Source organism: Loxodonta africana, chromosome 15 (genome assembly GCF_030014295.1).
Source record: "Loxodonta africana isolate mLoxAfr1 chromosome 15, mLoxAfr1.hap2, whole genome shotgun sequence".
Taxonomy (NCBI): Eukaryota; Metazoa; Chordata; class Mammalia; order Proboscidea; family Elephantidae; genus Loxodonta; species Loxodonta africana.
The window spans coordinates 47,384,537-47,602,323 of NC_087356.1; the positions used below are offsets into that span (position 1 = coordinate 47,384,537).

A 217,787-nucleotide genomic window follows, 5' to 3' on the forward strand; every position below is an offset into this window, starting at 1 on the left:
GTACGAAATATGAATCCAGGAAAATTGGAAATCATCACAAATGAAATGGAATGCATAAACATCGATATCTTAGGCATTAGTGAGCTAAAATGGACTGGTATTGGCTATTTTGAATTGGACAATCATGTAGTCTATTATGCTGGGAATGACAACTCGAAGAGGAATGGTGTTGCATTCATTGTCAAAAAGAACGTTTCAAGATCTGTCCTGAAGTACAGCGCTGTCAGTGATAGGATAATATCCATATGGCTACAAGGAAGACCAGTTAATATGACTATTATTCAAATTTACACACCAACCACTAGGGCCAAAGATGAAGAAATAGAAGATTTTTATCAGCTTCTGCAGTCTGAGATTGATCAAACATGCAGTCAAGATGCATTGATAATTACTGGTGATTGGAATGTGAAAGTTGGAAACAAAGAAGAAGGATCAGTAGTTGGAAAATATGGCCTTTGTGATAGAAACAATGCCGGAGATCGAATGATAGAATTTTCCTGGCTGTATACGTATGTAAAATTGTAACAATATAAATAACCACATGAAATTTATTTATACTTATTAATTTATGTGGCCTTTACAAAATAATTTTAATGACAATTTTTTTTCTCTGCCTAATTAATACATTGCTTAGTTCTCAAGGAAAGTTCCTTACCTGTTATTAAAATGATTAATGCTTAGTCTTCCCAAATATCTCACTTCCTTTGTCTTGGCTTAATAAAGGCATTTTGCTAATACATAAATGTAGTACATTCAGAAGAAATTGCAATGAGTAGATCAAATTTAAAAGTTTTGAATATGTACATTGAAAAGGAGGAAAAAATTACATTTTTTTCTTTGTTTCTTTTTAAGTTGAATGCAGCCATTAATAGGACCTGTATGCTGACAAATAATTCTGCAGGCAGTCACCACAGTTCAGCCTAATACATGTCTAGGAAACTTTCAAAAAGCAATTTATTTTGTCTGAAGGAACAATATTAGAATTTGGAATTACACTAGAATCTCAGGGGTTTGTCTCAGATTATAAATATGACCAATAATGTCAGAAAACTAATTTTAAATCACTATATATTCCAAGTCTTAGGGTTGGTACGAGTTGGAATTGACTCAAAGGCAATGGGTTTGCTTTTTGTTTGTTTTTTAGTGTATATATATATATATATGCCTTTTGTATATTAAGTATACAAAGGAACCCAGTTTGTCAGTAGGAATACATACATACATCCAGTTAATGATAAATTTGACCAAAAACAAGCATGTAACTATTTTCCTTAATTTAAGTATTAAACCAGTTGCCTTTGTCTTAGTGAAAACACTAGACTGACACTTCACTAGAAATTAAGATAAGAGTTTTATTGAAGGAGAAAAGGCAAAATCATTCTGAGAAATGGAGAGACACGCAAACACTCAAACAGGAGCCTACAGAGCGTCTTCTAGCTTTCAGGGAGAGCAGTGAGGTATTTATCAGGCACAGCAACAAAGGCAAAATGGTTTCACATCAAGGGAGGTACTGGGGAAGCAAAGAAAATTTACAACGGATTGTCAAGTTAGAAACTTTCCTAATATCAATTTCTAGGCTAACATCAATCTTTTATTTCCCAATATAAATGGACTATGGCAATATTTCTAAAGTGAGCCGTGTAAACATTCTTGATGTGGGGTTTGGTGATGGACTGAAGGCAATGTTAACCTTAGCTGCGGTCCTTGAGGTGGCATAGTGGTTAAGTGATATGGCTGCTAACCAAAGGGTCAGCAGTTCGAATCCACCAGGCGCTCCTTGGAAACTCTATGGGGCAGTTCTACTCTGTCCTATAGGGTCGCTATGATTCAGAATCGACTCGACGGCACTGGGTTGGTGGGTGGTTGGGAGTCCTTGAAATGTAAAAGTCGACTATTTGGTTAGGAAGGAGATTAGATCTGTTCTAACTTGAAGCCTTTTTAAATGTGAATATTGCTCACCTGGCTAAGAGAGAGTGAGTTAGGGCCTAGGCGTTTACAGAGAGCAGTTAAGACAGCAGGATTATTTATATAAACTAAGGCCTGGATCACTATACTTCTTGTGTCACTAGCAATTAAAACTTTCACAAGAAGCCAGCTTGCCTTTTGTAGAAGGCAGAGGTAGGCTTCAAACCTAGTTGCAGCTTAATTTAAAATAGAATTTTAATTTAGGTCTGGGATTAACCATTTTGATCATGCCAAGCAGCCCCAGTTTTAGGTCTTATTATTCACCTTGGAGTTGATTCCGACTTGTTGTGACTCCATGTGTGTCAGAATAGAACTGTGCTTCATAGGGTTTTCAATGGTTGGGTCTTCAGAAATAGATCACCAGACCTTCCTTTCAACGTGCCTCTGGGTGGGCTCAAACCTCCAATCTTTCAGTTGTAGTTAAGACTCCAATGTAGGTCTTACAGTAGCTCATTTAGGTCCCTAGGTGATGCAAACAGTTTACGCTCAATTATTCACCTAAAGGTTGATGTTTCGAATCTACCCAGTGGCTCCACAGAAGAAAGGACTGGCAATTTGCTTCTGTAAAGATTACAGCCAAGAAAACCCTGTGGAGCAGCTCTACTCTGTGACACCTGGGGTTGCCATGAGTTGGACTTGACTTGATGGCAGGGGTTATTGTTTTTGGTGGCAAATTTGCATAACCCATTTCTTTTAAGTTATCCAAGGATATTTGAGGTGAATAGTTGCTATTCTCATTTCTGCAGTTCTTGTACTCCTGTTCTCCCTGTTCCCTTTATCTGGAGGCCTCTGGATCCCTTTCAGACCTTCCTTAAGGTTTTTGGTTTGTCACGGTGTGGAACAAAACAATTCTTCCTGGATGAAAAGCCTCCTTTCCTAACCCTTCGTATGCACTATGAAGTTTGATAGTTAAAATATGACATTAGGCCATGGTCTTTTTCCTCTGTAACAAAAAGGGAGGTTTGGTGAACATGTGACTGATATGACCAATACTTTATTTTAAAGGATATTTAAAACATCTTACCATCTACTATCACGGTTATTTAATAAAATGACATAACATCAAGAAAGGATATACTTATAATAAAGCCAACTCCTTAATTTGAATATGTTTAGCTTTATGAAAAATGCATTTAATTGTCCTTCTTTTTCTCATTTTGCCCTAGACCAGTGAGAATAAGCCCTGGCATACTAAGGTTCCCAATAGTGGCAAAAATTTCAGTGCTCCAGTGTGGCACAGCAGCAGAAGACCACTAGACATTCAAAGGGATCAATCAGACTTGTACAGAAAGGATCTCCTAGATGATCATGATAGGTTTAGGGGTCCCTTCCCGCACCTTCCTGGTAAGCCCCTAAAATCTGTGGGGCTCTAGATAGGGATAGGGAGCCCCAGTCTCCATTGCATTTTCTACCTGCCTACCAAGACAGCAGCTTAGAGTTGGATTTAATTTGGAAACAAAAAAAATTCTGTACAGTATACTTTGAGGTTGCAAATTAATACCTGCTTTATCCACTTTCACTGGAAAGTTTCAAAAATAAAATGGAAAACAAACAAAAAATACCCAAACCAAGTTTTTGCAAAAGTACTTTTTAAAACGTTGGCTCCAATCAAAATTAAGAGACTTCCACAATTGGCAGTCTCCATCTTCAGGAAAGATTGGGACAGCCCCTTGTCTAGTTCTTGTCCCCTGGCAACCTCAGAGTGGAACGGGTCAGGACTGGTCAAATGTTACAGACTCAAAGTGAAGCCGATATCTAATAGGTTCTTGCCCAGCAGACTAGCAAATTGAAGTCAGCCAGACTCGGGGTTGGAAGAACAGAAAGGTCTATTCACAGTTTGCAAACTGGGAGACAGGTAGGGTCTCACTACCTAAGGCTGCCAGCTCCCTGAACCAGGGCAGATTTGCTCCTTACATAGGGAGTGACATACATATTTGTGAATAGTGAGGGGAAGATCTTCAGTCCTGTGATGCGTGTGGAGTCCACATAATTTTTGTGAATGGGTTTTTGCACACGGCTCTAAAATAAACTGTATACAGCCCTTAAAAAATGGGGATAGCTCCCTACTGCCACCCCAGGAAGGTCGTATAGCGGGTAAATTTGGAGTTGGTGGGCCTGCGCCTCGACCTCCTGCCAGGAGAGGAGAGGAAACCTGGTGAATCAACCAATCATGGTGAGGTGTTGTAAAAGGTGCAAGAAAAAAGGTAGACTTTTCTGAAGAATAACTATTACAGATGGTCAATAACTGTCTGTCCCCTTCAAAAAGGTAGAATTCATAGGTCAATGCATCGTATCAGAATTTCCATAAGCCTGTTTCTTAAATGCTTTGTTCCAAATACTTTATTATTCTTCTCCAAGGCAACGAACTCGGAGGCAGACTTCAGTTTTGAAAGCCTTTTCTGATACAAAAAATATGGTGCTCTTTATTTAGGATATCACTTGCAAATATCTGGAACGGAAATGTTTGATTTTTTTTCCAGCACCAGGAATGATATGTGCTAAGCTATGTATATTTTCTCCCTCCGTCCCCTTAAGATCAGTAGCATTGATTCATTAGTTTATTCACCAAATATTTACTGATGATGTATTATGTACGAGATATTGTGCTATTCTGCGTATAGGGTTGTGAATATACTGATACTTGGGATCTTTAGCTTCATGGAGTGTAGAGTCTAACAATTTGTACTTCTGAAACATATTATCACAGTGCTGATTGGAGTCGAGGATGCTTATTCATTTAAAATTGAACTTGACTCCATATAATAAATTCTCAACTATATGGCTTAATTAAATACAGGCTTTAATTTTCTCTAATAACAAGATATCTAGAGATAGGAGTCCAAGATTGGTGCAGCTGCTCACAGAAGTCCTAGGTCTTGCTCTGCCATCCTTAGCCCACAGCTTTCATCCTTATGGTTGCTAAAGTGCTCCCTCATTTCCAGGCATTGTTTCGAAGCTTCAAGCAAGAACAAGGGGAAGGTGAAAAGCTAAAGGTGTGTATGCCAGCTGAGTCTGTTTCTTTTTTAACAGGAAAAAAAATGTCTTTTACAGTTTCACTAATCTCTCATTTGGAGCCCTGGTGGCTCAGTGGTTAAGAGTTTGACTGCTAACCAAAAGGTCGGCAGTTCGAATCCACCAGCCACTCCTTGGAAACCCTATGGGGCAGTTCCAGTCTGTCCTATACGGTCGCTATGAGTCAGAATCGACTTGATGGCAATGTTTTTTCTTAATCTCTCATTTGGAAATAAAAGGAAGAGATTTCACTTTTCTTCTCTTTATGTACGTATGTACTCAGGGATTCTTATTTTATTCTATGGGTTATAATCCACCACTATCCCTACTTATTTTGATGCTTAAATTATCCAATTTAGGCCATTCAAGAGTCCCTTCAGGCTGACACCTGTGTTCTTTTGACATGTCCCCATTTTTCTTTGAATGATTTCTTACTTTCTGATGTAGTAAGATGTTTCAGGTGCATCTTATCTTTTTCCTGTCCCCTGCTGTGGAACCAGCCATTTCTTCAAAGAATCCTGGTTTCTTCTAGTGGAGAATGGTGTTTAGAAACCAGGATTTGGTGCTATATGTGCTCACTGCAATTGAGTGTCACTGCCTCTAGGTCTTGTATCAGGACAGAGTTAGGAAAGATATGGGTGTATGTATACATACATACATACATATGTATGTATCTATATATATACACACTGTGTGTATATATATAAAAATACACATAATTATATCTGTTATCTATCTATTCACCTACCTATTAAAAACCTTGAGTTCGTACTGATACCTCCAATAACACAGGGTTCATTCTAGCCTTCTGTGATCATTAAAGTTCTGTGTCAACTTGGCTGGGCCATGATTCTCAGTACTTTGGCAGCTATGATGTAGTTTGGCAATCACATAATGATGTGATCACCTCCATGATGAGATCTGATATAATCTGATCATCTCCATGATGGGATCTGCTGTGAGTAGCCAATCAGTTGAAAGGGAGTTTCCTTGGGGGTGTGGCCTGCATCCAATATAGGTTGAACCTTCTTCCAAGGCGTAGTGGCTTTTGCTTGCTCTGGATCCTGCAGCTGGCTCCTGTTCATCTGACCTCTGGTTCTTGGGACCTGAGCTAGCAGCTTACCTGCCGTCTTGTCTGCTGATCTTGCGATTCTTTGGTCTCCACAGCCTGTGAGCCAGAGCCCTGCTGTCTGACCTGACGATCTTGGGTTTGCTAGCCCCTGCAGTGTGAATCAGGAGAAGCCTCCAGCCTGACCCATGGACTTAGGACTTCCCAGCCTTTACAACCACATGAGCTATTGCCTTGATATAAATCTCTTTATATATATGTTTACATGCTTTACTGGTTTTGCTTTTCTAGAGAACCCAGCCTAAGACACCTTCTCTCTATGTATACTTGTAACTCCTTTCAACAGTGAGAAACTTGACTGCCATTATCCACAATATTTATTTCTTTACTCCCGTTAAACTTGTTGCTATTGAGTTGATTCTAACTCAATACACATTTAATTTAATAGCTTCAAAATTACTACCTACTACATGCAATTGTGAAAAACAAGTCCACTAATTATATTTTAATATTGATTAAGTTTATTTTCTTTAGCCAGAGTGCATAGAGTCAGAATATGTGTTCCAGAATTATTTCTGTTCTTCCCCACCCTCCCTAGTTCAGGGTAGTTATGTTATTATTTGAAATATACTTCCATTTGTTTGTTTCTTTTGTATTATATTTTATTTATTTTGAGTATACGAACTGTAATATAGCTCTAAAAATTAAAAAAAAAAACTGTGAACTTAGAGAAATGTCACTCTCCCTATCCTTTCTACTCCATTCCCATGCCTCATCCTTTTCCCACCCAATTCCCGTCCTTGAAGACTGCTGTGATTGCTATTTTACATAAGTCAGATTTGACAGTGAGAACTGCCCTAACTGAATTAAGACACCTAACAACAGTGGGGCTGATTGGACTACGTGGTAGTAAGGACCAAGTGCTGGCACTCTGTTGACAAAATGGGCATGGTTACCATAATGGACAGTGGAATCAAAGCAGTATTCAGAATAGTCTAACTCGTATGGACTAATGGCATTGGCTTCTTAATCATGGTGTCCCTAGGAGTGAAATAGATAGGAAATCTACTAAATACTTAATCCCAATAATGTTGGGATTCATACAAGTGGAAGAAATTTAGGTCAAGTGAACATCAGTATAACTCGAATTACCAGAATAGAGAGTTATGGCCCCTTAATCAATTCCCAGACTTGAGCAAGTTGCCAAACCCACAACACTTGAATGAAGGGGAGGCCTAGTCCCCTTGAGGAAGGACTCCGCTACACTACCAAAAACTCACACTGTTAATCTTTCTCTCAGCCTTCCACAAAAGAATCCATGGCATTTTACTAGAGTGAGTGCTCATTGGGGAAAAGGAAATAATCAGACTTTTGGGGGATTACTGAATATTGACTCTGAGTTGACACTAATTCCGGGGGACCCAAAATGTCGCTGTGATCCACCTGTCAGAGTGGGGGCATATGGATGTCCAGTTATTAATAGAGTCTTATCTCAGGGCCATCTCACAGTAGCTCCGATGGGTGCCCAAACCCATCCTGTAGTGATTTCCCCAGTCCAGAATGCATAATTGGAATAGATACGCTCAGCAACTAGCAGAACCCCCACATTTGATCCCTGACAAGAGGAGTGTGATGGTTAAGATTCTGTGTCACCTCGGCTAGGCCATGATTCTCAGTGTTTATATGTGATCACACCCATGATGGGATCTGCTGTGGATAGCCAATCAGTTGAAAAGGAGTTTCCTTGGGCATGTAGGCTTATATTCCTACATCTAAATATAAGCAGACGTTCTGGCTTTTTGCTTACTCTGGATCCTGAAGCTGCCTCCTGTTTGTCTGACCTCTGCTTCTTGGGATTTGAACTATCAGCTTATCTGCCAGTTTCAGGATTCATCGATCTTCACAGCCTGTGAGCAGAGCCCTGCTCTCTAATCTGCCAATCTTGTGTTCGCCAGCCCCTGCAGCTACATGAATCAGGAGAAGCTTTGCAGTCTTGCCGCCAAACTTGGGATTCATCGATATTCAGAGCCTGTGAGCAACAGCCCTGTTTTTCAACCTACTGATCTTGGGTTCATCAGCCCCTGAGACTAGGTGAATTGGGAGAAGCCTCTATCCTAATTCATGGACTTGGGACTTCCAGCCTCTACAATCTTGTGAGCTGTTTCATTGATATAAATCTCTGTACATATATATTTATATGCTTCACTGGTTTTGTTTCTCCAGAGAACCCAGCCTAAGACATGGAGTAAGGGCTATCATGGTAGGAAAGCCAAGAGGAAGCCATTAGAACTGCCCCTACCTATGAAAATAGTAAACCAAAAGCAATACCACATTCCTGAAAGGATTGCAGAGATTACTGCCACCATCAAGGACTTGAAGCATGCAAAGGTGGTGACTTCTACCACATCCCCTTTCAACTCATCTATATGACCTGTGTAAAAAAACAGGTGGATCCTATAGAATGACAGTAGATTATGAAAACTTAACCAGGTGGTGACTCCAATTGCAGCTGCTATTCCAGATGTGGTTTCATTGCTTGAGAAAACTAATACATCTCCTGGTACCTGATATGAAGCTATCGATATGGCTAATTCATTTTTCTCCATACCTGTTTCAAAGGTCCATCAAAAGTAGTTTGCTTTCAGCTGGCAAGGCCAGCAATACACCTTCAGTTGTCTACTTCAGAGCTATATCAACCCTCTAGAACTATGTCATAATTTAGACTGCAGGGACCTTGATTGCCTTTCCCTTCCACAAAACATCACACTGTTCCACTACATTATGCTGATTGGACCTAGTAAGGAAGAAGTGTCAATAATTCTGGACTTATTGGTAAAACATTTGTATTTTTTTTTTTTTAATTTGTATGTTAGAGGGTGGGAAATTAATCCCACAAAAATTCAGGCTCTTTCCACATCAGTGAAGTTTTTAGGGGTCCAGTGGTGTGGGACATGTCGAGATACTCCTTCTAAAGTGAAAAATAATTTATTGCATCTGGTCCCTCCCTCAACTAAAAAGGAGACACAACATCTAGTTGGCCTCTGGATTTTGGAGGCAATATATCCCTCATTTCAGTGTGCTACTCTGGCCTATTTATCAAGTGACTCAAAAACATGCCAGTTTTGACTGAGGCCCAAACCAAGAGAAGGCTCTGACACAGGTTCAGGCTGCTGTTCATGTGGCTTTGCCACTTGGGCCATATCATCTGGCTGATCCAATGGTGCTTGAAGTGTCAGTGGCAGATAGAGATACTGTTTGGAGTCTTTGACCAGCCCCTATCACAGCACAGACCCTTAGGATTTTGGAGCAAAGCCCTGCCATCCTTTGCAGATAACTGGTCTCCTTTTGAAAAACAGCTTTTAGCTTGTTACTGGGCCTTAGTACAGACTGAACACTTAATCATGGGACACCAAGTCACCATATGGACTGTGTTGCCCATCATGAACTGGGTGTTGTCTGGCCCACAAAGCCATAAAGTTGGACGTGTACAGCAACACTCTATCATTAAATGAAAGTAGTATATATTACATCTGGCTCAAGCAGCACCTGAAGGCACAAGTAAGTTGCATGAAGAAGTGCCAGATGCCCGAGGTCTCCACTCCTGTCACATTACCTTCCATCTTCCAGTCTGCACCTAGGGCCTCATGAGGAGTTCCTTATGATCAGTTGATTGAGGAAGAGAAAATTCGTGCCAGGTTTACAGATGCTTCAGCAGGATATACAGGCACCATTTGAAAGTGGACAGTGGCAACACTACAGTCCCTTCTGGGACCTCCCTAAAGGACAGTGGTGAAGAAAAATTTTCCCAAATGGGCAGAATTTCGAGCAGTGTGCCTCATTGTTCACTTTGCTTGGAAGGAGAAATGATCAGATGTGCAATTGTATGCTGATCCATGGGCTGTGGCCAACGGTTTGCCTGGATTGTCAGGAACTTGGGAGGAACACGATCGGAAAATTGGAGGCAAGGAGGTATGGGGAAGAGGCATGTGGATAGACCTCTCTAAATGAGCCAAAGAAGTGAAGATATTTGTGTCTCTTGTGAATGCTTATCAAACAGTGACCTCAGCAGAGAATATTAACAATCAAGTGGATAGGATGATGCACTCTGTGACAACCAGTCATCCTCTTTCCCCAGCCACTCCCATCATTGCCCAATGGGCTCATGGAACAAAGTGGCCATGGTGGCAGGAATGGAGGTTATGCATAGGCTCAGCAACATGGTCTTCCACTCAACAAGGCCATCTTGGGTACAGCCACTGCTGAGTGTCCAATCTGCCAGCAGCAGAGACCAACACTGAGTCCCCGATATGGCAACTTCCCTCAAGGTGACAAGCCAGTAACCTGGTGGCAGGTTGATTACATTGGACCACTTCTATAGTGGAAAGGACAGCATTTTCTTTTTAGTGGAAGGGACACTTACTTTAGATACAGATTTGCCTTCCCTGCATGCAATGTTTCTGCCAAAACTACCATCTGGGGACTTACAGAATGCCTTATCCACTGTCATGGTATCCCACACTGCATCACCTCAGATCAAGGGACTCACTTCACAGCAAATGAAGTGCGGCAATTGGTCCATGCTCATGTAATTCACTGGTCTTACCATGTTCCCCATCATCCTGAAGCAACTGCCTTGATAAAATGACAGAATGGCCTCCAGGTACAATTATGGTGCCAGCAAAATGGTGGCAGGGTTGGGGCAGTGTTCTCCAGGAGGCCGTATATGCTCTAAACCAGCATCAGCTATATGGTGCTGTTTCTCCCATAGCCAGGATTCATGGATTCAGGAATCAAGAGGCGGAAATGAGAGTGTCACCACTCACTATTACCCCTAGTGACCCATTCACAAAATTTCTGCTTCCTGTCATTGCAATCCTATGCTCTGTGGGTCTAGAGGTCTTAGTTCCAAAGGGAGGAATGCTCCCACCCAGGAACACATTACTGATTGCATTGAACTGGAAGTTAAGGATTCCACCAAGCCACTTTGGGCTCCTTATGCCTCTGGATCAACAAGCAAAGAAGGGAGTTACCATATTGGCTAGTGTGATTGATCTTGATTACCAAGAGGAAATCGAATTGATATTACATAACAGAGGTAAAGAAAATTATGTCTGGAATGCAGGAGACCCCTTAGGGCATCTCTTAGTACTACTGTGCCCTGTGATTAAAGTCAACAGAAAACTACAGCAAACCAATTCTGACATGACTACTAATGGCCCAGACTCTTCAGGAACGAAGGTTTGGGTCACCCGACCAGGCAAAGAACCATGACCAGCTGAGGTGCTTGCTGAGGGCAAAGAGAATACGGAATGGGTGGTAGAAGAAGGTAGTTTTAAATACCAGTTGCAACCATGTGACCAGTTGCAGAAATGAGGACTATAATTATTCTGAGTATTTCTTCCTTGTATGTGTGCATCAAATATTTTTGTTTTCTTCACTCATAAAATATAAGATGTAAACAGAGCTAGTGTGTTTTCATTTGTACATATGTTGTATCATGTTATGATTGTCTTTATTCAAAGGTCATATGTGGTTTAAGGAGCTGTGTAACATTGTGTGTCAACTTGGCTGGGCCATTCTCAGTGGTTTGGCAGTTATGATGTAGTTCACAGTCATAATGATGTAATCACTTCCATGATGAGATCTGATATAATCTGATCATGGAATCTGCTGTGAGTAGCCAATCAGTTGGAAGGGAGTTTCCTTGGGGGTGTGGCCTACATCCAATATAGGTTGGACCTTCTTGCAAGGCTTACGGGCTTTTGCTCACTCTGGGTCCTGCGGCTGGCTCCTGCTCATCTGACCTCCAGTTCTTGGGACTTGAGCTAGCAGCTTACCTGCTGATCTTGGGATTTGTCAGTGTCTGCAATCTGTGAACCAGTGGTCTGCCAGCTTACCTGCCCATCTTGGAATTCATCAGTCCCCCACATCCTGTGAGCCAGAGGCTGATGTCCGACTGCCCGTCTTGGGTTCACCAGCTCCTGTAGCTACATGAGTCCAGGAGATGCCTCCAGCCTGACCCATGGACTTGGGACTTTCCAGCCTCTACAACCACAAGAGCCATTTCCTTGATATAAATCTCTCTTTCTACAAACATACAGATGTTTTGCTGGTTTTTCTTTTCTAGAGAACCTGTTCTAAAACACCTCTGTAGATAAACAACCTCATTAATTTCTGATTTACCCTTTCCATGTTCCTTTTTGCACAAGTGAACAGAATCATGTATATTTTCTTATTTCCCCTTCCTTTTTACACAAAAGGTAGGACCCTATAGAGGCTTATTTGCATTTAGCTTTTTTCACCCAGATGTGCACAACAAACTACTGCACACTCAGTGACTTAAAAGAACACACATTTATTATCTCAGTTTTGTGGGCTGTCCACCCACACTCAAGGGGAGGAGATTTTACAAAGGCATTAATATTGGAAGGCGAGGGCCATGGGAGGGGGAGGGGGAGATGGACCTTAGAGTTTGCTGCCACATATATCTACCAAAAATATCCTTTACAAATGAAGGTGAAATACAGGTATTTTCAGATAAAAACTGATAGAATTCAAGCCAGCATGCCTGCACTACAAAAAGTAACCAAGAAGTTCTTTGGGCTAAAGGAAAGCAATTCCAAATGGAATCAGGCAACTGTAGGAATGAATGAGTAGTGCTTGACAGGGTAACTATGTTAGTAATTGTACAGTAATATGGACTGCTTGGAAAAAAAAAAGAGAGATATCATCAGATCAGGTCAACTATATGGTTACAAAGGCAGTAGGTGCCCACCCAGTTCCTCTTTACTGTGCACTCATCCTTCAGCTTCTATGAGTGTTGGCTGTTAATAGCTCAAATTTGCACCCCATCTGAGAATAGCCATAAGCCAAAAGGAGCTGATTTGCCTGGCAATGCCTGGGAAGCTATGCCCTCCCTCCAGGAGTGGCCTGCAGCCAATGACTGACTGATAAGGGGTTACGAAATGGTGCCTTCTTGCTTCAAGTCGGGACAACACTGTGCTGTCGTTTATACTCCAGAATTCTTTGTGGGATAAAAATAAGTTTAGCCTCCAATAGAAGAATAGTCTAGCTAATTTCCCTGCCCCATGTTGCTTCCCTCACTCAATTACAGGGTTTATTTGAGAGCTCTTCCTCATATATTATTTGCATAAATTGCCATCTCAGGCTCTGCTTCTAGAGGACCTAAGTAAAACAATTGGTATCAGGAGTGGTCCCATCCAGGATGAGGTTTTGGAGCTGGATCACTAGTTGGCTGATGTTAATTTAAGGATTCTGTCACTTTTGGTAAGTGAAGTATTGATAGTGCCGGCGTGCTGCCACAGGTATGAATACTAAGACTCACTGGTGGTGGATGAGATGGAATGGAAGTGGAAAGTAATACACTAGCTTGTGCAATGACTCTGGCATTTGAGTAGTACGGAGGAAATAGTAATACAATGCACGTGGAGTTCAGTGGCTGTTGAAAAGGGCCATTGATATATTGAAGAAAGAAAATGAAAGGCTCAGATCTATTAAAACAAAGCTGAAGGATAAGAAGGCCTCCTTAGCATCAATTATAAAAGTCACTCACTCATCTCCTGCAGCTGGAAGGAGGACAATGGTAAAGACCAGGCCAAAAAAACCCAAAAAACAAAAACCCACTGCTGTTGAGTTGATTCCAACTAATAGTGATCCTGTAGGACAGAGTAGAACTGCCCTGTAGGGTTTCTAAGGCTGTAAATCTTTACAAAAGCAGACTGCCACATCTTTCTCCCATGGAGCAGCTGGTGGGATCAAACAACTGACTTTTCAGCTAGCAGCCAAGCGCTTTAACCACTGCACCATCAGGGCTTCTTAAAGACCAGGCCCAGGACTTCATTGTAAGAGTGGCAGAATGCCAGAGAAAGCTGAATTATCAGCCCCGGTAAATCTCCTATGACAAAGTCTTTCCCCACTAGGGAAAGAATGGAATTTTGAGATTTGCCGTGGTAATGCTTAGGTAGGTGTACTAGAAAAGCTTGAACCTCACATTTCCTTGAACCCTCTGAGTCTGAGGAAGTAGCCCATTCCCTGTGCTAGAACTGGCAGCCTCTTCTTTCCAATTGCATGAACATTATACAGAAGCTTCAAATGAGACAAGTACTTTACAAGACATTGCTTGCCCTACTCAGGATCTGCCCCATCCCTGACTAATAATAACCAGTTGCCACTGAGTCAATTTCAACTCATGACAACTCCGTGTGTGTCAGAGTAGAACTGTGCTCCCTAGGGTTTTCGATGGCTGATTTTTCGGAAGTAGATGCCCTTTTCCAAGGCACCTTTGCATGGACTTGATTTGCCAATCTTTTCATTAGAAGTTGAGTGCATTAACTTTTTGCAGTGCCCAGGGATTACGACAAGATCAATAACTAGGGTCAAATCTCAATCTGACCTGACTAGGAAAATGCAAGGACTCCTAATGGAGTTACAGGACCTGGTTAACTTTTGTCCTAGTCCAATCAGCCTAAGATCACCAGGGTCAAACCCATAGTCTGACAAAGTCAGGTTTATTGGGCTCATTGCAGAAAGAGAGGGGGAACCAGAGGAGTCACTGGGGCATCTCACCAACCAAAGGAAAAGATAGAGTTATAAGATTTCGGGCAAGGGTGGAGTGTAAGTAAATATCAAATGAACAGTATTGTAACAGGTTCAAAGCAAAGCAAAGATGTGCATAAAGTAGTCAACATCAGCCCTAGACTGTGAAGTGGACCAGACTTCTGTTTCCTTAGAAACTAGAAAGTTAAGATAAATGCAAACTGTCATATCTACAACACTCTTATCTGAAGTTCTGCACTTGGGTTGGAAATCAAAACCGGTTCTTTGTGGTGGGTCATATGGAAACTATATGTTTAACGGTTTGAGAAATTGTTTTCCAAAATAGATGCACAATTTTACACTCTCACCAGCAGTTTATGAGGGTTCCAGTGTCTCCACATCCTCTCCAAGATTTGTTATTAACAGCTATCCGATTTCCTGTGATGCTAAACAAGTTTCAGTAGATGTTGCAGACTAAGACAGGCTAGGAAAGCCTGTGGCGTAGTGGTTAAGAGCTACAGCTGCTAACCAAAAGATTAGCAGTTGGAATCCACCAGGCGCTCCTTGGAAACTCTATGCGGCAGTTCTACTCTGTCCTATAGGGTCACAGCGAGAATCAACTTGACGGCAACAGGTTTAAGACAGATTAGGAAGAAAGGCCTGGTGATCTACTTCTGAAAATCAATCAAAGAAAACCCTGTGGATCACAACAGTCTGATCTGCAGCTGATCATGGGGATGGCGCAGGACTGGGCAGGATCTCATTCTGTCGTGCATGGGGTCATCATGAGTTGGGGGCTGACCTGACAGCAGCTAGCAACAACACTGCCTGTGAAGTGGCATCTCACTGGGATTGTGATTTGCATTAACCTGATGACTAAGGGTGTTGAATATCCTTTCATGTATTTACTGTCCATTTGTATACCTTCTTTGGAGAAATGTCTATTCAGATCTTTTGCCCTTCTTTTTTTAATTGGGCTGTCTCTTTAGTATTGAATTTGAAAGTTCTTTATGTATTCTAGGCACAAATACCTTATCAGGTATAAAATTTGAAAATATTTTCACTCATTCTGTGGGTTATTTTTTCACCTTTTTTTAAAATTATATTTTAGATGAAAGTTTACAGAGCAAATTAGTTTCTCACCAAACAATTAATACATGTATTATTTTGTGACATTGGTTGCCAACCTCACAACATGTCAGCACTCTCCCCTTCTCGACCTTGGGTTCCCTATTACCAGGTTTCCTGACCCCTCCTTCCCTTTTCCCTGAGCTGGTACTAGTTTTTTTTTTTTCCTTCCCTTTTCCCTGAGCTGGTATGCCCATTTAGTGTCATTTTGTTTTATGGGCCTGTCCAGTCTTCGGTTGAAGGGTGAACCTCAGGAGTGACTCAAGTACAGAGTTAATAAGATGTCCGGGGGCCATAGTCCTGGAGTCTCTCCAGTCTCTGACAGACCAGTTAAGTCTGGTCTTCTTTTGTGAGTTAGAATTTTGTTCTACATTTACCTCCAGCTCTGTCCCGGACCCTCTGTTATGATTCCTGTTAGAGCAATTGGTGATGGTATCAGGGCACCATCTAGTTGTTCTGGGGTCAGTCTGGTGTAGGCTGTGGTTGTTGCTTGGTGCTGTCAAGTTGGTTCTGACTCCTAGCAACCCTATGCACAACAGAACGAAACATTGCCCGGTCCTGCGCCATCCTTACAGTAGTTGTTATACTTGAGCTCATTGTTGTAGTCACAGTGTCAATCCACCTTGTTGAGGGTCTTCTTTTTGTCCACTGACCCTGTACTTTGCCAAGTATGACGTCCTTCTCCAGGGACTGATCCCACCTGACAACATGTCCAACGTATGTAAGATGCAGTCTTACCATCCTTGCTTCTAAAGAGCATTGTGGTTGCACTTCTTCCAAGACAGATTTGTTTGTTCTTTTGGTAGTCCATGGTATATTCAATATTCTCCGCCAACACCACAATTCAAAGGCGTCAACTCTTCTTCGATCTTCCTTATTCATTGTCCAGCTTTCACATGCATATGATGCGATTGAAAATACCACGGCATGGGTCATGTGTACCTTAGTCTTCGAGATGACATCTTTGTTTTTCAACACCTTAAAGAGGTCCTTTGCAGCAGATTTATGCAATGCAATGCATTGTTTGATTTCTTGACTGCTGCTTCCATGGTTGTTGTTTTGTGGATCCAAGTAAAATGAAATCCTTGACAACTTCAATCTTTTCTCTGTTTCTCATGATGTTGCTTATTGGTCCAGTTGTGCGGATTTTTGTTTTCTTTATGTTGGGGTACAATCCATACTGAAGGCCGTGGTCTCTGACCTTCCTTAGTAAGTGCATCAAGTCCTCTTCACTTTCAGCAAGCAAGGTTGTGTCATCTGTGTAATGCAGGTTGTTAACGAGACTTCCTCCAATCCTGATGACCCGTTCTTCTTCATATAGGCCAGCTTCTCAGATTATTTGCTCAGCATACATATTGAATAGGTACAGTGAAAGGATACAACCCTGACCCACACCTTTCCTGACTTTAAACCAATCAGTATCCCCTTGTTCTGTCCGAACAACTGCCTCTTGATCTATGTAAAGGTTCCTCATGAGCACAATTAAGTGTTCTGGAATTCCTATTCTTCACAATGTTATCCATAGTTTGTTATGATCCACACAGTCAAATGCCTTTGCATAGTCAATAAAACACAGGTAAACATCCTTCTGGTATTCTCTGCTTTCAGCCAGGATCCATCTGGCATCAGTGATGATATCCCTGGTTCCATGTCCTGAATTTCTGGCAGTTCCCTGTTGATATACTGCTGCAGCCGTTTTTGAATGATCTTCAGCCATAAACTGACCTCTGAGCCGTGCATTTGCTGTGCCAGAGGTTTTGGTACGATGTGTTTTAATTCTTGTTTGATTCTAGGAAATTTTTTATTCCATCTTTGATTTCTTCTATTACCCAACGGTTTTTACTCAAGGTATTATTCGGTTTCCATGTATTTGACTTTTTTCCTTGCTCTTCCTGTTATTAATTTCTACTTTTATGGCATTGTGATCAGAGAAGATGCTTTGTATTATCTCAAAGTTTTGGATTTTGTAGAGGGTTGCTTTGTGGACTAAGAGGTGGTCTATTCTGGAGAACGTTCCATGTGCATTGGAAAAGAATGTGTACTTTGCTGCTGTTGGGTGGAGTGTTCCATATATGTCTATGAGGTTAAGTTGGTTGACTGTGGCCTTCAGATCTTCTGTATCTTTGTTGAGTTTCTTTCTAGATGTTCTGCTCTTTACCAAGAGTGGTGTGTTCAAGTCTCAGTATTATTGTGGAACTGTGTATTTCTCTTTCCAGTGCTGTTAGAGTTTGTTTTATGTATTTTGGAGCCTTGGCATTGGGTGCGTAGATATTTATTAAGGTTATGTTCTCATGGTGGATTGTCCCTTTAATAATTATATGATGTCCTTCTTTGACTTTTATGGTGGATTTTGTTTTAGTCTATTTTATCTGAGATTAGTATTGCCACTCATGGTCTTTTTTGGTTGCTGTTTGCCTGATATATTTTTTCTATCCTTTGATTTTTAATATATTTAAGTCTTTGTTTCTAAGGTGTGTCTCTTGTAGACAGCATATTGATGGATCCTTTTTTTTTTTCAATCCACAGTGTCACTCTCTGTCTCTTTATGAGTGCATTTAAGACATTTACATTCAGTATGATTATTGATAGGTGTGAGTTTATTGCTGTCATTTTGTAGATTTTTTTTTTTTGTGGTTGGTGACATTTTCTTTACTCCTCTTACTTTCCTGTGCTGAATTCCTTTTGTTTATGGATTTTTGTTTTGTTTCTTTCGTTTGAGTAGATTTTGTGTTTACTGAGACTATGTTATTCTTCTTTATTTTGATGAGTAGGTTTTTTTTTAAAAAAAACTTTTTCTATGGTTACCATGAAATTTACCCCTGTCTTTCTAAGTTTAAACGAGTCTTTTATTACTTGATTTCACATTAACTTCCTCTCCATTTGAAAGTTCTATACCTACACCATTTATTCCCTCTTTAACTGTTCTGATGTTATTGTCATTTACAGATTGACCTGTCTGGTTCCCTGTTGTAAATTTTTTAGTTTTGTTTTATCCTTGACAGTTCATTGTCTAGATTGGTATCTAGCTGATGCTGTCTCATGTCCTAGATTCAAGTTGTTGTCTGATGTTGGTTCTCTAACTGAAGGACTCCCTTTAACAATTTTTGTAAGTTTGGTTTGCTTTTTACATATTCCCTTAAGTTCTTTTTATGTGGAAATGTCCTAATTTTGCCATCATAATTGAGCGAGAGTTTTGCAGGATATGTTATTCTTGTTTGGCAGGTTGTTTATTTCAAGATTTTATATATGTCACCCTATTACCTTCTTGCCTGTGCAGTTTCTGCCGAGTGATCAGTCTTACTGTTTCCTCTGTGTATGTGACTTTTGTTTTTCTCAAGTTGCTCTCAGGATTTTTTTCTTTGACTTTTGTTTTAGCGAGTGTGTTTATGATATGCCTTGGTGATTTTCTTTTGGGATCTATCCTGTACGGGGATCACTGAGTTTCTTGGAGTGTTGGCTTTTCATCTTTCATGATATTAGGGAAGTTTTCTGTCATCAAATCTTCAATGATTCTCTTTGTGTTTTCAATTTTCTCTCCTTACTCTGGAACTCCGATCACATGTAAATTTTTGCTTTTGATTGTATCACACATCTCTCTGAGGTTTTCTTCATTCTTTTCTCTGATTTTTCCTCCAACAAATTGTAATTCAAGGATTTGTCTTCAATTTCAATGATCCTGTCTTTCATTGTTTCAAAATTTCTTCCTAAAACCTTCTATTGCACTGTCCATTTCTGAAATCTTGTTCGCCTTTTGGTTTTCTAATTGCTGTGGTTGCATGATTTCTAGTTGTTTATTTATTTTAACATTTTGTTCTTGTATTATTTTTGTCATGGGTTGAATTGCGTCCCCCCAAAATATGTGTCAACTTGGTTAGGCCATGATTCCCAGTATTGTGTGGTTGCCCTCCATTTTGTAATTGTAATTTTATGTTAAAGAGGGTTAGGGTGAGACTGTAACACCCTTACTAAGGTCACATCCCTGATCCAATGTAAAGCGAGTTTCCCTGGAGTGTGGCCTGCACCACCTTTTATCTTACAAGAGATAAAAGGAAAGGGGAGCAAGCAGAGAGTGGGGACATCATACCACCAAGAAAGCAGTGCCGGAAGCAGAGTGCATCCTTTGGACTTAGAGTTCTTGGGCAGAGAAGCTCCTAGTGTGGGGGAGCATTGATGAGAAGGCTGACAAAGAGAGAAAGCCTTCCCCAGAATTTAGACTTTTAGACTACTTTACTATGAGGAAATAAACTTCCACTTGTGGTATTTCTGTTACAGCAGTACTAGATGACTAAGAAAAATTTCCTGAATTTTTCCATTGCTTTGTCTGTGTTTTCCATGATTTTGTTTATTTTTCCTTATTTTTGTCTGCATTTTCCTTCATCTTTTGAAGAACCTTGAATATCAGAGTTTTAAATTCCTATCAGGTAGTTCCAGTCACTTTTCTTTTACCAGAAGGTCATTTTCTGGAGCTATCCTGTACTTTTTTTTTTTTAATATGTTTTGATATTGTTTGCTGTTTCTGGGACACTCAGGAATTATTTTCTCCATTTACTGATTGTAGATTTGATTATTTTATCCTGCTTTTTTGTTTTATTTGGTTATGTCTGGGCAGTAGGACTGGGCATGTTTTGTTGTTTGCTTGCCTGTGGGCACAATACTTCTCACCAACTTGTGCAGGTTGGCAGGGCTGGTCACTCAGGTGTGGTGAAGCAGGGTGGGTCCAGTGGGGCTGGAGGGGCAGGAATTGTTAGTTTGCAGCACAAAATGGTGTCAGCAGAGTGGGGCCAGGGGACAGTGCTCATCGGGGTCTGGAGGACTACATCGGTGTCACTCAGAGGCATGGCTCTTGGTGCACGGTGCAGATATAGGTAGGAGGGTAAGGAGTGGATGTAATGTGCAGAGCTAGATGGATGGGTGAAAGAAGAGACAGAAACAAAAGCAAAAGAAAAAATGAAGAAAAAAGTAAATAAAATGGCAGCATGGTAGGATGTGGCAGGTGAGGTTGGGGCAGAACTGTGTGCCAGTGGCTCTCTAGCCAAGCAGTATGGCTCAGCCTGTCAACAAGGGGCATGGGTGGTGCACTGGGTTAGGTGGGTGGGAGAAAGGAAAGGAAAGAGGGGAAAGAGAGAGAAGAAACCAACCAAAAATAAATAAATAAATAAATAAACAACAACAAATATACATATTTATGGTGGTGAGGGAGTCAGCCATCGAGGGTCAGGTGGAATTGGGCTGGCGGCAAGCCAAGGGGGGTGGAGGCAGCACAGGGCCTAGTGTGCAAGGGAGAAAAGGGAGAAGAGGAAAGATAAAGAAAAATGAAAAATATGGCACTGATGGACCTGGACTGTGGGGGTGGCACAAACCTGGGGAGGCTGTGTGCCAGAGGCTCTCCAGTCAAGTGGTGCACACATCCCGCCGGGGGGGAGGCAGTGCATAGGGCTAGGTGAGTGGAGGAAAGGAAGGAAAGGAAGGACGAGAGAGAGAAGAAACAACAACAAAAAGAAAGAAAACAACAACAACAACAACAAAAATAAAATGGCACTGAGGGAGCTGGTCTGTGACAGCAGCACAGAGCCAGGGAGGCCACAGGCAGTAACTCTCCAGCTGAGCAGTGCAGCACAGGCCCTGGAGAAGGAGTGGGGGCAGTGCACAGGGCTAGGTGGGTGGGAGAAAGGAAAGGAAGGAAAAGAGACAGAGAGGAGAAACAGAAAAAAAAAGAACAAAGCAAACAAAGCAAAAAAATCACAGCTGTCAAGAAGGGGAGTGAATGGCATACAGGGCTAGCTGGGTGGGAGAAAGGAAATGAAGGAAGGGAGAGAGGGAGAGAGGGAAGCAACCAAAAAAAAAAAAAAGCCCTCAAAAAATAAACAAAAATAGCATTGAAGGGGCCTGTTGGTGGGGGCAGGTGGACTCGGGCAGCAATGAGTTGAGTCTCCCAGGTTGTGTGACCATGGCCCATTGGAAAGCACTGGAGGTCTCATACAGAAAAGAAAGGTGAGGGGTGGGGAAGCATATATCCCTGGTTACCAAGTGCTCTGTCTTCTGTTGGGAGCTCTGTGAATATGCCTTCCCTTACTCCTTGTCTGCAGTCCTTGGTGGCTGACATCCATGATGGCAAATCCAGGCAGCAGTGAGCTGGTATCTCTCTGGCCGAGTGACCATGGCCCATTGGAAAGCATCAGAGGCCTCATACAGGGAAGAAGGGTGGGGGTGGGAAGGTGTGTATCCCTGGTTACTGGGTGCTCTGTCTCCTGTTGGGAGCTCTGTGAAGTTGCCTTCCCGTACTCCCTGTCTGTGTTCCTTGGTGGCTGTAGCCCAAGGTGGCAAAACTCTGTCGTGTTAGTTGACTGGGGAACTCCACTCCGTAGGCTCTTCTCATTCTCTGTTCTCTGTCAGTTTCTTATTCCATTCAGTGTTTGATGGAGTTCTTTATTCCTTCATTTGATGCTTTGGGTTCCAGGGTTGACATTTGTATCTGTTTTACTTAGTTTTTCAGATCTTTGTTGCAGAGGGAAGGCATGGTGCTTCTGTCTATAGCGCCATGTTGGCTCCACTTCCTATTTTTTCATCTTCTTGATAGTATTTTTTGAAGCACAAAAGTTTTGGCTGCCTAGGATCCCTGGTGGCACAGTGGTTAAGCCCTTGGCTGATAACTGAATGGTCAGTGTTCAAACCCACCAGCTGCTCCATAGGGGAAAGATATGGCAGTCTGCTTCTGTAAAGATTACAGCCTTGAAAACCCTGTGGGGAAGTTCTACCCTGCCCTTTAGGGTCATTATGAGTTGGAAACAACTCAACAGCAACAGTTATTTTCATGGGTTGTCCAATGTCAGAAAGTAGGTGTTTGTTCGTATGTTCTGTCCAGTTTTTTAATTATTTATTATGGGGGATTTTGGTATGAGTAGTCTGTCATGGCTGGCGATAGAAGTCAAGCATATTTACATTTAATATAATTACTGACACATATGGGATTAAATCTACCATCTTAATATTTCCTTTTCATTTGTCCTGCCTTTTCTCCTCCTTTTAATATACTTTTTTAAATCATTACATTTTATCATTCTCTTTTTTGTTTCACTAACAGGAAATTATATTTTGTTTCTATTCTTTTAGTGGTTAAATGGAAATTACAACTCTTACCAAATGGAATGTTAATTTGTATTTTAATACTCCTCCCAGACCATACAAAACTCTTAAACAAATTAACTGCAATTATCCCCTAATGGTGTATTTTAATTCTATGTATCATTTTAGAAAAGTTTTAAAAATTACTGTTGAATTATTCTATTCAATTGCTTTGGATTTCTTCTTTAGGTACTTCTTTTGTCTATATATTTGACTTTCTTTTTTTTTTTTTTTGCCTTTCTCTTACATCTGTCATTTTTTCTCAAGTCTTTTTTATTTCTTTCTTCATTTATTTTGCTTTATTTTTCCAAATGTCTTATTCTTAAAATTTTCATATACAGAAATACATGCTGAAGTTTTTAAATGTACCACCTGTATTGTAAATTAAAATAAAATACTAATATCTTATTTGCTTTATCACATTACTAGCTGTCTTAGTCACCTACTGCTACTGTAACAGAATTACCACAAGAGCGTGGCTTTAAAGAACAGAAATTTATTTTCTCACAGTTCTAAGGGTTAAAAGTCCACATCATGTTGATTCTTTCCTTACTGGTAGCTCCAAGCTTCCATTCATTCCTTGGAGTTCTTTGGCTTGAGACAGCCCTCACATGGCATCTTTCTTCCCCATGTGTTTGTGCCTCTGTGTCTAATCTGCTCTTTTTATAACTCAGAAGTGAATTGGACACTTCCTACGCTGGGTAGGACACACCTCCCACAGTATGACCTCATTAACATAACAAAGAAAACACTATTTCCAAACAGGATTACGTCCACAGGCATAGAGGTTAGGATTCTAATGTATATTTCATGGACACAATTCACTCCATAATACTAGTTACTATTTTTTCCTTTATCTATCCATATATATCCCCCAATGCATCCTGTTTTTTTATGTATTTCATAGAAGGTTACAAACCTCAGTATACTTCACCCCAAAACACTTAAACATGCATATCATTAACTAGAATTCAGTATTTTATACTTCCTTTTTAAGATAAATATTACACATTACAAATGTGTGCTACATCCTTCTAGCCTTCATAGTTTTTGATGAAAAATCTGTAGTCATTTGAATTACATGACCTGCTCTAAGTAATATGCTATGTTTCTTTGGTTGTCTTCAAGATTTTTTCCTTTTTCTTTGTTTTTAGCAATTTTATTACAATGCCTCTGAGTATGGGTTTCTTTTAGTTTACCCTGTTTGGGGTTCACTAAATTTCTTATGTGTAGGTTTATGTCTTTTACAAAATTTGGGGAGCTTTCAACCATTATTTCTTCAAATATTTTTTTAGCCCCACACTCTGTCAACTCCTTTTGGGACTTTTTAGCAGAAATGTTAGACCTTTTGTTATTGTTACACAAGTCCCTAAGTCTCTGTTCCGGTTTTTTTTTCAGACTTTTTCTGTCTGTTGTTCAGACTGGATGATTTCTACTGAATTATCTTGAAGTTCACTCGCTCATTCCTCTGTCTTATTTCTTCCGCTACTGAGACCATTCAGTGAATCTGTATATTTCATTTTCAAAATTTATGGTTGGGGACAGGTGGACCCAAGATAGTGGAGTAGTCAGATGTTTCTGGCGATCCCTCTTACAATAAAGACCCCAAAAAACAAGTGAAACAATTATATATATGACTAGCTAGGAGCCCTGAACATCAAAGGCAAAAGTCAGGAAATTGGTCTGAGTGGCAGGGGGAGGGAGAGATGGATCAGGAGTGGCGAGGAGTTGCTGGAGCTGACTTGGTGGGAAACAGTGCCCCTCAGGCATGATCCCCTACAGCGACCAAAGCAGGGACAGTGGCATTCAGGACTTGGTTCCCTCAGGAAGAAACAGCGAGCCACACAGTACTCACACCACTGGAACGAGAGAATAACAGCGCTTTTGGCAGAAGCTAAATACTTGCATTTATTTTTCCATGCCCCCAGCCCCCGAGCCAGCTTCAATGGCTATCAATTTCCCTGGGTCTGAGATAGGTACTGCTGTGTACCCTGTGCCATTCCCCTGGGCTTAGAGAAGGAATAAATTAACAATTGAGGTAAAAGATAATCTGCCAGCTTCACTAAGCTGAGGAGCTCAAGACAGAAGGGGCTCCTGTCCAGGCAGAAACAGTCCATGGGCACTGAATACCTTTCACCCCTGTATGGACTTGCGTGGGCCCATTTCAGGAGATTAGGCCCTTGTTTGCAGACTGCTATGGTGAATGTACCGGAGATCTGACTTCAACTGTTTCATTTGTGCAGTGGAGAGGTGGATTTTTGATGTCTGACACTGCTTTTCCCACTAAACACAGCCCTCACCTACCCATATCAGGGGCCTAAGGACTGGTGGCTCCACCCACAAAATCTAGCCAACCCTGACAGGGGTCCAAGGATAAGTGGTGCCTCCCAGTCCTTACAAACAAAAGCACTGGGTGCCCATGATCTGGTTACAGAATCCACCCACCTGTGCACTCCAGGGAATAGGGATGAGCTTTCCTCACAGACACTCGGGAAAGGTTGACAGCCCCCTGCCTTGTTCTGTGTGACCCCCTGCTGCAACCAGATACCAGTGTCTACACCAATTACCCCTGCCACTCTAAGGCTATAGGATGGAGCCTGTACCACACACCTGATGACCAACTACCTGGACACCTGAGCTGAATCCATACAAGAAAAGTGGATGGACTCCTAGACTCACATACCTAGTAACAGATCTAGCCATCTGGTGACAGGACATTAGAGCTTCAAAGGTGCAAAGAATCAAGCTAGCTCACTCAAGCAGCCTATCTGGGCATATCAAAACAAAACAAAGCAAGAACCTAGGGTACAGGAAGCAAACATAAAATAAATTAATACAATAACATATAGATGGCTTGGAGACAAAAGCTAATATCAAATCACATAAAGAAACAGAATACAATTGCTTCAAAAAGCTCTCAAAACAGAAAATCAAGGAATCTTCTGGATGAAGGCATTTTCCTGGAATTACCAGATGTAGAACACAAAAGGTTAATATACAGAACTCTTCAAGAGATCAGGAAGGAGATCAGGCAATAGGCAGAACAAGCCAAGAAACACACAGAAAAAGCAGTTGAAGAAATTAAAAAGGTTATTCAAGAACATAATGAAAAATTTAATACGTTGCAAGAATCCACAGACAGCAATCAGAAATTCAGATGATTAACAATAAAATTACAGAATTAGACAACTCAATAGAAAGTCAGGGGAGCAGAATCGAGGAAGTGAAAGGCAGAATTAGTGAGACTGAAGATAAAACACGTGGCACCAACATATTCAAAGAAAAATCAGATAAAATAATTTAAAAAAATGAAGAAACCCTAAGAATCACGTGGGACTCTATCAAGAGAAATAACCTACGAGTGATTGGAGTACCAGAACAGGGAGGGATAACAGAAAATATAGAGAGAATTTTTGAAGATTTGTTGCCAGGAAACTTCCCTGATATCATGAAAGATGAGAAGATATCTATCCAAGATGCTCATCAAACTCCACATAAGGTAGACCTCAAAAGAAATTCACCAAGATATTATATTCAAACTTGCCAAAACCAAAGATAAAGAGAGAATTTTAAGAGCAGCTAGGGATAAATGAAAAGTCACCTACTAAGGAGAGTTAATAAGAATAAACTTGGACTACTTGGCGGAAACCATGCAGGCAAGAAGGCAATGGGATGACTTATATAAAGTATTGGAAGAAAAAAATTGCCAGCCAAGAATCTTATATCCAGCAAAACTGTCTCTCAGATATGAAGGTAATATTAAAGACATTTCCAGATAAACAGAAATTTAGGGAATTTGTAAAAACCAAACCAAAACTACAAGAAATACTAAAGGGCATTCTCTGGTTAGAAAATCAATACTATCAGATATCAACCCAAGACTAGAACAGGGAGACACAGCAACCAGATATCAACCCAGACAGGGAAATCACAAAAATAAATTAAGATTAAAAAAAACACTCAAAACGGGAAACAATGATGTCATTACATAAAAGATGACAACATTGGAAAAATGACTAAAAAATGTAGTAATAGATCTTCATATGAAGAGGAACTCAAGGCAATTTAAAGAAATAAAAATTAGTTTTAAACTTAGAAAAATAGGGTTAAAGATTGAGGTAACCACAAAGAGACTAACGATCCTACACATCAAAATAAAATAAAGAAAAACATAAAGACTCAACAAAAACAAAATCAACAACAATAAATATGTGGAAAAGACAATATATAAACTACTCGGCACAAAAAATTAAGTGGAAAAAAGAAACTGTCAACAACACACAAAAAAAGACACCAAATTGACAGCACTAAACTCATAAAAAAAAATTAAAGTCAATACACCTATCCATAATTATGCTGAATGTAAATGGACTAAATGCACCAATAAAGAGGCAGACAGTAACAGGATGGATATAAAAAACGACCCGTCTATATGCTGCCTACAAGAGACACATCTTAGACATAGAGACACAAACAAACTAAAACTCAAAGGATGGAAAAAATATTATATCAAGTAAGCAACACTCAAAAAAGACCAGAAGTGGCAATATTAATTTCTGACAAAATAGACTTTAATGTTAAATCTACCACAAAGGATAAGGAAGGTCACTAACGATTAAAGGGACAATATACCTGGAGGATATAACCATATTAAATATTTATGCACCCAATGGCAGGGCTTCAAGATACATAAGACAAACTCTAACAGCATTGAAAAGTGAGATAGACAGCTCCACAACAATAGTAGGAGACGTCAACACATCACTTTCAGTGAAGGACAGAACATCTAGAAAGAAGCTCAAAAAAGACACGGAAGATCTAAATGCTACAATCAACCAACTTGACCTCATACACATATACAGAACACTCCACCCAACAGCAGCCAAGTGTACTTTCTTTTCCAACACACATGGAACATTCTCTAGCATAGACCACATATTAGGCCATAAAGCAATCCTTAATGGAATCCAAAACATCAAAATATTACAAAGCATCTTCTCTGACCATAAAGCCATAAAAGTAGAAATCAATAGCAGAGAAAGCAGGGAAAAGAAATCAAACACTTGGAAAATGAACAATGCCCTGCTTAAAAATGACTGGGTTATAGAAGAAATCAAGGATGGAATAAAGATATTCATAGAATCTAATGAGAATGAAAACACTTCCTATCAGAACTTTTGGGACACAGTGAAAGCAGTGCTAAGAGGTCAATTTATAGGAATAAATGCACACATACAAAAAGAAGAGAGGGACAAAAGCAAAAAATTATCCCTACAACCTGAACAAATAGAAAGAGAGCAACAAAAGAAACCCTTAGACACCAGAAGAAAGCAAATAATAAAAATTAGAGCAGAATTAAATGAAATAGAGAACAGAAGAACAATTGAAAGAGTTAACAAGACCAAAAGCTGGTTCTTTGAAAAAACCAGCAAAATTGATAAACCAATGGCCAAAATAACAAAACAAAAACACAAGAGGAAGCAAATGACCCAAATGAGAAATGAGATGGGCGGTATCAGACCCAACTGAAAGTAAAAGAACCATATCTGATTACTATGAAAAATTTTACTCTAAGAAATTAAAAAACCTAGAAGAAACTGATGAATTTCTAGAAGAACACTACCTACCTAAACTAACACAGAGGCAGAACAACTAAATATACCCATAACAAAAGGAGAGATTGAAAAAGTCATTAAAAAACTCCCAGGAAAAAAAAGCCCTGCCCGGATGGCTTCACTGGAGACTTCTACCAAACTTTCAGAGAAGAGTTAACGCCACTACTCCTAAAGGTATTTCAGAGCATAGAAAAGGACGGAATACTCCCCAAATCATTCTATGAAGCCACCATATCCCTGATACCAAAACTAGGTAAAAAAAAAAACCCAAGAACTTAAATGCAAAAAACCTCAACAAAATCCTAGCCAGTAGGATTCAACAAGATACTAAAAAAATAATTCATCATGACCAAGTGGGATTCATATCAGGTATGCAGGGATGGTTCAACATTAGAAAAACAATCAACGTAATCCATCATATAAATAAAACAAAAGACAAGAACCAGAAGATCTTATCAATTGATGCAGAAAAGGCATTTGACAAAATCCAACATCCATTCATGATAAAAACTCTCAATAAAAAAGGAATAGAGGGAAAATTCCTAACATAATAAAGGGCATTTATACAAAGCCAACAGCCAACATCATCCTAAATGGAGAGTGTCTTAAAGCATTCCCGTTGAGAAAAGGAATCAGACAAGAATGCCCTTTAACACCACCGTATTCAACGTTGTACTGGAGGTCCTAGCCAGAGCAATTAGGTTAGATAAAGAAATAAAGGGTATCCAGATTGGTAAGGAAGAAGTAAAGATATCTCTATTTGTAGATGACATGATCTTATACACAGAAAACCCTAAGGAATCCTCAAGAAAACTACTGAAACTAATAGAAGAATTCAGCAGAATATCAGGATAAAAGATAAACATACAAAAATCAGCTGGATTCCTCTACACCAACAAAAAGAACATCAAAGAGGAAATCACCAAATCAAAACCATTTACAGTAGCCCCCAAGAAGATAAAATACTTAGGAATAAATATTACCAGAGACGTAAAAGGCCTATACCAAGAAAATTACAAGACACTACTGCAAGAAACCAAAAGAGACCTGTATAAGTGGAAAAACATACCTTGCTTATGGATAGGAAGACTCAACATTGTAAAAATGTCTATTCTACTGAAAGTCATCTATCGATACAATGCAATTCCGGTCCAAATTCCAATGACATTTTTTAATGAGATGGAGAAACAAATCACCAACTTCATATGAAAGGAAAAGAAACCCTGGATAAGTAAACCATTACTGAAAAAGAAGAACAGAGTGGGAGGCCTCACACTACCTGATTTTAGAACAGATTACACCGCCACAGTATTCAAAACAGCCTGGTACTGGTACAATGGCAAGATACATAGACCAATGGAACAGAATTAAGAATCCAGACATAAGTCCATCCACATATGTGCAGCTGATATTTGACAACGGCCCAAAGTGAGTTAAATGGGGGCAAAGACCGTCTCTTCAACAAATGGTGCTGGCATAACCGGATATCCATCCACAGAAAAATGAAACAAGACCCATACCTAGTACCATGCACAAAAACTAACTAAAAATGTCTTAAAGACCTAAATATAAAATCTAAAAAGATAAAGATCATGGAAGAAAAAATAGAGATAATGCTAGGAACGTTAATACATGGCATAAACAGTATACAAAACATTAGGACAATGCACAAACACCAGAAGAGAAACTAGATAACTGGGAGCGCCTAAAAATCAAACAGCTATGCTCATCCAAAGACTTCACCAAAAGAGTAAAATGATTACCTACAGACTAGGAAAAGTTTTTAGCTATGACATTTCTGATCAGCATCTGCTCTCTAAAATCTAAATGATACTGAAAAACTCAACAAGAAAAAGACAAATAACAATTAAAAAACGGGCAAATTAGATAAACAGGAACTTCACCAAAGAAGACATTTAGGCAGCTAACAGATATATGTGGAAATGCTCAGGATTATTAGCCATTAGAGAGATTCAAATCAAAACTACAGTGAGATACCATCTCACTCCAATAAGACTGGCATTAATACAAAAAAAGAAAATAATAAATTTCAGAGAGGTCTGGAGAGACTGGAACACTTATACACTGCTGGTGGGACTGTAAAATGGTAAAACTACTTTGGAAATTGATTTGGTGCTTCCTTAAAAAGCTAGGAATAGAACTTCCTTATGATCCAGCAATCCCACTCCTTGGAATACATCCTAGAGAAATAAGAGCCTTTACACGAACAGGTATATGTACAATCGTGTTCGTTGCAGCACTGTTTACAATAGTAAAAAGATGGAAACAACCAAGGTGCCTATCAATGGATGAATGGACAAATAAATTGTTATATTCATACAACGGAATACTTCGCATTGATAACAATGATGAATCAGTGAAACATTTCATAACATGGGGGAATTTGGAAGGCATTATGCTGAGTGAAATTAGTCAGTTGCAAAAGGACAAATATTGTATGAGACTACTATTATAAGACATCAATAAGTAGTTTATATACAGAAGAAAATATTCTTTGATGGTTATGAGAGTGGGTGGGGGGAAGGGAGGGAGATGGGTATTCACAAATTAGTTAGTACCCAATAACTATTTTAAGCGAAGGTAAAGGCAGCATACAATACAGGAGAGGTCAGCACAACTGGACTAAACCGAAAGCAAAGAAGTTTCCTGAATAAACAAAACTCTTTGAGCCCCAGAGTAGCAGGGGTGGGGGTCTGGGGACCATGGTTTCAGGGGACATCTAGGTCAATTGGCATACTAAAATCTATTAAGAAAACATTCTGCATCCCAGTTTGGTGAGTGGCGTCTGGGGTCTTAAATGCTAGTAAGCGGCCATCTAAGATGCATCAATGGATCTCAACCCACCTGGAGCAAAGGAGAATGAAGAACACCAAAGACACGAGGTAAGTATGAGCCCAAAACAGAGAAACGGCCAAATAAATCAGAGACTACATCAGCCTGAGACCAGAAGAACTAGATGGTGCCCAGCTACAACCAGTGACTGCCCTGACAGGGAACACAGATGGAGCAGGAGAGCTGTGGGATGCAGACCTCCATTTCTCGTAAAAAGACCAGACTTAATGGTCTAACTGAGACTAGAAGGATCCTGGATGCCATGGTCCCCAGGCCTTCTGTTAGCCCAAGGCTGGAACCATTTCCAAGGCCAACTCTTCAGACAGTGACTGGACTGGACTATGGGATAGAAAATGATACTAGTGAAGAGTGAGCTTCTTGAACCAAGTAGACACATGAGACTATGTGGGCAGCTCTTCTGGAGAAGAGATCAAACAGCAAAAGGGAGTCAGAATCTGGCCGAAAGGACACGAAACAAGACAGTGGAGGAAAGGAGTGTGCTGTCTCTTTAGGGGAAGAGCAGCTAGGAGTACATAGCAATGTGTATATACATTTTTGTATGAGGGACTGACTTGATTTGTAAACTTGCACTTGAAACACAATAAAAAAAGAAGCAAAATTTCCGGTTGTTTGTTTTTGCCATATTTTTATGCAAATAACGTGCACCTTCTACATTTGTTTGCCTGTTGTACCCTCTCCCCTGAAGTGTTTTCATAAGCACCACTATGCTAATTTTTTTACATGTTGCTGTAAATATTAGCATAGTGTGCTTACAATAACTAAAACTTGTAAATGATTTTCATATGGCATCTGTCTTCCCCCATTTGTGCATGTTCCTCTGTGTCTAATTTGCTCATTTCACAACTCGGAAGTACTTAGGTTTAGGATCCACCCTATACTGTTATGACCTCAACTAGCTGATTGATTACATTAGATTGTACTATGTAAGGTGATTACATTACATTGCTAATCAAGGTTCAGTCTGAGAAGCAGAATCACTAGGATGTATGCATAGATAGGTAAGTAGCTTTACAAGGATTTAGCCTTACACAATTGTAAGAGCTGTTTAAAACAGTCTCGGTAAAGCTCCTGTCTGATGCTGGAGCTTAAGATTTACAGGGAAAATATTCAGGAAGAGAAGTTGTATGTAAAGCTGGGGAGAGTGAGGAAAAAGTGGAATCCCTGAGGGTGAACTGGAGCCTGCATTAATCTCTGACTACCTCCAACTATGATTATGTGGTATTCTGCAGCAGAATCTTGTGCCCTTTTTCATGAAGCTAAACACGTGTACCTGACCCAGAATTTGGAGAAGCAGAAGGAAGATCTGGGGAAAGGTGTAGCAGTTGTAGTCCTGATTGTTTCTCCTTGCCAACAAGATGAACCAGCAGATAAATGACAACATATATGAATTGCAAGGGCATCTGCTGCCTCTTCACTGATCTTCTGCATGTAATAACAACATGGCTGCTGCTTCACTTCCACCTTCAAAATTTTGTGCAAAATCTCTCTTATGGCTCACTCTAACTGGAAACATGCAAGGATGGGAATTCTGGGAAACATAGTTCAGGCTAGCTAAGTGGACACTTGTAAAGCCACCAAGTATGCCTTTATGAATTTGGCACCCATACATTCCTCTTTACACCACACTTAACTTCCAGAAAAAGACAACAGCAAAGTCATACATCTGCTTAACATGATGCATCTATCTCATGCTCAGCTAAAATATGCCAACCATTTCCTCCCAAAAGGATAAAAACTACCTTTTCCATCTGTGGGTGATGTTCATCCTTCTTCTAGCTGAGTCACGCTACTCCTTTTATATCTAATAACTTAAATAATGAAATATAAAGTTAACTGCTATCAACACATGTTATGTTAGATGGTAGGGGAATAGGAGAGGACGAGAAAGAAAAAATATGTATGTGTGTGTATATATACACACACACATGCATACATAAAAACACATCAATATATTTATATCAAGTTAAGGATGAAATACAACTATTACAACAATTTCTGCTACTGGCCATGTGGTTGTAGTTGGTATTTACATAACTACCTTATTCTAGTACTAATTCCATGTCCCCTTTGTCCTCATCTGACCTTGGCTCCTTGCTTAGTGGGTGTCTTAGGCTGGTTTCGCGGAGAAGTGAAACCAATGAACCATGTATATATATACACATATATATATTACACACACACACACACACACATATATATAGAGAGAGAAATTTTTCTCATAGAAATGGCTCATGTGGCTGTAAAAGCTGGCAAGTCCCAAGTCTGTCAATCAGGCATCAAGCATCAGGCTGGAGACTTCTCCTGACTCACACAGCTGTAGGGGCTTATGAACCTAAGATCCTTAAGTCAGATGGCAGGCTGCTGGCTCACAGCTGCAAAGGCTGCTGAATCCAAGGTCAGCAGGCAAGACAGCAGGCTGCTGGCCCAAGCCCCAAGAACTGGAGGTCAGATGCTGATGACCTGAATGCAGGATCCATAGACGAGCATAAGTCAGTCAACTTTGCCAGAAAGTCCCCATATATTTGATGCAGGCCACACCCCCAAGGAGACTCCTTTTCAACTGACTGGCTACTCAAAGCAGATCCCATCCTGGAGATGATCACATTATATCAGATCTCATCATGGAGGTGATTACATCATTACACAACTACCAAACTACATCATAACTGCCAAATCACTGAGAAGCTTGGCCCAGCCAAGTTGACACAAAAACTTAAAGATCATAGTACGTATTCCAAATTTTTATTCCTGAAAGGTTTGGAACATTAGCAGTGCTGTCTGTGGGGTTTTTATTTTCTATTAACTTTAATCACAGAACACAAGATTACTTTGAAGGTCCCGGGATATCTCCTGCATTCTAGACATATTCTCCATTAACCCCAAGGTGTGGTCAAGACCAATTCATAGTCAGGATCAATCACCTGAGTCAATACAATAAATCCTTTTTTATCTGTTGATTCTGTGGCATGAGGAGCCCAAAGTAGCCAAACGGCAGTTTCAACTTCAAGTTTACAGTTTCAACTTTAATGGAATCATTGTCAAGTCCCCTGGTGAAAGCATTCCTACTTAAATTTTTTTTTTTTTTTACTTTTATAAAAAGTTATTGCCATAAAAAAAAAACATAATACAGCATTCGCAAATTCAACATTTTTTACATGTACAGCTCAGTGACACCAATTGCATTAACCACATTGTACAACCATCAGTATCCGTTGCCATGTTTTCTATTACCATGAACAGATACTCAAGGGAACATTTCTACTTTTGAAGTTAATAACTCTAACTCGGTGGTTCTCAACTGGAGCAATTTTGATCCCCAGGGTACATTTGGCAATGTCTGGAGACATTTTTGGTTGTCACAACCGGGAAGGCAGGGCGGGGCAGGGCGGGGAGAGGCTACTGACATCGAGTGAGTAGAGGCCAGGGACCTTGCTAAACATTCTACGATGCATAGGACAGTCCCCCGCAACAAAGAATTATCCAGTCCAATATGTCAATAGCATTGAAGTTGAGAAACCCTGCTGTAGATCTGCAGAGCCTAAAGTTGTGGGGATGGGAAGCACAAATTTTACTAGGAATAATAAAAAGAAGATCCACTCCTATTTTTACTCCTAATTTCCCAGACTTATAAATCCTGGCTACAGACATAATGGGGCCCTGATGGCACAGTGGTTAAGAGCATGGCTATTAACCAAAGGTTGGCAGTTTGAATCCACCAGCTGCTCCTTGGAAACGCTATGGAGGCAGTTCTACTCTGTCCTATAGGGTCACTATGATTCGAAATCGACTCTATGGCAACAGGTTTTTGTTGTTGTTTTATGGACATGATATATTGATTGCTGATTTATAGCATATACTGCATCCTGGAGGACACTGTTCCAGCCCCACAAGGCACTGCATCTAGCTGGTGCTGTAACTGAGTCTTCAAGAGCCCATTCCACCTCCTGTCATGCCAGCTGTTTTATGATGATAGGGAATATCATTTATCTATTGTCACATAACAAATTATCCCAAAATATTCTGGTTTAAAAATAATAAATACTTGTTTTTTTACATTCTTAGTTGTCAGGAATTCAGGTACAGCTTAATTGGACAATTCTCTTCTGGTCTCTCAGGAAGTTGCAGTCAAGATGTCTGCTGTCATTGCAATCATTTAAAGGCTTGACTAGGACTGGAAGATCTACTTCCAAGGTGACTTACAAGGCTGGCTCTCCACATGGACCTCTCCACAGTCTTCCTAAGTGTCTTCATGACATTAAGACAGGAAGCAAAGGCCCTGAGATCGGAGGGTGCCTGTTTGAGAAAATAGTGAAGAGGCTGGTGTGTTAGAGGAGAAGCAAGTAAAAGAGAAATAGACTATACGATCAGGGAGGTAATAGGGGGTTGAGTGTGGAACCTAGAGACTTCGTAAGACAAGGAACAGAAACAGAGGGGCCCCCAAATCTGCAAACAAAGTAACAAGAAATGGGCCAGGCCCAGAAACAAAGCCATTCCCCAGAACAATGGGCAGGGTATCTAAAAATAGCATGCAAACTTCTTTAAAGTTTCCTTTCAGAAACAGCTGGAGAAAACCAGGCCCAGGGACAGTCGCAGAACATCCACCTGTGGCTGCTGTGTGACCTTCCACCGGGGCAGTGAGGGGCTACAGCCCGAGAATCGAAACCATGGAGTGAGAGACTGCGCAGGCACAACAGCCCGTAACAAGTCCTGCTACAAACCCCAGAGGCTTTCAGGACAGGAGCCATCTTGGAAAGCTGCTGCCTGTGCACCTTAGTTAACATATCCCCGCCTATGCTATGAATAAACATGAATCTTCTCCTGCCCAAGGACTTTTAAATACTTGGGCTGTCTTTTGTTCTGTGAGATGAGGGTTTGCGTTACTGTAGGCCCTCCTCATCTCCGCTTGCAATCCTCTTCAGTAAAGCTTTGCTCTTGCTGAAAACTACGTGTCCTACCTGCTCATTCTTAACCAGTGAGAGGCAAAAACCTTATTCCGGTAACAACATGGCAACTGGTTTCCTCCCAGGCCAGTGATTCAAGAGAGAAGGCAGAAGCTGGAAGGTCTTTTACGATCTTGCTTCCGAAGTCATGCACCATCATTTCTGCCATATTCATGTCAGACGTGAGTCACTAAATCCAGTCCACATTTAAGGGGAGAGGAATTAGCCTTCACTGTTTGAAAGGGGGAGTGTTAAAGAACTTGTGAACATACTTCAAAACTACCATATCACCCAATTAGTTTTTAATTTCTGTGTTATGTTCATTATTTCCTTTTCAATTCCTCTATGTCGCTTTTTATATTTTTCCTTCCAAGCAGGTCTTTTCTTCTTTTTTTAGATATTGTTTCAGTTAAATATTGCTGTGCAATAAACTACTTTAAAACTTAGTGGCTTAAAACAACCACCATTTACTTAGTTTACAATTCTCTGGCTCAATAATTTGGGCTGGAATCATTTGGGAGGCTCCTCAGTTCTCTGCTGAGTTCCATCACATGTGTGAGGTCTGCCGTGTGTGCCATGTGGTTTTGCTTTTTAGGGGTTGATTAGCTGTTGGCTGTGATATCTTTGTTCCCCTCCATTTGTCTTGTCCTTCACTTCTTTATCCTCAGCAGGCCTGGGCTTATTCTCTTGCAAGAGACAGGAGTTCAAGAGAAAGAAAGGGAGCATAGCATGCACATACAAGGCCTGGTAGGCTACTCCCTACTGCATTCTATTGGCCAAAGCAAGTCACAAGGCCAACTCAATTTAAAGAGGAAAAGAAATCAATTCCTCCTTGATGGGAGGAGTTGCGAAGTCATGTGCAGAGGATGTGGATAGAGAGATGTGTGGAGAATTTGGGCTATTTTTGAAATCAACCTACCACAAACATATGTAGCCTTTTATAGTCCTTGTCTGAAAATGCCAGTGTCTGGTATCTTTGCAGGTCAGTTTTTCTTGTCTGATGTTTTTACTTATTAAATCTAATTTCCTTTTATGCCTTGCTATCTTTTGATGTATGCTGGACATTGTATGTGAAAAATTATGTACGATAATAATTCGAATTCTATAATATAGTATTTTCTTTCAAAAAGGGGGTACCACTAGTTTTTATCTACTTAATACAATTCTATTTTCCTCCCAGTTTTCAGTAATAATCCGCGTACAAAAGAAGGTGGTTGTGTACAATATAAACGAGAGGGGGAAACAGAAGTTCTCTGGGGGAAGATATCTAGCTTCATAGAACTTGCCTTTATTGTCTGTGAGGTGGCTCCTGATTCATGCCAGGAATCAAACAGTCCCTTCACTTAATAGAATCAATCAGGCTCTCTGACATTAGCCCAACCTACAGTTTAAGCCTTCCTCTCTACCATTTCCTTATATTGGCTTTATGGTAAGCAAAGCTGAACAATTCACCATTTTTCAAATATATGCTGTACTTTTGTGCCTTGATATTTTTATTCATACAATACTTTCCACTTGGAATGCCCTTTCACCAGTAACTTCGTCTCTTCCTACCGGAATTATCTCCAGGCGTAACTCAAATCCATCCCTTTCAAGAAGCCTTCCCAAACGGATGCTCTTTTTTTCTCTTCTGAATCCTCTTAGCTCTGAGTACTTTTTAACGGACTTTTCCCTTTAAAGTTACTTGTGTGTTTATTTTAATCTCATTAGATTGTAGAGCAAGTTACATGACCTGTTCATACCTCTGTTTTCCCATCTGAAAAATGTAAAAGATAATAGTACATATCATATAGGGTTGTTGTGAGGATTAAAAGAGCTAATATCTGTAGTACTACAGTGAGTGTTCAAATAAATGTTGGCTAGTGCTATGATTCCTTAGAAACATTCTAGTTTCCAACGAACTCATTTTCACTAAGTGATGGAGATTCTAAGCACTAACCTAACCCATTGCCATCGTCAACTTATAGCAACCCAATAGGACAGAGTAGAAGTGCCCCATGGGGTTTCCAAGGAGTGGCTAATCGAATTGGCGATCTTTTGGTTAGCAGCGGAGCTCTTAGCCACAGTGCCACCACGGGCCCTAAGTTTAGGAATTCTACAAAGTAGCTATGAGAAAAGATGAAGAAGGCCACAATTAGGGCGGCGCCTGCGCAGAGCAGCGGACGTGCGCGGAGTCTCGGGAGCGGGACCCAGGGCGCGTGCGCGGGGGGTGGGGGCGGGGCGGCACCGGGGGCGGGGCTTGCGGCCTTTCGCGCGGCTTCGGAGCCGGTCTCCTCACCTCGGTGGCTACCTGTTCTGCTTGGCTGGCGGCTTTCGGCTCGTGAGAAGCAGATCCGTCTCGGGGTCATGGATTTTGAAAACCTTTTCTCCAAACCCCCCAACCCGGCCCTCGGCAAAAAGCCGGCCACGGACTCTGAGGAAAGGTGATCCCTATCTCTTCATCCTTTGTCTGCAGGAGCCCGAGCCGGGTCGTCCCGCCTCTTCACTGGAGGCTGCCCATGGCTGCACCGCCGGGTGCCGCGGGAGCGCGTGGGGCGGACTCTCGGGATCGGCCAGGCCGGACCGAGAGGTCATCTGGGGCAAGAAGCCGGAGGGGGCCCCGTTTGTAGGCCTCCGTGGCCAGAGGTTCCGAGAGCCTGGGCGGCAGCAGGAACGGGTTCAGGTGGCCGGCCACCCGGGTGGGGCGAGGGAGACTCCGGGCGCTCCGGCCGCGGCGCACGTGTCCTGGCGGTGCGGTCCTCAGAGGGCCGGCCTGGGAGCCCGCTGTGGCGGCGGGACACTGCCGCTCCCCCATTGTCTGTCTGCTGGACCACCGGCCCCTAGAGGGCAGAGCTTGCCACCGACGTCCTGGCACGCCTTGGTAGAAGGGCCCAAACCATGGATTCATAAAATGGTGTACTGTCTCTCTTCAGGCCATGATTTGCGCAAGATTGTAAAGACCGTAATAGAGCATCAGACTCTTTTGGATTTAATGTTGGAACCCTGATGGCGCGGTGGTTAAGAGCTCGGCTGTTAACCAAAAGGTGGGGAGTTCGAATCCACTAGCTGCTCCTTGGAAACCCCGTGGGGGCAGTTGTACTTTTGAGTTGGTATCGGCTTGACCACAACGGTTTCGGGTTATGTTGAAAAAGGAAGCAGCCAAAATGGCACTAATTTGTCGATTTCGTTCTTGAAGACCTGTGTAATGTAGTTTATGCCTAGATAGTCATTCGCTTCTTTCTGAGTTTAAAGGGAGGCAAAGCCATCTTGTTTTCTGTGTTCCCCTATTTCCCTAAGCTGAAACCTTGGCGCGCGTCCTTTATACCTGTATTTCCCTCATCCCGACTGTTACCTCTCAGTATCAAATACTTTAATCGCCTGAAATTATCAATTCAGGATACTTCCAAGGCTTTACCATGTGCTTTGTATAAAACATGTCATGTAATCCTTACAACCACCTCAAAGAAAAGATATTGTCCTCATTTTACAGATGAGAAAATGGAGACAGGCTAAATAATGTAACAAGATGGCACAACCTGAGTGGTAAAACTAAGATTAAGTTGCCCAGTCTGATTCCAGGACCTATGATTTTATCATTACTCAAATGCAAAATGACCAGAATAAAATAAGACCTATAAATAGAGAACAAAACACTAACTACTTGCTGATGAGAGGATCATTTACTTAGAAGAGCAAGAAGAAGCAATTGATAAACTACTAAAATACATAGTAGAATTCAGCAAGGTGAATCATCTTAGAAAGCACAGTGTTTTCTTGTTATTAGATGCTGTTGAGTCCGTTGTGACTCGTAGCAAACCCTGTGTACAACAGAAGAAACACTGCTGGGTCCTGTGCCATCCTCTCAAGTCATTATGGTTGAACCCAGTGTTGCAGCCACTGTGTCAGTCCATCTCATTGATGTTCTTTGTCTTTTTCATTCACCTTCTACTAAGCATGATGTCCTTCTCCAGGGATTGGTCCCTCCTGATAACGTGTCCAAAGTGCATGAGATGAAGTCATCCTCTCTTCTAAGGAGCTGTCTGGCTCTACTTCTTCCAAGACAGATTTGTTTGTTCTTCTGGCAGTCCATGGTATATTCAGTACTTTTTGCCAATACCATAATTCAAATGGGTTAGTTCTTTGGTTTTTATTATTAATTTTCCAGCTTTAGCGTGCATATGAGGCGGCTGAAAATACCATGGCTTGGGTCAAGTGCACCTTAGTCCTAAAAGTGACATCTTTGCTTTTTAAGACTTTAAAGACATCTTTTGCAGCAGATTTGCCCAACGTAATACATTGTTTGATTTCTTAAATACTACTCCCATGGGTGTTGATTGTTGACCCATGTTAGATGAAATCCTTGACAGCCTCAGTCTTTGTTTATCATAATGTTGCTTATTGGCCCAGTTGCGATTTTTGTTTTATACTGAGGTATAATCCATACTGAAGGCTGTGGTCTTTGATCTTCATTGTGTTTCAAGTCCTCTTAGCTTTCAGCAAGCAAGGCTGTGATCTGCATTCCCAGGTTGTTAATTAGTCTTCCTCTAGTCTTGATGCCAAGTTCTGCATATAGTCCAGCTTCTGAGATTATTTGCTCAGCATACAGATTGGATAAGTATGGTGAAAGAATACACTCCTGAAGCACACCTTTCCTGACTTTAAACTAGCAGAAAACAAGTAACAATAATATCAGTTTGAAACTTTATTGCGTAAAAGATCCCATTTACAAACTTCACTGAAGCGCATGAGTAGACATTCTGAGCAAACTGGACATTCAGTGCCTTAATGATCATTCTCAAAATAAAATCCAAAAAATGGGAACAGATTTTTTTGTCATCAGACGGAGATGACTGATTTAGCAACAATCATTTGTATTTATTTTTAGAATATGTAAATATGTAAACCTGGCATGGTTGGGATCTTTTTTTTTTTTTTAAGCTTGAGTAGGTAAATTCACATGATTCAAAACTAAAACAAGTATTCAGTGAAAAGTCTCTCCCAACGTTGTGTTCTGTTTGCCCACTTCCAACCTATCACTCACACTGGTAACCCCTGTGCTTGGTTTCTGAATCTTTTTTAATATAAACAAAAACGATAGTATAAAAATGTACTTCTAGGTGAAACTTTCCACATCAGTACACAGTGGACGTCATCATTCTTTTTTCCCAGCAGTGTAGCATTCCACTGAATGGCCATACCTAACTTAAACTTAGTCCTTGGTTATGAATTTTGACTTGTTTCCATTATTGTGCTACTACAAATAATGCTGCGGTAAATAAACTTGTAAGCTTGTTATTTTGTCCGTGGGCGAGTTTATTCTGTAGGATAACTTCTCTCAAGTGGATCAAAATGTATTTATATTTGTAATTTAAGAATATACTGCCAGGTGACCTCCTTAGGGAAACCCTGGTAGCATAGTGGTTAAGAGCTACGGCTGCTAACCAAAAGGTCGGTAGTTCGAATCCACCAGGTGCTCCTTAGAAACTGTATGCGGCAGTTCTAGGGTCGCTATGAGTCGAAATCGACTCTACAGCAACGGGTTTGGCTTTTTTTGGGTTTGACCTCCCTAGGAATTTTACCAATTTACATGCCCACCAGTGATCTGCCTGTTTCCCCAAAATCTCAGTAACAAATCCTGTGGTAAAAGATTGGGATTTTTGCCAAAATGATAGGTGAATTATGAACTGTCAGTTCATTGTTTATATCCTTTGCCCACTTTTTCTCTTTATTGGTCTTTCAAATTTTAGCATTTATGTGTTAGGGTGATTAACCCCTTATGTGAATATTTTCCCCCAGCTTTTCATTTGTCTTTTGCCTTTACTTACGGCATTAATTTCAGTGTAGAAAGGTTTTTTTTTTTTTTAATTGTTTTGTTTTTTAGTGTAGTCAAATGAATTAATCTTTCATTTTATGGTTTTAGGTTTTCTTCTAGTACTTTTGTGGTGGGGATACTTCTCATTTATTTAACAAAAATTTATTGAGCGTCTGCTACGTACCAGACATTCGACGCCTTGGGGCTATAATCATAAATGGACAAAAGAGAGATTTACATCATAAAATTTACATTGGAGAGGGAGACAATACCTAAATACATAGTATTTTAGGTGATGAGAAAATGAAGGCAGAGTAGGAGGATAAGAAGTGCTGGTGGGATTGTAGGGAGGGTGTACACATTTTAAAAAAGATACTCAAGTAAAGCCTCACTGGTAAAGTAACATCCCACTGAGGGATGAGGATGAGAGAGAGGATGTCCATGTAAAGGTCCTGAGGTGGAGTGAGGTTGATGTGACTGGGTGGGGAGCAGCGGAGTGGCCAGTATAACTCCTGAAGTGGAGTGGAGCAAGAGTAGGAGGACCTGAAATCTGAGAGGCAGGAGGAGTAGAAGGAGGCAGATTGTGGAGGGCCTTGTAGGTCCCACTCTGAATGAGATGAGAGGCCATTGGAGGGTTTTCAGCAGAAAATGACATTATCTGACTTAGATTTTATTAGGGTCACTCAGGTTGTGTTGAGAGTAGAATGTAGAGGGACAAGAGTAGCTTGGATCAGATATGGATGTATTTTGAAGGTACACTAAACTAGATTTCCTCACAGATTGGATGGAGGATGTTAGGGGAGAGTCAAGATTGACTTCAGGAATATTGAACAGTGTCATTGGAAGGATGGAGTTGCCGTTTAAGGTAGCAGGAGGGTTAGGTTTTGGAGTAACAACCAAGAGTTAGTTTGGGGCATATTATATCTAGTAGATATCCAGGTGGGCATGTCAAATGGGAGTCGGCTCTGTTTGGATTTCAGAGCAGGGGTCTGGGCTAGAGACTTGAATTTTGGAGTCGACGACCTATAGATGATATTTAAAGCCATGAGGTAAAAGGATATCGCCTAGAACGAGAGTATAGACAAGGAAGAGAAGAGGACTGACTTTTAGAGTTGTAAAGATGAGGAACCAACAAAGGGAGACTGGGAAGTAGCAGCTAGTTAGGGAAGAAGAAACCAGGAAAGCTCAGTGTTCCTGAAGCCAGCAATGTGGTTTATAGAGGAAAGGGTGATCAACTCTATCCCATCCTGCTCATAGGTCAGGTGATATGGTACTGAGAATTGTGAACCTTGGCAGTGGAGTGGTGAGAGGGGACATCTGCTTGGAATGGGCAGTGTGGCTTTGCAGCACACACTGTAGAGCTTGCCTGCCTGGCCTCAAATCTCAGCTCCACCTTTTACTATCTCTGTGACATTGAACAAGTTACATAAGATTTCTGTAATTCATTTTTATTATCTATAAAAATATGTGTAATGTGCATGGAGCAGCGCTTGATGCATAGCAAGTTTTATGTGGTTAGGTGCTGTTGTTACTGCTGTTGTAGTCAATATTGTCATTGTTATACCGCCTAAGGAGAGCTTGCTTCTTACTGCGTGTGAGGATTCGTTACTGAAGACTGGAACAATAAAGTTTCACAAGTGTTACTGGAACAATAAAGTTTCACAAGTGTTTGGTTTATTGGCACTTGTAGTGGTGGCTTCTGTTGACAGCTCAGAACTCGGTGCTCTATCTGATAGATGTAACTCAAAAACTCTGAATTGGGATGGATCAGTGGTAAACTGTTTAATTGGATGAAGCTGTGAAGCCTGAGCTGCTGTAACCTTGGAAAGCACAAAGCCACTATTCACATTTTCCTGGTTCTAGCAATTTGCAACACGTTCTTTTAAGGATATACACATTTCCTAGTCCTTGCTTTTATCTGGCATGTAACCAACCAACAAGTTGCTGTCGAGTTGATTCTGACTCAGGGCTATCCTGTGTGTGTCAGAGTAGAACTGTAATCTGTGGAGTTTTCAATGACTTGTTTTTCAGTAGTAGACTGCCAGACCTTTCTTTAAGGCGGCTCTGCATAGCCTCGAACCTCCAACTTTTTGTTTAGCAGCTGAGCGTTGTCTGGTATATACCTCATCTTAGTTCAAAACTCTTTCAGAGCTTTTATTCAGCAGTCACTGCTTGCTGAGACATTTTCTTCAGTCCCCTATCTGTATAGCATCGACCATTATTTGGATTCATTTATAAATTTTATTGGTTGCTTTGTTCACCAGTTCTTGTACTTCGTATCTTTATCCTTCTTGGACTCATTTTTAGTTTTGCTGGAGTATCCTCGAGGAATTGTTTGAGAAAATGTCTATGGATTGTAAACTTCTTGGTTTTTGAGAGTCTGAAAACAGCTTTTCTTTTTCATTGTCCTTCTAACCTCAGAGCACACTTCTTCATTCTAAATGGAGTACTTTTCTCCCTTACACTCCTTTTTGTTTCTTAAGTCTTACAAGTTTCTTAGGCTCAGAAAACCTCTGGTCCCCAAGCCTGTCTTAAGTGTTCCTAATGAATACACTTATACATGTCATACCTTACTGAAATGGCTGTCTTTCTTTTTCCCAGGCAGATAGCTCTCAGAGGGTTGGCACAGGATCTATAGTTTTCATTGTTGCATCCTAGGATTTAAGGCACAGAAACTGGTGTATGGTGGATACTCAGTATTTGTTGAATGAATAGAATGATGGATGAATGAGTGATTTCTATAGCTTTAATACTTGAATATTAAGGTTATGTAATGTAAATTTTCAGCATTTCAGTTTGCTGTAAGCATATATTGACATTTACTGTTTATCACAATTTCGTACGTTATTTTTCTGGAGTATTTGGAGCAGAACTTGAATTTGGAATGTCTTTGAGGACATGTTGAAGATAAGCTGGAGCAGTGGATCTTAATGCTGTGGTATGAAGCCTTTTCAGGTTGAAAAAGCCCTTTTTGATTTTTTTTTTTTACAGAATTGATGATGAAATCGATGCTACAGAAGTTGAAGAAATACACGAAGAGAAAATAAAACTGGAATGTGAGCAAATTCCCCCAAAAGTAAGACTAATTTGACATACGGAAAAACCAGACAGGAATCCTGTTTGTTTCATGTTAGTCAGCATTTGGGACCCAGTTTATGTCAGGGAAACTTGGTTGGAGTTTTTTTCTTTTTTTTTAATTTGTCATTCAAGAACCTTGTTGTCATTTAACATTCTTCTTATTTTTAGTGAATTTCTTTTATTTGGGTTTTTCCTGTTCCTGAGTTTTAAACTTTCAAAAAAGATGAAACATTTTAAGGGTTTTGATTTTGCTAACTTAACTACCTTAGTGATTTATAGTTTAAAGCCAGTGTCTGCTCCTCGTTTCCCTTTTTTTTTTTTTAAATTGTGAGTTTCAGCACATCTACAGAAGAATGGGTGTGGATTGGCCATCAGACAGGCTTTAATATGGTGCTTTTGTACTTAGCTTTATATAAGGCGACAGGACAGGAATGAGCAAGTACATCTTCATCTCTTTGGGAGGCCTAGCATCTACCCAAGTCTACAGCTTTTGCCCTTTGGGTCATATATGGCTGCCATGGATGAGAGCCAAGGGCTGTATGGGTTAGCCATCTTGACACTGAGAAACTGCAGCTTCGATTTCCCACACATTTTTTATTACTATTTTCGTCAGGGCCCAGTCTTATATCCCAGCTTAAAGCTCCCCAGTCCACATATAGCCCCAACCCAGCAAAAAAGGCGGATACAGCATTCTGCAGTTATCTTAAGTCGTTTCCAGGAGCACTGCTGTGAGAAGAAGGGCACCCATGTTTTACCCCAAGCAGGCCTGCTCCCGCCCGGGCTGTACTCACAAGTGCATAGAACATAAATGTGTAGTATCTCAGCCCATTACAAAGAAGACTGCTAGGAAACACTTGGCAAGTCAAGAAAGAGCATTGCAAAACCTGCAGGCTTCCCATACCTTCTTTCTCAGCCATGCCACCTTGTTTCCTCCTAGAGATAACCACAGTCCTGACTCGCATAATAATCACTTCCTGGCCTCTCCTTACAGTTTTACTACATGTAGTTACCCTGAAGAATATAGTTGGTCTTGCTTGTGTTTGAGTTTTATAAAAATAGAGTAGTTTTATATATGCTCTTTTCTGTCTTGCTCTACATTGTTTTTAAGATTCTTAAATATTGTGGTATATAGTTGTGTGTCTATTTTCATTGCTTCATGTTATTTCACTTCATTACCTGAATATACCAGATTCTTTAGTTAATGGACATTTGATCTGTTTCTCATTTTTGGTGACTATGACATATGCTGCTACATGCATGTTATGAATTGAATTATGTCCCCCAAAAATATGTGTTGTAAATTCTAACCTTTATGTCTGTGGTGCAGCAGTTAAGCACTCAGCTGCTAACCGAAAGGTCAGCGGTTCAAACCCACCAGCTGCTCTGCAGGAGAAGATGGGGCAGTCTGCTCCCCCAAAGATAACAGCCTTGGAAACCCTGTAGGGCAGTTCTACTCTGTCCTATAGGGTCTCTATGAGTCAGAATCAGCAGTAGTGGGTTTGGATTTTGGGTTTTTTCTACCCGTGGTTATAATCCCATTTGGGAATAAATTGTCTTTGTTATGTTAACAAGGCAGGATTAGTGTCGGGTGTTATCCTGAGTCAGTCTCTTGAGATCTAGAAGAGATTAAACAAGCAGAGAGAGTGAAGAGAGGTGCCAAGTCACAAAAAGATCGCCCAGGAGCAGAAATTCAGACGGGACAAGGGCCTTCCTCCAGAGCCAAGAGAGAAATCCTTCCCCTAGAGCCAGCACCCTGAATTAGGACTTCCAGCCTCCTAACCTGTGAGAAGATAAATTTCTGTTTGTTAAAGCCATCCACAGCACTAGGTGACTAAGTTCATCCACTTGTATCTTGTGGCACATGTACTCTGTGTTCATGTAGAAGTGGAGCTGCTGGGTGTCAGTCTCAGCATCTTTCCCTTAACCATAGCACCAAACCATTTTCCAAAGTGGTTATACCAGTTTTTATTCCCAGAGGCAGTGTATGAGAGACTGTATTTCTTCTGCTCCACACACTGGCCCACACTTGGTATCATTACCCTTCTTATTTTTTGCCATCTGGTGCGGGTACAGTGGTATTTTATTGTAGTTTTATTTGTATTTTCCTGAATACTAACAACAATGGAGCATCTTTTGATAGGTTTGGCCATTTGGATTTACGGTTTGTGCTTGTTCAAGTTGTCATTCCCTGCCCACCCCCCGCCGCCTTTCTGATTTTTCTTGATGTATAGTTTACACTGGATATAAAAGTTTTGTTTTTTTTTTTTTCCTCATCGTTGTGGGTGGGTAATGTGTTGCAAATACCAGCTCAGTTTGTGGCTCTTGTTTTTTTACTGCGGCATTTTTCAATGAAAAGAGATTCATGACATTAATATAAATTTATTAATGTTTTCCTTTATATTCAGTGCTTTATATGTTTTACTTAAATATCTTGAGATAATGAAGATATGTTCCTACATTATCTTCTAAAAGCTTTATTGTTTTTCCTTTCACATTCAAGTTTATATTTCACCTGGAATTTGATTTTTATGGGTACTATTTTTATGAAGTAGGGGGCTGTCTTAATTATCTTGTGCTGCTGTGACAGAAATACTAATGACTTTAACAAACAGAAATCTATTCTTTCACAGTTTAGAAGGCTTGAAGTCCAAATTCAGGGTGCTGGCTCTAGGGGAAGGATTACTCTGTCAACTCTGGGGGAAGGTCCTTGTCTCTTCAACTTGTTCCCTGGTTCGTTGGAAATCTCCATGTGGTTTGCCATCAATCTCCCCCCATTTCTCCTTCTTTTTCTTGCTTGTTTAATTTCTTTTTATATCTCAAAAGAGACTGATTTAAGACACACCCTATACTAATCCTGCCTCATTAACATAGCAAAGACAACCCATTTGAAAGTGGGATTATAACTACAGGTATAAAATAGAGGCTAGCATTTACAACATATATTCTTGGGGGACACAATCCAGTCCAGAACAGGGACTAATCTTGTTTTATTTTTGTTGTTGTTGTTATGCAAACCCGTTTATTCTAGCACCCCTCCTCAGGAAAAAGGGCTGCTGCTCTCCGCCCCCCTCCAACATCTCAGCAGGGTCACCTTTGTTGAAAAAATTGTGCTAGTTTTTTAAAACTGGAAATTTAATTTTTACTTAGTTTAGGCACTCTGGAAGCTCTGTGATACCACAGAAGAGTTTGCATCTTAGGAAATCAAGAAGTAAGGACTACGATGCGTATAACGATGACGATGTCTGCAGTTGGGGATCAGAAGATAATTTTGCTGAAGAGCTTAAACGATACATACAAGCTAAAGAAATGGCAAGTACTGCTCAACCTTCACTGTTCCCTGTAGAATCCGTGACGAAAGAGAGGGCAAAAGGTACCCAGCAAAGTAAGTGTCAGAGACTATTTTACCATTTAAAATTTATCTAGAGAAGCACTCATAATTGTCCATATATGGACAGGAGTTTTTCCTACACTTCATCGCATGATAACATCATGATTTTCATGCAGGTTTACACCAGGTATGAATTTGCATGGCCTGAGACCTGGTTGCTTGATATATAGATGCTAACTCTTTGCAGGAGGAGCTAGGGGTGCAGGATGGTTATCAGAGCCCATGAGGACTTCCAAGAAGAGAATGCCAAATCCTGGCTTGTTTGTACTATTGTCATTTAAAGTAGAACTGATCTAACTGATGTCAGGAATGATTGTATATCAGACTATAACTCAGAAATAACGTTCTTTGGAGACTGCTAAAATGAGAATTGGCCCTAGATATGAAAGCAAATGATGACTGTAAATTAGTTTTCCTGTTTTTCTTTCCCCCTCCCTCTCAAAGTGTTTCTGCTATTTAATGGGTCTGTAGATTAATCTATAAAATGTGTTTCAGTGAAAAATTTGAAGTGAATTACATACAAGGTCATTTTAAATGCTTGAAGCTTTTACTTTTTTAGTGCCGTGGCAGTTCCTGATTAGATCCATCACAGTCTGAATGCTTCAGAAAGTTCTGGTTTCTGGCTTGCAAGATTGAGTCCATTGATTATTTTGCTTTTTCGCCTGATAATACCTTACACATTTTCAAAAAAAATGAACTGGGGATCTAGATTGTATTATCAGAATTCTCAGTTTGGTCTCTTAATCCCAGAGCTTCCAGAAAAACAGATCAGCATTTTATCAGTTTTCATTCATTGGACTGTAGAGAACTTTTCGTGGAGTATTATAGAACGTATTTCTTAAGGGCAAACTGCTATTGTATTTTTAAGTCATTAAAAAAGTTAACTTTCTTGTTTTTAGCGGTTAAACAAAAAAATAAAAATTCTAAAGCAGGCCACAAGAATGGCAAACAGAAGAAAATGAAGCGAAAATGGGCTGGCACTGGAAACAAAGAATCAAGTGCTTCGTTGAGAAAAAATGGCTCCCAGGAAGAGGTACGAGAATGTAAATGTAGAAGGACGCCTACATACTCTCTGATTCTTATAACTCGATGACGAGAAGTGCTGTGTGATATTTAGAGGTGAGAGGGCATCCCAAGAAATTAGGGCTATCCGTCGGTGAAGATCTCATGCCCTCACGTGTCTCTCTGTGTTCTTTATTCTTAGCACTGCAGCTACTTTCCCTCACTCGTTAGCTTCCAGCACTCATTTTAGGCCTGAGTGTTCTCCCTGTACCCCTGAAGACATACACATGAACCGTTTGATTTTTGAGTGTGTACTGTTAATAACTACGAAAAAGCAAACAGAGAGTAGATAAGATAACCATGAGGTTGTTTCAGAGGCCACAGAGTTATGCAGGGTTCACTACTGTAGTCGATGCTGTATTGGTTCATGACTTCCTCTGGAGATTAAAAATGAATATTTCTGAGTATTGGCCTTAGCAAATTTCCTCACCAGCCAACCAAAAACCAAACAAAACCCATTGCCATCAAGTCAATTTCTACTCATAGTGACCCTGTAGGACAGAGTAGAACTGCCCCATAGAGTTTCCAAGGAGTGCCTGGCAGATTCAAACTGCTGACCCTTTGGTTAGCAGCCGTAGCACTTAACCAGTACACCACCAGGGTTTCCTCCTCACCAGCAACCCTCCTAATTTTGCTTTATAGACGTTCCTGTCCCTTGGTCTACAGATATAATCAGGGTAGAACAAGGAGTAACTCCCCTGGACTTTGCTTTTCTGAGGGTGTCCACACTGGATGGCAGCCTTTTCATTAAGCTCGATCACAGAGGATGAGCGTTAGGGCTTAGTAAAATATTAGAAATACCAAATATTACAGATTAAAACCGATTTATATAAAATCTAGCCCTGCCTTCATAATTACAAATGAGGAACCTGAAACACTAAGTTCAGGTAACTGCCCATAGCAACATAAGGTGAAGCCAGGGCTAGAACTTTGTTACCTGACCCGCGGTCAGTATTCCCTTTCATGATTATTCTGCCAAAGCTGACAGTCATTCCACCTGAGAACAAATTCTGAAGACTAAACATATATGTTAGAATTTAATAACATAAATACAACCAAAGGTTTAAACTGACACATATCTTTAAGACACCACTACTAGTTTAGTAGAGTTTAATTTTGGTGGTGCTGAGTGGAAATTTGACGCTGAGAAGCAGAGCATATAAATGACTCCACAGTCAGTTCTCATCTTTGCCCACATTGTTATTCCTAAAACTGTATTAAAAAATTCTGTATGCAAAAGCTGTAAACTATCTACTAGTTAGCATATTAAAAGTAGTTCATGTTTCTCAAGAGTTAAAATGTATTATAAACCCTCAATTATACTTTTGTTTTTATACCTTAATTGCCACCTGTGAGGGCATTCTAGTCATGTTTGTTAATGAGCTGGTCAGCTGCATACTCACCTCACACCCAGTGAGTAGCTATTGAAGTTAAAGATTTCACTGCTTTTGGTTTACCTTATGATTCCGGCTCTGCTGTGTGTTTCTAACAACTTCACTTTTTATGACAAGTAGTAGCACTCTCATTTTCTAATTTTTTCCATTCGTTTTTGCACAGTAATAAGGGTAGAGTACAATAAAATATTCAAATTGCACAAACACTAATGTCGAAAGATGAAAATGCAGTTTAAACTGAAAAAAAACATTTATTTTCAACTCATGCTCAAAAGTCCAGATCTTGGACACAAAGAACAAGTTAGAGGAATCACTTTTTAATGTTTTAAAAATGGTTTAAAATATAATTTTGCACAACAGAATAAAATATTTAATTTGTTAAACAAATTACATTCAGTTATTTGTTTTTGTTTTTGAAGGATGGTAAACCTAAGGAGAAGCAGCAGTGTGTGAAAATGAGCCAGGGATTCATCAACCAGCATACAGTGGAACGAAAAGGAAAACAAATTTGTAAATATTTTCTTGAGCGGAAATGTATTAAGGTATACAAAATATGAGGTATAGCGAAAGTGTGCTAAAATCAATTCCTGTTTCTGTTTGACACTGAAATCACACCTGTAGGTTTATAAAATTGTTTCCTTCTGAGAAAGGTTGAATTGGAAAATTTTAGTGAAATATTCCTTTATGTTTAGGAAAGTAATAAATTGGATAAGTTTTTTAACTGTTTTGTGTTAAAAATGTTTGGGACTTAACAAAATTTTAAGCAGATACATATGATGTGGTTATGTGATAACTCATTAAGAATCAGACCATACTGCTGAGACCTTTGTTCTTTCTGGAATCATTGGCTTATCTAAAGTTTAGTGGGAATTAAAATGTATTGATTTAACTATGAAAAATAATGACTTTTTCTTGTTCTTTCTTTTGGCCCAGGGAGACCAGTGTAAATTTGATCATGATGCAGAACTAGAGAAGAAAAAGGAAATGTGTAAATTTTATGTGCAGGGATATTGTAACAGAGGTGAAAACTGCCTGTATTTGCATAATATCCTTTATCTCAAGTTAAAGTAACTTTACTCTTCATAGGTTTTTATGTGAACATTTTATATATGCAAAATTTTGAATAAAACTAGTGTTTTAAATATGGCAAAACTAACTAAGCCTAACTGAGCATCAGAGTGATTAAGTTAAGTTATATACAGATTTTTCTGAGAAAGAAAAAAGGGATTTTTTTGAAAATCTCTCAAATGAAGATCCTTTCTGCTCAACCTGAGTAATGTAGCAAATTCATGAGACCTGTTGAAGTTCCAGAAAGACTTTGGCAGAATTTTTGCTGTGATGTTGCCTTATTGAATCCATGTTCTTATAAACTACTTTATGAAAAGAGGTAGGGATTTCATAATTTGGGAGTACCCTGGTGATGTAGTGGTTAAGTGCTACAGCTGCTAACCAAAAGGTTGGCAGTTCACATCCACCAGGCAGATCCACCAGGTGCTCCTTGGAAACTATGGGACAGTTCTACCCTGTCCTATAGGGTTGCCATGAGTTGGAATTGACTCGATGGCAATGGGTTTAGTTTTTTGGGTATGGTGGTGCAGTGGTTAAGAGATCAGCTGCTAACCAAAAGGTCAGCAGTTAGAATCCACCAGCCACTCCTTGGAAACCCTATGGGGCATTTCTACCCTGTCCTATAGGGTCTCTATGAGTCAGAATCGACTCGACGGTGATGGGGTTTAGTTTTATTTTCTTTATATTCTGTATTTTATAGAAGTTAGTGCTCCGTAATTTGAAGAATAACCTTTGATCCTATGTGCAAATGGCATAGAAATGTTGTAAAAACAACAATTCTAATCTGAGGATTTTTTTCCTAGAAAATAATATTGAAGTTGTATAAATTTATCCTAGTTTAAATAAGCCTAGTATTTGAAGGATCCAGATTTGTAAGACATTTAAATAAGAGGCTAACCTTGATTCCCCATCCCAAAAGAATGTTTTAAAAATAATCACATTTCCCAAGGTATTTAAAGTGCATGTCCTTATCTCACATCAATGAAGTATACCAGTAATCTATTATAAGAAGGAAAAAAGTGATAGTTGATAACCTTTATTTATATATCCATCCTAAAATTAGATTTTTCATGTAACCCAATGAAAAACTTATTGTGTTATGTTTTAAATGGAGAATGCTAGTAGGAAAACTAAAGTCATTAAATTAATAGCATAAATTACTTGAGCTGGATTAAAATTGTTCTCTTCCTTAACATTTGAGTTACATGAATATCCATGCAAATTTTACCATACAGGAGCAAAATGTTATCAGGGAGAACATTGCAAGTTTTCCCATGCTCCACTGACTGCCGAAACACAAGAACTGCTAGCTAAAGTAAGTACACTTTTAACAATCTTTTTTTTTTCCTTAAGAATCTATTTGAACTAAGTGTGAGAATTTGAAAAGAGAAATGTTTCTTATAGGTTAGGACATGTATCAGGAATGATAATTTAAGAACTTACTTCAGTTTAGAAAATTATTTTTCATTTGTGTATTTTTCCTTGTAGCTGAAAGTAATTTGACTCATTGCTGGTATAACCTGGAATGTTTTTGAAATCCACAGTCTGGTTAGCAACCTTATTAGCTCAGCTGAACAAAAGAAAGCAAAGCAAATGGAAATAGTACTCCTGCTGTAAATCCTCCTACGAGGAAAGTAAGCATCATTGCTGATAAAACATTCTCAAGTTCCAGCAAAGAATACTGAAGTAATTATTGCAAAGTATTTTCTTCAAATCGTCTTTCAATCTGTGAGAAAAGATGGGAAGATAATGGTTGTTTACTTTATATTCTTGTATGTTACCTGGAGCTAGTCTTTTCAAAATTAATTGAAATATAAGATTATTTTAAAACCAAACCTTAACTATTTCGTGGCAGATGAGTATATACAAATATTAGAAAGTCGAAGGTGCCTATTTCTAGATATCTTTAGGTTTAAAACCGTAAAGATTATTCTGGAATTAGAAGTTGTACCAAATATTTGGTTATTTATTAGTATGAAATGTATGTGGAAAAATGATATATATAAAATTCATTCTTTAGTTCCTGTTGTAGTTGTAAATATTAGATGATTATTAGGATGAATATTACTGAAATCATTAGAAGATTTTAGAAGTATTATGATGTACCTGGATTAGACATTATTTTTTTCTTTTTAATATTAGGTTTTAGATACTGAAAAGAAGTCATCATGTAAATAAAAAGAAAACAGACATAAAAAGGTAAAATTAGAATTTAGCTTGCTTATTTTTTTCTCTCAAATGTCTCTAGAAGTTGGCTTTGGCGACCTCAGTGGATAAAACTAGTTTCTTTATGTTATTATTCAGTACTGCTTTGGCTATTCTTGGTCCTCTTACTCCCATATAGAATTTTTTTTTTTAAACAGCTTTATTTAGATAAAATTTATATATCATTCTTTTTAGGTGGTTTCAGTGCTTTTTAGTAAACTTAAAAAGTTGTACAATTATCACCACGATTCAGTTTTAGAACATTTCCATCACCACTCTTAACCATCTGCAGTCACTCCCCAATCTCACCCCCAGCCCTCGGCAGCCACTTGGCCTATTTTCTGTCTCTATAGCATGTCATATAAATTTCGTTATGTGGCCTTTTGCTTCAGGCTTCTTTCATGTAGTATAATGTTTGAGTTTCGTCCATGTTGTAGCATGTATCAGTAATATTTTTTAATTTGCAGGTTGTATTCCATTATATGGTTAAGCCACACTTTGTTTTTGCATTCTACTGTTGGGTATTTGGATTATCATCCATTTTTAGCTATTATAAATATTTATGGTATAAACATTTTTGTAAGTTTTTGTGCAGATACGTGTTTTTATTTCTCTTGAGTAGATTACAAGGGTTGGAATTGCTGAGTCATACGGGGTATGGTAAATTTATATTTAACTTTTTAAGAACTGCCAAAAGCGGCTGCATCATTTCACATTCCGGGCACAATATGGGGAGGTTTCAGTTTCTCTACATCCCTGTCAACACTTGTTATTGTCAGTCATTTTGATTATAGCTGTCCTAGTAGAGGTGAAGTGGGACCTCATTGTAGCTGTAGTCTGCATTTCCCTGATGATTAGTGACGTTGAACATCTTTTCATGTGGTTATTGGCCACTTGCATATCTTTTTTGGTGAACTGTCTCTTCAGATCTTTCACCCATTTTTTAATTGGGCTATTGTCTTATTATTAAGTTGCAAGAGTTCCATGTAATATGTTATATAAAAGTCCTTTATCAAATGTGTGGTTTGCAAATATTTTGTCCCACTCTATGGCTTATGTGTATCTTATTGCCTGTGCAAAGGCGTTCGACTGTGTGGATCGTAACAAATTATGGATAATGTTACAAAGAATGGAAATTCCAAAACACTTAATTGTGCTCGTATAGAACCTGTACATAGACCAAGAGGCAGTTGTTGGAACAGAACAAGGGGATACTGAGTGGTTTAAAATCAGAAAAGGTATGCGTCTGGATTGTATCCTTTCATCATACTTACTCAATTTGTATGCTGAGCAGATCATCCAAGAATCTGGACTTTATGAAGAACACAGCATCAGAATTGGAGAAGGGTTCATTGCCAACCTGCAACATGCAGATGACACAACCTTGCTTACTGAAATTGGTTTTGAAGCCCTTATTGATGAAGGTCAAAGACCACAGCCTTCAGTATGGATTATACCTCAACATAAAACAAAAATCCTCACAACTGGACCAATAAGGAACATTATGGTAGATGAAGAAAAAGTTGATGTTGTCAAGGATTTTGTTTTACTTGCATCCATAATCAACGCTTGTGGAAGCAGCAGTCGAAAAATCAAATAATGCATTGCATCGGGCAAATCTGCTGCAAAGGATCTCTTTAAAGTGTTAAAAAAGCAAAGATGTCACTTTAAGGACTAAAGTGTGCCTGTGATGTTTTCAGTTGCCTCATATGCATACAAAAGCTGGACTTGAATAAGGCGGACACCTTAGAGTTGTGGTATTGGTGGAGGATATTGAATACATCATGGATTGCCAGAAGAAAAAACAAATCTGTCTTGGAGGAAGCACAGCCAGAATGCTCATTAGAAGCAAGGATGGCAGGACTTCATCTCACATACTGTGGACATGTTATTAGGAGGGACTGGTCCACAACATGCTTGATAAAGTAGAGAGTCCGTGAAAAAGTGGAAGACCTTCAAGGAGATGTGTTGACACAGTGGCTGGAACAATGGGCTCAAGCATAACAACAATTACGAGGGTGGCACAGGACTGGGCAGTGTTTTGTTCTATGTAGGGTCGCTGTGAATTGAAACCAACTCAGTGGCACCTAACAACACCAGCAGTGCAGCATAAACAACCCTGGTGGTTCAGTGGTTAAGTACTCAGCTGCTAACTGAAAGGTTGGCGGTTAAAACCCACCAGTTGCTCCACAGGAGAAAAGTCCTGGCAGTCTTCTCCAGTAAAGATTACAGTGTAGGAAACCCTATGGGGTAGTTCTGTCCTGTAGGGTTGCAATGAGTTGAAATTGACTTCAGCAGCACACAACAACAACAGTGCATCATGATAGCTTTTCATTTTGATGCAGTACAATTTATCTTTTTTTTTTTTCCATTTATAGATCATAACCTTTGGTGTTGTATCTAAGAATTCTTTGCCTAACCCAAGGTCACGAAGATTTGTTTTTATGCTTCCTTTTAAAAGTTTGACAGTTTTAGCTCTTACATTTAGGTCTGTGATTCATTTTGATTCAATTCTTGGGAATGGTATGAGTGAAGGGTTTAAATTCATTTTCTGGCATGCAGATATTCAGTTGTCCCAGCACTGGTTGCCTTGGCAGTCACTGTATCTTTAGTTTTTCTGAATAAGTTTGCTTTAGATTTTGATAAGTGAGTTAAGCCCATGTACACTTACTAAAACAATTGCTATGTTTTGTTTTACTTCTGTCATTTTATATTATAGTTGCTTTATGTTACATTTGCCTTTTTTTCTGTTGTTTTCCTTGCTCGTTATTTCACTTTCTTCCCCTCATCCTCATCCACCTTTGTACAGTACCCTTAAAAAGTTTTCAATCAAATCTTTCTTGGGTATCTTGTAATATAGGTTTTTTTTTTTTTTTTTCCCTGATGTTTCTTTTCTAGAGTCAGATGGAATACTTGCTTTATTTATTTATTTATGGTTCAGTTCTGGTCTTAGTATTTGAATTTGGAGAAAAGGTATTTTTTTGGTATCACTAAACAAGGATATTTAATTCAGTTTGGATTTTTGTTATTCTGCTACATGTTTGTGGGTTTTTTGGCGGGGCGAGTTTGGGGGAGAACAGCACTAGCTTGTTAATTTTCACCAGCTGGTATATTTTTGTTCTGTTTTCTTTTGTAGCTTTGTACAGATGAAGAGTGCTTACGTGTATGCCTGTTCAAGATTGTTCAACACTGGCGATTTGAACTGGTTTACAGGATTGCTCATTTAAAGCGCCCTCTTCTGTCATTGTGACAAAGTGCAGCTTTAATGAATGACTCAGAGGGATGAGATGTAGTGGACAAGTGAGGGGGTTTGTCTTTACTGAGATATTCCAGCCACTGGAACAGAAAAGCATATATGGCACAGGTGCTGACTAGTAGGTAAATGTTGTGGTAGTAAATTACAGAAGTCTCTGATTGAGTTGGTTTTTTCAGTAAAACAGGAAGCAGGGTTAGGATGAATGAGGATAGGTGAAGGTTAGAATGTTTGAGGAGAGAGAACTGTTAGGTAGTTATCTAGAAAGACATTGATATGATATACCAAAAACTACTGCCATCCAGTTGATTCCAACTCATAGTGACCCTATAGGACAGAGTAGAACGGCCCCACAGGGTTTCCAAGGCTGTAAATCTTTATAGAAGTAGACTGCCACGTCTTTCTCCTGCAAAGCAGAGTGGTTTCAAATTGCCTTTTGGTTAACAGCCAAGAGCTTCAACCACTGCACCACCAGGGTTCCTTGATATAATATATGGACTATAAAAATACAGTTAGATCTTTTCGTGTCACTACATACTTTTGCAACATTTTTAATGGTTGCTCACAGTTCTGTTTTATGACTTAAAATAAATTCTGGTTCTATGATTTTTTTTTAACCAATTTCCTGTTGTTGGATATTTGAGTTGTTCCCAGTTTCTTGCTATTATAAATAAAGTGAAATAATGTTCCTTTCTATACTATTTCTAAACTTGGAGTTCTTAGATTTTCTGTTGTTAAAATAGAAGGTTGTTTATCTTTCTCATTGGGTCTTAAACTGTAGTCAGATTATGCCCTTGTGTAATATAAAATTTTTAGTAGTGTAACAGTGTCTTTAACATAATATGCAAATATGTAATTTTCCAAATGCAAATAATAATGAGATTTTTAAATATGTACTTTTACCTAGTGATACCAATTATTATTAGAAAAATACCATGAATCTGAGACCATCCTCATTGTACTTTTTTATTGCTAGAAAAACTAATAGCATCATCAACTTGTAATACATAGAGTATGCCAAAGATAGAGTCACTTCTTATCAAAGTCTTATTTGAATATAGAAGTCACAGCTATTTTGGGTGTAACCTAATCCTGTTAGGCAAGAAAGGGAATTGCATATACTCCAAACAAGGGTTAACCAGACAAGACCTAGGAAGGAGGAAACCAGAATAGATTGGGACCTTAGCAGTAAACAATTGAGAGCTGAGAGTAAATATCTCTCAGAGCCCAGTTGCTGTCTCCTAGGTTGATTGCTCTACTCCCTGGCTGTGGTTAAATGCACTAGAGGAAGTCACAGAGAAGGTCCATTACAAAAACCTTCAATAATTTAAAGAAATTGCTCAAGGGAGTGGTTATATGACCCATAGAATAAGGATCATGCACAACTTAAAGGAATTCAGGATCCGGTCGTAGCTTACACTTACAGAAGGTAAATTTTATGGCAAGCCTGAATATAAGCTAACCTTGGCAAACATGTACAATAAGCTAACATTAATGTACACTTGCTGTGTACCAGTTACTCTGGTATTTTATACCATTTGGCTTCCTTATTTAAGCCTCATGTCAGCCCTCTGAAGTGGATAATATGATCCATTATGTGTAGAAGGGGAATAAATAGGGACATTTAACTTGTATATTTTTTTGTTTTCATGAATGAACCTTGTAAAAACTTGTGTTTGATTTTATATGACAATTTAATATTTCAATTCCTTATAATATTTATAATATATAAAGTTTATAAGAAAAAGTAATTCTTACATTTCAAGAGGCAGTACCCATTTCGCCTGTAAACTTAGAAGACCAAGCAGAGGTTTGAGGGACTTAGAAGTCCCTCAAAAAAAGCTCTTATTTACAATTGATTGTTTTGAAGAAGCAAGCATATCTGTGTCAGCGAAATCTCTTAACTTGGTCTGTTAAATCAAGTTGAGGGAGAGACATTCTGTGTGCCCTGTACACCCAAAACAGCCATTAGTCTGTGTGTCTCTCATACCAGGGTTATTGCAGCACCTTCCAACTGATCTCCTGCCTCCATTCTGTACCTTTTCTACAGTTCATCCTGTTTTCCTCAATTAGAGCCATGGCTCCACTGTGTAGTACCCTGAGTCAAGATCCATTTGTCTGCCTGGTTTTTAAGGTTCTGCGTAGTCTGGCCCTCTCAGTCATACCAAGCTTTATTTCCATGACTGACCTTTGCTTGATACAGCTCCCACCAAGTACATACACAATACAATCATAATCAGTTTAAAAATAAGGACCAGGGAAAATACAGGTAAAAAAGTTGTAATGGTAAAAACCTGTCCATGGATTTGTATGTCATAAGGCCAGCATGGCTATCATAGCTGTACTGAATTTATCCCTGATCTTTTTTGAAGCCAAGAAGAAAAGGGTAAAGTACTAGCGTCAGAAAGGAGGAATGAGATAATTCATAATAATTATGATAATTATAAAATAATTGTAATTATTTGATGATTATAAAATAATAATTATAAAAATAACCTAATCATAAAAACAATTCTTACATGGATCTTTATTATGGAAATCACTGAATAGACAGAGTTCTCATTTCTAAAATTCTGTGTGATAGGTTTCATACAGCTCTTTTTTGTGATCGGTTACTAAAAGCCACATGACAGTAAAACTCAGTTTGGTCATTTGCTAAAATAATATAGGTCAAGTATGTAGTCTTGGTGTTTCGACTTGATCCAGTTACAGAACTTAAGGAATTCAGGCCCGGAAACGTTCAATGACTTGCCCCCCTGTGCTAACAGTTTTCCTAACTTCTAACACATTTATCTTATTTCACCCTGGCTAGTTTCTGATAAACATAACAGTTGGGAGGTTACATTCAAGGGTTCCTTCTTAGCTGTTGGTTGTAGAGATCAAAATACTAGGTCATTTGGTGATCTGGCTTGAAGAGTAAGAATGTATGCATTCCAGAGTTAATAGTCTTTCAGAGACAAAGAAATGTCATGGATTGAATTGTATGCCCCCAAAATATGTCAACTTGGCTAGGCCATGATTCCTAATATGGTGTGATTGTCCACCATTTTGTCATCTGATGTGATTTTCCTATGTGTTATAAATTCTACCTCTATGATGTTAATAAGGCAGGATTAGAGGCAGTTACGTTAATGAGGCATGGCTCAATCTACAAGATTAGGTTGTGTCTTAAGTCAGTCTCTTGAGATATAAAAGAGAGAAGCAAGCAAAGAGACGGGGACCTCCTACCACCAAGAATGCAGAACCTGGAGATGAGTGCTTCCTTTGGACCTGAAGTCCCTGTGCTGAGAAGCTCTTAGGACAGGGGAAGATTGATGACAAGGACCTTCTCCCAGAGCTGACAGAGAAAGCCTTCCCCTTGGAGCTGGTACTGTGACTTTGGACTTATGGCCTCCTAAAGTGTGAGAGAAAAAAATTCTGTTTGTTAAAGCCATCCACTTGTGTATTTCTGTTAAATAGCAACACCGATAACTAAGACAGAACTTGGTACTGGGAGTGGGGTGCTGCTCTAACGGATACCTAAAATGTGGAAGCTGTTTTGAAACTGAATTGATGGAGGCTGGAAGAGTTTTAACGTGCCTAATAAAAGTCTAGATTACCTTGAAGAGACTTGATTGGAATTATGGACATCAAAGATAATTCTGGTGAGGGCTCAGAAGGAAATGAGAGCTGTTACACTGGAGACGGTGCAGATGGCGAGAAGCAGCAGCAGAACCAGGAGACCAGTGCGAGACAGTGCTGGAGCTGACCCACAGAGAAAGCTGAGTGCCTTTGTGCAGGAGGCTTCCTGCTAGGGTGGGGTGCCTCCAGGAATTTATTGGTGGAGCTAGGCTTGCTGACCCAAGGAGCAAGAGAGATGAGTGCCTTCCAGCTGAAGTTTACTGGCAGAGTAGGCCTGCCTCCAGGCACTTATTGGTGAAGCTAAAAAGCTTTGGATCACTCTCCCCAGCAGGGCAGATGTATGCGGTGAGGCCCAAGGGGCCAAGGAACACAAGAAGCAGAGCTGCCTCTGTCTCATAGGGTAGGGCCACAACCTCTGGGGTCTCAAAAGGTGGAGTCACTACTCAGATGGACTAGGAGAATGGGGACTTCATACCACCAAGAAAGCAGCACTGGGAGCAAAGGATGTTCTTTGGAGCTGAGGTTCCTGTGAAAAGAAGCTCCTAGACAATGGAAAGATTGATGCCAATGACCTTCCCCCAGAGCTGACAGAGAAAGTCTTCCCCTGGAGCTGGTGCCCTGAATTTGGACTTCTGGCCTCCTAGACTGTGAGAATAAATTTCTCTTTGTTAGAGACATCTACTTGTATTTCTGTTACAGCAGCACTAGGTAACTAAGACAGAATATAATGTACTTACCCAACCTCTGGGTCACTTTCTCAGTCTTTCGGTAGTACTGTTATATATGTTTGTCTTTTTAAAAAATCTCAGTTCACATTTTGATGTTGATTCATTTTAGAACCTTTTAACTATTTCCATACCTGTCTTCAGAAAACTGCCCTTATTTTCTACTTAAAAAAACCCAAAGACCAAACCCACTGCCGTCAAGTCAATTCTTGACTCATAGCGACCCTATAGGACAGAGTAGAACTGCCCCATAGGGTTTCCGAGGAGGGCCAGGTACATTCGAACTGCCAACCCTTTGGCTAGTAGCCATAACACTTAACCACTACACCACCAGGGTTTTGCTTTAGGTCTATTTTAATTTTAATGATAGCTGACATTTATGGAACACCGACTCTGTGCCAGGCTCTGTTTAGTAATTTTCTGAGTTACTTAATTCTCACAACAGCACTGTGAGGGTACTTTTATCATCTGTATTTTATGGAGAACAGAAACAGATGCACAAAGTGACATGTTAACACTGCCCAGGGTCATGTAAAGGAATAAATTGAGACCCAAAGGAATACACCAATTTATAAAAAAGGATTAATTAAATTTATTATTGAGCCAAAAAAACAAACCCCCTACCTGCCTCCCCCCCCCCGCCCCCCGCCAAAAAAAAAACTGCGTGCAGATAGCCCACAAGAGGCTTCAGAGCTGTTCTGGATTTTCAGCTCTGTGTACATGGAAATAAAGCCACAGTTGTTACATATCCTACTTCTAGTAAACCTTTAGCAGGCACTCAACTTGCTTTAGTAGTTATGTTGAACTTTTTATCAAGCTTACTCTGACATTTTGTTCTCGTAATTATTTGTACCTCCTACAGTTGCCCCTAACAGTGTATTATATATGATTAGTCATATTCTTCAACATGCCTCTATAAGGTTAGACACACAGTAAAAAGTGGTAGAGCCAGAAGTTGAATTCTTTTGCCTGCCTCATGGAACTTGGGGCTCTTTATTTTTCGTGCAGGTTGAAACACTTCAGGATCTTTTTTACTTGCTCTTCTTTTAACAAAATAATCCAGGTAGATTGTCTATAATCCTAGAGGTTTTTATTATATGTATCTGAGACCCAAGGTCTGTGTGTACAAGGTGATTGACTTACCTTAAGTTTAGGCTTTTGGGGGCATGTGATGGGTGGGTATAAAAGAACCATATGTCCTGGCTATCAGCAGACTTTCACTAATGGGTAGGACTTGGTGGAAAAAAATGTGTGAAATGCTAATAGTGAGCAGTTGAATGCAAAACACCCTTAAAGCATTGAGGCTCCGACTAGTTTCAATGATCTTATACTTTTAGTAACATTAGAAATCAATCCAGAGACTGGAAAAATTGAAAGTATTAAGATAATATACAATTGGCACACTTTTCTGGAGAGCGGGCTCAGAGTACATATCAAAAGCCCTAAAAATATGCATTCATTTGACTTAGCAATTTTGCTTTTAGGAAAATTGTGTCTACATGAATAGTTATAAACCTTCAAGTCAATTCTGACTCATAGCAACCCTATAGGACAGAGTAGAACTGCTTCATAGGGTTTCCAAGAAGCGACTAGTGGATTTGAACTGCCAGCCTTTTGGTCAACAGCCAATCTCTTAATCACTGCACCACCAGGGCTCCAGGATGTTTATATTGGCATCTGTTTGTAACAGCAACAACAAACGTTCTGGGCTATAAGCCCTAAATGTGAAATAGTGTGAGATTGGTATACAATTAATTTCTATCCATACAGGGAATACTTTGTGGCCATAACGAGTGATGTAATAGGAAAGTACTCAAGTGAGTTACATATATATTTACCACAATTAAAAAAAAACTTCCCTGTCCCCCCCATTTTTTTCCCCCCAAATTTATAGCATTTTATAAAACAGCATGAGCCCATTAAATAATATACACAAACACACACATGCGTATACATATATGGAAAAATTTCTGAGCGATAAATGATAGATTTCCTAGTATTGAGATTATAGATTTTGTAAAAAAAAAAAAAAGTTTGTCTTTATTTTTAAGATTTTCTCTAGTGAACATATGTCACTCGTGGAAGTAACCCATGTAATTTTTTGTAATTACACTTCTGTATTTTATAAAAGTTAAAGACAATCAGATTTGGCCTACCACTCCTGACAATTTAATATAAGTTGAATTGTAACAGTTACTAATTTAAATCCTTCCTAATAGCTCATTCAGGAACAAATGGACTAAAGCTGGTTATGACTTCCGTGACACTGACGTCTTTATGCACTGAGCCAGGGCTTTGGAGAATATTGAGATATTTCACCATTTGAAAATCAAAGGAAATATAACAATATTCATGAGCCATAAAAACCATTACAAGGTAATGAGCCAATACTTATGACCCAAGGGCTTCAGACTTAAATGTTATTGATTTTAAAAGGTTCCATTCAGGCCAGTTGATAAGAACTTACATGAATAGAGTGCAGACTAGATGAGAATTTCTGGCTTCACCTGCTCTCAGAAAAAGATTCTATTAAATCAGTATCAGATGGCAAATCTGGCATTTTTTAAATAAAATCGAATGTGCTTTTTTTCCTTATATATATAAGGGAAAGGGTAAATGAGTTTATTTCCTTAATCATGCCCTAATATAATACTTGTTAGGTGCCATTGAGCTGATTCCAACTCATCGCGACACTGTCCAGTCCTGTGCCATCCTCACAACCATTGCTATGTTGGAGCCCATTGTTACAGCCCCAGTGTCAGTCCATCTCATTGAGGGTCTACTTTTTCCCTAACACTCTTTTACCAAGCACGATGTCCTTCTCCAGGTACTGATCCCTCCTGATAACATGTACAAAGCATGTGAGACGGGATTTCGCCGTTCTTGCTTCTAATGAGCATTCTGTCTGTACTTCTTCAAGACAGATGTGTTTGTTCTTCTGGCAGTCCATGGTATATTCAGGGCCTGACTTAAGTCGTGGTGTTTTCAATCACTTCATATGCATATGTAAGCTGGACAATGAATAAGGAAGACCAAAGAAGAATTGATGCCTTTGAATTACGGTATTGGCAAAAAATATAATGGTAGAGTATTAAAAAATTAGTTTCAGGGATTGATTAATCTGCCTTCTCTAAAACTCACTTTTCAGAAGCCAAAGGTCAGTATTCAGAATCTTAACTGTGACTAGAGAGGCTGTGCTTTATTATTCTCCATCACTGGCTTTTGCAGGCAGGGCTCACACTGCCAATCAGAAGCACAAACAACATTTGAAGTTTGATGAGATTAGAATATCCGGGTCAGCACTTGCTCTATGCTAGATCATCTATATCAAATCCCTATTAATTACAGGGATTATCATAGTAATAATAGTGTTTGTTACTATATGTAGCTGAGGAAACCAAGTCTTTAAGGAGGCGTTACATGCCTTGGGCCTCTGTAGCACATATGCTTAGTTGTTCACCATCACATATGTTTATTCCCCTTCCTAACAGGATTTCAGTATTGGTTAACAGTTCCGCCTCCTCCATGGAGTCATCTGTGCTTTGCAGACAGTGGGCCCTGGTCCCAGTCCTAATGTTTCAATAGGGGTCTAAACCTGTGGTTCTCAACCTTGGCTTCACCTTGGAATCACCTGGGAAATTAAAAACAAATACTGATGCCTTGGGCCCACTTTCAGAGATTCTCTTTGTCTCTTCTGGCCTGGGGTATGCACATCAGATTATTGAGAGCCCCCAGTTGACTCTAAAGCACAGCCAATGTTGAAAACCACTGGTCTCAACAAATAATGAAGGTACCATTCTTGCCAGTAATTGGTTTAGGCTTGAAAGATGAAGACATGTCCCCAGGTCACATCTAGGAATGTTATCTTTTCAGAGAGGTGACGAAGAGGTTGGATGTTGCCATGTCTGAATATAACACAGAACTGCTGCAGCTGTCTTATGACCTCAAGGGGAACTAGCTAACCTGTTGAGGATGACAGAATAGAATGTTGAGAAGGATCAGGTCTTTGATAATAATGAAGCCACAGAATTAACCAACCTTAGGAGATGCCTGGTTTTCAGATTTCATGTCATGTGAAGTAACACATTTTATTTACAGTTTAAACCATTTTGATTTGGATTTTCTGTTAACCAGCAGCCAAAGGCAAGCTAACAAGCGTGGGCCAAGAGTCAAACCTACATTTGTATATCCAAAGCCCAGTACTCTTCACCAAAGACTGCTTTCACTGTGTTCTGCTCCTACAAAGATCACACTTTATGAAGCAGGTTTAAGAAAAGAGGGAAAACAAAAACTCACAGGGATATTTTCATAATATGGAGCAGAAAACTGGACAGGGATAGGTATGTTTAGAAGGGCTAAAGGGAAAGGGGAGAATGTGCCTATGTTGGGTAGGAAGGGATAAGATGGCCAACTCACCTAAAACTGTGACATGCTATTGATTCCTTTGAAAATCTTCAATACTCATTCACATCATTTGAAAATAAAGTGAGCTGAAACAGACTTTTTTTAGTTACTATATGTCATTAATTCTGAGGTACACATTTATTTTCACATTTAACATCTCTGAAATTGCAATGTATTTACAGTAGATAAAATATATCTTAATTGGCAGGTTATTTTTTTTTTCTTAGTGATACATAAAAATGGTGGATCTTACTAAGTCATTGATATATTTAGATTTGATTGGATGTAATTTTTAACTGAAGTAATACATGCATACAGTCCAAAGTTTACTTTGAAATAAAATTTGTGAAATTATGGTACAATGGGTTTTCTCTTATACAGCCTTTCTGGTCCTGGGTTTGTAATTCTCCCACAATGATTGGTTGGGCTGCAATCTTGCATGGGATTGGTTGGCTTACTTTCCTCATAAGCATCTTACAAGGGATTGGTTAGTTTACTGTCTGCGTAAGTGGCTTGCAGGGATTGGTTGGTTTACTGTCCACATAAGGAGCTTGGAAGGATTAATTGGCTTACTGTCTGCATAAGAGGCTTGCAAATCCACCCACTAGGATTGGTCTGATTGTAATCTGCCTAAGGAATTGGTTGGTTTATGAAAGCCATGCCTGAAATTGACAAGGAGTTCCTATATAAACTGCCAATCTGACAGGTTCTTGGGGCTCCCTGACAGAAGAGCGCCAGGAGAGGAGTACTACTTTGTACATGTTCCTTCTGTTGAGAACCTCTCAGAAGAGCTATAATACAGGTCAAGGGCTGTAATCCTGAAATAGTAACATGCTACTTTTGGTTTGAAGTGTTTAGTCCATTTACAGTTAATGTAATTACTGATAAGGTCGAGTATATGTCCATCATTTTGTTATTTTCTGAGTGTCTTATGTCTTTTTTCTTCCTCTATTCCTCCATTAATGGCTTTTTTTGCATTAAATAGGTATTTTCCAATCTGTCATTTTAATTCCTTTGATGTTCCTTTTAGTACATGTTTTTGAGTTATTTTGTTGTGGTTGCCTTGGAGATCACAATTAGCATCTTAAAATGATCTAGTTCAGATTAATAGCAACTTAATTTCAATAGTAGACAAAAACCTCATTCCAATATAATTTTAATCCTTCTTTCCTCTGTACAATTGTTATACAAATTAAATTTTTATACATTATAAGCCCATCAACACAGTTTTATAATTATTGTTTTATGCAGTTGTATTTCAAATCAGAAAAAAAATGCTATATATTACTTGGAAACTGGTAGTGGTTAAGTGCTATGGCTGCTAATGAAAAAAAGGTCGGCAGTTTGAATCCACCAGGCACTCCTTGGGAACTTTTTGGGGGCAGTTCTGTGTTCTTCAGGGTCACTATGAGTCAGAATTGACTCGATGGCAATGGGTTTCGTTTATATATTACCTATGTAGTTTTCTTTTCCAGTGTTCTTTATTTCTTTGTGTGGGACTCAAGTTACTCTCTAGTGTCCTTTCGTTTTAGCCTGAAGGACTCCTTTTAATATTTCTTATAGAGTAGATGTGATAACAATGAATTTTCTCAGTTTTTCTGTATCTGGGACTATGTAAATTCTTCCTTTTTAAATGAAGGGTAGTTTTTCTGGACACATTCCTGGTTGCTGGTCTTTTTCATTCAGCTCTTTAATATGTCATCCCACTGCTTTCTGGCATCCATGATTTCTGATGAAAAGCCTGATGTTGCTCTTGTTGAGCATCGTTTGTGTTTCATGACTTACTTTTCTCTTGTTGCTTTAAAAAGCCTTTACTTTGTGGCCATCTAAGAAGGAACTATTGGTCTCTTCCCACCTGGAACAAAGGAGAATGAAGATATCCAAAGATTCAAGGAAGCAATTAGTCCAAAGGATGGATGGCCCACATGAACCACAGCCTCCTTTAACCTGAGACCAGAAGAACTACATGGTGCCCAGCTACCAATACTGACCACTCTGATTGAGATCATAATAGAAGGTCCATAGAATAGGTAAAAAATGTATAACAAAATTCAAAAAGAAAGACCAGACTCACTGGTATGAAAGAGACTGGAGAAACCCCTGAGGTTATTGCCCTGAGACAACCTTCTAACTTGAAACTATAGACACTCCTGGAGGCTACCTTTCAGCCAAATAATAGACGGGGCTATAAAATAAACAATAACATCCGTGAAGAACGTGCTCCTTAGAACAGTCAACTGTACGAGACCAAAAGGGCAACATTTGCCTAAAACTAGAGATGAGAAGACAGTGCAAGACAAAGAAGCTGAACTAATAGAAATGGGCAACCCAGGTAGGAAATAGGGAGGGTGCTGACACATTGTAGGGATTGCAACCAAGGTCATGAAAAATTTGTATAAGAATCATTGATTGGGAAATTAATTTGCTATGTAAACATTCACCTAAAGCACAATACAGTGTTAAAAAAAATTCTTTGCCTTTCAAAAGTTTGACTATGATGTGTTTAGGTATGAACTTTGAGTTTATCCTACTTAGAGTTCTTTGAGCTTCTTGGATGTACATATTAATGCTTTTCGTCCAGTTTGGGAAGTTTTCAAACATTACTTCTTCAAACACCTTTTCTACCCTTTCTCTATCTCCTCTTCTTCTGGAACTCCCATTATGCATATTTTCTTATGCTTGATGGTGGCCCCACTGGTCTCATAGGCTCTGTTCACTTTTCTTTTTCTTTTTTTTTTTCTGTTGTTCCTCAAACAGGATAATCTCAATTGACTTATATTCGAGTTAGCTGATTCTGTCTTCTAGTTGCTGATATCTGGTATTGAGTCTCTCTAGTGAGATTTTCATTTCAGTTATTACACTTTTCAACTCCATTCTTATATGGTTCTCTTAAACAATTTATTTCTCTTTATTAATAGTCTCTATTTGGTGAGACAACATTCTCACATTTTCCTTTGCTGATTATTTAGACATGTTTTCCTTTATTTCTTTGAACATATTTTTAGTACCTAATTTAAAGTCTTTGGCTATTAAGTCCAACAGCTGGGCTTTCTTAGGGACAGCTTCATTAAATACTTCTTTTTTCTGCATATGTACCACACTTTTCTGTTTCTTTGCATGTCTGTAATTTTTTTTCATTGAGAACTGGACATTTTGAGCAATATGATATATCAACCCTGGAAGTCAGATCAAATCCCCCAGGATTTGTTACTGTTGCTGTTTGTTGTCATTATTGTTGTTGTTTAGCAATTTTTTTTCTGGCCTAATTTGGTAAAGTCTGCATTCTTTGTTATGTACGGCTATTGAAGTCTATGCTTAGTTATCTTAAACCAAACCTGTTGCTGTCGAGGCAATTCTGACTCATAGTGACCCTATAGGACAGAGTAGAACTGCCCCATAGAGTATCCAAGGAGCACCTGGTGGGTTCAAACTGCCTACCTTTACGTTAGCAGCCGTAGCTCTTAACAACTATGCCACCATGGTTAGTTATCTTAGTGGTCAGCTAATGATTGAACAAAGGAGTCCTGGTGGCATAATGGTTAAAGTGATAGATTGCTAACCGAAAAGTCTGCATTTGAACCCACCAGCCACTCCATGAAAAAAAGGTGAGGCAGTCTGCTTCTGTAAGCATTATACCCTTGGGAACCCTATAGGGTAGTTGTACTCTATCCTATAGGGTTTGGTATGAGTCAGAATCAACTTGATGGCAATGGGTAATGATCGAACAGATATTTCCTTAAACTCTTTGAACATATGAGTCTCCCAGATTTTTCTCAGGGACTCTATATGTGTGTTAGAACCCATCTTCAATATCCTGACAGGCAGTTTACATCTCTACCTTATACTTCCCTTCCTGCTTGACAGGAGTCTCAACATAGCTAGAGGTGAGAGCCTAGGGCCTTCTCAGATCTTTCCTAGGCATGCACACTGCCCTGGGCATGCACACAACCCTGAGCATGTGTATAGTCTTCCAGATTTCCTGTTATGTGTTGGAGCTTTTCAAAGCCCCAAATGGACATCTCGCTGCCCAGTTTTTCCTTTTTTTTTTTTTTTTTAATTTCTCATACAAAATTTATTCATATATTGTTTTGAGACATTAGTTGCAATCCCCACAAGGTGACAGCACACTTCCCCTTTCCACCTCAGGTTCCCTGTGTCCATTCAACCAGTTCCTGTCCCTTCCTGCTTTCTCAGCCTGCCTCGGAACAGGGGCCGCCCATTTGGTCTCATGTATCTAATTGAACTAAGAAGCACACACCTCATGTGTATTATTTTTTGTTTTATACTGCTGTCTAATCTTTGTCTGAAGTGTGGGCTTCAGGGATGATTTCAGCTCTGGGTTAACAGAGCATCCAGGGGACATAGTTTCAGGGGTTCCTCCAGCCTCTGCCAGACCATTAAGTCTGGTCTTTTTTCATGAATTTGGGTACTGCTCTGCCCTTTTATCCTGCTCCGTCCAGAACTTTCTGTTGTGTTCCCTCACAGGGTGGTTATTGGTGGTAGCTGGGCACCGTTTAGTTCTTCTGGTCTCAGGCTGCTGGAGTCTCTGGTTTATGTGGACCTTCAGTCTCTTGGACTAATATTTTCCTTGTGTTTTTGGTTTTCTTCATTCTCCTTTGCTCCAAGTGGACTGGAACCAACTGATACATCTTAGGTGGCCGCTTGCAAGTTTTTAAGACCCCAGACGCCACTCACCAAAGTGGGGTGCAGGATATTTGACCTAGATTGACCCAGCTGACCTAGATGTCCCCTAAAACTGTGGTCCCCAGGCCCCAGCCCCAGCTACTCTGTCCCTCGAAGTGTTTGGATGTGTTCAGGAACTTCCTAGCTTTTGCTTTGGTCCAGTTGTGCTGATTTCCCCTGTATTGTGTGTTTTCCTTCCCTTCACTGAAGATTGATACTGGTGTATTATCTACTTCGTGAACTCCCGTCCTTTGTCCTCCCCACCCTCGTAACCATCAAAGAATGCTCTCTTCTTTGTTTAAACTTTTTCTTGAGCTCTTATAACAGTGGTCTTAAACAATATTTGTACTTTTGGACTGACTAATTTCACTCAGCATAATGCCCTCCAGATTCATCCATGTTGTGAAGTGTTTCATGGGCTCATCATTGTTCGTTATCATTGCATAGTATTCCCTTGTGTGTATGTACCATAATTTGTTTATCTATTTGTCTGTTGATGGACACCTAGATTGTTTCCATCTTTTTGCTACTGTGAACAGTGCTGCAATGAACATGGGTGTGCATATGTCTATTTGTGTGATGGCTCATATTTCTCTAGGATATATAGCAAGGAGTGGGATTGCTGGATTGTACGGTACTTCTATTTCTAGCTTTTTAAGGAAGTACCAAATCGTTTTCCAAGGTAGTTGTACCATTTTACATTCCCACCAGCAGTGCATAAGTGTTCTAGTCTCTCCACAACCTCTTCAATGTTTATTATTTTGTTTTTTGGATTAGTGCCAGCCTTGTTGGGATGAAATGGTATCTCATTGTAGTGTTGATTTTTGTTTCTGTATTGGCTAATGATTGTAAGCATTTCGTCAGGTGTCTGTTAGCCACCTGAATGTCTTCTTTGGTGGTCTGTTCATATCCTTTGCCCATATTTCAGTTGCGTTATTTGTCCTTTGTTGTTGAGGTGTTGCTGTGTTCTTGTAGATTTTAGAGATTAGACCCTTATAGGATATGTCATAGCCAAAAAAAATTTTCTCAGCCTGTAGATTCTCTTTTTATTCTTTTGTTGAAATCTTTTAATGAGCATAAGTGTTTGATTTTTAGGAACTTCCAGTTATTCAGTTTCTCTTCTGGTGCTTGTGCATTGTTGGTTATGGTTTGTATACTATTTATGCCATGTATTAGGGCTCCTAGCATTGTCCCTATTTTTTTCTTCCATGATCTTTATCATTTTAGATTTTGTATTTAGGTCTTTGGTCCATTTTGAGTTAATTTTCGTACATGGTGTAAGTTATGGGTATTGTTTCTTTTTTTTGCAGATGGATATCCAGTCATGCAAGCACAACTTGTTAAAGAGACTGTCTTTTCCCCATTTAATCGGCTTTGGGCATTTGTCAAATATCAGCTGTTTGTATGCAGATGGATTTACGTCTGGATTCTCAGTTCTGTTCCATTGGTCTATATATCTGTTCTTGTATCAGTACCAGGCTGTTTTAACTACTGTGGTGGGATAATAGGTTCTAAAATCAGGTAGTATGAGGCCTCTCACTTTTTCTTCAGTAATACTTATGCGGATCCTCTTCCCTTTCCATATGAAGTTGGTGATTTTTTTCTCCATCTTATTAAAAAATGCCATTAGAATTTGCATCGGGATTGCATTGCATCTGTAGATTGACATTTGCACGATGTTGAGTCTTTCTATCCATGAGAATGGTATGTTTTCCCACTTATATAGGTCTCTTGCAGTAGTGTCCTGTAGTTTTCCTTGTATAAGTCTCTGGTTAGGTTTATTCCTAAGTATCTTATCTTCTTCGGGGCTACTGTAAATGGTATTGATTTGGTGATTTCCTTTTTGAAGTTCTCTTTGTTGATGTAGAGGAATCCAAGTGATTTTTGTATGTTTATCTTGTATCCTGATGCTTTGCTGAAATCTTCTATTCCAGTAGTTTTCCTGTGGATTCTCTTGGGTTTCCTGTGTATAAGATCATATCATCTGCAAATAGGGATACTTTTACTTCTTCCTTACCAATTTGGATGCTCTTTATGTTTTTATCTTGCCTTATTGCTCTGGCTAGTTAGGCGCTCTGGCACAATGTTGAATAAGAGTGGTGATAAAGGGCATCTTTGTCTGGTTCCTGTTCTCAAGAGGAATGCTTTCAGACTCTCTCCATTTAGAATGATGTTGGCCGTTGGCTTTGTATAAATGCCCTTTATTATACTGAGAAATTTCCTATTTTGCTGAGAGTTTTTATCAGGCATGGGTGTTAGACTTTGTTAAGTGCCTTTTCTGCATCAATTGATAAGATCAAGTCATTCTTATATTTTATTTATGTGATGGGTCACATTAATTGATTTTCTAATGTTGAACCATCCCGGCATACCTGCTCTGAATCCCACTTGGTCATGGTGAATTTTTTTTTTGATATGCTGTTTAATTTATTGGCTAGAATTTTGTTGACATTTTTTGCATCTATGTTCATGAGGGATATTATTAGTCTGTAATTTTCTTTTTTTGTGGTGTCTTTACCTGGATTTGGTATCAGGGTTATGCTGGCCTCATAGAATGAGTTTTGGAGTATTCCTTCCTTTTCTGTGCTCTGAAATACCTTTAGTAGTAGTGGTGTTACTCTTTTCTGAAAGCTTGGTAGAATTCTCCAGTGAAGCCATCACGGCCAGGGTGTTTTTTTGTTGGGAGTTTCTTTTTATTACCTCCTCAATCTCTTCTTTTGTTATGGGTTTATTAATTTTTTCTACCTCGATTTGTGTTAGTTTAGGTAGGTAGTGTGTTTCTAGAAATTTGTTCATTTCCTTGAAGTTTTCAAATTTGTTTGGAGTACAATTTTTCATAGTATTTTTTTATGATCCTTTTTATTTCATTTGGGTGTATTGAGATATCATCCATCTCTTTTCGTATTTGGGTTATTTGCTTCATCTCCTGTCTTTCTTTTATCAGTTTGGCCATTGGTTTATCAATTTTGTTGATCCTTTCAAAAAACCAACTTTTGGTCTTCTTGACTCAATTATTTTTCTACTCTCTTTTCATTTATTTCTGCTCTACTTGTTATTATTTCTTTTCTTCTGGTGCCAGACGGCTTCTTTTGCTGCTCTCTTTGTTTAAGTTATAGGGTTAATATTTTTATTTTGGCCTTTCTTCTTTTTGGATATGTGCATTTATTGCTGTAAGTTAACTTCTAACCACTGCTTTTGCTGTGTCCCAAAGGTTCTGGTAAGGTATGTTTTCATCCTCATTTGATTCTATGAATGTCTTTATTTTGTCCTTGATTTCTTCTATAACCCAGTAGATTTTGAGCAAGGTGTTGTTCAGTTTCCATGTATTTGATTTTTTTTTTTCCTTTGCTGTTTCTATTATTGATTTCTACTTTTATGGCTTTATGGTCAGAAAAGATGCTTTGTAATATTTTGATGTTTTGGATTTTGATGTATTGTGGCCTAAAATATGGTCTATTTTGGAGAATGTTCCATATGCTTTGGAAAAGAAAGTGTACTTGGCTACCGTTGGGTGGAGTGTTCTGCATATGTCTTTGAGGTGAGGTTGATTGATTGTGGCATTTAGATCATCCATGTCTTTATTTAGTTTCTTTCTAGATGTTCTATCCTTTACCGAAAGTGGTGTGTTGAAGGCTGTTACTATTGTTGTGGAGCTGTTTTTTCTCTTTTCCATGCTGTTAGAGTTTGTTTTATGTATTTTTGAGGCCTGTCACTGGGTGTGTGTATATTTATTATGGTTATGTCCTCCTGGTGTATTAACTCTTTAATCATTATACAGTGTCCTTCCTTATCTTTGGGGGTGCATTTTGTTTTAAAGTCTATTTTGTCAGAGATTAATATTGCCACTTCTGCTCTTTTTTGGTTGTTTGCTTGATATATTTTTTCCATCCTTTGAGTTTTAGTTTGTATCTTTGAGTCTAATGTGTGTCTCCTGTAAGCAGCCTGTAGACAGATTGTGTTTTTTACATATTCTGTCACTCTCTAGTTATTGATGCATTTTAGTCCATTCACATTAAGTGTAATTACTGATAAGTATGAGTTTACTCTTGTCATTGTGATTTTGTGTGTGTGTGTGCATGTATGTGTGGTGTTTACAGTTTCTTTGTTCCACTTAATTTTCTGTGCTGCGTCATTTTTCTTTATATATTTTCTTTTCATCTTTTTCATCGTTGATTTTGTATTTGCTGAGTCTTTATGTTTTTCTTGTTTTTTATTTTGATATGTAGGATTGTTAGTTTTCTTTGTGGTTACATCAATATTTAACTCTATTTTTCTAAGTTTAAACCAATTGTTTATTTCTTAATATTGCCTTAACTTCATCTCCATATGGAAGTCCTTTGACTATACTATTTATTCCCTCTTTTTTGTTTTAATGTTGTCGTCATTTACGTATTGATGTCTTTGTTTCCCTATTTTCAGTCTTTTAGCTTTGACTTATTTTTGTGACTTCTCTGGGTTGATATCTGGTTGTTCTGTCCTGTGTTCTAGTCTCAAGTTGTTGTCTGATATTGTTGCTTCTATAACTGAAGGACTCCCTTTAACATTTGCTGTAATTTTCATTTGGTTTTTACAAATTCCATAAACTTCTGCTTATCTGGAAATGCCCTAATTTTGCTGTCATATTTGAGAGACAGTTTTGCCAGATATATAATTCTTGGCTGGCAGTTTTTTTCCTGCAAGGCTTTATATATGTCATTCCATTGTCTTCTTGCCTGCATGGTTTCTGCTGAGTAGTCCGAGGTTAGTCTTATTGATTCTCCTTTGTAGGTGACTTTTTGTTTCTCCCTATCCACTCTCAAGGTTTTATCTTTAGCAAGTTTGATTATTATATGTCTTGGTGACTTTCTTTTGGAATCTACCCTGTGTGGTGTTCATTGAGCTTCTTGGATAGGTATCTTCTTCTCTTTCATGGTATTAGGGAAGTTTTCTGCCAGTAAGCCTTCAACAATTCTGTCTGTATTTTCTGATCCCCCCTGTTCTGGTACTCCAATCACTCATAGGTTTTTCCTCTTGATACTGTCCCACATAATTCTTACAGTTTATTTTTTTGAATTCTTTTTTTTTCCTGATTTTTCCTCAAATAAATTGATGTCAAGGGATTTATCTTCACTCTCACTAATTCTGACTTCCATTGCCTCAATTCTGCTCCTGTGACCTTGCATTGAGTTGTCTAATTCTGAAATTTTATATTTAATCTTGGATTTCCAGTTGTTCTTTCTCTATTGTTTCTAGAAGCCTGTTAAATTTGTCATTCTGTTCTTGTATTGTTTTCCCGACTTCCTGTATTGTTTTTTCTGTGTGTTCCTTGGCTTGGTCTGAGTTTTGCCTGATGTCCTTCCCGATCTCTTCAAGAACTCTATATCTTAATCTTTTGAATTCTAACTCTGGTAATTCCAAGGTCTTCTCTTCCTCTGGAAGGTTTTCTGGTTCTTTATTTTGGTCACTTGCTGGAGCCATCCTGACCTGCTTCTTTATGTGATTTGATATTGAGTGTTGTCTCTGAGCCATCAGTAAGTTATTATATTTGTTTATTGTATGTTTGTTTACTGTGTCCTAGCTTTTTGTTTTGTTTTGATAAGCCCAAGTAGGCCGGGTGTGTGAGCTACTTTGGTTATTGGCATCTTTGAAGCTTTCATGTCTTGTCTCCATGTGGATAGAGCCCAGGAGTCTGTTTACTTTTCTTGTGCAGATGCAGCTCAGTTGTCTAGGTTGTCAGTCACCAAGTGTGTGGTGCAGACTCTCACCTACAGTCCTAGACAGGCAGGACTGTGTAGGGGTGTTAGGAGTAGACACAGGTATCTGGCTGAAGTAGGGGGCTATGTGCTCAGCAAGGCAGGGGGCTCATGGCTACCGCTTAGTCCCTGGGTCAAAGGTCTACCCCTGTCCCCTAGAGCACATGGGGGCGTCAGTTTTGCAGCTGGTCCTTGGGCACCCAGTGCTATTGGCTCTAAGGACTGGGAGGCACCATTTATTCTTAGGCCCCTGATGTGACTGCGTGAGGTCTCTGTTTAATGGGCAAGGCGGTGTCAATGTCATGAATCTGCAACTCCCCCTTGGCTGCTGCAGTTGAAAATAGGTTTCAGGTGTATGCCCTGTTCTTTTATGCTAATGAGGGCATGTGTTGTTGAATCAGCCTACACAGGTCTAGGCAGGAGTGAAGGGCACTACAAGTCCATAGACCCCTTGTGCCAGTGCCTAGGCAAAGGGGCAGTGCCTGCCCTGAGTTCCTGGCTTAGGGGGATTGGCTTTTTTTTTTTTTTTTTTTTTAAGCCATGAGGCTAGTTTGGGTGGGGATAGCCCTGAGTTCTGGCTTAGGGGGTGTGGCAGTTGTTGAAAACTCCTGGACTGGCACTGGAGCAGAGCAGGGTGGGGGGTGTGTGAGGGGAAAGAGACACTTCTTCTCTGTGAAAGTCCCAGAGTGGGAGAGGTTATTTTGCCCCCACGTAGCAAGTTAGATGCTTGCACTGAACTTTCACAGATCCAGCGTGGCTTTCCCCCGGCTCTGGAGGCTTGTGCAGACTCTCCGCGGCCTGGCCTCTCCTGATATGGTGAGATTCATCCTGAAGCTATTGCTCGCCTGCATGCACTGGTCGACCCAGCCACCAGGGTGCCAGCAACCTCATGACTGGCATTTCTTCACAGCTTCTGAACTGTCTCTCTTTCCCCTTGCCACTCATTTGACTCCTCAGCTTTGCCTTTGATGATCAGGGCTTCTAGATTGTCATGTGTAATCGACTCGCTTGGTTTTTTCAGGTCTTTGTTGTAAGAGGGATGACAGGAAGCATCTGACCATTCCGCCATCTTGGCCCCCCTCCCAGTTTTTCCTTTTAAGTTTTTAAAACTGGCAATGCCCAAACTGGCAATGCCACCTCGGCAGTTGCAGTGTTAAACAGTTGCTGCTGATTGTTTTTTTTAAATGTCCTGTGGGTAGGGCTGTTCCCACAGAGTGAGCTCTGAGTATGAACAGACCCTGAGGATATAGCTTTTCAGTGAGCTGTCAGACAGATCAAATAATGACAGTTCGGGGTGGATGGAGCTTTTGAGGTAGCCCTGGTGGTACAGTGGTTAAAAGCCCTACTACTAACCAAAAGGTTGGCAGTTGGAATCCACCAGCCACTCCTTGGAATCCCTATGGGCAGTTATACTCTGTCCTATAGAGTCACTACAAGTTGGAATCAACTCGATGGCAGTGGGTTGGATTGGAGCTTTCGGGGAGTTCCAAACCTGTTCTGCCTTCTTCAGTGACCACGGGGGTGCTGGCCAGTGACCTGGTGTTTGCAGCTATCATAGCTGTGTGACTGTTGATCTTCAAGTCTATTGCAGACATGGAGAGAGGAGAAAAGGACTAGGGCAAGTTAAAATGTCACAAGACTTGCTGTTCTTACCAAGATTCATCTTTTTTCTTGAATAAATTCTCTGGAATGGTTGCACACCTTTAGTTAATTTCCAGAGTTCTAAAAAAGTTGATTTTTACTGTTTTTGCCAATGTTCTCATTCCTTTTGTGGAGGAGTGGATTTTTGGAGGTCTTTACTGTGCCATTCCAGAAGTAAAGACCGTGGTTCACTTTTAAATTAAATATTATCTGATAACACAATATATTCTTTTTTTTAATAACTTCACTTTTATATATTTATGACTAATATGAAGACCACATCTGTGCCATCTTCTGGTCCTTTCATTTCAAAACCTCCCTTTCCTGCCAGGCATGCTTCTTTGTGGGGAATGCAGTTGCACCCAGAGGAATGGAACAATAAACAACTAGATAAAGTACACATGACTGTTGGCAAGATGTTCCTAGTTCATAAGCATTCCAGACTTTCAATCCTTGCTCCAAATTTTTAAACTACCTTTTTGAGGGTTCCACAGAAGCGACCTTATTTACCATTCCCTTAAGTCTTAAATAAATATATGCTTTGTATCCCAGCTCTATCCTATGCAAAAATATTTCAAATTTATTTGCCTTGATGTGTTGCTTGGCAGATATATTTGTTACACAATAATATAAACTAAACTTTAATCTTGGACTTCCTAAATTGTGATTCAGCCACATATCTGCTGACACACAGCTCCTTTCAGCCTTCCATATGCATGCAGACTGCAAGCCAATTTAAACTTCCTCATGTAGCTGAATTCAGTTAGGTAAAGCCAGAGTCAACAGAAATGCTCCTTATTTTAGCCAAATGCACATAAAACAGTCATTTCAGTCTATGAAGAAGGAAAGCCTGGTCCCTGTAAATTCCTTATTGTCTCTCAGACTGAATGCCTGTCCTTGTGCATCTGTGAAGGGTTCTATGTTCTCCCCAAGCAGGCGAGATGATGTGAGTGGCCCCTCAGGAAACAGAAACCTGCCCAGTTTCCCCAGGGCCTCTGCTGCTCTGGACTGAGAGGAGTTCTGGAAGGCTGTGTCATTTGGGATGCGCCTTACAGCTAAATGTGTTCCAGGAAAGCAAAAGAAGGGAAAAAATGACCTTGACTTTTTTAATGGGATGTGCAGGCCCTTCCATCTGGGGGCCGTAAAGGCAAGACAGGAAAGGGGGTACCCTGTAACAAGTAGGAGACCTGGGAGATATTCTACTGGGAAGGCACTACTAGTGGCCATAGCCTTTGCTCTGTTAAATCTCAGCAAGAATACTGTAGTTGTAACAAAGCTGTGGTCTGAGAGCTGCATGAAGGCCCACTGTCTTAGTTTCTTAATGCTGTTATGACAGAAATACCACTAGTGTGTGGCTTTAATGAACTGATTTATTTTCTCACCGTTTAGGAGGCTAGAACTGTGAATTCAGGGCACCGGCTTTAGGGGAAGGTGCCCTCTGCTCTGGGGGAAGATCTTTGTTCCTTCAGCTGCTGTTCCTCAGCTCCTTGGTGATCTTCATGTAGCATCTATCTTCCTCCATTTTTTCTTGCTTCCTTGCCTAATCTGCTCTTTCATATCTCAGAAGTGATAGCTTAAGACATACCCTACACTGATATGGCCTCATTAATATAACAAAGAAAATTCTATTCCCAAATGGGATTACATCTACATGTATAGGGGTTAGGCATCCAACACAATTTAGAGACACAATTCAATCCATAACAACCATGAAACAGGACTCCTGGATCCATTCCTAAATTAGCAAGAGTTTGTTATTCAGGATCCCTTGAGTCAAATCACATGGTTTGGGAATGGGGGTTCAGGACAACAGTCTTACAGGCAGGCCTCAGTCTCCTTCTTGGCCCCCCATCTTGCCTTTAGGCCTCATCCACATTTCTTCTGTTATCAAGGGGCAGCCTTAATGAAACTCAGGCAGGGGCACCCCCTACCCTACATGCTCCCAGGATCTCAGTAGCCCTCACACCCCTCGTTTTTAATTGCCCTCCCTGATATTCTGGAAGCACCACAAGGACATTCACTGTCTTGTTCAAGGCTGTATTCCCTGCAAGGACCACACATATAAAAGGCATTGACTTGATATTATTAAATCAGTAAAATATCAAAACGTTAAAGGGGCATTTTTTTTTTTCTTTTTCCCTAACCATGTGAAAAATGGTGGACATTTAGGTAAAAGAATGAATAAAAAAGATTTTTTAAATGTTTAAGCCTTGAAATGGTGAGGCCAGTCCATGAAATAACAAAGATGAGGAGGATATATCCTTCTGCTCAGGTAATTCAAGAATTCCCCGGGCAGAAAGAAATAAAGGAGAGCAGTGGAGGAGAGTTCAGCTGGTAGTTTCCCTGTGCATAACCAGGCACATACATGCCCCCCTTCATACATGGTATTCACATGCACATGTGAGGTGTCCTCCAAGGCTTTGAATGGTCTTCCTGAGAAAGCCATATTCCTTTCTTATTTCTAAATTTTGGAATCTTAACTATTACTAGCCACAAACTTCCCAGGACACGCCTCACTGTTGATCACCATACAGATAGCCCTTGACTTGATGTATTTATGATGAACTGCACTTAGAACTGTCCTTTTTTTTTTTTTTGGTACCTCTTACCATTAGTAATATGTGCTATGTACAATGTTGCAGCTGATGTTATCGTTCTTATGCCAACCCCAAAGACAAATAAAGATCGGATTTATATAATATAGAGAAATACTAGCACGGGTCTATGAGGGGACATGGGTAGGCTGGTCATGGTGGTGTTGACGGTGAACAAGGTGTTGAGACAATCCAGATTCTCATCCCTAGGAGAATAGAGTAAAAAAACAGTCAATTTGTGGTATAGTAGTGCCTCTCAAATGTTAGTGTACACCAGAATCACCTGGAGGGCTGGTTCAAACAGATTTCTGGGCTCCACCCCAAGAGTTGCTGATTCAGTAGACCTGGGTGGGAATGAGAATTTGCATATCTGGTAAGTTCTCAGGTGCTGCTGTTTTGGGAACCACACTTTGAGAATTATGTACTATGGTGCATCATGTAGTGGTCAGAAGCCACAAAATAAAACCTTTGGAGTTTGTAGCAGATGTTGGCACTTTTGGCCAAATATTCCCTATTCTCCCACCTCTAGGCTCATACTGGCACTTTCTGCCTACTTGTTGGCTGCAGCTGTGGGGCTAGTGCTGGCTAAACAATGGTGCATGTTTCTTCTGGGCCAAGTATTTAGTTGCAGATGCTGGAAAATCTGGAGTTCCTTCCCCTCTAGTACAGCGAACTTCCCCACTCACAACAAGGCTGTCCTGTCTGCTCAGGGGCCTGCGTGAGCACGATGAACTGCTGCACAGAAGAAACAGCAAAAAATAATCCTTTGTTGTTTTAAGCCATGGAGATTTGGGGGTTGTTTGTTACTGCAGCATAACTATCCTGACTGAGAAGGAAAAAAATAAAATGAGAGACTCCTTCCATCATTGATGATGAGATCATGCTATGGAACAAACCCAACTCTTTACACTTACTTTATGCAAATAATATAAGTAAATAGTTTTAAAAATTACTTCTTAAATTGCAAAACTGGGGCTTTAGAATGGTGTATCTGAAAGGCAGGGGTAACCTTCCTAGCATCATGGAGGAGTTTTAGGAGGTCCTAAAGGCCAAGCCCCTGCTCTGTCCCAACCTTGGAAGCAAAATAGGCGTGTACCCCAGCCTCTGCTCCAGAACAGGAGCTTAGGGTCAATCACGTCTCCTTGCTGGAGAGAGGGGTCTTCCCATCCTGGGGAATATTGGGACAGCCACCAAGTGCCCACCAGACAGTTATTTCTCTTCAAAGGTCCATATCACAGCTCAGTCATCCTTTTCTCTGCCAGTAGTCTTGGAGCAAGCAGGTCACTTTATTGTAATTGCTGTTAAATTTAGCATCAAGAAGGCCATTTTGCAGTGAGTGTGGAGTCACTCGGGGGCAATCAAAAGGCTGGTTTTCAAACATTGTGGCCTTTTTTCTTTTTTTGAAAGAGAAGTTAGCTCATTTTGTAACTAGTAATGACATAATTCTACTTATTTCAGCAGTAAAAGCTGAAATAAAGAGCTTAATTAGCATGTTTCAGAGAAGAGATGCATTGATTCCAGGGCTAAGGAAGGAATATGGACTCTTAATCCCCACTCTGGATTAGCCTGGAGGACTGCAAACAAACTCAAAGTCATTCTCTCCTCAGGCTCTGCAGAATCAAAAGAACCCTGCTTTCCCACCCCTTCTTCCCTCCCTCCCCAAACAGCCTCTACACTTCCCTCTACACTCAGGGTCTTGCGCCTCTGGGTGATGCTTTTGCAGCAGCAGATGACTCGGCTCTTACCCCCTCAGTAAAGCCATGGAAGCCTCCTTCCTCTATGGTTTATCAGGCTAACTAAAACTCCTGTCTGAATGTCTGCTCCTGTTAAACATCAAATGATGTTGTAGAGCAAGTGAAGGACTGTGTGTTCCATCCACATGCTGATTAAAAAATTGGGGTCTGCCCTAAGAGCCAGAATTCAGGGTCCGCATCTCCTCTTCCTCTTAGCCAAACAGAAGGAAAAATTATTTATAATCTAAGTCAAAAGTGAGTTAAAAGACAAATGGGCAGGAATTCCACAGAAATTCCTCTGAGCTCAGGGCCTTCTCTGTATGTGAGAAATGGTCCTAGCAGTCTCCATTGGCATCACGGTGTGTAATGCTCAGTCTCACTGCTGGCTGGAGACAGATTGTCAGGTGTTGTTGTTAGGTGCCTTTGAGTTGGCTCTGACTCATAGTAACCCCATGCACAACAGAAGGAAACACTGCCTGGTCCCGCGCCATCTTTACAATTGTTGTTATGCTTGAGCCCATTGTTGCAGCCACTGTGCCAATCCACCCCCTTGAGGGTCTTCCTCTTTTCTGTTGACCCTGTACTTTACCAACCATGATATCCTTTGCCAGGGACCAATCCCTCCTGGCAACGTGTCCAAAGTATGTAAGAACCAGTCTTGTCACCCTTGCCTTGCTTCTAAGGAGCATTCTGGTTGTACTTCTTCCAAGACAGATTTGTTTCTTCCTTTGGCAGTCCATGGTATATTTGATGTTCTTTGCCAATACCATAATTCAAAGGCGTCAATTCTTCTTCGGTCTTCCTTATTCATTGTCCAACTTTCACATGCGTATGATGCAATTGAAAATACTGTGGCTTGGGTCAGGCGCACCTTAGTCTTCAAAGTGACATCTTTGCTTTTCAACACTTTAAAGAGATCCTTTGCAGCAGATTTGCCCAATGTAATGTGTCTTTTGATTTCTTGACTGCTGCTTCCATGGCTATTGATTGTGGATTCAAGTAAAATAATATCCTTGACAACTTCAATCTTTTCTCCATTTATCATGATGTTGCTTATTGGTCCAGTTGTGAGGATTTATTTTTTTTTATGTTGAGGTGTAATCCATACTGAAGGCTGTGGTCTTTGATCTTCATTAGTAAGTGCTTCAAGTCTTCTTCACTTTCAGCAAGCAAGGTTGTGTCATCTGCATAATGCAGGTTGTTAATGAGTCTTCCTCCAATCCTGATGCCCCGTTCTTCTTCATATAGTCCAGCTTCTTGGATTATTTGCTCAGCATACAGATTGAGTATGTATGGTGAAAGGATACAACCCTGATGCACACCTTTTCTTGACTTTAAACCACGCAGTATCCCCTTTTTCTGTTCAAATGACTGCCTCTTGATCTATGTACAGGTTCCTCATGAGCACAATTAAGTGTTCTGGAATTTCCGTTCTTTGCAATGTTATGCATAATTTGTTATGATCCACACAGTCAAATGCCTTTGCATAGTCAATAAAACACAGGTAAACATCCTTCTAGTATTCTCTGCTTTCAGTCAGGATCCATCTGACATCAGCAATTATATCCCTAGTTCTACGTCCTCTTCTGAATTGGGCCTGAATTTCTGGCAGTTCCCTGTAGATATTTTTTTTCCCTGTAGATATACTGTTGGAGCTGCTCTTGAATGATCTTCAGCAAAATTTTGCTTGCGTGTGATATTAATGGTATTGTTCTATAATTTCCATATTCAGTTGGATCACCTTCCTTGGGAATAGGCAAAAATATGGATCTCTTCCAGTCAGTTGGCCAGAAAGCTGTCTTCCATATTTCTTGGCATAGACAAGTGAGCACTTCCAGCGCTGCATCCGTTTGTTGAAACATCTCAATTAATATTCCGTCAATCCCTGGAGCCTTGTTTTTTGTCAATGCCTTCAGCGCAGCTTGGACTTCTTTCTCCAGTACCATCGGTTCCTGATCATATGCCACCTCTTGAAATGGTTGAACGTCAGCTAATTCTTTTTGGTATAATGACTCTGTGTATTCCTTCTATCTTCTTTTGATGCTTCCTGCATCGTTTAATATTTTTCCCGTAGAATTGTTCACAATTGCAACTTGAGGCTTGAATTTTTTTTCTTCAGTTCTTTCAGCTTGAGAAACGCGGAGTGTGTTTTTCCCTTTTGGTTTTCCATCTCCAGCTCTTTGCACGTGTAATTGTAATACTTTGTCTTCTCGAGCTGCCCTTTGAAATCTTTTGTTCATTTCTTTTAATTCATCATTTCTTCCTTTTGCTTTAGCTGCTCGATGTTCAAAAGCAAGTTTCAGAGTCTCCTCTGACATCATCTTGGTCTTTGCTTTCTTTCCTGTCTTTTCAATGGCCTCTTGCTTTCTTCATGTATGATGTCCTTGATGTCATTCCACAACTCATCTGGTCTTCAGTCATTAGTGTTCAACGTGTCAAATCTATTCTTAAGATGGTCTCTAAATTCAGGTGGGATATACTCAAGGTTGTAGTTTGGCTCTGGTGGACTTGCTCTGATTTTCTTAAGTTTCAGCTTGAACTTTCATATGAGTAGTTGATGGTCTGTTCCACAGTCAGCCCCTGGCCTTTTTCTGACTGATGATATTGAGCTTTTCCATCGCCTCTTTCCACAGGTGTAGTCGAGTTGATTCTTATGTGTTCCATCTGGCGAGGTCCATGTGTGTAGTTGCCGTTTATGTTGGTGAAAAAAGGTATTTGCAATGAAGAAGTGATTGGTCTTGCAAAATTCTATCATTCTATCTCCGGCATTATTTCTATCACCAAGGCCATGTTTTCCAACTCCCAATCCTTCTTCTTTATTTCCAATTTTTGGATTCCAATCACCAGTAATTATCAATGCATCCTGATTGCATGTTCAATCAATTTCAGACTGCAGAAGCTGATAAAAATCTTCAATTTCTTCATCTTTGGCCTTACTGATTGGTGCATAAATTTGAATAATAGTCATATTAACTGGTCTTCCTTGTATGGGTACAGATATTATCCTATCACTGGCAGCATTGTACTTCAGAATAGATCTTGTAATGTTCTTTTTGACCATGAATGCAACTCCATTCCTCTTCAAGTTGTCACTCCCTGCATAGTAGACTGTATGATTTTCTGATTCAAAATGGCCAATACCAGTCCATTTCAGCTCACTAATGCATAGGATAACAATGTTTATGTGTTCCATTTCATTTTTTACAATTTCTACTTTTCCTGGATTCGTGCTTTGTACACTCCACGTTCTGATTATTAATGGATGTTTGCAGCTGTTTCTTCCCATTTTGAGTTGTACCACATCAGCAAATGAAGGTCCCAAAAGCTTTACTCCTCACTTCATTAAGATCGACTCTAGTTTGAGGAGGCAGCTCTTCCCTAGTCTTTGTCTAGAAGCTCAGCTGAAACCTGTCCTCCATGGTGACCCTGCTGGCATCTGAATACCGGTGGCATAGCTTCCAGCATCACAGCAACACGCAAGCCTCCACAGTACAAAAAACTGACAGACGAGTGGGGAAGATTGTCAGGTAGGCAAGGTCGTTTTCCAGTGCCTTCCATCTCTCTCACTTGCCATACTTGCCCCATTTTAGAGTGAAAAACTGCCCTGCTGGCAGGTAGGCCACTGGGGAAGAGCTGATAATTGAGATGGAAACTACAACTTTTGAAAATGGACTGCTCTCCAGAAAAAACCAAACCGACTGCCATTGAGTCGATTCTGACTCACAACAACTACATAAGGTTTCCAAGACTGTAAATCTCTACGGAAGCCGACTGCCGCATCGTTCTCCCATGTTGCTGCTCGTGGTTTGTAGAGCAGTCCATTTTGAAAAGTCTACAACTTTTCAAAATCAAGTGCTCTAGGACTCACAAAACCCATAAACTGTACCCAATTAGAACCATGATCACAGACTGTCTAAGTGTAAACTCTTCCAACACTAGCTCATTCACAGACAGCCAAAGATAAGACCACCGACTCTTCTATTTATGTTAAGGTATAATCCATACTGAAGGCTGCGGTCTTTGATCTTCATCAGTAAGTGCTTCAAGTCCTCTTCACTTTCAGCAAGTAAGGCTGTGTCATCTATATATCACAGGTTGGTAATGAGTCTTCCTCCAATCCTGATACTGCATTCTTCTTCATATAGTCCAGCTTCTCTGATTATTAGCCCAGCATACAGATTGAATAAGTATGATGAGTAGATAGTACCCTGACACACACCTTTCAAAAGACTGCCTCTTGGTCTATGTACAGGTTTCTCATGTGCACAATTGAGTGTTCTGGAATTCTCATTCTTTGCAATGTTATCCATAATTTATTATGATCCACACAGCCAAATGCCTTTGCATAGTCAATAAAACACAGGTTAACATCTTTCTGGTATTGTCTGTTATCAGCCAGGATCCATCTGACATAGGCAGTGATATCCCTCATTCCATGTCCTCTTCTGTATCTGCCTTGAATTTCTGGCAATTCCCTGTCTATGTGCTGCTGCAACCGCTTTTGAACGATCTTCAGCAAAATTTTACTTGCATGTAATAGTAATGATACTGTTTGATAATTTCTGCATTCTGTTGGATCACCTTTCTGTGAACTAGGCATAGATGTGGATCTCTCCCAGTCAGTTGGCCAAGTAGCTGTCTTCCATATTTCTTGGCATAGACAAGTGAGCACCTCCAGCGCTGCATTCGTTTGTTAAAACATGTCAATTGATACTCTGTCAATTCCTGGAGCCTTGTTTCTTGTCAGTGCCTTTAGTGCAGCTTAGATTTCTTCCTTCAGTATCATCGGTTCTTGATCATATGCTGCCTCCTGAAATGGTTGAACATTGACCAATTCTTTTTGGTGCAGTGACTCTGTGTATTCATTCCATTTTTTTTTTATGCTTCCAAAGTTGTTTAATGTTTTTCCCTGTAGAGTCTTTCAGTATTGCAACTTGAGGCTTGAATTTTGTCTTCAGCTTGAGAAATGCCAAGCATTTTCTTCCCTTTTGGTTTTCTAACTCCATGTCTTTGCACATTTCATTATAACACTTTACTTTGTCTTCTCGAGCTGCCCTTTGAAATCTTCTGTTAAGCTCTTACACATCATCATTTCTTCCTTTTGCTTTAGCTACTCTACGTTCAAGAGCAAGTTTCAGAGTCTCTTCTGATATCCATTTTTGTCTTTTCTTTTTTTCCTGTGTATTTAATGATCTCTTGCTTTCTTCCTGTATGATGTCCTTGATATCATTCCACAGCTCATCTGGTCTTTGGTCATTAGTGTTCAATGAGTCAAATCTATTCTTGAGATGGTCTCTAAATTCAGGTGGAATATACTCAAGGTCATACTTTGACTCTGGTGGACTTGCTCTAATTTTCTTCAGCTTCAACTTGAACTTGCATAGGAGCAATTGACGGTCTGCTCCACAGTCGGTCCCTGACCTTGTTCTGACTGATGATATTCAGCTTTTCCATTGTCTTTTTTCACAGATGTACACGATTTGATTCCTGTGTGTTCCATCTGGCAAGGTCCATGTGTATAGTCACCATTTGTATTGTCGAAAAAAGGTATTTGCAATGAAGAAGTGGTTGGTCTTGCAAAATTCTATCATGTGATCTCCAGCGTTGTTTCTGTCACTCAAGCCATATTTTCCAACTGCCAATCCTTCTTCTTTGTTTCCAACTATCTCATTACAATCACCAGTAATTATCAATGCATCTCAATTGCCTGTTTGATCCATTTCAGACTGCAGAAGTTGGTAAAAATCTTCAGTTTCATCATCTTTGGCATTAGTGGTTGGTGCGTAAATTTGAATAATAGTCGCATTAACTGGTCTTACTTGTAGGCGTATGGATAATTATGGATATTATCTAATCACTGACAGCGTTGCACTTCAGGGTAGATCTTGAAATGTTCTTTTTGATGATGAATGCAGTGCCATTCCTCTTTGTCATTCCTGGCATAGTAGACAATATGTCTGATTCAAAGTGGCCAATACCAATCCATTTCAGCTCACTAATGCCTAGGATATTGATGTTTATGCATTCCATTTGATTTTTGACAATTTCCAATTTTCCTAGATTAATATTTTGTACAGTCCATATTCCAATTATTAATAGATGTTTGCAGCTGTTCTCAGCAGGTAAATCATATCAAGGTCTCTTATCATATACAGAGGCTTCCACTGGATCTTGAATGAACTCTTCATACTTCATATCACCCCCAAGCCACAGGGGTGATTGAGCACTTTAATGGACAGGCTTGAACGACTGATGGGAGGGAACAAGACAACCCCAGCCCAAACTATACATCTCAGGCAAGCAGCCTGGGGTCTTAATGCAGCAGTTCCCTGGAAGAGCATTTATCATTTGTGCCCTATGTTTGATCAAACCGTCTGTTCTGTAAAATGTGTTTCTTTTGTATACAACTTTTCCTGATAAAAGATCTAGGTTCCCACAGAGGTCACTGCCTCAAAACTAGGACAGACAGCCTGGGTGGCTATACCTGAGCAACCCTCACCTCAAGTCCTATGGGAGATAAGAGAGGGAAGCAGAGGAATTGTTAATGTTATCTCTTTTTGTTCCCAGATTATCTCACAATGATGGACAGGCCGGTCATCCATGGGCCCAATGATACAGGCTTTTACTAGAGCTACCAATCAGACCAACTGTTAGCTCTGTCGACATCTGAACAAAGATGATGAGTCATCTCCCCACATTGTTCCAGCTGATCTGTCAATAAGGAGGACCCCTTGTGGACCAACTGAACGTGTAACCTGGTGTACTGAGGAGATTATGTGATAAATGAATACGGTCAACTCCACTACTTGTGGAAAACATCTTTTGAAATATGAAAGCTACCTGTGGGGTGTGCTCCAACTTTAGAAGGAAATTTCTGTCTGTGTGTTAAAAATGTAAACAGCACAGGACTAGATGGTTTGACTCTGAGAATGATTACTTTTAAGGCTGAGTTTGACATTACTCTGGATATGGAGAACTTGCAGAATATGACTGAGTGATCCAGTGTACATTATCTGACTACACAAAGTCTGAACTAGCCTGGTCTGGTGATGGTAATACCTTGTTCAATTGTGCTGGGAAAGGGAACTTTTGTATTGCTTGTACTGAAATGTGTACTGTTCGTATAATGTGCGTGTTGGGAAAAATATGCTGTGTTTACATAAATGAAATGGGACACGCTATAGATACGTAAGATTAGACAAATGCAGCCCTTTGATCTATTCAGTTCTCTTGGATTAAGCCACAACTGAGGTGGCTGGTTGAGATCTTTTCTCCATGCAGGCCTGATCAATCTGCTGAGGACAGTCCTGCTAGTAACCCTCATTAAATGCTGCCTCAAATGATACATAGATGTAACATCCACCAGAGTTGTGCACCAAACCACAGACATGCAGCTTAACATCCAAAATGGGTGATGGACATACCAGGACTTGGTACTTCTTTGCTTCTTTTTCTGGCACCCTGATGGGAGGTGAGGGGTGGACCATTGGGGGAATGGTCTGCCTCTGTGTCTCCCAGGCAGGCTGCCTAAGTAAAGGCCTTGGGCCCAAAATATTGTCTAATAAGAAGGCTGGGAATTGGGTCGTCTTCTCTCTCCCAGCTCCATCTCCTTATCAGAGAAGCCTTCCCCCCTTTCTGGGCACACAGTAACTCTCTCTGTCTCTTGCACATGTATGGGCACCATACAGCACCTGGCCAACCCCACTTCCATATCTGTTCCTGGCAGGGAGGGAACGGGATCTTTTGTACTATAGCACAAGAGAGAAAGCATGCCAGATTGTAAGAGCCGGCACTGGGGGTGGGGGGTGGGTGGACTGAAGGGGAAACAGGCTTTGTGAGGCTGAACATGAGTGTCCTTATGCGGTCTCACAGTTCACTACAGTTTGCATTCTTATGTAAGTCCCTGGCATGGAACCACTATTGTCCACCACCACTATAAAACCTCTGCCCTGCCGCCATGGAGTGCAGAGATCTCCTGTGGTCCTGCTGCCACCCATGATTGCTTTGTATGTAAACCCAGAAAACCTGTATGTAAGTCTCCCTAATAAACTCCTTTGCCATCACACTGGAGTTGCTCACTTCTTTCTTTGGTTTCTCGGCACCCTCCAACTTTGTAGTCACACTTCAAGTTACTGGTCCATGCGTGGATGCCCTCTTGCTGCAGCAAATAATAAAGTTGACTTCTTGACTACAGATGGGTTCCTGGTGGTCTTTGATTGATGGGCATCAACTCTCAACTCACCCTGAGCCATCACCTCATCCAGGGGCTTCCACTAAGAATTTCCATCTGATATGACCCTTTTCAGGAAGCCTTCACTCTGCTGTTTCCTTCCCACTTGTCTATCTAATATTCCCTTCCCCAATCCACTGTCTCAGAGCCCCACAGTTTATAAACTAAAGCCAAGTTCATGGCAGTGATGGGTGACTCCTTTTAAATAATTTCATGTTGGTTCTCATGATTTAACATTCTTTCATCAGTCAACAGACAAGTATTGAGCATCTACCATAGGGCAGGCAGGTGCTGGGTCTACATCAGCAAGCAAATCAGACAAGATGCCTACTCTTGTGGAACAGGTTAGATCCATTAGGATGTTTTTGGTTGCAAACAACAAGAAGTCCATTTCAAACCTGCTTAAACTTGAACTACGTTACAACAGGAAGCTGAGAAGTAGGACGAGTTCCAGGTGTATTTCGACTGGGACTTCAGCTCCATTTCTCTTGGCTCTGCCGTTGGCTAGGAGGCCCTTTGCTTATACTAGCTTCCCTCATTGTCAAAAGATGGCTTCCAGCAGCAATTGTGACAACATATCTCCTTACATTCAGTGGAAAAGAAATCTTTCCAACCATGCAATAAGAAAGGCTTTTCCTTCATCCTGCCTAGGAAAATCCCTAGGCAAGTAGCAGTCACTAAGGAATATCATGCACGATTGTCTCTAATCTTGGGTCTTTGACACTCATTGGCAAGGATGATGCACTGTGATTACCTGGGAGCCCAGGGGACAGGGATTGAATTGTCACTGCCATAGTTATATAGTGCTACTATAACACAAAGGAAACCCTGGTGGCTTAGTGGTTAAGTGCTATAGCTGCTAACCAAAAGGTTGGCAGTTTGAATCCACCAGGCGCTCCTTGGAAACTATAGGGCAGTTCTACTCTGTCTTATAGGGTTGCTATGAGTAGGAATCTACTGGATGGCAAAGGCTTTGTTTGTTTTTTATAACAGAAATAACAGTGGATGACTTTAACAAACAGAAATTTATTCTCTCACAATTTAGGAGGCTAGAAGTCTGAATTCAGGGCACCAACTCTAGGGGAAGGCTTTCTCTTTCTCCTTCGGTTCTGGGGAAAGTCCTTGTCTCAATCTTTCCCTGCGTCTATGAGGTTCTCAGCACAGGGACCCTGGGTCCAAAGGACACGCTCTACTCCCCACTCTTCCTTCTTGGTGGTAGTAAAGTCCCCCTCTCTGCTTGATTCTCTCTCCTTTTATCTCTTTTATCTTGTAAGACCTGAGTAAGAATGTTGTGTCCCACCCTAACCCTCCTTCATTTGCATAAAAACATAACCTAATCCTCTTTAACATGACCTAATCCTGCCTCATGAACATAATGGACAGCTGACCCCCAAATGTGGCCATAACCAAAGGCATAGAGGCTAGGATTTAAAACACATCACAAAATGTAGGATAATCACTCAATACTGGGAATAATAGCCTAGCCAAGTTAATGCGTATTTTGCAGGGGACATGGTTTGATTCATGACAGTCACCTTCTAAAGCACACAGGCTAGAATGGGGAGGTAAGGTGGTCTGAATTAAATTGTCTTTTGGGAAGGTGGACAAGGAAATGGACGCTGGATGTGCAACCAACAATGTCCAGGCTAAGGGGAGAAACAGAAAAAACAGGTAAACAAGATAATTTCAGATAGTGAAAAGTGCTTTTAAAAAATATGAGACAGGGTAAGCTAATCAGGAATGACTGGAGAGGGATAAGTAGCATTGGCAAAGGTGGTCTGAAGCCTTCGCTGAGGAGTGAACACCCCAAAAGGACAGCTGAGGGAACAGCACTGTGGGGAGGAAGCAGCACATACAGAGGCCCTGAGGTGGGAATGAACTTGGCAGAGTCAAGGAGCAGAAGGAAGGCCAGTGCATTGGGAGTGCACAGGATGAGCATGATTGAGCAATCGGGAGGGTGGTACCAGTAGAGGTCCAAGAGTAGGCTGGGGCCAGATCACTCAAGGCTTTAGGGCATTTGGATGGCATTCTAAGATGCAGCTGTATTCACCTCCCCTGAGGGAAAAACAGTGATTTTGATTGATCATGGAGTGTGTTGAATTACCCCAGGTAACTCTGCAGGGATAATGTGTGTCCCAAGGACACAGACTGCCCAAACCACCAGCACTGGCATGAAAAACAATCAGGATGTGTACAGTGGTCTCCACCAGCTTTGCAGGCCCAGCCCTCAACCAGGTCTAGTACTTGGTAAGGGCTGAATGAGAATGGAGGAAGGAGTACAGTAAATTACATTAATGCTCAGAACCTTGGGAAGGGGTGAGGAGCAAATTCCTATGATGAAATTTGATGGCCTAGGTTGGAAGGGCAAATGAGTCTAAGAAGCAGAGCTCTTTATCTATAGAAACACGTCTGACTTCTTAGCCAAGTCTAAAAGAAAGGAAGACAAGCTATACAAGCTTGGTGTCCAATAGAGCCTATTTTGCCCCTAAAGAGTATATCTAAAGAGCTTGCCAGATATAAAGATCAAATTTTTCATTAGATGGTGGTCAGATTCAGAAAATTCAGTCAGCCAAAACCCAGTTTTCACTAAGTCTGGTTTGCAAGTCAGTTGGTATTTCTGTGGCTTTTGCCAATGCTGGATTATGTTGGAATCCACCTTGTGACAGCGGTCATGCCAAGATGTGGTCTGCGTTTCCTGCTGGGTTTTCTCTAATAATAAGGTCCATTTTAAGGCCCAGCTTCTCCATGAAGAGGTGCTGGTCCCTCCAGTAGTTCCTTTCCCCACCCTCTGACCTTGGTGAACTTGCAGCACCATACACACTGGATTTTAACCCTGCTTCTACCATTGTCAAAGGGTCTCCTTTTTGACACGTGTAGAGCTTACCTCCCAACTTGAGTACAGTATAGACCCTGTCTCAGGCAGGGATCATTTGTTCGAAAAGAACACCCAAAAGAGCTTAAGAAGGGCTGAAAGGACACAGGTCTATCTGATAAAACCTGTGGGCAGGAAGCCAGGTTTCACAAAGCACTGGCAAACTAATCCGGAAACCAGAAGTGGCACCAGTTAACCAGTTAAACCAAAACCAGATGCCGTCAAGTTGACTCTGACTCATGGCGAACCCATGTGTCTCAGAGCAGAACTGTGCTCCGCAGAGTTTTCAATGGCTAATTTTTTTGGAAGTGGATTGCCAGGCCTTTCTTATGAGTTAAAGCATGGCCCTAAAATTCTTTGAAACCTCTCAACTTTACTCAGTATCCACTGCTCCATGTCCATTTCCTTTGATTCTGGATGGCTGCTTGTAACTGCTTTGACCGGTAGAATATGGCGGTCCTATGTGACTTCCAAGGCTAGGTCATAAAAGGCCATGCAGCTTCCACCTTGTTTATGTGACTTCCAAGGCTAGGTGATAAAAGGCCATGCAGCTTCCACCTTGTTTCCTGGAACACTCACACTAGGAATCCAGAGTAAAAAGCCCAATTACTCTGAAGATGCCATGCTGTGAAGAAGCTAAGCCACATGGAGACTTAAGGATAGACAGTCAGGTTGTCAGTCCCAGTCTTTGAGGCATCCCAGCCCAGATGCCAAACATGTGAGTGAACGACCCATCAGAGGACTCCGGCCCCCAGTCAGTCTTCCTCATCCGAGGGAGGTGCAGACATTGTGGAACAAATATAAACCACCCCCCTTCTGCTGTCTGAATTCCTGACCCACAGAATCCAGGAGTGTAATAAAATAATTGCTTTATGCTGCTAAATTTTAGGATAATATTTTCTGCAGCAATAATTACCAGAACACAAAATTAGGCTCTATCCCTCCATTTCCTCATGGTTTCCTGTTTCCTCTTTCCATGTCAGCATCATTGTTCTCTCTCTGTAGATCTCATTCCTTCATGCACGAGAGCCCAGCATGGTCCTCCTAGGCCTTGCTTTACATCACTGCCTCAATCAAACACTCAAGAGAGGCTGAAGAGAGATTGAGTCATAATTCCAAATACCTGGGAAAGGGGACCCAGCTGTCACCACACACAATTACAGTGTTTGCAACATCCAAGCTATGTGGGTAATACATATGTATATATATTTATGCATATATTTGCTATATGCTGAAAACCTTCTTGCACTGCTTTTGTTTTTATAGCACTCATCCCATTTTGTAATTATGTACTTTGTTCACACGTGTATGTCTGTCTGTTTCCCCTGCTAAAATGTAAGCACCATGACGACAGGGTCTCTGTCAATCTTGTTGTCCACTGTCTTCTCACCAGCTAGAATAGTGCCTGGAGCATAGTAGATATTTAGTAATATTTATGCAGCATATAAATACCTGTAGATTTTTCTATGTACAAGCTAAAAGTCACAAAAGCCCATCTTTCCAACCCCTCAGTGAGAGCATGGTAAAAGCTGAGACAGTGGCTGGTGGAAAATGACCTGTTCAGGTCTCTGACTTACTCATGTCTCTTCTTGAAGCACGTGCTCGGATTCCCAACAAACCCACCAGGTTTACTACAACTGTGTGTTGGTATTTTGTTTTAGGCTTGTTTTTCTTTTTTTGTAGGTGCTATAAAAAAAAAAAAATTTTTTTTTATACTGTAAAAATAAAATGATGTTAAAAAGTCATCCAAAAACTTAGCTAGCTTTCCAGTGCTCAGGAGACAGTGAGCCAGTAGCTTTGCCCCTCATCAAGTCCTGGTGGCTGTTCACTCCTACTCAGAAGTCCAAGACAGGGCTGTGCTTACCTCTGGGATAGCCCGTCCGCTCAGGTCTCTCTGTCCTTCCAAAGAAGGATCTGGTGGGTGGGGCAGGCGTGAGAACCAGGGGCACTACTGCAGGGATAACTGGCAGAAATTCTACGGGTGCCCTCTTTGATTTAAGAACAGCAACTCTGATACATTGCTGTTGGGGGTGGAAAGTAGTATAATCCTTATGGAGAAAACTCTGGCAATTATCTAGCAAAACTACACAAGCATTTACTTCTGATAAGGCAGTCTATTGCAGAAATACAAAAGCAAAAATAAAAAAAGACATACGAATATTGCTGCAATATTCTTAATAGAAAAGGACTGGAAATAGCCCAACTATCAATCAAGAGATGACTGGATGTATAAAAATGATATATCCTCATAAAAGGAGCCCTGGTGGTACAGTGGTTAAGTGCTCAGCTGCTAACTGAAAGGTTAGTGGTTTGAACCCACCAGCTGCTCCACGTGAGAAAGATGTAGCAGTCAGCTTCCGTAAAGATTTACAGCCTTAGAAACCCTATGGGACAGTTCTACTCTGTCCTATAGGGTTGCTATGAGTTGGAATCGACTCCATCCAATGGTTTTTTGTTTGTTTATGTCCTCCTAAGAGCATTTTATAATGGAGGATATGCTATACAGTTCTATGGAGTGCTGTCCAATATATTGTTAAGCAAAAAGAAAAAGAAAAAAAAAGGTCAAGAAATTGTGAAATAGTCTGCTATCATTTATCTATTTTTTTAAATTTAAGGCGAAATGAAACAAAAATTAATTACAATGGCAGAAGGAGGAAGTGGGGTGTAGTGGTGCTGGGTTGGTAGATGGACTCTTCTGGATACACATTGTTTTGTGAATTTGACTTTGGAACCGTGTATATATTTTACAAAATTATAAAATGAAATTTAAAAAATTAATCTCTAAAATTTTAAGCAAAAAACATAATCCTGATTCAAGCTTGGGGCATAACCACAGAGCAAGGAACTATTCTGATTTTAAAATAGTAATTTGACTATACATCCCTAATGGCATAAACCTTGCAGACAAAAAGAATAGCAAAAGGAAAATTTTATTGTTTTCAGTAATCATATTTTCTTGGCGCTGTTATTCTGGGAATAAAAAAATGTGTGATTATTTTGTAATGTTGAGAATGAGGTTTTCAAAATGAGAAGAGAGCAGATGTAAGATCAGTGAGGCATAAAAACACTATAGTCCTGCACTGACTTGGAAGTAGTAGTATGAATTCATAAAAAAAGTACTAATAGTGCACATTTTCTAGTTCTACCCAGTAATACCAAGACACAATGATCAAACCACTACCAACGACTACTCCTCGCACCCAGGTTAGGTCTCCAATTATCACTTCCCACCAAACGGAAGCAAGGATCCTTAGGGTTAATGGCTGGTTTCAGGGCTGAGACTATGGCATCATATATAGAATGAGCTTGAAACATCTGTCATACTAGATAAGTAGGAAACTATCAGAGACTACCAGGGTCACGTTAAAAGGAATCAGCCAGCTTGAAGCAGCTCCCAAGGGCCAAAGATAGGACAATTTGAGTAACAATAAGGATAATAACTGCAATGAATGGAAACACATTGAATATGTTTAAACCATGGGTTCACAATGGTACTCAAAGAACATAACTCTCACTGGACATCTTAGAAAGATGCCAGGGAATAATCTCATTTTGAAAACTGATCAATAAAGAGGAAAGTCAAGAAATTTACTCTGCCTTTCCAATACAAACTAAACCTCAGGGTAACCAAACGGTTGATGAAAAGGTTTTTCTATGTAGATCTATGCAACAGCTGCTGGCATCACAAAAGAGAGGCAATCAGATATTATTTGCCTCTAATTAGAAGTACCCATCACTATGCATAAAGTAGTCTTGCTAAAATAATTCTAACTTGCATTTGCAGGAATCTTGAATTTACAGGAAGTAGAGCAGTCAAGGAACAGATTAAGATACCACAGAGATAATTCGGAAAACCCAGACTGAGAAATTCTACAGGACAGTCTGTCTTCTAACCAGTGCTCCATGTTACTCCAATGTATGCTAAAATGTGAGAACCACTGCTACAGATTAAAAGAGATTTAAGATTACAAATTACAATGCATGGACCTCATTAAAACAAACAATAAGGGAGATCTGAACAATGACTGGATATTTGATGGTATTAAGAAATTATTGCAAAATTTTTAGGTGTGAATGATATTGCTGTTACGTCCTTAGCTTTTAGAGATACATGCTGAAATATTACAGGTGAAATAATATGTCTGGGATATGCTTCAAAATCATCAGAAGGCAAGGTGAGAGAAGAAACAAGGTTGCCCATGTGTTAATAATTGTTGAAGCTAGTGATGGAGACATGAGTTCATTACTCTGTTCTCTCTTTTGTATATTTGTAACTGTGCATAACAGAAAGCTGTTAAAGCCCCCCCCCAATAAAATTTAACTACATTACATGGAAAGACGCATAAATTAATAGCCATTAACTACTAGCTTTTCTGACCTAGCAGAGATTAGAGCTAGGAAAGGACAAAGAAGTTGGTTTCCACAGGAGACAGTGAGGAGAGAGGGTACAGAGAGCAAAATACTACCAGGGAGGAGGGATCCAGCTACGGTCCACAAGAGGGGGTTCCAAGAAGTCAGACCTTCATATGTTGGTGCTGTGGGACTGGGGTTCAGGGTGTGATTTCATAAACGCAAAACAGGTTTGATGCTGGCAATCTCGGCGATGCAGATTTTTGCCTTAGACTGGGCCTGTTTGGCATCACAGTTACCATAATACACCAGCGCAGACGGGGTACCTACTCTGTAGACACCAAAACCACTCCTCATCTGCTGAGAAGAGGCCCGTCCCTGCAAACCACCTCCCACTGTCAAGAGGAGTAAGCACACACAGCTGTGACATGTCACTTTCAGGAACATGGCCGGGCCCTTGGATTCTCCCATCAGTGTTTATACAGGGGATTGGGTGGCGTGCAGGCTTTTGGCCCATCACAGCACCACTTGGAAACACAAGGCAGTGGTTAACTGTATTAATAAAGTCTTATAACCACCCAGAAAAACAGATTTTTAGCCCCTTCTTCTTTTGTTAAGGAGCCCTGGTGGTGCAGTGGTTAAGTGCTCAGCTGCTAACAGAAAGGTCGGAGATTTGAATCCACCAGCCGCTCAGCAGGAGAAAGATGTGGCAGTCTGCTTCCATAAAGATTACAGCCTTGGAAACCCTATGGAGCAGTTCTACCTTGTTCTATAGGGTCGCTATGAATCAGAATCGACTCATTGGCAATGGGTTTTGTTTTGTTTGTTCTGTTGTCACAGAGATGACTGCTGAGCCCATGGAAAGAGAAGAAAATTTTTTAGAAACAACTCTTGACCATGTCTCACTCTTTGTCTGACTAAATAGGACAAGGATAGGTGTCCTAGAAACCATTTTAATATAGAGTTTGATCACTAAACTGGCAACACGCTTCCTTTGGCTCCATCTCATACCAGGGCAATAAAAAGAATTTTTAAATATAACACGTGGGATGAAATCTCATCAGTAGATTAACATGTATCTGGATACTGAATCTTCCTCACAGCTCAGAAAGCTTTTAACTTGAGTTGTTTCCCCCACCCCACCCCACTCCTGGCCCCAGCCAGCTTTCTCCCCTTTCAGTCCCCTGGAGGCATCCCCCCTTGCTTCCTCCATCAGAAGTAGAAGATCATGAAATCAATGACAATTAAAGTATTTCCTTAAACCCTCTACGGACAGATGCTGTCCCTCCCAATCTCCCAACTGGCCAAGCCAAAATGCTATTGATTTCAGGTGTTCAGCCCAGACAGGAAGAGGGCCAGCTATCCCCTCCTAGAAGGAACTGGACTGTCTGATGCTCAGGGAGAGATAAGGTGGGCAGGGAGGAGAAACAGACTTATTCCTCAGTTACAACACCAGGCTATGTTTTGAGATATGATTTCTCGAAAGAGGAGTGATTCAGGCAGAATCTACACTTTAATGTTGGTTCCTTGGTCTGGAAAAATCTGTGTGGGGCTCCAGGCCCTCACATGACTCTCTGAGAAGACTGGCAGGCATGCCACCGGGGAATGCAGACAGGAACATGCTGGGTCATGGGAGGGGACTGCATAACCAGAACCATTTCATAACGAAGCTTGATAAGAACAATGCTTTACAGGATGGTTGACAGTCATCTCACAAACACACCATGAGTCCATGCCCACAATGCCATTCCCACAGCATTTTGAAAAGCTGCCCATCCCCTGAGAAAAACATTTCAGAAAGTTAGTGTATAACCTAGGGGAAAGGCCTTAAAACAGAAAACATGAGATGGCCGCAGTTTGGGGTTTGTTGCTGCCTTTCTGTGGTGCTCCATGGGACAGTGTGCCATGTGCCCTCGAAGCTTGGGTTAAAAGGCAAGTGGGCAGGGGCAAGGCCGTGAGAGGAGAGATGTCTGTTGCTACTAGCACCCACAGCAGAGTCTTTGGGGGAGAGAAATAAGCACACATCTTCAGCCCCCCGGTGCTCCCACCGCACCCTTAGAAGTCATACGGGGATACAAAGATGGTGACCTTAGACACATGGTTTGCCTGGAAGGAGCGGTCCAGGTATTCAGACATGTCAACGTCCACCTCCAGGGTCTGAGGTCCCTCCAGGGTCTGGACAAGGATCAGCTCCCCCGTCTGCCGGTCTGAGCGCTGCATCACAAAGTGGCCTCGGCTGTTTCCACCCACGATCCCAAACCGCAGGCTGTTGGGTCCAGGCCGGCCAGGTGCTGAGGCTGTGGCCATGCGGAAGAGTGTGATGGGAGTCTTCAGATTGGAGGGTAGAGAGAGGTAATGGAAGGAGATGGTCTTGGGCATATTGCGGCAGGGTCTGCTGTCCATGGGGCAGGGGTTTCGCTCACACTGGCTGGAGCAGAGAGGCAAAATGCGGAAGCTCAGGAGGGGTTGCTCTGCCTTGGCTTGTCTGCCCCACCTGCCCTCCCAGGGCCCCAAAAGTGACCTTCCCCAGCCATAGGGCACTTCACTACAAGAGCTTCAGAACTGGCAGCAGGTGAGACATGCCACGGAAGGGATGTTGCTTGTTTCTGTTCCTGCATGCTCTTCTCACCCATGTGGCACTGGTATTTTCCAGGCACTTTGTGGAGATTTATGTGAAAAATATAGCATATGTATATATGCTATTACTACAGTCTTTACAGAAAAATAAAGCCCAGGGAGACAATGGTAATGCTGGCATTCAGACCAGGCACCCTTCCTACACATGCTACGACCTTGGTAAGCAACTATGGGACCCCAGCAGTCATCTGGCAACAGCCTGGAGTGTGGTGCTCCATACTGGTAAACTTTCCAAATAACCAGTGTTTATTCCTAAAGCAGGAAGCTCTGTCTTCCTTAACCATTTGGAATTAGCATCTTGTGAAAATGCTTTATTCAGATCACATATCACATTTGACTGTTAATCAGGGATGTACCCCAAGGCTGCGATATATAGGTCCCTCTGTCCCTTCACTGAGTGACTCCTAAGGGAGGTTCTGGAGTCTTCACTCTCACTAACAACTGCCACTCCTCAGGTGCCATGGACTGCCTCGCTGCTTCTAAAGTGCTAGAATCCAAAAAGCAATTCAAATAACCAAGCTTGTGAAGTCAATTCTCTGGATTCTAAACACAATGCTAGGGCTCTTGTGATCTTTTCAGAAGACAGTGCATGTACTTTAAGATCATTGTAGTTATTCCCTGTAGAGTCTCATCTCCTACCTTAAAAAAATAAACTCAAATCAAAACTTCATTACTGTTTAAGTACTTAGGTTACTAGAAGTTGAACCTTCTAGTACCACTGGAAAAGCAGAGTGATATAATGCAAAGTGTATGGGATATGCAGTCTGACTGGAGTCTCCTAGTTACTAGGTATGTGAGCTTGAGAAAATGATCCTCTCTCACATTGGTGTCATGTATGCCTGCCTGGCTGGGATGCTGGATTTATCTAGGTAACGTCACCAATACCTCTCTTCTCTTTAGTGGCCCTTTCTGAAAGTACCGCACATAGATCCTCTATGTCAGCAGGGGCTTCTTTGCACACTCTTGCGTTCTTACTGCACCAGAGCAGCAATGCCCTAAATGCAACCACAAAAGGGGACTGGAAGCTCAGAAAAGTAAGACTCCCAGCTCTGTTTTTCGTCTTTCCTGGAAAATAACTATTCCTTCTCCTAAGAACTTCCAGGAAGAAGCTGGTCCAGCCTACAGACAGGCCTGGGTCAGGGATACCCAGCTATGGATGGCCCTGGCTATACTCACAATGCAGATGTCTTCACATAGCTCACATTGCCACTGCCCTCGGGACACTCCGGGCTGACACACTGGAAGCCTCCACCGGTGTTGATGCACATAGTTTCCTGGGGGCACATGTGCTGTGAAGTCACACACTCATTGACATCTGAAATACAGGACACACAATGACAGTGACGATCCGATCCAGAGTTTCCCTCTATCACAGACAGAGCCACAACCAAGGCCCCGAAAGGCACTGTTCTGATCCTGTCCCTGCAGCGTCCTACTGGGAAATCTCCCTCCCAGCATCTTGTCCCCCTTCCCTAGAATATGACACATGACAGAAGTGCTTGAGAGGACCAAATAGGTGCTACCAGGCTGAGTCCCTCCGTGATCATTATCATGGCCTTGAGGATTCAAACCCTGCTCCAGAAAGCCTTCCTACTTCATGCAGATGAACTCATGCTGTCTCCCCAAAGGCATCAAGTTTTGGGGCCTAGGTATGGGTTGAGCAGTAGGAGATTCCACTTTGCCTTTAGTAGGAGATGCATATTCTGACTCTGAGCTTTATGTGGATGCAGTGTGATGGGTCATTTTTTATGTGGCCTTTCTAGCCATGGTCTTGTAACTCCCACCCAAGTGACTGGGGGGGACTATGTGATAGGGTAATTGTGGCCCACCAAAGGGATTGGTCAGTTTTGCCATCCTGTTGGGTTTGAAATAAGCCGCCCCAGAGACGGGAAAGAGAAGACCCCCCACCACCGAGGAAGATCAGCCAGAAGGCAGCGCATCCTTTGGGCCTGGGATCTCTGCACTGAGAATCTCCTGGAAGCAGGAGACAGAGAGAGAGAGAGAATGAGAGAGAGAGCAAGCTTTAACCCTGAAGATGGTGAGAAGCGGTGGCAGGAGAGACCCCGAAGCAGGAGATGGCTGGGTGGGCTTCCCAGCCCATGGAGAGAGAAAGCTGAGTGTCTTTGGGCAGAGGCCCAGAGCCAGGGAGAGGTGTGCCTGGGAGCACAGCTGGGAAGAGGCTGTTGTGATAGAAGAATTGTATCCTTGAATGTTCCTGAGCCTGAATTGTAACCTGTTATTTCCCTAATAAACTCCATAGATCATGAGTATTGTCTGTGAGTTCTGTGTGGCCACTACAACAAACTATCAAACCCAGTAGTGTCAGAGTTGGTAAAGATGTTGTAGAGAGATGGTACGTCTGATCGCCTCATAGCAATCAGCCTTGGGCTGTTGATGTTGATTCTCCTTCCCTCTTGTGAAGTTACAGGAGGTCAGACACTGCCCCCATGCCATCTCTACAGTGGATATTTAGGATATCTGTGTGTATTATCTGCATTTGCCCTAAGGAGAAGTGGGATAACGGCAGGCCTTCACAGGCTAATAAACCAAAACCCAAACCAACTGCCTTCAAGTTGATTCTGAATCATAGAGACCCCCAGGCTAATAGTCATCATGAAAGTGCAAACGAAGCCACTTACTTTCTTGAGTGGGTAATTAATGATGCTCAGTGTAAGGGTTGTTTTAATCTTCTTAAAGTGGGACTCTTAGGGTGCGCAGGGAGCACTGGTGGTTCAGCGATAGAGTTATCCTTTTCCATGGGGGAGTCGTGGGTTCTATTCCCAGTCAGTGAACCCCATGCACAGCCACCACCCTTCTATCGGTGGATGATGCTATGATGCTGAACAGGTTCCAGCAGAACTTCCAGGCTAAGATGGACTAGGGAAAAAAGCCTTTTGTTCCACTGTGCATGGGGTCAGCATGAGTCAGGGGCTGACTCGACCACAGCTGACAACAATATTAGCGTGCCCAGTGTTCCTGGGACTTGTCTGTTGGTGACAATGATAACTGCCAGGAGGGTCCTGTGACTTCAGCTTCTCCTTTCTACCAACCAACCAGTTGTTTTCTGTTTGCAAACCTCCCCCAGTCTACTCTTGGCTCTGCTCTATTCCCTGGGAGGGTAAGTGCTCTGGACTATATCTCCTGAGCTCCCGGGCCCTCTCTCTGGCTTCCAGTTGGGCTTGGCTAATGGGCAGTCTGAAGGGATGGGATGTTTATTTCCTGCCTGGGATGTGATTTTGAGGGTGGCTTCATCCTCCATGGCCACAGCTCTTTCAGGCAGCCCCTCCTCCCCAGCTCTGATCATACCCTTCCCTCCCCTTGCCCCTCAAGCCCAGGGGTACAGGTGTCTTCCCACCCTGGCAGTGCCTGGGTGTTTCCCCTCCCTTGTCGTGCCAACTTTTCCTCAGTAGGTCCCCAACAAGGCCAGTGCCATGGAGCCAGACCACATCAAGGCACAAATGCCTGTAAGGTGCTGTCCCTTTCAGAGGCACAAGTGTCCACTGAGGGGCAGAGATAGACTTTCAGGTGCCCACATAGGGCCATGGAAAGGTGCAATGTGGTGAAGAAGCTTGCACCACATGGGTGAGTGACCGACTACTCTGCCTTGGGGTCCAGCCCTAGCTGAAGGCATTGCTAAGTGGGAGGTCATGACCTGATGTGGAAAACTGTTACCACATAAAGTCTGAAGAGACTATTTGCCAGGACGGTTAAGCAACTCATTTCCTACTTATGCAGACAACCTTGCAGTCTGATCTTTTAGATGTCTTTTTGTTGGTGGTTTGTAAAAAGAAGATTAAAATGTATCTGAGACCTTGACCTACCTGATGGCCCCCATTCTCAGGTCCTGGCAGGTCAGGGCAGCAGCAAGTGACCACCCGGGTGCAGAGGAGCTCTCCAGCCTCCCACTGCCTGGCCCACCTGCAGGCTCACTCACCCTCACAGCTCTTCCCGTCGGCCAGGGAGCGGTATCCGCTGGGGCAGGCACAGCGGTAGGAGCCCGGGGTGTTCACGCAGGCGTGCATGCAGAGCCGGGGGCGCCCCTCCTGCCTGTAGAGCTCGCACTCATTCACATCTGGGAACAGAAGTGCCTGCTGTAACTCCAGGAACCATGAAGCTTGCAGCGGGTATGACCCACCTGTGAGCCAGGAGAGCCACACCTCCATTTCTGGAGGTGATGTTAGTTGCGCCTAAGTGGCTAAGCCAGATGCGGCTGCTGAGCCTTTTCTCCAGCGGAGTACCTGAGAGACAGCAGGGGTACTTCCCTTTCTCCCAAGCCAAGGACCCAGAGGGCTGAAGGGAGAAGGGGGAGGGGAACTGCAGTCACAGGACTGACAGACCTTAGGTGGGTTTTGCTGTCCAAGGCTGGAGACTAACTGGGGAAACCTTGCAAAGGCCAGCAAATCAGGCTGGGCAGGTGAGAGCAGTGTGGAGCTGCAGACACAGGGGTCCACCCCTTTAGCAGCTCCATCTTAATGCTCCTCATCTTAGGCAGTAAGAGGGTCTTATTTCTTCTGTTGCAAAAATGAGGCTGTTAGCACCAACTGACCAATTCTCAGGTATGAAGCTACTGGCTTGAGTTGCTTTGGGAAGAAACTTTGGTCTGCAAAGCTAAGCTAAGCTCCAGGACCTTGTCTACCAGCACAGTGATTCAAGCTTCTCCTCGTCTCCCGCAGACGTGATTCCAGCCAGGATGGAGAAAGGATAACGGGGGTCAAGATTCTCCTGCCAGGAAAAGCTGGGTTGCAGAGGCCGGGCCACGTTCTGACTTCCGGGCGAGCCAGGGACTCTCCGGCTACTTCCTCTACAATCTCGCTTTCTTAAGATCGCTCCTAACGCCTGCGAACTACCGTCTTAGCAAGCAAAGGTGACCATTTACCTAAAACACAAAGTGGGCGGGGCCTTCGGAGACTGCGGTCTGGAAGCCGCCCGCCCGCCCGGTGCGCGTGCAGGCAGGTTGGAGGAGGGGTGGGAGTCCCCGCCTCACCGTGCGCACCCGCCTCCCATCCCCGCCGGTGAAGCCTGCGCCTACCGTGGCAGATGCTGTCGTCCGTGGCGGCGCCGCTCAGGTGGAATCCTGCTTCGCAGCTGCAGTGCTGCGCCCGCTCCACCTGCGCGCACCGGGGCGCACGGCTGAAGGCGGGGTCGCCGGCCACGCGGCCCTCGGGGGTCGCTGCGGGGAGAAGACACCTTCAGTGCCGGCCCTGGTGCACCTGCCGTGGGCCCAACCTTGGGAGGGGTCGGAAGGAGAGCCAAGATGGGGGCACCCTTCTCAAAGAGCTTACTCTGGAGTAGGGAAAGGAAAAACGAGTCATTAACCATAAACTGAGCAGAGCAGCCCAGGGCCTAACAAGGGGGGCCAAGAGGGGGAGCGCGCTAGAATATAACGTTAAATGAAGGATCAGGTCACAAAACCGCACAGAGGGAAGAGCTGAGCTGACGTTTTCATTCAAACAGTCTTAAAAAACACCAAAATACTAACAGTGAGCACTGGAATTTTGAATTATCAGCCACTACTTTTTTGTTCTTTTTTCCTTTGACTTTTCTAAAGTGTTCAAGTTTTGTTTTTGATCGAGAGCAGTTACTTTTATAATCAGGGAAAAAAGTCACTTTTTGAAAGAAAGTATTTAAAAATCTCACACGGTTGGGCGAGATTGAAGAAGAATCGGTGGGAAACATAATTGGAGGGGCCCTCCCCTCCCCCGGAGCTGGAAAGACAGCAGAGCATGATGGGAAGGAGGGCTCCAGGCTGAGGTTCCAGGGCTCGGGTAAGCCAGAGCCCAGGCCCTATGCTGGGCGGTTGGTGAACACTGTGGAGACATGAGGTGGCTTCAGATTCGCCTGTTTACTCCTTCTCCTGCCCTTCTGGAGAAGATTCCTGCCATGGGGATACTTCTGTAAATGCTCCCTGTTCCTGAGGAACTAATGACTGACGATCCGGACAGCAGGAGAAACCCTGACGTATTTTTTTAACGGAGTTCAGACGTTTATTGAGAGTAACAGCGCCCGCCCGGGGGCATTCTCTAAGTTGCGCCCCCCTCCCCCGTTTCAAGATGATTACACATCGATACTGGTAACTTGTCAGCGGAAAAGCCTTCCCCCACTTGCCCAGCTGCCACAGGCCCATTTCATATTTGTGGCGCCTCGGAAGGTCATTTCGCGCCCCACTGTACATTGTTCCCGGGGAGGGGCAAGTGTCCCCCCTCCCACATTCCCCCTCCCCTCACGCCTCTGGTGGGGTTTTGAAAACTCAGTGTCCGGGACCAGCACATTTGGGTTCAAAGGAAGCCTATGTCTTTTTGCTTCTTGTTTGTAAACAGGAGGAAGAGTAGCAGGACAGCCAGGAAGTCCCTGCCTTGGCGCTCTGTCTTCCCAGAGAGAGGTCCTGGGGGGAGGCCCTCCCGGGAGGAGCTTGAAGGGGATCTCTGGGCACCCCTGGACGGCGGCCTCCCTCTGAGAGAGCACCAGAGTTCCAGCAAGAACTCTGAGGCTGACTTAGCTGAACTGAGTCAAGACTTATTAAGCAGCAAACCTCTAGGGGTAATATTTAAACCTGACCTTGGGCTTGTTCAATGCAAGGTATCTGAGAGTGAAGCTAATCAAATCAAATCAATACGTGTTGATACAGCTCCTGTTCTCTGTACACTCCCTAACTACCAGCACCCTTTCCCCTCCATAGAGTTTCCACAGGGAACTAAAGACAACCAAACAGCACAGGGTTTGTTTTTGTTATTTTTTGGCAAAGGAATAGGGCATCTTTTGGATTTAACTTTTTTTTTATGAGAAAAAATTTTAGTTGCTGCATAGCATGGGAACCCTTGTCTGTCCATGATTTCCTATCATTGGGTTCTCTCACCATGCATAACACCAGCCACTGGGTGGCTTCTTAGACCTGGCTGGAGTTATGTTGAGACTCAGTATGTGGATAAAAACCTTATCACCAATCAAATGCCTTGTTATCCAGCTCTTAAAATACTTTGGCCTGCATCAATAACTACTGATTTTTCAGGATATGATGGAAACATTTGAAAGGAGAGGCTGTTCTGCTGGCAGAGGAAAAGTTGATCAGGTGGCAACAATGAAACTTCTCTGGCTGAGTTTCCAACCTAAGGAGGTCTCAGGAGTCAGCCAGTCCTTCCACTCCTGTTTTTTTCTGTAAGAAGGATCAAAACTCTGCTGACACAAAAGAGCTAAGCTCCGCTCCAGATAACCACCTCCGGGACCAGAGTGAGGAAGTGAGCTCGCTACATGCTGCATTTCGGTGATCCAGGACTAGGGTCTCCTCTCTCTGCACCATGGTGTCCTCACCTAGCCCCCTACTGGCTACATACCAGTCTGGGCCTGATGCTGACAGCGGCTCCCAGTCCTTCCTGGTGGACAAATGCATCTGTATTGGTTGACTCCTTCTACACACGTCCCGCCATTTTGGCAAGGCTGGCTGGAGCATTCACTGATATCTAGGAAAAGTTTCAAATTCAAGTATGGGAGTGCTAGTTCTAAAAAACAAAACAAAATACTGATGGGTTAACTTTCTTTTCACTGTAGGGTGACTCCCGTTTCCACCTCCCCAGGCTGCGCTTTCTTCTCACTCTGCCACCAGCCCAGGCTCATGTGTGAGAGGGGCCGATGGGGCTGAAATGCAGCCCTCCCCCCACTCAGCAAGCCTCCTACCAGCACCACTGTGCCCACCTGAAGCTCTGTGGGCAGGAGCTGGCTTGCCATCCAGCCATGCTCCACCTAGTGGGACCATTTTCTAATTTGCGGAGGTGGGCAGAAGCAGCTACCTGTGAGCCTCCATCCACTTTGCCTCTGAGTCAGGCCCTACTTCCCACCAACCCCGCCTCCATCAGCCAGGACCCAGGTGGAGCACTTTTTGAACAGGAACACAACTCAGGGGAGTTATAAGAAGGAGGTTTGGCCGGTTGGAATGTCCAGGGAGAGGAAAAATGAAAATACTCTCCAAGTTCCCACCCAGAAGTCTTCCTGTTCTTGATGTTTCCTGTGCAACCAGGTGGTAGTTTCTCTCGACCCTTAGTATTGGAAAAGGAAATGCTCCGCGCTGTTATAGCCAGCAATCCTGCAGAAAATCTATAGAGAGATACAAATTTAAAAGTCTAATAGGTTTTTCTCTGAGTGATGAGGGTTCCAGATGATTATCCTTTGCTTATTTATACTTTTTAAAAATATTCTTCCATTATTCCAGTGATCATTTATACATTTTCCAACTAGGAAAAAAAAAGATTTTAAAAGTGTCAAGCCATCCCTTTTTGCTGAGAATTCTCTAAGCACAGTTTTAGTGCACAGAGCATAGGCCATTTCTACCAGAGAGAGAAGGGGTGTCCGTCCACAGCATCTTTGAAAAGAAAATTGAAAACATCTTCTTGTTGGCATAAGAACACTCTTGCTGTCTCTCAAGAGGAAGAAAAAGGTGCTTTGCCCCTAAGGAGAATGACAGTCTTCTTTAGGGTGGACCGGAAGGGACTTCCACTTCCCTTAAGCCTCCTCATGATTGGGATGCTATGTTGACTGTTATGTGGTTCCTATTAATCATAAAAGGACCCAGATGTACAAATGCTGCTTAGCCCTTGGGAAGGAGTCATGTCAATTGCTCAGCGACCTCAGCCTCATTTCACTCTCCCCATACATTATGTTCTCAGATGACCAGTTTCCAAGAATGTGTCCAGAAAAACACTGTACACAAATGTCACGGAGCTTGGAATTCCAATTTCTACCAGAGTCCAACCCCACGTTTCTAACCAGTATAGTCTGAAAGTGGGCAGACCACTAGGCTGTGAAGTTGTGGGCAGAGAGCCAAAGACAGTGGACACTAACATCTTTCAGTGTGGCCCCACTAGGCCCAGTGGCATCGTCTCTCCCCTGTTGGCCTCGAGGGGAAGGCCTGGGCCTTGTCCGCACCTGGACAGTGCAGGTTGTGGGTGGGGGAGTCATCAGCTCGACAGAATGCACAGGTGCCCTGGGACCTGTGCTCTGTCTCTCTCTCTGGATCTTGTTGCCGAGGATGGGCGTTTCTATACAGGCTCCATAGAGACTTTCTTTATTCTCATCTGAATAAGCAGTCAGGAGGGACTCAGTGGACTGATGCACTCTGTAATGGATTGAACTGTGTCCCAAAACAATATGTATTGGAATCCTAACCCCTGTACTTGTGGATGTGATCTTGTTTAGAAATAGGAGTTTCTTTGTTATGTTAATCAGGTCACACCCACGTAGGGTGGGTTCTAAATCTAATCACTTCTGAGAAGCATAGACCCAGAGACACACATGTGGGGGAAGACAGATGCCACGTGAGGATCATCCACAAGCCCAGGAATCAAGGAACGCCCAGGACTACCTATTAGGAAGGAATGGACACTGTCAAGGCCCCAAACTTTTAGCCTCCGGACCTGTGAGAAAATAAATTTCTGTCCTTTAAAGCTAACCACTCGTGATATTTTTGTTACAGTGCCATTAGGAAACTAAGACACCCTCCCACTTGTCATTCTCTCTAGAACCACCCCAGCTCTGGATTTTCCGGTCAGACATTACAAGATATTTCTATATGCTCCCCCCTGCCCGCCGCCACCCCTTGCAAGCCCAGTCCTGGTTCTCCGCCTGTGCCCTGACTGAAGTGCTGGGGTCATCCCATTCACACCCGTGCCAGTGTTTTACAGGAAAGATCTTATTTTTTTTCCTTATTTCTAATTCTTTCCTATTTACTGTCATCTCATTTGAAATCTTCATTTCTCAAATCACCTCATTTCTAGATTTTTCTGATTTTTATTTATGCTGTTTGTTATGGATTGAATTGTATCCCCCCAAAATGTGTGTCAGCTCGGCTAGGCCATGAGTCCCAGTATTGTGTTATTGTCCACCATTTTGTCATCTGATATGATTTTCCTATGTGTTATAAATCTTGCCTCTATGATCTTAATGAGGTGGGATTAGCGGCAGTTATGTTAGTGAGGCAGGACTCAATCTACAAGATTAGGTTGTGTCTTAAATCAGTCTCTTTTGGGATATAAAAGAGCGAAGCCAGCAGAGAAACGAAGGGACCTCATACCACCATGAAAGCAGTGCCAGGAGCAGAGTGTGTCCTTTGGACCCAGAGTCCCTGCTCTGAGAAGCTCCTAGTCCAGGGGAAGATTAATGACAAGGACCTTTCCCCAGAGCTAACAGAGAGAGAAAGTCTTCCCCTGAAGCTAGCACCCTGAATTCAAATTTCTAGCCTCCCTGACTGTGCGAGAAAACCCTGGGGGTGTAGTGGGTGAGAGAATAAACTTCTCTTTGTTAAAGCCATCCACTTGTGGTATTCCTGTTACAGCAGTACTAGATGACTAAGACACTGTTCCTTCATAATTTTTATCTTTTGGCTTGTTTTCAAATACTAGGTTACAGTTGTCATCTGTTTTATCAGCATGTCTTTCTGGCACTTCCTCATTGTCTGTAGGAACTTTATCCTCTTTTTTCTTATGAGGAGTTTATATGGCATTTGACAACAGTTTTTCTGTTACTCATGTCTAAGGGAGATGAGCTTTGCTATACATTTAGGAAGGAAGATGTGTCAGGGTAGCTTTTATAACTGCTTGGCTCTCACTCCCCCACTTCTGTCGTTTTCAGTGTGATAAGAAATAGGGCCTCACGGTCTCTCAGTTCTACCTCTTTTGCTCCCCTCTTACATGTTCATCTGGACCATCTCTTTCATTTGTACCTGTTTTTCTTGTGCTCAGTTTGGATTCTCCTGCCATCAGTGGCAGGACAAACCCATATTAAGGCTTTGTCCTGGAAAGGAGCTTTGGCCTGTGGTTTTATGAGCTCCTAGGGGCCAGGTTTGCACCAGCACTAGAAAATTCATGTTGAGAAGGTATACCACACACCTGAGAAAACAGACCCAGGAAGGCCTTACTGAACCAATCCTAGTGAAAATATTGGCTTTTAAAGAAAAAGGAAAAAAAAATTCTTTGGCCATCCAGGCAAGTAGACGAAAAAAAGTAGCATATTTAAGGTACTCAGGAAAGAAAATGGGAGACAAGTATTTGATGTCCAGTCACACAGACATCCAGTGATAAAGGCTGCACACACACTTCGTGAAGGTGCAAGGACTCGAGGCATTGCTCCCATGGGCTCTTCTTGAGGATTCCACTGGAGACACATCAACATTAGGTCAGTGGAGATGCTCGCCAAGGCCACAACCTCATAAGAAAAGAAATGAGCAATAGGAGGGATTTCCTGACAATAAGGCTGTCTCACCAAAACAAAACAAAACACTAACCTGAATCTGATCAAACCTCTCAGGTAATTACCAGCTTATAAGAAATAGAAAGGCCAGAAGATCATGTTAAATGACTCCATGGAGATGCAATTAGCAAAATCAAAGCTGTGAGAAACATGCAAAGGACAAACAACTATTTTCTTCAAATAAACTGCAAAGGAAAGACAGAAGGAGAGAGAGAGACTGTTGTCATTGTTAGGTACCATCAAGTCGGTTTCAACTCATAGTGACTGCATTTAACAGAGTAGAACTGTTCCCACAGGGTTTTCTTGGCTGTAATATTCCGGGTAGCAGATCGCCAGGTCCTTCTCCCACAGAACCACTGGGTGGGTTCAAATTGCCAACCTTTCAGTTAGCAGCCAAGCACTTAAGTACTGTACCACTAGGGCTCCTTAGGAGAATACTACTATTAGTTAAAAAATATGTAAGAGACATATCAATCGATTGTGATGTATGGAATTTATTTTGTTAAAAATACGATGCAGTTGGGGAAACTTTTACCGTGACTAAATATTTGATGATATTAAGAAATTTCCTGTATTGATAATGACTGAACTTGGGTTATGGGTACAGGGGGTTACTGAACTATTGTCTCTACTTTCATGTGTTCGCAATTTTCCATAATAAAAAAATGTTTTAAGATGCTTGTCTCAGCATCATTTACAATTATGAAAACCTAGAAAGAGTAGAGAACTAGTTAATTAAAATGCAGACTAGCCCTTATAAGGAAACATTTCACCATCGTTAAAAGTTGTTTATCGAAGAGGTGGAGCCAACATGGCACCAGAGATGCACTAGGCCGTCTCTCTGCAGCAAAGACCCGAAAAACTAAGTAAAATAGATATAAACATCAATCCTGGAACTCTAAGTGTCTAATGAAGGGATAAAGAACTAGATCAAACACTAAACGGAAGAAGAAACTGAAGGAAAACAGAGAACGAGGAGAGATACAGAGTGGAGGTCCCCTACCAACTAACACAGCATAGCATTGCCACCTTGGAGCACAGCCAGCAATGACCTGAGACAGGGAGTACAGGAAGGCAACTTCACAGAGCTCCCAAGAGGAGACAGAGCACCCAGTAACCAGAGAAACACTGTTTCCCACCCCTCACCTCTTCAGCCTCATACACCACTTCCACCCCTTCCCACCAGGCCACACTATGCTGCCTTGGCTTGAGAGTGATTGGCCCACTGCCAGCCCGGGTCTGCCCCTTCCCTACCCACCAGCTCCCGCCACACCGTTTTTATTCTTTTTCTTTTTTTTATTAACCTCTTTCTTGCTTTTCCTTCTCCCTCCCACCTAGCCCCCTATGCCACCTCTAACCATTCCTGCCAGGCCAGGCTACACCACCACAGGTAGAGAGCCACTGGCCTGCCACTGCCTTAGGTCCCACTCATCCCCACTCGCCGGCTCCTGTTGCACTATTTTTTTTTCTTTCCCTTTATTCCTTTTGCTACCCACTGGTTATCTTTCTTTGTTTTTTCTTTCTCTGCACTGCCCCTCCCCTCCCACCACTCGACCAGCTGCTGAACGGTGGTAAGTGAGCTCATACCACTCCCCGTCCAACACCCACACCTATCTGGTGAGGGGCTGTAAATGCTCCCATACTGCTGGACCAACAACAGGAGGTAGACAGTGCCTGCCCAGTCTGCCCTCAGCCACCTCACCAAACCAGTGAAGTGGGCTTGCCATGACTGCTGCTGCCCTGCCCACTTGGACGAGGTGGTGAGAGTTTTTGTGTCCACAGATGACCAAGCAGCAAAGCATTCCTGGCCTGCTCACCCTGATGTTATCAAAAGAAAGAAGCAGGCTGGAACAAATGAACACACAATCCACAAATAAAGAAAATAATGCCTTAATGTCTCCAAGAAGGCAGAAAATATCAAAACATATTAAAAAACAGGACAAGATGGCTCCAGCAAGCGATCAAAATAAAGAGCCAGATGACCTTCCAATAAAAGAAAATGCAGTGGAACTACCTGATATGGAATCCAAAAGACTAATATTTAGAGCTCTCCAAGAGATCAGGAGCCCCGGTGGCACAGTGCTTAAAGCATTTGACTGCTAACCGAAAGATTGGCAGTTCAAAACCACCATTGGCTTCGTGGGAAAAGATGTAGCAGTCTGTCGCAATTTATAATAATGAAAGAAAAGAAAATCCACAAACAAAAGGAAATCAGCACAGGAGAGTAAGAGGAACAAAGAAAATATGAACACCACAAAAAAGCACAACATTTATGACAGCAATAAACTCATACCTACCGATAATCGCACTGAATGTAAATGGCTTAAATACACCTGTAAACAGACAAAAAGTGGCAGAATGGACAAAAAAGCACTACCCATCAATATGCTGTCTACAAGAGACACAACTTAGACATAAATATGTTAAAAATCAAAGGATGGAAAAAATAGCAAGCAAATAGCAACTAAAAAAGGGCAGGAGTGGCAATACTAATCTCAGTAAAATAGACTTAAAGGCAAAAGCAACCATCAAAGACAAGGAAGGATACTATATAATGATTAAAAGGACAATCCACCAAGAAGCCATAACCTTAAGGAATAACACACACATACACACACAGAGAAAACAATTTTTTAAAAACAAACCTGTAGGGATTCTGAAGATGGTGGCATAAACAAACCATCGTTCTGACCCTTACCCACAAATACAATAAGAAGCAGTGCTTGGCTTCGAGGAAAGCAGTGGGAAACTGCAGACAGGCAAGAATCAATGAATTGACAAGGAGCTGCGTATGGTAAGAAAATCGTTTCTTCCAATGTCTCTGCCCCTCCGCCAGCCACAAGGGCCACTGGCTGACGTAAGCTGGGTAAGTGGCCCCAGAAAAAGCGCCGGTTTCCCTAGCCACCACGCCCTCTGCCTCGACAAAGAGACAAGATCCCAAGCTTCTGCTCTAAAATCAACAAGGCAGAACTTCCAGGGGGTTCATTTGGAGTGTGCCGGTACCTCCCCCACCCAAACACTGTCAGCTGCAAGCATACTGTGAATTGCTACAGAAGGCCTCCTGCAGTGGAGTCTGCTCTCATAGTCAACACTCTACCTCCCTCCCTGCCCACCCCATTGCTCAGCCCTCTAAAATCAACAGAACTGACCTCCTGAGGAGTCAGTTCAGGTATGTTTGCTCCCCCTTCCAGTTGGGGCTGAGGACTGCTGACTGAGGCTGCTGTGTGCTAACAAGCAGGCATCTTTAGTGCAGGCTACACCCACAGCCAACATACTACAGGGAGGGCTCTGATAGCAATAAGGCAGAACTCCTTGGAGGTCTCTTTGGAGTGTGGCATCCCCTCCCCCACCCAGACGCTGTCACCTGCAAGCCTGCTGTGACTTGCTACAGAAGGCCCTGCAGTGGAGTCTGCTCCCATAGTCAGCACTCTACCTGCCTTCCTGTGTACCCCATAGGTCTGGCCTCTGAAATCAACAGGTCAAACCTCCCTGGGGGTCAAGGTTAGTCTGCCCCCACTTCTAGGGTTGAGGACTGCTGACTGAGGCTGCTATGTGTTAGGAAGCAGGAGTCTTCCGTGGAGGCTACATTCACAGGCAACAATCTACTAGGGAGACTCTGATACCAATAAGGCAGACCTCCATGAGGATCTGACCAGAGTGTGACACCACCTCTACCATCTGATAATTGTTGGCTGCCAGGGCAGGCTGTTGCAAACTGCTATAGAAGCACCCCATAGTGTCACACCCCATATCTCAAGCCTCTGAAACCAAGACAGCACACCTTCCTGAGGATCAGTTCAAGTCTGTCTGCTCTTCCTTACAGTCAGTGCTCAGGACAGCTGACTGAAGCAGCTGCTGTGTGCTAGGAAGCAGGCATCTTGAGTAGAGGTTACATGCACAGCCAACGCACTATGGGGCAGGCTCTGATAGCAACAAGGAAGACCTTCCTTGGGGTCCATTTGGAGTGTAACTATTCCTCCTCTAACTGGTAACTATTGACTACTGGACTGATACGAATTCCTACAGAAGGTTCCCAACAGTAGAGTGAGGAGGTGGGTCACCTATGTGGAGACTGCTCTCTGTCAGGACTACTGGGGCTCTGAAGCTAACAAGACATCTTCCAGATGCCCATGTGGGGAGTGCCAACCCCTCCTCCTCCTGAGGCAGAGAAAAGAGCTTCCCCTGATGCCAACTCAGATATAAGCAGCCTATACAGAGCAGGGAAGGAAACCTCTGGCAAAACCAGAGGGCAACACAATGTTCTGAAAGCAGCTCCCTGGGTGTGCCTTTTCTGACTAAAAACTTGATAGCAGAAAGAGAAAAAGGAAGTAATAAGCAGAGAGAGGGGACCATATCCCCTGGTGGACAGATTGATTAGTACACGATAGTTCACCTGAGCGGTGATGCCTGCTTGTGGACAGACTGACCACAGCAGGTTCTCTTGTGTGTTTGGGATAGATTGAAAGTTGAAAAACAAGATCTGGAACTTTCAAATCCCAATTAAACCAAGGTGGGAGAAGGAGCTGCCACTGAGAGGGAAAGGAAGCAGAAAACAAAGGCCACAGGCTCTGCCCACCTCAAGGTTTCTTGCAGAAAATAGTGTGGGCAAAAACACCAAACACAAGGGAAAACTGAGAAAATTAACACCCTCAAAAATTCCAATACAACTACAAAAAATAACAAGGCCCACAAAGAACAGAGAAACAAGGACCTATCCAAATGAACTGAATAAAGGGAATGAAACCACATCTCGGGATGATCAAAAAATGAAAAAAAAAAAAAAATGAAAGAATATAATGAAATAACATTAAACATAATTAGAACTACAGGAAAACATAGACCAAGAGGCAAAAGAAATAAGGAAAATAACGCAAGAACAAAATGAGGATCTTAATAAAAGAGACTTGCAACTGAAAGGGACAATAACTGAAATGAGAAACATAATAGAAAGATCACCAACAGATTTAATCAGGCAGAAGAAAGAATCAACAAATTAGAGGATAAGACAGTTAAAATTACAGACCCTGAAGGTCAACAAGAATGCAGGCTCAAGAAGGCTGAGCACAGTTTAATGGAAATGGGGCAACAAAAAGAGGTCTAATAAATGCATCATGGAAATTCCAGAAGGTGAGACAGAGAAAGGAACAGAAAGAATATTTGAAGAAATAATGTCAGAAAATTTCCCCAAAACTAATGAAGGACATGAATCTACAAATCCAAGAAGCTTAAAGAACCCCAAACAGGATACACCCAATGAGATCTACACCAAGACACATCATAGTGAGGCTCTCAAATATTAGAGATAAAGGAGGAACCCTGAAAGCAGTAAGAGAGAAGCAAACAGTCACATACAAAGAATCCCCAATAAGATTAAATGCTGACTTTTTCCTCAGAAACATTAAAGCCAGAAGGCAATGGAATGATATATTTAAAGTGCCGAAAGAAAAAAAAAAAAAAAACTGTCAACCAAGAATACTCTATACAGCGAAACTGTCCTTCAAAAATTAGGGTGTGGATGAGGTCCAAGATGGCGGAATAGACAGACCCTTCTGGCGAGCACTCTTAAAACAAAGACCCAAAAAAACAAGTGAAACAAGTATACTGATGACATGCTAGGAGCCCTGAACATCAAAGGGAAGGTTAGAAAACAAACAGAGGCAGAGGTGGAGGAAGAGATGGTTCAGAAGCAGAGAGAAGTTACCTGACCTGAATCACTGGGAGCCCTCAGGCACCATTCCCAGGAGTGGCTGCAGCAGGCTGGTACTAGCATTCAGCCACAGTTTCCTCAGGCAGAACCGGCCAGCCACACAGCCAACTTACACCTCCGGAACCAGAGAAGACCTCACTCTCAGCAAAAGCTAAGTACTTGCATATATTTTACTGCAAGCTGGCTTCAACGGCTGTTGATTTCCCTGGGTCTGAGATGGGCAGTGTTGAGCCCCTAGAGCCATCCTCCAGGCCCTGGAGAACGAATAAATTCATAACTGGGGGAAAAGATAATTTGCCAGCTCCAATAACCGGGGGAGCTCTGGCCAGAAGTGGCTCCTGTCCAGGCATAAACAGTCTGTGGATTTTGAGTACCTTTCCCCCCGCATGGACATATGTGGGCTTATATCAGGAGAATAGGCCCTTGTTGGCAGACTACAACTGTTTCAGCTGTGCAGTGGAGAGGTGGGTGTTTGATGTTTGACACCGCTTTGCCTATTAAACAGGGTCCTCACCTACCCACATCAGGGACATAAGGACTGGTGTCTCCACTCAGGTCACCCAGCCACCCGTGACAGAGGTCCAAGGATAACTGGTACCTCCCAGTCCTTAGAACCAAAAACACTGGGTGCCTATGGTCTATCTGCAGAACTCACCCACCTGTACGCTCTAGGGAACAGGGACACGCTTTCCTCAAAGACACTTGGGGGACGATTCTCAGCCCCCTGCCTTGTTCAGAGTATGATCCCCTGCTGCAATCAGATACAGGTACCTACACCAATTACCCCTGGCCCTCTAAGACTGTAGGACAGAGCCTGTACCACACACTTGATGATCAGCTACCTGGACATCTGAGCTGAATTCATACAAGAAAAGTGAATGGACTCCTAGACTGATATACCTGATAACAGCTCTAGCCATTTGGGGACAGGACGACAGCGCTCCAAAGGTAAAAATAATCAAGCTAGCTCACTCAAGCAACCCATTTGGGCATATCAAAACAAAACAAAGCAAGAAGCTACAATACAGTAAGCAAATATAAAATAAACTAATACAATAACTTATAGATGGCTCAGAGACAACAGTCGATATCAAGTCACATAAAGAAACAGACCATGATCACCTCAACAAACTCTCAGAACAAAGAATCAAGGGATCTTCTAGATGAAAGCGCGTTCCTGGAATTACTGGAGGCTGAATACAAAAGATTAATATACAGAACTCTTTAATACATCAGGAAGGAAATCAGGCAATACACAGAACAAGCCAAGGAAGACATAGATAAAGCAGTTGAAGAAATTAAAAAGGTTATTCAAGAACATAATGAAAAATTTAATAAGCTGGAAAAATCCATAGATAGACAGCAATCAGAAATTCAGGGGATTAACAATAAAATCACAGAATTAGAAAAGTCAATGGAAAATCAGAGGAGCAGAATTGAGCAAGTTGAAGGCAGAATTTGTGAACTTGAAGATAAAGCACTTGGCACCAAGACATTTGAATAATTGGATAAATTGGATAAAAGAATTAAAAAAAAATGAAGAAACCTTAAGAATCATGTGGGACTCTATCAAGAGAAATAATCTACGAGTGATTGGATTTCCAGAACAGGGAGGGATAACAGAAAATACAGAGAGAATTGCAGGAGATTTGTTGGCAGATAGCTGCCCTGATATCGTGAAAGATCAGAAGATATTTATCCAAGATGCTCATCAAACTCCACATAAGGTATATATTAAAAGAAAGTCACCAAGGCATACTATAATCAAACTTGCCAAAATCAAAGATAAAGAGAGAATTTTTAAGAGCAGCTAGGCATAGACGAAAAATCACCTACAAAGGCGAGTCAATAAGAACAAGCTCGGACTACTTGGCAGAAACCATGCAGGCAAGAAGGCAATGGGATGACTTAAATAAAAAATGAAGGAAAAAAATGCCAGCCAAGAATCATATATCCAGCAAAACTGTCTCTCAAATATGAAGGCAAAATTAGGACATTTTCAAATAAACAGAAGTTTAGGGAATTCATAAAAAGCAAACCAAAACTACAAGAGCTACTAAAGGGAGCTTTTTGGGTAGAAAATCAATAATATCACATATCAACCCAAGAACAATCAGATGTCAACCCAGACAGGGATATCATAAAAATAAATCAAGATAAAAATGTGCTCAAAACAGGGAAACAGCACTGTTATTATGTAAAAGAAGACAATATTAAAACAATAAAGAGGGACTAAGAAATGTTGTCATAGATCTTTCATATGGAGAGGAGGACAAGGTGATACAAAGAAATAACAATTACTTTTAAATTCAGAAAAATAGGGGTAAATAACAAGGTAACCACAAAGGAGACAAACTATCCTACACATCAAAATAAAATACAAGAAAAAAATAGAGACTCACCAGAAACAAAATCAACAATAACGAATATGAGGAGAGGAAAATGTATAAAGATAATCTACTCAGCACATAAAATTATGTGGGAAAAGAAACTGTCAACAACGCACAAAAAAAGACATCAAAATGATAGCACCAAATTCATACCTATCAGTAATTACGCTGAATGTAATTGGACTAAATGCACCAATAAAGATACAGAGAGTGGCACAATGGATTAAAAAACACGATCTGTCTATATGCTGCCTACAAGAGACACACCTTAGACTTAGATACACAAACAAACTAAAAGGATGGAAAAATATATATCAAGCAAACAATCAAAAAAGAGCAGGAGTGGCAATATTAATTTCTGACAAAATAGACTTGAAATCCATCATAAAGGATAAGGAAGGACACTATATAATGATTAAAGGGACAATATACCACAAGGAGATAACCATATTAAATATTTATGCACCCAATGACAGGGCTGCAAGATATATAAAACAAACTCTATCAGCATTGAAAAGTGAGATAGACAGCGCCACAATAATAGTAGGAGACATCAACACACCACTTTTGGTGAAGGACAGAACATCCAGAAAGAAGCTAAATAAAGGCACAGAAGAGCTAAATGCTACAATCAAACAAATCAACCTCATAGACATACAGAACACTCCACCAAAGAGCAACACTTTTCTAGTGCACATGGAATATTCTCTAGAATAGACCACATATTAGGTCATAAAGCAAGCCTTAGCAAAATTTAAAACATTGAAATATTACAAAGCATCTTCTCTGAGTATAAGGCCATAAAAGTTGAAATCAATAGCAGAAAAAGCAGGGAAAAGAAATCAAACACTTGGATACTGAACAACACCCTGATCAAAAAAGACTGCGTTATAGAAGATATTAAGGATGGAATTAAGAAATTTATAGAATCCAGTGAGAATGAAAACACTTCCTATCAGAACCTTTGGGACACAGTGAAAGGAGGGCTCAGAGGTCAATTTATATCAATAAATGCACACATACAGAAAGAAGAAAGGGCCAAAATCAAAGAATTATCCCTACAACTTGAACAAATAGAAAGAGGGCAACAAAAGAAACCCTCGGACAGCAGAAAATAAATAAATAAATAAATAAAAATTAGAGCAGAACTAAATGAAATAGAAAACAGAAAAACAATTGAAAGAATTAACAAGACCAAAAGCTGGTTCTTTGAAAAAACCAACAAAATTGATAAACCATTGGCCAAACTGACAAAAGAAAAACAGGAGAGGAAGCAAATAACCTGAATAAGAAATGAGATGGGTGATATTACAACAGACCCAACTGAAATTAAAAGAATCATATCAGAATATCATGAAAAATTGTACTCTAACAAATTTGAAAACCTAGAAGAAATGGATGAATTCCTAGAAACACACTACCTACCTAAACTAACACAAACAGAGGTAGAACAACTAAATCGACCCATAACGAAAGAGATTGAAAACTTAATCAAAAAACTCCCAACAAAAAAAAAACCCTGGCCCAGACAGCTTCACTGCAGTTCTAACAAAATTTCAAAGAAGAGTTAACACCACTACTACTAAAGGTATTTCAGAGCATAGAAACGGACGGAATACTACCAAACTCATTCTATGAAGCCAGCATAGCCCTCATACCAAAACCAGGTAAAGACACCACAAGAAAAGAAAATTACAGACCTATACCCCTCACGATCTTAGATGCGAAAATCCTCAACAAAATTCTAGCCAACAGAATTCAACAACATATCAAAAAAAAAAAAAAAAAAATTCACCATGACCAAGCGGGATTCATACCAGGTATGCAGGGATGGTTCAACATTAGAAAAACAATCAATGCAATCCATCATATAAATAAAACAAAAGACAAGAATGACGTGATTTTATCAATTGATGCGGAAAAGGCATTTGACAAAGTCCAATACCCATTCATGATAAAAACTCTCAGCAAAATAGGAATAGAAGGAAAATTAATTCCTCGACATAATAAAGGGCATTTATACAAAGCCAATAGCCAACATCATCCTAAATGGAGAGAGCCTGAAAGCATTCCCTTTGAGATCAGGAACCAGACAAAGATGCCCGTTATCACCACTCCTATTCAACATTGTGCTGGAGGTCCTAGCCAGAGCAATTAGGCTAGATAAAGAAATAAAGGGCATCCAGATTGGTAAGAAAGAAGTCATGACATGCAGATGACATGATCTTATATACACAGAAAACCTTAAGGAATCCTCAAGAAAACTACTGAAACTAATAGAAGAGTTCAGCAGAGTATCAGGATAGAAGATAAACATACAAAAATCAGTTGGATTCATCTACACCAACAAAAAGAACATCGAAGAGGAAATCATTAAATCAATAGCATTTATAGTACCCCCAAGAAGAGAAAATACTTAGGAATAAATCTTACCAGAGATGTAAAAGACTTATACAAAGAAAACTACAAAACACTTCTGCAAGAAACCAAAAGAGACCTACATAAGTGGAAAAACATATCCCGCTCATGGATAGGAACACTTAACATTGTAAAAACGTCTATTCTACCAAAAGCAATCTATACATTTAATGCATTTCCAATCCAAATTCCAATGACATTTTTTAATGAGATGGAGAAACGAATCATCAACTTCATATGGAAGGGAAAGAGGCCCCGGATAAGTAAAGCATTATTGAAAAAGAAGAACAAAGTGAGAGGCCTCACTTTACCTGATTTTAGAACCTATTATACCGCCACATTAGTCAAAACAGCCTGGTACAGCACTAGATACATAAACCAGTGGAACAGAATTGAGAATCCAGACATAAATGCATCCACATATGAGCAGTTGATATTGGACAAAGGCCCCATATCAGTCAAATGGGGAAAAGACAGTCTTTTTCACAAATGGTGCTGGCATAACTTGATATCCACCTGCAAAAAAATGAAACAAGACCATACCTCACACCATGCACAAAAATGAACTCAAAATGAATCAAAGATCTAAACATAAAATCTAAAACGATAAAGATCATGGAAGAAAAAATAGGGACAATGTTAGGACCCCTCATACATGGCATAAACAGTATACAAAAGATTGCTAACAATCCAGAAGAAAAAGTAGATAACTGGGAGCTCCTAAAAATCAAACATCTATGCTCATCCAAAGAACTTACCAAAAGAGTAAAAAGATTACCTACAGACTGGGAAAAACTTTTTAGCTATGACATTTCCGATCAGCACCTGATCTGTAAAATTTACATGATGCTGCAAAACTCAACTGCAAAAAGACAGATAACCCAATTAAAAAATGGGCAAAAGATAGGAACAGATACATCACTAAAGAAGACATTCAGGTAGCTAATAGATACCTGAGGAAATGCTCACGATCATTAGTCATTAGAGAAATACAAATCAAAACTAAAATCAGATTCCATCTCACTCCAACAAGGCTTGCATTAATCTAAAAAACACAAAATAATAAATGTTGGAGAGGTTGTGGGGAGTATGGAACACTTATACATTGCTGGTGGGAATGTAAAATGGTACAACCACTTCGGAAATCAATTTGGGGTTTCCTTAAAAAGCTAGAAATAGGACTACCATACGATCCAGGAATCCCGCTCCTTGGAATATATCCTAGAGAAATAAGAGCCTTTACACGAACAGATATATGCACACCCATGTTCATTGCAGCACTGTTTACAATAGCAAAAAGATGGAAGCAACCAAGGTTCCCATCAACGGATGAATGGATAAATAAATTATGGTATATACACACAAAGGATACTATGCATGGATAAAGAACAGTGATGAATCTGTGAAACATTTCATAACATGGAGGAATCTGGAAGGCATTTTGCTGAGTGAAATTAGTCAGCTGCAAAATGACAAATATTGTATAAGGCCACTATTATAAGAACTTGAGAAATAGTTTAAACAGAGAAGAAAATATTCTTTGATGGTTACGAGAGGTAGGATGGAGGGAGGGAGGGAGAGGGGTATTCACTAATTATATAGTAGATAAGAACTACTTTGGGTGAAGGGAAAGACAACACACAATAGAGGCGAGGTCAGTACAACTGGGCTAAACCAAAAGCAAAGAAGTTTCCTGATTAAACTGAAAGCTTCGAAGTCCAGAGTAGCAGGGGCGGGGGTTTGGGAACCATGGTTTCAGGGGACATCCAAGTCAGTTGGCATAATAAAATCTATTAAGAAAACATTCTGCATCCCATTTTGGAGACCAGCATCCAGGGTCTTAAATGCTAGCAAGTGGTCATCGAAGCAACCCACCTGGAGCAAAGGAGAATGAAGAACACCAAGCACGCAAGGTAATTACGAGCCCCAGAGACAGAAAGGGCCACATAAACCAGAGACTACATCAACCTAAGACCAGAAAAACTAGATGGTGCCTGGCTACAACTGATGACAGCCCTGACAAGGAACACAACAGACAACTCCTGAGGGAGCAGGAGAGCTGTGGGATGCAGACCTCAAATTCTCATAAAAAGACCAGACTTAATGGTCTGCTTGAGACTGGAAGGACCCCTGTGGTCATGGCCCACAGACCTTCTGTTAGCCCAGGACAGGAACCATTGCCAAAGGCAACTCTTCAGACAGGGATTGGACTGGACAATGGCATAGAAAAAGATGCTGGTGAAGAACGAGCTTCTTGGATCAAGTAGACACTTGAGACTATGTTGGCATCTCCTATCTGGAGGGGAGATTAGAGAGCAGAAGGGGTTAGAAGCTGGCAGAATGGACACAAAAAGAGAGAGTGGAGGGAAAGAGCAGACTGTTGGGGGAGAGCAATTAGGAATATATAGCAAGGTGTATATAAACTTTTGTATGTGAGACTGACTTGATTTGTAAACTTTCACTTAAAGCACAATAAAAAGTAAAAAAAAGTTCGGGTGAAATTAAAATATTCCAGATAAACTGAAGCTGAGGGAGTTCACATCCACCAGACTGGCTCTACAAAAAATGCTAGTGGAAGTTCTGTAGATGGAATGGAAAAGGCACTAGATAGTAACTCAAAGCTATACATAAAAAGAAAGACCCCTAATAAAGGGAAATGCATGGAGAAGTATAAGGGCTAGTAATAGAGAATTCATGCTTGGTAGTTCTAAATGTTTTGTGCTTCATGTGTTTTAATAAGAAATATATAAAAGGCAAGAATAAAATTATATTGCAGGGCAAATGAAATATGAACATGTAATTACTGATAACAAAAGAGGAGAGGAATGGTATAGATAATAGAATTTCTCCTATATTACTGAAGATAAGTTGGTACCAACTTACACTAGAATGTTATAAATACAAGTTCTTGAATGTAAAATTCATGGTAACCAGTAGGAGAAAATATAAAAAACATACACAAAAAGAAAGGAGAAGAGGACCAAAAAGGATCATTACAATAAATCAACTATACACCAAAGCAAGTTGCACTAAAGGACAAAGACAAGAAAGGCTTAAGACACACAAAAAAAATTGGCAGAAATAAGACACTTCTTATCAGTAATTACAGTGAATGTAAATGGACTAACTCCTCCAAACAAAAGACAGAGCAGCAGAATAGATCAAAAAAAAAAAAAAGATTCAACTGTATATTTACAAGAGACACACCTTAAACTCCAGAACACAAATAGGTTAAAAGTGAAAGGATGGAAAAAAATATTTCATGCAAATGATAACCAAAAGAGAGCTGAGGCAGCAATTGTAACATCAGATAAAGCAGGCTTTAAGACATCTGTCAGAAAAGATAAAGATGGACATTACATAGTGATAAAAGGGTCAATTAACCAGGAAGATGAAACAATCATAAATATATATGAACCCAAAATCAGGGCACCTAAATATACCAAGCAAACACAGAATTAAAGTGAGAAAGAGACAAACCCAAAAGACCAAACCCACTCTTGTTGAGTTGATTCTGACTCATAGTGACCCCATAGAGTTTCCAAGGCTGTAAATCTCTATAGAAGCAGACTGCCACATCTTTACCAGCAGGACTGCCGGTGGTTTTGAACTGCTGACCTTTCAGTTGGCAGTTGATCACTTTAACCACTACACCACCAGGGCTCCTAATACTAAAATAATAGTTGGAGATATCAACACAACCTTCAATATTGGGCAGAACATCTAGAAAGATCAACAAGGAAACAGAGGATCTGAATGACACTATAAACAAATTAGACTTAACAAGCATATACAGAACACTCCACCCCAAAACAGTACAACATACGCTCTACTCCAGTGCACATGGCTCATTCTCCAGGATAGACCACATTTTAGGTCTCAAAGCAAGTCGTAATAAATTTAAAAAGACTGAAGTTAAACACAATATTTTCTCTGACCACAACGGAGTGAAGGCAGACATCAATAACAGAAAAAAATCTGGAAAAGACAAAAATACCTCATGAACATAGATGCAAAAATCCTCAACAAAATTCTAGCCAATAGAATTCAACAACACACACAAAAAGAATTCACCATGACCAAATGGGATTCATACCAGTTATGCAGGATGGTTCAACATTAGAAAAACAATCAATGTAATCCATCACAGAAATAAAACAAAAGACAAGAATCATATGATCTTGCCAATTGATGAAGAAAAGGCATTTGACAAAGTCCAACACCCATTCATGATAAAAACTCTTAGCAAACTTATGAATAGAAAGGAAATTCTTTAACATAATAAAGGGCATTTACATAAAGCCAACAACCAACATGTCCTAAATGGAGGTAGACTGAAAGCATTCCCCTTGAAAACAGGTACCAGACAAGGATGCCCTTTATCACCACTCTTATTCGACATTGTGCTGGAGGTCCTAACCAGAGCAATTAGGCTAGAAAAAGAAATAAAGGGCATCCAAATTGGTACGGAAGAAGTAAAAGTATCTCTATTTGCAGATGATATGATCTTATACACAGAAAACCCCAAAGAATTCACAAGAAAACTACTGGAGCTAATAAAGAAAGTTCAGCAGAATATCAGGATACAAGATAAACATACAAAAATCAGTTGGATTACTCTACACCAACAAAGAGAACTTTGAAGAGGAAATCACCCAATGCCATTTACAATAGCCCCCAAGAAGATAAAATACTTAGGAATAAATCTAACCAGAGACGTAAAAGACCTATACAAAGAAAACTACAAGACATTACTGCAAGAAACCAAAAGAGACCTACATAAATGGAAAAATATAGCTTGCTGATGGATAGGAAGACTCAACATTGTGAAAATGTCAGTTCTACCCAAAGCAATCTACAGATAAAGGCAATCCCAATCCAAATTCCAACAGCATTTTTTAATGAGCTGGAGAAACAGATCACCTACTTCATATGGAAAGGGAAGAGGCCCCAGATAAGTAAAGCATTACTGAAGAAGAAGAACAAAGTGGGAGGCCTCACACTGCCTGATTTTAGAAGCTATTATACTGCCATGGTAGTCAAAGCAGCCTGGTACTGGTACAAAAACAGATATTGGTACAAAAACAGATACACAGAATTGAGAATCCAGATGTAAATTCATCCACCTATGAGCAACTGATATTTGTTTTTTTTTATGAGCAACTGATATTTGTCAAAGGCCTAAATTCCATTAAAAGAGGGAAAAGACAGTTTCTTTAACAAACGGTGCTGGCGTAACTGGATATCCATCTGAAAAAAAATGAAACAGGACCCATACCTCACACCATGAACAAAAAATAACTCAAAATGGATCAAAGACCTAAATATAAAACCTAAAATAATAACGATCATGGAAGAAAAATAGGGACAATGCTAGGAGCCCTAATACATGGCATAAACAGAATATAAACCATAACTAACAATGCACAAACACCAGAAGAGAAACGAGATAACTGGGAGCTCCTAAAAATCAAACATGCTCATCAAAAGACTTCACCAAAAGAGTAAAAAGACAACCTATAGACTGGAAAAAATTTTGGCTAAGACAAATCTAGTCAGTGTCTAATCCCTAAAATCTACAAGACACTGCAAAACCTCAACAACAAAAAGGCAAGGAATCCAATTAAAAAATGGGCAAAGGATATGACCAGGCACTTCACCAAAGAAGACAGTCAGGTGGCTAACAGATACATGAGGAAATGCTCATGATCATTAGCCATTAGAGAAATGCAGATCAAAACTACCATGAGATACCATCTCATCCCAACGAGGCTAGCATTAATCCAAAAAACAGAAAATAATAAATGTTGGAGAGGTTGTGGAGAGACTGGAACACTTATACACTGCTGGTGGGAATGTAAAATGGTATAACCACTTTGGAAATCGATTTGATGCTTCCTTAAAAAGCCAGAAATAGCAGTACCATAGGATCCAGCAATCCTACTCTTTTGAATATATCCTAGAGAAATAAGAGCCCTCACACAAATTGATATATGCACACCCATGTTCATTGCAGCACTGTTCACAATATCAAAAAGATGGAAGCAACCTAGGTGCCTATCAACAGATAAATGGATAAACGAATTATGTTATATTCACACAATGGAATATTATGCAACAATAAAGAACAATGATGAATCCATGAAACATCTCATAACATGGAGGAATCTGGAAGGCATTATGCTGAGTAAAATTAATCAGTGACAAAAGGACAAATATTGTATGAGACCACTATTATAAGAACTCAAGAAAAGGTTTAAACACAGAAGAAAACATTCGTTAATGGTTACAAGGGTGGGGAGGGAGGGAGAGGGCTATTCATTAACTAGATAGTAGACAAAAATTATCTTAGATGAAGGGAAGGACAGCACACAATACAGGGGAAGTTAGCACAACTGGACTGAACCAAAAGCTAAGAAGTTTCCTGAATACATCCGAACACTTCGAGGGACACAGTAGCAGGGTTGGGGGCCATGGTTTCAGGGAAAATCTAGGTCAGTTGGCATAACAAAGTTTGTTAAGAAAATGTTCTGCCTCCCACTTTGATGAATGGTGTCTGGGGTCTTAAAGGCTAGAAAGAGGCCATCTAAGATGCATCGATTGGTCCCAACCCACCTGGAGCAAAGGGAATGAAGAACACCACAGACACAAGGAAAACATGAGCCCAGGAGACAAAAAGGGCCACATAAACCAGAGACTCCATCAGCCTGAGACCAGAACTAGATGGTGTCCGGCTACCGCCAATGACTGCCCTGACAGGGAACAAAACAGAGAGTCCCTGATGGAGCAGGAGAAAAGTGGGGTGCAGACCTCAAATTCTAGTAAAAAGACCAGACTTAGTGGTCTGACTGAACTCGAGAGACCCTGGAAGACACGGCCCCCAGGCTTTCTGTTAGCCCAAAACTAAAACCATTCCCGAAGCCAACTCTTCAGACAAAGATTAGACATAAAACGATACTTGTGAAGAGTGTGCTTCTTAGCTCGAGTAGACACATGAGACTAAATGGGCAGCTCCTGTCTGGAGGCGAGATGAGAAGGCAGAAAGGGACATGAGTGGGTTGAATGGATACGGGAAATCCGGGGAGGAAAGGAGAAGCGTGCTGTCACATTACAGGGAGAGCAACTAGGGTCATATAACAATATGCGTATAAATTTTTGTATGAGAAACTAACTTGAACTGTAAACTTTCACTTAAACACAATTAAAAAACTGACAAAGAAAAGATGTAAATAACCAAAACAAAAAATGAAAGAGGGGACGTTACAAGTGACCCGATAGAAATAAAGAGAATTCTGATGGAATGTTATGAACAACTGTATGGCAACAAACTGGATAACCTAGACAAAATGAACAAATCCTTAAAAGCACACAACCTACTCAGACTGTCTCAAGAAGAAATAGAAAGTCTCAACAGGTCCACAACAAGTGAAGAGATTGAATTAGTGATCCAAGACCTCCCAACAACAACAAAGTCCTGGACCAGATGGCTTCACAAGGGAATTCTACCAAACATTTAGAGATGAACTGACACCAATATTGTTTAAGCTCTTCCAAAGGCTAGAGAAGGCGGAAATATTCCCTAATTCATTCTACGAAGCAAACATAACCCTAATACCCAAATGAGACAAAGACACTACAAGAAAAAAAAAACTACAGGCCAATATCTCTTATGAATATGATGCAAAAATCCTCAACAAAATATAAGCAAAGAGATTTCAACAGCATATTAAAAGAGTCATACACCAAGACCAAGTGGGATTTATTCCAGGAATGCAAGGATGGTTCAACATCAGAAAATCAATCATCGTAATATACCGTATCAATACAACAAAGGAAAAGAACCATGAGATCATCTCTAAGGATGCATAAAAAGCATTTGATACAATCCAGTATTTTCTTGATGAAAAACCCGAAGAAGATTGGAATAAAAGGGAAATTCTTCAATATGACTCAGGGCCTATATGAAAAGTCAACAGCCAACATTATACTTACTGGAGAAAGACTGAGAGCTTTCCCTTTGAAATTAGGAATAAAACAAGGGTGTCCATTCTCACTGCTTCTATTCAATATTGTATTAGAAATCCTAACCAGAGCAATAAGACAAGACAAGAAAAAAAAAAAAAGGTATTCAGATTGGAAAAGAAGAAGTAAAATCATCTTTATTCATGGATGGTATGATCCTATATATGGAAAATTTCAGAGTCCACGAGAAAACATCTAGAACTAATAGAGGAATTTAGCAAAGTTGCAGGGTACCAGGTCAACAAACAAAAATCAGTTGGTTTCCTATACATCAGCAATGTGAAATCTGAAAGGGAAATTAGGGAAACAATTCCATTTACAATAGCACCTAAGAGAATAAAATACCTAGGAATAAATCTAACCAAGGACGTGAAGGATTTATATAATGAAAACTATAAAACACTGCTGAAAGAGATAAAAAAGAAATAAAGGAAAGATGTTCCACGTTCATGTATTGGAAGACTTAATATGTTAAGATGTCAGTATTACCCAAAGCAATCTACAGATACAACATGATCAAAATTCCAACAGCTTTCTTTACAGAAATAGAAAACCCAATCCTCAGCTTTATATGGAAAGGCAAGAGGCGCTAAATATCTAAAGCAATGCTGAAAGAAAAGAACAAAGTAGAAGGACTCACACTTCCTGATTTTAAAATATACTATACAGCTACAATAATCAAGACAGTCTGGTACTGGAATAGCAATAGACACATAAACCAACAGAATAGAACTGAGAATCCAGAAATAAATCCACACATCTATGGTAAACTGATTTTTGACGAGGGTGCCAAGTCTATTCAATGGGGAAATAAGAGCCTCTTCAATATATGGGTGCTGGGAAAACTGGATACTCACTGTCATGGACTGAATTATGTCCCCCCCAAAATGCGTGTATCAGTTGGGCTGGGCCACGATTCCCAGCATTGTGTGACTTTCCTATATGTTGTAAATCCTGCCTCTATGATGTTAATGAGGGCGGATGGGTGGCAGGACTCAACTTACAGGATTGGATTGTGTTTTGAGGCAATCTCTTGAGATATAAAAGAAAGAAGCAAGTAGAGAGACAGGGGGATCTCATACCACCAAGAAAGCAGCACTGGGAGCAGAGCACGTCCTTTGGACCCATGGTCCCTGCACCTGAGAAATCTTCCTTCAGAGCTGACAGAGAGAAAAAGCCATCCCCTGGAGCTGACGCCCTGAATTTGGACTTTTAGCCTATTTTACTGTGAGGAAATAAATTTTTCTTTTTTAAAGCCATCTACTTGTGGTATTTCTGTTATAGCAGCACTAGATGACTAAGACATCCACATACAGAAAAAGGTAACAGGGTCCATGACTCACACCATACACAAAAACAAATTCAAAATGGATTAAGGACCTAAGTGTGCAAACTAAAATCATAAAATTCTTAGAAAAACAAGCAGGGCTACGCTGTCAGGCATAGCTTTCAATAACAGATTATCTAATATAATAACAAAAGCACAAATGGCAAAAGACAAAATAAATGGGCCTCATAAAAATTAAAAACTTCTGTTCATCAAAAGACTTTACCACAGAATGAAAAGACAAGCTACTGACTTGGAGAATATCTTTGGAAACCATATATCCCACAAGAATCTAGTAACAAAAATAGACATAAAACTTCGACAATTTAACAACAAAAAGACAACCCAATCATAAAACTGGCAAAGGACTTGAGTAGACATTTCCCAAAGAGAACATTTAAATGGGGACCAAATACAAGAAAAGATGCTCAGCATTATCAGCCATCAGAGGGATGCAAATCAAAACCACAAGGAGATACCATTTCACTCCCCCTAGGGTGGCTAAGATTAAAAAAAAAAAAACAGAAAATAACAAATGTTGGTGAGGATGTGGGGAAACTGGAATCCTTATCCATTGCCAGTGGGATGGCGAAATGGCACAGCCATTGTGGAAAACAGTGTGGTGGTTTCTCAAAAAGCTAAAAATGTAACTACCATATGCCCCAGGAATTCCACTCCTAAGTACATACCCAAAAGACTTGAAAGCAGAGACAACATTCATTGTGGCGCTATTCACAATAGTCAAAGGGTGGAAACAACCTAAATGCCCATCAACAGATGAATGGATAAACAAAACGTGGTACACAGTACAATGGAATACTACTTAGCCAGTAGGAGAAATGAAGTCTTGATACGTGCTACAGTATGGATGGAGCTTGAAGGCATTATGCCGTGCAAAAAAAGCCAATCACAAAAGAACAGATAATGTATGACCTCATTTATATAAAAAGACAAAAAAGGCAAATGTATAGAGATAAAAGATTATTAGTGGCTACCAGGGATGGGAAGGAGGAGGGAAAGACGGGTTAACGATGATAGAAAATCACATCGATTAAGGGTAGGGTTGCACAGTCAATTACAGTAATTGCTGTCAATAAGTTGTACACCTGCAAAAAGTTGAACTGGCAAAAGTTGTGTGATAGATATATTTACAGCTACGACATTAAAAAAAAAAAAAAGATACTGAGGCTGCTTATGTACAACCAAATACCTCATGGGATTTGGTTCCTTAGTTTGGAGGTTTAGGGTCATGGTTTCAAAGAACATACCAATTAATCGGCCTAATGATGTGTTTAATGCTTCTGTTCTACTTCCTAGTTCACTGCATAGTGCCTGGAGTCTTAAAGGCTTGCCAACAGCCAATCAAGGGACAACAATTAATCTCTATACGCGTGGAGCAACAGAGGATGAAGGACAGTCAGGAATAAGAGGAGGAAATGGAATGTGTGGCTAATTGCCTCCATGAACAACTGCCTCTTTTGCCATGAGACCAGAAGAACTGAATGGTGCCCGGCTACTATTACTAAATATTTTGATCAAAGATTTCGTAGAAGAATCCTAATTAAAAGAGGAAAAATTCAGGACAGAATTTCAAACTCTCATGGATTCTAGACTTTCTGGAAGCATGGATGGTGGATGAGCTCCTGAAACTACTGCCTTGAGATAATGTTTAAAGCTTAAACTAAAAATAATTACTGAAGTCATCTTAAAACTGAAGAATAGTTTAGCACAACTAGTAAAGAAAATGCCTTCAGTATTATGCTGTTTTAAGAACTATCTATATGGGATCAAACTGACAACAGCAACTTGAAAGAAAAGGTAAATAGATACCTTAGGGGACAGTGAGTTCATGTTAAGGAGGCAGAAACAACTCAAAAAAGGAGGGTGAGGATGGTTACACAACTCATAGAATGTAATCAATGTCACTAAATTGTACCTGTAGAAACTGTTGAATTGGTGTATGTTTTGTTGTGAATATTCTTAATAAAATAAATAAAATTTGAAAAAAAAGCAAAAACAAACCTACATCTGTTGCTCAATTTTCTTTCTCGCTGCAAATGACACCATCCATCCCCTCATGCAAACCCGAGTCTGAGAATCTGTCTTGGCTTTTCCAACTTGCTCACAGCCCACATAGGATATGGCAGTGACAGCCAACAGTTCTGTCTCTAAATATACCTTGAATTTAAATATATCTGGGGGGTCTGCCATCATCTCTCCCCTGGACTTCTTCAAGAGCCACCTAACTGGTTTCCCAACTTTCATTCTTGACACTTCCAAAGCATTCTCTACACACCAGCAAAACACAAATCCAACCACAGCCCTCCTCTTCTTAACCCAATTTATGGTACTCAGAATCAAAATCCTATGCCTGCACAGCCTCCACAGCTTCATAGCTGGCCCGTGTGACTCTCTCTGCCTTGCCCTGTTCACTCTCAGCTCACACACTGCTCCAGATACAAGGTTCTATATTTTATTTTTTCAGTTCTTCAAACATGCCAAGTTCTCCTTTTCCTTGAGGTCTCCGCACATGTTACTCCCTGTCTTAGGCTGGGTTCTCTAGAGAAGCAAAACCAGTAAAGCATATAAATACCTATATATAGAGATCTATATCAAGGAAATGGTTCACGCAGTTATAGAGGCTGGAACATCACAAGTCCATGGCTCAGGCCGGAGGCTTCTCCTGATTCACGTAGCCACAGGGGCTGGTGAACTTAAGATCAGCAGGTCAGACAGTAAGGCTCTTGCTCGAAGACCAATGCATAGTTGGTGCCTAATGAAAATTGACTGGACGAATGAACAAATGTTAAAAAAAAAAAAAAGAGGAAGTTGGGGATAACTGATAAAAAACAACTTTTTTTTTCCCCCAAGAAGTGGTAAAGGCCAAAGGTATTTCTCTCAAGTTTTATCTTTGGTTACCAATGTTGTCAAAGGGACAAGACTTGTGGCCATGGCTCAGCCAATTCAGAAAGCTTCAAATCTTAAAAACATGCCTTTTAGAGAAAGAAGGAAGAAAATCCAGGAAGCCAAATGGCCGCTTTCCACTCTGGTGTGCTGGGGCCTCCTTCTGCCTGCTGGGTTGTTTAATGGCGGTAATTATGTGTAATTTCCTTCTATGCCAAGTTGGGTTCATCACCCCTTCCCAGCAGTTGACTAGGGATAAGATGAAGGGCAGTTACTAAAGTGTTTCCAAATTTTTCACTGACACTGACATTTTGGGCCTTGAAATGAATCTCCTGTAATTAAGAAGATTATCCCTCCACCCCGCCATAATCACTGCACACACTGATGACAAGATTGCTGATAAGAAAATGAAATGGATGCACTTGGAGGCTGCTGCTAAGATTCTAGGGCCCCTCTTGAGGGACCACTGGATCGTTAAAACTCCAGCCTATGTCCTGCCCACACTGCTAATACTGTCATGACTGGTCATCAAAAAGAAGATCGAAGCCCAGTTTCTCCCTCTTGGTAGGTTTGGCTGGCACCACTTTGAGGCTCTTATTGGAGACAGCGCTCATTAATCAAATAAACTCCTGCTGAGATCAGAAGTGCCAATGCAGGCACAGTCTACTAACATGGTAAGAGGTGGTATACAGCAGCTGGTTGAGCACCTTGGTTGTGGCACACTAGTTTTCTTATTCAATCTCTACCACAGCATGAGTTTCATGCCCCATTTATACTTAAATGAAAAATATCCACCTAAGATCTCATTGTGGACTGGTTGTTTCCTTGTTCCCTGAACTTAACTCTGCCCAGGTTTTACATCGAAATGTGGCTCTAGTGCACGTTCCCAGTGAGCTGCTCCAAGCAGTCCTGTGGTGTGATGGTCTGGGATCTAATTACAATGCCAAGACAGATTTAGGTAAAGAAGAGAAGGGAAATATGCCAATCTATAATTCAAGTGTTGATACGGATTGAGTTGTGCACCCCACAGAAAGGTTGAAGTCTTAACCCCTGGTACCTGTGAATGTGACCTTGTTTGGAAATAGGTTTTTGGCGATGCTATCAATTAGCTAACATGAGGCCACATTGGAATAGGATGGGTCCTAATCTGAGTGGTATCCTATAAAAGAGGAGGGGAGACAGAGAAGAGCTATGCTTAGCTGCAAGCCAAGGAATGCCTGGGGCTACCAGAAGCCAGGAGAGACAAGAAAGGATCTTCCCCTAGAGCCTTTGGAGCTAACATGGCCATGCCCATGCTCAGATTTCAGACATCTAACCTCCAGAATTATGAGACAATAAATTTCTGTTCATATAAAAAAATGTTACTGCTTCAAACCTAGCACACAAAGAAGAGAAACTTTCTCATACTTCCCCCTCACTTCATCCCCAATGGTCTCTCCTGGAGCTCACTGCAGACACAAAGGACACCTGAGCAATTTCCTCTACCCCAGAGGTCACCAAAAGCCTCAGAAACAAGCAGCTCAGAGCAGAGCAGCATGAGAAGGGTTTCCCTGCAGTACCTCACTCTGAACTCTCTCCCCGACCCACAGAGTTTCTTGCCCTAATGTTTGTAAGAGCCAGACACAAGTGTCCAGAGCAGAGTGAGGTGTCTAAGGGCATTGACTCAGGGGACAGAGTGTCTGGGCATGAATCCCAGCTCAGCCCCTCCAGGGCCTCGGTTTTCCCACATGGAAGACAAGACTCATTTGTTATGAAAGCTTAGCAGACTCATGTAGACAGCAGCCAGGTAAGGGAGCAGGCACATCAGCCACTCTTCTGAGGAACGATTGAGGAATCAGGCAGAAAGTGTTCCGAGGAATGACCCTTTCTATCCATCAGACTCTGCTTGGATATGATGGGTTCCACCTTATGGGATGAGAGGAAGGAATAGTACCTCTGCATTGGGGCTGCTCCCCAGTCCAGGTGCCGTTGGGCAGGCACACTACACTGCTGGGCCCGATCAGTTGGAATCCAGGGTTGCAGGTAAAATGGACTTCGTGATTCACTAAGTACTTGCTTCCAAACTTTCTGCCGTCTAGAGGGGCATTCAGAGCAGGGCAGGAAACTGTAAGGAGAAAGGACAGGATTAGGAGCCCCTCCTCCTGGACCACAGCTGTTTAGACATCACCCTCAATCATAAGGCTTCCCATTTGTAAGCATGCCTCAGCCGAGTGCCTACCCCAGGCTGGACACCATATTGGACATTTGAAACCCTATATCTCACTGAACCCTCAAACCACTTTGGGATGGGTACTGGATCCCCACTTAGTGAAAGATAATGAGAGGAGGACCAGGCTTGGAGTCATTGAGTGTTGTGTGCAGGGCCTCACAGCGTGCGGGGTCAGAGCTGGGACTCCCAGGTGTGGCTGACTCACCCCATCACTGCCATCCACTTGCTGTGCTCTCATGGAGCTCCAGTGGCACTGGGTTTTGTTAGGGCTCAGCCCTGCCTTCAGGCTTTGGATTTTGCTCTTCTCTCTGCCTGGAATAAACTTCTCATGGGGGGCTCCTTCTCCTCTTCAAGTCTACAGCCAATGCTACCACCTCCCAGACTATTCGTTGACCACCATGCCAGGCATGGCCCCGAGCTCACTCTACTTTCTTCTTAGCATCAATAACTACTGGAATTACCTTACTGACTGATTTGTCTCCATGTCTGAAGTCAGTCTTCTCCGCCAGAAGTCAGCTCTGGTGGACAAGGACTACATCTGTCCTTGCATCCCCAGTACCAGCCCAGTGCCTGGGACATAGTGAGTGCTCAATAAACAAATGAATGAATGACAAATGATTTATTGAGGGCTTACTATGGACCAGAGCACTATATTAGGTGCTTAGTGTACATCAGTGAGCAAAACAGACAAAAGTCTGCCTCTAGGAAGCACCCCTTCTAGCAGGGGAGATAATCAGTAAACAAAATCACTAACTAAACGGCACAGTGTGATAACAGTGATAAGTGTTATGTAGAACATGAAAGCAGGGAATAGGCTAGGGGTGCCAGAGGAGGGGGCATAATTTTGAATATGGTGGTCAGGCTGGGCTTTGTTGGAGCAAAGACTTGAAGAAAGAAGGTGAAGGCATCACCCTGCAGCTCTCTGGAGAGGGTAGATATATCTTCTTGAGGCAGAGAGAATGGTCAGTGCAAAGGCCTTGAGGTGGAGGGGGCCTGGCAGGTCTGAGAGATGTCAAGGAGGCCACTGTGACTGGAGTGGAGTGGATGAGGTAAAAAGTAGTTGGAGATGAAGTCAGAGGCAACAGAGAGCAAGAGGGAACAGAGGCCACTGGAAAGGAAATAAAAGGCCATTTGACATGTACTGTATGTAATATGGAAACCCTGGTTGTGCAGTGGTTAAGCACTATGGCTGCTAACCAAAAGGTTGGCAGTTCAAATCCACCAGGCACTCCTTGGAAACTCTATAAGGCAGTTCTATTCTGTCCTATAGGGTCGCTATGAGTCGGAATTGACTCGACAGCAACGGGTTTTTTTCTATATGATATGGGAGCCATTAGTAGGTTCTGAGCCAAGGCACAAAGTGGCCCAATTTAGACATTAGCAGTATCACTCTGGCTATGGCTTGAGTATAAAGTGTAGGTGTAAGAAAAGGAAGAAACAGAACTGGGGCATGAGGAAGGCAGCTAAGACTGGGAGGTGACTGGGAGAGGAAAGAGATGGCTTGAATTGTAGAGGTATTTTGAGGAAGAACTAAAGGAGTTTCTGATGGGTTGATGTGGGCTGGAGAGAGAAGGAGGAGCTCTGCCATTGCTCTTCCTCTGCAGCAGAGTGTTGGGCCACGGTCGATGCTCAGTCAACATTTGTTTAATGACTGAACAGCCAAAACTGGGATAGCTGGGATTTGAATTTAGTGTAGGGGAAACTCAGAGCCACTTCTAAAACAAGTTGCATTTGTAAAAATACTTTTAGGGTTTTAGGCAGGTGAAAACGAGGCTATTGCTTCAGCATTGTAGGTTGAAATGATAGAGAATCACTCAGCTTCCACCATGAAGAAAACATTTGGAACATGTCTATCTGGGGGTGCCTGCACCTGAGGTCCCAAAAAGAGTGCCACAGGCCTCCCCACCCAGACACAGCCCAGGGACCTTCATGGAGCAGCTATGGAAGCCTGGACTGGGGAGAAGGGTACGAACCAGTCCCTCCAATTACTCTCAGTGGCCCTTGGTTACTAGGGAATTTCTGACCATTCCTGCATCGCTTTCCTTTAGTATAACTCCAACTTGGTACCCAGTGGTAATGTCCTTGTGGGAAAGAAGCGAGTGCGAGCTCAACCCCCAACTCTTGGGCACTCCTTGGTTGTTGCCTCAGTCTCTGTAAATAAACGGCTTCACTGTTCTTTTAAAAAATGCAGTACTTAATTGTGTTGAAAACAATTTAAAATGCTCTGGGAGAAAGTAGTAGGGCCTCTTTAGGAATGAGAAATCTTTAACTTCAAAAAAAAAAAAAAAAAAACTACAGGGTACCTGTTGGAGCAACTCACAAGTAGAACAGTACCTAACACAGTGAACAGTATCTGACATATGGAAGGTGCTCAATAAATGTTAGGGGAATTAATGAATAGATTCAAATTAATTAAAAATCAATCTGTAGTAACATCCTGAATGGGAGCCAAAGGTCTCTGCTCCAGTGGAAGGATGTACCTCTTGGCTGATTCATTTCACTAAGAGCAAGTCCTTGTGGGTCTATGAGAGTCTCAGCGCACCGCACCTTCCAGAATGAGGTTAACGTGCAAAGAAGGAGATGAGCAGTTAAACACGCAGTGCGACTCGGGAATGTGAACGGAATGAGGCTTCCCCGGATAAGCCCTGAAGCCAATGCATTGTGATGCTCCCAGGAAAAAAAAGTCAGGAAAATAGGAGGGAGATTCTTTGTATAGAAGCCGGAAAGAGGAAGATCAACCATTTTTCAGTATTGGAAACTTTCCTTCCTGACTCCCAGCAAATGCCTTTTAAGAGAACAAAAAAAAAAAAAGATAAATTTTCCACTATTTGCAATTTGACCTGGGGCAAGTTTCAGCCCCACTCCCTCCCCCAGCAATGGGGATTGTGACAGCTGCCCTGCCAGCTGCAGAGATGTCACAAGCAGTACCCAGTGCAGTGTCCAACACGTGGGAGACACACGTTGTTGTTGTTAGCTGCTGTCAAGTTGGCTCCCTATTCATGGCGACCCCATGCCTGGTCCTACACCATCACACAATCATTTGAGGATTGGACCATTGTGCTCCATAGAGTTTGCATTGGCTGATTTTTGGAAGTAGATTGAAAGGCCTTTCTTTCCATCTGAGTCTGGAAGCGCCTCTGAAACCTGTTCAGTGTCACAGCAACATGCAAGCTTCCACTGAAAGATGGATGGTGGCTGCGCACGAAATGCATTGGCCAAGAATCGAACCCAGGTCTCCTGTATGGTGAGTTCTACCACTAAACCACCAATGCCTTCATGGGGCAGACAAAATATATGGTGGTAACTTCTTAAAAAGAGAATTTGTCGATTGTTAAAAAATCTAGCACTGTTCAGGAAAGAAAGACCGTGAATCTGGGGATGAGAGGACCCATGATTTAACAATAGCTATAGAAACCCTGGTGGTGTAGTGGTTAAGTGCTACAGCTGCTAACCAAAGGGTCAGCAGTTTGAATCTGCCAGGTGCTCCTTGGAAACTCTATGGGGCGGTTCTACTCTGTCCTACAGGATCGCTGTGAGTTGGAATTGACTTGACAGCACTGGGTTTGGCTTTTTTATACTAACATGAGGAGCCCTGGTGGTGCAGTGGTTAAGCATTCAGCCACTGACTGAAAGATCAGCAGTTCAAACCAGCCGCTCCATGGGAGAAAGATGTGGCAGACTACTCCTGTAAAGATTACAGCCCTAGAAACCCTATGGGGCAGTTCTATTCCGTCCTTTTGGGTCACTATGAGTCGGAATTGACTCTATGGTAACAAGTTTGGTTTGTTTGGACCCTAACATGGGCAGGGCTGTTTTATAAATCACTTCCTGCAGGCTCTTCTTTGACTGTAGGCAGATACGATCTTGTGAAAACAGGAAGGCTCTGTATAACTGACCCTTTAGCAAAAACATCATTAAGTCAGGGACCTCCTACTGCTAGTTCACTTCTCTTGGCCTTAGTTTCCCCATTTGTGGCAGGCAGGAAGGATGCCCTGCCTGCCTCACAGAATTTGAGTGTGACGAGCCCCACTGAGGGCTTGGGTCCCACAGCCCCTTGGAAGGTAGAGAGGAGGTTTGGCTGGTAGGTTTAGTTCTGCCCCTGTGGAGCCAAGGAAAACAGGAGTCGACTCGGTGCTGTTGAGACTGCGGACTTGCTACCATAATCTCTAAAAAGGCAGAAAATTCAACACCATCATCTCACACAACAAAGAAGCCCCTTGATAAATGTGTCTTAAGTGAATAAGTGGCATCAACAGGCCCATGGATTACTCACGACAAACATGACGACCACCCCTTCCCCACGGTTACCCCGAGGAGAGACTAGAGGGAAATGAGCCGCCCAACCCTGCGCTTGGCAATGGGAAAGCCCTTACTGGGACAGCCAGGAAACAGCGGCCCTGTGTCTGCTGGAGCTCTGCCCCACGGGGCGGGAGTTTGGGTGCTCGCTGTAACCTCACCAGACAAATGGAACTTATCCTCAGCAGCCCGTCCCCTCTCCCGTCACTGGTAATGATGGGGGACTTACAATGGAGGAGAAACCCTGGTGACACAGTGGTTAAGCGGTTGGCTGCTAACTGAAAGGTTGGCAGTTTGAACTCACCAGGTACCCTGTGGGAGAAAGATGTGGCAGTCTGCTCCTGTATAGATTACAGCCTTGGAAGCCCTATGGGGCAGTTCTACTCTGTCCTGTAGGGTCACTATGATTCGGAATCAACTCGACAACAGCGAGTTATAATGGAGGACTATTTTCATGTCTGAAAAACTTGAACTAACAGGATTCTACCTCGGTGGGGATGGGGAAGGGAAAAGCAGCTCATGGTCTAAAAGTGGTGCCTTTCAGTAATTATATAAAGGTTATGTGGACAAGACAGTTGTTAAGCCCGGAACGCAAAGATATGAAAGGAAATGGCATGACATCCAGACTGAAGGAGAGGAGAGAAGGCAGACTTCTTTTCAACGCCCTCACCCCTGCCCCCAACTAGGGTTAAAAGATGAGCAACAGATCAAGGAGAGGCAGAGAGAGGTGGGCGAATCCACCACAAGAGTCCTGAAAGTATACCCGGCTGCCTCGCAGGGCCAGGTTGGGAAAAGGGGAGAACCTAAGTGTCTTGGGGCATCGGTGGCTGCTGATTTGGGGACCCACCTGGAGGAGTGTCTGGGGTCGCTCTGCTCACAGAATTCTGTAGCGCGGCCAGCCGGCTCTTCATGTTACGGATGCCCTCGGTGAAGCGGGTCTCCTGGCCCTTCAGCAGCTGCTGCAGCTGTCGGATGGCTGTGAGGAGCTGCTGTTTGTTGAGGCAGTTCTGGGGAGAGAAAGAATCACCACCACCGCTGATTGTGGTTGGTTCCAACCCACAGGCACATTCTAGGCTTGCAGACTCACCCACAGGGCCCAACCTGCCTCAGCAGCTCACTCAACACAATGAGGGAGCCCCTGGCTGGCACAATTAGGCACTCGACTACTAACTGGAAGTTGGCAGTTCAAACCCACCCAGCAGAGCCTCAGAAGAAAACCCTGGTGATCTACTTCCAAAAAAAATCGTAGCCACTGAAAACCCTATGGAGCAGTTCTACTCTGACATACATAGGGTTGCCATGAGTCACAGTTGACTCAGTGGCAACTGGACTGAAGTGCAGTGTAGTCAGAAAGGATACTTTGTATTGTTATTTCAGTGTTTCGGATTTTGTTGAGAGTTGCTCTGGGGCCTAAAAAAAAAAAAAAAAAAAAAAATTTTTTTTTAAGAGGTAGTTTATTCTGGAGAACATTCCATGTGTGTTGGAAAAGAATCTGTACTTTGCAGCTGTTGGGTGGAGTGTTCTATATATGTCTATGAGGTCAAATTGGCTGATTGGGCCTTTAGTTCTTCTGTATCTTTGTTGAGTTTCTGTCTAGACTTTCTGTCCTTTACCGAGAGTGGTGTGTTGAAGTCTCCTACTATTATTGCAGAACTGTCATTTTCTCTTTTCAGTGCTACTAGAGTTTGTTTTATGTATTTTGGAGCACTGTCATTTTTAGACATTTATTAGATGTTTGTTATGGTTAAGTCTTCCTGATGGATCACCCCTTTAGTCATTATATAGTGCCCTTCTTTGTCTTTTATGGCAGGTTTTGTTTTAAAGTCTATTTTATCTGAGATTAGTATTGCCACTCCTGCTCTTTTTTGGTAGTTATTTGCTTGATATATTTTTTCCATCCTTTGATTTTTAATAAATTTACTTCTTTGTCTCTAATGTGTGTCTCTTTTAGACAGCATATTGATGGATCCTATTTTTTTGTTCTTGTTGTTGTTCATTCTGTCACTCTCTGTCTCTTTATGGGCACATTTAGGCCATTTACATTCAGTGTAATTATTGATAGGTGTGAGTTTATTGTTGTCATTTTGTAGTGCTTTTTTTTGTGGTGCTGACATTTTCATTGTTCCTCTTGCTCTCCCGTGCTGAGTTTCTTTTGTTTGTAGATTTCTTTTTCATTTCTTTTGTTTTTGTTGATTTTGCTTTCAATGAGACTTTATGTTTTTCTTCTTTATTTTGATGAGTAGGTTTGTTAACTTTCTTTGTGGTTATCTTGAAATTTACCCTTATTTTCCTAGGTTTGAACAAGTCTATTATTACTTGGTATTGTCTTGCCTTCCTCTCCATTAGAAAGTTCTATACCTACACCATTTATTCCCTCTTTTATTGTTCTGACGTTGTTGTCATTTCCAGATTAACCTCTCTGGTTCCCTGTTGCAATTCTTTTGGTTTTGGATAGTCCTTGAGAGTTCATTTCCTAGGTTGGTATCTCTCTGGTACGGTCTTGCATCCTAGATTCAGGTTGTGGTCTGATGTTGTTTGTTCTGAGACCAAAGGACTCCCTTTAATAATTCTTGTAAATTTAGTTTGGTTTTTACATATTCCCTTAATTTCTGTTTATCTGGAAATGTCCTAATTTCACCATCATATTTGAACGAGAGTTTTTCAGGATATATTATTCTTGGTTGGCAATTTTTTTCATTTAAGGTTATATATATATATATTTTTTTATATGTCATCCCGTTGCCTTCTTGCCTACACAGTTTCTGCTGAATAATCGGAGCTTAGTGTTATTGTTTATCCTCTGTATGTGACTTTGTTTTTCTTGAGCTGCTCTCAGGGTTTTTTCTTTGTCTTGGTTTTAGCGAGAGTGATTATGATATGCCTTTGTGATATTCTTTTGGGGTCTATTCTATACGGGGTTCACTGAGCTTCTGGGATGGTCAGCTTTTCATCTTCATGAAATTAAGGAAATTTTCTGTCAGCAATTCTGCAATGATCCTCTGTGTTTTCCGTTTTCTCACCCTGTTCTGGAACTTCCATCACTTGAAAATTTTTACTTTTGATTGTATCCCACATAATTCTCAGGGTTTCTTCAATTTTCTTCATTCTTTTTCTGATTTTTCTCCAAACAGAGTTGTATCCAAGTATTTGTTGGCAATTTCACTGATCCTGTTTTCCATCATTTCAAACCTGCTCCTCAGTCCTTCTATGACACTGTCCATTTCTGAAATATTATTGTTTATCTTTCGGATTTCTAATTGTTGTTTTTGTATGATTTCTAGTTGGGAATTTATTTTGACATTTTGTTCCTGTATTATTTTCCTGAATCCTTCCATTTTTTTGAATTTTCCATGAATTTGTCTGCCTTTTCCATAAATTGCCTATTTTTTCCTCATTTTTGTCTCCTTTTTGCTTCAACTCTTGGATAGCTCTGAATATTAGAGATTTGAATTCCTTGTCAGGTAGTTCTTGTACCTTTTCTTCTAATGGAAAGTCATCTGTTGTTTTATTTTGGATACCTCTGGAACCATCCTGTCCTGTTTCTTTACATGTTTTGATATTATCTGCTGTCTTCAGGACATTCAATAGTTATTTTCTTCATTTATCGATTGTAGATCTGTTTGTTTCATCCTGCTTTTTTGTTTTACTTGGTTATGTCTGAGCAGATGGGCTGTGCATCCTTTGTTGTTTGCTCATCTGTAGTCATGATACTTTTCACCTCCATGCCCAATGGGCAGGGCTAGTGCTCAGCTATGGTGCAGCAGGGCAGGTCCAACTGAAGTGGAGGGGCTGCGATGGGTTATTTGTGGCACATACTAGGGCCAAGAGGGCGGGCTGGGAATCAGTGCTGGGCAGGTTCCAGTAGGCCATGCCTGTGCTGCTCGGGGATGTGATGTCCAGTGCACAGTGCAGGTAGGCAGGAAGGAGGGGGGAGGTTGTGACGTGTGGAGCTAATATGGGTATGGGAAAGAGGAGAGAATGGAGAGAGAAACAGGAGCCAAAAACAAATGAACATACAAAAACAGAGTGCTAAGGGAGCTTGCCATTGGAGTGCAGAGATGAGAAACCAGGAAATGGAGAAAAACGAAAAGAAAAAGGGAAAAAGAAAGAAAAAAACTAGATAAAAACTTGGAAAAAGAAAGAAAAGCCCCCCGGAGTCCCACCAGTGTGGCTGCAAAGACCAGGGAAGTTGCTCCCAGGCTGCCTAGTATAGCCTGGCTAGAGGGGGTATAGATGTTACCAAGCACCAGGTATTCATGAGACAGGAAAAGAAAGGTAAGTATAGACAGACAAGAACTGAGAAATCGAGAAAGACAGAAAGGAAAAAAGAGAAATAAATAAATACAAAGAAAGAAAAAAAAAATGCCCCCAGGGGCTGCACAGACTGGGGAAGTGGTTCCTGAGTCATGCAGTGCAGCCTGGCTAGAAGGGGCTCCCAAGCCAAAAAAAGAAAACAAACAAACAAAACAGAACAGAAAAGCAAAACAAAACAAATAAAATCCCCAGGGATCCTACCAGCATAGTGTTGCGGGCTGGGGAAGAGGTCCCCCAGTCGAGCAGTGCTTCACAGCCTTTCAAGAAGCACACAGAGCCAGGTGTTCAAGAGAAAGGAGGGGTAGGTTGTGGGAGGCATGGAAGAAACCAAAAGAAATGGAAAAAAAGCAACACTAGCAACAGATAAATGGCACTCAGGGAGCCGGCCAGTGTGGGCAGGGCAAATCCAAGTGGCCCAGGGCTGAAGCAGTTGCCTTCTGACCAAAAGACTGCAGCTGGTGGCGGGGGTGGGGGGGGGAGGTGGAGAAAGGTGGGGGTTAGGAAAGCGTATATCGCTGGTTACCAGGTACTCTGTCTCCTGCTGGGAACTTTGTGAAGCTGCTTTCCTGTACTCCCTGTCTGCTGATCTCTGATGCAAGTGGGACAAATCCAAGCGGCATGGACGCTGCACTTTCCGGCTGGCCAAACCACTGCTGCCAGCCAGGAAGCACGGAGGTAGGGCAGCGGGAAGAAGATGGGGGGTGGGAAAGCATGGATTGCTGGCTACTGAGTTGTCTGTCTCCTGCTGGGAGTTCTGTAAAGCTGCTTTCCCATGCTCCCTGTCCGCCGATCTCTGACAGGAGTCCAAAATAGCGAATCCATGCCGTGTTAGCTGATAGGGGAACTCTGCATGTATCTCTCCTAGCTCTCTGTTCTCTGTCAGTTTCTTACTTCCTTCGGTGTTTGGCTGAGTTCTTTATCCCTTCATTTGACACTGTGGGTTCCAGGAATGACATCTGTCTCTGTTTACTAAGTTTTTCGGGTCTTTGCTGTGGAGGGATGGTGTGGTGCTTCTGTCTATGGCACCATGTTGGCTGAAAGTCTGAGTGAAGTGCAATGTAAAAGTGACCTCACAAAGTGTCCTGCCCTGCCCTGGGCTGTAGTTGGACAGGGATACCTGCTGCATCAGTTCACCAAGTCACAGCCCCAATCACACATAGAGTAGCCCCAGCTCACCCCTCAACAACAACAAAAAACCCATACTCAAGGAAAAGGGCAGAATTGATTACCCCAAATGATTAAGGTACTGGACAATTATTTGGATCCAAAGTGCCTTTGGACCCAGACAATCAGTAGTCTGTTACTCCAAAACACTTTCTCTAATTATTTAAATTAATGCCTTGAAATAGGGACCTTGGTGAGCTTTTTCTTTCTTTCTCTCTTGGACATTTTCAAAAGCAGATGGCTGATAAAACAGAACTGGCAAAACGTGAATACCCAATGGATTCCATACATTTAAAAAATCTAACAGAGGAATTTAAATTAATTTAATTTAATAGAGTTATAGAGCCATTCAATAAAATTCAATACCTAGTTCTGATTTTTTTAAAAAAGCCATTAAAGAAGGATCATGCTTATCATGACAAAGACTAACTTAAAGCAACACCCAACATCATAGTTCATGAGGAAAAACTCAAGTTTCCAATCTCAACTGTCTGTTGGAGTCAGAAAAAGGAGAAGGTGGAGACCCTGGATGGTGCAAATGGTTAACGTGCTGAGCTGCGAATGGAAAGGCTTGAGGTTTGAGTCCATCCAGATGCAACTCTACTTTTAAAATATCAGCCACAGAAAACCTTATAAAGCGCAGTTCTACTCGGACACATGAGGTCTCCATGAGTCAAAGTTGACTCTACTGGCAACTGGTTTTTTTAAAGAAGGAGGTGGAATACAATGGGAAGGAATAGGACCTTGGCATTGGGAAAGTGGGAAAGGCTTCTGCTTCCTCTTTCATGAGTGGGTTGTGTGTTACCACAGCAGAGCCTATCTACCCTAATGTTACTTGCAAGGAAGAAAGAAGGTAATGATATTTATCTCCAAAAGTGGCTTGTAGACCATTTTTAATTTTATTTTTATACTTAATTTTTTCTACCATGTATATTAATTTTGTAACAAAAAATATAGTAAAACCTGCAAGAGACGGAACCTGAGTAAAGTGGAAGTTGTCAGAGAAGGAAAACACAAATATTTTCCATTAAAACAAGCAATAGGAAAGTGGTAAGACTGCACCCTGCCAAAGGCAGAAAACTTACGAGACCTGGAAAAATAAGGCAGTCCTGTCAAAATCCGGCTCTCGCAGGTTTTGCTGTATTTCTAAAAATCAGAGGGGCAGCTGGGCAGCTGGGAGGCACGTGGCCCAAGCAGCCTGGTGGCTTCCGGCCTTGCCAGTGGAGCTAGGCCACAGTGGAAACGGAGCCCCTGTTGCTCTCTCAGGGAGGCTGCCAGGCCTCCAGCACCTTAGAGACTGCACCAGATGACTCACTGGTGTGATTCAATGGATGCTTTTGACAAAGTCGAATCCCCACTTGCCCCTGGAACTTGTTAATTCAAGGAGACTTCTTGGCCTCAACCCTAACCAGGGCCTGACTAGGCCTGGCAATGAACAAAATTGTTGGAAAGAAAGTTTTGTTTGTTTTCCTTCCTCCTCCCCGGTTGTGGTCCTCCTGACTCAGTCTCTGGGCACCCAGGCAGGGACTTCCTGCAATCCTGCCTGCCCAACACCTACCAGCCATTTCACCAGGCCTGAGTTTTCACACCCACATCCCCTTCCTTAAAAAAAAAAAAAAGGAGCTGTTTTTATAGATGTTTTCATGCTTTATGTATAATTTACATTTGTGAAGTACTTCACAGTTTACAAAGCCCTTCAGCTACTGACTGGCAGCAATCTGGTGAAGAAGATTGGGCATGTATGATTAATGATTGTTTCCATTTCATAGATGATGATATGAAGGCTGAAAGTCAAGTGACTTGCCCCAAATCATGTCATGGTAAGCAATAGAGCTGGGCTGGGAAGCTTGCTGACTCCCATCCCAGCCCTCAGCCACCCTAAGTTGTTGCCCAATGGGCTGTCTTATCCCCTGTCTTGGCTGTTCTTCACGCAACACTGTGTGGTCAATGATCTCATTGATTAATTTGCCCTAGGGATTGATAACTCTATGACCCAACCAAAGTATTCAAAAGGACTGAATTTCTAACCTCTGTGCAAATTTCAGGTTGGGGAGTTTGGGCATGGGAACTGGCAGGGGAGTGGTAGGAAGCAGGAAGGGAGGGTGAAAGAAACATCCCTTACCACATTGAGCCAAGCAAGCAGCTGCCTCCCTTTTCTACAAGCCAGCCAGGACCATGACAGCTGGAAGAGTGATGGCTGGCCTGCAGCTGCCTCCCGGGATTCAGAATGACTAAGTTTTGAAGTGGGGAGAGGAGGACATCAGTGCCAAGGGCTCTGCTGGGAAAGGGTAAGCACACTGCTGAGAACCCAGGGTAGTAGCATGGGGGTGCCAAAAAATACGGAAAGAAGGGGAGGATATATGAAGGGAAAGGTGCCTGTTTTCCACATTGCTGCTGGGCAGCCAAGCGTCTCTAACTCAGGCTCCTGGCACAACTGTCCTCTGCTTCTGTGGCACTTCCCAGAAAAGCCTACAAGGCACCTGCTCTGTGGACAACAGGCAGCAGCTGCTTTCTCCCTCATTAGGGTGAGGTGTGCTCATCTCGCCAGTCGCTATTGGAGACCCTCCAAGACAGAGCAAACTAAGGCAGCATCCCAGGCAGCGAGGGATGGAATGGCTGTGGGCATGACTTGCTGAGAAGAGATTGCAAAGCTGTGGCCCATTTCCACCCTGTACCTCTCTGGGGTGGTGCTAACAAAGCATGTCGTGGTGCAAGGAAGACCCTTGGTGTTTTTTGGCAAGCCAGCATGCCAGCATCAGGGCCAGGGAGCCACGGGCATGGAGAGAATGAGCGACTTGCAGCAGCAGGTTTGATGAGTCTGGGCTGCAGCTACTACTAGCAGCGCTGATCCTTGATCCCAAGGTGCTAGAGATGGAACCCTTGGAGCCATGCTCAGACTCTGTTGCCTGTAGCCAGCCGTCTGCATGGGAATACCTGAGTTCTTCTGCAGAGTTCAGTGATGAGGCTGGAGTCCTTACAGACCAAGTCAAGTGCTCAAGAGGTCTGCATTGTAGGAACAAACATGGCCAGAGGAGGGGGACTGAGAACTTAAGTGTTAACTCTTTCAAAATGAGAAACCTTGATCATTTTGCTTGATCATAAAAATAAAGCAGTTTCCCTCCAAGGCAATTCAAAATGTAGAAAACACATCAAAACAAAGGACAAGTCTCAAGACCAGAAAGAATCACTCTTAGCTTTTCATTGGTTTTTTTTTTTTTTACTTTCAGATTAGACCCCTATTATGCACACATGCACAGGTATAACCTTGCATACGTGGGGCCATAAGATACAGGGGCTACGTTAGTTTTCCTTCTCAGCACTGTGTTGTGGCATTGTAAGACCTAAAAATTATCTGAGGTATCTGACCAGAATAAAGGAAGCTGGAATACGGTTCAGGCCTAGAAATCCATTTTGTGTAAAAATACCTGTAGAACCAGAAAACGGAACTGGTCAGGGCAGTTCTGCCTGCCAAGAGCAATGTTGTTAGTTTGTTTCCAAGGAGCTTTCTGTAACCTCTACATTATCAGAAATGAATGCCTTGCAATTACCCTGTGAACACGTTGTGGTCACTAAGCCAAAAACAAATATTGTCAGGTTATTCCTAATGAAATCCCTCCCCTGCAAACCTCCCTAGTCATTAAGTAGTAAATAAGTCAACAAAAAACTCATTAAACCTATCACTGAATGGTAACTAAGTCAAGAAAAAACTCTTTTAGCCTACCAACGCCAAGTCCCTACTTCTGTAATCCCACCTTTGACAATGATATATTAATGAATTAACCAATCAGGATTTTTCTTAACTTACTTCCTTCTGTAATAGAATATTAGCTTCTCCCTGACTGTGATTCAGTGGTTTCTGCTAGTCTCTTGCGTCCAGTGCTCGCTGGCAAGCCCCTCATTTGAATGATTGTCTTTGTCTTTGTTTTGGCTAAATAATAATCTCTTTTGATTAAATTTGAGTATGGGGTCTTTTTCCCCTACAATTGGCTTAGTTGGCAGGATCCAAAGCCATCTTCCTTCAGCAGGACCTCAGAGTGGCCAAGGACAAGAACAGGCACCAATGACAGGGCCCCTTGTGCCCTACTTTTTCCACAGACCCTGGAGACCCTGCGGAGATAGGCACTTTTGGATTTGAACTTCATGACTTATGGTGCAGTACTCCGAGATTTTTTTATTAAGCCTCTTGTTTGCATTTGTCCAGATTTTCGTGGACATCTTGGTATGCTTTCACTTTTTTGTGTTGCCTAAAAATGAGCATCTCAGTCAGTACAAATGTAAATCTATTTTCAAAGAGTATTTCTCTGTGATTTGGAAGAAACTGCAAGTAATTCTCTGTACAGGTGGTGTGTCTCTGAGATTGCTCAAAAGTGAAATTTGTGTACCATCTAGTAAAGCTTGGTTGTATCTGCAAATTTCTGAATTTAAGGTTGCCCGTGCTGAACTCTGGTAAGCTAGCGAATGCCGCTTCACAGCATGAGTAATCCTCCCTCTGGTACTCTGGCTGCTTATATAATTAAGAATTATGGGCTGAATTTGGTTCAGTTTTTTGGGAAATGGCATGCACTTACCAGAGGTAAGGAATCAGACCAGTGGCCCGTCTGGGAAAATTTTCAGGTCAGTAAGATTAGCTTTGTTTATAGGATGTTGCTTATTGGTCCAGTTATGAGGATTTTTGTTTTCTTTATGTTGAGGTGTAATCCATACTGGAGGCTGTGGTCTTTGATCTTCATCAGTAAGTGCTTCAAGTCCTCTTCACTGTCAGCAAGCAAGGTTGTGTCATCTGCATATTACAGGTTGTTGATGAGCCTTCCTCCAATCCTGATGCCCCATTCTTCTTTACATAGTACGGCTTCTTGGATTATTTGCTCAGCATACAGATTGAATACGTATGGTGAAAGGATACAACCCTGACATACACCTTTTCTGACTTTAAACCACGCAGTATCTCCTTGTTCTGTTAAACCACTGCCTCTTGATCTACATACAGGTTCCTCATTAGCATAATTAAGTGTTCTGGAATTCACATTCTTTGCAATGTTATCCATAATTTGTTATAATCCACTCAGTCGAATGCCTCTGCATAGTCCATAAAACACAGGTAAACATCTTTCTAGTATTCATTTCATTTTACTTGGATCCACAATCAATGCCCATGGAAGCAGCAGTCAAGAAATCAAATGACATATTGCACTAGACAAATCTGCTGCAAAAGACCTCTTGAAATGTTAAAAAGCAAAGATGTCACTTGGAGGACTAAGGTGTTCCTGACCCAAGCCATGGCATTTTCAATCGCCTCATATGTATGAATTCCAATCACTAGTAATCATCAGTGCGTGCTGAATGCATGTTTGATCAATTTCAGACTGCAGAAGTTGGCAAAGATCTTCAGTTTCTTCATCTTTGGCCTTAGTGGTTGGTGCATAAATTTGAATAATAATAGTATTAACTGGTCCTCCTTGTAGGTGTATGGATATTATACTGTCACTTACACTGTTGCATTTCAGGATAGATCTTGAAATTATTCTTTTTGATGATGAATGAGAAGGCATTCCTCTTCAATTTGTTATTCCTAGTGTGATCATTAAGGTTGTGTGTCAACTTGGGTGGGTCATGATCCTCAGTGGTTTAAACAGTAACGATGTAGTTTGGCAGTTGCATGATGATGTGATCACTTCCATGATGAAATCTGATATAACATGATCATCTCCATGATGGGATCTGCTATAAGTAGTGAATCAGTTTAAAGGGAATATCCTTAGAAGTGTGGCTTGCATCGAATATAAGTGGACTTTCTGGCAAGTCTTGTGGGTTTTTGCACACTCTGGTTTCTGCAGCTGGCTCCTGATCATCTGACTTCCAGTTCCTGGGACTTGAGCTAGCAGTTTACCTGCAGTCTTGACTGCCAATCTTGGGATTCATCAATTTTCGCAGCCTGTGAGAAAGTGCCCTGTTGTCTCACCTGCCGATCTTGGGTTTCCCAGCCCCTGTAGCTACATGAATCAGGCAAAGCCTCTACCCTGACCCATGGACTTGGGACATTCCAGCCCCTACAATCACGTGAGCCACTTCCTTAATATAAGTCTCTCTCTATATATACATTTGTATGCTTTACTGGTTTTGTTTCTATAGAGAACCCAGCCTAAGAAGTTTGGTACTGAGAGTTGTTCTAGAGAAACAAAATTGTAAGGATCAGTTTTCTAAACTGGTTCTCAAGTATGGTTAGTCCTAAAGATGCTGATAACTCTGCCTCCAGTGCCTCTTTAGGGCACTGCTAATCCATGACATGAGGTGGCAATAGAAATAAACAAAATATCACCACCAATAGATCAGGTATTAGAGAAAGGTGAGGCTCTGGGTGACTGTATGTTTGATACCTTTCTACACTTTTGTCCTAATGAGAAGTATAAGGAAACTGGTTATTTAGTCCTACTTTCACTACACAAAGTGCTGAAAGAAAGAGATGAGCTCAAGGGCTTCAGAGACAAAGCTGAAGCACCACATAAAAAACTTCAAAGTTTCCACTTGTGTCTTGAAAGAAAGCCTGTAGTAACAGCGGTGATATTGCTGAAAACCAGACCCAGAGTCTTATTGTAAGAGTGGCTGAATTTCAGTGTCAACTCAATTGCCAACCTCGAGAGGTGTTTGAAATTAAAGTGAGGGCACTGATTGGGAAAAAATGGGATACTGAAACCTGGGATAGGGGCATATGGGCAGATAATCAGGAAGCTGGAGACACTAAGCCTCTAAGTTCTGTTGACTCACTCCTGCCAACAGGACCAGCCTTCTCACTCTCATCTGAAGAGATTAGTCCATGTTTGCCTGCCAAGCCAACCTCCCCAGTAAAACCATTAGCCCCTCCACCCCCATCTAATGAGATTAATCCAGCTGTATCTGAAGAGCCTTTTTCTGAGTCACTGCCTGGGGCATTGTCTGAGGCAGATGCCTTACAAGACAATGCTGAATGTTCTCAAAATACATCCCCACCACCGATTTTGGCTTCTAGACCTATAACTAGACTTAAGTCCCAGTGAGCTCCAAAAGGTGAAGTACAAAGTGTGACCCAGCAGGGGTACACTGCACTCCAAAAAAACTGCTTGATTTTTCTTATGTGTACAAACAGAAATCCAGGAAATATGAGTGGGAATGGCTATTAAGGGTGTGGGATAATAGTGCAAGGAACATAAAGATGGATCAGTCTATCGATACGGACCCGCTAAGCACAGACTCTTCATTCAGTCGTTCAGCTTGAGAGGTTAGGAAAGGATCTAATAGTTTATTTGTTTGGGTTGCTGAAGCATGGATTACACAGTGGCCTACACTAAATCAAGTTGAAGTATGAGACTTGCTTTGGTATACTGTAGAAGAAGGTATCCAAAGGCTTAGGGAAATTGATATGCTAGAGTAAATTTATCAGGTTATACCCACAGACCCACACCTGGAGTGCCCAGAGTTCACACCTTTTACCACAATGGTAAAGAACAAATTTGTGAAGGGAGCCCCAGCATTCTTGAAAACTGCTGGGATTGCTATTTTATATAAGTCAGATTTGACATGGGAACTGTCCTAACTGAATTAAGACACCTAACTGTAGTGGGTTGATTCAACCCCATAGTGGTAGGGGCCAAGTGGTGGCACTTGATCAACAAAGTAGGCATGGTTACCGTAAAGGACAGTGGAGTCAAAGCAGTAATCAGAATAGTCTGACTCATATGGACTTATGGTATTGGCTGCTTAGTCATGGTGTCCCTAGGAGTGAAATAGACAGGAAATCTACTAAATATTTACTTGATGAATTCTAGGTCAAGTGAACAGCAGTCTAACTCAAAACACCAGAATAGAGAGTCACGGCCCCTCAATCAATTCCCAGACATGAATGAGTTTAAAGACCCACAATCCTTTGAATGAAGGGGAGGTTGGGTTCCACTGAGGGAGGACTCCCATACACTATCAAAAACTTATACTGTTAATGTTTCTCCCAACCTTCCCCAAAGGGATCTCTGGCCTTTTGCGAGAGTGACTGTTCATTGGGGAAAAGGAAATAATCAGACTTTGGGGGGATTACCGGATACTGGCTTTGAACTGACACTAATTCCAGGAGACCCAAAATGTCCCTGTGGCCCACCAGTCAGAGCAGCGGCATATGGACGTCAGGTTATTAATGGAGTCTTAGCTTATGTCTGTCTCACAGTAGGTCTAGTGGGTCCCCAAACCCATCCTGTAGTGATTTCCCCAGTTCCAGAATGCATAATTGGAATAGATATATTCAGAAACCGGCAGAACCCCCATATTGGATCCCTGGAAAATGGAGTAAGAACTATTATGCTAGGAAAAGACAGTGGATTCCATTAGAACTGCCCCTACGTAGGAAAATAGTAAATCGAAAGCAATACTGCAGTCCTGGAGGAATTGTAGAGATTACTGCCACCATCAAGGACTTGAAGGATGCAGGGGCAGTGATTTTCACCACATTCCCATTCAATTCACCTATTTGACCTGTGCAAAAAACAGATGGATTTTGGAGAATGACAGTGGATTATTGAAAACTTAACCAGGTGCTGACTCCAATTTCACTGCTGTTCCAGATGTGTTTTCATTGCGTGAACAAGTTAATACATCTCCTGGTACCTGGGATGCACCCATTGACCTGGCTAATGCCTTTTTCTCCATACCCGATTCAAAGGACCACCAAAAGCAGTTTGCATTCAGCTGGCAAGGCCAGCAATACACCTTCATTTTCCTACCTCAAGGCTACATCGACTCTCCAGCCCCTATGTCATAATTTAGATCACAGGGAACTTCATCACCTTTCTCTTTCACAAAACATCACACTAGTCCATTACATTGATGACATTATGTTGACTGGATCTAGAAAGGAAGAAGTGCCAATGACTCTGAACTTATTGGCAAAACATTTGTGTGCTCAAAAAAAAAAGAAAAAAGCTGTTGTCACAGAATCAATTCCTATTCATAGGAACTTATAGGACAGAGTAGAACTGCCCCATCAGGTTTCCAAGGAGCACCTGGTGGATTCAAACTGCCAACCTTTTGGTTAGCAGCCATAGCTTTAACCACTGTGCCACCAGGGTTTCCATTTGTGTGCTAAAAAAAAACCAAACCCACTGCCGTCGAATCTGTGCTAGAGGGTGGGAAATTAATCCCCCCCCCCAAATTCAGGCAACTTCCATCTCAGTGAAATTTCTAGGGGTTCAGCAGCATGGGGCATGTAGAGATATTCCTTTTATTTATTTTTTATTTATTTTTATTGTGCTTTAAGTGAAAGTTTACAATTCAAGACAGTTTCTCATACAAAAACTTATACACACATTGTTATGTGACACTAGTTGCTCTTCCTATAATGTGACAGCACACTCCTCCTCTCCACTCTGTATTTCCCATGTCCATTAAACCAGCTCCTGTCTCCCTCTCCCTTCTCATCAGGCCTCCAGACAGAGGCTGCCCACGTAGACTCTTGTGTCTACTTAAGCTAAGAAGCACACTCCTCATCAGTATCATTTTATGCCTTATAATCTAGTCTAATCTTTGTCTGAAGAGTTGGCTTTGGGAATGCTTTTAGTTTTGGGCTAACAGAAAGTCTGGGGGCCATGTCCTCCAGGGCTTCCTCCAATACCAGTCAGACCATTAAGTCTAGTCTTTTTACTAGAATTTGAGGTCTGCACCCCATTTTTCTCCTGCTCTATCAGGGACTATCTGTTTTGTTCCCTGTCAGGGCAGTCACTGGTTGTAGTTGGGCACCATCTAGTTCTTCCAATCTCAGGCTGATGGAGTCTCTGGTTTATGTGGGCCCTTTTATCTCTTGGGCTAATATTTTCCTTGAGTCTTTGGTGTTCTTCATTTTCCTTTGCTCTGCTGGGGCCAATTGATGCATCTTAGACGGCCACTTGCTAGCCTTTAAGACTCCAGACACCACTCACCCAAGTGGGAAGCAGGACATTTTTTTAAATAAACTTTGTTATGCCAATTGACCTAGGTGTTCCCTGAAACCATGGTCCCCAGATCCCCAACGCTGCTGCTCTGTCCCTCAAAGTGTTTGGTTGTATTCAGGAAACTTCTTAGCTTTTGGTTCAGTCCAGTTGTGCTAACTTCCCCTGTATTGTGTGCTGTCCTTATCTTCACCTAATTCTTAAAAATCTTATCTGCTGTCTATTTAGTGAATAGCCCTCTCCCTCCCTCCCCACACTTGTAACCATTAAAGAATGTTTTCTTCTGTGTTTAAACCTTTTCTTAGGTTCTTATAATAGTGGTCTCATACAATATCTGTCCTTTTGTCACTGACTAATTTTACTCAGCATAATGCCTTCCAGATTCCTCCAAGCTATGAGATGTTTCACGGATTCATAGTTGTTCTTTATTGTTGCATAATATTCCATTGTGTGAATATAACAAAATTTGTTTATCCATTCATCTGTTGATGAGCACCTAGGTTGCTTCCATCTTTTTGATATTGTGAACAGTGCTGCAATGAACATGGATGTGCATATATCAATTAGTATGAGGACTCTTATTTCTCTAGGATATATTCCAAAGAGTGGGATTGTTGGATCCTATGGTACTGCTATTTCTGGCTTTTTAAGGAAGCATCAAATCGATTTCCAAAGTGGTTGTGCCATTTTACATCCCCACCAGCAGTGTGTAAGTGTTCCAGTCTCTCCACAACCTCTCCAACATTTATTATTTTGTGTTTTTTGGATTAATGCTAGCATTGTGGGGGTGAGATAGTATCTCATTGTAGTTTTGATTTGCATTTCTCTAATGGCAAATGAGAATGAGCATTTCTTCATGCATCTGTTAGCTGCTTGAATGTTCTTTGGTGAAGTGCCTGTTCATATCCTTTGCCCATTTTTCAATTGGGTTATTTGTCTTTTTGTTGTTGAAGTTTTGGAGTACCTTGCAGATTTTAGAGATTAGACGATGACCTGATTTGTCACAGTCAAAAATTTTTTTCCAGTCCATTGGTTGTCTTTTTACTCTTTGGGTGAAGTCTTTGGATGAGCATAAGTGTTTGATTTTTAGGAGCTCCCAGTTATCTAGTTTCTCTTCTAATGTTTGTACATTGTTAGTAATGTTTTGTATACTGTTTATGGCATGTATTAGGGCTCTTAACATTGTCCCTATTTTTTCTCCCATGATCCTTACCATTTTAGATTTTATATTTAGATATTTGACCCATTTTGAGCTAGTTTTTGTGCATAGCATGAGGTATGGGTCTTGTTTCATTTTTTTGCAGATGGCTATCCAGTTATGCCAGCACCATTTGTTAAAGAGACTGTCTTTTTCCTATTTAATGGATTTTTGGGACTTTGTCAAATATCAGCTGCTCATAAATGGATGAATCTTTGTTGGGATTCTCAATTCTGTTCCATTGGTCTATGTGTCTGTTGTTGTACCAGCACCGGGCTGTTTTGACTACCGCGGTGGTATAATAGGTTCTAAAATCGGGTAGTGTGAGAACTCCAATTGTGTTCTTCTTCTTCAGTAATGCTTTAGTTATCTGGGGCCTCTTCCCTTTCCGTATGAAGTTGGTGATTTGTTTCTCCATCTCATTAAACAATGTCATTGGTATCTGGATTGGGATTGCATTGTACCTATAGATCACTTTGGGTAGAATAGACATTTTCACAATGTTGAGTCTTCCTATCCATGAGCAAGGTATGTTTTTCCACTTACGTAGGTCTCTTTTTGGTTTCTTGCAGAAGTGTCCTGTAGTTTTCTTTGTATAGTATTTTATCTTCTTGGGACTACTGTAAATAGTATTGATTTGGTGAGTTCCTCTTCAACACTCTCTTTTTTGGTATAGAGAAATCCAGCTGATTTTTGTATGTTTATCTTGTGTCCCGATACATTGCTGAAATCTTCTATTAGTTCCAGTAGTCTTCCTGTGGATTCTTCAGGGTTTTCTGTGTATAAGATCATATCATCTGCAAATAGAGATACTTTTACTTCTTCCTTACCAATTTGGATGCCCTTTATTTCTTTTTCTAGCCTAATTGCTCTGGCCAGTACCTCCAGCACAATGTTGAATAAGAGTGGTGATAAAAGGCATCCTTATTTGGTTCTCGTTCTCAAGGGGAATGCTTTCAGGCTCTTTCCGTTTAAGATAACGTTGGCTGTTGGCTTGGTATAAATGCCCTTATTATGTTGAAGTATTTTCCTTCTATTCCCATTTTGCTGAGAGTTTTTATCATGAATGGGTGTTGGACTTTGTCAAATGTTTTTTCTTCATCAGTTGATCAGATCATGAGGTTCTTCTCTTGTTTCATTTAAGTGATGGATTACATTGATTGTTTTTCTAATGTTGAACCATCCCCGCATACCTGGTATGAATCTCACTTGGTCATGGTGAATTAATTTTTTGAAATGTTGTTGAATTCTATTGGCTAGAATTTTGTTGAGGATTTTTGCGTCTACGTTTATGAGGCATAACCTAAAACCCATTGCCGTTGAATCGATTCTGACTCATAGTGACCCTAGAGGCAGAATAGAACTGCCCTATAGGGTTTCCACGGAGTGCCTGGGGGATTCAAACTGCTTACCTTTTGGTTAGCAGCTGTAGCTCTTAACCACTACACCACCAGGATAGCTGTCTGTAATTTTCTTTTTTTATGGTGTCTTTACCTGATTTTGGTATCAGGGTTATACTGGCTTCATAGAATGAGTTTGGGAATGTTCCATCCTTTTCTATGCTCTGAAGTACCTTTAGTAGTGGTGGTGTTAACTTTTCTCTGAAGTTTGGTAGAATTCTCCAGTGAAGCAGTCAGGGCCAGGGCTTTTTTTTCTTGGGAGTTTTTAAATGACCTTTTCAATCTCTTCTTTTGGTATGGGTTTATTTATTTGTTCTACCTCTGTTTGTGTTTGTTTAGGTAGATAGTGTGTTTCTAGAAATTTATCCATTTCCTCTAGGTTTTCAAATTTGTTAGAGTACAATTTTTCATAATATTCTGATATGATTCTTTTAATTTCAGTTAGGTCTGTTGTAATATCGCCCATCTCATTTCTTATTCGGGTTATTTGCTTCCTCTCCTGTTTTTCTTTTGTCAGTTTGGCCAATGGTTTATCAATTTTGTTGGTTTTTTCAAAGAACCAGCTTTTGGTCTTTTTAATTCTTTCAATTGTTTTTCTGTTTTCTATTTCATTTAGTTCTGCTCTAATTTTTATTTTTTGTTTTTTTCTGGTGTCCGAGGGTCTCTTTTGTTGCTCTCTTTCTATTTGTTCAAGTTGTAGGGATAATTCTTTGATTTTGGCCCTTTCTTCTTTCTGTATGTGTGCATTTATTGATATAAATTGACCTCTGAGCCCTGCTTTCACTGTGTCCCAAAGGTTCTGATAGGAAGGGTTTTCATTCTCATTGGATTCTATGAATTTCTTAATTCTATCCTTAATGTCTTCTATAACGCAGTCTTTTTTGATCAGGGTGTTGTTCAGTATCCAAGTATTTGATTTCTTTTCCCTGCTTTTTCTGCTATTGATTTCAACTTTTATGGCCTTATGGTCAGAGAAGCTGCTTTGTAATATTTCAATGTTTTAGATTTTGCTAAGGCTTGCTTTATGACCTAATATGTGGTCTATTCTAGAGAATGTTCCATGTGCACTAGAAGAGTGTTGCTCTTGAGTGGAGTGTTCTGTATGTCTATGAGGTTGAGTTGGTTGATTGTGGCATTTAGCTCTTCCGTGTCTTTATTTAGCTTCTTTCTGGATGTCCTGTCCTTCACCGAAAGTGGTGTGTTGAAATCTCCTACTATTATTGTGGAGCTGTCTATCTCACTTTTCAATGCTGATAGAGTTTGTTTTATATGTCTTGCAGCCCTGTCATTGGGTGCATAAATATTTAATATGGTTATCTCCTTGTGGTATATTGTCCCTTTAATCATTACATAATGTCCTTCCTTATCCTTTATGATGGATTTCAAGTCTATTTTGTCAGAAATTAATATTGCCACTCCTGCTGTTTTTTGATTGTTGTTTGCTTGATGTATTTTTTTCCATTATGTTGAGTTTTAGTTTGTTTGTGTCTTTAAGTCTAAGGTGTGTCTCTTGTAGGCAGCATAATATACACAGATCATGTTTTTTTATCTATTCTGCCACTGTCTCTTTATTGGTGCATTTAGTCCATTTACACTCAGTGTAATTACTGATAGGTAAGAGTTTAGTGCTGTCATTTTGATGTCCTTTTTTTGGAGTGTTTTTGACAGTTTCTTTATTCCACTTAATTTTCTGTGCTGAGTTGTTTTTCCTTATATATTTTCTTTTCCTCTTTTTCATTGTTGATTTTGTATTTGCTGAGTCTTTATGTTTTTCTTGTTTTTTATTTAGATGTGTAGGATTGTTAGTTTCCTTTGTGGTTATCTTGATATTTACCCCTGTTTTTCTAAGTTTAAACCAATCTTTTATTTCTTTATATTGCTGTGACTTCCTCTCCATATGAAAGATCTATGACTACATTTTTTAGTCCCTCTTTTTTGTTAATGTTATGATGTTTTACATAATGATGTCTCTGTTTCCCTGTTTTGAACATCTTAGCTTGGATTTATTTTTTTAAGTTCTCTATCTGGGTTGGTATCTGGTTGCTCTGTCCTGTGTTTGAGGCTTGGGTTGATTTTCTAACCGGAGAGCTCCCTTTAGTATTTCTTGTAATTTTGGATTGGTTTTTGCTAATTCCCTAAACTTCTGTTTATCTGTAAATGTCCTAATTTCACCTTCTTATTTGAGAGACAGTTTTGCTGGATATATAATTCTTGGCTGGCAATTTTTTTCCTTCAAGGCTTTATATATGTCATCCCATTGCCTTCTTGCCTGCATGGCTTCTGCTGAGTAGTCCAAGCTTAGTCTTATTGACTCTCCTTTGCAGGTGACTTTTCATTTATCCATAGCCACTCTTAAAATTCTCTCTTTATCTTTGGTTTTGGCAAGTTTGATTATAATATGTCTTGGTGACTTTCTTTTGGGATCTACCTTGTGTGGGGCTCGATGAGCATCTTGGATAGATATCTTCTCACCTTTCATGATATCAGGGAAGTTTTCTGCAACAGATCTTCAACAATTCTCTCTGTATTTTCTGTTATCCTTACCCCCCACCCTGCCCCATTCTGGTATTCCAATCACCCATAGGTGTTCATTTTGATAGAGGCCCACATAATTCTCAGGGTTGCTTCATTGCTTTTAATTCTTGTATCTGATTTTTCATCAAATATGGTGGTGCCAAGTGCTTTATGTTCAGTCTCACTAGTTCTGACTTCCATTGCCTCAAATCTGCTCCTACAACTTTCTATTGAGTTGTTTAATTCTGCAATTTTATTAATCTTCTGGATTCCTGCTTGCCATCTCTCTATGGATTCTCACAGCCTGTTAAATTTGTCACTATGCTCTTGTCTAATCTTAAATTCCTCTATCGCTTTGTCTGTATGCTCCTTGGATTGTTCTGCCCTTTGCCTGATCTCCTTCCTGATCTCTTACAGAGTTCTGTATATTAATCTTTCGTATTCTACCTCTGGTAATTCCAGAAAGTTCTCCGCATCCATAAGATTTCTTGATTCTTTGTTTTGGGAGTTTGCTGATGCCATCGTGGTCTGCCTCTTTATGTGAATTGATATTGACTGTTGTCTCCGAGCCATCAATAAGTTATTATATTTATTTATTTTGTTTGCTTACTGTGTCCTAGCTTCTTGTTTTGTTTTGATACGCCCAAATAGGCTGCTTGAGTGAGCTAGCTTGATTATTGGCACCTTTGAAGCTCTAACATCTTGTGACCAGGTGGTTACACCTGTTACTAGGTATGTGAGCCCAGGAGTCTGTTTATTTTTCTTGTATGGATTCAGCTCAGGTGTCCAGCTAGTTGGTCACTAAGTGTGTGGTCCAGGCTCTCACCTCCAGTCCTAGACGAGCAGGGTTGATTGGTGTAGGCACAGGTATTTGGCTGCAGTAGGGGGCCACACACTGAATAAGGTAGAGGGCTGACAACTGCCCCTGAATGTCTGTAAGGGAAGTGTGTCTCTGTTCTATAGACAGCATAGGTGGGTAGGTTTTGCAGCCAGACTCTGGGCACCCAAGCTGTTGGCTGTAAGGACTGGTAGGCACCACTTATTCTTGGACTCCTGTTACGGGTGGCTAGGTGGCATGGGTTGAGCCACCAGTTCTCAGGCCCCTGATGTGGGTAGGTGAGGTCTCTGCTTAATAGGCAGAGTGGTGTCAAATGTCATATACCTGCCTCTCCACCATATAGCTGAAACAGTTGAAGTTAGACTTCGGGTATATGCCCTGTGGTACTGTGCTAATGAGGGCCTACGCTGCTGAAATGGGCCCACACAGGTTTATGCAGGGATGATAGGTATTCAAAGTCTTTACACCCCTTATGTCTGTGCTCAGGCAAAGGAGTTATTTCTGCCCTGAGTTCTCGGCTTAGGGGAGCCAGCAGATTATTTTTTCCCTATTTGTTAATTTGTTCCCTCTCCAAGGCCAGAAGAATGGCTCAGGGCATGTGACAGGTGCTATTTCTGGCCCAGCAGATGAGGCAATCTCTGAAGGTGGCTCAGACCCAGTGCAGAGCAGGAAGGGGGCAGGGAAGTGTGAGAGAGGTTTTTCCCAAAGGAGTGTTTTTTGATCCATGCAGTAGGTTAGATGCATGTACTTATCTTTTGCTGATTGAGCACCCTTTTCACTGATTTTGGACTTCCACTGACCAAGGCCAACTTGGCTACAGCCACTGCTGAGTGCCCAATCTGCCAGCAGAAGAGACCAACACTGAGTTCCCAATACGATGCCATCCCTCAAGATGATCAGCCATCAACCTGGTGACAGGTTGATTATATTGGACCACTTCCACCAGGGAAAGGCAGCATTTTGTTCTTACTGGAATAGACACTTATTCTGCATAGGGATTTGCCTTCCCTTCACGCAATGCTTCTGCCAAAACTACTGTCCATGAACTTACAGAATGCCTTATTCACCATCATGTTATCCCATACAGCATCATTTCAGATCAAGGGACTCACTCCACAGCAAATGAAGTATGGCAGTAGGCCCATATTAATGGAATTCACTGGTCTTATCATGTTCTCCATCGTCCTGAAGCAGCTGTGTTGATAAACAAAGGAATGGCCTTCTAAAGACACGATTACGGTGCCAACTAGGTGGCAATACCTTGCAGAGTTGGGGCAATGTTCTCCAGAAGGCTATATATACTCTAAACCAGTGTCTAATATATGGTGCTGTTTCTCACATAGCCAGGATTCATGGGTCCAGGAGTCAAGGGGTGGAAATGGGAGTGGTACCACTCACTATTACCCCTAGCGAACCACTCACAAAATTTTTGCTTTCTGTCCTTACAACCTTATGCTCTGAGAGTCTTTAGGTCTTAGTTCCAAAAGGAGGAATGCTCCCACCTGGAGACACATCACTGATTCTATTGAAGTGAAAGCTAGGAATGCCAGCTGGTCACTTTGGGTTCCTTATGCCTCTGGATCAACAGGCAAAGAAAGGAGTTACCATATAGACTGGTGTGATTGATCCTGATTACCAAAAGGAAACTGGATTGATATTACATAATTGTGTATGCCTGGAATACAGGAGATCCCTTATGGCATCTCTTAGTACTACCATTCCCTGTGATTAAAGTCAATGGAAAACTACAGCAACCCAATTCTGACATGACTACTAATGGTACAGATCCTTCAGGAATGAAGGTTTGGTCATCCCACTAGGCAAAGAACCACAACCAGCTGAGGTCCTTGCTGAGGGCAAAGGGAATGCAGAATTTGTGGTGGAAGAAGGTAGTTCTAAGTATCAGTCACAACCACGTGACCAGTTGCTGAAACAAGGGCTGTAATTGTTGTATTTCTGATTTGTATGTGTTCATCAAATATTTTTGTGTCCTGTACTTATAAAACGTTAGATACAAAGCTAGTGCATTTTCGGTTGTATGTGTGTTTGTTGTATCATGTTAGGTGCAAGTACAACTATTGTCTTTATTTAGAGATTATGTGTGGTTTAAGGAGATGTGTACAGGTACCAAGTTGACAAGGGGTGGACTGTGGTAGTTAAGGTTGTGTGTCAACTTGGCTGGGCCATGATTTTCAATGGTTTGGCAGGTATGATGTAGTTTGGCAGTCTTAGGATGATGTGAGCACTTCCATAATGAGATTTGATATAATGTGATCACTGCCATGATGGGATCTGCTGTAAGTAGCCAGTCAGTTGAAAGGGAGTTTCCTTAGGAATGGGGCGTGCATCAAATATAAATGGACTTTGTTGCAAGGCTCATGTGCTTTTTCTCGCTCTGGATCCTGCAGCTGGCTCCTGTTTGTCTGACCTCTGGTTCTTGGAACTTGAGCTAGAAGCTTACCTGCTGTCTTGCCTGCTGTCATGGATTGAATTATGTGCCCTCAAAAATGTGTGAATCAATTGAGCTGGGCTATGATTCCCAGTATTGTGTGATTTTTCCTATATGTTGCAAATCCTGCCTCTGTGATGTTAATGATGGAGGATGGGTGGCAGTTGTGTAAGTGATTGGATTATATCTTGAGGCAGTCTCTTGAGATATAAAAAAAAAGAAGCCAGCAGAGACACAGGTGGACTTCATACCACCAAGAAAGTAGTGCCAGGAGCAGGATGCACCCTTTAGACCCAGAGTTCCTCCACAGAGAAGCTCCTAGACTGGGGGAAAGATTGATGAGAAGGCTGACAGAGAAAGCCTTCCCCTGGAGCTGACACCTTGAATTTGGACTTTTAGCCTGCTTTTTTTTTTTTTTTTACTGTGAAGAAATAAATTTCTCTTTGTTAAAACCATCGACTTGTGGTATTTCTCTTACAGCAGCACTAGATAACTAAGACACCTGCCAATCTTGGGACTCATTGATCTTCACAGCCTGTGAGAAATAGCCCTGCTGTCTGACCTGCTAATCTTGGGTTTGCCAGCCCCTGTGGCTACGTGAATCAAGAGAAGTCTCTATCCTTACCCAAGAACTTGGAACGTTCCAGTCTCTAAAACTGTCTGAGCCATTTCCTTAATATCAATCTCTCTCTGTGTATATATATTTATATGCTATTGGTTTCGCTTCTCTAGATAACCCAACCTAAGATACCCAGCATAGTAGACCATATGACTGTCCAACTCAAAATGGCCAATACCAGCCTGTTTAAGTTCACCAATGCCTAGGATATTGATCTTTATGCATTCCATTTCGTTTTTGGTGACTTCCAATTTTCCAAGATTCATATTTCTTACATTCCATGTCCCAATTATTAATGGATATTTGCAGCTGTTTCTTCTCATTTTGAGTCATGCCACATCAGCAAATGAAGGTTCTGAAAGCTTTACTCCACTCTCGTCACTAAGGTTAACTCTATTTTGAGGAGGCAGCTCTTTGCCCCAGTCATATTTTGAGTGCCTTCCAACCTGAAGGGCTCATCTTCCAGCACTGTATCAGACAATGTTCCAATGCTATTCATGAAGTTTTCATTGGCCAATTTTTTCAGAAATAGATCACCAGGCCCTTTTTCCTAATCTTCCTTAATCTGGAAGCTCTGCTGAAACTTGTTCACCATGGTTGACCCTGCTGATATTTGAAATACCAGTGGCATAGCTTCCAGCATTACAACATGCAAGCCACCACAGTATGACCAACAGACAGATGAGTGATCAAACATGCAATCACAGTGCATCGAAAATTATGGTGATTGGAATGCGAAAGTTAGAAATAACAAAGAAGGATCAGCAGTTGGAAAACATAGCCTTGGTGATAGAAATGACACCAGAGGTCACATGATAGAATTTTTCAAGACCAATGACTTCTTCGTTGCAAATACCTTTTTTCAAAAACATAAATGGTAACCTCACCAGATGGAATACACAGGAATCAAACCGACTATATCTGTGGAAAGGGACAATGGAGAAGCTCAATATCATCAGTTAGAACAAGGCCTCAGGCTGACTGTGGATCAGACCATCAATTACTCATAAGCAAGTTCAAGTTGAAGCTGAAGAAAATTACAGTAAGTCCACAAGAGCCAAAATATGACTATGAGTATATCCTACCTGAAGTCAGAGACCATCTCAGGAATAGATTTGACACATTGAACATTAACAGCCGAAGACCAGATGAGTTGTGGAATGACATCAAGGACATCATACATGAAGAAAGCAAGAGGTTATTAAAAAGAAAGGGAAGAAAGAAAAGGCCAAAATGAATGTCAGAAGAGACTTTGAAACTTGCATTTGAACGTAGAGCAGCTAAAGTGAACAGAAGAAAGGATGAAGTAAAAGAGCTGAACACATTTCAAAGGATGGCTTGAGTAGACAAAGTAAAGTATTACAATGAAATGTGCAAAGATCTGGAGTTTGGAAATCAAAAGAGAAGAACATGCTTGGTGTTTCTCAAGTTGAAGCCACCGCCAAAAAAATTCCAGCCTCAAGTTGAAATATTGAAGGATTCTATGGGGAAAATATTGAATGACACAGGAAGCATCAGAAGAAGATGCTAGGAATACAGAGTCACTATGCCAAAAAGAACTGATCAATGTTCAACCATTTCAGGAGGTAGCATATGATCAAGAACCAACAGTACTAAAGGAAGAAGTCCAAGCTGCACTGAAGAAGAAAAACGAGGCTCCAAGAATTGATGAAATACCAATTGAGACATTTCAAGAAATGGATGCAGCACTGGAGGTGGTCACTCATCTATGCCAAGAAATTTCGAAGACAGCTACCTGGCCAACCAACTGGAAAAGATCCATATTTGTGACCATTCTAAAGAAAGGTGATCCAACTGAATGCAGAAATTGTTGAACAATATCATTAATAATCACACACAAGCAAAATTTTGCTGAAGATCATTCAAAAGCAGTTGAAGCAGTACATTGACAGGTAAACGCCAGAAATTCAAGGTGGATTCAGAAGAGGATGTGGAACAAGGGATATCATTGCTGATGTCAGATGGATTGTGGCTGAAAGTGGAGGATACCACGAAGATATTTACCTGTGTTTTATTGACTATTCAGAGGATTTGACTGAGTGGATCATAAGAAATTATGGATAACATTTCAAAGAATGGGAATTCCAGGACACTTAACTGTGTTCATGAGGAACCTGCACATAGAACAAGAGGCAGTTGTTCGAACAGAACAAGGGGATATTGTGTGGTTTAAAGTCAGGAAAGGTGTGCGTCAGGGTTGTATCCTTTCACCATACTTATTTAATCTGTATGTTGAGCAAATAATCTGAGAAACTGGATTATATGAAGAACGCAGCAACAGGATTGGAGGAAGGCTCATTTACAACATGCAATATGAAGATGACACAACATTGCTTACTGAAAGCAAAAATAACTTGAAGCACTTACTGATGAAGATCAAAGACTATAGCCTTCAGTATGGATTACATCTCAACATAAAGAAAACAAAAATCCTCACAACTGGACCAATAAGCAACATCGTGATAAACAGAGAAAAGACTGAAGTTGTCAACATCCATGGAAGCAGCAGTCAAGAAATCAAAGGATGAGTTGCATTGGGGAAATCTGCTGCAAAAGACCTTTTTAAAGTGTTAAAAAAAACAAAGATGTTATTTTGAGGACTAAGGTGCGCCTGACTCAAGCTATGTTACTTTCCATTGCCTCATATGCATAGGAAAGCTGGACAATGAACAAGGAAGACTGAAGAATTGACACCTTTGAATTATGGTGTTAGAGAAGAATATTGAATATACCATGGACTGCCAGAAGAATGAACAATCTGTCTTCCAAGACGTACAGCCAGAATGCTCCTTGGAAGCAAGGATGGCGAGACTTTATCTCAAGTACTTTGGACATGTTATTGTGAGAGACCAATCCCTGGAGAAGGACATTATTTTTGGTAGTCAGCAAGAAAGAGGAAGACCCTTAATGAGATGGACTGACACAGTGGCTGCAACAATGGATTCAAGCATAGCAGGACTGTGAGGATGGCACAGGACCAGGCAGTGTTTGGTTCTGTTGTGCACAGGGTCTCCTTGAGTTAGAACCTACTCAACGGCACCTAACAACAACAGTGGATTAGAAAAAAGAAGGCTCTAGAAAAAAAAAAAGTTTCAGGCACCTAGTAAGTTTCCTCTGCCTCTTTGCTGGTGGTTTTTTCTCTCTACCTGTCTCTAAACCCTGTCGCCATGGAGTTGATTCCGACTCATAACGACCCTATAGGACAGCATAGACCTGCCCCATAGGGTTTCCAAGGAGTGGCTGGTGGATTTGAACTGCTGTCCTTTTGTTTAGCAGCCAGATGCTTAACCACTGCACCACCTGGTCTCCATACTTGAAACTAAAAAAAAAAACTAAAAAAACCCTTAATTCTGAACTTTTAGCCTTAAAAAAAAAGGCATTGGCTTGACTGAAAAATCATTCCTTCTGCCAAAACTAACAGATTTGACTCATAAACTACTTCCAACCAAAGAAACTCCTTGACAAGTAAATTAATGGCTTACAGCCACATGGCAATTACAAACCCAGCCAACTGAGAAATTCACATTTCAAAAGAGAAGTCCTAGACATAACAATGAGTTCTATTTAGGACTCTAAACCTGACTTCCCTGTTAAGAAAGGGAGAAAACCTAATTTTGAAATGCCTTTTAAAATTAAATACTTTGAAGAAAAAGATAAGCCTCTTATAGTCATTTCCCCATTCGTGATCATGTGATCATGATAAAAAAGGAGGGAGTAGTTAACAGTTAATAACACCTGTAGATATGGCACCTGTATAAAAACTTGTAAAACTAGTTTATCAAGATTTGTTTTAATTGATTAATATGTTAGTAGGACCTACAGAAGCCCAACAATAGCTGAAGAAGCACACTGAAAAAAACTCTGAAAAGTCATTTATGATTAAACACAATGCTTAAGGCATTGAATTATTGTTGTTGTTGTTAGGTGCCTTCGAGTCAGTTCCAACTCATAGTGACCCTAGGAATTATTAGATCAAACAAAAGCAGTAGCTAAATTTTTTTTAAGCACAATCCCTAAGGTTCCCCCTTACCAAGAAAAATGAACTGGGCAAAAATTTAAAGCTACAAACAAGAGAAAAAAGGAAAACTGTTTATCATTTAGCCAAACTGTTTACTGAACACTCTAGTTTAAAATACAAGCCTTACCGGCTGGACTAAGAAACAATTCCCATTATTATGCTGACTAATTTGATTTTTATACATTTGGATCCTTTTAATTATCAACAAGAAGTTATTAAAGAGCTTACACGTTAGAAGGAAGTTGGATATTACCAGCACCCACACACTAAACATTGGTGGGGACCAAATACAAAATTGTTTACCAAATTATTTTTATCTACCCGTAATTCAGAATTTACGTTCTTTTATTAGAAAAATACTGGTAAAGTAAGGAATCCTTTGAACCTACCAACTATGTAATTTTTCATTGTTCTGATTGCCAAGAAAAAAGGCAAGTAAAGCTGAAGGAGGATTTTGTTTCTCTTTGTGCTCTAGCAAACATTTTGGCTTCTTTTTCTGTCTGCTTTCTTGCAGACGTCTTGGTCCAGAACGCCGGCTTAAAAATTTCTGCCTGCTCTCTTGTAGTCGTCTTGGTCAGGGTCACTGGCTTTAAAATTTCCCGTATGGAATTGTTTAAACTTTTTTTTTTTTAAGCTAGTGTCACAGACCAGTAAATTTTTGTCTCATTTTGTGTTTAAAATTTTTTAATATGTGTATCTTGTCTCATAAAGCCATAACTAGCAGTCGTTAATTTTTTTTTTTTTTTTCTCATAAAGCAGTCTTTTAAGTCTCAGAAAAATGACTTACTGTGCCTGGGCTTCTAGTAGCTATTTTGAGGCCTATAAAGCATGCAGAAAAGGAGGTTATAACTTTAAAATATATTAATATGTTTGAAAAAATGCACTATAAGGGACAAGTTATTCTAAATTGCTTTCTCTAAAGGATTCTACGAAGCATGCAAAACACAAGATGATGAAAATATAAGAATTTTTTGCCTCCAGATGGTATTATTAAATTAGATTATATTTCCTCAAAAAACTTACTTTAAACAGTTTAATGATAAATAATAGTTTATATAAATTAAATACTCCTAAAATTCCCAACGATTGATGAAAATAATTTTGTTCTGACAAATATCTTTATGCCAACCTTGAAAGCAAGATCTTAAAAACTAAAGCTTTCTGAATAACTTAAGCTAAGTATTATCTGAAACATTTTTTATATAGGGAAAAGGAATAATTTTATTAATTTCAGAATAAGAAGAAAGAAGGTTAAGCTGCTTACAGTAACTAATTTTGTAATATATAAACTTACATTATTAGGTAACTTACTAATATTAGATTAAGTGAATGGATATTCATTATAATTAAAGTTTATAGACTATATGTCCCAAAAAAGTGTATATATATATACATATTTGGTAATAAATATGTTCATTTTATACCACTTAAAGGGTTATACTATAAGAAATACGTAACAAAGACAAGAAATTTGAAAAGATTCATAAGAATTTTTTAAAGTTTAATGTCAAATAACATAAGACAAAGAATTACATTTCTCATTGTTAAAGTAACAAAATTTTTCTCAAATACTAGGTTGAAAGGTTACTTTTATTCTTTATGCAATTTGCCTAGAAGGCAAAGTTTCAACAAAATGCTTCCTGAATCAAAAACAAAGCCATGTATTTAAAAAAAAGGGTTTTTTTACCATTAAAATCTCAACTTTAAGTAACTTAAGTATTATTTCTCAGTAATCTATAATAACTCCTGACAACTTTGAAAGTAGAAAGCCACAAAAGATTTATTTCTGTTTTATGGACAACAAGCACAGGATACTATGTCATAATTTTATTATTTCAGTTGCTAACTTGGTTACAACTTTGTTTCCTTTAAATCTAGCCTCATCAAAGCCAATGGTTTCAACTAATGAATTCACACCGTTTACTCATAAAGTTTTTATTACCATTCAAGTGTTTAGCTTAGTGTATTCTTGACGTATTCTTACTACATGGTACCATGTCTCAAGGTCATTATTTTGTATCTGGAGCTCTTTGGAAATGAGGATTATTGTTATTTTTAAAGCTAATTTTGTCTAAAGTTTTTTTTACTTTATTTGGTTTTGCATAACTTTTGTAATTAATACCTATCAAGTCTTTTTACTTTTAAGATTATCATAAATAAACCATAGCCGTTTTTAAGTCTGTCACTTACAGATACATTTTTATTTGCAGATTCACTGGAATCACTTAACCAAAATATTTCAGAAAAAGATAAAATTGAACTGAATCAAGATTGTTAGAACTCATGTGTGGAAACTGACAAGGTCTTTGAAGTTACTGCTGATTCGGAATAGTGCGGAACAAAGATTATCTATGCCAGACTGAGTAAACTAAATGAATTACCATAAGGTTTTTATGAAAATGTTACTTATGTTCAATGTTCTGATTTCTAGATATAAGAAACTATTTTTCTTTTCATTTTCCTCTTTTAATATAATAATAAGCTGTTTCAAGAACTAATAACACCATGTGTCATGGATTGAATTATGTCCCCCCAAAAATGTTTATATCCGTTTGGCTGGGCCATGATTTCCAGCACTGTGTGGTTGTCCTCCATTTTGTGATTGTAATTTTATGTTAAAAAGGATTAGGGTGGGATTGTAACACCACCCTTACCCAGGTCACATCCCTGATCCAATGTCAAGGGAGTTTCCCTGGGGTGTGGCCTGCACCACCTTTTATCTCTCAAGAGATAAAAAGGAAAGGGAAGCAAGAAGAGAATGGGGACCTCATACCACCAAGAAAACAGCACGGGGGAGAGGGGAGCATCCTTTGGATCCGAGGTCCCTGCGCCTGAGAAGCTTCTCAACCAGGGCAGGTTTGAGGACAGGGAATCTTCCTCCAGAGCCAACAGACAGATAAAGCCTTCTGGTGGAGCTGACGCCCTGAATTTGGACTTTTAGCCTACTTTACTGTGAGGACACAAATTTATCTTTGTTAATGTCATTCACTTGTGATATTTCTGTTATAGCAGCACTAGACAACTAAGACACTATGCCAGTTATGAATTAAGAGGTGTTGTGGCTCATGTCAAAGTTTTTTTTTTTTTTTTATTGTGCTTTAAGTGAAAGTTTACAAGTCAAGTCAGTCTCTCATACAAAAATTTATATACACCTTGCTATATACTCCTAATTGCTCTCCCCCTAATGAGACAGCCCACTCCTTCCCTCTACTCTCTCTTTTCGTGTCCATTCTGTCAGCTTTTAACCACCTCTGCCCTCTCATCTCCCGTCCAGATAGGAGATGCCAACATAGTCTCAAGTGTCTACTTGGTCCAAGAAGCTCATTCTTCACCAGCACCTTTTTCTATGCCATTGTCCAGTCCAATCCCTTTCTGAAGAGTTGGCTTTGGGAATGGTTCCTGTCCTGGGCTAACAGAAGGTCTGGGGACCATGACCGCCGGGGTCCTTCTAGTCTCAGTCAGACCATTAAGTCTGGTCTTTTTATGAGAATTTGAGGTCTGCATCCCTCTGCTCTCCTGCTCCCTCAGGACTTCTCTGTTGTGTTCCCTGTCAGGACACTCATCGATTGTAGCCGGGCACCATCTAGTTCTTCTGGTCTCAGGCTGTTGTAGCCTCTGGTTTATGTGGCCGTTTCTGTCTCTTGGGCTTGTAATTACCTTGTGTCCTTGTTGTCCTTCATTCTCCTTTGGTCCAGGTGGGTTGAGACCAATTGAGGCATCTTAGATGGCCGCTTGCTAGTGTTTAAGACCCCAGACACCACTCTCCAAAGTGGGATGCAGAATGTTTTCTTAATAGATTTTATTATGCCAGTTGACTTAGATGTCCCCTGAAACCATGGTCCCCAAACCCCCGCCCCTGCTACGCTGGCCTTTGAAGCTTTCAGTTTATTCAGGAAACTTCTTTGCTTTTGGTTTAGTCCAGTTGTACTGACCTCGCCTATATTGTGTGTTCTTTTGCTTCACCTAAAGTAATTCTTATATACTATCTAATTAGTGAATATCCAATTCCCTCCCTCCCTCCGTCCCTCCCTTCCCCATCTCGTAACCATCAAAGAATATATTCTTCTCTGTTTAAACTATTTCTCGAGTTCTTATAATAGTGGTCTTATACAATGTTTGTCCTTTTGCAACTGACTAATTTCACTCAGCATAATGCCTTCCAGATTCCTCCATATTATGAAATGTTTCACAGATTCATCACTGTTCCTTATTGATGCATAGTATTCCACTGTGTGAATATACCATAATTTATTTATCCATTCATCCACTGATGGGCACCTTGGTTGCTTCCATCTTTTTGCTATTGTAAACAGTGCTGCAGTGAACATGGGTGTGCATATATCTGTTCGTGTAAAGGCTCTTATTTCTCTAGGATATATTCCAAGGAGTGGGCTTGCTGGATCCTATGGTAGTTCTATTTCTAGCTTTTAAAGGAAGCACCAAATTGATTTCCAAACTGGTTGTACCATTCCACATTCCCGCCAGCAGTGTAAAACTGTTCCAGTCTCTCCACAACCTCTCCAACATTTATTATTTTCTGTTTTTTGGATTAATGCCAGCCTTGCTGGAGTGAGATGGGATCTGATTGTAGTTTTGATTTGCATTTCTCTAATGGCTAATGATCATGAGCATTTCCTCATGTATCTGTTAGCTACCTGAATGTCTTCTTTAGTGAAGTGTCTGTTCATATCCTTTGCCCATTTTTTAATTGGGTTATTTGTCTTTTTGTAGTTGAGTTTTTGAAATATGTAGATTTTAGAGATCAGGTGCTGATCAGAAATGTCATACCGAAAAACCTTTTCCCAGTTTGTAGGTAATCTTTTTACCCTGTTGGTGAAGTCTTTGGATGAGCATAGGTGATTGATTTTTAGGAGCTCCCAGTTATCTAGTTTTTCTTCTGCATTGTTAGTAATGTTTTTTATACTGTTTATGCCATATATTAGGGCTCCTAACGTTGTCCCTATTTTTTCTTTCATGATCTTTATCATTTTAGATTTTATATTTAGTTCTTTGATCCATTTTGGGTTCATTTTTGTGCATGGAGTGAGGTATGGGTCTTGTATCATTTTTTTGCAGATGGATATCCAGTTATGCCAGCACCATTTGATTTGAGGCCTTTGTCAAATATCAACTGCTCATATGTGGATGGATTTATGTCTGGATTCTCAATTCTGTTCCATTGGGCTATGTATCTGTTGTTGTACCAGTACCAGGCTGTTTTTATTACTGTGGCAGTATAATAGTTAAAAAAATCAGGTAGAGTGAGGCCTCTCACTTTGTTTTTCTTTTTCATTACTGCTTTACTTATCTGGGGCCTCTTTCCCTTCCATATGAAGTTGGTGATTTGTTTCTCCATCTCATTAAAAAATGTTGTTGGAATTTGGATTGGAATTGCATTAAATCCATAGATCGCTTTTGGTAGAATAAACATTTTTACAGTGTTAAGTCTCTCTATCCATGCAAGCTATCTTTTTCCACTTATGTAGGTCTCTTTTGGTTTCCTGCAGAAGTGTTTTGTAGTTTTCTTTGTATAAGTCTTTTACATCTCTGGTAAAATTTATTCCTAAGTATTTTATCTTCTTGGGGGCTACTGAAAATGGTATTGGTTTGGTGATTTCCCCTTTGATGTTCTTTCTGTTGGTGTAGAGGAATCCAACTGATTTTTGTATGTTTATCTTGTATCCTGATGCTCTGCTGAACTCTTCTATTAGTTTCAGTAGTTTTCTGGAGGATTCCTTAGGGTTTTCTGTGTATAAGATCATGTCATCTGCAAATAGAGATACTACTTCTTCCTTGCCAATATGGATGCCCTTTATTTCTTTATCTAGCCTAATTGCTCTGGCTAGGACCTCCAGCAGAATGTTTAATAAGAGTGGTATAAGGGGCATCCTTGTCTGGTTCCCTATCTCAAGGGGAATGCTTTCAGGCTGTCTCCATTTAGGATGATGTTGGCTGTTGACTTTGTATAAATGCCCTTTATTATGTTGAGGAATTTTCCTTCTATTCCTTTTGCTGAGAATTTTTATCATGAATGGGTGTTGGACTTTGTCAAATGCCTTTTCTGCATCAATTGATAAAATCATGTGACTCTCATCTTTTATTTATGTGATGGATTACATTGATTGTTTTACTAATGTTGAACCATCCCTGCATAACTGGTATGAATCCCACTTAGTCATGGTGAATTATTTTTTTGATATGTTGTTGAATTCTATTGGTTAGAATTTTGTTGAGGATTTTCACATCTAAGTTCACGAGGTATATAGGTCTGTAATTTTCTTGTGGTGTCTTTACCTGGTTTTGGTATGAGGGCTACGCTGGCTTCACAGAATGAGTTTGGGAGTTTTCCGTTCTTTTCTATGCTCTGAAATACCTTTAGTAGTAGTCGTGTTAACTCTTCTCTGAAAGTTTGGTAGAACTCTGCAGTGAAGCTGTCTGGGCCAGGGCTTTTTTTTGTTGGGAGTTTTTTGATTACCTTTTCAATCTTTTCTTTTGTTATGGGTCTATTTAGTTGCTCTACCTCTGTTTGTGTTAGTTTAGGTAGGTAGTGTGTTTCTAGGAATTCATCCATTTCTTCTAGGTTTTCAAATTTGTTAGAGTACAGTTTTTCATACTAATCCGATATGATTCTTTTAGTTTCAGCTGGGTCTGTTGTAATATTGCCCATCTCATTTCTTATTTGGGTTATTTGCTTCCTCTTCTGTTTTTCTTTTGTCAGTTTGGTCAGTGGTTTATCAATTTTGTTGATTTTTTCAGAGAACCAGCTTTTGGTCTTGTTCATTCCTTCGGTTGTTTTTATGTTTTCTATTTCATTTAGTTCTGCTCTAATTTTTATTATTTGTTTTTTTCTGGTGCCTTAGGGTTTCTTTTGTTGCTCTCTTTCTATTTGTTCAAGTTGTAGGGATAATTCTTTGATTTTGGCCATTTCTTCTTTTTGTAGGTGTGCATTTATTGATATAAATTGACCCCTGAGCATTGCTTTCGCTGTGTCCCAAAGGTTCTGATAGGAAGTGTTTTCATTCTTATTGGATTCTATGAATTTCTTAATTCCATCCTTAATGTCTTCTATAACACAGTCTTTTTTGAGCAGGGTATTGTTTAGTTTCCAAGTGTTTGATTTCTTTTCCCTACTTTTTTTGTTATCATTTCTACTTTCATGGCCTTATGGTCAGAGAAGATGCTTTGTAATATTTCAGTGTTTTGGATTTTGCTAAGGCTTGCTCTATGCCCTAATATGTGGTCTATTCTAGAGAATGTTCCATGTGCACTAGAAAAGAAAGTATACTTGGCTACTGTGGGGTGGAGTGTTCTGTATGTCTATGAGGTTGTGTTGGTTGATTGTGAGATTTAGCTCTTCCGTGCCTTTATTGAGCTTCTTTCTGGATGTCCTGTCCTTCACCGAAAGCGGTGTGTTGAAATCTCCTACTATTATTGTGGAGCTGTCTATCTCACTTTTCAATGCTGTTAGAGTTTTTTTTTATTATTATTATTTTTATGTATCTTGCAGCCTTGGCATTGGGTGCATAAATATTTAATATGGTTATATCCTCCTGGTATATTGTCCTTTTACTCATTATACAATATCCTTCCTTATCCTTTATGATGGATTTAACTTGAAAAGTCTATTTTGTCAGAAATTAATACTGCCACTCCTGCTCTTTTTTGATTGTTGTTTGCTTGATATATTTTTTTCCATCCTTTGAGTTTTAGTTTGTTTGTGTCTCTAAGTCTAAGGTGTGCCTCTTGTAGGCAGCATATAGACAGATTGTGTTTTTTAATCCATTCTGCCACTCTCTGTCTCTTTATTGGTGCATTTAGTCCATTCACATTCAGCGTAATTATGGATAGTTATGAATTTAGTGCTATCATTTTGATGTCCTTTTTTGTGTTGTTGAGTTTCTTTTTCCCACTTAATTTTTTGTGCTGAGTAGATTATCTTTATATATTGTCTTTTCCTCACATTCGTTGTTGCTGATTTTGTTTCTGCTGAGTCTCTATTTTTTTTTTCTTGTATTTTATTTTGATGTGTAGACTAGTTTGTCTCCTTTGTGGTTACCTTATTATTTACTTCTATTTTTCTAAATTTAAGCCTAAGTTTTATTTGTTTCACCTTGTCTTTCTGTTCATATGATCTATGATTACATTTCTTAGTCCCTCTTTATTGTTTTAATGTTGTCTTCTTTTACATAATAACATCGTTGCTTCCCTGTTTTGAGTGTTTTTTATCTTGATTTATTTTTGTAATTTCCCTCTCCGGGTTGACATCTGATTGCTCTGCCCAGTGTTCTACTGTTGGGTTGATACCTGATATTATTGATTTTCTAACCAAAAAACTCCCTTTAGTATTCCTGGTAGTTTTGGTTTGGTTTTTACTAATTGCCTAAACTTCTGTTTATCTGGAAATGTCCTAATTTCACCTTCATGTTTGAGAGGTAGTTTTACTGGATATATGATTCTTGGCTGGCAATTTTTTTTCTTCAATTTTTTATATAAGTCATCCCATTGCCTTCTTGTCTGCATGGTTTCTGCCGAGTAGTTCAAGCTTATTCTTACTGACTCTCCTTTGTAGGTGACTTTTTCTTTACGCCTAGCAGTTCTTAAAATTCTCTCTTTATCTTTCGTTTTGGCAGATTTGATTATAATCTGTCTTGGTGACTTTCTTTTAAAATCTACCTTATGTGGAGTTTGATGAGCATCTTGGATCGATATCTTCTCATCTTTCACAATATCAGGGAAGTTTTCTGCCAACAAATCTTCAATAATTCTCTCTGTATTTTCTGTTATCCCTCCCTGTTCTGGTGCTCGAATTATTTGTACGTTATTTCTCTTGATAGGGTCCCACGTGATTCTTAAGGTTTCTTCATTTTTTTTAATTCTTTTATCTGATTTTTCTCAAATATATTGGTGCCAAGTGCTTTATCTTCAAGTTCACAAATTCTACCTTCCACTTGCTCAATTCTGCTCTTCTGACTTTCTCTTCAGTTGTCTAATTCTGTAGTTTTATTGTTAATCTGAATTTCTGTTTGCTGTCTATGGATTTTTCCAGTTTATTAAATTTTTCATTATGTTCCTGAATATCCTTTTTAATTTCTTCAACTGCTTTATCTGCATCTTCCTTGGCTCGTTCTGTGTATTGCCTGATTTCCTTTCTGATGTCTTGAAGGGTTCTGTATATTAATCTTTTGTATTCTGCCTCTGGTAATTCCAGGAAGGCACTTTCATCTAGAAGATCCCTCGATTAGTGTAGGTACCTGTATCTGGTTGTAGCAGGGGGTCATGCTCTGAACAAGGCAGAGGACTGAGAATCGTTCCCCAAGTGTCTCTGAGGAAAGCGTGTCCCTGTTCCCTAGAGTGTACAGGTGGTTGGGTTCTGCAGATAGACCACAGGCACCCAATGTTTTTGGTTTAAGGACTGGGAGGTACTAGTTATCCTTGGATCCCTGTCATGGGTGGCTGGGTGACCTGAGTGGAGCCACCAGTCCTTAGGCCCCTGATGTGGGTAGGTGAGGACCCTGTTTAATAGGCAAAGTGGTGTCAAACATCAGACACCCACCTCTCCACTGCACAGCTGAAAACAGTTGCAGTCTCCCAACAAGGATCTATTGTCCTGAAATAGGCCCAGACAGGTCCATGCAGAGGGGAAAGGTACTCAAGTTCCCAGACCGTTTATGCCTGGACAGGGGTCACTTCTGTCCTGAGCTCCCCTGGTTATTGGAGCTGGCAAATTATCTTTTCCCCTAATTATGAATTTATTCCTTCTCTAGAACCTGGAGAATGGCTCTAGGGGCTCAACAATGCCCATCTCAGACCCAGGGAAATCAGCAGCTGCTGAAGCTGGCTTGCAGTAAAATATACGCAAATACTTAGCTTTTGCCGAGGGTGCAGTTCTTCTCTGGTTCCGGAGGTATGAGTAGGCTGTGTGCCTGGCTGCTTCTGCCTGAGGAAACTGCAGCCGAACACTAGTGCCAACCCGGCGCAGCCACTCCCGGGAATGGTGCCTGAGGTCTCCCGGTGATTCAGGTCAGGTAACTTCTCTCTGGTTCTGAACTGTCTCTTCCTCCCCCTGCCCCTCAGTTCATTTTCTAACCTTGACTTTGATGTTCAGGGCCTAGCTTATCATAAATATATTCTTTTCACTTGTTTCTTCAGGTCTTTGTTGTGAGAGGGCTCACCAGAAGCATCTGTCTATTCCGCCATCTTGGCCCAGCTCATGTCAAAGTTTTGACTAAGCATATTCAGAATATTTTAAATAATTCTGTCTGTGGACTCCAAGAAATGAATGCTGGAATGAGTATAATGAGAAACGTAGTTCTTCAAAACCAAATGGCCCTCCCTTATATTACTTATACTGACTCTAATATTGTTAAATATTGTCAATTTTTAATCCAATACTCTTAAAAAAATGTTTTCACAGGTTAAAGGGGCTTTTAACAAACCAAATACCCAAATCTGTCTAATAGTGTTCCAGGGGACTATGTATATATTAGAAAAGACACCAGTTAAAAGATTCCCTGGAGCTCACTGAAAAAGATCATACATAGTTTTCTTTGCTAATCCTTGCACCACTAAATTACAAGGATAAACCTCTTCCAAATGAAGAAAACTACTGCTCCCACTTGGACAATTCAACCAACTGAAAAACTTAAACTAAAATTAAAAAATCGCCAGGATGAAAAACAGATGAAATCTGGCAGGGACACCTCATCCCAAAATGCAAGACCAGGCTTGTAAACCCTTTATTCCCAAACACTGCATCACATAAACAGACATAATTTTCAGACTTTCCATATTTCTTTTCTAGTATTTGCTGTTCTCTTCTCTTAGGCACCTTTAAGGTCTGTGGACTAATAACTTCCCCTTGGGAAATGAATGTTATTGAAATTATTGCTTTATGCCTAACCTTCATTGTTTTTGAAGGAGCTTTGTTCTATCAATTAGATTTTACTAATTAATAAGACAGATTTGTATAGGTAAACCTTTCTATGTGTTTTAACCTAAAAAGGTTCCTTTACCCTTACTATATGGTACCATGTCTCAAGATTATTATGTGTTATATCTGAAGCTCTTTGGAAACGAGGATAATCATTATCTTTAAAGATACTTTTGTCTTAAGTTTTTATTTGACTTTATTTGGTTTTTCTTATTAGTATTTTAATAATCATTATTTGTCACAACCATTTTTGTTTACTCATATATGCCCTTGTTTAAGGAACCCTATTTTAGTTTCTCAGTCATTTGTATGCTAATGACTCTTGTTTATTTTTTTCTGGGCAGTTTTCCTCCGTTATGAAGGCTTTCTTAAGTTCTTTGTTACTATGCCTTGTAATAACCACTGAGGCCTGAAAAGATAATGCTTTTGTCAGATTGGCTTAATCAACAGCAAATGCCTCCTGTTCTCTAGGATTAACACCAGTGGAGAAATGGAAGAAGATATTCATAAAATACATCAACAAGCAGTTTGGCTTCACTCCATTCCTCCTTTGACTGTATCTTCTTTTTCTGATTTATTGAATCGGTTACCACAAGGAATAGAGTCATAAAAAAAAAGAGTCATAGTTATTACAAATTGGATTGATTATCCTAATACTGACTGTGATTGTTATGGGAATCATTAAATGTGTTTTCAATTGCATATCCAAACAAGGAAGCTCAACACCACCAAAACAACTTACATACATTGATTCTGTTCACCTTTGTAACATAGTAGATGGATCCTGCACCCTATATTAGCTTCAGTGAAAAAGTGAGGTATTCCTCCAGTTTGACTTAGGTCTCCGAGTTGTTACCCTCCCAGATAACATGGGACAACAGATAATCTGGATAAGATGCATGGTGAAGAACCAGATGGTATCCAACTGAAGTAGCTAAGTCATAAGTTTAAAGGCCTGAAGCAGGATGGGCTGCCATCTAGAATGTAAGGACCATGCTAAGGACATCTCATATTAAGATCAATGAAGGTGGCTGCTCCATCACAGCATGGTAAATTTCCAGGAGCCACCCAGCAGTCAAGGTACCAGTGGTCCCAACTTGGAGAAAGAGGCTCAACACCAGAACTAAGACAGGCATAAACCATGAAGGTCGAGCTGCCACCTGGGAGCAGCATATCAACAACCAATCCAGAAGAAGTCACACCCATAAGTGTGATAAAAGTATGTCCAATTTAAATCCTTAATCAAAAGGAGGGAATGATATAGAGGCCCTAAAAATTACCTGTAGTATCTGACCAGAGTTAAAGAAGCTAGAATAGGGTTCAGACCTAGAAATACACTTTTTGAAAAAAAAAAAACCTGAAGAACCAGAAAACTGAACTGGTCAGGGCAGTTCTGCCTGCCAAGAACAATGTTGTTAGTTTGTTTCCAAGAAGCTTTATGAAACCTCTACATTTTCAGAAATGAATGCCTTGCAATTACCCTGTGACCATCCTGTGAACCTTTTGCAGTCACTAAGCCAAAAACTATTGTTGTCAGGTTGTTCTTAAGGAAATCCCCCTCCTGTAAACCCTCCTGGTCACTAACTAGTAACTAAGTCAACAAAAACTCTTTAAACTTACCAATGTCAAGTCCTCACTTCTGTAATCCTGCCTTTGACAATGATGTATTAATGAATAACCAATCAGGGTCTTTCTTACTTCCTTCCTTCTATAATAGCATATTAGCTGCTCCCTGACCATGATTCAGTGGTTTCTGCTAGTCTCTTGTGTCCAGTGCTTGCTGGCAGGTCCCTCATTTGAATGATTGTTTTGGCTTAATAATAATCTCTTTTGATTAAATTTGAGTCTGTGGTCTGTTCCCCCTACAACTGACAGTCCCATCACCATGACAATTTCTGAGAGCCACTTCAGTGACAGTAGAGTTCCAGGACTTCAGGTGGCCATAGGTGACCCCACAGACCTTGGAGGGGCCGTCTCTTGTTCTGGTCTCTCCTAAGCCAGAGCTATGCTTCATGTCAGCATTTTGTTAATGGGAAACCAGATGTGTTGGTGCCTTTAAGTCTATTAGCGTTCCAAGCACACTTGCCAAATGTGTGCATCTTAGCCAAGGCTTGAAGCCCTCGGTGCCTGAGTCATATTGAGTTCGTGCATGTGTTTTCTCCAGAAGTTATTTTTATTTTTGTTCAAGTCATATGCAGGTTATAACTCCCTCAGCTCCTCTTCATTCCAGTGACCTCTACCCTGTAGCCACGTCTAAGAAGAGAGAAAGTGCATACCTCTGGGAGAAGAGAGAGAATTTCACGTGGGCAAGTTGCTCAAGACCCTCCAGCCAGAGTATCGTTTTGGGGCTCTGAACCCTAGGTGTTCAGGGGCTGAGGGAGTGTCATCTACTCCCACACTGGAGGCCTGCATTTAGGGTTTTTACCATGCTGGCTGCCCATAATTCTATATTTACACCCCAGGTCCTCTTCTCATCTCCTTTTTAAAACGGTCATGGGCATGATGACAACAGCAATGGGAGCCGAAAGCTAGCATGGTGACCACACTCCACATGAGTAACTCATTAGATGCTCCAGACAACCCCAGGAGACAGGCATCACTATTACATCCATGTGACAGGTGAGGAAGTTGAGGAAGTAAGTCACTTGGCCGTAGTGACATATTGAGGATTTAAACCCCGCTGTGTTTTCTCCAGAAGCCCTGGTGATGCAGTGGTTAAGCACTCAGCTGCTAACTGAAAGGTCAGTGGTTCGAATTCATCAGCCCTGCTCCATGGGAGAAAGATGTGGCAGTCTGCTTCTGTAAAGATTACAGCATTGGAAACCCTATGGGGCAGTTTTACTTTGTCCTATAGGGCTGCTATGAGTTGGAACCAATTCAATGACTAAATAGTTTTGGGTTTGTTTGTTTTGTGCTTTCTGCAGACCCTGATGTGACAGGGTGGCTGGGACCACTTTAGAGATGGGTCCTCAAGCACCTGCAGAGTCTTGACTCTGTCCATCTCCTGCCTCCTCTCATTTTACTGCTCTGCCTTCACTAGCCTCCATGCCCACCTTCTGGGTCCTCCCAGCTCACCTCTTCTCTGTCCCCTTTGCATTCCTGAGGTCAGAAACTAAGTTTGAAACACTTTGAATCCTTGTCACTGAGTATAAGGTTAATACATTGCATTTGAATGAATGAACGAAAAAGAATGAATGAGTGAAGGAAAGAAGTAAATGTGAGCCCCAAAGGATCTCATATTAATCTTACCTCCCAAACTCCTATTACCCTTTCATCCGCTTGCTACCCAGATACCTTTTATCCAGTTGACACATTCACGTGCAGACTTGGTTCTGCCTTTAACAGCAATGGCATTATCTTCAGCAAATACCTGATTCCCTTTAATGCTCAGCCCAGTGGGGAGCTCAGTTCTGACATACCAGTTGCCGTGGAGTTGATTCTGACTCATAGCGACCCTATCGGGGCAAGGTAGAGCTGCCCCATAGAGTTTCTAAGGAGCGCCTGGTAGATTCAAACTCCTGATCTTTTGGTTAGCAGCTGTAGCTCTTAACCACTACGCCACCAGGGTTTCCATCAGTTCTGACAGAAGTGGCTGCATATCCAGCTGCAATCCCCTGCTGGGGCTCACCCAATACACAAAGCTTTTCCCCACATCTCTCCACTTCTTGATGACCTCCTTGCCACAGAAATGGGGGAGCATTTTGCTTATTTCCATTTGGGATTTTACCCAGTATGAATATAGAGGGAGAGAGAAAGGTTAGAAAATAAAGAGGCCAAGAAACTTACTAGATTGCATCTACTCTTCATTCATTCATTATTCTACAAATATTTACCATGCCCCCTACTATGTGCCAGGTGCCGACATAGAAAACAGCACAATCTTTATCTCATTTAGTCCTCATTAGCCCTACCAGAAGAAGCCCTGGTGGCACAATGGTTAAGTACTGGGCTGCTAACTGAAAGGTCAGTGGTTCAAACTAACCAGCCACTCCATGGAAGGAAGGCCTGAGGACCTCTCCCATAAAGATTACAGCCTAGAAAACCCTATGGGGCACTTCTGCTCTGTTACATGGGGTTGCTACGAGTTGAAATCAACCCAACAGCACCTAACAACAACAGCCCTATTAGGCAGACATTATTATCTACATTTTACAGAGAAACTGAGGCTCAAGGACACCTGGCTGGTAGATGATGGGGCTATCTGACACATCACATTGCTTCTAATCCATCCAGTCTAAAATCATTGTTCTGCCTTCTTTCTTCAGCCCAGAGAAGCAGGATGAAAGGCTTGGAGAAGGCCCCTAGGCTGTAGTGGCCCCTGTAGCCCACCCTCCATGCATACACACACACACAGACCCTCGCAGGAACATGCATGCTAGCTTGTCTTAGTGTGTGGCACACACATGTATGTACATTCATACGTGGCTCAAGAGTTACGTGACTTGTGAAAATTGACATCTGGATTTTACCAGAAAGCCGTGTCTTCTGTGGTTGACTCTAAGGAAGTGGAAGAGAAAGGTGGGGGTGGGGAGAGACCCTAAGTCTGGCAGGCAGCATGGGCAAAAAAGAGAGAGGGATAAAATGATGCTGAGGGCTCAGTCACTGCATGAGGATTCTGAGCCTTGAGTCCTTATTCTCAGAGTAACTCACCTAGATGGTTCTGAAAGCTAAACAAAACGTGTGGTGTGCCCTCAGATTTTCCTGCATGCTCTAATGAAAAATATCAAGTGTTTCTGGATGGGAAGGCAGTGGTGCAAATGAAATCACCCTTTTTGGACCATGGCACTCGCATCCCACCCACTCTCCCTGCCTACTCACTTGCCCTCCTACAATGTCTGATTCCCAAATAGAGAAGGCAGAATGCATCGCTGCTCTTTTTAAATCCCACTAAATGGCTCCCCACCCATGAGAATAAAGTAAACGCCTCACCATGGAGTCTGCAGAGTGTATTAGTTTTCTATTACTGCAGTAACAAATCAACGTAAATTTGGCCGCTTAAAAGAACACAAATTTTACAGTTTATCTTACAGTTCTGTAGGTCAGAAGTCTGATGCAGAGCTCAATGGACTAAAATCCACCTGTCAGTAGGGCTGTGTTCCTTCTGGAAGCTCTAAGGGAGAATCCATTTCCTCGCCTTTCCCAGCTTCTACAGGCCACCAACACTCCTTGGCTCATGGCCCTTTCCTCCATCTTCCAAGCCAGCAATGGCCAGTGGAATCTTTCTCATATTGCATTACTCTGCCTCCCTCTTCAGCTTTTAATGACCCTTGTGATTACATTGGGCCCACCCAGATAATCCAGGATAATCTCACTTTCTTAAAGTCACCTGATTAGCAACCTTAACTTCATCTGCAACCTTAATCTCCCTTTGCCATGTAATGTTAATGAATTCCCAGGTTCCTGGGATCAGGACATGGACATCTTTAAGAGACCATTATTTTGCCTACAAAGCCATGTGTGATTTGGCCTGTGATCAGGGCTCCCTTCCTATCCACCAAGTTCTCAGCACTTGAGCCTTCTCTCTGTTCCTCCACAATTTCAGCAAGCTCATTCCCACCTTAGGGCCTTTGCACTGGCTGTTTCCTCTGCCCAGAAGAATCTGCCCTTGATCCTCAAAAGTCGTACTCCTTGTCTTTCCACTTTCACTTAGAAGACCTCTTGGCCACCCTCCAACACAACACGCCATTTCAGTTTTATGCCCTGATACTTTTCTTGGTTTGTCTTTCGCTTACTGCTTGGTCAGCAACTTGACAGCAGGTTCTGCCTTCTTCATCTTTCTCTCCCCTGACACATACTGAGCACTTATGATGGCCTATTCTTTCAATGTCATTCATTTTCTCCTCGCTACCACACCAAGAGATGGGTATACATATTATCCCCATTGTTCAGTCAAGGAAACTGATTCACAAGGGGCAGTACATTGCCCCAGATCACTCGGCGAGAAGAGTCAGAGCCAGGATTCAGGTCACCACTGTGAGTCTTAACCACTTGCCACACTGCCTCACGCATGGCACCACTGCTTCCTCAGGCCCAGGACAGCACTTGGCCCAGCAACGTCATGAGTTCTTAGAACATACTGTTGAATGAGTACAACATCTTACCAGTTAGATTCCTTCTGGAAAGGTAAAATCTTTTATTAAACAATCAGAGACAAGACCTAAAATGCAGGAGCTCCAAGAAGTAATTCTGGCAGATGTTCTCATTGCAGCAAAAATGTAATGTAGATGCTTCTCTACAAGCAGGTTTTTTGTATCTACTATTACAGACACCCCTGACTTGGAGCTCTGTGAGCCTTTCCTTTCTTCAAATCATCCTGTGAATCATCTGACTCTCTCAGCTCCCTGTAGGCAGGTGTGCTGCACTGAATTACTTACTGTGGCCCTTATAGTCAGTCTTTTTGCCTCCCACAAAATGATTGGGTGGGACTATGCAAATACGGTATTTGTGGCCCACCAAGGGGATTGAACAGCCTGCTGAGAATGCAGATGAGATGCATGAAACCCCTGTGGGGCGGGGGGTACCATGCAAATAAGATGTATGGAACACTGACAAGGGGATTGGTCAATTCTGCCATACCACTAGGCTTTAAAAAAGTCAGTCCCAGAGAGAGGCATGGATCTTACTGCCACTAAGAAGAACAGACAGGAGCGGATCATGTCCTTTGGACCCAGGATCCCTGCACTGAGAACATTTTAGACCCAGGAGACAGAGAGAGAGAGCGTGCTGTAACACCAGAGACAGTGCAAGACCACAAGAAGAGGCAGCAGAAGAACGACTGCAGAGAAATGGCAGCAGCAGAACCAGGAGACTGGCACGAGATGGCGCAGTGGGCTTCCCATCCCATGGAGTAAGGTGGTTACAGTGGGTGTGCCGATCCACAGAGTAAGAGAGCTGAGTGCCTTCAGGCAGGAACCTTCCTGGCAAAGTCCAGTGCCTCCAGGCACTTGTCAGTAGAACTAGGCTTGCCAACCCACAGAGCGAGAGAGCTAAGCGCCTTCGGGGGAAGCTTACTGGAATAGGGTGCCCTTGGTCACTTACGAGTGGAGCTAAAGAGCTTAGTAACTTTCCCGAGGAGGGCAGATTGCCAGGCCGAAGGGCTGAGAGGCCGAGGGCCAGAGAGAGGCCTGCCTCGCAGGCATAGCTGGCAAGAGGCTGTTCTGATCTCAGAACTGTATCCTGAGTCATTCCTGATCCTGAATTGTAATCTGTTACTTTCCTAATAAACCCATAACTGTAAGTACGGTCTGTGAGTTCTGTGTTGTCGTTAAAAAGAATTATCCAGCCCAGCAGAGAAATAGAGAGTGCTGTGAACAGATGGCTGGTATCAGAATTGGTAAAAAGATTGGAGGGTTGAGGTATGTCTGACCTTCACCTCAAAGCAATCAGCCTTAGGCTGTTCATGCTGATAACGATTGCCCTCCCGCCTTGTGAAATTAGACCAGGAGGTCTGACACTGCCACCACACCATTTTTACAGCAGGTAAGGCTCCCTGGGCAGTGCACCCAGTTTCTGGTCTTACTCTCACACCCCAGCCCCCTGCTGCAGAGATGGGACCAGGAGAACACAGCCTCATAACTATGTGAGCCATTTCCTTGAAATAACTCTCTCTCTATACATATATATATAGGGTCTCTATGAAAAAAAATTTTTTTTTTTTTTTTATGAGTCAGAATTGACTCGATGGCAATGGGTTTGGTTTATAAAAAAAACAAGCTTCTTAGCCATCAGGCTCCTTACTAGCTCAGGCAGTCAATTGGCAGCTAAACTGGCATTGATGAGCTGACCCAGGCCACACTATGCTAAATTTTCTTTTTTCTACCCTTCTTTATCTCATTAAGGGGCCCCGTAGCACGTTGGTTAAACATGTAGCTGCTAACAGGAAGGTCAGAGGTTCAAACTCACCAGGCTCTCAGCAGGAGAAAGATGTGCCAGTCTGCCCTATGGGGCAGTTCTACCCTGTCCTACCTATATGGTTGCTGTGAGTTGGAATCAACTTGTCAGCAGTGGGTTTGATTTTTGGTTTGGTTTATCTCATTAGTTCCCATATCAAGGAGTAGTTCTCCAACCCTCCCCCCAGTCTCACCCAGAAAGAGGCTTTCTCTGGGAAGTCAGTGGAGTGGTGAGTTGGCCAAGCAGCACTCAGTCAGTCAGTAGAAAAAACAGGCAGGGCCATTTTTCCTCCTCTCACTTCTTCCTCTGGCCATGCTCCCAACATTAGGATTCAGCTGATACTTTCTTGGGCACATCAGAGTCCTTGTCTAACCATATGGGGATAATGGTGCTACTCTTGCCTGCTTTAAAGCCTCAGTCTAGAAAAATGGTAATATCTAACAGTGAGAAAACAAAACAGTAATGAATTAAAAATAATTTTCCTGAGGATGTGTTAAAAAAAAAATTGAGGGACTAAATCAAAAAAGACGAAGACACAGACTCCAGTCTAGAAAACACAGACTCCCACTCAGGACAGCAGAAAGCCCAAGTCCTTGGGGAGCCTCCGGGCATAAGCCTACAGAGAGCAAGACCAGAGCAGAAGAGCAGAGAACTAGGGAGTACAGTCTTCAGGGAAAACAGCCCTGACAGATTAGCTATATGAATTTTTGGAAACAATTGAGCTTATGTAGGTGACAGAGAAGACAAGAGGGAAAAACTTCAAGAAACCGAGAAGTTACACAAGAAAGGAAGTTAATCATAGTTGACTATTTGGCTCTGCACTGAGCAATGGAACAAAGTATTTACCTGTCATCACAGGAGATCAGTTTCTAGAATTGTGAGATAACCTCCATGGTATTTAAAAGCATTAAAAGCAGGTGCTTCAAGGGAGAGTGGTTATGGACCAATTTCTTTAAGCACACAAACTACCAAAACTCACTCAAGGAAAAAAAAAAATCTAACCTTAATAGTCCTGTATCTATCAAAGGAACTGAATTCATAATTTAAAATCTTCCAAAAAAGAAATTTCCAGGCCCAAATGGCTCCGTCAGTGAATTTTACCAAACATTTCAAGAAGAAATAACAACAATTCTGTAAAATCTCTCCCAGAAAATAGAAGAAACACTTCCCAATTTATGTTATAAAGCTACTATTGTCTTGATCCCGAAACCAAAGACATTACAGAAGAAACAAGGGACCGGGGAGCAGCAAACTTTATATACGTAAATAAAGGGCCGTTGTAAACATGTTTGTCTTTGTGGACCAATATGGTCTCTGTCACAACTACTCAGCCCTGGTCTATTGCAGAGGTCAGAAAACCATGGTCGTGAACCAAGTCCAACTACACTAATTCATTTACCTGTCATTTATGGCTGCTTTTGCATCACAATTGCTTGTGTGAGTTTTCTGACCCCTGCAATAGACCAGGAAACCATGGTGGCATAGTGGTTAAGTGCTACAGATGTTAACCAAGAGGTTAGCAGCTGGAATCCAGCAGATGCTCCTTGGAAACTCTATGGGGCACTTCTACTCCGTCCTATAGGGTCACTATGAGTCAGAATCAACTCGACGGCAGTGGCCAATATGCCTCATTAACACAGATGCAAAAATTCTCACAAAATGCTAGCAAACCAAGCAGGGTTTATCCCAGGAGTTCAAGGCTGGTAATCCACCTTACTAACTAAAGAAGAAAAAAAAACCCACAAGATCACATCAATTTAGGCAGAAAAAGCATCTGACAAAATTCAACATCCATTCATGATAAATTGCTGTTTTTGTTAGGTGCCGTAGAGTTGGTTCCAACTCATAGCAACCTTACATACAACAGAACAAAACACTGCCCGGTCCTGCTCCATCCTCACAATGGTTGTTATGCTACTGTAGCAAATTAAGATTAGAGGGAAACTTTAGCCTGATAAGTGGTATCTACAAAAAACATACAGCCAGCACCATATTTAATGTTGAAAAACTGAATGTTTTCTTCCTAAATTCTAGAACAATGCAAAGGTGTCCAATCTCACATTCAACATAGTACTGGAAGTTTTAGTCAGTATAAGAAGGCAAAATGAAGAGAGAAAAAAAGACACATAGATTAGAAAGGAAGAAGTAAAATTGCCCCTATTCACAGATGACATGATTGTTTATGTAATAAATCTTGAAAGAATCCACAAAAAATACCCTAAAACTAATAAGTGAGTTTAACAAGGTCTCAGGATTCAAGGTCAACACAGGAAAGTCGATTAGATTTCTATCGTCTAGGAATAAACAATTGGTAATTAAAAATTTTGAAGTAATACCATTTAAAATAGCTTCCAAAAATGAAACACATAGTTATAAATCTCTCAAAACATGTACAGAATCTGTATGCTGAAAACTAAAACAAGCTAATGAAACAAAATCTAAACAAGTAGAAAGGTACATTGAGTTCACAGACTGGAAGACTTAATATCCTGAAGATGCCAGCTCCCCCCTAATGGATCTATAGGCTTAATGCAATCTCAATAAAAATCCTAGTAAGATTCTTTGGTAAATATACAAAAGCTGGTTCAAAACTTTATATGGAAAGGCAAAGAAACTAGGATACCCGAAACAATTTAGAAAAAGAATAAAGTTCTTTTTTTTTTTTTATTACTAAAGAATAAAGTAAGTGGAGGGCTCACTCAACTTGACTTTAAGATTTACTATAAAGTTATAGTAATAAAGACACCATGTCACTGGGAGAAATAAATATATGATGAACTGATTTTTAGGAAGGTTTTTAGGCAATTCAATAGTCTTTTCAACAAATGATGTTAGAACAAGTGGATATCCATATGCAACAAACAGTCCTCAATAAAAACCTCATATCTGAATACAAAAATTAACTCAAAATGGATCATAGATCTCAATGTAAAATACAAAATTATAAAAATTTGAAAGAAGAAAATTTTCGTGACCTGGGGTTAGGCAAAGTGTTCTTAAACATGACACCAAAAGAACGATCCATAAAAAAAAATTATAAATTGGACTTGATTAAAATTTAAGACTTTTGTTCTGTGAAAGGCACTGTTAACACAAGTTACGGACCAACACCTGAAAAAAGACTTGTGTTGAGAATATATAAAGAGCACTCAACTATAAGGAAACGAACAATTCACTTTAAAAAATGGACAAAAGACTTAACAAATACTTTACCCACTAGGTTATTCGTATGGCAAAATGAGGTGCTCGATATTATTGGTCATCAGGGAAACACAAAACTACAGTGAGATACCACTGCCTATTAGAATGACAGAAAAAGACACACTCGCAAAACAAAGAAAAACTGTGCCGGCAAAGTTGCAGAGTAACTGTCTTTCATATATTGCTGGTGAGAGTGTAAGATGGTACAATTTCTTTTGAAAAAGGTTTGGCAGTTTCTTACAAAGGTAGACATGCATTTACCATATGGTCCAGCATTTCCACTCCTAGGCATTTCCTCAGAGAAATGAAAATGTATGTTCACACAAAAGCTGAAGTGAATGTTTATAGCAGATCTAATCATAATCCAAAAATCGGAAATGACACAACAGGTGTTGTTCAGTGGGTGAACTGATAAACAACTGTGGTACCCCTGTACAACAGAACACTACTCAGCAATAACAAGGAACTTTGACATGTGAAGTCGCCAAGAGTAGGAATCAACTTCACGGTACTGGTACCCAGAACAACGTGCATGAATCCCAAATGCGCTATGCTAAGTTAAAGAAGCCAGACTCAAAAGGCTGTGTACTCTTTGATTCCATTTACATGACATTGTGGAAAAGGCAAAACTAGTGACAAAAAACAGATCCATGGTGGCCAGGGCCTGGAGTGGGAGAGGATGTGACTACAAAAGATACCGAGATGTGGTTTTGGGGAGATAGAACTGTTCTGTATTCTGACTGTAGTGGTGGTTACCACAAAGAATACAACTTTATGATGAAAATCATGGAAATGTACACTAACAAAATTTTTTTCAGTTTAACTGTAAAAAAGCAATGTACCAAGCAGGAGGAGGAAAACGAAAAGAGTGACCTTCTAATGGTATCACTCTGTGACATCTGGTAACAGAAAGAGGCTTTGAGGAGTGGAGATCTTCTGAGACACCATAGAACTCTACCCCACAGGGTGAGGAGGCTGAGATCCTGCGCCTCCTGCCCACCTAGAGGCATCGTCAGGGGTAGGGTAGAGTACCCATTGCCTTTGAGTTGATTCTGACTTATAGTGACCCTATAGAACAGAGTAGAACTGCCCCATAAGGTTTCCAAGGACCAGGTCATGAATTTGAACTGTTGACCTTTTGGTTAACAGCTGAGCTCTTAACCATTGCACCACCAGGGCAGAGTGGGGTTTGTTAAATATTCTCTCTGTCTTGTCTCTTCATCAGGGCTGTTTCCCTTCCAGTCAGAAGAGCACAGAGGAGAGTAATGTTGAGAGAAAGGGCACCCACTCATGAGCTCTCCACACTGCTTGGCCTCCCTTCTTTCCTCAAGACTACCTACTTTCCATCAGCCGGTCACAAGAATCTGGGAAGTGCCTCAGGACAGACGTGCTGACAAGAGGTAGACAAAGGGAAAGCTATGGAGAACAGCAGGAGAGATAAACAAGGCTGTCCATCGCCACAGAACTGCTGCTCCAGAACCTCGCAGAAAGCAGCTCACCCGTGACCCTGTCACAAACACACACACACACGTATATCATAGATATGCACACACATATGCACACCACCACACACACCATCACACATTCACACAAACACACGCACACAAAATTACACACAGATGTGTGCACACACAGACACGTGCACACACAGTCACACACAGGCACATAGACAGACACGTGTGCACACACAATAACTCACATCGTCATGCACATACACTCATATACCCAGACACATGTACTCAAGCACACACACATGCACACACACAGAGACATATGCACATACATGCACAGACAACACACACACACAGCCATATGCAGACACATGCACAGAAAACCACACGTGCACACACAGGTACACACCCATCATGTTTCCCCTGGGCTGTCACCTAATACAACAAAGTGAGCACTGCTAGGGTCAAACAGTGGAACCCTATTTAGGGCTGTGGGCTGCTCCAGGAAGTGCTCCCACTGCCTGTACCTGGATGGCCTTGGGGATGCCTTGTCACTGGGCCTTTGTCCGGTGCCTCTTGCCTGACCCCACCCATCTCCTCTGTGGTAGACGGTCCTGTGGGTACAATTCATTCCCCCCAAACACTGGCTGAGTCTTCACCAGCCAATAGGTTTTACTGCTGGTTCAAGGGCCCCAGGGCTTACATTATTTTCAGATCAGGTAAACTCCAGGTACACCAAGTCATCTCAGATCTCATGTGTCCAGTCCTGTGTCCTCTGTGAATTTCCCTGCCCTTGGCCCTCCTCTGGGTCCATCGCTTTTAACTCTGAAAGCTGGGGTTCCTTGGATCTTAGGCACCTGCTCTATTAGAATCACTAGAGGTGATTTTAAAAAATACTGATGTTCACTGGATGGTGCCTGGCTACCATTACTGAACATTTTGGATAAGAGGGTCCATAGAAGAATCCTGATCAAAAGGGGAAAATGCAGAGCAGAATTTAAACTTCTCATGGAATCCAGACTTTCTGGAGCCATGGAGGTTGGATGAACCCCTGAAACTATTGTCCTGAAATAATCTGTAAATCTTAAACCAAAATACCCCCTGAAGTCTCCTTAAAACCAAACAATAGTTTAACCTAACTAGTGAAAAATGCTTTGAGCATTATGCCCTTTTAAGATCTATATATGTGGGATCAAATAGACAAAAGCAACTCGAAAGATTAGGCAGGAACTTTAGTGGGCAGTGAGTCTATGTTAATGGGGGAGGAACAGGAGGATGAAAATGGTTGCACAACTCAAAGAATGTAATGAATGTCACTAAATTGTACATGTAAAACTGTTGAATTGGTATATGTTCTGCTGTATATATTCTCAACAAGAAAAATAAAATAAATTATTTTTAAAAATAGTGATGCCTGAGCCCCACCCCAGACAAACTGAATCAGAATCTCTGGAGTGAGACCAACATCAAGATTTTTTGAAGCTCCCTGAATGACCTGATGTGCAGCCCGGTTGAGACCACAGCCTCAGCCCAAACCTGCTCAGACCAGCACCAGCACAAACATGTTCTACGCTCCACTGAGTCCTCTGAACTCCCACTCCCAGTTACCAGTTGTGTTCAAGTAGATTCTGACTTATGGAGGCCCTATGTGAGTCAGAGTTGAACTGTGTTCCATAGGGTTTTCAATGGCTGATTTTTTCAGAAGCAGATTGCCAAGCCTTTCTTCCAAGGCACCTCTCAGTGGACTCCAACCTCCAACCTTTCAGTTAGCAGGCAAGTGCATTCACTGTTTGCACCACCCAGAGACTCCAAGCTGTTACTATGCACTAGGTAAAAAAAACAAAAAACACCGAGTTAAAAAAAATCCATGTGCGGAGGGCATTATGCTGAGTGAAATAAGTCAATCACAAAAGGACAAATACTGAATGAAACCACTACTATAAAAACTCCTGAAAGGGTTTACACACAGAAAGAAACAATCTTTGATGATTATGAGGGAGGGGAGGGGAAAGGAGGGAAAAACACTAACGAGACAATAGATAAATGGTAAATTTGAAGAGTAAGATAGTACACAATACAGGAGAAGTCAGCACAACTTGTCCAAGACAAGGTCATGGAAGCTCCATAGACACATCCAAACTCTCTGAGGGACCAGATTACCGGGCTAAGGGCTGGGGACCATGGTCTCAGGGGACATCTAACTCAATTGGCGTAACATAGTTTATAAAGAAAATGTTCTACATGCTATTCTGGTGAGTAGCATCTGGGTGTTAAAAGCTTCTGAGTAGTCACCTAAGATACTCCACTGGTCTCACCCAATCTGTAGCAAGGGAGAACGAAGAAAACCAAAGACAAGGGAAAGACCACAACTATCACAACCTCTACCAGACTAAGTCCAGCACATCTAGGTGGTGCCTGGCTACCACCACCTACTGCTCTGACAGGGATCACAATAGAGGGTCCCAGACAGAGCCAGAAAAAAATGTACAACAAAATTCTAACTCACAAAAAAAGACCAGACTTACTGGTCTGACAGAGGCTGGAAAAACGCTGAGAGTATGGCCCCCAGATACCCTTTTAACTCAGTACTGAAGTCACTCCTGAAGTTCACCTTCAGCCAAAGATTAAAAAAACCCCGTTGATAAAGATCATGGAAGAAAAAATAGGGACAATGTTAGGAGCCCTAATACATGGCATAAACAGTATACAAAACATTATAAAGAATATAGAAGAAAAAATAGACAACTGGGAGCTCCTAAAAATCAAACACCTATGCTCATCCAAAGACTTCACCAAAAGAGTAAAAAGACAACCTACAGACTGGGAAAAAGTTTTTAGCTATAACATTTCAGATCAGCGTCTGACCTCTAAAATCTACATGATACTGCAAAAACTCAACTGCAAAAAGACAAATAACCCAATTAAAAAATGGGCAAAAGATATGAATAGACAACTCACTAAAGAAGACATTCAAGTAGCTAACAGATATATGAGGAAATGTTCACGATCATTAGCCATTAGAGAAATGCAGATGAAAACTACAATGAGATTTCATCTTACTCCAACAAGGCTGGCATTAATCCAAAAAACACAAAATAATAAATGTTGGAGAGGCTGTGCAGAGACTGGAACACTTCTACACTGCTGATGGGAATGTCAAATGGTACAATCACTTTGGAAATAGATTTGGTGCTTCCTCAAAAAGCTAGAAATAGAACTACCATACGATCCAGCAATCCCACTCCTTGGAATATATCCTAGAAAAATAAGAGCCTTTACACGAACAGATATATGCACACCCATGTTTATTGCAGCACTGTTTACAATAGCAAAAAGATGGAAGCAACCAAGGTGCCCATCAACAGATGAATGGATAAATAAATTATGGTATATTCACACAATGGAATACTATGCATCAATAAAGAACAGTGAGGAATCTGTGAAATATTTCATAACACAGAGGAATCTGGAAGGCATTATGCTGAGTGAAATTAGTTGCGAAAGGACAAATATTGTATAAGACCACTATTATAAGAACTTGAGAAATAGTTTAAACTGAGAAGAAAACATTCTTTTGTGGTTACGAGAGAGGGGGAGGGAGGGCGGGTGGGAGAGGGGCATTCACTAATTAGATAGTAGATAAGAACTACTTTAGGTGAAGGTAAAGACAGCACACAGTACAGGGGAGGTCAGCACAGTTGGACTAAACCAAAAGCAAAGAAGTCTCCCGAATAAGCTGAATGCTTCGAAGGCCAGTGTAGCAGGGGCAGGGGTCTGGGGACCATAGTTTCAGGGGACATCTAAGTCAATTGGCATAACAAAATCTATTAAGAAAACATTCTGCATCCCACTTTGAAGAGTGGCGTCTGGGGTCTTAAACACTAGCAAGCAGCCATCTAAGATGCATCAATTGGTCTCAACCCACCTGGATCAAAGCAGAATGAAGAACACCAAGGACATATGGCAATTATGAGCTCAAGAGACAGAAAGGGCCACACGAACCAGTGATTACATCATCCTGAGACCAGAAGAACTAGATGGTGCCCGGCTACAACCAATGACTGCCCTGACAGGGAACACAGCAGAGAATCCCTGAGGGAGCAGGAGAGCAGTGGGATGCAGATCCCAAATTCTCATAAGGCCACACTTAATGGTCTGACTGAGACTGCAAAGACCCCGCTGGTCATGGCCTCCAGACCTTCTGTTAGCCCAGGACAGGAACCATTCCTGAAGCCAATTCTTCAGACATGGATTGGACTGGACAATGGGTTGGAGAGGGATGCTGGTGAGGAGTGAGCTTCTTGGATCAGGTGGACACTTGAGACTATGTTGGCATCTCTTGCCTGGAGGGGAGATGAGAGGGTGGAGGCGGTTAGAAGCTGGCAAAATGGACACAAAAAGAAAGAGTGGAGGGAGAGAGCAGGCTGTCTCATTAAAAAAAAAAGGAGAGTAATTCAGAGTGTGTAGCAAGGTGTATATGGGTTTTTGTGTGAGAGACTGACTTGATTTGTAAACTTTCACTTAAAGCACAATAAAAATTATTAAAAAAAAAAAAAAACTGTTGCTGTTGAGTTGATTCCGACTTGTAGCGGCCCTGTAGGATTGAGTAGAACTGCCCCACAGAGTTTCCAAGAAGCACCTGGTGGATTCTAGCTGCCGACCTTTTGGTTAGTAGCTATAGCTCTTAACCATTGTGCCACCAGAGCTCCAGCCAAAGATTAGACAGGCCCATGAAACTAAATGGACACACCAGCCCAAAGGCAAGGATGAGAAGGCAGGAGGGGACAGGAAAGCTGGTAATGGGGAACCTAAGGTTGGGAAGCGCAGAGAGTTGACACACTGTTAGGCTGGCAACCAACGGCACAAAACAATTTGCATATTAAATGTTTAATGAGAAACTAATTTGCTTGGTAAACTTTCATCTAAATCACGATAAGTAAAAAAGAAATCATATAAATGTAAATAATTTTCTTTGTCCTTTACAATTAAAACAACACAGGGAAATAAATTATTTTATTATCTTTTAATGCACATTATCTTAATAAAGACCATGTTTTTTTTTTTTTTTTATTAAATCCACATTTGGTCCCTGCCCCTGGAACCCTATACAGGGGAAGACAGACAATAAATGCAAAATCCATCAAAATATATCATTAGAAACAGTGATGTCCTTTGCCAGAGCCCTTTAGGGGATCATAATAAAAATACAAGGGCATGGAGGGGACCTGTTTAGAATTGTGTTGGAAAGACCTCTGCAAAGGGGAGCTTATTTGAGCAGAGACCTGAAAAATGAGAAGCAGCTAGGAGGTCCTGAGGCCTTCCTTATAGTTTATCCTGCAGGCTTGCCCAGACCAGTGCAGGTGAGGAGGGACACCTCAACCAAGGGATTTATGGTGAAGGATAGTGTTTTAGTCATCTAGTGCTGCCATAACAGAAATCCCACAAGTAGATGGCTTTAACAAAGAGAAATTTATTTTCTCATAGTCTAGTAGCTTACAAGTCCAAATCCAGGGTGCTGGCTCCAGGTGAAGGCTTTCTCTCTCTGTTGGCTCTGGAGGAAGGTCCTTGTCCTCAATCTTCCCCTGGTCGAGGAGCTTCTCAGGCACAGGGACACTGTGTCCAAATGACGTGCTCTGTTCCCAGCATTGTTTTCTTGGTGGCATGAGGTCCCCCTGTGTCTCTGCTTGTTTCTCTTTTTATATCTCAAGAGAGTGCCTTGAGACACAATCCAATCCTGTAGGTTGAGTCTTGCCTCACTAATACAACTGCTGCCATCCTCCCTCATTAACATTATAGAGGCAGGATTTATAACATACAGGAAAATCACACAATACTGGAAATCATGGTCCAGCCCAATTGATACACACATTTTTGGGGGGACATAATTCAGTCCATGACATTCCACCCTTTGGCCCCCAAAAAATCACATCTTTGCAACACATAAAACATAGTCGTTCCATCATATCATAGCAAAAGTCTTAAATCCAAGTTCAAAATCCAAAAATTCCTCTTTAACTGTGAAATCTAGGATACAAGTTATCTGCTTCCAAGGGTACAAATGGCAGAACAGGCACAAGCTAGACAGTTCCATTACAAACGGGAGAAACTGGAGGAAAAGAAGGGATAACAGGCACCAAGGAAGTCAGCAGAACACATTACATTAGCCCTCAAAGCTCTGAAAATAATTCTCTGTTCTCTGAGACAATTTACACAATGGCCATGCCCTCCACACTCTAGGTATTAGCCACACTCTCCAGATTCTGAGCGGATGCCCCTCAGCCCTGGGCTTGAACTCCACCTTCCGGGCCCACTGGGATGGCAACTGTGCTCCCTCAGCTTTAGGCACACCATTCTCCTAGTCCACCTGAGTGGTAACTCCACCCTTAGAAACACCAGAGGCCGTGGCTCTAGCCTTTGAAACCCCTGAGGTCATGACCATACCTTTTGAGACTAGGGCAGTTCGGCTTCTTGTGTTCCTTGTCTCTTCAGCTTCTGCTTCATGGTTTCTGGGCCTCTCGGCTCCTCAGGCCTCTCACCCGCATCTGCCCTGCTGGGGCAAGTGTTCCAAAGCTCAGTAGCTTCATTGATAAGTGCCCAGAAGCACCCACCCTGTCAGGAAGCCTCCTGCACACAGGCACTCAGCTCTCTGGCTCCATGGGTCGGCAAGCCTAGCTCACCAGTAAGTGGCCGGAAGCGCCACACTCTGCAGGGAAGCCTCCTGCGCACAGGCACTCGGCTCTCTTGCTCCGTGGGTTGGCTCCAGCACCATCTCGCGCTGGTCTCCTGGTTCTGCTGCTGCTGGTTTTCTCCTGCTGTTTCTCACCATCTGTGCCTTCTTTGGTGTTAACAATTCTCCTCACTTTCTTCTGAGTCTTCTGTCCATTCAGTTTCAAAACCGCTTCCACATTTTAGGTATCCGTTAGAGCAGCACCCCACTCTCTCGGTACCAAATTCTGTCTTAGTCGTCTAGTGCTGCCATAACAGAAATACCACAAGTGGATGGCTTTAACAAAGAGAAGTTAATTTTCTCACAGTCTAGTAGCTTAAAAGTCCAAATTCAGGGTGTCGGCTCCAGGCGAAGGCTTTCTCTCTCTGTTGCCTCTGGAGGAAGGTCCTTTTCCTCAATCTTCCCCTGGTCAAGGAGCTTCTCAGGTGCAGGGACCCTGTGTCCAAAGGATACACTCTGCTCCCAGCACTGCTTTCTTGGTGGTATGAGGTCCCCCCATCTCTCTGCTCTCTTCTCTCATTTATGTCTCAAGAGATTGTCTCAAGACACAATCCAATCTTGTAGATTGAGTCCTGCCTCACTAACACAACTGCTGCCCACCCTCCCTCATTAACATCATAAAGGCAGGATTTACGACATATAGGAAAATCATACAATACCAGGAATCATGGCCCAGCCCAATTGATACACACATTTTTGGTGGGACATAATTCAATCCATGACAGATAGTTTCACTAAATTTTTTAAAATGAACTTCTACGGATAATCCCTTTCGCTCTCTTCCCTTTTCACACAGCTCAGTGAGACAGGTGCTTTTGCAGATGAAGAAACTAAGGTTTAGAGGACAAGGAGTTTGGTAAAGCCTGGATGTGGCAGAGCGGGGATAGGACCCAGGTCTTCCAGGAACAGAGCCTGAATGAGCTGCAAACATCTGAAAACTGCCACCATCTCACCTGTTTTCTCGGTCACTTCAGGAGACAGGTATTAACCCATTCCCAGAGGGTACACGTAGCTAAGATCAGATAATGACAGGGCCTGGCACCCAAGTGTCTCATCATACATTCTCTCCACCCTGCCTCCTGGGCTGGCCCAGGCTGGGAGCCATTTTGGGGATGCACCCATCTGTGCCTCCGGCCCTTTCTTCCTTTGCCCCTGAGGTCTACTTTGGTTTTGTGATCTAAAGAATTTTTTCCCCGTTGCCAAGTCAGTTCTGACTCACGGAGGCCTCACGGGTTACAGGGTAGAATTGCTGCACAGGATTTTTTTGGTTGTAATCTTTATGGAAGCAGATCGCCAGGCCTTTCTTCTGTGGAGCTCCCAGGTGGGTATGAACCACTAGACCCAGCCTGGTCTGAGTAGCTTCCTGCAGGACCCACTCACCACCACCTGCACTATCTTCACCCACATCTGGTCTGACATGAGTTCCTCTGCCTAGAATTCCTTCCCACACTCCAGGAGCTTCTAGGTAGACATGGGCATGCCTGCCTGGCCCAGGAATTTGGTCCTAGGGCAGGAAGTATGAACGAGCATCTGTAGGAATGGGAAAGGCTTGGAGCCCAACTACAGAAACTGAATTTATTCCACTCCTTTCTGAGTATGTGACCTTGAATAAGTCACAACCTCCCTGGGCCTCAGTCCTCTCGTCTACAAATTAGGGGTGACTACAGTCCCCACCTCACAGGGCTGCTCTGAGAATTAACATCTGGAGGACACTAAGCAAAGAGCCCAATAGACATTAGGCATTCAGTAAGTAGTGCAGGCCTCCCTCCTGACTACTCTTACTGTTTTTGTTGGTCGGCTTGAGGTAGCCACTGTCTGCACCGCTGCCCACCGACCAGGCCCATCACAGAGGGAAGGGTCTCTCTGGCTGCCAGAGCTAGTCTGGTTGTTGCTGGCTGTGAATCTGACAATTCCAGTTCTACCTTCAGAAGATTAATTTTAATCTGCATTCCTTAATTTAAAAAATCACCTCCTAATAGGTGATATGGCATCCCTGAGTGGTGCACAAAAGGAGCCTGGTGGCGCAGCGGTGAAAGCAGCTCGGCTGCTAAAGGAAAGGTTGGTGGTTTGAATCCACCAGCTGCTCCTTCGGAGAAAGATGTGGCTGTCAACTTCTATAAAGATTACACCCTTGAAAACTCTATGGGGCAGTTCTACTCTATCCTATAGGGTTGCTATGAATCGGAATCCACGCAATGGGCAAAGGGTTTTTTGGGGATGATGCAAACAGTTAAGCACTTGGCTACTAATGGAAGGATTGGCAGTTAGAATACACCCAGAGGGCCCTCACAAGAAGATCTACTTCTGAAAGGTCACAGCCATTGAAAATCCTATGGGGCACAATTACACTCTGAAACACATGAGTCTCATTTAACTAGATGATAACTGGTCTGGTTTTTTGGTTAATAGGTAATATAAATGTGAACCTGGCCAAGTAAATTAATCCGGTAGGCACAAGGAAAATATTAGTCCAAAGGGCTAATGGACCACATGAACCACAGCCTCCAGCAGCCTGAGCCCAGAAGAACCAGACGGTGCCAGGTTACCACCACTGACCACTCTGACAGGGATCACAATAGAGGGTCCCAGGCAGAACAAGTTAAAAATGCAGAACAAAATTCAAATCTACAAAAAAAAAAAAGACCAGACTTATTGGTCTGGCAAAGACGGGAGGAACCCCTGAAAGCATGGCTCCGGGACATCCTGCTAACTCAGAACTGAAGCCACTCCCAAAGTCCATCTTTCAGCCAAAGATTACACACAAGCACCCATTGCCATCGAGTCGATTCCAACTCATAGTGATCCTATAAGACAGAGTAGAACTGCCCCATAGAGTTTCCAAGGAGCGCCTGGTGGACTTAACTGTCGACCTTTTGGTTAGCAGCAGTAGTACGTCTTAACCACTAAGTCACCAGGGTTTCCAGCCAAAGATTAGATAGGCCTATAAAACAAACAATAACACACGTGAAAAACGTGCTTCTTAGTTCAATAGAGTGTATGGACCAAACCGGCAACACCTGCCCAAAAGCAAAGACAAGAAGGCAGAAAGGGGTAGTAAAACTGGAAGAATGGATTCAGGAACCTGAGGGGGTGGGAAGATTGAGAGTACTGAGACCTTGCTGGGATTTCAACCAATGCCACAAAACAATTTATGCATAAATTTTGCATGAGAAACTAGTTTGCGCTGTGAACTTTCACATAAAGCACAATAAAATTAAAAAAAATTAATCCAGTGGGACTTGTTGAACAAATAAAAATGCAAAAAGATAAAACAGCAAGCTGCCTCTGTGTGGGAGAGAAAATGTAGCCCCATATCCAAGACGTCGCAGGCTCAGGATAAGATTGCTTCCGAAACCTCCACGCCAGCCCTGCCTTGGAAGTGCTGCTAACTGCTAAGAAAGTCATGCACGTGTTCAAAGAGTTGATGGTGGTGAGAAGGATGTTTCAGTTAGAAATTTAAATACTGGAAGTTGGAGGGCAGAGACATCTGATTTAATTGGGTGACTGAGCTCTCATGAAGACCCAGGAAAGACCCACATCTCATAAATCCGGAAGAAATCTTCCTCCAACCTGCGATTCTAACGCCGAGCCTCTCCGCCGCCGGAGAACCAACGCGCTGGCACAAACTGCTCGGCGGGTCTAGGCGTCCCGTGGGACACAAGCCGAGTCCTCCCAGACGCCTGGCCCGAGAAGCATCTGAGGTGATAGGTGGGGGAGTTTGCGCCTCCCTTCCAACACCTAAAGCCCAGCCCATGAATGCTCCAAGCCCCCCACCCAAGCATCCGAGTGGAATGTGGCCAGCCCCGGTCCCGCGAGCGGGAGAGGAGAGAGGCGGGACACTGACCTGGGAAGCCCGAGACTCGGGGCTGGCGAGGAGCAGCAGCAGAAGGAAGAGCGCGCAGGCAGAGCTGGGCACCATCTTGTCCATCGGAACCTTTCTGCGTGTGAAGGGGAAATAACTTTGTCTGCCTTTCCTGCCGAGTTCGTCCCCGCCGATGCGGCAGCCGCCCCTCGCGGCTCTGTCAGGGAGGGAGGCCGGAGCGCACCGGGTCGGCTGGGATCCGCGCTGCCCGGCCCGCGGCGCTCGCTCGCCCGCAGAGGCGCAGTCTCGGATCAAGGTGCGCGGCGCACCCTATGCCGGAGCACCCGCAGCCACCAACGTCCGCAGGCGCCCGCACGAGACAGTCCCGGCGAGGAGGGGAGGCGCCAGCCCCTTGGCCAAGGCTGAAGGAGGAGGGGCTGCCCGGGCAGGAATGCGCCTGGGAGCGCGCCCGCCCGGCTCCCCGAGGAGGCTGGGCCGGCGCCCGAGCCCAGAGCGGGCATCCTTCGGACCCAGCGCGGCCTCGCAGGAAAGGCGGACCCAGGCCGAGCGTCCCTGACCCCACAAGTGCTGGAGGCTGAAAGTCCACCCTGGGTCGGGCCGGCACTGACTGCCCCGTTTCCCAGCCGGGGAGAGTACCCAGTGGCAAGTGACAGAGCCTCGATCCAAACCCAGGTGTGTAGCACTTCAAAGCCTACCTACAGCTGCCTCCACAGAATTCAGAAAGGACCAGTTTAGCCAGGAGCTAGGGTTCATAAGCATGGAGAGGAATTAGACTAAGTTCTCCATCCTAGTAGTGTAGTGCCTTTTTAAGTAGTGCTTGGGTGGTGCAAACCGTCTCTGCTTTAAGCTGCTAACGGGTGCGTTGGAGGTTCGAGTCCACCCAGAGGTACCTCAGAAGAAAGATCGTTGAAAACCCTGCGGAGCACAGCTCTATTCTGACACACGTGGGATCGCCATGAGTTGGAGTCACTCGACAGCAACTGGTTTTTGTTTTGTTTTCATTCGGGGACCAAGAACAGAACACACAAGGTGATTGCATTGTTAATCTGATCATCTACAGTCCTTCACTTCTCAGGGACAAGAAACTCAGTTTAAAACGGAGAACAAGTTATTGAGACATTGGATCTTTGCTGAACATAGGTTAGGAAATAGGCTGGGAACGGGAGACATTAGCAGTTTGAAGTTCCCTGCATCCAGGGGCTGTGGACGGAACCAGATGGCCTCAGACCCGAGCTCCTGGAAAAGCATCATTTAGGTTCTTACTTGGAAGAATGTTTTCAGGATGCAACACTGCAGATGCCATGGTGCACACCAAGCCTGGCCAGGCCCCAAATCTGTTTTTCCCTCCCTGCAGTTCACTTAGCAGAACGCAGTCAGAGCTCAAGAAACAGATCTCAGAGGGCTGAGGTCTCAGAGCAGGTGCTGTTTTCCATTGGAAGCATGAGAGGAAAGTTGGATTCCCCTGAAAAACTAGGGGCATGGTGCAGGCTGGCCGCTTGAGCTTTCATTATCCAGGAAATCCTGCTGTGCTTCTTGCTCCACCTTCCTGCCTGAGGAAGTAGAGCGGGGCCAACCTAATCTTATTTCGCATTCTTGTTTGAACACCTTGAAGATGCCTGGTCAGGACATGGTATCTTCCTGTCCAGGTGGATGGGATGGGACCGGAATGGCCAATCTAGAGAAGCCTGTGGAAATCATGGTTTTCTGCTTCAATCTCATGTATTTGCTGTCCATGTCTAAAGCTCAGACTCCTCTTCCCTCCCAGTTTCCCCTTTCCCCGCATTAATAGACGGCTTAAGTCTGGTTAGCGGGACTCTTTGTTTTATCCCATCTGTGTTTACATCGGAGTCCCTGGGTGGGTCCAAACGGTTGATATGCTCAGCTGCTAACTGAAAGGTTGGAAATTCAAGTCCCAGAGGTGCCTTGGAAGAAAGGCCTGGAGGTCTACTTCCAAAAAAATCAGCCGTTGAATAGCCTGTGGAGCACAGTTCTACTCTGACACACCCCTGAGTCAGGGTTGCCTTACAGCAACGGGTTTTGTGTTTAGATGGCCACCCCCTATAGAAGGCCAAGCACTCTCAGCAGCATTCTGGCTGTGCTCTGGGGAACAGACATTCGGCAGATGTAGCAAGTATTCTTTTCTCTTTTCCTACCTGCTCTATGGAGTCATACAGCTGGAAGAGACTTCTGATTTCACTGATGAGGAAACTGAAGCAAAGTGTGGCTGAGGGACTTGTCCAAGGTCTCGGTTCCTCCCTCCTGGGCAGTGCTGTTCCATCACAGACTACCTTAACCAGGGCCAGATGAAGGCATGTGAGGGCCCTAACACTGATAATCTGTGGTGCCCCCTCTGCTTACTCACGCACCTGAATGGGATATGTAAGTTAGATACATACATGTATATGTATATGTAACTTCTTTTTTTTGAAATTCTTTTTATTGTGCTTTAGATGAAGGTTTAGAGAGCAAATTACTTCCTTATTAAACCATTAGTACACATATTGTTTTGTGACATTGGTTGCTAATGTCACAACATGTCAACACTCTCCCTTTCTCGATCTTGGGTTCCCCATTACTGGCTTTCCTGTCCCCTCCTACCTTCTCATCATTGCTCCTGTGCTGGTGTGTCCATTTAGTCTCATTTTGTTTTATGGACCTGTCTACTCTTTTGGAAGAAGTACAACCAGGATGCTCCTGAGAAGCAAGGATGGCAAGACTATGTCTCATATGCTTTGGACATGTTACCAGGAGGGATCAGTCCCTGGAGAAGGACATCATGCTTGGTAAAGTAGAGGATCAGCGAAAAAGAGGAACACCCTCAATGAGATGGATTGACACAATGGCAGCAACAACTGTGAGGATGGTGCAGGACCAGGCAGCATTTCGTCCTGTTGTGTATAGGGTCACTATGAGTCAGCACCTAACAACGACAACAGTAGTCTTTGGCTGGAGCTCTGATGGCACAATGGTTAACAGCTATAGCTGCTAACCCAAAGGTCGGCAGTTCAAATCCAGCAGTTTCTTCTTGGAAACTCTATGGGGCAGCTCTGCTCTGTCCTGTAGAGTCGCTACAAGCTGGAATCAACTCTACGGCAATGGGTATTTTTTAATCTTTGGCTGAAGGGTGAACATCAGGAATGACTTCAGTACTGAGTTAAAAGGGTATCCAGGGGCCATACTCTCAGGGTTTTTCCAGTCTCTGTCAGACCAATAAGTCTGGTCTTTTTTTGTGAGTTAGAATTTTGTCGTACATTTTTTTCCACCTCTGTCTGGGACCCTCTATTATTATTACATATTATATATTATCGTGGTCCCTATCAGAGCAGTCAGTGGTGGTAGCCAGGCACTGTCTAGTTGTGCTGGACTCAGTCTGGTGGAGGCTGTGGTAGTTGTGGTCCATTAGTCCTTTGGACTAATCTTTCCCTTGTGTCTTTGGTTTTCTTCATTCTCCCTTGCTCCTGACGGAGTGGGACCAGTGAGTATCTAAGATGGTTGCTCACAAGCTTTTCAGACCCCAGATACTACTCACCAAAGTAGGATGTAGAACATTTTCTTTATGAACTATGTTATGCCTATTGAGCTTGAAGTCCCCCAAGATCATGGTGATGTAACTTCTTTTTAAATTCGACTATAATATTAGCAACGGAATGCAGAAGTGGCATATGCCATTTTAGCAGAATGAAATGAACTGCATTATAAAATTTTTAGTGGATGCAGGATATTAAGGTTTTTACTATTACCACATTTTCTACAAAACGAATATTCTACATATTCTACAACAAAGAAAATGAGTCAATGACCTTAGCTGTTTCAATAATCAATGTAAAATTTTGTTGATCTCCCACAATGAAAAATTAACTTTAAACAATTTTCCTTTAAATGGCTTGTACTTCAGTTTCGGTGCTTGTTTCATAATAAATGCTATGTCATAAGAGAAAACTTAATAATCAGAAAATAAATACTATAACAAATTACTATATTTTTAGATAGATCTTTCATCTCTAACATGTTATAATTAAAAACATTTCTTTCTATTCTTTGCTCTTACAAATTCTTCAATGATTTCATCACAATTCATCTCCAGGGACTGGTCACTCCTGAGAACTTGCCCGAAGTATGTCAGATGAAGTCTTATCATCCTTGCTTTCAAGGAGCGCTCTGGCTGTGCTTCTTCCAGGGCGGATTTGTTCCTCCTTCTGGCAGTCAGTGGTATCTTCAATATACTTCACCAACAGCATAATCCGAAGGCATCGATTCTCCTTCAGCCTTCCTTATTCATTGTCCAGCTTTCACACGCATATTAGGCAATTGAAAATATCATGGCTTGAGTCAGGCGCACCTTAGTTTTCAAGGTGACATCATTGCTTTTCAAAACTTTAAAGGGACCTTTTGCAGCAGATTTGCCCAACGCGGTAAGTCCTATGATTTCTTGAGTGAGCTTTCCCTGGATGTTGATTGCAGATCCAAGTAAAATGAAATCCTTGACAACTTCAATCTTTTCTCCATTTATCATGATTGTTGCTTATTGGTCCACTCGTGAGGATTTTTGTTTTCTTTATGTTGAGATGCAATCCATACCGAAGGCTGTAGCCTTTGATCTTCATCAGTAAGTGCTTCAAGCCCTCTTCACTTTCAACAAGCAAGGTTATGTTATCTGCATAGCACAGGTTGTTAATGAGTCTTCCACCAGTTCTCATGCCGTGTTCTTCTTCATATAGTCCAGTTTCTCAGATTATCTGCTCAGCATACAGATTGAATAAGTATGGTGAAAGGATACAACCCTGACACACACTTTTCCTGATTGTAAACCGTATCCCCTTGTTCTGTCTCAACAACTGCCTCTTGGTCTATGTACAGATTCCTCAGTAGCACAATTAAGTGTTCTGGAATTCCAATTCTTTGCAATGTTATCCATAATTTGTTATGATCCACACAGTCAAATGCCTTAGCATAGTCAATAAAACACAGGTAAACATCTTTCTGGTGTTCCCTGCTTTCAGCCAGGATCCATCTGACATCAGCAATGATATTCCTCAGCCTAATATATATTTTTTTAATATATTAAAGGACAACAAAGGGAGATCATGAACAAATTTATGCCAGCAACTTAGGTGAAAGAGACAAATTCCTTGAGAGACACAGATTATAAAAACTAGCATGACAAGATATAGAAAACCACAATTGCCTTATGTCTGTTAAAGAAATGAAAACCTTCATTTAAAATGAATTTGAAACTTTCTACAGTTTCAAAGAATAGAGAAAGGAAACATTTTCCAACTCATTTTGTGAGGCCAGAATTACTCTGATATCAAGAGCAGACAAGGACATTCAATAAGAGAAAATTATACACCTAAGATGCATCAATTGGTCTCAACCCACCTGGACCAAAGGAGAATGAAGAACACCAAAGACACAAGGTAATTATGAGCCTAAGAGACAGAAAGGGCCACATAAACCAGAGACTGCATCAGCCTGAGACCAGAAGAACTAGATGGTGCCTGGCTACAGCTGATGACTGCCCTGACAGGGAACGCAATAGAGAATTCCTGAGGGAGCAGGAGAGCAGTGGGATGCAGACCTCAAATTCTCATAAAAAGACCAGACTTAATGGTCTGACTGAGACTAAATTGACCCCAGAGGTCATGGTCCCCAGACCTTCTGTTGGCCCAAGACAGGAATCATTCCCAAAGGCAACTCTTCAGACAGGGATTGGACTGGACTATGGGATAGAAAATGATACTGGTGAGGAGTGAGCTTCTTGGATCAAGTAGATACATGAGACTATGTGGGCAGTTCCTGTCTGGAGGGGAAATGAGAAAGCAGAGGGGGGTCAGAAGCTGGCCGAATGGATGGGGAAATAGAGAGTGGAGAGAAGGACTACATTTTATCATCTAATTTATCACATTTTCTTTTATAAATCATATGGATCTTTGCCTAATCCGTGTTTACAAATATTATCTCCTATGTTTCTTTCTAGAAGATTATAGTTTTAGGTTTTATATTTAGGCCTTAGATCCATTTTTAATTAATTTTTGTGTAAGGTGTGAATATGGGTTAGGCACGTGCTTGTTTTGTTTCCATATTGTTTCAACACCATTTTTTGAAAAGATTGACCTTTCTCCGTTGAATTGCCTTTGCACCGTTGTTAAATATCAATTGACAATAAATGAGCGGGTATATTTACACATTCTGCATTTTCCCCCATTGATCTGTGTGTCTATTATTTTGACAATACCATGCTCTTGACACCTGTAACTTCAGAGTCAGTCTTGAAGTCTATAGTTTGAGTCCTCCAACCTTATCCAGCTTTTTCCAAAGTGGTTTTGGTTATTCTAATTCCTTTGCTTTTTCACATAAATTTTAGATTCACAATGTTGTTGCTTACAAAAAACCCTGCTGTGATTTTTATTTGGATTACATTGAATCTATACATCATTCTGGGGAGAATTGACATCTTAACATTATTGGGTTGTCCAATCCATAAAAGTGGTGTATATGTTTAAGTTTATTTAAATTGTCTCTGATTTCTTTTGCCATTGTTTTGTAGTTTTCAGCATACAGATCCTGCACATATTTTGTTAGGTTTATGCCTCAAACTTTCATGTTTCCTAGTGCTATTGTTAATGATGCTGTCTTTTAAATTTTTCATTTCCAGTCTTCCATTGCTGGCATAAAGATATATTAATGATTTTTATATGTTAGTGTTGCATCCTGTAGCCTTGCTGAAATCATTATTTCCAGGAGCTCTTTTGTAAATGCTTTGGAATTTTCAACAAAGAAAATCATGCTGTGGACAAATAAAGACTTTTATGTTTTCTTTTCCAATTTGTGTGTCTCTTCTTTTTCCCTTGCCTAATTTCTCTAGCTAGAATTTCCAGTATGATGTTGATGGGAGTGGTGAGAGGATATCCTGGCTTTCTTTTAGAACTTAGGAAGAAAGCAGCACTCAGTCTTTCAACACTGAGTGTGATGCTAGCTATAGGTTTTCTTATAGATGCCTTTTATCAGGCTAAGAAAGATACCTTCTATTCCTAGGATGCTGAGAGCTTTTAGTTTTTAAATCATAAATGGATGTTGAATTTGTAAAATGTATTCATATGATCATATAGCTTCTCTTCTTTAGTTTTTTCATATGGTGAATTTCATTAATTGATTTTCTAATTTTGGGCCAGTCTAGAATAAAACTCATTGCTGTTGAGTTGATCCGCCCCCTAGGGTTTCAGTCTAGAATATCTAGAATAAATCTCACTTGATTGTGATGGTCATTGTTTTTATGTATTACTTGACTGATTTACTAACATATTGTGGAGATTTTGCATCTGTGTTCATTTGGCATATTGATTCAAAGCTTTCCTTTTTTGTAATATCTTTGTCTGCTTTTGGTTATCAAGGTAATGTTGTTAGTTGCCATCAAGTCAGCTCCAACTCATGGTTCCCCTATGTACAACAGAATGAAACGTTGTCCAGTCCTGCGTTGGTATGCTCTAGTCTATTGTTGCAGCCACTGTGTATTTGAGTGTCTTCCAACCTAGGGGCTCATCTTCCAGCACTATATTGAACAATATTCTGTTGCGATCCATAGGTTTTCATTAGCTAATTTTTGGAAGTAGATCACCAGGCCTTTTTTCTTAATCTATCTTAGTCTGGAAGCTTCACTTTAACCTGTCCACCGTGGATGACCCTGCTGGTATTTGAAATAATGGTGGCATAACTTCCAGCATGGTAGCAACATGAAAACTACTGCAGTACGTACAACAAACTGACAGATAGGTGGTGGATCAGGGTAATACTGGTCTCACATAATGAGCTGGGAAGTAGTCCCTTCTCTTCTACTTTCTTCAAGGGATTGTGCAGAATCAGTATTATTTATTCCTTACATATTTAGTAGAATTTGCCAGTGAAGTTAATTGGACCTGGAGTTTTCTTCATAAAGTTTTTAACTATAAATTCAATGTTTAAAAATAGTTACTTATTCAGCATATCTATTTCAATTTATTTATATACACAGCAAAACACACCAGTTCAATAGTTTCTACATGTACAGTTCAGTGACACTGATTACATTCTTCGAGTTGTGCAACCATTCTCACCCTCTTGTTCTGAGTTGTTCCTGCCCTATTAACATAAACTCACTGCCCCCTAAGGTTCCTGTCGAATCTTTTGACACGCTGTTGTCAATGTGATCCTATATAGATATTTCTTAAAAGAGCATAATGCTTTAATAATGGTTTAAGATTTAAAGACTATCTCAGGGCAATAGTTTCAGGGTTTCAACCAGCTTCCTTTTGATCAGAATTTCTACTTCATTTTAAATAAGCTTTGAATTTTTGCCTTAAAAGGAGTGGGCCCATTTAATCTAAGTTGTCAAATTTATGATGTAAACTTGTTAACAAAATTCCATTTTATGATTTGAATTTCTCTAGATTCTGAAGTGATGGTCTTTTCTTTCATGATATTTGTAATCGTGTCTTCTCCCTTTTTCCTAGTTCAGTCTGACTAGAGGTTTATCAATTTTATTGATCTTTTCAAAGAACCAGCTTGTTGTTTGTTTGATTTTCCTGTTTTTAGAGCAGTCCGCTTTTATCTTTATTACTTCTTTCAATATACTTCCTTTGGATTTAATTTGCACTAGTTTTTAAATTTTTTAGGTTAGGAAATTTAGATCATAGACTTTATACTTTTCTTCTTTTGTAATATAAACACGTAATGCTAGAAATGCTCCTCTAATCACTCCTTTAGCTGCATCCCGCAAATGTGTTGATATGCCATATTTCAATTGTCATTCAGTTCAAAAAGTTTCCTAGATTCCCTAGAGACTTCCCCTTTGAAGTGTAGACTATTTTCCCACATATGTTCAGAGATTTTTCCTGATATTCTGTTTTCAGTTTCTACTTTAATTATAACCAAGAACACATTTTGCATTTTATCGATTATTTTGACTTGTTTTATTGCTCAGGATATTGTCTATCTTGATGACTGTTCCAGGTGACATTGAGAAGAATATATATGCTGCTGTTTTGGGGTGAGTAGTCTATAAATGTTAATTAGGGCTAGTTTTTTTGATAGTGCCAGTTAGATTTCAGTTCTATCAGTTATTGTTTTGTGTGTTTTGAAGCTGTTTTATTAGGAGCATATATATTTAGGATTGTTAAATCTTTTCAGTGAATGATTCTTTTGTCATTATGTATTGTCCCATTCATCCCTGGTAATATTCCTTGTTCTGAAGCCTACTTTCTCTGATTTTTTTTTTTTTATTGTGCTTTAGATGAAGGTTTACAGAGCAAGTTAGTTTTCATTAAACAATTAATACACATATTTACTTTGGCTGATATTAATAAATCATTCATCTTTCTTTTAATTCATGTTTTCATGGTATCCCTTTTTCACATCTTTTAACCTATGTCTTTATATTTAAACTGGGTTATCTTGTAGATAGCATATACTTCTGTCATGCTATTTTACCTGGTTTTCACAATCTTTAATTGGTGTGTTTATAACATTATATTTAATGTAATTTTTGGTATGATTGGATATTGTCTCCCTTTTTTTTTTTTTTCCTCCTTGTCTCTTTTGGTTTTTGTTCCTCTATTATTCCTTTTCTGCCTTCTTTTCAACTATTTGAATGATTTTCATTAAATTTTAATTCATCTATTGGCTTTTTGCAAATTACACCTTTATATAAAATTTTTAGTGGTTACTCTAGGAATTACATTATACATACTTTATAATACATTTTTTTATCAGAAGTCCCTGAGTGGTGCAAGCAGTTAGCATGCTCAGCTGAAAACTGAAACGTTAACAGCTCACGTCACCCAGAGGCACCTTGGAAGAAAGACCTAGCAATCTACTTCTGAAAAATCAGCAATTGAAAGCCCCGTGGAAGGGGGAAAATGAAGAAAAGAAATTCTCATGGACTCCAGACTTTCTGGGCCATGAGGGCTGGATAAACCCCTGAAACTCTTGCTGAGATAATCTTTAAAACTTAAGCCAAAAACATCCCCTGAAGTCTTAGCACCAACAATAGTTTAGCTTAACTAGAAAAAAATGTCTGCCTTGAGCATTATGCTCTTTTAAGAATTATCTATATGAGATCAAATCGACAACAACTCGAAATATTACATAACAACCTTAGAGGGCAGTGAGTTTATGTTAATTGGGGAGGAACAACTCAAAAAAGGAGGGTGTGATGGCTAAGGTTGTGTGTCAACTTGGCTGGGCCATGATTCTCTGTGATTTGGCAGTTAAACGATGTAGTTTGGCAGTTACATAGTGATGTAATCTCCTCCACAATGAGATCTGCTATGAGCATCCAATAGGTTGAAAGGGGGTTTCCTTGGGGGTATGGCCTGCATCCAATATATACGGACTTTCTGGCAAAGCTCTCTGGCTTTTGTTCTGCTCTGGATCCTGCATCCAGCTTCTCATAATCTGAACCCCAGTTTTTGGGACTTGAGCCAGCAGCCTGCCATCTGACCTGCCGATCTTGGGTTAGTCAGTGCCTGTAGCTATGTGAGTCAAGAAAAGCCTCCAGCCTGATGCCTGACCTACGGACTTGGGACTTAACAGCCTCTACAACCGTGTGAGCCATTTCCTTGATATAAATCTTTCTCTCTCTCTATGTATTTTTTTCTCTCTCTCTATAGATAGATAGATGATAGAAAGATGATAGATAGACAGACAGACAGACAGACAGATAGATAGCGACCCCATGAACAACGAACGAAAGACTGCTGGGTCCTGCCCTGTCCTCACAATCTCTTCTTCGTTTATCATAATGTTGCTTGCTGGTCCAGTTGTAAGGATTTTTGTTTTCTTTATGTTGAGGTGCAATCCATACTGAAGGCTTTGTTTTGTCTTTGATCTTCATCAGTACGTGCTTCAAGTCCTCTTCGCTTTCAGCAAGTGAGGTTGTGTCATCTACATAACACAGGTTGTTAATAAGCCTGCCTCCAATCTTGATGCCCCGTTCTTCTTCAGGTAGTCCAGCTTCTTGCATTACTTAATCAGCATACAGATTGAAAAGTATGGTTATGGAAAGGATACAACCCTGACGCACACCTTTCCTGATTTTAAACCATGCAGTATCCCCATGTTCAGTGCAAACAACGGCCTCTTGATCTATGTACAGCTTCCTCATGAGCACAATTAAGTGTTCTGGAATTCCCATTGTTTGTAATGTTATCCATAATTTGTTATGATTCACACAGTCAAATGCATTTGCATAGTCAAGTAAACACAGGTTAACATCTTTCTGGTATACTCTGCTTTCTACCATGATCCATCTAACATCAGCAATGATACCCTTTGTTCCATGTCCTCTTCTGAATCCCGCTTGAACTTCTGGCAGTTCCCTGTTGATGTACTATTGCAACAGCTATTGAATGATCTTCAGCAAAATTTACTTATGTATGATATTAATGACATTGTTCAATAATTTCTGCATTCTGTTGGGTCAGCTCACTTTGGAATGGTCAGAAATAAGAATCTCTTCCAGTCATTTGGGCCAGGTAGCTAGCTGACTTCCAAATTTCTTGACATAAGTAAGCACCTCCAGTGCTGCATCCGTTTGTTGAAACATCTCAGTTGGTATTCTGTCAATTCCTGGAGCCTTGTTTTTTCCCATTCCCTTCACTGCAGCTTGGGCTTTTTCCTTCAGTACCATCAGCTCTTGATCATATGCTACCTTCTGAAAATGGCTGAACGTCAACCAATGCTTTTTGGTATAGTGACTCTCTGTATTCCATCTTCTTTTTTTTTTTTAATTGTGTTTTAAGCAAAAGTTTATAGTTCAAGTTTACAAAAATCTATACACACATTCTTATGTGACCCTAGTTGCTCTTTCTATAATGTGACAGCACACTCCTCCTTTCTTCTATCTTCTTTTGATGCTTCCCGTGTCATTCAATATTTTCCCTATAGAATCTTTCAATATCGCAACTCAAGGTTTGAATTTTTTCTTCAGTTCTTTCACCTTGAGAAATGCTGAGCATGTTCTTCCCTTTTGGTTTTCTAACTCCAGAAATTTGCACATTTCATTATAATATTTTGTCTTCTCAAGCTGCCCTTTGAAATCTGTCCATCTCTTTTCTGCATCATTTCTTCTATTCGCTTTAGCTACTCTAGGAACAAGAGCAAGTTTCAGAGGCTCTTCTGACAACCATTTTGGTTTTCTCTTTCTTTTCTGTCTTTTTAATGACATTTTGCTTTCTTCGTGTATGATGTCTTTGATGTCTATATATATGTGTATATGTGCGTATATATATATATATATATAAACACACACACATCAAAACCAAACCAAACACATTGCCATCGAATAGATGTCATAGTGACCCTATAGGACAGAGTAGAGTAGAACTGCCCCATAGGGTTTCCAAGGAGCAGCTGGTAGATTTGAACTGCTAAGCTTTTGGTTAGCAGTCAGGCTCTTAACCACTGGGCCACCTGTGTTTAAAAAAAGAAAGTTTATATATATATATACACCCAGACACATATATATTTATACATACACACACACACACACACATATATACACACACACACGTTTTGCTGGTTTTACTTCACTAGAGAACCTGCCTAAGACAGAGGGTGAGAATGGTTGCACAACTCAAAGAATGTAATCAATGTTACTGAATTGTACATGCAGAAATTGTTGAATTGGCGTATGTTTTGCTGTGTATATTCTCAACAACAACAAAATCAGATGTAATACAGCTCTGCACTACATATGGGGTCACCATATGTCAGAATCACCTCAAAGGTTGGTTAGCATTTTACCATTTCAAATAAAATGAAAATGACTTACAGCTTTGTACGTGTCTTTATCCTCTTTATGTTATGGTTGTCATGTTTTGCATGACATCTACATATATTAAAAACCCCAAAGTCAATGCTGTAATTTTTGCTTTCAATAGTCATATATCCTTTAAAGAAGCTAAAAGAAATGAACTAATTTTTATATTTATCCAGATATTTATCATTTATTTTGCTCTTCACTCATTCCTGAATTTCCAAGTTCCCCTCTGGTACAATTTTGCTTCACCCTTTAGTATTTCATTTAGAAGAGGTCTACTACTAATTAATTCTCTTAATCTTCATTAATTAAGAATATTTTTATTTTCAATTCTTCATTCTTGAAGGATTTTTTACGTTACTGGATACAGTATTCAATGTTGACAGTTCTTTTCTTTCAGCATTTGTTCCACTGTCTTCTGGCCTCCTTGGTTTCTAATGAGGAATTCACAGTCATTTGAATTGTTGTTCCCCTTTCTACTCATGTTCAAGATTTTCTTAATATCTTTGGTGCGGTTTATTTGTTTTTTACTTTATTTTTAGAGCGCTTTTAGGTTTACAGAAAAATTGAACAGAAAGTACACAGTTCCCATATACACTCTCTCCTTTTATCAATATTTTGCATTCATGTAGCACCCTTGTTATAATTAATGAACCAATGTTGCTGTCGTTGTTAGGTTCTATTTAGTTGGTTCTGACTCAGAGCAACCCCATGTAGAACCAAACGAAACGTTTCCCAAATCCTGTGCCATCCTCACAATAGTAGGTATGTTTGAGCACATTGTTTGTTAAGATTGTGTGTCAACTTGGCTGGGCCATGATTCTCAGTGTTTATATGTGATCACCCCCATGATGGAATCTGCTGTGAGTAGCCAATCAGTTGAAAGGGAGCTGCCTTTGGTGTGTGGCCTATATCTGAATATAAGTGGATGTTCTGGTTTTGCCCTCTCTGGATCCTGCAGCTGCCTCTTATTTGTCTGATCTCCAGTTCTTTGGAATTGAGCTAGCAGCTTACCTGCAGATCTTGGGATTAAGTTCTGAAATTAGGAAGTGTGAGTCTCCCCACACCTACTCCTCACTTATTGACGTTTTGTATTTATGACAATAGTAAAAAATCTACTGTCTACCTCTCCCATCAAAGAGGAGCTGAAAGAAGAGTGGGAGGAGGAGGAGAGCAAGGTTAGTGAGAGGGAGCAAGACAGCAGGGGCCGCTGGTGGTTCACTTCATGCTACCTTGGTTGGGCAGGGAA

At 41.2% G+C, this 217,787-nt stretch overlaps 2 protein-coding genes across 5 annotated transcripts; one reads left to right on the top strand and one right to left on the bottom strand.

The window, feature by feature from the left end:
* The first annotated feature begins 38,520 nt into the window (after positions 1–38,520).
* On the top strand, positions 38,521–90,814 carry ZC3H8 (zinc finger CCCH-type containing 8). 4 transcript variants are annotated; one of them, XM_010597100.3, is made up of 10 exons: positions 38,573–38,704; positions 39,194–39,304; positions 45,064–45,148; positions 48,298–48,532; positions 49,438–49,571; positions 51,414–51,536; positions 51,928–52,039; positions 53,268–53,377; positions 54,205–54,261; positions 57,404–59,228. In XM_010597100.3, the coding sequence occupies exons 2-9, from the start codon at positions 39,267–39,269 to the stop codon at positions 54,238–54,240; spliced, it is 873 nt and encodes a 290-aa protein (XP_010595402.1). In that variant the 5' UTR covers positions 38,573–38,704; positions 39,194–39,266; the 3' UTR covers positions 54,241–54,261; positions 57,404–59,228. The 4 variants fall into 4 exon arrangements, with proteins under 4 accessions (XP_010595401.1, XP_010595400.1, XP_023412799.1 ...); XM_010597099.3 differs by lacking the exons at positions 39,194–39,304; positions 57,404–59,228 and adding an exon at positions 89,221–90,814 and having other exon boundaries at positions 38,521–38,704; XM_010597098.3 differs by lacking the exon at positions 39,194–39,304 and having other exon boundaries at positions 38,521–38,704.
* Positions 90,815–99,524: 8,710 nt separating this feature from the next.
* FBLN7 (fibulin 7) lies at positions 99,525–203,850 on the bottom strand. The gene is made up of 9 exons (XM_064268307.1): positions 203,493–203,850; positions 145,064–145,197; positions 142,095–142,254; positions 136,676–136,846; positions 108,071–108,196; positions 105,772–105,912; positions 104,677–104,814; positions 101,919–102,057; positions 99,525–100,533 (listed from the first exon to the last, which is right to left on the bottom strand). Exons 1-9 carry the CDS (start codon positions 203,848–203,850, stop codon positions 100,161–100,163), a joined length of 1,740 nt encoding a protein of 579 aa, XP_064124377.1. The 3' UTR covers positions 99,525–100,160.
* Positions 203,851–217,787: the final 13,937 nt, after the last annotated feature.

What these genes read in the sequence shown, in the direction of transcription:
- ZC3H8 (XM_010597099.3), top strand. Translation starts at nt 38,628, where the DNA reads ATGGATTTTGAAAACCTTTTCTCCAAACCCCCCAACCCGGCCCTCGGC. An exon ending in GCCACGGACTCTGAGGAAAG is followed by an intron (nt 38,705 to 45,063) that starts GTGATCCCTATC and finishes TTTTTTTTACAG; the next exon opens with AATTGATGATGAAATCGATG. An exon ending in AAACTGCCTGTATTTGCATA is followed by an intron (nt 52,040 to 53,267) that starts ATATCCTTTATC and finishes CATTTGAGTTAC; the next exon opens with ATGAATATCCATGCAAATTT.
- FBLN7 (XM_064268307.1), bottom strand. Translation starts at nt 203,850, where the DNA reads ATGGACAAGATGGTGCCCAGCTCTGCCTGCGCGCTCTTCCTTCTGCTG. An exon ending in AGCCCGCCCTCTTGGCCCTA is followed by an intron (nt 142,255 to 145,063) that starts GTATGTGCCACA and finishes TTCTCTCCCCAG; the next exon opens with AACTGCCTCAACAAACAGCA. An exon ending in CGACGGGAAGAGCTGTGAGG is followed by an intron (nt 102,058 to 104,676) that starts GTGAGTGAGCCT and finishes CCTGTATTTCAG; the next exon opens with ATGTCAATGAGTGTGTGACT.